Consider the following 250,778-nt stretch of genomic DNA (forward strand, 5'->3'; position numbering starts at 1 on the left):
TCCCACCTATACTATACTTCCTGCTTGACTACTGGCCAATCAGTGTTTTATTTATCAACCAATCAGAACAACACATTCACAGCATACAGAAAGACATTCCCAGCATTTCTGTAATTGAGATAGAGTCCCACTGTGAGGCTAAGGATAACGTGGAACTTTGCGCAAAGCCCAGGCTGTCTCCAAATTCCCTATCTTCTTTTTTTTCAACCTTCCCATGCTAGGGTTACAGTACTGTACCAACGTGCCTGGACGGCTGATTGCTGAGTGTTATGACAATGTCTGAATGTCTGCAAGCTACTTTAACAAATAATTGAACCCAAGAGAGAATTATGAAAACCTCTGATTCACAAGTAGTTTGGATAGAAATGGTGGGTAATCTCCAGACCTCCTAAGATCAGTATCTGAAATGGATACATCCTGTGATGCTGCTGTGGGATCTGTACTAACCAGGAAGTAGCAGAATCAAGCCAAATTTGGGACAACTAGCTGTAGTCTGCAGGAAGTTGGAGAATTACTTGTTTCTGTGTTGAATGTGAGTATAAAGAAAACACCCTTTTCATTCTAAATTCCCTTCTCTAACACTCTTCCAAAAATATTTTTGTTTTCAATTTATTTATGTGTTGATGTGTATGTACATGGCTCATGGGGGCCAGAAGAAAGTCTCCTGCAGCGGGAGTTAAAGGTAGTTGTTATACACCCTGTGGGTACTGGGAACTGAATAGCCAGTGCTCTTGACCTCTGAGACATCTTTTTAATCTATGACACTACTGTGGTGATACTTTGTTTGGAGATCAGAGTACAGAGCTATCCACTAGTTAACCATAGAGGCCAAGCAGTGGCACACACCTTTAATCCCAGCACTTGGAAGGAGGAAGCAGGAAGATCAGGAGTTTAAGGGCACCCTGGGCTACATGAGATTGATCCAGTCTAAAAGAGAAACAGAACCAGGTGGTGGAAGCTCATACCTTTAATCCCAGCACCAGGGAGGTGGAGACAGTAATGTAAGCCTGGAGGAGACAGGAGGTCACCCCTTCAGTCTGAGGATAGGTAGAGGTAAGAAATCTCTCTAGTGGCTGGCTTCTTTACTTCTCTGATCTTTCAGCATTCACCCTGATATCTGACTGTGGGTTTTTATTGTTAAGACCAATTAGAATCCTGGCTACACTCTACCAAATTTCTGATCTAATTTTCCTTATTCTGAATAGCTTAAAAATTTTCTCATGTTTTTCTGTGATGCTTTCCTTCAGTCTTTGTTTATGTGAAAGATATCCTTTACTGCTTTGCATTTGTAAGATGGTCTCATCAGATGGAAGAGTCGCTTCAGCTGGCTTAGCATCTTAACTCTTACCTCACACCCCCTAGATCATTTCATTCCTAGACAGAAGCCTATATTATTCTGATCTTTGTTCCTGTCCAGACAAGGTTTTCTCCTGTGTCCTCCTCTTTGAAGAGTTCATAACCTGGCCAGAAATCTCATCTACTCTGGAGCCTGAGACAGGGTAACTCTGAGCTGCAAGGGGAGAGTTTAAGGGCAGTTCAAGCCATTTAGCAAAATCTATCTCAAAATAAAAATAAAAAGAGGACTGGGGATGTAGCTTGGTGATGCAGAATACCTCAGATTCAGTCTCAGTAGTTTATCTTGGCTTTAATGTAGATTGACTTTTATAGACCTTTATCTGTATGTAATGTATCTATCCTTCTTGGTGTTCTCTCACTTTACTAGACCAATGGCTTGGTGCCAGTCCATATTTTTAAAATTTCTCAGGCATTATTATTTCACATGACCCCAAGATAAACTATTCTTCAGAAAAGGGCAGGAATGAAAAGAGTCAAGGGCAAACCAGACCCCATACTCACAAAGCAGAACTGTATCTGCCTTCTTGAACACATGACAGTGACTAGACTGTCACCCTCCCCCACAACATCCTGCACATTCACTCGATGAAGCCTGTGACAGTGAAGAGCTATTGCCAACTTGACAGGATCCAGACTCACCTAAGGGACAACCCTCTGGGCATGTCTATGATGTGACCACATCTTTCAAGTTCCTGTTATCTCAGTTTCCCCACCATGATGAACTGTGGCCTGGAGTTGTGAGCTAAAAGAAACCACATCTTCCTTAAGTTGCTCCTGTCAAGATATTTTGTTTCAGCAACAGGGAATGAAACCAGGGTTCTGGATTGAATAAAGAGGGGAAAGTAAGCGATATCTCTCTCTCTGATTCTTGATTGTGGAGGCTATGTGACAAGCTCCCTGTTGCCCTGCATTTCCTTCCACAATGGATGGACTGGATTCTTAAACTGTGAGCTAAAATAATTCCTTCCTTCCTTCAGCTGCGTTTTTCAGGTATTTTACCACAGCGACCAGAAGAGCAGTTGATTCAAAGCACTGACTAATGCAATTGCCTTTGGAGAAGGTGAGTGAGGTTGAGAGAGGTCCTGTCATTAGGGTAAGGTCTTAGGTGTGATAGCTGCATAAAAAGAAGAGAAATGAAGTTATACCTTTTTCTGTTATGTCAGGACAACAGGAGACAGCTGCTGTCTGTAAGCCAGGAGAGATCTCATCAGCAACTGAACATGCTAACTCTCTGACCCTGGATGCCCAGCTTCCAGAACAGAGAAATCATTACAGTCACTTCAGCCACCCAGTTGATAACATTTTGGTATGGCAGCCAGAAATGATTAGAACACACAGTGACCTTTACAATGTAAGTGACTGTCAGGTCAGGCTGATTTACCTCACCGTGTGACTGCATGACCACATGGCCTAGGATTGACAGCAGATGAGAAGACCCTGGGCACGGGCTGGACAAGCTCCAGGCCTGGCTGCTGCTCTCTCCAGCGAGAGCATCATTGGGTCCACAGTAAATGCCAGTTCTAACAACCCCAGGAGATGCTGAGTGTGTAGGCAACACACTTTCACCTTCATCTTCAAAACATACAAAATGCTCTTATGCACCTCTCTGTGCGTGTGTGTGTGTGAGTAGCACACGTGCATGTTCATGAGTATGCAGGTTCACATGTGTGTATGTACATGTGGAGGCCAAAGACTTGTGTTCCTCAGGTGCTGTTCACCTGTTTTTGAGACAGGGTCTCTCACTTGCCTGGAAATTGCTGAATAGGCTGGACTGGCTGGCTAATAAATGCCAGGGATGCAGCTATTTCTTCTAGGGTTACAAATGCTCACTGCCGTGTCTGGCTTTTCCTTAAAACAAACAAACAAACAAAAAAACTGTGGCTTCTGGGGATGGAACTGAGAACCTTGTACTTGCAGAAGGCTAATCAACTCAGCTATCATACAATATAAAGACAATACACATTGCGACAGAAAGGTAGAAATATAATTTATGTTTTTACATTGAACCCTTATGATGTGTATTTTGTAAATCGGCTTATTTAAATTTTGGTAAATTTTTAGACTTCTTTTTTCTTTAAACTTCCTTTTTAAAAATTAAAAAAAATTATTTTTCTCTCAGACATTGCATCCAGACCACAGTTTCCCACCCTCCACTCCTCCCAGTCCCTTCCCCCACCTCCCCTCTCCTCCAGATCCATTCCTCATCCTCCCCACCAAAAAAAACAAAAACAAGGCTGCTGGAGAGATGGCTCAGTGGTTAAGAGCACCGACTGCTCTTCCAAAGGTCCTGAGTTCAATTCCCAGCAACCACATGGTGGCTCCCAACCACTTGTAATGGGATCTGGTGTGCTCTTCTGGCCTGCAGGGACACATGCAGGCAGAATACTGTATACATAATAAATAAATAAATCTTTAAAACAAAAACAAAAACAAACAAACAAAAAAAGAGCAGGACTCCCAGGGATATTCAGCAAACATGGCTTAACAAGCTACAATAAGACTAGGCACAAACCCTTTTATCAGGGCTCATTGAGAAAACCTAGTAGGAGGAAAAGGGTCTCAAATGCAGGCAAAAGAATCAGAGATACCCCTCCCATACACTCCCACACACTCTCACTATTGGGAGTCCCACAAGAACACCAAGCTACATCATCATAAGGTATATGCAGAGGACCTAGCTCAGACCCATACAGAGTCCGTAATTGTTGCTTCAGTCTCTGTGAGTCCCTAGGAGCCCTGCTTAGTTGATTCTGTGGACTGTGTTCTCTAGGTGTCCTTGACCACTCTGACTCCTACAATCCTTCCTCCCTGTCTTCTGCAGGGTTCTCTTGGCTCCACCTAGTGTTTGACTGTGGGTCTCTGCATCTGTTCCCATTGGTTGCTGGATGAAGCCTCTCTGATGACAATTGGGCTAAGAACCAATCTATGAGTTATAACAATATCATTAGGAATCATTTCATTGACTTCCTTCCTTCCTTCCTCCCTTCCTTCCTTCCTTCCTTCCTTCCTTCCTTCCTTCCTTTCCTTTCTTTCTTTCTTTCTTTCTTTCTTTCTTTCTTTCTTTCTTTCTTTCTTTCTTTCTTTCTTTCTTTCTTTCTTTCTTTCTTTCTCTTCTTTCTCTCTCTCTCTCTCTCTCTCTCTCTCTCTCTCTCTCTCTCTCTCTCCCTCCCTCCCTCCCTCCCTCACCCCCCCTCTCTCTTTCTTTCTTTCTTTCCTTCTTTCAGCTAATCTTGTTTGTTCTATCCTGAGTCTCTGGGCCATCTTGCTCCTGGTTCCTGGCAATCCAGTAAGTGTCAGGCCTGGGCTTCTTCTGTGGCATGAGCCTCAAGCTGGACTAGTCTTTGGTTGGCCATGCCCACAAGTTCTGTGCCACCATTACTCTAGCACATCTTGTAGGCAGGAAAGATTGTAGGTCAAAGGTTTTGTGGCTGGGTCAATGTCCCAGGAGCCTTGCCTAGTTATAGAAGATGGTCAGTTCTGGCTCCATAAGCCCCATTACTTTGCTAGGGTCATTCTCATAGATTCCAGGCAGCTCCCACTGTACTAGGTTTATATGTTGTCCCCCCAATTCCAGTTATCTCTCCTAGTACTCTCTCCCTCTGTTCCTTCCACATCCCACCTGATCCTTCTTGTTCTTATCTCCACCCACCCCCAGCTCACTCACAAAAATCTATTCTATTTCCCCTTTCCAGGGAGATCCATGCATCCCCCTTTAAGCCCTCCTTGTTATTTAGCCTCTCTGGGTCTGTGGATTGTAGCATAATTATCCTTTACTTAACAGTTAATGGCCACTTATAAGTGAATACAAACCATGCTTATTTTTCTGGGTTTGGGTTACCTCACTCAGGATGGTCTTTTGTAGTTCCATCCATTTGCCTGCAGATTTCATGATGTCATTATTTTTAACAGCTGAGTAATACTCCATTGTGTAAATGTATCACATTTTCTTTATCCATTCTTCAGCTGAGGGACATCTAGGCTACTTCCAGTTTCTGGCTATTGTGAATAAAGCTGCAATGAACATGGTTCAGCAAGTGTCCTTATGGTAGGATGGAGTGTCTTTTGGGTATATGCCCAAGAGTGTCATAGCTGGGTTTTGAGGTAGATCAATTCCCAATTTTCTGAGGAACAGTGATATTGATTTCCATAGTGACTGTACAAGTTTGCTCTTCCACCAGCAGTGGAGGAGTGTTCCCCTTGCTTTACATCCTCTCCAGCATGAGCTGTCACTTGTATTTTTTATCTTAACCATTCTGACAGGTGTAAGATGGAATCTCAAAGTAGTTTTGATGCATTTCCCTAATGGCCAAGGATGTTGAATATTTCTTTAAACGTTTCTCAGTTATTTGAGATGACTCTGTCGAGAATTCTTTGTTTAGATCTGTACCCCATTTTTAAATGGGATTATTTGGTTTGTTGATATCTAGTTTCTTGAGTTCTTTATATATTTTGGATATTAGCCCTCTGTCAGATGTGGACTTGGTGAAAATATTTTCCCATGTAGGCTGCTGTTTTGTCCTATTGACAGTGTCCTTTGTTTTACAGAAACTTTTCAGTTTTATGAGGTCCCATTTATTGATTGTTAATCTTAGTGCCTGCATTATTGGTGTTGATTGTTAATCTTAGTGCCTGCACTATTGGTGTTCTGTTCAGGAAATTGTCTCCTGTGCTAATTCATTCAAGGTTGTCCTTTACTTTCTCTTCTATCAGGTTCAGTGTATCTGGTTTTATGTTGAGGTCTTTGATCCACTTGGACTTGAGTTTTGTGCAGGGTAATAGATATGGATCTATTTACATTTTTGTACAAGCTGACATAGAGTTAGTCCAGCACCATTTGTTGAAGAAGTTTTCTTTGTTTCCCCATTGTTTATTTCTGGCTTCTTTATAAAAATCTAGGTTAATTCCATTAATCAACAAGTCTGATTTTATGTCAATACCATGTGGTTTTTATTGCTATAGCTCTGTAGTAGAGCTTGAAATCAGAGATGGTGATGCATCCAGAAGTTATTTTATTGTACAGGATGGTTTTAGCTATCCTGAGTTTTGTTTTTCCATATGAAGTTGATTATTGTCCTTTCAAGGTCTGGTCTGTAAAGAATTGTGTTAGGATTTTGATGGGGATTGCACTGGATCTGTAGATTGCTTTTGGTAACATTGCCATTTTTACTATGTTAATCCTACTGATCCATAAGCATGGGAGATCTTTCAAACTTCTGATATCTTCTTCAATTTCTTTCTTCAAAGACTTGAAGGTTTTGTCATATAACTTTTTCATTTGCCTGGTTAGAGTCACCCAAAGATATTTTATATTATTTATGGCTATTGTGAAGGGTGTTGTTTCCTTGATTTCTTTCTCAGCCCATTTGTCATTTGTATACAGGAGGGCTACTGATTTTTTTTTTGAGGTAATCTTGTATCCAGCCAAGTTACTGAAGTTGTTTATCAGCTGTAGGAGTTCCCTGGTAGAATACTTGTTGCTTACATATACTATCATATCATCTGCAAATAACAATACTTTGACTTCTTCCTTTCCAATTTGTATCCCCTTGATCTCCATCAGTTGTCTTATTGCTCTAGCTAGAACTTCAGTTACTATATTGAATAGATATGGGAAGAATGGATGCCTTGTCTTGTTCCTGATTTTAATGGAATTGCTTTGAGTTTCTCTCCATTTAATTTGATGTTGGCTCTATGTTTGCTATAAATTACCTTTATTATGTTTTGGTATGTCCTTTACATCCCTAATCTCTCGAAGACTTTTATCATTAAAAGATGTTGGATATTGTCAAAGGCTTTTTCAGCATCTAATGAAATGAACATGTGGGTTTTTTCTTTCAGTTTGTTTATATGGTGGATTGCATTGATTGATTTTTGTATGTTGAGCCATCCCTACATCTCTGGGATGAAGCTTACTTGATCATGGTAGATAATCTTTTTGATCTGTTCTTGGATTCAGTTTGCAAGTATTTTATTGAGTATTTTTGAATCTATGTTTACAAGGCAAATTTATCTATAAATCTTTCTTTGTTGATTCTTTGTGTGGTTTGGATATAAGGCTGTGGCCTCATAAAAAGAGTTTGGCAATGTTCCTTCTGTTCCTATTGTGTGAAACAATTTGAGGAATATTGGTATTAGCTCTTCTTTGAAAGTCTGGTAGAATTTTGCTCTCAAACCATATGTCCCTGGTCTTTTTTTGGTTGTGAGACATTTAATGACTGCTTCTATTTCCAAAGGGGTTATTGGTCTATTTAAATTGTCTATCTGGTCTTGATTTAACTTTGGTAAGTGGTGTCTATTGAGAAAATTATCCTTTTCTTTTAGATTTTCCAATTTTTTTGGAGTAGGCTTTTAAAGTATGACCTAATTTTTCTTTGGATTTCCTCAGTGTCTGATGTTACGTAGCCCTTTTCATTTGTGATTTTGTTAATTTGCATATTCTCTCTGCTGTTTAGTTAGTTTTGATAAGGGTTTGTCTATCTTGTTGATTTTCTCAAAGAACCAAATCTTTGTTCATTGATTCCTTGTATTGTTCTCTTGGTTTCTATTTTATCGATTCCAGCCCTTAGTTTGATTATTTCCTGTCTTCTACCCATCTTGGGTGAGCTTTCTTCTTTTTGTTCTAGAGCCTTCTGGTGTGCTGTAGGCACTCAGTGCTATGAACTTTCCTCTCAGCACCGCTTTCATTGTTTCTCATAAGTTTGGGTATGCTGTACATTCATTTTCACTGAATTATAGGGAATCTTTAATTTCTTTATTTCTGCCTTGACACAACAGTCATTCAGTAGAGAGCTATTCAGTTTCCATGAGTTTGTAGACTTTCTGTTGCTGTTGAAATCCAGTTTTAATCTGTGGTGGTCTGATAGGTTGCAGGGGGTTAATTCAGTTTTCTTGTATCTGTTGGGACTTGCTTTGTGACTGAGTATGTGGTCAATTTTGTAGAATGTTCTGTGAGGTGCTGAGAAGAAGGTATATTCTTTTGTGTTTGGATGAAATGTTCTGTAGATGTCTGTTAGGTCCATTTGGTTCATAACATCTGTTAACTCCAGTATTTCTCTGTTTAGTTTTTGTCTGGATGACCTGTCCATTGGTGAGAGTGGGGTATTGGAGTCTCCCACTATCAATATGGGATGGTTCATGTATGATTTAAGCTTTAGTGGTGTTTCCTTTACAAATGTGGGTGCCCTTGTATTTGGGGTATAGATGTTAAGCATTGAAAGATTATCTTGTTGGATCTTTGCTTTGATGAGTATGACATGTTCTTCCTTATCTCTTTTGATTAATTTTGGTTGGAAGTCCATTTTGCTAGATATTAGAATAACTAAACTAGATTTTTTTTCTTGTGTCAGTTTAATTGGTAAATCTTTTCCTAACCTATTACTCTGATGTAATGTCTGTTTTTGATGTTGAGGTGTGTTTTTTGTATGCAGCACAAGGATGAATCCTGTTTTCACATTCATTATGCTAGTATGTGTCTATCATCTTCATACAGTTGGTTTTAAGGGTTTTCATGTGTATATGCTTCAACTGAGTTGGAATATTCAGGGCTTGCTGTAGTAGGATAACTGGGTGACATATTGTTTTGGCTGTTGTTGATTGTGTCCTTATACTGGTTCTAGGCATCAGGATTTGGGGCAATTATAAGTCTAGGTGCCAATTCTGAGTTTGCCTTTGTTGGATAGGTGTTTCTTTCCTTGGTTTCTGTTTCCTTTCTGGTCTTATGGCATGAGTGGCCTGTGGTTGGGTAGAGGGTTTCTACCTGAGTTAGGGGCTGGAGTTTTGGTGGCTAGTGTGGCCTCTGTTCTAGCAGGGTCCTCCACAGGAGTTGGGTACTGGGATATGGTGATAGGGAAGGGCAGGGCAATTGGGCTGGGAGGGTAGTGAATAGGGACAGTGCTGGGGCAGACAGCTATCCGTGGTTTTGGTGGCTGTTGTGTCCTCTCATCCAGTAGGATATGCTGACAAAGAGGAGAGGGCTGGTTGTGGGTGGGTTGTGCAAGCACTGAGAGAATGGGGGTGGTTTGTGGGCAACCAGCCTACTGGAATTCTGACCACAGGCATGACCTCTGGTGGAGCAGGGGGCTTCCACTTGGGTTATGGTCCAGGATATGATAAATTTTGGGACTTCTGTATTTGTGGTGGTTTGAAAGAAAATGGCACCCAAAGTGAGCGACAGTATTCAGAGGGATGGCCTTGTTGGAGTAGGTATAGCTTTGTTAGAGGAAGTATGTCCTGTGGAGGTGGACTTTGAGGTCTTCTATGCTCAAGCTACACCCAGTGTCACAGTTTACTTCCTGTTGCTGTGGATCAAGATGTAGGACTCTCAGCTCCTTCTCTAACACTATGTCTGCCTGCACACTGCCATGTCCTGCCATAATGATAATGGACTAAACCTCTGAACTGTAAGCCAGCCCAATTGAATGTTTTCCTTTTTAATAGTTGCAATAGAAATCCTAAGACATATGTGCACGGCCATTTTCTCTGTTAATAAACATTTTTAAAAATCATTTTCAATCAGTATGATTGCTTTTTGTTTTCTTCTTGTCATATTAAACAAGTGAAGACATCTAGTGCAATGGGAGTGGAAATGAAGGGCCTTGATATGTTTATTTGCTCCACCTCTACAGGGGCATCATTTGGTTCTTTGTCATCAACTTTAATGTTAGCTATATTTTTATACATTATTTGATCAAGGAAATTATTTTCTGTTGTACTTTGCTTATAGTTTGCTTATCATGAGGGCTTATTGAATTTCATCAAATGATTTTTCACTTGTGAAAACAGCTACATTTATGTAACTTACTTTGCTAATATAAGGTTTCACACTGATTAATTTTTGTATGCTAAGTAAATTTTATGATTATTGCACTCCTAGGATAATTTCACTTCAAACTTGTCACACTGTGCTCTTGGATCTCATTTGTTATTTTGTTCAGAGTTTTACATTCATGTGTGTGAACATGATTTTTTTTTTACAGTCTTTTCTGGGGCTTATGATGGAATAGATTTCAGACATGTGCTTTTGTCCTTTACTTCAGAAAGTGTCTGTGAAAAATCCTTTTCTTTTCTTTAAAAGTTTGATCCAGTTTATTGGTGAAATAATCTATCTAATCTATTGACCTACCTACTTACCTACCCATCTATCTACCTATCTATCTATCTACCTCCCTCCCTCCCTATCTACCTTCCTATCTACCTACCTACCTACCTACCTATCTATCTATCTATCTATCTATCTATCTATCTATCTATCTATCTATCCATCCAACTACCTACTACCTATCGTCACTCATCTATCACTACTCATATTTTATTAAACAGCTTAACATGTTAGAAATATTTAAGTGAATTATCTTAGGCAAGTTAAGTTCCCTTAAAGACTGTCAACATCATTTGATCAGATCTGCTCTTAAATGGTTCAGGATATGGGACAGCACCCACTTTCATTCTTGCAACTTGTAATTTGTGGTTTTCCTTTTTAAGAGGTTGATCAATTTTATAATTTTAATCAATCTTTTTCATATTAAGCCCATTTTTCTCCTGGTTTACTTTTTCATTTATTGACTTTTGTATTCTCTCTGGTATTTCCTTCCTTTGATTTAATTTGAATTTAACTTACTGGGAATTTTTTTTTTTTTAGTAATTTATATTAAAGTAACTTGTATTTTTGTTATTTTTATTTTAGAATAAAATTATTTAGAGATATTATTTTCTTTATATATACTGCTTAAATAGTACACTATAAGATATAATATGGGGCCTGGTGGTGGTGGTGCACACCTTTAATCCCAGCACTCTGGAGGCAGAGGCAGGCAGAGCTCTGTGAGTTTGAGGCCAGCCTGGCCTACAGAGTGAGTTCCAGGACAGGTACCAAAACAACACAGAGAAACCCTGTCTTGAAAACAAACAAACAAACAAAGATATGATATGTTGTAATGATTAATTTGAAGGTACACTTTGATCCTGTTTCTCTAAATTATTTGTTATTATTGCTTATTGCCTAATAATTTTATAGTTATGGTATTTCTATTTGTTATGCTTCTCCTTGTTAGAAAGCTCATTCTGTAAGACTCTGATCTTTTGAAACTCCGCATCTGACATAGTTTAATGAGGAGATGTTTCCTGTGCACTGAAAATGCTGCTGGTCTCTGCCATTGAGAGAGCACTGTGGCAAAGGCCAAGTGCTACAGCCTTCTCCATGCTCACCAGTGTGTCTGACCACACAGGAAGTTTATTGGGCAGTAATTGTGTGGGATCTGGGAACTGGTGACACAGCCAGGCAAATACAGTGTTTTCTTCTAATGTCTTCCAAACTCTGCTGTCTGAAACGGCAGGGTGGAACACATGTTTATGAGATTATTTAAAAATATAATTAATAAAGAAATATTTGAATGTAGGTGCCCCGAGTGGGTAGGTAATGTTCCTCCTAGAAGTCATGTGTTACTAAACAAAAGTCCCAGTGCCAGGTGCAGAATACTGCTCCCTATGAGTTGCTCGTTAAGGAGGCCTTAGAAGGCTACTGTCACTGCTCTTGGTTGTACATCATAACTTGATGGTAAGACCCTGTTGCTAATGATACCACATGCTTTCATCCAAGACACGGAAAAATGGAGCTGGAGCTGAGCTTACCCCTGCTGGCTTTCATGGGCCTGGTAGGTGTGATGCGGGCTGCTAATGGAGAGGAATCATCAATGTTCTTCTCCAGCTGTGAACACTGAGATAACAGTCACCTGCCAGGCAAGATGTACCCATTGCTACAATAGTGGCATGAATGTTATGGTGGTAGCCAACTCTTTCTAATTGGCTCTGAGCCGTGATCCACATGATGAAACTCTTGTCTGGTACTATAAACCTTATCCAGAGCCAAGAGTGGGACCTACTGCCATTGTTTTGATAAATGGAGGTGGAGTCGACATTGTGTGCATATGTTCATGTCTGTGTGTAGGTGCATGTGTACATGTGTGTGTGCATACCTGTGGAGGTTGATCAAGCTCTGGTACCTTTCTTAGTCATTCTCCATCTTGTTTTCTGAGATAGGGCCTCTCACTTTTACCAAGTAGGCAAGAATGGCTGACCAGCAAACTCCAAAAATCTGCCTGTTTCTTTCTGCCTTCCCAGTGATGCTATTGCAAGTATATCACTCTGTCTTACTAATTTCTGTAAATTACTAATTTTATAATTTCCATTTCATTCTTTCTTTTTCTAAAGATGATTTTACATACAATTAAAGCAGACTGTCCATTCACTATCTCTTGTTTTTATTGTCTAGGACTTCTAGTTTTGTGTGCAAAAATATCAATTTTGGTACACCAAATGTTTTCCATTGACAAACCATAGAACTAAGTCATCTGTGGTTAGATTTCCCCATTTTTCCAAATACTTGAAAGTTGAAAGTTTGTAATTATCTCACATAAAGCCAGTTGGAGTACCAGATGGCATTTTATTTCCAAACACGTCCTTCTTGGAAACCTTGTTTCCTATTTTCTTTCCCTTGAAAACCGCAAGCCTCCCTCTGCAGTTAGAGGGTATGTGCCGTTCAGGCTAATGTGCTGTTCTGGGGTTGACTTTAAACTTCACCTTGAGACTGTCATCTTCCACTGGATTATATTTCACATTTATAAAAACCTGAGGGTGCTTCAGACACTGGATGATCAAACCTGTATATATGTCTGCCTAGACAAGCTGATAAACTTCCTTCTGACCCAAGAAGGGGGTGTGTTTGTTGAGTCTTAATATAAGGCCACTGCACACTATGTGCAATGCCTCCTGACATCTCCACTCCATCGAGCTGGAGGGATCAAAGGCCTCTTATCTTTGGTGCTCATAAAATTCTTAAGCCAAAGGCTTCCAAGGTTGCTATAAACAGAGGCCATAGAAAAATGCAGAATGAAGTATTGGATACCAACCAAATCAAAATTCTCTAAAGGCAAAGAAAACCAAAACAGCAACCAAATGCCTTCAAAAGACTAAAAGCCAACAAATGCTGAAAACAAGCCAAACAGTCAGGAAATTCAGTGTCTCTAATAGAACTGAAAGCAGGCAAAGAGACAAAATACCAAACCAAAGGCCTAGACCAAAATGCTTCCAAAGCAAGCAAACAAAATAGATGCCTTAAACCAAATAGTTTGAAAGCAAACCTAAACCAAATCAGTTCCTTAATAACCAGATCAGGAATAAACAAATGGACCATTGACCAAATCCAGGGTGTCTGAGAAAGCATCAAGAACTCACCACATCCACTGAGCACACACCAAAAAGCTCAGACTCAGTCCATCCAGTCAATACGTTGCTTTCTCATGGTGACTCCTCCAGTGAAAAGCAGAACATTTTCGGAGCACTCTTGTTGTATGGCTAGCAATGTTGATGTAAAAACAGCTCTCAGATCAAAGGGGAGAAGAGATAGTTTCTTCTAGAACCAAATATGAGTGACATGGCTGGAGAACCTGGATTTGGGTTACTTCAAATTCCATGTTCCAATGTGGAGGCAGTTTCATGGAGTTTTTATAGTAACAGAACAAAGAAAGTCATATATCAAAACAACTGTATTGTTGGCAAACATCAGAGAAGAGGACTACAGTCAAGTGGAGAAATCTCAACTACAGGCTTCCCTTTGACTAGTGGAGAATACGGTTTTGTTGACTTACTACATTCCAAGAGTTTTTATCTGTTAGTTGCAGGATGTTAAGTCCTATACCAGGGTAGGCAAGGAATTGGAATCGAGATGGCTCAAGGCAGCCAGAGATTAACTGTAGTTAGACTGTTGTAGACCTGCAACATCCCAACCTCTCCACATTACTGACGTTCTAACCAGCCTGCCTGCAGACACACCTTAAGTCAGCCTTTACATACGCTTCTTTCCAGGGATTTTGTTCACAGTTGTTTCCTTCTGCCATGTGTCTTCTGGGGATGGAACAAGGTCCTCAGGCTTGGAAGCAAGTACTTTTACCCACGGATCCATCTTATTAGCTCTAAAGGATATGCTAAAACAAAAAAAAAGGGGAAGTGCTGTGGGATGGTCTGTATGTCAAATGTGTTGCTGATTGGTCAATAAATAAATCACTGATTGGCCATTGGCTAGGCAGGAAGTGTAGGCGGGACAAGGAGGAGAATAGAGCTGGGAAGTGGAAGGCTGAGTGGGAGAGACACTGCCAGCCGCCATCAGGATAAGAAAGATGTAAAGTACCGGTAAGCCACAAGCCACGTGGCAAGGTATAGATTAATAGAAATGGATTAATTTAAGCTATAAGAACAGTTAGCAAGAAGCCTGCCACGGCCATACAGTTTGTAACCAATATAAGTCTCTGTGATTATTTGATCGGGTTTAAGCGGCTTGGGACTGGCGGGTGAGAGAGATTTGTCCTGACTGTGGGCCAGGCAGAAAAACTCTAGCTACACTGATCTGTATTGTTTTCAGGTTTAATTGTTCTAGCACCGTTTGTAACAACAACAACAATGATGATAATAATAATAAGGCTGTCCATGGGCTGTGGTGTAGCTTAGTGGCAGAGTGCTTCCCTGACATGTGAGGGGTCCTGGATTCAATCTCCAGCACTATAAGTATGTAAATAAGCAAATCTTAAAAAAAAAAAAAAAAAACTAGCCGGGAAGCCATGGCGCACACCTTTAATCCCAGCACTCGGGAGGCAGAGCCAGGCAGATCTCTGTGAGTTTGAGGCCAGCCTGGTCTACAGAGAGAGACCCAGGACAGGAATCAAAACTACACAGAGAAACCCTGTCTCGAAAAACAACAACAATAACAAAACAAAAACAAAAAAGCCAAAACAAACAAACAAACAAAAAAAGAAGAGATATTGCCACCTCCATCACAGGAAACATTCACATCAAGAAAAGGACTGTAGCAAATTGAGTTTACCAGTGTTCTAGAACATACACACATGTATCCTGCTCTTGGGAGTCCGCCAGTGTTCTAGAACATACTCACATGTATCCTGCTCTTTGGAGTTGGCATCTTCTGCTTGCTACCTTCTACCTATGAGTGGTGTTGTACTTTATTCACTGTGTAAGACAAATGTGCAATGCTCATGTATGATTATACTTCTGTAACTGTATATACTTCCAATGCTGTATTGTCATACATTCTATTTCTACACAGTTTTTAAATAACACAGTGTGTGTGCTCATTTTGAGTTCAAGTGACGGGGTACTTTTCAAAGGTGTTTTAATAATAAATAAGGTTTCATTTTTTAATTTAATTTTCATTTACATTTTTATTTATTAATGTGGTGTGTGTGTGTGTGTGTGTGTGTGTGTGTGTGTGTGTGTGTGTGTGTGTGTATGTGTATGTGTATATGCATGTACATGCCACATCGTTGGGTGGAGGTCAGAGGATAACCTGTGGAATTTGATTCTCTCTTTCCACCATGTAGGTTGTCCTGGGGGCTAAATTCAGGTCAGGTCACCAGTCTTGGTAGCAGGTGCCTTTACCCCGAGCCATCCCAACATCCCAAGTTTCTTTAAAAAACAAGCAACAACAACAAAAACTCTTCACATTCATAATTTCTGAAGGTCTCATAGGGTCATGTTTTCTGTCATGATTTCCCTTCATCCCCCAAACAACTATACTGCTTATTTTTTGATAGTACAGGGAAGTTGATTATGACTTCCTTTTGCTTTTGTGTGTCTTTTAGAATTACTATTTCACCTTTTTGGAAATATATATTATATATATATATATATATATATATATATATATATATATGCTAAATTTTTTAAAGTAGAGTACATTAGCATTCTTTTTCTTTTTAGCACTTTGAGGACCTTGATCTACTGTCAGTGGGTGCCCATTTTTACTAACAAGGAGACATTTACCATTACTTTTTTCTTTTAAATTTTTTGTAGCATTTTACAATTCTGTCATCTTCCAGCTTCTACATTCTTTCTGCTCCATCTTCCATGATATTTCTTGAGTCTTGGAGTATGTGTATGTTCTGTTTAGAGATGAACACTCAACAGTCACTCTCAGTACTTTGACCAGTTGTGAGTCACTGCATTAACCATTGACCACTACACAAAGACGCTTCTCTGATCAAGGCTGAGAGCAGCTTTGCATATATATATACATATACACACACACACACACATATATATACATACACACACATATATACATATATACACACATATATATGTATATATGTATATATATAATTGCATATTTTATAAAATATATCTTTATGTACAAACATCAATATTTACCAGGTAGTTTGGCAACTGCTTAGCAAACGGTAGTAGTAGGCGTCTCCCTGTGACCTATGACCTTCTCAGCAGTGGTCTTTAGATCCGTTTACTGTACTAGGCATGAGCTCTTTCTAGTGAATATGCCTCGTATCTAATCAGAAGATCGTTGGTTACCTCATAGCAGTCATGCCATTATCACACCAGGAGACACCTGTAATTCTTTTCTTTGTTGTAGTGGGATTTCATTCCTTGGATGAAATGAGACTTTTCTCCTCTACTACTGGTTTTATGATTTTCAGTTATGATGTACATTGTTGTCCATTCTTCTTGGCTATTCTTTGAACTGCTAGAATTTGTGTATCTATTGTTCACATTCAATTTGCATATTTTAGGCATTTTTTTTCAAATATGTATTTTTTGTTTTCATCCTCTCCCTCCTTCTGGTGTTCTAACCACTTATAAATTAGTTTGCCTGAAGTTGTTCCATTTTAACCAGTTATTTCCATCATTCTCATTGGTTTCTGGTTTTGAAACATTTTGTATTGGGTAGTCTTCTTTTCATCCTGTCACATGATGATGCAATCCTAACATGGATGTATGCTAACTCTAACATTACATTTTATATCTGAGAGTTCAATTTGGACTTTTGTAGATGTTCAGCATCTCTGTTAAGCAGCCTCACTTTTCTTTCCTTCTCAAACATATGGAACCCAATGCAATAAATGACAATATCCTTAACAACTAATTACATTGTCTGTCACTTCTGGGTCTGTTGCTGTTGATGAAAAATTTTCTCCTCCAATTATTGGTTTTCTCTAATTGTGAGTCCCTACTTTAAGGGATTATTAATCCCACTAATTAAGGGATATTAATAAGGGATATTACTTAAGTATGTAATCCTATTAATTAAGGGATAATTAGACTGGAGTGGCATTAGTATGCTAACAGTGCAGTGGAAATAAAAGGAAAGTATAGATAATCCATCCTTAGGATCCAGGAAGATGATCTAGAGGAGCATAATACACATAATTTTTTCTCCTGCAGTAGTTGAGAAACCCTAGAATCAACTATGAGGACTGGACCAACAGAAATAGTGAAGGCTGCTTTATACATTGTTGAAGTTTAATATGTCTTTCTTGGATGGGGCCCATTACAGACTTACAAATACTTATCTTAGTTAGGATTTCTATTGCTGTGATAAAATATCATGACAAAAAGTAACCTGGAGGAAAGCATTTATTTCAGCTTACATGTCATGATCACAGTCCATCATGAAGGAAAGTCAGAGGACCTCAAGGCAGGAACTGAAGCAGAAACCACAGAGAAATGTTGCTTACTGTATTGCTCCTCATGGATGACCAGTCTGCTTTCATATACAACTCAGGACCACCTGCCTAAGTTTAGCACCACCCATAGTGGGATGTCCTTCCCATGTCAATCAATAATCAAGAAAGTGCCTTCACAGACTTGCCTACAGACCAATCTTATGGAGGCATTTTCTCAACTGATGTCCTCTTTCCAAAGAATTCTAGCTTATGTCAAGTTAACAGAAAACTAACCGGGACAACAGCACTAGTTAGGGTGTCTGCTAGTATGGATGAGATTTCAGGGAAATGTGTTCTGATTACTGCCTTGCTTAAGTCTAACCATTGTGAGAAGCACTGGCTAAGAAAAGACGGACACTCTAACTCACCCATGTACTATTACCAGTGTGGGGAAGCACAAGGCAGCTCCTTTCAGAGACAGTGTCCTCTGTTCCCTGTGTGCCTTTGTAATCTTTATGATCTCTGTGGATTAGACAGGTATATGGGTGGAATGTGGGCAGAAATAGATAGAGGGATAGAAGATAGATAGATAGATAGATAAATAGATAGATAGATAGATAGATAGATAGATAGAATAGATAGAGATATATAGGCTAGATAATAGACATATATATATATATATATACAGATAGACAGATAGATAGATACATAGATAGATAGATAGATACATAGATAGATACATAGACAGATAGATAGACAGAGACTGATATCGACATAGCCTCAGTCATCCGATAACGCAGGGAACTGCACTTGCCCACAGGAAAAGGACTTCAATGGCTCCCCTCTGCCTATATAATCCACCTGCTGGGCAGGCAGCAAGATCAGGCCTCCTTTGGTAGCCTCATCCCCTGAAATGCCCCAAGTCGTATCTTCTGGACATTTTCCTTCTCTAAAATCACTCCAGTCATTGCTGTGCTATTCACTTTTTACCTTTCCTAAAGCAGAAGCATCTCTCTGCTTTCCTCTGTCTTTGCCCTCTTTTCTTTCCACTGCGTGACTTCCTACATGGGGTCCCATTTTCTAGCCTGACAGACATAGTTTGGAATCTTGACTTTGTTAGTTCACAGATGAGCAACATGTGTGTAACATTTCCTATTCCGGTCTCAGCCTTCCCTCTGTACCACAGGGTAGCCTCATCAGCTTGCAGTCTGGTGACACTGCACAGAACAGGCAGCAGCAGAGAGTCTCTGATCCATGTGGGAGCTTGAAAAAGGGAGGAGTGAGATCATCTAATCTGCTGTGCATTAAATAACCACTGTGGTGGCAGTGCACACATCTGTCAGCACATAAATGGACACATCGTCATTCAGCGTGGCTGCTAGTCAGTCATGCCACTGTTAAGATGAACAAAGCAAATGTCTCTTTACAACCTATCTCTTTCCCTTGAATATCCTTGGCCTGGTGGAGAGAAAATGAACAGTTTTCAATTAAAAGTTGACCTTGGCTGATTACACTTCCTTGCTATTATGAAAGAAGCAGCAATCCACAGGGACGTCTGTTTGGTTGAGGGTTTTGGGCTCCAACTGTATTCCTTCAGACTACTAATAAATTCTACCCCCTTTCTCCCCTGAGGTGGGACTTAGGTGTGGAGTGAGCCTAGTGTGTCCTCATGGTGCGGTCCAGACTGGCCTCTAACTCATGGCATTCCCCCGATTCAGCTTCTCAAGGGCTAGGATTACAGATCTGAACCACCGTGCCTGGACTCCTTGGGGATCATGTACTATTACGTCTGTGCTAGCTGTCTCTTCGGTCATTGAGTTGGCTGTTGGCATTTGCTGTTACTCAGCTGGTTCATGGAACTTTGTGTCATGGGATGCTCAGGGTGGGTAGTCACCTATTCCTGGCTCACATTCAGCACGCACAGTGTGTGTCATCCTTGGGGATGTGTGGGACCCCTTAGTAGCTAATAAACCGGTAAGTTACTTTTCTCACTGTTGTGACGCAATCCTTGACAATCATAACTTAAGGAAGGAAGGGTTCACGTGGCCCCACAGTTTGAGAGTCCAGCTCATCACGGTGGGAAAGGCAAGGTGCCAGGAGCATGAGGCAGCTGACCACATCACAGCAGCATTTAGGAAGAAGAGAGCAATGACTGCTGGTGGCCCGTTCACTTTGTCCTTCTCGTTCGGTCCAGGACTCCAGCTCATAGAGTAGTGCTGTGGACATTTAAGGTGAGTCTTCCACCTCAGTTAACCTAACCTATAGACTCTCACAGACGTGCCCAGAGGCCTCTCTCCTTGGTGACTTTAGACCCTGTCCAGTTGCCAATCAATCATAACCATCACACTTCAGTTTCATAGACCATCACGCCATCACCACGCTCACTTACCAGCCTCTGAGGTAACTCTGGTGTGACTAGGGACAAAGAAGTAGAAAACAGGAAGACTCCTTGGGGATCTTTATTTCAAGGTGGGTAAGGGTTAAAGGATATTTGGAAGTTCATACCTGTTTCTGAAAAGTTTATTGAGAGAAGCCAGCAAAAACACTCCATTCAGTCAGAGAGGCTCATTTTACCCAATGGAGTCATGTAAAATTTTTATACCTTTTGGAATAAAAGAAACTTGTACATTCCTTTTAATCTGCACTTGAATATCATGTGCCAAAAGGATCTGGTGTTGAGAAATAACATACCTAATAGGTGAATGGATGACATATTTTCCCGGTCGTAAATATGGCAGAAATTACATATTGTTCATCTGGTTTTTAAAACACGGAGTTGTAATCTTTGTGGCTGTTAAGTATATCGTGAGTAACCTGTCATTTCTTAGTAAGGATCAGAGGAGATTCCTCTGCCTGATAAAAAGAAGCTGTTCTTCTGGGCCTCACAATTCTCTTGTTTGGGGATCAAGGGGATTTATCTGTGGTCCATTACTCATCGGTGCTTGACAGTGAACAGCAGTAACAATAATAATAATAAGTCTTGTCACTTCTGTGCTTAAGAGGTGTGGAGAGGTGTGTGGATAGAGCACACTGAAACCCCATGTCCACACAAGCCCGATGCCTATGTGGAGAAGGAACTTGGGTGTGTTTGCAGGGGCCCATGCAGACCATTTGCACTCACGCTGCATGGACATAAGAGGTTGGAAGCATTTCACAGGAATGTGCTGCGAAGGGAAGCAGGGAACGGTGCCTTGGTGCAGGGCATGCAGCGGGGCATGCAGCGGGGCATGCAGCGGGGCATGGGGAACTAAGGTGGTGGTTCAGGCGGCTAAGTGCTTGCCTTAAAGGCATGAGGACCTGAGTCAGTTTCCCAGAACCCACATTTTAAAAGCCGGGAGTGGATTCTTTGTGGACTGTGACAGCTCACTGTAACCTCAGGCTATAAAGAAGCTGAGGACCCCATGAAACCATGAATAAGGTGAAAAACAGCAGCGGATTCACAGACTCCAGACACATACATGCCTTTGAAACCCTGGTCTGAGTGAGAAGACAGACTCTTGCCTTTCACAGCGACCCTCAAGAAAGCAGTGTTCCATCTTCCTACATTTGCTGATGCTAATGAAGCCATATACTAGATTTTTTTCCTAGTGTGTGTGTGGCGGGGGCAGCGTTGCAGATCCATACCTGTCTGCATGAGGAAGCTAGAGGCCAGCCCTGGGTATCATCCTCAGAAGTGGCCACTTCCTTTGAAACAGGACTTTTCATTGGCCTGGAGCTCACCACTTAGCTAACCAGGGATCCCCAGCAATCTGTCCATCTCTGCCTCTCTAGCGCTGGGATTAGAAGCATGTGCTTTTTATGTGGTATCTGGGGATCATAGTCAGGTTCTTGTGCCTGCAAGGCCAGCCTTAATCAAATGTTGTCTCTTCAGTCCATATTATTAATATTAATGCTTTTTAATTCTATGTCTTATTCTGGAAAGATTTGAAGGCTTCTCCTGTTAGTGAATGATAAAACTTGGATTTTACCTCATTCTGACTAACGCCAACTGTAGAAGGCCTTGTCTTCAACCCTGTCCACCTGTCATGAATAATAATGCGCAAACGGTAAAAGAAACAGTCTTATCAGCTCTTTTTATTTAAAACTTTTGTTCAATTTTTAAAAAAAGTTTTTTTTATAAGTGTGTGTGTGTGTGTGTGTGTGTACACGCGCGCGCGGGCGAGCGCGCTCACCACTATGTGTGTATGTGTATCCTTGGAGGCCACAAAAGGGAATTGGAGCCTCTGAAGCTGCGGTTCCAGGCTGGTGTAAGCGGCTTGGTGTAGGTTCTCTGGAAGGGTAGTGCTGTGGGATGTTCTGTATGTCAAATTGCTCTGATTGGTCAATAAATAAAATACTGATTGGCCATTGGCTAGGCAGGAAGTATAGGCGGGACAAGGAGGAGAATAAAGCTGGGAAGTGGAAGGCTGAGTCAGAGAGACACTGCCAGCCGCCACGATGACAAACAGCATGTGAAGATGCCAGTAAACCATGAGCCACGTGGCAAGATTTATAGAAATGGATTAATTTAAGCTGTAAGAACAGTTAGCAAGAAGCCTGCCACGGCCATACAGTTTGTAACCAATATAAATCTCTGGCCAGGCGGTGGTGGCGCATGCCTTTAATCCCAGCACTTGGGAGGCAGAGCCAGGCGGATCTCTGTGAGTTCAAGGCCAGCCTGGGCTACCAAGTGAGTTCCAGGAAAAGGCGCAAAGCTACACAGAGAAACCCTGTCTCGAAAAACCAAAAAAAAATAAAAATAAAAAAAAATTTATATATATAAGTCTCTGAGTTTACTCGGTTGGGTCTGAGCAGCTGTGGGACTGGCAGGTGAGAGAGATTTGTCCTGACTGTGGGCCAGGCAGGAAAACTCTAGCTACAAGGTAGCAAGCATTCATAACTGCTGGACTGTTTTTCCAGCCCAGTTTTACAAACTTCCTTTTCTGTTGCTAGGATGAAATCCCAGGACGAAAAGTCACTTAAAGAAGAAAGGGTTATTTCTACTGACGGCCAGAAGACTGAGAGTCCACCATGGAGAGAAAGGCACAGCAGCAGGCAAAGCCAGACATGGAGCAGAGCAGGAAGCTGGCTAGTCACCTTTTCACTCACACACAGGAAGCAGAGAGAACAGGAAGTGAGGTGAGACCATAAATGCTTAAAACCCTCACCCAGTGACGTACTTCCGTCCTCCAGCAAGGTTCCACCTTCTAAAGGTTCAATAACCTCCCCCAACACCTCCAGCTGGGACCAAGTGTTCAGATACATGAGCTCGTGGGGAACCTTCTTATCCAAACCACAACATCCCTATTACAATTTTTTAAAAGAGCAATCCAGTCATTCTAACAACCATAGACATTAGGAATTAAATGCTTTGTTTGATTTGATTACGAACTTTACATCCATTTCCAATTCATTTTTTTTTGTAAAGGCTAAATTCGTGTGTGTGTGTGTGTGTAGGCCAAAGGACCAATAGTTATTCCTCACATGCCATCCATCTTACTCTATAAGGCAGAGTCTCCCACTAACCTGGAATTCTCCAAGTAGTCTACACTGGCCAGTGAGTGTCAGGGCTCAGCTTCCCATCAGCGGGATTATAAGGGCAAACCACCATTCCTGGGTTTTTACTTTTAGCACAGGTTTTGAGGGTTGAACTCAGGTTCTCATGCCTGCAAGGTAAGCATTTTACTGACTAAGAGTTCACCCAAGTTCCTAAATTCTTTCTAAAATAAATCCCTTTTTTATAGTATCAGCTTGTATAGGTTGGCCATGAAGAAATGTCAGTCTGTCCAGATAGGACACTGATGGCAAATCAGAGACGATTCCATTAAATCTAACTTGATGAACCATGAGTTTATTGCTGTTATTTAAAGGAGGAGGAAGTCATAAGACTAAGAAAGTAAACAAAACTCACAAGGTCAGAAAGCTCCTGAAACTTACAAGGTCCACAAGTCCTCTCCCCAAGGTAATAAAATTATAAACTATGGCTGGGAATAGGATATCCTGCTAGGCCAGCTGCCTGCAAGTTGTGCAGGGAACTCCGGGCATGCAGCTTCCATGCATCATCACCCTTGCTGGGGTAAAATGTTTAGTGACACAGCTGTCTTCCTGTCATCCATGCTTCTGTAAGTTATTCTTTACCTATCCTTTAAATAACAGCAGTAAAGTCTGAATAATAATGTTTAGTTTTTTTTTTAATTTTTAAGATTTTATTTACTTTTATTTTACGTTCATGAATATTTTGCCTGCATCTGTGTCTGTGCCTCAAATGCATGCAGTGCCCGTGGAGGTCAGAAGAGGGCATCAGATCCTCTGGAACTGGAATTTACAGATACCTGTTCACTCTTTGTGTGTTCTGGGTGCCAAACCTGGGTCTTCTGGAAGAGCAACCAGGGTTCTTATCCAGTGAGCCATCTCTCCTCCAGTGTCAACTTGACACAATCTACAATCACCTGGGAAGAGAGTCTCACTAACGGGAGTCTAGATAGGATTGGCTCATGGGCCTATCTGTGGGAGAGTCTCTTGACTGTGTTAGTTGAAATGGGAAAATCCACCCATTGTGAGTGGCACCATTGTCTGCGTTTGGGTCCTGGGCTGTGTAAATGTAGAGAAGGGGCCTTATCAGAATGACAGACATAAAGCTAGGGTAGTACACGCGTATAACCTAGACCAGTAGCACAAAAGCTCCCGTCCTGACTCCCTCAATGCTCTCCCTCTGTTCCTTCCTGCCCCTCTGCTCCTCCCTCTTGCCTGCATAGCACTCTGTCTACAAACAATTTTGTATTTTTATTGAATTTAAGATTAAAATATAAAACGTTAGAGTCAGGTCAGTGATAGATCTGTTTTTTAAGCTCTTCTATCTTTCATCCTTGGGGGACCACTCCCCCTAAACTTGCCTGCCACCCTCACCTGTTTGCCTGAATCTTTTGTTAAGTGCTCATGAGGGAGGAAAGTGTGATTCCCCCATCCACTAGTTCAGCATCCACTGCTTCCAACTCTCTGATGCCTCTTTCCTAGTGGGGTGGATTCTGACTTGGAAGGTGGTTTTCTTCAGACAGCTGACTAAATCATACTCTTATTGTGGATTCGACCAGTTGCACAGGGGAAATGCTGGTTTCTTTCTGTTGGATATTTTTTGCAGGGGTGGATTATGTCCACTGTTGTTCTGAGGCAGGATAAAAAGAAAGTGAAACTATGGGGGCGTGGGAAGAGAAAGGGGGTTCTCACTCTGACGTCTGATTGGAACATGCATTTTACCAGATGAAAGTCAAGATCTGTACCATAGTTAACCTTGGCCCAAGGCTCTTCTCCCTTCCCAGGTATAAACCTGTAATTTCTAGGAACCTCACCAGAAACCTCATGTACAGTAAAAGGACATTTTCTCATGGTCCTTGTGCACATACTGGTTTTCATTTTATCTAACTGTATTCTACACAACAGATCTCTGGAGCCACCGTATTGTCTCAGTTATCAAAGAGGTGGATAGAGATAGAGGAAGGGATAGTCCTTTACAAACCATGGAGCAATGAAATGCCAAAGCTCCCAAAACCTATTGACTATCATCGCTAGGACTGCCTGCAAGGTAACTCTTGGACCCAAGGGCTTAGGCGTGGTTCTCAAGGAAGAATTGTGCCTTGATTGCCATCCCGCCCGAGTGCCGGTTTTTGTATTAACACTGGCACTTAAGATCTGTTTTTAAATGTCTTTCTAATAAATTCCAGTTGTGCTTCATACTGGTGTGGGCAGAAATTCTTTTCTGTGATAAAGTAAAGGACCTGGCCTTACCTCATTAGATGTCTCTGTAGGGTAAGTGAACTCTTTAGGCTGCTGGTGGTAGTTCTGAGCTGTTTCTTCCGATGCATGGATGTGTCTGCATTTGTGCCAACTCCATGATATTCTTATTACTATAGCTCTGTAGTAAAGCTTGAGTTGGGAATGGTGATGCCTCCAGCAGTCTTTTTTAATCTTTCAGGATTATTTTACTTATCCTGGATGTGTGTGTGTGTGTGTGTGTGTGTGTGTGTGTGTGTGTGTGTGTGTGTGTGTGTATGTTTCCATATGAAGCTGAAAATTGCCCTTTCAAGTTCTGTGAAGATTTGTGTTGGAACTTTGATGAGGATTGCATTGAATCTGTAAATTGCCTTTGGCAGGATGGGCATTATATGAACCCTACCAATCTATGAACATGGGAAATCTTTCTATCTTCTGGTATCTTCTTCAATTTCTTTCTTCAGTGTCTTAAAGTTTTTATCATATAAACCTCTCACTTGCTTGGTTAGAGTTTCTGCAAGATTTTTTTCTTTGAGGCTGTTGTGACAGGTATTGTTTCCCAGATTTCTTTCTCAGTTCATTTGTCAGTTGTACTTAGGAAGGCTACTTTTTGTGTTAATTTTGTATCTTCTTACTTTGATGAAAGTGTTTATCAGCTGTAAGAGTTTCCTGGCGGAGTTTTTTGGGTCACTTATATATGCAATGATATCATCTGTAAATGAAGATATTTTGATGTCTTCTCTTCCCGTTGTATCCCCTTGAGCTCATTTGGTTGTCTTATTGCTTTAGCTAAGACTTCAAGTCCTATATTGAGTAGTCATGGAGAGAGTGGAAACTCATGTCTTGCTCTTGGGTTTAGTGGAAATACTTTGAGTTTCTCTCCACTTAGGTTGATGTTGGCTATAAGCTTGATGTACTTAACTTTTATTATGTTGAACTATGTCCTTTGTACCCACAGTCTCTGCAGGACTTTTATCATAAAGGGATGTTGGATTTTATCAAAGGCCTTTTCTGCATATAATTAGATAACCATGTGACTTTTGTCTTTCAGTCTGTTAATATGGTGGATTACATTTATCAGTTTATACAGGTTGAACTATCCCTGCATCTTTGGAATGAAACCAACTTGATTATGGTAGATAATCTTTTTGATGTGTTATTGGATTTGGTTTGCAAGTACTTTATTGAGAATTTTTACATCTATGTTCATAAAGGAAATTGATGTATAATTCTCTTTCTTTGTTGAGTCTTTGTGTATTTTAAGTATCATAAAATTGTGGCTTTATAAAAATGATTAGGCAATGTTCCTTCTGTTTCTATTTTGTGACATAATTTGAGGAATATTGGCATTAATTCTTCTTTGAAAGTCTGGTAGCATTCTGTGCTAAAATCATCTGATCCTGGGCTTTTGTCATGTTGGGAAATTTTTTAATTACTGCTCTGATTTCCCTAGGGCTTATAAGCTGTTTCAGTTGCTTCTCTGATCTTGATTTAACTTGGGTAGGTCACATATAACAAGAAATTTATTCATTTTATTTAGTTTTTTTCAGTTTGGCAAGATTTTTAAAGTATGTTTTTATAATTCTCATTTCCTCATTGTCTGTTGTGATGTTTCCCCTTTCATCTCTAATTTTGTTAATTTGGACCTTCTCTCTGTATAATTTGTCTTGGAGTTCATCAATCTTAATAATTTTCTCAAAGAATCAACTCTTCATTTTATTGATTCATTGTTTTCTATTTATTTCTATTTTATTGATTTCAGCCCTGTGTTTGATTATATCTTGCCATCTACTCCTTTGGGTGTGGTTTCTTCTTTTTGTTCTAAATCTTTCAGGTATGCTGGTCAGTTGTTAACATGAGATCTGTCCAATTTTTTTTTAATGTAGGCAGTGAGTGCTGGGAACTTGCCTCTTAGCACTGCCTTTACTGTGCCTCGTAGGTGTGAGGACGCTGTGTTTTCATTTTCATTCAACTTTAAACAGTTTTTCATTTCTTTCTTAATTTCTATCTTGACCGATTTTTTTATTCAGTACATTTCTCATGAGTTTGTAGGCTTTCCGTTGTTAATATCCAGCTTTAATCCATGGTAGTTAGATGGGATGCAGGGGAGTATTTCAGTTTTCCTGTTTGTTGAGACTTTGTATTGGTTTAATCCCATGTCTGAGCAGTCTTTTCTGGTGGATAACTCACATTTCTGGAGGTCCCACCAAGATCCCTAGAGATAAGACCTCAAGAACCGGGAGTCTCTTAAAGTAGGGAAGAGTGTGGTGGTCAAGGGAGTGCTGGGGGTACATAACCTGAGATGTTTCAGGTCCTCAGGACTCCCTATGATCAATCACTGCCTAATGCTTCAGAAGGGTCTGCCACATCCACCCCAACAGTAAACACATAGAAAATCACCTGGTCTGTCACCTCCAGAGGTAAGTCTGATTAAGGGGCCTTCTGTTTGGACACACAGGAGAGGTTGGGTGCTGCTGCTGCTCCAGTGTCTGGGATCCATGTCAGACATCACTGGATCCCTCTGTCTGTTTAAGTGTATGAATGTGTGGTGATCACTTCTGGTTGTCTTTACTATGTCCCTGCGTGTGTCTTTCTATGTGTTTCTGTCAGTTTTGTTTCCTGGTAATGACCAGTGGCTTTCTCTGGTGTGAGATCCCCCTGGCTTAAGACTTGTGTCCTCTTGTTTGAGATCTGAATCTGTTTGGCTCTACAAGGTCACCCAGAGAAACCAAAACTAAACAAAAACAAAACTAAAAAAACACCACCAAAAACCTCTGCCTGTTCCACTCCCGGAGTACTCACTCATTTTGTCCCTTGACTCCCCTTCACGGTCCTGGGTCATTCTGGTTTGGTCTTGGTCCCTGTGTAGCGGGGGGCAGGCCTCTCATTGAGGACCCCCTGCCATCTAAGCAGAATGCACAGTAAAGGAGAAATAGTTCCCTGAGGTGTATATTTCTGGTGCTCCTCCGCCTGCTCTAAGTAGCCCCAGGGAATGGGGAAAATGGGAAGTTCCACTTCCTTCTCTTCCATGATTTATGTCTCTTTTCAACCAATGATCTGTATAATTGGAAAACTCAAAACCTGCTATTTTCTGAAAAAAGTAGAGAAACCACCGCTGGGCTTGGATGAGGGATCGCTGCTGGACAATGCAGCCTGGATAGAATGGATTTTCCCTTCTGTCCAGTACTAACCAAGTGTCTTAGTTAACTTTCTGTTGCCTGTGTGAGATGTAGAACTCTCAGCTACCTCCCCTGCGCCATGTCTGCCTGCACACTGCCATGTCCCCCTGTGATGATAATGGACTGAACCTCTGAACTGTAAGTTACCTAATTCGATGTTTTCCTTTGTAAGAGTTGCTGTGGTCATGCTGTCTCTTCACAGCAATAGAAACCTAACTAAGATACATGGTCCCAAAGTTTAGGTTAAAACCTCTAGCCGACATAGGTAGCCTCTGTTGTACAAAGTTGGGCTTTCTTAAGTGACATTCTTTCACCCAAGACCTGTAACTCTTCACTTTAGCCTCAGGCAGACTCTTCAGACAAGGGCAAAAGGCAACTGATTTCTTCACCAAAATATCACAAGAATGATCTCTAGGCCACATATTAATATTCTTATCCTCTGAAACCTCTTGTGCCATGCCCCCACAGTTCAAATCACTCAGCACCACTGACTGTCTTTGTGCTTCTACTAGTATGGTCCATTAAGCAGTGCTTAAAGCATTCCACTGCTTTCCTAGCCCAAACTCTCAAAGTCCATATTATTCCAAACAATAACATGGTCCAGACTATCACAGCAATACCCCAGTCCCTAGTACCAACTTCTGTCTTAGTTACTAGGGTTTCTATTGCTGTGAAGAGACACCATGACTACTGTAACCCTTATAAAGGAAACCATTTAATTGGGTGATTTACAGTTTAGAGATTCATTATCATCATAGTGAGATATTGCCGTGGGAAGGTGGACATGGTGCTGGAGAGGTAGCTGACAGTTCTACATCTTACATAGGCAATAGGAAGTGAACTGAGACACTGGGTGTGCCTTGAACATATACAAGACCTCAAAACCTGCCTCCATAGTGACATACTTCCTCCAATAAGACCATACCTACTCCAACGAGGCCACACCTCCTAATAGTGCCACTCTCTCTGGGCGCCATTTTCTTTCAAACCACCACACCATGAAAATACCCTGTGATATACTTGTCCAAATGATAGGACCCTGTAGCCGCAGGATGGCCTACCTATCCAAAAGCTGTGGTGGCTTCTGATAATCTAATGAAAAAAAAGTTATTTCTGGGTCAAGATCTTATACTTACAGCACCCATGCCTTTGAGGCACTCCTCAGAGGAACACCAGAATGCTGGCTGTCTAATGCCTATGACCCAGTACCAGGCCTTACTTGTGACTCACCCTTGAGTCCAGTTTAAAAAACTCACCACCATCCATCCTGCTACCCTCTTGCCTAAATATGACTCATGGGTGCTCATTCATGGCTGTCATGAGAAGAAAGATGGAACCAGATAAGTGAGAAAGCTACAGTAGTTACTTGAAGGGAAACATTTTTGACCCAGAGAGCAGAATTGATCATTCTGACCCAGGCTCTCAGCCAGGGGAAAGGAAAGTGCACCACCATATACACAGACTGTAGTCATGCTTTTACTACGGTGTATGTCCACAGTGCGATCTGTAAAGAAAGAGGGCTTCTCACCACTGGAAAGAAAGGACATTTAAAGCAAAGAGAAAATCCTGGCCCTCATAGAGGTTATTTGCTATCTTCCCTGTAGTGGGTAGCCATTCCAGCTTTGATCTGGAAGTTCCAACCCCCATTGAGACTTCGGCAACTGTCACGCCTACAAGGCGGGGCCAAGGGAGGCACCTGGAGACCTGAGATCTGGATGGGCCAGCGCTCTCTGGTCCGGGACCCTGGACGGTGGAGGTGGGTCAAGCAGAGCTCCAGAGAACACCGCTGGACTGCCATACACCTTCCCCAGACCCCGCAACCTACCTATCCCTTCATTTGTAAGTTATGCCATTAAATAAATCTCCTTTTAACTACGTGGAGTGGCCTTAATAATTTCACCAATACTCCCTGCTGAGGACATCAAAAAGATAACTCTCCTGAGTCAAGAGGTAACCTGGCTGCTGACCTGGCTGCCTGACAAATGGCCCTAATATCATAGGACCAGTGGGGTCTATTGACACTCTGGTGACATATTCTGACCCAGTGCTGCCCAGGACTCCATGGTAAAGAAGAAATGCATGGTTGGTAGAGGACACCAGAGGGAAAGATCATTCTCCCAGGAACAATTGGCAGGATTCTGGTAACTGACCTCCACCAGACTGGTTATCTGGGATTCACAAAATCTTCTAAGTCGCTCAGACCAAGGTATTTTATATCTAGACTGGATAGACTAGCGTGGGATGTCTCAGCCAGATGCCAGATTTGTGCTCAGATAATCTAAAACAGAGATCCCTTACCCAGGAACGGGTCTGAATGAAGGGCCAACACCCCGGTGGACTCTGGGAAACCAACTTCACCAAGATCTGGTCTGCCTGGGGAGGATAAAAGTACTTGCTAGTTTTTATAGATACCTTTTCCAGACAGATAGAAGTGTTTCCTACCAAGACTGAAACTGCTCAAGTAGTGACTTAAAGGCTCCTCCAGGGACTGGTCCCCTGATTTGGCTTCCTCTAGTGGTCTGGCTTTCATAGCTCAAACCTCTCAATTACCCGCAAAAGCCTTAGGGAGAGATTGGAAACTTCATCGTGCATATAGACCTCAGAGTTCTGGACAGCTAGGTGTGAAGAATAAACAGGATGCTAAAGGAAACTCTAACAAAACTCTCACTAGAGTCCAGTGAAGGGTGGAAGGACTTCCTTCATTTGCTTTGCTTCAGGCCCGATGCCCCCCACATAGGGAGGGATTTACCCCCTATGAGATTATGTTTGAAATGCTCCCAGCTGCTTTCCAGGCTCAGAGACCAGCAGTTGGCAGAACTCTCTAACCATTCCTTCCTCAAGTCACTGCTTCACTCAAGTTCTCCATAAAGGCTAGTTGTTGGACTATTTGAAAGACCCAGCTACCCACTGAGTCCACCAACAGTTTCACCATGTTCAAGTCCAGGGATGCTATTTGGACCGAGCAGGTAGCCAAGAGGGCACTGGAGCCAACTTGGAAAGAACCCTACACAATGATTCTCTGCATTCCAGAGGCAGTGGAGGTGTCTGGCATTATAATTCACCATACCCAAGTCAAGAAAGCAGAAGCCATGGATGCTGCCAAATGGACTGTCTCCCGGACTGTGGACCCAATAAATAAGATTTCCTCAGGTCCCTGTGACCTTCCACTTTCTACACTTCTACCTCCTCCTGAGTCTATGCTTGGCATGAATATAGGGTTATGGTTCAACCCCCTTTACCATCAGGTCTGGACCTGGAAACCGAGGAAGACAGACACAGGGAAGGTATTACTAGTATGACTATAGACCAGCAACCCATATTCATCTTGACCTTTGTTCCTCAATGCCTACTTTAAATATCTGGTTGTATTAGACAAAAGAAAGATACAGGAGTTTCTCTTTTGAGATATAAATAACCATTCCCAGCCAGAAATCAGTCAGGATTTCTGGTTATGCTTGGTCCCCCATCCCCTGTACTATATAGAGATGGAAACTAACCAGATTGTCAGCCAATTGACTGACAAAACTCTTTGTGACTGGGGCCAGTCCAAATTAACATTAGAGGACTTACAAGGGACTGGAACTTATCTAATATCCCAAACCTTTAACCTAGGCATTTCCCCCTCATTCTGATGCCTGTTATTCTGCTTTCTGGGTTAATTCATCTGGGTGACAGCAATGTTACCAAGCCCCTGAGACTACTTGGTAGGCATGTACTAATGGTTTAAATAAATATGATTGTGATTCTTCTGATGTTTTATATAATATGTACCTTGGACTAAAAACTGTAACAAACTAAGCAGACAGGTTGATCAGGACCTAGAGGTTTTAAATGTTTCCATTTTTGAATTAAAACAACAGTTAGATTCCCTTACAGAAATGGTCATCAAAATCAGAGAGGCTTAGACTTCTCATGAGATAAGAGGGACTATGTATGGCTTTGGAAAAAAAACCTATTGTTTCTTTGCTAACTGATCAGGAATAATTAGAGAAAATCTCATCATGGTTAGGGAAAACCTCAAAAAGAGAATGAGACAAAGACATAAATAAGATGATTGGTACCAGTCTCTGTTCTCTTGGTCCCCCTGGCTAACTACTCTGCTGTCAGCATTGACTGGGCCTTTAATTCTCATTCTGATTGGCTTAACAGCAGGCCCCTGCATCTTAAACTATATGGTCAGTTATATGTCAATTCAGTAAAATTAATGGTCCTTAGGACCAACTATACCTCTACAGAGCAGGAGGAGTGCACGATTTGGCACATTCACTAAGACCAATGGGAAATGTAACAGGGCCTCAGACCTTAGCGGGCCCTGAGGCCCAGGCACAACTGACTCCATGATGGAAGTACTGTTCAGGCCATGAAACTCAGCACGTAGACAACACCACCTGCCAAAGACAAAAATAAAGACCTAATCCATTAAAGTCCATAGTTCCAGGAAAGTCTCTAATTATACTAATCTTACCTTTTGGCTTCTGTAGTTCTGCTTCTGGCTAACTTTTCTTGTTAGCTGAAGTATGTCAACCCAGGATATGTTTTTTTTGTGTGTGTGTGGTTAAAAGCTTACCCTGAGAAAGGCTTGGGGCAACACTGGAATCCCGAATATCCAGTGTCGTCACCAGCTAGCTAAGAGAGTTTCTATTGGCTTAAACCCATGTCTGAGCAATCTTCTCTGATGGATACCCCACCTCAGAAGGAACTGTCTACAGCTTCCAAGTTCTCATACTGTTTGAGTCTATGACTTCACATGGACAGCTGCCTCAGCTTGAAATATTTCCTGGTACCATTCCTTTGCTTTTTTAGACACTGGTGAGTCACTGACTCCATGCTGTCTCCACGCTTCTCTTGACCTACCTTTCAGACTCACTGGAGTTGGTCCTCTTGGTTTGTGCAGTTCCTGGCACCTGTCCCTGCTCCAACTGTTACTCTGATAAGGCTACTTTCATGTCCCAGGTTCTAACTCATTGAACTGTTCATTGTGGAATCATCTTACATGTTTTAAACAGATTCGGTCTTGATAAACAGCAGTACACCCAGGCTTTCTAAGAAGCACATGGTCCCATTCACCTCGCTTGAGAATCCTATCAAGCAAATCCCTACAAATTACCTCTGGGATTCACAGTCCTACAGTCACATTTGAATGTAATCCACCCAATACTTCTCATTCATCAAACATAATTATACACTTCTTTGGAATATCCTAATGTTAAGCACTGAGAAACAGAAGTCATTTCATCCAACCAAAAGGCTATAAACCTGTTTGCAGTGACAATTGGTTACAAGTATTTAAATGATAAGAAAAGTAGACTTTTTACTGCTGGTAAACTCAGAAATAATGGCTCCTTCTGGGGATGGATTTGGTAACATGGCTGAGAGAAGAAGAGTTTTCAGAGGGTGGAGGTGTGTGTGGGGTGTGTGTTTATGTATGTGTGTGCATAGATATGTGTTGTGTGTGTATTCATATGTGCGTGTGGGTGCATCCCCAATGCTAGGCATATACTCAGAGGAGATGAAATCAGTGTGCCAAAGAGTCAACTCCCCTCCCATGTTCATTGTATTACTGTTAACAATAGCCAGGAGAAAGGAATACCACTAATGTCATTAGTTTCTGACAACATATAAATGTGAAAAAATAATGTACACAATGGAATACTTATTCAGCAGTCAAAAAGAAGGAAATCCTGTCATTCCCAACACAGATAGAACTGGAGCTTATTATGTTGACTGAGAAAAGCCAGACACAGAAAGACATACACTAAACTGAGCAATGTAAGTCATAAACCTGTTGACCTCACCCCTTATTCCTTTCTAAACCTCTCAGGTCACTGGCTGTGGTAGCACACACACGTCAGTAATCTCAGCACTCTGGAGGTGGAGGCAGGAGGATTGTGAATTTGCTTGATGACAGCTTGAGTTGCACAAGACCCTGTCAGAAGACAAAACAGAACTCTGGTAGGGTTTTTGTTTTTGTTTTTCCACTTGGAATCCTCCTTCAACTCTCTGGGCAGATGTGCCCTGTTTTTCCGTTACCTACATCTATCAATAAATTATGTCACTTCATTACCAAATTGTAGTTATGATAGAACACATTATTTGCTGTGACAGTTCCTCTCTTACATGGGAAACTTCTTGAAGAGTAAGTATCACATTTAACTGGGGCATCTGGCACTTACTACAGACTCTGTTTCTAGAAACAGTATTTGGCATAAATGAGTTACTAAAAGAAATGCCTGCTTAACTGAATGTATACCATTTCCATAGCTCTCAGAAAGGCATATGAACAGAAGGAGTTTTAGAATAAAAAGTCATTAAACTACAAAGAACCAAGTGCCCAAGAACACACTGAGGACCCTACAATGTCCTGTGCTCCTTGAGTGAGAGACCATGGGTTCCTCCCTCATAGTCATTCAAGTTCTGTTGTCTTACCAACTATACTTAGAGAGATCCATTTTCTCACCATATGGAAAGTCTGGGTGGAGAGAAGTCACTATGAACCAGACTAGCATGTAGGACACACTCTCACCATCCCCGCCAGTAGTTTAAAACCATTTCACTCATCCTTTCCTCTCTCCAACCATCCTCTCCCTTCCCTTAGGAAGACTGCCATTATAATTTTCTGCCTCTGTCAGGAGGTTTTCATATTGTGTGTGTGACTAGGTGTGCATGTGTGTGTGCACACACACATGTGTGGAGGCCGGAGATCAATGCAATGTCCTCCTTAGTCATGCTCCACTTATTTTTGAGACAGAGTCTCTCACTGAATCCAGAGTTCACCAATTTGGCTAGACTAGCTGGCCAGCAAACTCCAGACATCCTCCTGTATCTGCTCCAGATCTGGCTTTTGTATTTTTTTTCTGTTTAAGGTAGTCAAACATTTATTACACATGAGTCAAAAATAGCTACAAAATTAAGAAAAACTCTAAAGAAGATTACTGAAGCTTGATATTTGCATTTTTTATAGTTCATGGGTGTTCCAAGATGCCAGGGGACAGAGGATGAGTGTATACCTCTTCACTGTCAGAAGAACTTATATGACAAGAAAAAACAAAAGAGGTTACTTGACTGAATTTCAGCCAGTAGATCCTATTGTCTTAATTTTTTTTCAAATTGTATCCCTGAGAACTATACTTACATTATTAATGCTTCATGTTCTACCTTTTCCAACTACTTCTGGGATTTTGCACTCCCTCTAAAATTCATGACCCTTCTCTAATTATTGCTGTTACATATATATGTACATATTTATATATAAATGCAATCTACTGAATCCTCTTAATGTTGCCTGTAGGTACATATGTTTAGGACCCGCCATTTGGGATTAGACAACCTATCAAGGTGCTTGTCTCTGGAGAAGTCTGATTTTCCCTCTCTTGTTAGTCATTAATTGCCTACAGCTCTTCACCTACAATCTACAGATGGGTCCTTGTGAGGTTTCCTAATTGTGTGTGTGTGTGTGTGTGTGTGTGTGTATAGGAATATGTGCATGTTAGTGTAGGTACCCATGGAGAGCAGATGGGGATGTTGGATCACTTGGAATTGGAGTTATAGGCTGTTTGAGCAGTCTTGTGGGGTGTTAAGAATTGAACTTTGGCCCTCTGCAAAATTTCTCACTCTTGCCGGGCGGTGGTGGCGCACGCCTTTAATCCCAGCACTCAGGAGGCAGAGCCAGGCGGATCTCTGTGAGTTCGAGGCCAGCCTGGTCTACAAAGTGAGTTCCAGGAAAGGCACAAAACTACAGAGAAACCCTGTCTCGAAAAACCAAAAAAAAAAAAAAAAATTTCTCACTCTTAACCACTGAACCATTTCTTTAGTATAACAGGCCCCCAGACTTTAGCACAACTGATGTCATCTTGGAAGCACTATTCTGACCTTAAAACCCAGCATGTGAGCCCCAACTTCTGCCAAAATAGGAAGAAGCATCTAATCCATCAAAGACCGTGTCCATAGTTCCAGAGTCCAAGGAAGTCCTTAAATGGACTAACGTTGCCTTTTGGCTTCTGTAGTTCTGCTTCCTGCTAACTATTCTTTTGAACTGAAGTGTGTCAACCAGGGTGTGGGTTTTTTTTTTGTGCACAGAAGACAAAGAACTATGAGGATTAGGGCTGCATGATTTAGGCAAGTTTTTTGTGCAGCTGCCAGCCAGCAATGCAGATTTGTTATTTGGCTTTGAAGAGTGTCTGTGTGTTTTCTCTGGAAGACTCACCTCACAACACCAGCCCTGGTCTTTCTTTTTTTCCTAATTTTTGAAATGTTTAATTAATATTTCAATGAGAATGTAGAAATGGAAATAGTAGTAGATAATGAGAAAAGTGGGACTAGAGTTTAAGATGTAAAGACTAAATATACATATATATATATTTACTTTATAATATGCTTTACATCATATTTCCACATGTATATGTGTAGCTGTAAACATGAACACAGAGATTAGCCAGGAAGACTAAAGATAATTTAATCATCCTTAAATTTATAATTGAAGAGCCGAAGAAGGGTCAATTAAAGTAATTAGAAGAGGCAGTCAAAGACACAGCAAACAATATAAGAGATTAGAGTTATATAAATTGAGAGAAGAAAATCTTTTTTTTGTCTTTATTATTTCCCCCCTTTCCTTGAAAATAGATTATTTTCTTACATAATATACCCTGGTTATGGTTCCCCTCTCCTCTACTCCTCCCAGTTACTTCTCTCACCTCCTCTCTCATCCAGATCCACTCCATTTCTATTTTTTCATTAGAAAAAAAACGGGCTTCTAAGGGATGATAATAAAATATAACAAAATAAAATATAGTAAGATAAAACCTAAACTATCACATCAGCGTTGGACAAGACAACAAACAGAAGGAAAAGAGCCCAAGAGAAGGCACAAGAATCAGAGACCCACTTGTTCACACACTCAGGGATGCCATAAAAGCCAGATACAGACCCGTGCAGGCCCTGTGCATGCCGCCTCAGTCTCTGAGAATTCTTTTGAGCTTTGATCACATTGATTTAGAGGGCGTTGTTTTCTTGGTGTCCTCCATCCTTTCTGGCTCTTACTTTCTGCCTCCTCTTCTATGGGGTTCCCTGAGCCCTGAGAGGAGTGTCTGATGGAGACATCCCATTTAGCCTGAGTGTTCCTGAGTGTTCTCTCATTCTCTGTATAGTTTCTGGCTGTGGGTCCTCTGTGTTTGTTCCCATCTGCTGCAGGAAGAAGCTTCTCTGATGATGGATGATTGAGGCACCAATCTATGAGTATAGCAGAATGTCATTAGGGTATTAGATGTCATTTTATTGCTATGTTTTCTTGGATTTTCTGGGGGCAGGTCTATCTAGTCTCTGGTTGTTGGTTTCTTATCTTTTAATCCTCATTATTGTAGAATCACTGCAGGTACCATAGTCTCTTTCTGTTGGCTCTGTTCCCAGCCTTGTTCTGTCTCTGATGTAGAAGCTGATCAGACACGGTGTCTAATGAATGGGCATGCTGAGCAGAGGTGGAGTGGAGTTTTTCAGTTCCTCCCCAGGGAAAATCAACTACTGTTTTCTTGGTGTTCAAATCTACCCTGAAAATGTTGCAACCACTGAACACACATTCAACTAAAGACTCCCTCAGGCAAGTGATCATATCATACCCATCTTTGACTCTCTGTTAGCAAAATACTTTATCTAATAAATATTTATGAGTGAATGACTACACATTCACGTAGTTGGTTATTTTTTCTACTCTTTTGCTCTTTAGTCTTTTGTGGGGCCTGCCACCCAGCTCCCAAATAAATCATACACAGAGGCTTGTTTTTTATTGTAAATGCCTGGCCTTAGCTTGGTTTGTTTCTTGCCAGCTTTTCTTAACTTTAAATTATCCCATCTTGCCGAGGACAATTTTAAGAGCCATGCCATGTTGCCTGCCTGAGTTAAGTTTCTGTTGTCCAGAATTGAGCCACTAACCAGAAACTTTTGACATGCCTGAACAAGTCCTGAGTTATTAAAAAATAACTTAACATTTCCTTATCTTTCTGCTACAGTGACCATTAGTAACAATGTTTTGTGGTTAGGTTGCTTGGTTGGGTTGCTTGGCAACTCAACAGTCCCCTGATCTTTTCCCAAAGAAAGTTTCCTGGTCTGCTTACTATAAAACCCACCTGAGAAAAATAAAATTTTGCAGCTTGATCAGAATACTATCTTGCTGTCATTTCTTTGTGTCTCTTGTCCCTTCATTCACAATTCCCTCTTCTAGGGTCTCTGCTGAAGATCCCGCTGGCCAGGACACCATCTACCTTTTGCCTCTGGGCTTTTTCATTTTCTTGCTTATGTATATCTTACTTTCACTCTTACTCCTTGGCTGGTTATGTAGCTGGGTGGCTGGCCCCTAGTGTCCTCCTTCTTCTCTCCATCCTTGATCTCCTGTCCCCTCCCAGTTTTCTCCTTCTATTTATTCTCTCTGCCTGCCAGCCCTGCCTATCCTTTCTCCTGCCTCGCTATTGGCCTTTCAGCTCTTTATTAGACCATCAAGTGTTTTAGACAGGCAAGTAACACAGCTTTGCAGAGTTAAACAAATGCAACATAAAGGAATGCAACACATCTTTGCATCATTAAAACAAAAGTTTCACAGCATAAACAAATGTAACACATCTTAAATTAATATTCCACAACACATTCATCCATTGGTATTCATAAAGGATTAATTCTGAGATTCCTAGGGCACCAAATATCTGTGTGCTCACCCTTGTCATGTAAAATGGATGTGACATTTGCATATAGCTTAAGCATACCCTCCCACATCCTTTAAGTTGCCTCTAGGTTATGTCATCCACTAGTATACAAATGTTGTATATGTTGGCTAGTTTTTAACTGTCAACTTGCTACCACCTAGAATCACCTGGGAACAGTTGTAATGAATTATTTAGATTAGGCTTCCTATGGTCATGTCTGTGGGGAATTATCTTGATTGTTAATTGAGGTAGAAAGACCCTCTCTAAATGTGGGAGGTACCATTACCTGGGCTGAGAGCAATCAAACATGGATTTGTTACACTCTGCTCCTGACAGTGGATGTCATGTAACTAGCTGTTTTCCTTAGTGATGGACTGTAATCTGTAATTATAAACTAAATAAACTCTTTCCTTCCCTAAGTTGATTTTGGTCAGGATGTCTTATCACAGCAACAGAAATGAGACTAGGAATCTGGGTATAAATCTGGTATTTACCCCAGAGAGGGCACCAAAGCCAAGGAAAGACTTGATCCAGGACCATTTGATGAACCAATGAGTTTATTGGAATTACTGAAAGAAACATAAGTGACTCTCTGGTAGCTACACACCAGGAAGTCCCACCCCCAGAATATCAGACTCGTGGTCATCTATAGACTGAAGAGTCCCACCCTACTCAACTATTTACCTTTTATGTAATCTGGAGGAGAAGAGAAGCCTCCAGAAGGTCATATGAAGGTCATGAGCCTTCTGAACCTCATCTTCTGAACAGTCATCATCTTGCAAATGCATATGCTATCATGGCTGCTCTGCTTCAGCACAGTCCCTAAACTTGGTTGACCCTCCATATGCAAAGTTAGTCAAAGGAATCTGGACTGAATGAACCTGGAAATTAATGCCACTGAACAGGAAGACAATATCATTCTACTTGGTAGCAACATTTGACAACCTGGCTCAGTTATAGTTCATGAGGTTGTAGCAAAAATGGGATAAACCTTCAACATATGGCTTGGGTAGCACTGTGGAGTCTCACCAATGAAATCTGGATCCAAAATGGTAAGAATTCCTTTCCCAATTTTATTACTCTTTAAAAAAAAATTATTGGTATACTTGAGTGAGCAATGCCTTCACCCTGTCCTTCATGATAAACTTCAGTGGCTGTGTGCTTTCTACAAGTGCAGATACATTAAGCTGCTCTCTTCATCACCCAGAAACACTGCTTCTGTTGTACTAACTAACTATGGGACTTCCTCTGTTCCTTGGACATTCTATGTTGGAATACATGCTAGACATCCCATGTGATGCTTCTCCTCCACTGTCAAAAGCCTTATTTTCAGACTGGCTTAACCATTCCTCTTAAGATTTATTTCATACTACTTTTTAATGTAGTAATTTTACCTTTTCTTTGAGAATTTCATATATGTATAAAGTATATTTTGATCATATTAAACCCCCAGTTCTCTCTCCAACTCCTCCCAGACCCCCCTCAACATCTTCTTCCCAACCTCATTTCTCTCTCTCTCTCTCTCTCTCTCTCTCTCTCTCTCTCTCACACACACACACACACACACACACACACACACACACACACACACACACACACGTCTAATTAGTGTTTCCCCTATTTACATAGATTTAGGGCCATCCACCAGAGCACAGACAATCTACCACAGACCACACCCCTAAAGAAAACTGGCTCTCCCACCCTCAGCAGTCAACAACCTCAAATAGCCTTTCAACTGGGATGGGGGCTCAGGAGTCCCTCCCCCATCCTTGCTAGAATGTTGGTTGGCTTGATTTTGTGCAGCTCTTGTGCAGGCAACCGCAACTGCTGTGAGGTCACAAATACAGTGGTCCTGTCATATCCAGATGACATTGTTTTGCCTTGGCCCTTGCCAACCTCTGCTCTTACAATTTTTGCAATCTTTCCACTCAGTCTTCTAAGATGGTCCCTGAACCTTGGAAGGAGGGATGTGATATAGATGTCCCATTTGCTGTTGGTTCCTGTTTCCAGACACTTATTCTCTGCGCTTGGACCAGTTGTGAGTCTCAGTGTTAACCACCATCTACTACACAAGGATGCTCTGTCTAATAAATAGCTGTCCTTAGTGTACTGCTATTTTGAGTGTAGGCACCTCATGCTTCCTACAATTTTTAAGTCACATGTCCAGTTACTGTTGGTATGAGCTGTTCCCTACTCGATGACAGGCTACAATGATCAACTTGCACACTGATCCCTGATGTACACTTATAAGAAATACCTTGTGGCTGGAACCTTGCACAGTTCTGCCTGTCTACTCATTGATTTTGTAGGTGCAGTCTGATGACTTTGTGACCATTTGCATTTGATATTCTGTGAGCTGAAGAGGAATGCCCTGTACAATGCTAGCCTTGACATCAAATGTGATTATTAGACAGCCTGTGAAGAAGATGCTTTGACACATTTCTTACAAATGGGACAACGAGGCTGAGAGAATTGAGGTGCTTTCTCCAGGTATGTTTGTTGCTTTGCATTTCTCCTGGTTTTCTGCCTCTTTCTGCTCCATGGTACACCTTGGGAGACTAAATGGCTGGACTCCTAAACTAACCAACCAGTTTTCAGTTATCTTAGTCAGTGGAGACACTGGAAGGAGGAGACTAGAAGCTAGGCAGGAATTTGAGGTACTTATTCAAACTCCCTTTTCACTCTTGGAGTGATTTCTGGTGTGGCAGCAACTCTCCATGACATTAGTGACTGTCCATCAGCCCTACAAACAATGGATCCTCGCTATGACAATCATTTCTGTGATCCTTGTGTTATAGGCAAGGTAATGATTTTCACATGTTGATCATCTCTGGATCCTTTCATGCTGCCAAGTCCCTTCACCCTAGTCCACTTTCTACATGCTATACTGTATTGACACGAGGCAGCAGAAATGGAATCTATTTGCTTCTGGGACCTTAACTGATGTATAATGGGGTGGTACAGGGAATTGGACATACTCTCTATTTCCTGACTATGTACTCTTTAAATCTCTCTTCTTATGGGAAGTAACTTCAGGAGTAGTGAGGCCAAGGCAAGGCTACTGGAGGCAGTCTGATGTACTGTCTCGTGTGTGTCTGTACTAGTGTGTGTGTGTGTGTGTGTGTGTGTGTGTGTGTGTGTGTGTGTGCATGTCAAGTCCAGAAGTAAACCTCAGGTGTTATTCTCAGGAACTATTCACCTTGCTCTGTGAGACAGTCTCTCATGGACCTGGAACTTTCCAAGAAGGCTAGGTTGGCTGGCCAGTGAGCCCCAGGGACACAGCTGCTTCCATCTTCCTAATGCTGTTATTACAAACTCACATTACATGCTGAGCTTTGGGAGTTGAATTCTGCGAGTTGAACTCAAGTTTTTAATTCTTGCAACATGAGTACTTTACCAACTGAGCTATTGCCCTAGCACTTGACATGGTCTCTCCTTCTCGTTTTAAATTGAAAATAATTTTTTTCATACAATAAATTCTGATTATGGTTTCCCCTCCTCCAGCCCCTCTCAGATCCTTCCCACCTTCCCACCGACCCAAACCCACACCTTTATTGCATTCTCTCATTAGAAAGCAAGCAGGACTCTTAAAAAATAATAGAATATGATAAACTAAAAACAAACAAACCTGACTAGGGACAAACAAATGAAGAGGGAAAAGAAGAGCCAAAGGAAAAGCACAGGAAAGTCACATAGACATGGAGACATGTTCTCTTAACCACTGTGGGCCTAACATCACGTCATCAGATCAGGCAAATCACTCCTTAATCAGGACTGTCTGAGAACCTGCCTGGCGGGGATGTGCAAGGATAGTACCAGTGCAAAAGGAGAAGGGAAAACCTGATTGTTAAACAGTGTTGGCACACATCCGATTTTATTAGACTTCAGTGCCAGTAGCCAGCCCTGAAATCATACATGCAAGTAACATTATGTGGACTGGGCAGGATTTATTTGTATATTTAGGAAGATATAATATTTATGTAGTAACAAGTAAAGAAAAAGAAGCCATGAATTAGAGAGAGAGAGAGAGAGAGAGAGAGAGAGAGAGAGAGAGAGAGAGAGAGAGAGAGGAGAGAGGAAGAGAGAGAGAGAGAGAGAGAGAGAGAGAGAGAGAGAGAGAGAGGATCGGGTACATGGCAGGGCTTGGAGAAAGGAAAGGGAAAAGATGCAATGCAGTTAAACTTAGAAAAGCAAGTAAAGTTATTCAAAAATAAATAAAATACCAATTCTGAAAAAGAAATTCTTTTTAGGCACCATGAGATGGCTCAACCCCCCAGGACCCACACAGTGGAAGTTGCCCTCTGACCTCCACAGGGGAGTCATGGCACTCACCCCTCCCTGCAAAAAAAAAGTGTAATATTTTAAAATTTCAGAGCATAGTTTTCCTTTGCCTCAGGGGTATTTCCCTCTTTTCTTTGGGCATTCTAACCGCGTATTTGGCTTGCAAAACAAACAAAACAAAATAAAAATCCAAAACAAAACAAAACAAACAACAACAAAAACCTCTCAGGTCACAGACCTCCTGGTTCCACTTTTTCTCTATCAACTAAATGCACCAGCATTTTGCTCCAATGCGGAGGGTTGGACCACAAAGGGAACAGGATTGTCAATGGCGTTTCCATGGCAGCTCTCTCTTCCTTAGGTTCTTCGGCATCCAATTCCTTTTCATCTCCATTTCTTTCCTACATCACATATGAAAGTATTGCTATACTCAAAGATCCCATGGGGCTACATTTCTTTTGGGTAAATGTCTTCCTTTTTCCAATTCTGAGGGGACATATAGTGCTTCTTGTCCTTGTTGCGTACCCTTGGCTATCACCTCATGTCACTTCTGGCTGAAATATAAAAGTCACATGATACAGCACACACTGGAAGTGCACAAATGAGTGTGTGTGTGTGTGTGTGTGTGTGTGTGTGTGTGTGTGTGTGTGTGGTGTACACAAATGTGGAGGTCAGAGGCTGACATCAGATGTTTTCCTCTATCACTTTCTAACTTATTTTGTGAGACAAGATCTCTGAACCCGCAACTCACTAATTCAGCTGGACTAGCTGGCCACCAGACCCAGGGATCCTCCAGTCTGTCTCCTTTGTATCAGGGTTATGGGTCCTTGCAGCTTTCATATGGGTTCATGGATGAAGGTCAGGTCTGCGTGCTTGTAGAGCGAGCACTTTTCTGGCTGAGCCATCTTCCCATCCCAGCCTGACGAGGTTCAGTATATGTAAATAAATAAGATGTAGATACCACTTCTTTCTTTCTTTTTTCTTTATTAAGAAAATTTTTATTCATTTTACATATCAACCACAGATTCCCCTCTCATCCCTCCTCCCACTCCCAGCCTTCCCCAACAACCCACATCCTATCCCCTCCTCCAAAAAGGTAAGGCCTCCAATGAAGAGTCAGCAAAGTCTGGTACATTCAGTTGAAGCAGGTCCAAGCCCCTCCCCCTGCATCAAGGCTGAGCAAGGCATCCCACCATAGGTAATGGACTCCAAAAAGCCAGCTCATGTACCAGGGATAGATCCTGATCCCACTGCCAGAGACCCTTTAATCAGACCAAGCTACACAACTGTCTTGCTTATGCAGAGGGCCTAGTCCAGTCCCATGCAGGCTCCACAGCTGCTAGTCTAAAGTTCGTGAGTTCCCATGAGCTCGGTTCAGTTGTCTCTGCAGGTTTCCCCATCATGATCTTGATGCCCCTTGCTCATGCAATCCCTCTTTCCTCTCTTCAATTGGACTCCTGGAGTTCGGCCTGGTGCTTGGCTGTGGATTTCTGCATCTGCTTCCATCAGTTACTGGATGGAGGCTCTGTGATGACAGTTAGGGTGTTCACCAATCTGATTACCAGTTCAGACACCCTCTCCACTGCTGCTAGTAGTCTAAGCTGGGGTCATCCTTGTGGATTCCTGGGAACTTCCCTAGCACCCAATTGGTCCCTATTCTTATGATGTCCCCCTCTATCAAGATAGTGGATACCATTTCTTGACTGCAATAGCATCACTGTGTTGATTTTTCTTTCTTTCCTTTCCTTTTCTTTTTTTCTTTTCTCTTTTGAACTGGGGCCTCACATTTGCCAGTCAAGTGCTCTTCCACTGAGCTACATTCTCCAACTTCCTTTTTACTTTTTGTTTTGAGACTGTGTTCATAAGTTAACCAGCCTGGCCTTGAACTTGCTCTCAGTTCAGGCAGAGCTTGAGTTCTCCATGCTCCTGCCTCAACCTTGCAGGTATCTGGTAATGCAGCCCATGCCACTAGGCTGTACAGCAACACAGTCACTCCCAGGATTGTTCTCCTCCACTATTGTGTTCTTCTGGGTCTTCTGCCTTGCCACACAAACGTTAAGATCCTCCATTTGTTAATATCCAGTTAACAAGTTTACAGGATTCTGATTTTGAATAAATTGATTTTATACATCAAATTGGGTAGAATTAGCATATTAATGTTAATACTTGTATCTATGAACATGAAATATTTGTAATTTTATCTTTTCCCTTTTTCTCCTTTTCATGTATTTGTGCATAAGCAGTATGTGCATGTATGTGTGTGTTCACATGCATGTAGATATATAAGTGTTGGGGGAGCACACATGTGTACACACATGTGGAGACCTGAGGCTGATATCAAGAATCTTCCTCCACTGCTCTTCCACATTAACCTATGAGAAAGGTCTCTTAATCAAACCCAGAGCTCACTGTTATGGACAACTTGCTACAGATCTCTGTCTGCACTTCTAGAGGCTAGAATGACACTTGGGCTGCCATGAACACTCGGGCTCTGGGGATCCAAATTCGGGTCTTCACATTTGCACAGTGAGTGTGGTGGTTTGAATGGGAATGGGCTCCAAAGACTCACATATTTGACTGCTTGGTCCATCGGGAATGGCACCATTAGGAGGTGTGGCCTTGTTTAATTAGGTGTGGCCTTGTTGGAGGAAGTGTGTCACTGTGGAGGTGGGCTTTGAGGTGTCATATGCTCAAGCTACACCCACTGTGCCACACAGTCTCCTTCTGCTGCTTGCAGATCAAGACGTAGAACTCTCAGCTACTTCTCTAGCACCATGTCTGCTGAATGCCTCCAGGTCCCACCATGATGATAATGGACTAAACCTCTGAAACTGTAAGCCACCACAATTAAATACCTTTCTTTATAAGAGTTGCCATGGTTGTGGTGTCTCCTTACAGCAATAGAAACCCTAACTAAGACAGTGAGTGATTTAACCACTGAGCAATCTCCCCAAACTCTGTATTTTTTTATTTCACCAGAATTTGTAGTTTTCTTAAGTATATGTTGTCAGATTTGTACCTAAGTGTTCGTTTCTGGATTCTTATATAAAAGGCATTTTAATATTTTAAATTTAATTGGTTACTGCTTTCCCATGTGTTATCATTTATTCCCACACAGGCAGCCCTCTGTACCAGTTGAAGATTGATTCAACCACCACGTAATGGAAGTATTTGAATAACTGTGTCCATGGAAAGCATCCAACCTTTTCCTTGTCCTTATTCACAAAACAATACAGTATAACAATGATTTGAACTACATTGCACCAGGTGTTACAAAAAATCTAAAGTTGAGTTATGTATAAAGGAGGATGTGTGTAGGCTACACAAAATCCCATGGTGTTTTGCATAAGGGATGTAACATGCATAAGTTTGGGATCTGTGTGGTTCTACTGTCAATTCTTGGTGGTTAGTGAGGGACACCTATATTACCTGTTTCCTCTAGTCTTGCCTTGTTGCTCATGAATTCCAGGTGTTTTTCTCTTTGTCAGTCCTTTGAGATTTTTCTGCATAGAAAATTATGCCACCTGGAAACAAAGATCATCTCATTCCTCCCTTCCTAGCACATATCTTTTACTCTGTCTCACTGCATTGGCCAGGATAGCCACACACTGTTGTGTGGGGATGGTAAGAGGGGACAGTCTTGCCTTTGTTTCAATCTTGTAATGTAGAAAGAATCTGATTTTTCCCTGTTAAGCCTAACCTTTGCTTTGGGGAGCTTTTAGTTTTATAGATGTTCTTTGTCAGTGTATTAATTAGTTTGTTCACAGCTGTGATAAAAATCACTGATGAAGGTAACTTAAGGGAGAAGGGACTTACATTTGCTCTCTGTTGTTGCTGTGTTTTGTTTTTTTTCTGAGACAGGGTTTCTTCATGTAGCCTTGGCTGTCCCAGAACTTTCTCTGTAGATCAGGCTGGCCTCAAAATCAGGGATCCATTTGCCTCTGCCTCCTGAGTGCTGGGATTAAAGACAGGCACCACCACTGCCTATTTATTTTTGTTACAATTTGACAGTGCATTCCATCATGATGGAGAAGGCATGGCAGAGAAGCATAAGATGACTGGTCATGTTGCACCCACAATTGGGAAGTAGGGAGAGAGGGAAATGCTGAGGCTCAGCTCACTTTCTCCATTTTGTCCAGTCCAGGTCCTCAGCCCATGGGATGGTGCTGCCCATATTCAGGGTGGGTCTTCCCTCCTTAGTGAGCTTAGTCTAGAAACTTCCTTACAGACATGCCTAGAGCTTTGTCCCCTAGATGATTCTAGATCCTGTCAAGTTGACAATGTTACCATCACAGTCAGGATGGGGATGTTCCCATGTTCCAACTTTCCTGAGAGTTTTAATGAGTATAGTTGAATTTCATAAAATATTTTCTTTTACATATACTTCTATATTTATTTGGACTTTTTTTTGCTAGCTTTTTGACATAGTGAATTATATTAATTGATTTTTGAGTGTTGAGTTATGTATTCCTGGGATAAACCCCACTTTGTCTTGGTATGTAATTATTCCCATATGTTATTGAAGTCAATTTTCTGATATTTTGTGAAAAAAATCTTTCTTCTTAGAATTTTAAAAATTATTTTTTTTAAGTAATGGTATTGACTGTGTGTCTATGTGAGTGGCTGTCATATATATATGGGTGCCTGCAGAGGCCTGAAACATCAGGTTCCCTAGAGCTGGAGTCATATGTGGTTTCAAGCTGACTGATGTAGGTGCCGGGAACTGAACTTGGACCTTTTAGAAGAGTGATATGTGCTCTTACCACTGGGCCATCTCTCTAGTCTCTTATGAAACATTCTTAAACTATCCAGATAAAATTTTATATAAATGGAACCATAGTGCCCAATTTTAATGGGAGATGGGTAATTATTATACTTAGCATGATATTTTAAATTAAAAATATTTATTGTTATTATTGTGTATATAGGTGCAGGGAGGCTGTGGTACACATGTGGAGGTCAGAGGACAGTTTCCTGGAGTCAGTTCTCTCCTTCTGCCTTTACATGGGTCTGGATGTGGAACACTGATCATCAGGCCAGCCTGACAAGTACTTTTGCCACTAAGCAATCTTGCTAGTGCTGGCATAATTATTTTTTTACTAAAGCATGTTATTGTTTGTGTCTATAGTTTATTCTCCTTTAAAAGAATACTTACTTTAAACATTTCTCTCTTTTTTCTGGTGTTTACTACATTTTATAGAATCTCAGAAACACAATTTAAAATACATTTATCTACACATTTAGCATTTCTATTGTTTGTCATCTCAAGAATTTATCTATGGTGCTTCTGGTGAAGTTGGTTCACAAGCTTAGGCTTGGTTGGCATTGGTTGACTTCCTTCAGTAGGTGCCTTTCTAGTTTAAAAATCAGTGTGGAAACGTCACACCCTTATTTCTTTCAATACTTTTCCAGGTTTTTTTTTTTTTGAGGTACAACAATATAGACAGAAAAGTTACAAAGTAAAGCATAATTCAGAGGCAGATTAAAGTGGGTTGACCAAAAGGGGATACGTGATGGCCTACTGAGTTCTGTGTTGTGGATTTTTAAGGTTTTTATGCACATTTATGATATAGGAGACATTCATGAGGATAAGCTGATCCTCTTCCTTCTTAAGTCTTGGTCAACCAGATCTCCTTTTATGGTATTTCTTTCCATGATCCTCTTGAAAAGCTCTTGGGAAAGGTAATCAAAACCACAATAGAAAGGATACAATCAAGCCAGGCCTAAGGGTCTCTCTGTCTCTCTGTGTCTCTAACTCTGCTCTACTTGGACTCACAGTAAAAAGCCTGTCTCTAAAGAGAAAGCAGAATAGTATAAAACAAGATAAAGAAATTGATATTAAAAGAAGAAATAAAACAGCAGTATAAGAGGAAAAGGAAATATGAAATTATATGTAAATATTTAAAGTGATCAGGTATGATCAAAATATCAATAGAAAAACCAACAAGGAAATAAACGGATAACAGTACTGAAGGTGGTGAGAAAGAGGGAGGTTTCCAGCCCTGTAAGGGGCCAATACCGTGGGAGACAGCTAACAAGCTGGACCTGTACTCACCAGTCTTTCTCCGTGGACACTTGTGCTATGCGGCACTATTTGATTTCACCATTCTTCTTTGGTGGTGCTCATCCAGCACGCAGAGGGCATGGCTGTGGGCAGAGATGGCTGTCACTACTTTGGGATGTCCCACTCATAGGGTTGATAGAGGGCTCACTGCAAGAGTACCACTGTCTGGTCCAAGTCTCCAGTGATATCCAATGTGCGGCAGTAGATGAGAAGCCCAGGGTTACAGAAAGCCTCACCAGGACAGAAAGGTTGGAGGGTGGAGCACTTCCTGCCAAGGTCTCTTTCTGCAATTCTGGTAATGATGCCAATTCTTCTTTAACTTTGACCAAGACTTTGGGGAGATGGATGAGTGGGCTAGAGCACCATGAAAGCATGGAGACCTGAGTTCAGACCCTCAGCATCCACGTAAAAACACAGCATGGTGGCATGTGTCTGTAACCCCAGTGTTAACAAGGCAGAAACAGGAGACTTTTGAGAGCCCACTGATCAGCCCAGTAGAAACAGCCAGCTTAGGTTCTGTGAAATACTGTCTCAAAAGACAAGGTGGAGAGAGACAAATGGAGACTCAATGTCCTCTGGCTCTTACTGTTCAGGCTCACATGCACATACACCACATACACACACACACACACACACACACACACACACACACACACACACACACACACACCACATGAGTGAGAGATTTTTGACTTAGTTTTTTAAGTTTTAAACATCATTATTAATAATTAACAAAGTGTTCATATTTATGTGATACATATGTTATTTTGTTATAGGTATACACTGTATTTTGATTTTAAAAGCTAATTAACATATCTGTCACTGCATATTTATTACTTTTTTGCATTGAGGATATGTGAAATTTACCTTCAGTTTTGAGATTCATTGTGGTTTCTCTGAACTATTATTAAATTCCTCTGTTTTTCTAATTACCCGTTGTACAGTCTTATGAAGCAGGAACCACATCTGCCGGTGTGTTTGATCATTTTGTACACTGTCTTTTAATTTCTTGTATAATCATCTTTTCAGTGTGAAATAGATCACGACAATGTCATGGTTATCTTGATGCTGGTGCATCTACACCTAGCAAAAAAACGCCCAGCAGGGCTCTGCAACCTTTTGACATCGTGATAGATGTTATCACCTGTAATTGTGCAGTTAGGGCTGGAACGACGGCTCAGCAGTAAAGAACACTTGCTCTGGCAGAGGACCAGTACCCATACTGGCAAACTCACAACCACCTGTAACTCCAGTTCCAGGAATCTTACGCCCTCTTCTGGCCTCCTCAGGCACTGCACTAACTTACTCAAGAAACTTGCTCCTTCCTCTAAGTCTTAAGAGTTTGCAGCCTTGGAGTCTGCGCAGGGTGACAGAACTACACGGGCTTGTCACTTCTCTGCACTTACTGTGCTCAGTGAACGTGGACATCCTGCACAGAAATGAGCTCCGCAATGATCGTGTCTACCTCCTCACATACTCTCCCCTTTTGTCGTGGAAGGCGCCTTGACCAGCAATCTGTGTGTGTACACGCACATGTGTGAAGGTGCACGTTCCATTTCCTGCATCGGATTCCTCAACTTCCCCCTTCCTGTTCTATCTCCATTCCTCTCTGCCTCCTCCTTCTGTCCCCTCACATTGGTCTTCGCTCTCTCTTTCCATCGTCATTTCGCCTTTAACAGGTAACTGAAACCGATCCTGGAAATTGCAATGTCTGGTCTCTTTGGCTGTGGCTGCAGTGCAGGCCAGGTTGACAGTCTGCGAACCACAGCCACGGAGCTAAACAACAGAATGGTTTTGCACTCAGGGCTGGAATCACTGGTGGTGGACTCTTTTTCAGTTTTCCTAGGCCAGCAAAGCAAATGAGAAGTCTCCTTAGCTTCTCACTCACTGCCTTTCCTCTTCCCGCCTGCCTTTTCTTTGCACAGTCCTGGAGAGAGCTTCCTGGGGAGAGGAGGGCAATCGGAGCTTTTGTTTTATCTTTGGAAGGGAGAAGCAGGTACAACTGTGCCTTACTCTGCCCTCTTCTTGCCCTCTCTGTGTCGGCTGCACACTTGCTTCTTATGAATGATCTCTCTCTCTACTGAGTGTGAGCCTGGGCTCTGTCTGCACCGGAAGACACATAGAGCAGGTGTAAAACTATGCATATGTGAACCTTGGAGACATGGATATGCTACTGCTTGTCACTGGGGGACACATCAGTTCTCTGACAGAAGTCCTGGTCTTGACTCTCAGAAAGAGGCAAAATCCTGCTTATAGCTGGGCTTCTGGCAGACAACAGGGATGGATTTGGATGCAGCTCCCAACACAGTGTTGTTATTGGAGTTCTTAGGTAAGGCAAGCACTTTCCCGACTCTCCCCAGGCCACAGCAGTGTGTCTTTATCCTATAATATTCCTCGGTAGAGAACTACCTTCGGAGGTCCTCTGATGCTTTCACCACACACCTTGAGGCCAGTCACTCAGTCATCTTGCAAGACCTCTGCAGAGCAAGAACTTAGCCCTGTATTGAGAGCAGCCCCAAGGAAGATGCACTCTCCATGGAATGCGGGCACTGCATGAAGTCCTAGGGATGGAGGCAAAACTTCCTTGTGTATAAAATACATCTTAGTTCAAGAGGTTGTGAGCCTTATGCAGCCCATAGCGGAAGTTTGTAATGTTTTCCATCTGCTCTACTGAATTTTGTATGAGATGTAAAAGGCCAGTGTTAGCATTTCACACACCAGGAAAGGGATGAGCCAGCCAGACGGGCCACATCTGAGACCTTCAGTCTTATTGTCCCTCTGGTATTTCCTACTGCATGTTTCATGAGAGAATCTGAATGTGAGGATTACCCCAAGCCAGGTGATTTTATTTACTTCTCAGCCATGGATCTCCACTCCCCTCCACATGGGCAACATTACTTTGGGATGATAGCAAGATAAAGAGAAAAGATCTGGAGATAAGTCTAAAAAGTTGAACTTAATTACCAACTGAATGGACCACAGGTACACTCAAATACTATTTGTGGATTATATGAAATCTAAATGTAAGCTAGATGGTCTAGGTCTTATCTGTTAGCTTGATTTGTAGGGAATCTGTGTTATATGAGACTTTTCCTGGGGTGACATTAAAAAAATGTCTACTAATCCCCAACAGGGAATGGATGACATACCAATGTTACAGTTTTACCAGACTGTGACTGCACAATTTCAAAGAAGCCTATCAGGTCAGAGTCTCCTCCAGCCAACTTAGGAGATTTGAGAACACATAATTGTTCTAGCAACTCTAGAGAATGACGCCAGCCTCCCTGGGAACCACTGCTGCCTTATTTGGATGGACCACACCATCATGATTGCTTACCTGGAACACTAAGGGTTGGGTATATCACTCATCCTGAATTGAAGAACACATTTTGCTTGCCTCCTGCCATCCTCTTCTGATAGAGTAGTCTTTCATGCTTCAGGTTATTTGATATTCTTGTCCAGTGAGTCACAGGCAGGAAGAAAGGCAACGACTGTTTACTCAGGAAAGAGTCCCCTTAAGGAAGCATTCCTTAGAAGGGCTGACACTTTAGACCCCTTGGGCTATGATGAAAATCCTGTTCTGTGTGACACTTACCCAGAATCTAGTAGGAAATGAGAGCAAACATGATGATAAAGACAGGGAACCTTAGGACTAGGAAATTCTGTTAGGAGACCTCAACTCTACAACCTAGATCTATTGACTTTGGATGCCATGACAGAGATGAGTATCCCATCCCATAAATATTTTACTGCTTTACAACATGAGGAGGGACCTAAGACTCTTGTGGTGTCAGCTTCTCTGCACTGGTGAAGTTAATTTACTTCCTGAATCTCATAAAAGCCTCCATCACCTTCCAGGAGGGAATGCTTCAATTTGGATGAAATTGCTACAAAACGAAAACCCTTCAGTTCTCATGAGTGAGTTCTGTCCCTGTGGGCCATAGTGTTTCCAAGCCTGTGAGATCCTGAGGTAGCCTGATGTCTGAATCTATTCCTAATAATATACTACCATAAGTTGAGTAAGTTACAAAGACAAGAGCCTTGTCTGAGCTCATAACTCTTGTGCAGGGTCAAGAGGCCATGTCTGGTGACTCTCATCTTTCTGACCAAGGCTCAAGGTGGCTTATAGAGCCCCATGGTAGAGAGTGATGCACATGAGAAGATAGCCCAGCTGGGTGTGACTGACACAGACCCATTAACCAGTAAACGGCAGATTCATCTGCTTGTGGTGGCAGAGCCCTAATCACATCTTCAAGGTTCTATCTGGTGCTACACCATGATATTTTATATATCCATGTTCAAGTGATAGCACATGAATATCTAGAGCAGTATGGATGAAAGTTCTCTTCGCAACTCTAGAGAATGATGCCAGCATCCCCAGTAACCACTGCTGCCTTATTTGGATGGACCACACCATCACGATTGCCTACCTGGAACACTAAAGGTTGGGTATATCACTCATCTTAAATTGAAGAACACATTTTGCTTGCCTCCTGCCATCCTCTTCTGATAGAGTAGTCTTTCATGCTTCAGGTTATTTGATATTCTTGTCCAGTGAGTCACAGGCAGGAAGAAAGGCAATAATTGTTTACTCAGGGAAGAGTCTCCTTAAAGAAGCATTCCATAGAAGGGCTGACACTTTAGACCCCTTGGGCTATGATGAAAATCCTGTTCTGTGTGACACTTACCCAGAATCTAGTAGGAAATGAGAGCAAACATGGTGATAAAGACAGAGAACCTTAGGACTAGGAAATTCTGTTAGGAGACCTCAACTCTACAACCTAGATCTATTGACTTTAGATGCCATGATGCTTGTGGGTACTAGGTCAGGCACCTTTTAGAAATCCTTAAATTATGTTTGTGGAGAAGTCAGTTGGCTTCTTATGCCATATAACAGATTAATCTTACTATGGACAAGAATTTTGCTTCTCTGCTCAGTGGCATACTTTTGCAGTGCTTACATCTTAGCAACACAGTCATATTTAGCTCAAAAACTGTGATGCATTTGTGTCTCTAAAACATAAATAATGCCTTGAAATCAGACATGATACTTCTGGTGCCAAATTTCCTCAATACCATAATCAACCAGTGCCAGGCAGTGCTTCTGCTTACAGTTCTGGATATCTGTGTCTCCACCTCTCCTCTTTGCTCACACTCAGCTTATTTTCCTCACTCACACTGACCACCATGCCCTGTTCTTCCTGTCTCAACGCCATTCCCATCATATCCACCTGAGTCCAGGTAGCTTTATTTATCCCCTTTGAGCTATAAATAATCTCCCTGTTCATTTGTTCAACACATTGACAATGAGCACCTGTTGTATAAGGGTGTCCCAGATGTATGTTATACTGTGGTTAAGATTTTGCACGGAATATGAATCACTTTTCTCACTGCTGTGACCAAATATTAAAAAAAAAACTTAAGGAAGGAAAGCCTTATTCTGACTTCTAGTTTGAGGTTCCAGTCCATCATGGTGAGAAGGCATGGTAGCAGGAGTATAAGGTGGGCGATCACATGATATCCATAGTCAGGAAGAAGAGAGAGATGGATGCTGGTGCTCAGCTCACGTTCTCCTTTATAGTCAGTCCAGGAACCCAGCCCAGAGAAGATACCACCTACATACACAATAGGTTGTCCCACCTTAATTAACCCAGTCTAGAAACTCCTTTGTAGACACACACAAAGAATTGTCTCCTATGTGAGTCTTTATTCTTTTTAGTGGAATATTAGCCATCACACATGGGTATTAAACATGTTGTCTCCTATGTGAGTCTTTATCCTCGTTAGTGGAATATTAACCATCACACATGGGTATTAAACATGTACAGTGATGGCCTCAAGAAAGGCACTGTATTCTCAGGAAGATTGACACTCTAGGCACACAGCACAACACAACACCTGATAAAATGGAAGGAAATGACAACGTAGCAAGGAGGACTGCCAGCCTCTGCAGAGGAGCAGCCCAATGAGGACTGAGTTTTGGAGCAAAGCAAGTTAAGGTATTTTAATATGGGATCAGTCTTTGAAATCCAAATAGAACTAATGCATACATGTGGACATAGATAAACAGGCTTGAGATGGAGTGTGTTCTCTTGATCAGGTGATTGACAGGCACAGTTGGATTAACTCTTAAGAAGGAGATATGTGGTATGTAATCATCTAATCTCTGAGGCAGATCAGGACATCTTGCTTCTGCCTAAGGCTAATGACAGAACTGCCAATCTATTCTTTTGACCAGGAGAAAGTAGATTTCCCATAATGTGACTCAACAATGCCCAGGCACCGCCATGTTTTCCTGTGCATTTTAAATCTTAAGAAAGCAGTTGTGGTATTCCCCGGGGAAATGGGACATAGTGTCCAAAGCTGGTTATGAGGGAGGCGTCTACCTTTAATAGCATCCAAGTCTACTAATATCTGTCTAGCCACTTACAAACAAACAAGCACATTTTCTTTTCCTTTGCCAGTGTGTGCAGTATTCGGGTCCAAACTGTCTTGAATTAGGAATAACCTCTTTTTTTTAAGAGGAAAATTGTCATCCCACAATTTTGTATTATTTTCATAGATTGCTACAGTTAGGAGATTTTTTGTTTAAAGCTAGTGGGAACCTTACTATGGAATGCAGAGTGGGTCAAGGGATAGGCTTTCAATTACTCAATTCATCTAAGTGTCATAGCCTGCATGTTTCTATTAGATGCTGGAGTTGGTGGTGGCATGATTTAATTGGCCCCTCATAGGGCTCACTGTTCCATGCAGTGCTTTGGAGAGTCAAGTCCATGGTTATATTGAAAGAGACTCACTCACCTTCCTGTCTAATGCTACTTTCCTACAAGATTGTTATGGAAGCTTCCAGAACACCTCTTGAAATGAAGGTACCTGTAAGAGCCATGCAGATTAAAAAAAAATAAGACGTCATAATTAGGGGAATTACACTAAGTGCCCCATGCCAAGCTCTGTCAGATTCAATGAACTTGTCTTTGACAATTAACTTTGTCTTGGCTGGAAGCCAGAAGTGTCACTGATTCTATTTGCAATTACGACATGGTTGGAGGCCAGCGTATCAAAGTTATTTACAGGCGGCTTCACACTCTGACTTCTTATCTTTCATCTTTCATATCATTTCACTTACAAGTTTATGGAGCCCAGCTGCCTGGAAGCTTTACATATCAGATACTTCACTGGCCTGAAAGATGCGCCCTAAACTCGAGCCCGGACACCAGGATGGGGCGGTCGAGTGAACATCTTGTGGGATATACGGTAGGACTTACGAACCTAGTAGTTCAACTCCCTACGTCTTTGTACACTAAGGCCTTCTCAATCTCTAGACAGAGACTCTCAGTGACAACCCATCCTTGACCTGGTTCTATTGCACAGGAACTCTGCTTTCTTAATTTCTCTTAAGTGCCAACCTATAATAAAACTGTTCTGGAACTCACCCTTCTATTGTCCAGGAAATTTACTCTTCAAGTTTGTGAGACAGAGGAGCCATAAGTTGCTACTCTGGGGCGGCTTTGGTGGTCATGGATTATCTAGCACCCTAGCCCCCTTCCCCATAAACGGTCCTCACCTAAGTCAAGAAAACCTCTGCTATATTCAAAGACACCCCACTCTACCCCTTTCACTGGGTTATTATTTTAGGCCAAGATAATAAAGAATACAACAAAGAGGCTTTGAAAGACAAATTCCACACATCCATCCATTGAGACCAGAGGCATTGAACTGGGAGGAAAGACAAAAGAATAAGGAAAGGGAAGGAGAAGAGGGATCTGGCGAGGCTGGGCTTGTTCTTAGTTTGCCCTTTGCAGTGTGCTAAGGCAGGCTTTGGGAACCATCCCGTCAAACCTGAAGGGCACAGAAGTGCTTTGCTGCTCTGAATTCAGGGCTTGAGAAATCCATGAGCCTTGTAACTATGCTCTGCATTTCATGAAGGCAAGTGTAAGGAAAGAAAGTATATAGATGGTGCAGGATTGTTAGGGTCAGAGCCTGGGCTGGAAACCCTAACAAACCAGGATTGGTCACTTGCCCTTAAGAGGCCAATTAAAGAGATTTATTTAATGTGATCACATTGGTAAGAGGAATAAAGACTGACACCCTTCCCCTAAGCCAATATATGTAGTTTAGGTTTAAATAGAGGTCCTGATCAAGGAATGTCTTTCCCATCATTGACCCAGCGCTGTCTGTGCCCCTGTATCTCCCACAAGGGAATAAGTCATTAGAGATGGAGACAAGCTCCTCTGTTTTCATCAGTGTTCTATTGCTGTGAGGAGACGCCATGACCATGGCAACTCCTATAAAGGGAAGCATTTGATTGGAGCTGACTTACATTTCAGAGATTTAGTCCATTATCAGTATAGGGGAAACACGGCGGCACACAGTCAGACATGGTGCTGGAGAAGGAGCTGAGAGTTCTACATCCGGATTCACAAGCAGCAGGAAGGGAGAGACACTGGCCCTGGTTTGAGCATTTGAAACTCTAAAGGTCACCTCCAGTGACACACCTCCACCAACAAGGTCATACTTCTTATTCCATGTCAAGTAGTTCCAGTCCCTGGTAACCCAACGTTCAAATATATGAGCCTATGGCGGTCATTCCTGCTCAAACCACCACATCCTCCTCTGACTGGTTCCAGGCTTCAGTTTCTTCTTCTTCTAGAAGATTCCTAGGAAAATTCCTATTTCTTGAGGTCTGTTATTTAGATATCCTGACAGCCACAGGGACAAGTGGGTACGTGTCTCCTTAGAATACGTTCTTTCTGCCAGGATAATTACAGTAACAATGAAGAGTGAGTCAATGCATCACAGTCAATATAAGTTATCACAAGAAGAGAAAGTGATTCAACCGGACACCCTGTAGGAAGGATGCTCCAGAAAGAAACAGGAAAGGAAAAACCAGGTGTGATTCCCAGCATTGTTCCTGGTGTACAGAGATGGAAGGTCCACTTGATTCCAAATCCCCTTCCCATCCCTACAAGTGCTCCTCATCCTCTGTGTATCCTCCTAGACCTGAAACACACATGATTAATAGATTAAAGCATTCTAAGAGTATTTGGACTTTACTTTATTCAATTCTGTGATCAAAACAGACCCCACAGGACAAATACCAAACTTGACCCCTGGGCCCTGAGGAGTTCTGTGGAAATTTTAAAATGCAATACAGTAAAATATTTCTTCTTCGGGCTGGAGAGATGGCTCAGAGGTTAGGAACACTGACTGCTCTTCCAGAGGTCCTGAGTTCAATTCCCAGCAACCACATGGTGGCTCACAACCATCTGTAATGAGATCTGGTGCCCTCTTCTGGCCTGCAGAAATACATGCAGACAGAACATTGTATGCATAATAAATAAATAAATCCTTTTTTTAAAAAAGCACGTTACTTTAAAAAAAATATTTCTTCTTCTACAGCAATATCCCTGTTGTATGACATTTTCTGGGGAGACATAGACCAATTTCTGCTTGCTCCAGATAGGTCACCAGCAAAAGACCATAGGAGTTCTTCACACCAGTCTAACATGGTGACTCAGTGAGTTTATTGGGTTACTTATGAAAGTATTAATGACTAAAAGACAACTACAACATTGAAGCCCACCCCAGATGGGAAGGGGGTAGCAATTCACAGAGTGAATCCTGGAGCTCCCTGCACAACTTGGAGGAGGCTCCACCAAACGGCCTTCTCTTCTCCAGCAGTAATTTCTGCTTGTAGAACCTTGGCGAGGAGCCTTTTGAGTATTATAATTGTCTGAGTTTCCCGAGGTTGATGAGTTGTATTAGCTTCCCCATTATTTTGAGCCTTCCTCTTCCCTCCAGGGGAGAACGTTTCCATAGCCACACAATAATCCTATGACTCTAGCCAACACAGTTTGTGATATTCTCAGAATAAAACAAAACTTATCTGTGACGGACAAAGAGATATTTAATGCTTATTCTTAAGACAAGAATTGGCAATGGGAACTCTCTTCACAGGTTCTAGAGACAGTTCTGTTTTTCTAGGCCTCTGTGTGTGCGCCTGGAAATGCCTCACTGAGCACTGTCGTGTGGAACTGCACCAGGATCTTTGGCCTGCCAGTGTGAGTCCCAAGTGAGCATGGAACTCTGCTTGTACAAGCATGACACAGATCCAACCAGCCCAGCTCCTTGGAGCAAGGCTGATTTTGCAGTCTTGAATATAGTGGTTATACAGTGGTGGAGACCAGAATATAGGACGTGTAGGATGTGGCTTCAAAAAGTAAAATGGGGCTCTGGCACTCTGTCTGGGTTCTGTCTAGGAGTTTGACTCCGATAAAATAACTTAGGCATATTCTAACTACTAGCAGAATTCCCAGTAAGTGACCTTCACTCTAAACAACCATCTGTACCCAATGGACACCCAAATATTTGAGACATAGGGGATGCTCTCATATGCCTTCCATTATAATATAACCTTTGATTTTGTTGTTGTTGTTTTGCTATCTAGATTTAATGATTTTATTTACTAAAACAATATAGTCTGTTCTGCATTTCTTGTGTTAACTTTCATTCAGATTTTTAGATTTTAAACCACTACGGAACCATGACCCTGAGTTCCATTCCCCAGCAGCTGATCACATTATAAAGAGCTGACCATCCAAAGGTGTCATTCAGAACACAAGGCATGAAAGTGAGGTGGCTTGCATCTGCCTGTGGTGTTATTCTCTTCTAGAAGTGTGACCTCATGCAAAGGAGAGAAACTGTCTGAATCTGCAGTCTAAGAGTGGCAATGTGATAGTATCTGCAGTAGGGTGTTACCATCCAGATGGGGCATGGGGCTGAGCAGGTAGATGCTCGGTAGGTAAAGAGCTTGCTGGACAAGCCTGAGGGTTAGAGTTCGGACCCATTGCACCCATGTAAAAGTCAAATGTGATGATGAGGACCTATAGGTTCTAACCCCAGCATGGGAGGAGAAATCTTGGGGCTTACGGGCTAGATCAGTGGTTCTCTACCTTCCTAATGCTGTGACCATTTAATACAGTTCCTCATGTTGTGGTGACCCCGGCCATAAGATTATTTTTGTTGCTGCTTTATAACTGTAATTATGCTACTGTTATAAATCATAATGTAAATATCTGTGTTTTCCCATGGTCTTAGGCAACTCCTGTGAAAGGATCACTGGAGCCCCAAATGGGTCATGGCTCACAGGTTGAGAACCACTCGGCTAGATAGTTGTGCTGGGTAGTTTTATGTCAACTTGACACAAGGTAGAGTCATTTGGGAACAAGGGCTCTCAACTGAAAAATTCCTTGGTGTGTAGGTTTGCCTGTGGGATATTTACTTAGTGATTGATGTGGGAGAGCTCAGACCATTGTGGTGTTTTCCACCCCTGTATAGGGAGGTCCTGAGAGCGTTTAAGAAAGCAAAGTGAGCAAGCCATTAGGAGAAAACCAGTGAGCAGCACTCCCCCATGGCCTCTGCATCAGACCCTGCCTCCAGGTTCCTATCTTGCTTGAGTTCCTGCCCTGACTTGTGTCTGTAATGGACTATTACCAGGATTATAAGACAAAATACTCCCCCTGCCCCCACTTCCCAGTTTCCTTTGGCCATGGTGTTCCATCACAGCAATATAAACTCTTAAGACACTGGTGTAGCTAAAATTCCAAGCTCTAGGTTTAGTGACAGGTCCTGTCTTTAAAAAACCAGCCAGAGCAGAAGATACTCAGAGTCAACCTTTGGTATCCACATAGACGCACACATTTTGAGTTCTCATTACTGTCGTATTTACAGTCTCCATTATGCTCTGGAAATAGCAGATCATTTTATAGTTGGAATCCACTGGATTTAACATCCTTATCCTGCAAATCACTTATTTTACTGGGTTCTCTTTTAGCTGTTAATCATGTCCAGTTAAATAATTTCCTTTCTCGATATGTTTAATTATGATATGTCCAATCATCTCTGTTAATGACGCAATGATTCTGAATTCTTTCCAGTTTTGTAGCAAAATGAACTTTTCCACTTTTAAGTTGATTTATCTCAAGATTTTCTCTCACTGAAACAGAGCTGACTAATACATTAATTCAGTGTTCTGAAATAGCAAATGAGTAACTGGGTCCTGCCAGTAATTTCACTACTTTTGTGTACATTGAGTCACCACACCACCCTTAGATCAGTCACACCTCTGTGTGTGTGTGTGTGTGTGTGTGTGTGTGTGTGTGTGTGTGTGTGTGTGTTGTAGATGTACACGTGTTTAGAGGTGCACAAGCCTGTGCATTGGTGGAGGCCAGAGGAGGACTTTAGTACTTTTCTCTATGACTCTCAGCCTATTCCTTTGAGACAGGGTCCATCACTTAACCCAGAGCTAGCAAGCCCCAGTGATTTTCCTGCCTTGTCCTCCCCATCCTCCAAAAAGCTGCGGTTATAGGGAGGCTTGACCACACACAAGCTGTTACGTGACTGCTTAGATCTAGCCTCAGCTCCTCGTACTTATGCAGTCAGCACTCTACCAGCCAAATGTCCACTTATTTTAAAAAGATCTCCTGTTTTAACTAAGTGATGAGTGCAGTACCTACAGAGGACAGAGTAGGACAGGGATCCCGGGAGCTGGAGTTATAGGTGTTTATAAGTCATCTATGTTGACTTTGGGAACAGAACTTGGATCCTCCGAAAAATGTAGTACATACTCTTAACCACTGAACCATTTCTCCACCAACTTCCTCTAATTATTTTTTAAAATAAAAATAATTCCCCATTGTCACCAGCTGAAATCAGGGCATGCTGTACTGTGTTCCCTATGATCATGGCTTGTCCTACATAGTAACCGTGCATGTTTACAACCTGCCAACACTGTATTTGCAGTCAGGCTGTTCAAAGCTCACTCCTTAGGTTCTCAGAGGAGAGTCATGAAAACAATACTCCCTGTATTCTTTCATAAGAATCAGATTGCACCAGTGACGTTCAACTTGTAGATCGCTTGGACTGAACAGAATCACTGGCTTACATTTCATTTTCTTTTCTTCTTTTTTTTTTTGGTTTTTCAAGACAGGGTTTCTCTGTGTAGCTTTGCGCCTTTCCTGGAACTCACTTGGTAGCCCAGGCTGGCCTCGAACTCACAGAGATCCGCCTGGCTCTGCCTCCTGAGTGCTGGGATTAAAGGCATGCGCCACCACCGCCCGGCTATTTCATTTTCTTAAACATTTTAAATACTCTGATGAAAAACTTTGCTTTCAAAAAGTCCAGTTGGTGCACTAATTTATTCGGCTTATATGTTACTTGAAATCCCTAAGTATCCTCCTCCTTCCCTCTTTTCATCCTCAGCTTCTTCTTTTTTCTTTCCATACCATACTTCCTTTCTTCCTTCATTTTTTTCCCTTTACCTGGTGTCTTAGTCACTTTTTTATTATCATCATAAAACACCATGACCCAGGCAACTTATAAAAGAAAGCATTTAATTTGGGGCTCACAGATCCAGGGGGTTAGAGTCCATGACCATCATACAGGTGGGCATAGTGCTGCAGCTGTAGCTGAGAGCTCACATCTGATCTAAAAGCAGGAGACAGAGGCGGCTGGACTAACTGGGAGTGGTGTGAGCTTTCGAAACCTCCAAGCCTGTTTCCAGTGACACCTCTCCAACAAGACCACACCTCTTAATCCTTCCCAAACAGTTCTACCCACTAAGGACTAACCATTCAAATATTTGAGCTTATGGGGGCTATTCTCATTCAAAACACCACACGCGAAACAGAAATTCTATATATATATATATATCTGCTAGTGTTCTTGGTTATGGTTTTGTAACCATTATGTCAGGAATAAAAATAATCTAAAAAGACACTTGCATTATTGCACATTGTATCAGTCTGACACAATGGCTTTTAAGAAACTCATCTTTCTCCAGGAATCTCATGCTTGGAGAAGAAGAAGACTGAAGGCTGGTGGGAGCCAAAGGAAGAGCTATTGTCTCAAGAAGAGATTTCACACAGTTCTGATAACTTGTCATGCCACTCTTCAGAGGAGACTGAAGCTGAGACAAAGATGGTGGTCCAGACCATACCTTGTCCAGGACTTCTTATCTATGCAGTCCTCTGGCTATCTGTTTAAACTCACACCTCATGTTAGGACAGAGATGGACTTAAGGGTGAAAGGTCACTGCACCTCTTTATTCGACTTCCCAAAGTGGTCACATTGACTAAATCTCTGCTGTCACATATCTGTTTAATTGTCCTGTTGGGGATAGGTAGTTAAACCTAGCTTTCTAGGGCTATTAGGGAGCACCCTGTGACTCTAACCACTCTGGTGACAGTTTATGGGCATGTGGCATGCTATGCAGATTCATGTGATGTTTTGACTCAGAATCTAAGATCTCTTGAATTATAGTTTTAATACTTTTTTTCATTTGTTGCTTATTTTTGAAACTCTAAATCAATGTGTATTGGATTTTGCTAATACTTTTTCTGTAGCTACTGTCTGCTCTTGTTCCAGTTCATTATTTTCTTTTAAATAATTTAACCACAAGTCATGATGTTTTATGTTTATTTTATCACCTTCTTTTCCTTACATTTTTGCTTCCAAAATGATTTTATTAGAGTGCTATGAATTTTATCATATTTTCTCAAATCTTCCTGACACAGGGAGATGAGGGTTCCCTCTTGAGGTTCTTAAGTTTATTAATTGGAGAACTTGAGAATGGACCCAAGGACAATTTTATTAGAAAAAAGAACAGAGCAGACAAACTGAAAATCTCAGCAGCTTCCTAGAGGATGATGGAGGCGAGAAGGAAGAGGCCATGCTATTTAATCTGGAGTCAGACACATGGCAGACAAGCAGCCACAGGACAGGGAAGGAGAAAGACTTAGGAATCCCCAAACACCGGGGAGCCCTAAAGTGTTAAGGAAAGTATGCTTGGAAAGAGAAAGAAGAAAAGGAGAAGTTACTTTTTTTTGGAAGAATTTAGAAAAGTGGACAGATTTACACACTTCTGTGGCCATGACCTGGTAAACTGGTAAACCAGGGGCAGGGATTCAGGGGCGGAAAGGCATGGCATCTCATTAGAGAACTAGTTATTCCACCTATCTCTTTATCGTGGCTTACAGTGAGTCCTTCTTCCTGAGGCGTGGTCCCTCCCAGCACCTTCCCAACTGGAATCGTAGGTCTCCTTTCGGGCCAGAAATTCTAATCTCTTCACTAGGAGTTTTTCTACTCCAACATGCCTGTGCTCAGCCACTTGTCTTTTTATTGTTTTTATTTTAATGGTAATTTATGCTATCTTTCTTCGTGTGTGCCACTCCTGACTAATATACCCTCTGGTACCAGAAGTCAATCTAAGGAAACAGAATTGAGGAGATGAATTTCTCAAGTATATGGAGCAGGCTTGTCCATTTGCCAATGCCTGAAGTTACTGAAGGCTCCCCTGGTAGTATGGAGAACACTGGTTTGAAATCTTTGAAAGTTGTGCTGTATGCAACAAAGAATTTAGTGACTCTGTATGTAAGACTTTTGATAACTTGGGGAGAAATAAGGAAAATAATGATGCTGGCCATTTGGTTCTAGCACCTCTGGATAAACTGATAATAGAAAAGAATGAGTTTAGGGATGAAATCAACCAAATTCTAGTAGCTTGTGGTACAGTGACCAAGGAAAATAGGGAACTCAGTGAAACAACTGCCCGGCTCCAATGAACATAAACAGTCTAAAGGTTTGTAGGTGTGCCCTGGAAGAGAGTCTTCTCTCCAGCAGCCACAGAGTGGGAGTTGCTGAAAATCAAACCGAAGCCCTCATTATGCGGTTGGTTGAATTACGTGAAAATTCAACTCCCAGCCTCGGAGGGTTTCAGCGGTTAAAGTAACAAAAGGGTGTCAAAAGTTTGAATAGTTGGCTGGAGCATTTGTCAAAAGACAGCCTACTGAAAAGGAGCTGGAGATGCCTGATATCCCTTGGCTTAGTGTTGATGAAGAGATTTTAAGGCTCAGGGAAATTGCCATGCTAGAGTGGATACACTGTGTAAATCCTAATCCTCCACAACAGGAGGGCCCAGAGACATGTCCTTCACTAGTCCTATAAGACACAAAGTTGTGAGATGGGCACCAGCATGTATGAAGAGGTTTGTCTTTGTACTTTTCCATGTGCCAGACCTTAGGGTTGTAGATGCTGTTGCTCAAATGGATAATTAAGTGCAATGGGTTTTGTTGGGCTAGTGTAACAGGGTGGTAGAACGGAATCACCAAAAGGCCAGGTGATTGTAGTTATCACAATGGGCGTCATAGACAAAGCAATGTTCATAATGGTCTGACCTCCAGTAGGCAGCACAGGCGAAGACATTTTTAAGGTGGTATGACTTGTAGGGCTCTTTGGGACTGGCTCAGCTGTTAGGAAATAGATAAGAAGTCTAGTGCATTTTTGTTTGATCTGTATACATAGAAAATTTCTTAGACAATGAAAGAAAGGCTGCATTGGATCGTGGTGAGAGGGACTCTTAGCCATTGAAACAATTTCCAGATGAGCCCGTTGGCAGACCCAGAACCTCTTGTATAAAGGGATAGCCAGGCTCTCCTGAGGAAGGACCTTGATAAAAAAATACTTAAGAGTTTTACCATTAGCTTTTCTCGAGGTCTTCCCCAGAGAAACCCATGGCCCTTTACAATGGAAACTGTACACTGTGGGAAAGGAAACAGTCAGAATTTCCAGGGTCTATTGGTTGTGGTTCTGAATGGATGCTGATAAACACAGTGGCCTTCCAGGTAAGGTAGAGATTATGGGGGTCAGGTAATTAATAGTTTTGGGTTTGTTGATGAAACATATGTTCATCAGAGGATGGGAAATACATCTAAGCAAAACACAAGGGCCTTTTACCTCAGTGAAATGTTTAGGTATCTAGTGGAGTGGGCCATTCTGAGATAGTCCTTTCTCAGGGGAGCCCACATGTTCATTTGTTCTAGAAGTTCTGGGTCTGCAGACTGGCTCAAGTCTGGAAATTGGTTTATTACCCTGAGGAAGGACCTTGATAAAATACGTATGAGTTTTGCTGTTTGCCATTCTCTCATCCCTTCCAAGAGGGACATAAGTGCCTCCCACTAACAAGAAAGAAGCACAGATATTAATGGGCCTATTTAAGCACAGTTCTCATTTAAGTGTGTTACTCAGGCTCATATATGAAGCAACTCAGAAAGTTGCTAGCTTTTAATGAGGCCTGGAACAGGAGGAGGCTCTTCAACAGGTCCAGGCTGCTGATGCAGGCTACAATACCAATTGGATCATAGGATGCAACAGACCTGATGGTACTTGAGGTGTCATTGGTAAATGGGGATGCTCTTTGGAGCCATTGGCAGGCCCCTAAAAGTAGGTGAATCATGGAGAAGGACCTTGGGAGTCTGATATAAAGCTCTACAGTTATCTTCAGACAACTCTTCTCCTGTTGCATGTATGGCTAAAGAAGCTCCATTTGATGCTAGGCATCCATCTTGGCCCCCACCAGCCATTTGTCTCTGACTCCAGTCCCTGGAAGATAAGTTTCCAGTACTCCTGACTCAGTGACCCCCACCCAAAGGTATACAACTATGATTTTCTACTTGTTATGATTGTTTTTTTCTTCTTCTGTTACCTTGCTTGTGCAGATGCCCAAAGATTGTTTTGGGCATCTGATTCACTTTCTGATTCACTTTCTATCCTAACTTATATTACTAACACAATTATCTTATCTTTCAAATTTATACACTTACTCTTTAGTGGGTTTCTTTTCTGAAATTCTTAACAAGGAAAACTATAACTATAACTATTTAATCTTCAACTATAATTAACTAATCTTCAACTCTCTCAGAGACCCAAGAAGGAAATAATATTATCTAACAAAAATAAAAACAGGAAGTGCACACAAGCAGCTTCCAAAAAAAAATGTGACTTGACAGAAACAGCCAGCTGCCTGGACAGTCACCCGAGGTTTCTCCACAGTGTTGGGGCATCATCTTCAGCCTATAGGCTTAGTGTATCTGACAGACTCATTTGTGAAGTAGGATGCACATAAGGTCAACAGTTTGACCTCACATTTGGTGAGAGCAGTTCATGTACCAGAAACACCCGAATTCCACTAGTGTCATGTCATGTTTCAGGATTTAAAATTCTGGAAATTGTTTATGTTTTTTATTTTTTGAATTCAGCTGTCCATTCTTCTTGGCTTGTGTGTATGGCTTCATCTCAGGATCCCATTCTTCTCTGCATCCCTTTCTTCTCAGCTTGTGGGTGGCTTCAACTCTTTTATTAAACGTCAGTCTACCATTGAGAGGTTAGACTCTGTTAGCTTAGTTACTCTTTCAAGAATAACTGTTTCAGCTGCAGTTCCACTGCACATCAGAAGCCATTGGTCCACTGCCTGTTCAGCTACCTTCGAAGAAAAGGGCACTGTACCTTTTCCAGATTGCAAAGGCCACTTCAGGGATAGTGCCATATTGTTCTGGCCTCAGAGGATGTCTGTTGCTAAAGCCACAACCACACTTGTCTTGGCAAGAATCGATAGTCCTTTGTTTCGTGTCCTGTCTGTCCATTTTGTCCTGTTTGTCAGCAGTCAATTCGAGAATACTTTGAAAGTAAACTCCATATTCAGTTTCTTCAATGCCCATATTTTCTCTGAAGTAGATTGGTACTGCCAGGAGCCAATATGTCTCATAGTCATAACAAAAAAAGAAAAATTTTCTAAGTTATTAAAACATATTAAATGTCATATTCTGGAGATCTCTGAAAGGTCTGAAGATGACCTGTCTATCTAAAATATATCTGCTTGATCTTGGAAACATACCTAATATGACTACAAGTACGATTGTAATGTCTAACTACTAACTTTCATTTCTTTATATCCTAATAGTTGGTAATAACAAAATTCAAGGATCAGCAAATTGCAATACATTGTTAAATGAAAGTATAATTATAATATCTTGAACAAGATTAGAAATATACGTATAGCATTTTCTAACAATATCAATCTCAATATATATAATTTGTATACAATATACAAAAATCCAATCCAATGTAAAGTATTTAAAACTAGTAATTGTCTTTTAAAAGTAGATTCAATAATCTATCTTTTTATCTATATCATATTTATATCTTCTCTTTATTTTTCTGAGTAGATTCAATAATCTACCCTCTATTCTATCATTTCTATGTATCTTTTTTTTAAACAAGAACCTTAAATCTAATCTCTTTTGCTTAGCCCTTTTCCTAACCCTTAACAACAACTTGTAACCAACCCTCCTAAACAATGAAAATTATCCCAGACACAAAACCCATTAAAGACCAAAAAAACCACCTGTCCCACACCACCTCTTTTGGAATATGGGCATTGTATTCTTAAAATTGCTTCCTGCTGGATATGGGCGAAGGTATCTTTATTCTGAAAAGAAAAATTTTGGGTTAATTGTCCAATTCTAGGAAAGGTAGCTATATCCTTTGTTGTACAGTTTGAGCATAATGCCAAAGTTCAGGGCTTATCTCAAGTCCTTATTCAAGTAGTCTTTGAAACTGGGTCATCTCAGGTAGCCATCTCAAAATTGCTCTGAGCAGTTTGTTGTCCAAAGCTGATCTGTAGATGATGTTTATCAGCTTAGTGGTAGTATTATTGCCCACATAGAATTATTGTTGTTGTGAGGCCCCCATCTTCTTCCTGGAGACTTCAGTTGATGCTAGGCCTGGATGTGATTTCCTGCAGAAAACTCATAAGAGACTCGAACACAAAGACATGTATAGGCAGCTAGTTGAAGCCTTTTTTTCTAGAATTAGTACTCTATATGACCATTAATATCTTAACAAAGTTTAAAATATATATATATATAAATCTTGTAAATTTTGATATAAAATTCATACTTTAAGAAAAGTTTAAAGAATCAGAATAGAATCAAAGAATTGAGATTAGTAGTAATAGCATAGTCTTTTAATTAATTTGGTTTTTCTCCTGTCCCATAGCAGAAGATGGCTCTTTCTTCTGGCATGATATAGGGAGTTTGCATTTTCTCTTTAATAACATGCTTGAGTTTAAAGAAGGAGACAGCCATTCTTCAACTCCAAAGTCAGCTTTAAATATTAATTGAACTGGGACTACAAGAAGACCAACAGTGTTAAATTTCTTTAGAGAAGAGCAGAAACAAACATTTAGGAAGACTTATGGAATTTTATAGATGATATACCAATAGGCCATTTTACTCTTTTACTTGGGACAGAAGATTTGTTCTTTTTCTTCAGTTGTCTCATTTGTTCAGTGTTCTTCAGATTCCTTAGCTTTCTTTCTCCTAAAAGACAAAAACAAAAACTTTTCCCCAAGACTAATTTTGGGGTGGTTCCCCTTTGGCAAGTTTTATCTGATTAAATAAAAAGGCACGTGTTAATGATATAAGTTAGTTTAAATTGGATGGTCATGCTGGTTGATGAACTATCACCTCTTCTAATTAAGAGGTCTCTCTTGTTCAAATTGAGCCTTTATCAATTTTGATGGTATCCACAGCTTATCTTCTCCTGTAGGAACAAAAACAAAACCTCGTCACCAACATAACACATATCCTGGTTTCTATTCTGACGTCAGCACATCCTTAAAGTATATAGGCTGATTTAATTCTGTAGTTTTTTTTTATTATCCAGTGTCTCTCTGCAACTGTTGATCCTTTCTCATTAGCAATGAGAAAATTCAAAGTTTATAGAGCACTATGCAGTCCATTTCTGGGGGGTTTTGTTACGCCTTTCTGATTATTTAGCATATCTTTTAGAGTTCTGTTTGATCTTTCTATAACTGCTTGGCCTATAGGATTATGTGGTATACCTGTAATATGATTTTTATTATAATAAGCAAAACACTGTTTCATTTTAAAAGAGACATATGCTGGAGCATTGTCAGTTTTAATTTGTGCAGGTATACCCATGATGGCCATAACTTCTAGCAAATGAGTGATTACAGAATCAGCTTTTTCAGAACTTGAATCAGTTGCCCATTGAAATCCTGAATAAGTATCAATAGTATGGTGTACATATTTCAATTTTCCAAATTCTGCAAAGTGACACATGTCCATCTGCCAGATTCATTCCTCTGAGTACCCTTTGGATTACATCCTGCTGGTAATGGCATCTTATTTTAAAAGGAACAAGTAGGACATTTCCTTACAATTTCCTTGGCTTGTTGCCAGGTTATGGAAAAATCCTTTTTTAAACCTTTATTATTGACATGATGTTTTTTTTTTTATCAAATTCTGAGGCCTCCAGCACATTTCCTATCAATAATTTATCAATCTCATCATTACCTTATGCTAGAGGACCTGGCAGACCCGTATGGGATCGAATGTGAGTTATATATGAAGGATGACTCTTTTTCCTGATTGTATCTTGTAACTGAATAAATAGTGAAGTTAATTCTGACGCATCAGGGATAAATTCTGCAGTCTCAATATGTAACACCACTCTTTCAGCATACTGAGAGTCAGTTACTATATTGAGAGGTTCTGAAAAATCCATTAATTCCAACAGAATAGCATACAATTCCAATTTTGAACTGAATTATAAAGACTTTGAACCACTTTACTTAAATTTTCTGATTTGTAACCTGCCTTTCCTTGTTTGTTTGCATCTGTATAAAATGTATGAACTCCAGATATGGGTTTTTCCCATACAATTTGAGGCAAAATCCAATCAGCTCTTTTTATAAGATCAATTCTATCGCTTTTGGGATATTTGATGTTAATTTCTCCCAAAAAATTACTGCAAGCTCTTTGCCAAGTTTCACTTTCTGTCCATAATTTTCCAATGTCCTCCTTAGTTAAAGGTATGACAATTTCTGCTGGGTCTATTCCTGCTAATTGACGAAGTCTCAATTTTCCTTTCAAAATCAAGTCAGAGATTTTTTTCCACGTAAGTCTTTAATTTTTATTCAGTTTATTTGGTAAAAAACATCCATTACAATATAATATCTTCCCTCTGCATTAATATTCCTGTAGGAGAATGCCTAGAGGGTAAAATAACCAAAATGCAATCCAGCTTTGGATCAATACGATCCACGTGTCCTTCATGTCCTTTCTTTCCTACCAAGGCCAATTCTTTCTCAGCTTCAGGTGATAATTCTCTTGGACTATTTAAGTCCTTGTCACCTTCTAAGGTTTTGAACAAATTATTCAGCTCACCATTTTTTACCCCAATAGTTCATAGATGAGAAATGTCTCCAAATAATCTTTGAAAGTCATTAAGAGTCTGTAGTCAATCTCTCCTAATTTGTACCTTTTGGGGTCTAATTTTTTGTAGCCCTATTTTATATCCTAAATAATTAATAAAATCTTCTCTTTTTATCTTTTCCAGAGCAATTTGTAATCCCCAGCAAGGCAAAATTTTCTTTACTTCTTCAAACATTCTTTTTAAAGTACCTGCATTTGAGTCAGCTAGTAAAATATCATCCATATAATGATAAATTAAAGGTTTAGAAAATTTTTTATGTATCACTTCCAATGACTGTTGTACAAAATATTGGCACAGCGTTGGGCTATGCAACATTCCCTGTGGGAGGACCCTCCATTGATATCCCTTAACTGGTTGAGAATTATTATAAGTAGGCACTGTGAAAGCAAATCTTTCTCTGTCTTTTTCTTGTAACGGTATTGAAAAGAAACAGTCTTTTAAATCGATAACTATGAGAGGCCATCCTTTTGGTAACAGAGTAGGCAAAGGAATTCCAGATTGTAGAGAGCCCATTGGCTGAATTACTTTGTTAATTGCTCTAAAGTCTGTTGCCATTCTCCATTTGCCAGATTTCTTTTTAATAACAAATACAGGAGAATTCCAAGGGCTGGTTGATTCTTCAATATGCTGAGCATTTAACTGTTCTTCTACCAGCTCTTTTAAAGCCTGGAGTTTCTCTGTTGTTAAAGGTCATTGATGAACCCATACAGGCTTGTCTGTTAACCATTTTAAAGGTAGAGCTGTTGGTGTCTTTGGAAGATCATCAGTTGTTGTGCCCTGTTCTTGTACAATCTGGATGGCTGGTGACCACTCATTAGAATAATACCTTCTAATATTTCTCTCAGAAACATGTGCTAGTTTATGATTTGTTTCTGAGGTTGGAGGGATGTTAATCTGAGTATTCCATTGTTGTAACAGGTCTCTACCCCACAGGTTCATAGCTATGTTAGCCACATATGGTTTTAATTTTCCTCTCTGTCCTTCTGGACTTATACATTCGAGCCATCTTGCACTCTGTTTCACTTGAGATAATGTTCCAATTCCTAACAGCTGAACATTTACCTCCTGAAGAGGCCAAGTTGGATGCCAAAATTCTGGTGTAATTATGGTCATGTCAGCACCTATGTCTACCAGACCAGACAACAAAACACCATTTATTTTTATTGTTAATTTTGGTCTTTGTTCATTTGCTGTGGGATGGTCTGTATGTCAAATGTGTTGCTGATTGGTCAATGAATAAATCACTGATTGGCAGTGGCCAGGCAGGAAGTATAGGCGGGACTAACAGAGAGGAAAATTGAGAGAACAGGAAGCTGGTGAGGGAGACACTGCCAGCCGCCATCAGGATAAGGAAGATGTAAAGTACCGGTAAGCCACAAGCCACGTGGCAAGGTATAGATTAATAGAAATGGATTAATTTAAGCTGTAAGAACAGTTAGCAAGAAGCCTGCCACGGCCATACAGTTTGTAACCAATATAAGTCTCTGTGTTTACTTGATCGGGTTTGAGCGGCTTGGGACTGGCGGGTGAGAGAGATTTGTCCAGACTGTGGGCCAGGCAGGAAAACTCTAGCAACAAATGGCGTCCAACGTGGTGATAAGAGTTTCCACCTAAAACCTGAGAAAAAAGATTCTAAAACGGAGCTAAAAACAGCTTCCTAATTGTCTCTCTCAAATGAGCGGCAGCTGCCGGTTTGAGCTACTGGCGGGTTGCTGGCGTGCGCGCTCGACCTGCAGTATGGCAGGAATGAGGCCTCTGCAAGTGGCACATTAAGCTACATTGTGGATTTAGCCTTTGCTAGTACAAAACAAAAAAAGAGGTTTCTGGGCTACACGCTGCTTGGATAAAAGCATAGACCCACGATAGCTCCCAGAGCTGGCGGTAAAGTACCACGCCAAGTTGGGAAGCTGAAGTGTGCGGAGCCAGCAGCCACAGCTGCTGCAGCTTAAAGCAATAGATTCACAATAAGACAGATTCAGATGTAATAGTTTACAATGTGTGTAAAATATACGTAGGCTTGAAAGAGACAAAAAAAGGTGATATATACGGTATAGAAACAAATACATGGTTTTAAAAAATAAAGTCTTTAAAGAGACAGTAAAATTAATATAAAAAATAAGCCACGTAGAGATGACTATTACACAGAGAGTCTGGATTGTGTTGTCTTTGGGATTCTTAACTACAGAGAGGTGTTTGATTGTAAAGGAAGCTGAGTTAAACCAGTACGTATATTTTAAAGATACTTTGACTTCAAAATTTGGATGTAAGGATATGTTGCTTTGGAAAAGAGTCTCTTTTGTTTCCACAGAAAGCAAGAGGCTATGGATTTGTTCCAGAGTAAGATACATCAGGTTTGACCAGCCAAGACCCCCTGAAACCAACATCCAGAACCGTTTCAAGACAACTGGCTCAGATGATACAGCCTCATGGACTACTCCATGATCCTAAAATTTTCTTTGTTTCCCCAGAAGATACAGCGCCCCCCTCCAGCAGGAAGTAGTAAGAGAAGCTACGCCCAAATTCCCAAATATACCAAGCTGACTTTGAAGATGTGTAAAGGTTAAAACCTTCCTTTTTAAGAAAAGAAAAGGGGAGGTGCTGTGGGATGGTCTGTATGTCAAATGTGTTGCTGATTGGTCAATGAATAAATCACTGATTGGCAGTGGCCAGGCAGGAAGTATAGGCGGGACTAACAGAGAGGAAAATTGAGAGAACAGGAAGCTGGTGAGGGAGACACTGCCAGCCGCCATCAGGATAAGGAAGATGTAAAGTACCGGTAAGCCACAAGCCACGTGGCAAGGTATAGATTAATAGAAATGGATTAATTTAAGCTGTAAGAACAGTTAGCAAGAAGCCTGCCACGGCCATACAGTTTGTAACCAATATAAGTCTCTGTGTTTACTTGATCGGGTTTGAGCGGCTTGGGACTGGCGGGTGAGAGAGATTTGTCCAGACTGTGGGCCAGGCAGGAAAACTCTAGCAACATTCATTTATAGAAGTTTGCCAAAAATTTTTCTTTATGGTTTCTCCTGAATTTTCTGTTCTCTTGTCTCAGCTGTTCCATCACCCCAAGCAGCCTCGTTTATTCCAATAGGCATTTGGTTATTTAATTGCTCTGAGCAGGCATTTCTTCTATGACTGCAGGAAAGTTCTGAACTGGATTTGCTGTGGGGGCCTGCCTGAGGCCCCTCTGGGAGTTTCCTGAAGACCGAGGCAAAGTATTACCTTGTCTGTCCCTTGTCCAATGTTTTCCCTTACCACACCTTCTGCATACTCCAGAAGGCAGGGGCATTTTGTTGCCATTGTTCCTTGAAGAAACATTGTTTATAGGAATGCCCTGTTTACAGTCCCTTTTCAAATGTCCTTGCTTTCCACATCCAAAACATCTGACTTCCTCAAACCTCTTGAAATTGCTTCTCCTATCCACATATCATCATGGTCATGAGCCTCAACATTAAACATGTCTCTAATCCAATCTTCCAAGGGTGCAGATCTTGCCTTTAACAGCCTGATTATTCTCTTACATGCTGCATTCTTGTTCTCAAATACCAAAGATTCAATTATTATCTTGCTAGCTTCTGGATTTGGGACCATTCTCTTTACTGCTGAAGTCAGTCTTTGTAAGAAATTCGTGAAGGATTCTTTTGGGCCCTGTATAACCTTTTTAAATGACTCAGTTTTCTTTCTTGCTTTCTCAACTCTGTCCCATGTATTCAAGGCTGCCATTCAACATAGAATTAGGGTTTGTTTATCATATAAACATTGTGTTTGTATTGCAGCATATTGGCCTCTCCAACAAGCTGATTCTGGGTGATTTGTATACCTCTAGCCCTCCATTGTTTTTCTATGCTTCCTCTTTGAACCACATATGCCACTGCAGCTGTGCTTCAGGTTCCAGAACAGCATTTACCAGCTCTCGCTAGTCCTGTGGTATAATCTTATTATAAGTTGACCAGGAGTTTAATATTTGCTTTACAAATGGGGAGTGCATGCCATAAGATACTATTGCCTCCTTAAACCTTTGTAAATCTAACATTTCAATGGGAGTCCAAATATTTTGTGCATTCACTTGACCAGGTAACTGTTGTATGGTTACCAGATAAATTAAGGGTGATTGTATGAAAACAGACATTCTTTCTGTAACCTTATCATCCAATCCAACAATTTTACCATTAATTTCTTCTATCTGAATCTGAATTTCTCTAAAATTCATTTTAACAAGTTTTTCTAAAGCTTTTGTCCTGGACTTTATTTATTAAATTGACTATCTTTTTGAATAGTAAAATAAGGACAAGGAAAGTAATAATGTGCATAATCCCATCAACATTAATCTTCTCATATAGTTGTTCTATTTTCAGACTGCCTAAAATTTTATCAAACAAAGTCCAATTTTCTTCTAATGTACACATAATACCCATTTTTTTTAAATGTGGAAAAAATTTTCTCTTTTAAATAGTTTTTTCCTTTAAAATATCTGGTATCTTAATTGACTTACCAAGTCTGCGTAGAACAGTAGAAATCCGAGGGAATTTGAAAACAGCTACCTAGCATCTGAGGTGGGAATCCAGAGAGAGAGAGAGAGAGAGAGAGAGAGAGAGAGAGAGAGAGAGAAAGAAAGAAAGAAAGCGCCACATGTTCTGGCTTGAGCTGAGTAGAGCATGGTCTCCAGCTTCCTTAAGCTCCAGCTCCCTGAAGCTCCAACCACGTGAGTTGGTGTTTCGGCCGCAAGTACTATCTGCAGTTTCTGCAGTTGTGTGTAGCTGCTGCAATTACAGTCGAGTGCAGGCAGACCAGTAGCTCCAGCAGGCCTGAGTTGTTTGTAGCACCGGCTTTGTTTTTTTTTTTAGCCGCTTGAGTTGTCAATCTGGCTGCAAGTAGCTCCAGCTGCAGGTAACCACTTGTAGCTACAGTTGGTCAGGCCTAGGGCCTAGGCCGAGCTGGCCTGAGCTGGGGAGCTGGGGAGCTGGGGAGCTGGGGAGCTGGGAAGCTGGGGAGCCGGTGGGCTGCCAAGCCCAGCTGAGCTGAGCTGAGTGGTTTTTAATGAATTCTTGCCACGTGGGCACCAAATGTAGATGTAATGGTCTTATTAAATAAGAAACACAGAGCCAAATGCAGAGTTAAAAGCCCAAGAGGTCAGAGCAGTAGCTAAGAGCTAAAAACCTTACCCTTCACTGCTGCTACCATTCTTCCTCTGAGAAAGAGGCCTACTTCTTGTGTGTCTGTCTTTTTATTGACTTTCTGTTCTGCCTTCTTATTGGTTGTATACCCAACTACATGACCTCCTTGTCACTGCCTGTCTATACAGACCTCTAGGTCTCTATGGTTGGTATTGAGATTAAAGGCGTGTATCTCCAAGCTGGCTGTATCCTTGAACATACAGAGATCTGCCTGTCATGTGATCAGGATTAAAGGTGTGTGCCACCACTGCCCGGCTTCTGCTATGGCTTGCTATTAGCTCTGACCCCCAGGCAACTTTATTTATTAACATACAAATAAAATCACATTTCAGCACAAATAAAATATCACCATAGTGGGGGATATGAGCATACATTATATACATGCATAGAAATATAATGAAATCTATGATAATGTATAATTAATGCACCATCTTAAAAAAGTAAAAACCTCATTTCTCTATCTTGCTCCTGCCAGATAACCTGTGTTTTCTTCCATGAAACATAACAACTTGAGTCAGTCTAGAATCCAACCCAGACCATGGGTCCCTGCCCAGCACTAGCTACTTCAAATGGCTCTTGACAAAATGATGGCCCATTCCTAAATGTAACTGGGCTCCTAGGCCACTACAGGCCACCAGCACAGAATTTTTCCAGAGTACCTGTTTAAGTTTTACTGTTGTTGTACTTGAAAAATGAAACTGTTGGCTACTGTAAGACCAGAGAACACTGAACAAGCAGGCCTCTGGCTTCAGCAAGACCAGAGAACACTGAACAAGCAGGCCTCTGGCTTCAGCAAGACCAGAGAGCACTGAATCATCAGGCATCCAGGTTCTGTGGGGTAAGAGAGCACTTTGTAACCAGGACTCCAACCCAGTGGCCTTATGGGTCAGTTTCAGGCTCAAGCTTTGGCTCCAGTTTGCCCAAGGTCTCCTGGGAGACTGGAGCTTTGGTTTGAGTGGTCTCTAAGGTCAGTATGGGCATTGAGTTCTGACTCCTGAGGTTTCAATGTTCACTGCAGGATCCAGATACTATACCACTGTAGTCCAAGAAGTTAGTTTGGGACTATAGTTCTAACCACTGCCTCTAGATAGCACAGAGACTGCAGTGGGTCTGACATTGGGTAATCTACCTGCAGCAGGGTTACAGAATCCAAGAGGTGACCAAGGTTTTGAGTTTATTTTATACTCTTGGTGCTTAGTGCCCAGCCCCACCTTTGGTCTTATTGGCATACAAGATAGGATCACCTCAGCAACTCCATTTGACAATCAACACCAAGTTTTAGCTGTCTCCATAGCTGCCCCTCAACAGTGTTATAGAGTTTACAACTGTGGTGGTATGAATAGATATGGCCCCTATAGACTCATGTGTTTGAATGTTTGACCTATACGGAGTAGCACTATGAGGATGTGTGGCCTTGTTGGAGGAAGTGTGTCACTGTGGAGGCAGGCTTTGAATCTCATGTGCTCAAGCCATGCCCAGAGGGACTACCTCCTTCTGCTGCCTGTGGATCAAGATGTAGAACTCTCAGCTACTTTTCCAGCACCATGTCTGCCTGCATGATACCATGCTTCTTGCTATGATGATAATGGACTAAACCTCTGAAACTGTAAGCCAGCCCTAATTAGATGTTTCCCTTTATAAGAACTGCTGTGTTTTGGTGTCTCTTCATAGCTATAGAAATCCTAACTAAGACAGAAGTTGGTATCAGGAGTGGGCTCTTGCTGTGGTAGGCTGAACTATGTTTTTTTTGGAGGAATGTGGACTGTAGGACATTGGATTAGGAAAACAATTGCATGCCTTAAGCATGGCTTAACTGGCCATACTAGTAGGAAGACAGAAGACAGTGGTGCTGAGGGTAACTAAAATGTTGGGGTCTCACCCAAGAAGTTTCATAAGAGAAGAATATTAGTATGTGGCCTAGAAATATGTGACCTGTCCTTGTGATATTATGGTGAAGAATGTGGCCACTTTTTGCCTTTGTCTGAAAAGTGTGCCTGAGGCTAAAGTGAAGAGATCTGAATTAATTCTCTTGGCAGAGGAAATCTTAAAACAGCCTCATATTGACTCTGTCATATGGTTTTTAGTGGTCACTCTTATGAAAATCTATAATGAAAAGGAGTAAGATGAGCAAGGAAAAATACAAAATGTACAATTTGAGGAGAAAGGGGACACCAGCAAGTGGGATGGAGCTAAGTCCTGTGTTCAAGGAGATACACAGATTAATGTAAACCCTGATATTAAATGGAATAAAGGGAGTGGTGACCTCAGGGTAGGACCCCAGCCAGCTAATCTTCCAACTTATAAAAAGGAATTAAAGAACAGTTTAGGTCCAGGTGTGGTGGTGCATGCCTTGAATCCCATTACTCAGAAGGCAGAGGCTGGCAGATCTTAGTTTGAGGCCATCTGCTGTGGGATGTTCTGTATGGCAAATGTGTTGCTAATTAGTCAATAAATAAAACACTGATTGGCCATTGGCTAGGCAGGAAGTGTAGGCGGGACAAGGAGGAGAATAAAGCTGGGAAATGGAAGGCTGAGGCAGAGAGACATTGCCAGCCGCCATGAGGACAAGCAGCATGTAAAGATGCTGGTAAGCCACGAGCCATGTGACAAGGTATAGATTAATGGAAATGGATTAATTTAAGCTATAAGAACAGTTAGCAAGAAGCCTGCCATGGCCATACAGTTTGTAACCAATATAAGTCTCTGTGTTTACTTGATCAGGTTTGAGCGGCTTGGGACTGACAGATGAGAGAGATTTGTCCTGACTGTGGGCCAGGCAGGAAAACTCTAGCTACAGCCATCTTTGTCCAGAAATTGAGTTTCAGGACAGGCAAGCTTAGGCAATGAAGGAAACCAGGGAAAAGAGGAAGTTGGTAAGATATAATTGAACAAGGGGGCTATGTTCCAGCCCCAGAAAGCAGCAGAACTTGGCAGCTTTGGTCACATGGTCTTGGCTTTAGAGTCAAGGATAGAAGAAAGGGGTTATGGGATCTCTCTCTGCGACTAAGGAAAGCCACTGAGATAAGACATGTGTCAGGGGTGTCCCTGCATGGAGACCCAGAGAGGCCATTGTGTGAAGCTGTGAAGGTAAAGCCTGGATTGCCTTGGAGACCCCAAGATGTTGGAGATGCCAGAGTCGTGGGATATTTGTCAAGGAAAACTGCTAACAGGGAGTGGAAACAGCCCAAGAAAGAGAAGGGTGTTACAGTCAACAAAGCTGAAAGGAGCTGGAGATCTGAAGAACATTTTAACATCAGACATGAAGATGCAGAGTTTGGAGTTTGCCCAACTGGTTTTCATCCTTGCTTTGGTCCAATATTTTCCCATTATGCTCCCTTTCCTCCATTTTGCCATGGTAATGTATATCTAGTGCCATTGTATTTTACACATTGGATGTATGTGATCTACTTTTTTATTTTGGTTTTTTTTTTTTTTTTTTGGTTTTTTGAGACAGGATTTCTCTGTGTAGTTTTGCGCCTTTCCTGGGACTCACTTGGTAGTCCAGGCTGGCCTTGAACTCACAGAGATCCGCCTGGCTCTGCCTCCCGAGTGCTGGGATTAAAGGCGTGCGCCACCACCGCCCGGCTTTATTTTGGTTTTGAAGGAAGTTACAGTTAAGAGATTGCAAGAATCTCAGAAGCGGCCTTGAACTTTGGACTTTTAAAAGAAGTTTGAGACTGTTATAGGCTATGGGGACTTTTGAAGTTGGACAGAGTGCATTTCTGCACTATATTATGGCTACAAGCTTAGGGGGGCCAGGGAGTGAAATGTGGTGGTTTGAATAAGTATGGCCCCCATAGACTCGTGTGTTTTAATGTTTGACACTGTTAGGAGGTGTGGCCTTGTTGGAGGAAGTGTGTCACTGTGGAGGTAGGCGTTGAGGTCTCATATGCTCAAGCCATGCCCAGAGGAACTGCTTCCTTCTGTTGCCTGAGAATCAAGTTGTAGGACTCTCAGCTCCTTCTCCAGCACCATGTTCTCCAGCACTGCCTGCACACCACCATGATTCTCGCTATAATGATAATGGACTAAACCTCCGAAACTATAAGCCAGCTCCAACTAAATGTTTTCCTTTATAAGCATTGCTGTGGTAATGGTGTCTCTTCACAGCAATTAAAACCCTAACTAAGAGAGAGACGCCCCTGGGAAAAGACCACAGACTCAATCCCATTATAATTAAAAGATTTATTGATTAGCTGCTAGCAGGAAGAACAATCTCTGAACCAAATTTGAGATTGCTGTGAGAAGGGGGTTGAGGGAAGGATTTTTAAAGGGGGAAAACCACAAGATCTTCATTATCTGTACAATCAAGCAAAACCTGTTCTGTTCTGTCATGTTAAGTAGTTAAGGCAACTCAAAACTCTCTTTGGGTATCTGCTCAAGTAAGGTACAGAAGCAAAAAGAAGGCTGTTAGTCATATTATAACAGGTAGATAATAGTACATCTCTGGGTGGGGGTCACTGAGTCAGGAGTACTGGAAAGTTATCTTCCAGGGACTGGGGCCAGAGACAAATAGTGGGAACCAAGATGGATGCCTAAGACAAAATGGAGCTGCCCTAGCCACAATTCCCAGCTACTATTCCTTCCTACTTTCATGTCTTTTATTTTTCTGCAACTCACTTTCTTTCAGTAGCTTGGACAAGGAGTTGTGTTGGGAGATAATTCAGTCACACTGTGAACCCCGAGTTTGCCTTTGCGTTAATTTGATAAAATTAACCTTGGGTCAGAAGGCTGCATTAGCAACCAGTTGACAGAAAGTAATCATAGTGATAAGACTTTGCACCCTGAAGGCCTCTCCGCTGACACAGCAATCCAAATTAAACCAAGTCAGACCGAATTGGAAAGCTCAGGTTTAATGGGCAAAGCATTCTGAGTGATTCCCCAGCCCCTCAAAGAGGAGACAGGGACGAGAGACCAGAAGAACCAAGTGTCTGTTTTCTGGCATGCAGCTTATGAACACTGTGTGGGAGTAGTCTTGAGCCTCTCTGGGGGAGGAGCTGTGTTTGGTGGGCTTTGAAGGGGCCAGTTTGGGGAAAGAGATGAGGAAGGGAGTTGAGGTAGATCTTCCATCAGAGCAAGCTGTGTTTGGCGGGCTTTGAAGGTGCGGGTTTAGGGAAAGAGATAGGGGAGGGGAGTTGAGGTGGATCTTCCACCAGAACATTCCAGACTCTTTGGGTATAGGGATGCCAGGGTGCCAGGGGTTGAGGTGGAGCTCCCACCCAAACACACAGAGCCTGAGAGGGCATCCAGGAGAGATATAGAGACACAGGAAGTAGTAGGGTGGGGTTTGGAGTGGCACAGGTTTTTCTGGCTTGGCGCGGCAGAAGCATGGATCTTAAATAGATGCCAGAAAGCAGAGAGGATTAGCAAATTGCTTCTCAGCCTCTCTGAGCTCGCAGGTTTTCACCCCAGACTTTGAATTTCGAGTCCTATTCGTAATTTAGTTAAAGCTACCTTTAGCAGCAACAACAGGGCCAGTGCCTGCGGGAGCAGAATTCTCACCAGGCTGCAGCCTAAGCGGCCAGGCCTCTCTGCTAGAGAAGCAGGCTGGTAACTGCAGAGTTGCAATTGCTGGCTGAGATAGCAGTAGATTGCGGCACCGCCACTGTGCTGAAGTTAAAACAGCAGAGATGTTTCCAGGACCGTGGCAATTTACCACTCTAGCTGGCAGCATGATCCTGGGAGACTGGGACCTACAAATGAGGTGGGCTAACATCTCATGAAATAGCCAACTTCATTCAGAGCATCAGACAGCTTATACTCTGCGGGTTAAGAAGAGTCGCCTGAGTAAGGTGTTCAATGACAAGGGCGAGACAGAGGCATATGAACAACAGTGGTAGGAAACTCACTCCTATCCACTACATCCGGGAGGAGCATGAAAGCACATTCCAAGAGCAACTCTGTGTTTTGAAGAAACTGAGGTCCTAAGACTCTTGTTTTGTTGTGGTTTTATGGCAAATACTCAGAATTCTCACACTACTCCATTCTTGGACAGTGTTCTGACAACTATCTTGTTCTTACTTTCCAGCTCCTCTTCTGCATTGAACCCTAACTTTCCATCCCCTCTTCTGCAATGTACCCAAACTTTCCACCTCCTCTTCTGCACTGTACCCTAAGCCTTGGAGTGGATGATGTAAGAGTAATGAGTTTTATAAGTGAGACATATGACTCTCAGATGCTAATAAAGCCACTAGGGTGTAGCCAAGACCCAACCCAAAGCTGAGGAAAATAATCACAGCTATAGTGGGAATCAATGGACACTTGCAGGTTGCCAAGCTTTCCAAGTTCTATCTCTTTGTAAGGCTCCTAGTAACATCAGCAAGAGCAATTTGTAGGCTCCAGCATTTGCTACTTTTAAGGTCAGAGAAAGGGGCTGGAGAAATGGTTAAGAGCCTGAACTACTATTGCAGAGGATTGAAGTTCAGTTCCCACAACTCATGCCAGTCACCTCACAAGCAGCTGTAACTCCAGCTCCAGGGCATCCAACACCCTCTTCTGACCTTTGTGGGCACCTACACTCACAGGTAGAGACACACATAAATACGTGCAATTAAAACAATGACAACATAAAAACAAATTTAGTAACAGCTTGAATGTCATGGAAAATAAGACACAGAGAGCCTGATTTACTCCATCAAGACCACAGAGCAGATGATGGAGCCTGTCTTAAATACAGGCATCCTGGCTTTTGAGCTTCTGTTCACCTCTCTGACTCCTATGGCTATTGCAGATTTACAGGAGTGCTTTCTTTTTCCATCCCCAAGCCTGATTGTAAGTGTAGTGTTTCTACTTAGACTTCAGTCTAATTCTCCAATTTTGACTTGGCTTTTGCTCACCTCGGCTGGATACCATGTGAGCGTGCTCTCCCCTGTGGATGCCTCTCTGCTGCGTGTTCATGTGTTCATAAGAAAGAATAAAACACATCACTTCTCCAGCCCACTAGAAACCATTCCTGATACTTTTGCTTCTCCGGGCCCTAACGTGGTAGCTTTGGCCACCTCTTTTGGGTTCTCAGTGCTATGTGTACAAGCACGTACCACACACCTGGCTCCTCTGCATCACAGGGATCTGCACTCAGGTCCTCGTGCCTGTGCTGTGTGGATTAAGTCATCTCCCCTGCCCTCCAGTCAGTTTTATGCATGAGTTTTCCTCATGCCAGCAGTTGGTAGTTGTAACCTGCCAAGTCCAATTTGTGCTGACCAAGGAGCTGATGGAAAAGCACCAGGCAGCAACGATATCATTAGGGATGGGCATATCAGTCCAATAGGACACCTGCTGAGCTGTCCAGTTTCTTGTGTCTTGGGACAAGAACTTGGACTGGGGCACATGTCGTTCAAAAGAAAGACATTTTTGAAAATGGAACCAGGCCAGAGAATGGCAGAAGCTTAGGGAGCCAGCTCTGAGTGTAGTGAGGCTCTGTGGGTTGTTTACATAAGGCCAGCTTGCTCCTGCTCCTGTGTGTGTTTGGACATCAGAGTTTACTGATGTTGTTTTTTTGCATATGTTCTGTCCCTTACATGTAGCCCCAGTGGGGTTTCTGGTTGGACATTATGTTCGGAATTTGCGTGTGCTGTTTAAGCTTGGTGAAAGCAGACTCTGGGAACGATGAGGTCTTTCTTTGTTTCCTCCAGAAACCTCTGTTCTGGGCCAGGCTCACCCTCTGCCTGTGTAACATGGACAGAGACACATAGCAAGCAGCTAAGAGTATTGAAAACATTGTGTCTTGGAGAGCAGCTGAAAGGTAAACTGTTGCCAGTAGAATAGCTATTATTTATCCTGGGTATAAAAAAGCGTGTAACAGAACCGGGAATCCAGAAGCTCAATGGAGAGAAAGCTCAGTGGGGAACTTGAGCTGACTGGATTTCTGCAGTCCATTTCTGCCAGATGTTTGTAAGCCTCCGATTTGATGATGCCACATCCCCTTGCTCTGTCAACCACACTACTCCCCTGGTCTCTACGGACGGAATGTGGTAAAGTCCTGATTTGATGATGCTTTGGGATTTATTTTTTGCTTCTATCTGAGATTTTGTTTTCACTTTTACTTGCTATACACTTACTAAATTCACTCATCCCAAACTGAACGTACAGCCATCACAGGCCATTCTTCAGCACACACAGAGCACCAATATTTCTGGCTCTGACCTTCTTTTACAGGTTCATCTTGGTGTCTCTCTTTGACCTGTGCTCTTACCACATTGTAAGTGGACTCCGGAGCTGATGGGAAAAGGTGATTGAGGCCAGGAAGAAGACTGCTTTTGGTGAGACTCTGATCTCGTGGAATGAGAGCACAGGAGTTGGGGGGCTCAGGATGGGGGTGGGGGTGCTTTTGACTCAAGTCAGGTGCTGAGGATGATGGAACTCAACCTGGAGTGGAAGGATCACAAAGGCTTTGTGTCTGTAAAAGGACCAGGTAGGGAGGGGGCAAAAGAGACACCACAAGAGCAGGTGCACAGGCTCCCTTGGGCTCAGAAGACAGGTGTATGTGAATGAGACGGCAGCTACTTTTCTTCAGCTGGTGCCCGGTGGACATTCTGAGGATGTAGCTCAGTGGTAGAGTGCTTGCCTAATATGTATGAGATTCTGGGTTCAAAGACCACTATCCCCCATCAGTGTAAGCCAATAACATCGATTAACATACTGATTGACCACTGACTGACCTTCTGACTGCTTTGAATAAGCTGTAATCAGCTTCGATCTCTTTTCTTTATTGGTACAATCCCTAGTTAATTGGGCTTTTTTTTTTTTTACAACAAACACAGATGATTTTTCTTTTTTAATATTTTGTGTGTGTGTGTGTGTGTGTATGTGTGTGTATGTGTGTGTGTGTGTGTGCACGTGCACACATGCCACATGTACATGGGTGCCTGCAGAGGCCAAAAGAGGACATCGGATCTCCTAGAGTTGGGATTACAGGCAGTTATGAGCCATCTGATGTGGGTGCCAGAACTGAACTCCAGTCTCTACGAGAGCAGTACAGTACACCTAACTGCCGAGCCATCTCTGAAGCCACCAGGATGATTTTTAATATATATCCTTTGAGAACCTCATACATAAATACAAAAAGTATTTTGATCATATTTACCCCCACCACTTTCCCCGGAACTTCTCCCAGATCCACCCTGTGCCCACCCCTCCCAAATTTGTGTCCTATTTATTTTCTTTTTGTAACCTACCAAGTCCACTTTGTGCTGACCATGTATTCATGGGTATGGGCCATCCTCTGGAAGATAGTTGACCTCCCAAGGGCTACACCCGTAAAGAAAACTGACTCCTTCTCTCTTCACAGCCACCAACTGCCAACAGCTCCTCCAGGATGCTGCTTCTAGTGCCCCTGGTTATGCAGCAATGTGTGGCAGTGTTGCATGCGAAGTACTTTAGATATCATGGGGTATTTAGCAGCTCCGAGCGTGGGATCGAGGGGAGAATCAGTGGCTTAGGATTTTGTATCCAGTCTGAGAATTTCCTCTACCTTCCTCATCACGATCACACCTTCTATGCCAACAAACAAACAAATAAATAACAATAATAAGGATGTTCAGGGTCGTTTGTCAAGTTAGACGCCTCTGTGGAGAGAGGACCTTTCATTCCCGGGAAGGGAAGGCAAATCCCAGCCTTTGCTGTCCTTGGCAGCAAGCAGGTGCTGTGGCCAGTGCTGACTAACTTCCAAGAGTGGTGAGATACTGCTGCTTTTCATTTGCACCCGGTTGCCTTGGAGCTATGGTGAATAACAGGAAAAGGCTACTTCCTTCCAAAACTCTTAGGAGCTGTCATCAGGAAACAGAAGCAGATGCTGGCGAACAATTGGATCATACTGATTCCCGGAGTGGTTTCTCTTTTTTTTTTCTAACTTGCTTATTATAGTGTGAGCGTTTGTGTTTGTGTGTGCGTGCGCGTGCGCATGTTCATAGAGAGGCCAGAATTTGATGTTGGGTGTCTTCCTCAACCCTTCTCCACCTTGTTTTTGAGACGGTTTATCACTGAACCTGAAGGTCGCCGATTGCCCAGGCTGGTTGGCCAACAAGCTCAGGACATCACCTCTTTCTGGTTCTCAGTGCTATGTGTACAAGCATGTACCACACACCTGGGATCTGTACTCAGGTCCTCGTGCCTGTGCTGTGTGGATCAAGTCATCTCCCCTGCCCTCCAGTCAGTTTTACTCATGAGTTTTCCTCATGCCAGCAGTTGTTATCATCAAATAATTCACAGTGATATGGAGGAAATTCACAAAAAGGAACCAGTGTGATCTAGTCCAAAGGGACAGGGACAGAGACCCAGCTTCACATTGTCACCTGCAGATACCTGAAGAGTTCCGTTAACCTTGTAAGACCATCTTCTCAGGTGAAAATAAATCCCTGGCCTTGATGCAGGGAAGAATTTCATGGTCAAGCAGTGTGAAGAAAAAATTGAGGTTATTTTATTTATTTATTTATTTATTTAGTTATTTAGTTAGTTAGTTAGTTAGTTAGTTAGTTTTTTGAGACAGGGTTTCTCTGTGTAGTTTCGCACCTTTCCTGGAACTCACTTTGTAGACCAGGTTGGCCTCGAACTCACAGAGATCCACCTGCCTCTGCCTACCGAGTGCTGGGATTAAAGGCGTGCACCACCACCGCCAGGCCAAAATTGAGGTTATTAAAACACATTTTAGGAGTATGCATTTTGTTTATTATTATTGCATATGTGCAGTGTTCCTGTGTGTGTGCGTGTGCGTGTGTCTGTGTGTGTGTGTATGTGTGTGTGTGTGTGTGTGTGTGTGTAAGTATGAGCATGCGCATGGGCCATTTGTGGAGGTTAGAGGACAATTTTAGGAGTTGTTTCTTTCTTCCATTGTGAATCCTGTTGCAGGGATGAAATTCATGTCATCAAGCCTTGTGACAAGTGCTTTTATCTGCTGAGCCATCTTGACAGTCCAAAAGATGTTTTGAACATAGATTTTTTTAAAGAACATGGGTTAAGGGAAAGAATGAGGTTCTTGGGAAGACAGTGAGAATGGGGGTGGACCTCTCTGAGGGAGTCACACTTCAGTATCATTACAATGTTCCTATGTAGGAATTGGTGACTTTGGAAACTGGTCTCTTCAAATGGTGACTTTGGAGCCTAAATGAGATCACAGGTTGTTCATGAGAGGCATTGATAGGGTTACAGTAGATAAGATGGACTCCAAGGAGACTGACAGGTTTACATTAGACAAGGCAAAATCTAAGGGGAACTGTAATGTTACAGTAGACAAGGTGATCTCTAGAGGATCTACATTGTTGCAGTAGACAAGGTGATCTCTAGAGGATCTACAGTGTTACAGTAGACAAGGTGATCTCTAGAGGATCTACAGTGTTACAGTAGACAAGGTGATCTCTAGAGGATCTACAGTGTTACAGTAGACAAGGTGATCTCTAGGGGGGTCTACAGTGTTACAGTAGACAAGGTGAACTCTAGAGTGATCTATAGTGTTACAGTAGACAAGATGATCTCTAGCGGACTTGCAGTGTTACAGTAGACAAGGTGAACTCTAGAGAGATCTACAGTGTTATAGTAGACAAGGTGAACTCTAAAGGACCTGCAGTGTTACAGTAGACAAGATGAACTCTAGGAGATCTACAGTGTTACAGTAGACAAGGTGAACTCTAGAGGATCTACAGTGTTACAGTAGACAAGGTGAACTCTAGGGAGACCTACAGTGTTACATTAGACAAGGTAATCTCTAAGGGATCTACAGTGTTACAGTACACAAGGTGAACTCTAGGAGAAACTACAGTGTTACAGTAGAGAAGGTGAACTCTAGAGGATCTACAGTGTTACAGTAGACAAGGTGAACTCTATAGGATCTACAGTGTTATAGTAGACAAGGTGCACTCTAAGTGATATACATTGTTACAGTAGACAAGGTGATCTCTATGAGGATCTACAGTGTTACAGTAGACAAGGTGAACTCTAGAGAGATCTACAGTGTTACAGTAGACAAGGTGAACTCTAGAGGACCTGCATTGTTACAGTAGACAATGTGAACTCTAGGGGGGCATGCATTGTTACAGTAGACAAGGTGATCTCTAGAGGATCTGCAATGGTATAGTAGACAAGGTGAACTCTAGAGGACCTGCAGTGTTACAGTAGACAAGGTGATCTCTAGAGGATCTACAATGTTATAGTAGACAAGGTGATCTCTAGGGGACCTGCAGTGTTACAGTAGACAAGGTGAACTCTAGGAGACCTACAGTGTTACAGTAGACAAGGTGAACTCTGAGGGATCTACAGTGTTACAGTAGACAAGGTGATCTCTAGGAGGATGTACAGTGTTACAGTAGACAAGGTGAAGTCTAGGGACCTCCAGTGTTACAGTAGACAAGGTGAACTCTAGGGGAACTACAGTGTTACAGTAGACAAGGTGATCTCTAGAGGATCTACGGTGTTACAGTAGACAAGGTGAACTCTAGGAGACCTGCAGTGTTACAGTAGACAAGGTGAACTCTGAGGGATCTACAGTGTTACAGTAGACAAGGTGAACTCTAAGGGATCTACAGTGTTACAGTAGACAAGGTGAAGTCTAGGGACCTGCAGTGTTACAGTAGACAAGGTGAACTCTAGGGGAACTACAGTGTTACAGTAGACAAGGTGATCTCTAGAGGATCTACAGTGTTACAGTAGACAAGGTGAACTCTAGAGGAACTACAGTGTTATAGTAGACAAGGTAAACTCTAGGGGACCTACAGTGTTACAGTAGACAAGATGAACTCTAGGAGATCTACAGTGTTACAGTAGACAAGGTGAACTCTAGAGGACCTACAATGTTATAGTAGACAAGGTGAACTCTGAGGGATCTACACTGTTACAGTAGACAAGGTGAACTCTAAGGGATCTACAGTGTTACAGTAGACAAGGTGAAGTCTAGGGACCTGCAGTGTTACAGTAGACAAGGTGAACTCTAGAGGACCTACAGTGTTATAGTAGACAAGGTGAACTCTAGAGGACCTACAATGTTATAGTAGACAAGGTGATCTCTAGAGGATCTACAGTGTTACAGTAGACAAGGTGAACCCTAAGGGATCTACAGTGGTACCTTAGACAAGGTGATTTCTAGAGGACCTACAGTGTTACAGTGGACAAGGTGAACTCTAGTGGCACTCAACAGAATTACAGTGGATAAAGTGAACTCTAGATTACAGGAATACAGTCAAACAAGCTATTTTTACTATAAACAAAGTTGATAGACTTGCTTAAGATTCATGGAAAATATCTGGAAAAATGAGCGAGGTCCTGCCTAACCAAGGTCATGTATATCAAACCCTAAGCTGATTCTTTTAGTGTTATCTCTCTCTCTCTGTCTCTCTGTCTGTCTCTCTCTTTCTGTCTCTCTTCGTCTCTCTCTCTCTCTCTCTCTCTCTCTGTGTGTGTGTGTGTGTGTCTGAAAACATCACTGCAAATATAAATTATCTGGAATTTCTGTTTCTTAGTTGGTGTGAGTCTTCCACAAGACTCCAGGGTGAGGGCTTGTAGGCCCTCTTGGACCACCAGCCCCCAAATCATGACACAGAGACTTATGAATTATGAATGCTCAGCTTTAGCTTGGGCTTTTTTCTAGCTAGTTTTATTTTTACTTAAATTAACCCATTTCTATCAATCTATGTGGTGTTGTGAGGCTCATTTACCTCATCTACATACTGTGTATCCTGCTTTCCTGCTTCCTCTGGGTCTTCTGTCTGTCTGGTCCCTGACTGGCTGACCCTCCTTTTCTCTCTGCCTGCCAGCCCTGCTTATCTCTCCTCTACCTAGATGTTGGCCATTCAGGTTTTTATTAGACCAATCAGGTGCCTTGGGCAGGCAAGGTGAAAGAGCAACACATTATTACATAGTTAAACAAATGCAGCATAAACAAATGTAACACATCTTTACATAGTTAAACAATTATTCTGCAACACAAACAAATGCAACACACCTTTACATAGTTAAACAAATACAACACACCTTTACATAGTTAAACAAGTATTCTATTCCACAAGGGCTCCTTCTCCTTCCTGTGTCCTATAACTTTCCATCTTCCTGTCCTGCCTCAATCTGACCTTACAGTACAGTGATGCATTAATACAAAGAGAAAGGGGCCAGTGTGACATGCACTGTCAGACTCTAATCTGTGGTCAGAAGGTCAACGACAGTGCTACACCCCAACACCTCACACTTTGGCTACTATCTCAGACCTGGGCCTGATGTCACTTCTCTATAGCAACTGGAGTCAATGTGCATATGTAGAGAAGGATGGAAGACTGTGAGTCACCCAAGATCAAGGGACAAAACTAATTGTCCTTTTATAGACTCCTCCTAATAATAAAATAAGTCACCCACATTGTTTGCTATGAACTGCTCTGTTCTTGGGCCACAGGGGCTCCTAAAGTTATTATTGGCTAACAGTAGCTTGTTATAATATTTGGGTGCAAAATAAAAAAGAATCAAATAGTACAGGAGCTAAAAGAATTGGGTCATATAAAAGAAGGAATCTGTTCCAAGCAAGCACTGTTTGTTCTGCTACCAACTGGGGGGCTTTAGGGAAACCTCCAGCCTATTGGAATCCTGATCCTCATCAGCTGTCCAGGAAAATAACAGTTTTGATGGGAGCTAATTTGGTGATTATAAAAAAGAATACCTCTGGCCAGGAGGACTTGCTCAGGTGGTAGCTCATCATAATAACCATGCTCCCAAGGGTGGGAAGGAGGCACCCTAAGGGTGAGTGATGTGCTTGTGTGCAGATGGCCCAGCTCGTTGTTCTTAGTTGCTCTCCTATTCTCTTTTCTTCCACCTCAAATTCAAGTGGTATTTGAACTCAGCTCAGAGAGTGCTTTCGATAAACTGGTAGGAGAATAGGACCCAGAGAGAGAGGCATCAAGATTAGCATAGGATCAGCTGGAGAAATGGTTTAGCAGTTACAAGTATTCATTGCTTTGGGGGAAGACTAGAGTTCAGTTCTCAGCACCCACATTGGGCAGCTTATAACTGTCTATAGGCACCAGCTCCAAGGGGTCTGATGCCCTGTTCTGGCCTCCACAGGCTTCTGTACTCACTCAGCAGACACATAAACATATTTTTAAAAAAGATTAACATAGGAGAGAAGCCACTTGGCAGAAAGACTAAAAGTCCTTCCCTGCCAGGGCTGCATGTAAGGGATAGAGCATGCTTGAGAAAGTCCAGAATATGGAAATGTAGATGGCAAGTGCTATGTTATTGACCCATAATGGTTCATAACTCTCCTACCAGGGCCTTTGAGCCTTAGACCTTTCCCAGCTCTCTGACTTCCTTCCTTCTCAGGGGTGCCTTTCTCCTTAATAAACAATCTCTCTTCTACCACTACCCCTGTATCCAGGATCCCATTCTTTGTTTCAGGATGCAAGAACTGGAAATCTCTGCAGGTGCCCTCTGGACTCTGTGATGTATGAGACTTTTCCTGGGCAGACATGACACCCCATATAGAGAACCCACTATTGACGGGACAGTGGTGTCAGTCTAACTGGATGAGCTAATGAGTTAGTTCATTGAAGTTTCTCCCAGGGATATGAGTGAGGAGCTACTGACAGGAGCATGGGTGACTCAAAGGAAGCTGTGCCACCAAAAAGCCTGCCCCAGCTTGAGTGATGACTCACGAAGGCCATATGCCAGGAGCACTGCATGACCTGCAGGCAGCTCCACAGCCTAGACTCCTTGAATGGTCAGCAATTGCTTACTCCTTTTGAAAGCTGGAGCAGGGCCCCAGCGAATCCCCAAGAACTAGCCTTTTTGCTGCTTGTTCACTTCTGGGGTCTCATGAGTCTTCTTTGCTGAAGAGAGTATTTCATTTGGGGGGAAACTGGCCTATAACACTCGTATCTGCAGCACAGTGCTAGGACATGAGGGTTTTCATCAACTCTGGTCTCACCCATTTCGTTCCTTCCCTCATAAGATAATTGGACCATCTTCCCTGGATGGACTATGGATTGAAAAGGGAAACACAAGGACAAGGCATACTTATTCATAGTTATTATTTTCTTTACTCTAAGCATGGAACCTGGCTCATTATAGATATTCATTAAATAACTGTTGAAGGGGTACAATTGTTCATTTCTACAACGCCCATCTTTCAGGTCCTTCTCCAGGAAGCCATTGTATTCCACAGGGATCTCTTCTACACTTGGTGCTTCCCATGTGGAGTTCAGAGCAGCTGCATTACTGTGTCTTACATCCCTGAACATGCACTTCTGTGCATTTCCCCTGGCTTCCCTGAAGAGTTCTCCCCCTACACCTCTTTGGCTTTTTCCTCAGTGGTTCCATGCTGGCTTTCACATACTTATTGGAACATTAGCACAGCACCTGTTAACTTCACTTGGCTTGAAAATACATATACTTGAAGGTGACATCATACACAATGTGTCATGATAATATTCAGCTCTAATTCCCCCCCCTTCTCCCCCTGGAACTCAACATGCTCTCCTTCACCTATGTCCTCATCTACTTTTTTTTTTTTTTCATAATCCATTGAGTCCAATTAGTGCTGCCTACGTGCCCATGGATGCGGGGCCAGCCACGGGAGCATGGGCAGCCTACCGGTGGCCACACTTCCCAAAGAAAAATGGCAACCTCTCCTTCCAGCCCCTATCAGTTGCCCATAGCTCCTCAGCTAGGGTTAGAGCCTCACGAGGCCCTCCCTGGTTTATTCTAGAATGTTGGCTGACTTGATCTTGTGGAGCTCCTACGCAGATGACCATAGTAGCCGTGAGTTCCTGAATGCGCCGGCCCTGTTCTGTCCAGAAGACAGCATCTCACGGCCCTGTCCCTTATCCTCTAGCTCTTAGATTCTTCTCCTCCTCTCTCCTGTGATGCCCCTGAGCCTTGTGCTTTGGGGTTGATGTAGGTGTCCCACGTAGGACTGAGTATTCAACAGTCACTTATTCTCAGCACTTCTGCCAGTTATTACTCTTTGCATTGATTGGTGCCCGCGGGGGAAAAAAAAAAAAAGAATCTCTGGCAAATGTCCAAAGCAGAGATAATCCATGGGTCTAGACAAATAATGAGAAGGCAGCTTGATAATCTGTCCTCTCAGCCAAATACAGTAGGCTTCTCCTAAGTGGGCCGTAAGAGGTGCCATCTGGTTAGGATGCAAAAGGGGACATCAGAAGTGACCAGAGATCCCGTGTCTAGGTTCCATGTAAGGCATCACCGGACTTCTCTGGTCCGTCAGGTATATGGATATGTGGTAGCCATATCTGTTTGACTTTACTGTGTGTCTCCTATATAACTGTATCCTTGTGGGTCTCTCCGTGTGTTTCTGTCAGTTCTGTTGGTAGGAGAAACAGATCTAAAATGGAAAGGGAAGTGAGCCATCCTAAGACCACAACTACAGTAGCCCCTGAGGCAGAGAACAATTTCCTGTAGACTCATGGGCCATGCCTGGATGCCCACTCTCTCTGTGGTGTCCTCCCTTCTAGCAGTGATTGTGGCGGTCTCCAAGCACCTGGCTGCTGCTGTTGTTGCTATGGCAATGCTGGCAGCTCCCAAGCTGAGGCAATAGCCCCCAGTTTCCCAGTAATAACCAATGGCTTTCTCTGTTGCAAGGACCCCCTCCCCTGACTTAAGTCCTGTGCCCATTTTTGGGGACCCAATTCCTTTTGGTCCAGGTTCACCCAGAGAAACCCAAAACGTCTGCCTATTCTTTCAGCCCCGCCACAGGGAGGAAATAATTCCCAGAAGCCCATGCTCTAAGCAGCTGGTTGTACCAGGGAAGGGGGAAGTAATTCCCCAGTCCCGCTCTCTCTCTCTCTCTCTCTCTCTCTCTCTCTCTCTCTCTCTCTCTCTCTCTCTCTCTCTCTCTGTGTGTGTGTGTGTGTGTGTGTGTGTGTGTGTGTGTATGTGTGTCCAAGGCGGGTGTGTGGGGGGAGTTCAACTTCTTCCCCAGTCATGGTTAATTTATGTCCCCTTCTCTCTACTAGTGACTTACATAATTGGAAAACCCCAAACCCTCCATTTTCAGAGAAGCCATTGGTCCCTATTGGCTTGTTGAAAACTATTTTAAGGTAAGAGGGTGCATTGGATGCCTTTTTCCACTAAATATTCTTGGGAGGGTTAAAAGTGGCAGCTGGAAAACCTACCAGCTAACTTACTGTAACTCATGTCACTCAAGGACCTGGTTGATTGCCCTCTGGGTTTTCTGGAGAGCTCTGTGAGACAAAGCAGGTATTTACTCCCCTAATAACCAGCGAGCCACTGTGATGGCCTTTGTCATATAGTCGGCCCCAGGCATAAGGAGAAAGCTTCAGGATTTAGGGGATTTGAAGGAACTAGAGTAGGTCTCAACTTTTGGAAATTGCTCAGAAAGTTTACAACAGCTGGGATTTAGCTCAAGACAAACAGGGAAAGAATCCCCTCCCACCCCGTTCAGAGATCACAGCCCTTGAGGAAACAGACAAGGAGGAAATGGGGGAAATAGACCAGAAGCAGGGATTCAGGGACTCACTAGCATTGTTTGATGGGGCCTTGCATGTAGATCTGTTTGAGTTTAGACAAAAATATCCACAAAGCACCCTGATCCTGTGTATAGAGACTACTTCATAGCTCTGTCCATTGAAGAGGAATGTGGACAGCTAACAGAAGGCCTTCTTCGTGGTCCTCCAAGCTCTGGGGTACAGAGTCTCAGTCAAGAAGGCTCAACTGTGTGTCCCTCAGTCCACATACCTAGATACAACTTAGAGGACATAAAATGAACACTTTGCCACAACCTTATTTCAGTCATCCGGCAAATCCCCACTCTCCCATCAACCTGGATGTTGAGGGAGTAAAGAGTGAGCAGAGAGGGCACTTTGGAGGAGGAGGGTACTGAGATGGAAGGGTTGATGGGTGGGGAAGGTTGGAAGGTTAGGTTTGGGTCCAAGAGATAGATGTAGAGGACCTGAACTCATGAATGGAGTAGGGTTAAGAGGGCCTGGTGGCTGGAAATGTGTAGGAAGAACAGTGAGAGGACTGTAAAGGGATACTTTGTTAGTCTCAGGGACGAGAAGGGAGACTGCAGCTAATGTCTGTAGGCAAGGGGTCTACACTACAATAATCAAGTCTAATTGTCTAGACAGTTATGTGGTTGGGGTCTGAGTATTCCCTGCTTGCAGGAGAAAAGAGCCATAAGGCCTTTGTTTTAAGCATCCAGACTTTTGTTTCAGGTCATGAATGTGAGGGAGAAGTCAGCCATCTTGAAAGTTCAACATCTTTATTACCTAGTCATGGCCTGCTCCTTATCTGTCTGCCTGCCAAGGAATTTGTCTAATTCTTAGTCTCTCATCCTCCTTCTCAGAAGTTACCCTAACTGCCTTTAGGGGTTTGGCTCAGACCACTTGAGTGAGGGGGCAGCAGTCAGAGTGCCTCAGAGAAGGGTCCATTTAAGGGGCTGCAATAAAACTTAATCAATGGCAATGATACAGAACTGAATGCAGCCATTATGTGACAGTAGTCTCAGAGTGTGTTATGGGGGATGTAGCATCTGTAACACACAAAAGGCGAGATTGTTAGCACTACTATAATCCTACTGAAAGTATAGTTAGAAAAATCATTGGGGCAGTTTTGCCCTTATTAGAGGACAAGGGCAGGCAAGAAAACCCACTAAAGAACCCTGGCCTTCCTTTCTCCTTTAATTTCTTGTCTATTTAGTTAGGAGGAGTGTGTTGCTGAATTTCCATGTTTGTGAATTTTCCAATGGTATTACTATTATTGATTTCTAACTTGATGCCATTGGGTCAGAAAATGTACTCTGTATGACTTCAGTCATCTTGTACTGGTTGGGACCTGATTTATGGCCCACACTAGCTACTTTTCTACTTGCAACAACAAAATACGTTATCCAGAAGCAACTTAAGGAAGAGTTTATTTCAACTCACAGTTTGAGGGTAGAGTCCATCATAGCTATAGGAACTGGGAGTGACAGGTCACATCGCAGCATAGCCAAGAATCAGAGAAAATGCAAACTTATGCTCAGCTTATGTTTACTTAGTTCAGGACCCCAGCACAGGGGATAGTGCACCAACAATTAAGATGAGTTTTCTTTCCTCAATTAAGTTAATTAAGATAACCCCAGACTGTCTCACCAACTGCTAACAAAGTCTAGATAATCTCTCACAGGTATGCCCATAGCGTCATCTCCTTGGCTATTCTATACATTAAGAAATGGAAATAAAAACAACTTCTTCTTGGAGAAGGTTGACCGAGACTGAGTCCAAATTTCACTTGTTCAGTTCTCCCCCTTTATTAAAGATCTCAGTAAAGAATCCTTTTTTTTTTGTATTGTGTTTTCTGTACCGTTCAATAAATACAGAGCAAAGCTCCATGCTAGAGAGAGGCACGACAGACACACAAGCGCAACATATCAGACAGACCGAGAGATGGATCAGACACACACAGCAGACAACCTCAGATAAACCAGTAACTACCAGACTGTAGTCAGATAGAAGGTAGTTCTACAAGGGAAGAGGTTACTTTACTGACCCAGAATGACACCCCAAACTGCAGATGTTATCAACATGTTGCTTCCAACATTTATGGGTATTAGTTTTGCTCAAGGTTGCTTTCAGCAAATGATTAATTACCACAATACACATATACATTACTCTGAGTCAGGACTTGGAAGACTGCATAACTCAAGATTAAAGCTATGATTTAGCTTGTGATGTCCATGCTGATTGTATGAGGAATTCAAGCTGGAGTAAGATTTATTATATTGTTATTTTAAAGGCAGGATAAACTTAAAGAGACTGGTACACAGTAGGGCAACAGGATAAGTACATAGCCTTCAATGATCTCAAGGCTTATTACTAACTTGGCTACCAAGTTGAGCAAAAGTTCATTGTCTTCAAAGGCAAGAGATACTTTCAGAAAAATGTATCATCACAATTCTAGATTCTATCAGTTGACAACATTGTTAACCATCACATGACCCAGCACAGTATCCTGTTGTGGAATATTAGCTGAAGATGTGTTACATTTGTTTATGCTATGGAACATTTGTTCAATGATGCAAAGATGTGTTGCATTATTTTATGTTGCATTTGTTTAACTCTGTAAAGCTGTGTTACTTTGCTGCCTAAAACACTGGATTGGTTTAATAAAGAGCTAAATGGCCAATAGCTAGTCAGGAGAAAAATAGGTGGGACTGGCAGGCAGAGAGAATAAATAGACGAGGGAAGAATGAGAAAAGGAGGAGAGAAGGATATCAGGGTCCAGCCACCCAGTCACACAGCCAGCCACAGAGTAGGAAGGAGAGAAAGAATATAGAATAAAGAAAGGTAAAAAGCCCAGAGGCAAAATGTAGAAGCAGAGAAATTTAACTTAGAAAAGCTGACTAGAAACAAGGCAAGCTAAGGCATTCATAAGTAAGAGTAAGTCTCTGTGTACTTATTTGGAAGCTTGGTGTTGGGCCCCCAAAGAGGAAAAAACAAAACAAAAAACAACTACAGTGTCCTTTCTATAGAATATTCCTTGTGAGTTGAGAAGAACAATGGTTCTGCTGCTGCTGAGTGGGATAGTCTCTGTCTGCAAGGTTTTCTGGTTGACAGCATTACTCAAGCCTGCTGTTTCTGTTCTTATTTTCTGTTTAGATGATCCGTTTGGTCTATTCATTGTTAAAGTGAATTCTTAAAGCCCTGGATTCCTCTATTATCATGTCGTGTGTGTCTCTTCAGTTCTATTCACTTGTTTTCTGTGCTTAGATGCTCTGGTGATGTATGCATATAAATTGATGGTTGTACTCTGTTGTTCAATTGAATTCTTTATTATTATAAAATCTTTGCTTTCTTTGAGTTGAGTATCTCTTCATGTTTTTTGACATCCTGCCTATATGTGTCCTCTTTTAATATTGCCTTATATTATATATGGAAAACTATGATATTTCCCCCCCCAAAAGTTAAAACTAATAAATTTAATAATGTTTCATAATACAAAAAGAATATACAGAAATTGTCTATATAGTCTAACAATAAGTAATCTAAAAATGAAACTAAGAGAATAATATGGTTTGTAATTTCACCCCAAAAGAATAAAACTTGGGAAATAAACGTAACCAGGAAAGTAGAATATTTTTAAACCAAAAACTACAAAACACTGATAAAAAATGAAAGATGGCATATATAGGATGATAACCATATTCATGAACTGGAAAAACTAATGCTGCTCAAATGCTGTGCTACCTAAAGTGATTTTTCTGGTTTAATGAAATTCCTGTAAGAATTTTAATGTTCTTTTCCAGATAGAAAAGTCAGTCCCAAATTTATAAGAAACCAAAAGACAGAATAACCAAAGAACAAAGTTGGAGATATCACAACTTACGGTTTCTCAACATGTCACAGAGGCAAAGTATTAGTTACTTCTCTATTGCTGTGATAAAATACCATGACTAAAAGCAACTTAAAGGAAGAAGAATTTATTTGGGGCACCATTCCAGAAGGGAGCCCCAATGGTAGGAGATAGTAGCAAGAGGCTGAGGCAGGAAGATGAGAGCTTGTATCTTCAATTGCAAATACAAAGTAGAGACAACTAGACATGGGGCAAAGCTGTGAACACTCTAACTAGACTTCAGTTTTCTCCAGGAATCTGTACCTATCATTGATGTGGGAGGATCCTTATGTTTGTTGTGAAGATGTGTTGCTCTCATTGGTTGATAATAAAGCTGTTTGGCCAATGGCAAAGCAAGATAAAGTTAGGTGGTACAATCAAACTGGGGACTGAGATGAAGAAAGATGGAGTCAGGGGAACACTAGCCAGTCACCGAGCAACAGGATGTGCAGAAAATGAGGTAACAAGCCATGAGCCACGTGGTTAAACATAGATAAGAATTATGAGTTAATTTAAGTGTAAGAGTTAGTAATGAGCCATCGACCAAACATTTAAATTAATATTAAGCCTCTGAGTGGTTGTTTGGGAATTGGTGGGTGGGAGAGAACTGTCCGATTACATACTAGAGGTTCCATAACATCTCCCAAAGGATTGGGATATAGGTGTCAATAAGGCACCTATGGAGACCTTTCTTATTCAAACCATCACAGACACTGTGCACAGAACATACAGTATGAACTGGCCCCAAACAGTCATATAGATCAACGGAGCAGAATGGAAAGCTGATGAATAAAGTCACACACCTGATCTTTGGCAAGTGTGCCCTAAGTCCACATTGGCAGTCATTGATAACATCAGTGTTGAGTTGGGTGGGTGATATCAATGCAGGGAAATTCCAGTAGTTCAGTCCTGCAGTGCTGAGGGCTCGGGGACTTGGTGCTTTCCACAGTCCCTGCTCAGTACATGGCTTCTGGTGCTGCCTCCTTGTATCCATCTATGCTGCTCTCCCTGATTGACCTATCACATCGCTGCTGCTGCTGCTGCTGCTGCTGCTGCTGCTGCTGCTGCAACTATCTCCCCATCTTCCCTGGTCATGAACCCTCTCCAGTAATTTTAAGTTATTCTAGCTATCCATGTAAGAAATAAATTATTCTGGTTTACTTGCAGTAAGAGGTACACTTAGAGTTAATTGCAGAATCAGAAAGGAAGGAGATGCTAGGCCCCTGTCTTCCTGAGCTGGCAGCTGGTGGTCTCAGGTCAGCCTACGGTTGAAAGGTCACAGGCAGTCTGCTTTGTGACTGAGTGCACAGATCAGAATGGGGCAATCCTGTGTCCTAGTTTATGCATTAGATGAGGTCTTGTGTCCTGAACCAAAAGGATGGGGAGCTTAGAAGGGGAACAATGCTGTATATAGGAAACTCTGTATCTCTCTCAGTAACTCAGCCAGTAAGAAGCTCAGGGGGCAGAAAGCCACAATTAGGGACTATAAAAACTATTGTTTCATGCTAAATTGCTGCTAGCCATTTTTACTTTTTCTCTAAGCTGATGTCCAACTTTACAAGGTCCAAAATAAACTGCCTGTTTTCCACTCTTCAGTATTATTATTATGAAGTAGAGTGTTCCATTTCTAATTCTGCTCATTATTATTTTATCCAAAAATATCTATTTGGTTTTCCGTCATGGGTGAGTTCATTGAACAAACTTTGAGCCTTCCAAAAACCTACTCTTTCACTCCCTACAATGCTCAGCTTTCTCTATGAAAATGTTCTTCACCCTCTGGTGCTGGAAATTTATGCTGTTATCTTCCTAGAGTCCATTAGAATATCATGCATCTTTAGAAGCTTCCCAAGGCAGAAATGATGGCTCTCTCCGCTCTGCATACTGCAAATCATTGCTTTGTTAGATGTCTTCACGTGTAGTTTCCTTAATGCAGTCAGAGCCCATTCTTACCCCTCTCCATGTTCTCAAACACTGGTATAATTACAGGTGAGGCAGGAAAGTAGGGCAAAGAGGAAGGCTTAAGTGGTGTGAAGATTGGTGTGTACAAAAAGTGAATAGCAGAGAGCTAGAAACCCCAATAATCTGTGGGCTATGAGTAACAAAATCGAGCAAGTATGTCCAGGGAAATGACTCATAAAAGGTCTCAGGCATGGGGCCATTGCTGAAACTATTTACTTTCTGTCTTCAGGAGTTTCCCTGCAGAATGGAATGCTTCAACCTTGGGGAAACTGTTACACAGCAGACAGATACTCGTCACAAGTGGTACAGAACACTTAGTCTATGGTTGGTTATAACACAGAGATGTGTGGTGAGTTACTAGATAGTGTCTTGCATCAGGCACAGAACTGGGAATTCAGAGTCTCTGAGGAGCTAAGTTTTTGGGCAGTTTAATTGAAGCAAGTTTGTGTTTTGAATGGTGGGACAAGCACCCAGGTAGACTTGGATGCAGCTTGAGGCAGAAGTGCAGGCATGGGGCCGTTGACTTTCTCTAGCACTGGCCCATTTCCAATCTCAGAAGTGTTTTATTCCCTTGATAATGTTTCTACCACTCTCCATGTGTACCTGTCCAATTCCTTGTTCTTAGACACAAGAACCTGGAAATATGCAGCAGTTGCTCTCCAGACCTAGATCCATACCTATAACACAGATATTAGCACACCACTGAGTCTCGAACTTTGTAATTAAAAACATTGTTTCCTGCATGCATCCACTCTCTAACTGAATCCTATTAATAGAGGTGGGGCTTAGGTACAATTGGTTTGCTTTATCTGGAATTCCCTGCTCTTTGACTCTGTTCTAGGTTCTAGCCATGTGCCACTATGATCTGTGGGCATGTACATGAGGCCCTGTCACAAAAGTCTAGCAATTCTTCTAGCCAAAGCTGTAGGATGGTCCCTGCCCTGCCTCCTGTTGTCTCCCAGCTTGTCTTCCAATGGTTCCACAGCAGCCTTTGTCCCTATTTGTAGCATTGAATCCAAGAGCTAAGAATCAATCCTGTATCATGTTTTGACATCTTGATCCTGCCTGAGATCATTGTCCAAGAACTCCTTGACCAGGGACTTTGTGTGTGTGTGTGTGTGTGTGTGTGTGTGTGTGTGTGTGTGTGTGTGTGAAAGTAAATGTATATTTGTATGTGTACACGTATATGTAGAAACCAGAGGCTGGAGGCTGGATGTCACTCCCAGCTACTTTCCTCAAGGGTTGCCTGTCTTGTCTTTGTGAGACAGGGTTTCTCACACTGACCTGGAGCTTGTCAGGTAGTCTAGGCTTACTTGTTAGCAACTCCCAAGGATGCTCTTGTCTTGCATATCATCATACCTAGGTACTTTTAAAATAATGGGTTCTAAATACTGCACAAAGGTCCTCATGCATTTTACCAACTGAGCCACTTCCCCAGCCTTGATGTCTGCACTTCTGCCCTCAAGCTGTATCCAAGTCTACCCGGGTGCTTATCCCACCATTCAAAACACAAACTTGCTTCAATTAAACTGCCCAAAAACTTAGCTCCTCAGAGACTCTGAATTCCCAGTTCTGTGCCTGATGCAAGACACTATCTAGTAACTCACCACACATCTCTGTGTTATAACCAACCATAGACTAAGTGTTCTGTACCACTTGTGACGAGTATCTGTCTGCTGTGTAACAGTTTCCCCAAGATTGAAGCGTTCCATTCTGCAGGGAAACTCCTGAAGACAGAAAGTAAATAGCTTCAGGAAGTCCTTGAAACTGGCCCAATTCATTAGGTCCCTTCCTCCCAGAGTAAATAGTAAAGACTGCTGACAGTTGCTTCCAGATGACCGAAGTGTAAAGATGACTCTTAGACCAACCGAGCAGTCTAAAAGAATCAGAAACCAGCAGAACTGCCTGGAAGAGGTTTAGACCTACTGAGTCACTTGGAAGGGATACTCTCCAACCTGTTAAGCTGCCTGCAGGCTGTGCAGTGTGCTCCAGGTTCCCAGATTTCGTGAGCTGTCACTTGTGCTGGGGTGGGCTTTGGAGATGCAGATGTCTTTGAGTCATTTCTGCTCCTGTAAGGATTGCCTCATATCCCCCTCCCCCATATTCCTGTAAGTAACTTCAATAAAACTCACAGGTTCAACTTGGCTAAGATTCATACTTTAGTCTGTCGACTCCCTTTCTAGGGCAAGTAGATGTGTGTTGTGTATCCTCTGGGAAACATCTTGTCACACAATACCACCGTATTAGTTCATACAGGTTGTATTGGGTGAGAAGAGAAACTTTTGTCATGAAATACAGAATCTTCTGTGACACAGATTTTTACAATGAACAATTAATGGAGATGTGGCTAGAGGCTCAGCTCCATGCTGTCTCTAACCAAAGTCTAAGGAATTTTCTTAATCTTTTAGGTACTTTGACTCAGGTAAAACCAGATCCTTGGCTTTGTTGCAGGAAGGAATTTCAGGATAAGCAAGTATGAAGCAGAGTTTGGATTTATTGAAAGGAATTTAAAATTGTGTGTGTGAGTGTGTGTCCATGCATGTCCTGTGTGTGTGTGTGACCATGCATGTCCTGTGTGTGTCCATGCATGTCCTGTGTGTATGTACATGCATGTTGTGTGTGTGTGCATGCACATCATGGAGCACCTGTGAAGCTCAGTGTATGTATATGCATGTCCTGTGTGTGTGTGTGTGTGTGTGTGTGTGTGTGTGTGTGTGTGTGTGTGTGTGTGTGTGCCTGTGTGCACATGCATGTCATGGAGCACCTGTGAAGCTCGGAGGACAACTTGTGGAAGTTAGTTCTCTTTTTCCACATGGACCCTGGAGCTCAAACTCAGATCAGGATGCTTGGTGGCAAACTCCTTTTTAAGCACCAAGCATTCAAAGGCATTTTAAATGCAGATTTTAGGCATGGTGGTTAAGAGAGGGAGAGGCTCTTGGGAAGAAAGACACATCTGAGAGAAAAGTTATGGCTTCTCACAGGAGAGCCACACATATGTGATAGTCATGGATCATAGGATTATGGTGGTTTGGAAGTTCTTATCTTCAAAGTTAAAGGATTTGAATGAGACCACAGGGTTACAACTAACAAAGCAGAACTCCAGGGAATCAGGACATCTTCACTATAAGCAGCTTTGATTGTGAGATCATTGAAAAAATGTCTGGGATTTTGAGACCCTGCCCAGATTCATATACATTTAGGTCTTAAGATGGGTTCCCCTGATGTTTTAGCATAAAATATGTGGATATAAAGTAAATATTGTTTCTTTGTCTGAAACCTTTACAGCCGATGTTAACTGTGTTGGAGTTCTTGCTTCTCAGCTGGGCAAAGGCTTCAATCAGACTCTGGGGCAGAGAGCTCCCCCAGAATTTCCTGCCTTTCTGCACTGCCTTAGGATAAGAAGGAGATCCACAGGAAACACACTTCGTTGCTTCAGCTGGTTTTACATGCAGACGACTTGGCTTAGGAAAGTCTCTGCCAGAGCTGTGAAGCAGATTCAGATTTAAAAACATCATGAGATAAACACATCAAATTACTTTTCTGTTGTACATGCCTAACTTCTTCCCCAAACAAAGCAAGTGCTTTTGGATCCAGGTCTTTGTTTAATAAAAGCCACACATTATCAAAGCTTCAGGGATACATCAGAAACCCATCCCCTTTGGGCTGTGATGTTATAAAAATAAGAACTACTTTATTTACTTACCTACCCTAGCAGAGCCTTGTAGACCTGAAAATTTAATTAACCAAAGGCCATATTTTACTCCTCACAGTATTGGGTGGAGGAAGAGCTCCACAAACTTCAGTAGGAGAGCAAGGGGCACCTTCTCCATGGCCAAGGCTGAGAGCTCATGCTCCAGCTTCTCCTTGGCTGGCCAGTCTTCCTAGGCTGTCTCCTGGGGTTGCCATGCAGAGCCAGAAGTGACCTCAACGCAGACTGGTAGGTATGGCTTTCTGCTTCAGTCCTCAAGATCCTCAGGGTCTCTCTGAGGCTCAGCCCGCTCATGTGCAGTGTGATTGGATGTATTAGGGATCCCTAAAGAAACACATTGATAGGGTTGAGGGAAAGAGAGCTTAGGGGAGCAGGAGACCCCAGCTGCATCAAGAACAGAGAGGGAGAACAAGGAAAAAGAGACCACGATAAATGAAGACCCCATGGGAATAGGAAGAAGCAAAGTGCTAGAGAGGTCCCCAGAAATCCATAAAGATACCTCCACAATAGACTGCTGGCAATGGTTAAGAGAAAGCCCGAACTGACCTACTCTGGTGATAGGATGGCCAAACACCCTAACTGTCGTGCTAGAAATTTCAACCAATGACTGACGGAAGCAGATGCAGAGATCCACAGCCAGGCCCCAGGTGGAACTCTGGGAGTCCAATCAGCAAGAAAGAGGAGGGATTGTATGAGCGAGAATTGTTGAGACCATGATTGGAAAAAGCACAGGGACGAATAGCCAAACTAGTGGAAACACAAGAACTATGAACCAATAGCTGAGGGGCCCCCAGCTGGAGCAGGCCCTCTGGATGAGTGAGACAGTTGATCAGCTTGAACTGTTTGGGAGGCACCCAGACAATGTAACTGTCCTGTCCTTAGTGCATGAGCTGGCTATTTGGAACCTGGGGCCTATGCAGGGACACTTTGTGCAGCCTGGGAGGAGGGGACTGGACCTGCCTGGACTGAATCTCCCAGGTTGAGCTGAATCCCCAGGGAAGTCCTTGCCCTGGAGGAGATGGGAATGGGGGGTGGACTGGGGGAAGGGGGGCCCGGGAGGAGGGAGGACAGGGGAATCTGTGGCTGATATGTAATATTAAATCAAATTATAAAATAAATAAATAAATAAAAGGGATTTGTTTCATTGGCTTACACAAATAGTCTAGGTCATCCAACAGGGACCCTCCACACGAAGGCTAAACACCCAGGAGCTGCTCAGTCCCTCAGGCTCAATGCCTCAGCAGGCCCAATCAGGCACTGAAGGCATGGAGGATTCCTGGAGAGCCACCAGGCTTCAGTCCACACTGGAAACCAGAGGGTGAGTTCTGATGTTAGTGAAAGAATGCAGGGTGCAGAGGAGGCAAAGGGTAGATGAACTCACTGAAGAGATAGGCCCGTGTACTGAAAATGTCTCCCTACGGACTGCTCATTAGCAGTGCAGAGAGAAACTATGAAAGGGTGCTTGAAACTGATATCACCTATAAGAGTCAGTTGGTCACACATGTTTAGTATTAGAGCAATACATTTCATTTTTACAAAATTCCCAGGACACAGGATTTTAACATTCCCACAAAGAAACACCAGCCACCTACAGAATGAAAACGCCCATAAACAAGAAGGGAAGACTCAAAAGTAACAGTGCCATAAAATTCAATGGAAGGATAAGAAGTTGTAATGGATAAAGGAAGGCAAAGAGAAAGGACCACTCTCTGCATACTGTCTTAGGGTTTCTATCGCTGTGAAGAGACACCATGACCATGGCAACTCTTATAAAGGAAACATTTAATTGTGGTGGCGTGCTTACAGTTAAGAGATTCAGTTCATTATCATCATGGTGGGACATGGCAGTGTGCAGGCAGACATGGTGCTGGAGAGGTAGCTGAGAGTTCTACATCTTGATAGGCAGGCAACAGGAAGTGGTCTGTCTCACTGGGCATAGCTTGAGCATGTATGAGACCTCAAAGCCTGCTTCCACAGTGACACACTTCCTCCAAGAAGACCACACCTACTCCAACAAGGCCACACCTCCTAATAGTGCTACTCTCTTTGGGGCCATTTTCTTTTAAACCAACACACTCTGCCTACAGAATGAATACAGATCTTTTCACTTTAACCTCTGGCATACTCTTCAGACAAGGGCAAAAAGCAACCACATTCTTCACCAAAATATCATAACAATGATCTCCAGGCAACATACTAAAATTCTTCCCCTCTAAAACTTTTTGAGCCAGGACCTCAAAGTTCAAATCTTCCATGCTCCTACTAGTATGGCCCATTAAGCAGTGCTTAAAGTAATCTACTGCTTTCACAACCCAAAGTACCAAAGTCCAAATTCCTCCAAACAAAATCATGGTCAAGCCTATCACAACAATCCCCCAGTCCCTGGTACCAACTTCTGTCTTAGTTAGAGTTTCTATTGCTGTGAAGAGACACCATGACCATAGCAACTCTTATAAAGGAAAACATTTAATTGGGGCAGCTTACAGTTTCAGAGGTTTAGTCTATTATCATCATGGCGGGCCACATGACGGTGTGCAGGCAGATATGGTGCTGAAGAAAGAGCTGAGAGTTCTACATCTTGATCCACAAGCGATAGGAAGTAAACTTTGTATCACACTGAGCATGGCAAAGGAGACCTGAAAGCCCACCCCCACAGTGACACACTTCCTCCAAGAAGACCACACCTACTTCAACAAAGCCACACCTCTTAATAGTGCCATTCCCTTTGGGGCCATTTCCTTTAAAACCACTATAAGTACCTATCACTGGCTTGTATCCTGAACTGGAGGGGGACATTGCTATAAAGGACATTATTGAGTCAACTGCTAAATGTAAACTAGAATGGAGGGTTTGGCCTTTTTTTGTTTATTTTCCTGTTGCTATGATATATATCAAGACCAAAACCAACTTGGGGAGGAGAAGGCTGAATTTATCTTGCAGGTTAAAGTCCATGATCAAGGGAAGCCATGGAAGGCACTCAAGACAGGAATTTGGAGGCAGGAACTAAAGTAGAGACCATGGATCAATGCTGCTTACTTAGCTTTCTTTCTTATATAGCCCAGGTCCACCTGTCTAAGGATGACACTGCCCATAGTGGGCTGTATCCTTCAACATCAACTTGCAATAAGGACAATGGCCCAATCTGATTAAAGCAATTCTTCAGTTGAGGTTCTCTCTCGCCAGGTGACTCTAGGTTTGTGTCAAGTTGACAAGTGAAGTTACCTATGACAGACAGCTGCACTGAACCAGTGTTAGGTGATGATAGTTGTCCTAAGGTTGCCTCAGAACACATCCTTATTGAGGAATGCATGCTCCAGACTTTAGGGAGAACAAGTTGGTTGGTGTATGTGTTACTTAACTTGTTAGGACAGAGTCTGGGCCCTGACCTCCCTAACAAGCCAGGCTTATTAGGTTAATTAAAAAGACAATAATAAAAATCAGAAATGGAGTATCCGTTCAATATGGCCACGTAGAGAAGAGGTACAAAAAAAGAGGTCCATTAAACTGCCCCCCTACAAGTCCATTTTCTGGGTCCTGACATGAAGTTTAGGTTTAAACAGAGGATTAGAGGTGTGCATAGCCAAGTATTTCTGGTCTCTGTGTGCTTAGGCTCATCACTGGACCATCACTATCTCAGCTCCAGTGTCTCCTAGAAGGTGGTCTGACAAATGGTCAGCACTGCGTGAAATCTCTTCGGGAGACAAAAATCCCCACTGGCTGACACCAGGCTTCAGCCTTTTCCTTCTTCCAGCGTAAGACTCCTGGGGGAATTCTGATTTCTTGGAGTCCATTGCTTCAACAGGCTGATAGGCAACGGGCGATACACAGTGACTCTTCAGGACACTCAAGTAGATGGCTGATAGTTGACTGGCAAAGCAGATGGCTAAATAGGGTGTAGGTACCAAGGTAGGTGCATCTGAGTGAGCGGCACATGGGTATTCTTTGCATTGTTTCTAATTTTGTGAATTTCCCCCTATAACTTTGAAGTCATTTTCAGGTGGAAGTTAAAATAATATCTTTGATTTGAGTGGAGAGAGACTTGTGGAAGTGAATAAGGATGCTGAGTGGTAAAGAAAGCCGGGTGGCTGGGGCTGAAGAGGACCCAGGGACTGCAGAGCAGAGAATAAATGTCAGTTTGTCCTCTTTGCTTCAGGTCACGATTCTTGCTTCCATAATCGGGCAAAGTAATAAGCACGCATTTTCTAGCTCTGGGCTCTCCTGGAGTCACACAATGAATGTCAGGAATAATTCTGTGCTCAATAAGTTAAATCAATTCTTGTATTTCACTATCTCCTTTTGTTCTTACCAATCACTTATACTTAGCAATACTCCAGAGACGTGCAACCATAAAAACAACTGGGTATCTGTTCTTGATTGAAAACTGGTCTCAGACTAAGGACTGTTGCTGGCTGAGGAGAGTGTGATGTTAGAGGAAGCCAGAGGCAAGGTGTCATGGTCAAGTGGGGTATGCTCTTTGCTGCCAAGGTTCCTCATACCAATCAGCGGAAAGTTCTCCAACTCCACTGTCTGTCAGATCTCCTGGAACTGGAGTTACAAATCTGTAGGAGCTGCCATGTGGATGCTGGAATCGAACTTGGGTTCTCTGTAAGAACAGCAAGTGCTTTTAACCACTGAGCCATCTCTCTAGCCCCGGTGTTTATCATTTTTGTTTACAATATTTTTCTGATGCTTTGATATGTTGAAACTTTGCTAATCTGGACAGACTACCCTTATCAGCTAAAGAAAGTCCAGTGAACAGGTAACTATTTGCTGTGGGCCTGCCTTTGACATGCATAATAGCCATTCACACTCCATCCTCCACCCTTCTTCAGACTCCTATATCCAGACTGTTATTATCAGTGCCCTATCCTGCAAGCCAACCTCCAGACAACTAACGGACTCATCTGTATCCCAACATAAGTATTTATACTCTCCAGTCCTGAACCTTTAGCCCTGTTTTTCCATTCTTTCCTATGAAACTCAGGAAAAGCTTCTGATGCTCTCTTGCCCTCTGCCCTCCATTCCTTCTCCCTCTTGCCATATCCTGGTGTTTCCCATGTGGTCCTGCCATATGTTGTTTGGAACTCTGAATAACAATAGCCTTTGCAATGAACTGTCCCTGATCTGTGTCCTCTCCACGTCTGAAGAAAAATTAACTACAAGTTACATTTTAACAGTTCCTGAAGGGAAAAGCAGTAGAACCAGACACAACTGCATCATCTGATTGCTTTTGCAAGGGACAGGACACTAAAAAGTGTTGACACAATAAACAGTTCTCATTTCAAAGGTAATTCTTTATACTAGTGACCATGGCCCAGGAACACAGATTCGGGTTACTGAGAATACCATGTTCCAATGTGGTAATGATTCCGTGACGTTTTTACGGCAACAGAACAAAGAGAGTCATAAAATCAAAGCACTTCCCCAATGTGTTGATGGAAACATCAGGTGGTCAGGTTACAATGAGGGAGGAAGTCTCTATAATATCAGATGCTGTCTCATGACAGTCTTGACTTTGGAGTTTGTGGAAGCTGGGTGTGATGTGCTTTTCACCACCTGAAAGTCATAGGAGGTTAGGTAAAACATGGGGTGGGTAGTGATTGGCTATTTAGAAGGCCAAAGAGCTCAAGATAAATTTGGTTCCCACTCTGTGACACTTGCAGTCTTTACAGTCAGTCGGTGTAGAATGTTTAATGCAGGTGAGACACTTTTTTCCTGGGAATTTCGGTTCACATGTTGCAGAAAATTCACTAGAGAGAAGAAAAACTCAGGCAGGATACACACGGGTGTCAGGTTTAACCGTCAGTTGGAGTGGAGTGGGGCTGATGGGGAAGGCAGGTGGCTTTACTAGTGCCATTGATATGATCTTTCAGTATAGTGTATCTTAATTTGGGGCCATACTGTCTGTCTCCTTTTCTCTTTCTTCCCCATGTTCTTGGAGGACAAATGGCTAAGAGGGTTGCTTCTTCTCCCAAGTTTCTTTCTCTAATTGAGCATGAGTTGGTATGGTAGTTTGAATAAGAATGGCCCCCATAGGCTCATATGTTTGAACACTTAGTCCACAACTGGTGGAACTGTTTGGGGAGGATTAGGAGTGAGGAGTTGTTGGAGGAAGTGTGTCAGTAGCACTGGACTTTGGGATCTCAAAAGCCCACACCACTCCCAGTAATCAATCAATCTCTCTCTCTCTCTCTCTCTCTCTCTCTCTCTCTCTCTCTCTCTCTCTCTCTCTCTCTCTCTTCCTTGTGCTTATGAATCAGGATGTAGCTCAGCTACTGCTCAAGCACCATGCCTGCCTGCCTGCTGCCACGCTCCCCGTCATAATAGTCATGGGCTCACCCTCTGAAACTGTAAGCTCCAATGAACTCTTTCCTTTATAAGTTTCCTTGGTCATGATGTCTCTTCACAGCACTAGAAAGGTAACTAAGATACTTAGGATGGTAGAACTCAAGTTTTAGGAGAGCACTGAAGAGTCAATGGGTTTTATAAATGAAAGAGTAAAGAATTATCATAAACAAGAATGGTGAGTTCAAGTGGATGGAAGCTTTTTGCTTCTTTCAGAGTTTATTTTTTTAACTAATCATTTGACAGTTTCAAGCATGTATAGAATGTGTTTAGATCAGGTACACCTCCTATTCTCTCCCCTCCAAGTCTTCCCATATCCTCCTCACCATTTCCCTCTCAACATCATGTATTCTTTTTAAATTAAAAATGTTAAATTAAAATATAATGACATTATTTCTCCCTTTCCCTTTCCTCCTCCTAACCCTTTCCTATACCACTCCCATTCATCACTCAATGGCTTCTGTTATCTTTTTATTCAGTTGTTCTCTTTTAAGCTTCTGTGTTCACTTACCACTGCCAGTATGTGTACAGATGTTGGGACATCCATTGGAGCATGGGCAGTTTATCAGGAGTCACATGTCTGAAGAAAATGAATACTCTTTATTTACCAGCAATCATCAATTGCCAAAATCATTTGAGATTCATGCTTGCCCAATTCTCTAACTGTGATTCCCAAACCAATATTTCTAGCACCAGGAAATGGCAACTGAGCAGAGCCCCAGTGTGCACCTCTACAAGTTTCTGGGGACTCTGATATGCACTAAGCATGAGACTCACTTAGGATGCTAACTCCATTATTTTAGCCAGTGATGAGATGAAGTTAGTAGTTTTGGTGGGAATGATTTTGCTGTCCTGCTTCCACTCCTGGGGGATATTTAACAAAATCTAGAAACATGGGAAATTAATTTATTAATAAAAACATAAATCTTGCAGAACTCCAACCTTCCCAGGACCCAAGGAATCAAGCAAGGACTAGCCTATCAGTGTTTGTTGTTGTTACTTACTTTTGTTTTTGTTTTTGAGAGGGTCTTGTTGTGGAATATTATTTTCAGCTGTTTTACTTTTGTTTATGTTGCATCTGTTTAACTCTGTGAAGCTGTGTTACTGTGTCTGTCTAAAACACCTGATGGTCTAATAAAGAGCTGAATGGCCAATTTCAAGGCAGGAGAAAGGACAGGCGGGGCTGACAGGCAAAAAGAATATAAACAGAAGGGGAAATCTGTGAGGAAAAAAAGAAAGAGAGAGGAAGGAGGAATACTTTAGAGGTCAGCCACACAGCCACACAGCCAGCCACCATGGAGTAAGAAAGGTATACAGAAATAGAAAAAGGCAAAAATCCAAAGGCAAAAGGTAGATGGGATAATTTAGGTTAAGAAAAGCTGGCAAGAAACAGGCCAAGCTAAGGTCAGGCATTTATAATTAAGAATAAGCCTCCATGTGTGATTTTTTTGGGGGAGCTTGGTGGTGGGCCCCCCAAAAAAGAAAAGGCAAGCTAACAACAGGGTCTTGTGTTTAGCAGGCTGGCCTTGACATCACCATGAACTTCTGACCCGCCTGACTCCACCTGACTACTCTTGGGACTGTGGGTGACCACCACCACTCCCAGTTTAATGGTGTACAACCAGGGCTTCTTTCCTGCTTAGGCAAGCACTCTACCAGCAGAGTCACATTCTAATTTTGGTGAGAACCAAAAGTGAAGCTCTGACTGTGGTGAGGGGTTACCTTCCAGAGTAGTCTGTGACCATTAGTTGAACGTGGCCCTTCTAGAATGTTTCTTGCTAGCACATGTTTTAAGCTATTGCCAGTCATGCTACTTCTATTGCTGACAATTTATATCAGAAATTCTCATTCTAGTGTTGTTTTTTCCCCACTGCCATCCAATGATTATTGGTTGTCTTCTTAAGGACCAGGCAAATTGTCCAGGCTACCGGACCTTGCCTTAGGGGGGCTCTCCAGGTCTGCTATTTTCTACAGCTGACTGCAGGCTCCTTAGCAGAGACCAGCTCACAGAGACCCTTGGACTAACTTTAGGGTGGAGGATCCTGGAAGAGGCAGAATAAGAATCTTTGATTTTATTCATTTTTTATTTTTTACTGTTTCGTGTGTGTGTGTGTGTGTGTGTGTGTGTGTGTGTGTGTGTGCTTTTTACATGTGTGTAGGTGCACATGCATAGGTATGTAAACATGCATTGGAGGCCATAGGTTAATGTCAAGAATCTTCTTCAATCTTTTCTAGCTTCCTCACTAAGACAGAGCCTCACAATCAAACTCAGAGCCCAGCTATATGGCTAGTCTTGCTAACCAGTTTGTTCTGGGTATGGCCTGCCTCTCCCTTCTGAGGTGGGCTACATGACTCCTGCACTTCTGGGAACCCAGACTTTGTTCCCCTCCCTTAACTTCAACTTGGAGCCACCTTCCCACTCTCAAAGGGGACACTGACTGATTTCCTGCTGAGTGTGAGCAGGATGGCCTGCCTCAGTTTCCCTTCTTTTCTATCTTGAAAATGCCACAGTCTCCAGGGCACTGTCCTGCTTCCCTCTCTCAATCCTTGTCCAGCATGCAGCTCATGTTCATTTTATAAAGTGTAGACTTTGCCTTTGGGCAAAGGGGCCTACCTCCTCTTGTGCAAGTATGTTTGTGACATTGGACTATTATTCTCTTTCTTATGTTCATATTGAGTATGATACTCCCAGAAACAGACCTCTGAATTATCAGTTCTGGAATATGATTCACGACGTAGAGTGGGGCCAAAGTTTCTGCATCTTCAACAAGCCACCAGATAACAGAGTTGTTGGTCCACAAGTTTAATTTTCTTGTGTGTGTGTGTGTGTGTGTGTGTGTGTGTGTGTGTGTGTGTGTGTGCATGCACACACATGCATCTGTGTTCCTGTCAGTGCACATGTGTGAAAGCTGTGTGCGTGTGTGTACCTGTGTGGAGGTCATAGTCAGCTTCAGGTGCATGTTCCTCAGAAGCCCTCCACACTGTTCACTGAGTCAGTCACCTCTCACTGGCCTGGAGCTTACTGCTTAGGCTAGACTCGGTCGTCAGGGTGCATGTCTCCACCAACACAATGATGGTCTAACAAGCGCCCACCTAACTATGCCCCAACTAGGATGGATTCTGGGCATCAAATTCAGGTCCTTGTGCTTGCAGAACAAACACTTAAGCAACTGAGTCGTCTCGCTGGCCCTAACTGGATTAACGACTCAGAGCACTGCACCAGACTCTGACCGAAAGTGTAAGTCCTGTGTAGGCTGGTGACACCGAGCTTAGCTCCCAGCGCTCTGCTTCCACATCAGATCTCTCCATTTTCCCAGCACACACGCTGTGAGCTTAGGTTCTGTGTTCCTGATATCCCATCAACCCTTTCTTCCCCAGTTCTGTTGTTCCTCACAAAATCCAATACGCCAAGAGAACAAAACTTCCTTGTTACCCCACTACTTTCTATGGTTACTGCTCTAAGAAGATATTGGCTAAGAGGTAGAAGAAACTCAGGTGCTATTTAAAGTTCATTTTGATTTCTGTGTAACATGTTTCCAGACTCTCCTCACCTTACAGACTTGCTACATAATATTGTCTCACTAGTGAAGGCCTGGTATAAACTATGCTGCTACCTATCAAACCATCCTCACAATCTACTTTACCTAAGCTTCCTTTTGATACCTTGGGATAATCCATTTAGCTTTTCCAGCCTCCAGGACTTTGTGATGTTGAGCCAGTCCCCAGACATCCAAACACCCTCATTCATGTCTTTCAACATCTTACTGTTGTTGACAATGTCAGTGCAGAGAGAAGTCTTCATGTTGAGACCAGTATAACCAATAGTGACTCCTGAGGCCTGCCAGTGTTGTGGCCCATCAAATGTTCTAATTCCCTCTGTCCCTAGAGGTCAGCACCAACATTCTGATTTGATGACACCAGCAGAGCCCAAGCAGCCCCCTTCTTTGCATTGGAGCTACTTTTGACAAGTTATCTCTTGAGAAAACTTTGCTTTATGATTACATATAGGAGAATTTTAAATTAAAAGCTCCAAGTCATAATACCAGTATTGTAAAAATAGCTCAAGGTAGAGAGTAAAGAAGGTATTTTAAAAAACTTTTTAGGTAGATGTGACAGACAGCAAGTCCCCTTGAGGAAAGACTCTATTTAATTGCCTTCATGTCATCCTCTGATTAAAATCAGCAGCAACTGGACTGTGTAGACACTCTGTGTCTATTGACACTATTGTGCCTACGCTGGTTTGGCAGAGCAATGTGGTTTCCCAAAGGCTAAACTTGAACTTGGCATCATCTATCACTCATCTGTGGTTTTATTCTTGGCTTCTGTTTTACATTCTGCCACAATTAATTTACTCCTCTGTAGCTCCAGATAACATGGATGATGGCAAAAGTCAGGGGGCAGTGAGGACTGGGAGGGGTGAGAGTCTGTAGTTAATAAACATTGCTCCAATGGTCTGGTGCATATCTGATCATCATCCTTCAAATAACCCATGTCAATCTAGACCAGTCAACAAATTCAGAAGAAAGGGTTGATAGGATATCAGGAACACAGAACCTAAGCTCACAGCGTGTGTGCTGGGAAAATGGAGAGATCTGATGTGGAAGAAAATTTATAATTATGATTTTAAAGAAAAGAAAATTTATGATATTAAAAATTCAGATGGCTAGGTCAGGGGTGACTATAGGATTAGATTAGCAGTTGCCAGCCCAGAGAAAAATAAATGTCTGAATGGGACTACACCAGGCAGCTTGGCGGTTTGTTTTCAGTGAATTCGTTGGATGAAACTGAATGACTAGTCTTGGGTGCTAGTGGGAGTGGGTAGCCTGTTTTTATAAGGAGCTTGGCTAATAATTTACCCCAAAGGCTACTTCCAAAACACAGGAGATAGTGTTCTGACTGTGCACATCAAGAGCACAAGAGTATATTCTCTCTAAATTGGAGCAGAGGTTCCCTGCTCCATGGTTCATTGTGTCCCGGATGTCTCATAAAGAAGACTGAAGACCCTGGTACCACTCAAGGAATTGTTGGAGCCCACCAGGTTTCCTAGTGGCTATACCCAGCAGGACCGCTAAGAGGTTGATTTGATTCAACCATGGGCCTGAGTATAAGGTGTTTGTAACAGTCTACACTTGGCTATAACTAGCTAGGGGGAGGTTCTTTGCCCCTCTACTTGGCATTGTTATAAATAGCCCTTTGGAATAAAGCTCTGGGCTGGTGGATAAGGATCCAGGCTGACCCAAGGCTATCTTGTGTTTTCTCTCTGTTTCTCCCCTCTCTTTATTTCTAACTAAGTCTCTTATCCCTCATTCCTCAAGAGTCCCTGGGGTAAATAAATGTGGAGGCTGGTCCCCCACAGAAGGCGCTATGGAACAGGGATAAAGAAAGGGACAAAAAATAAAAAAGTAACCCTAGGACTTGGTAAAAGGATTGAGGAGGCATTGAGAGTGTAGGCATGCCAATAAGGAATTGAAAAATGAAGGCAATGGTATTTTATTCTCAGGCATATAGGTTAGGTGGTGAAATGCTGCAAGGCTGCAGTGTTAGATTTCTCTCTCTCTCTCTCTCTCTCTCTCTCTCTCTCTCTCTCTCCTATCTAAAAAAATTAAGGAAGACAGGAAATAGAAAAATAGTATAGGAAAAACTTACAGAAGTAAGAAAAGTAGGATATAGGAATATTAGGAAGAAAATTTATGATTATGATTTTAAAGAAAAGAAAATTTATGATATTAAAAAATTAGACATAGGAGCTATATCCTTAATTTTCCAACTAAGAGGCTTGGAAGAAAAATATTTATCAAAGAAGAGCTTAATGGGGAGAAAAAAATTCCTGTGGGAAGCTTTTGGTCCTAAGCAGCAGTGAAATAATCTTCCTTGAATGCAGGTGAAATAATCTGCTGATGCTACCACAGTATGGAAAAAACATACCCTCAGAATTAGTTCCCTCTTGGCCACTGAAGCCAAAGTTTAGAGAACAGAAGTTTTGGGGAAACTTGGTGGTCTTTTTCTCTCTTGGGAAAAACTTCATCTCTCTCTAAAAAACTAAAAAGTCTTTTAAAACTTTCTGAGTTTCACTTTCTGTAAGGACAAAATTAGATTCATCCAGAAGAATGTGGGAATTCATCTGTGGTTCACTAAGAAAAAACAAAGACCTCTTGGAACTAAAATCCTCTCTGCTAAAGGGTCTGATAAGAGAGTGCAGGCAAATTCCTCCCTCATGGGAAGGGCTTCTGGGAAAGCAGTAAAGTCGAGCCTCTCAGCTGTGGCTGCAGCAGTGTCAGAAACTCTCTCTGGGGAGGATCTGAGCCAGGACAGGATGGAGAACTATCCAGGAGTAGAGCTCTCTTTTCTATCAGGGAAAAGACCTTCCTGAAAAGCTTTGTTTCAAGCACTTTTGGTTTCCCTCACTGACCCAGATGGAAGCCCTGAAGGGGCCATAAGCCACAGTCTGAGAGCACACAGACAAACAGACACAAACCACTGAGTCAGGTGAAAGATCTAAATGGAGAGGTACACCTGTTAAGTGGTGGCACAGGCATCCTAAAGCAAGCTTAGAGAAGAAAAATCTCCTGTTGCAAAAGCAAAACCCTGTAAAGGGAACCAGAAGGTTGCTAGCATACCTAAAAGACAACCCAGGAAATGTAGTATCAATGCAGGTTTGAAACAGTGCCTTATATTGCCTAATAGCTGTGCAAGAAGTTTTTGCTAAGAGCTTTATGGCAGTTCAATACAGGAATTTCATCCTTCCCCTGAGGTGAGGCTTCTGAGTGAAGTCAATGGCATTTGTCTGAATTGAAGCCCTTAGGGAAGCTGTAATGAATTTGGGTAATGGGACAGCCTCTAGTTAGAAACTGTTTACTGTTGAGTGCATCTCTGCCAGTTCTGGAATGGCAGGAAAGGTGACTTTGGGGAATGGCATTGTCCTGAGAGTGTTACAGTCCCCTAGCAACAAGTGTTATAACTCCTTAGCAACAGAACTCAGTAAAATCCCAGCATTGAATGAGCCATTGACAAATGAGAGTCTTGTTTCAAACTCTGAAGAACTTTCAGAACAATATCAAAGCTGACTATAAACTCTGAACTTTACTATAAACTCTGAACTTTAGAAATGATTTGCATACTTCTGGTCTTGTTAATAGTTTAGTTAAAAACTATTTTCTAGGTGATAAGAAATATCTTACAGATGTCTGCTTTAGTGTTAAGTTAGTTCTGTTATATGGGAAGTGATAATAGTTAAAAGATCTCGTCTAGATGTTAAAGTTTATAAAGTAGACCTATAGAATGTAAGTTTATTGTGTAGGCTTAAGTAAGACTTAGGTAAGGTTTATAAAGTAGTCCTTTGGAATATACATTTGTAAAACAGATCTATAGAGTTTCTTTATGAATATAAGAAGTATATTTGCTAAGGTATGTAGAGAGCCACGCACGGCCGCGCCTCAAAGATGGCGCCGGTGTCCGGCTTCCACCTTCCCGATGGCGGGTGTTCTCTGGGATAGACAACTCCTTATTTGGCTTGGGTGTAGAATCTGGCTTGCTTGTGTATGTCTGACCCTATCAGCATTGTCCACGTGGCACTACGGGGTTGGTTGCCCAGTGGCTATAAAGGGCGTGGGCTGGCTTTCCCTGGGGTCAGAAGATTGTTCAAGGTTCCTGAATAAACGGCAGAAAGAAGAGCTCAGTGTTGTGTCTTCCTTGCTGGTCAAGGCGGTCGCAACAAGTGGTGGCCCGTACGGGGAACCTCAGCCTCTTCGTGGAGCTCAGAACTTTTTGCTGTCAGGGTGGTATACCGTAAGTCCTCAGGTAATTTGGGGAACCGCGATAAAAGCGGATTTTGCTCTCATCTGTAGATAAAGAGAGAGCGGGAAAACGTAGAGCCGCGACAAAAGTGGATGGGAAAATTAAAGAAAGTGAAAGCAAGTGAAGGCAAAAGTGCTGCTAGTATCATGGGTGCAACTTCTTTGCACCCAATTTTTCTGGCTCTTAACGAGCTGCTCCTTTCAAAGAAATTAAAGATTAAGAAGAGTACTTTAGAAAGATTTCTAGAGGAATGTGATGTCGTGGCACCCTGGTTCGCAGTTTCTGGAAGCCTCACAGTAGCTTCCTGGGAAAAGTTGGGCTGTGATCTAGACTTCGCTGCAGAACAAGGGACGCTTAAACATGGGGTTAGACCAGTTTGGAAATTAGTGAGAGGGTGTCTCGAAGACCAGCGCTGCAGCGATACGGTAGAGAATGGGCAGGCAGCCTTAGAAATGTTGCAGGAGGAAAGATCAGAAAAGGCCATGTCTGCTAAAGCAGCGTCTACCAGAAGTAAAACAAAAAAGGGGGAAGAAAAAACAAGGTTATATCCTGACCTTTTGGACCTAGAGCGTTCCGAGTCCCCTATCTCTTCCCCTGATTCTGATGATGTAGAGTCATTATGTGAAACCTTGCAGAGCGTGAGAATAAGAAAGAAAAGGGGTAGAAATAAAGGAGAAAGAGAAAGAATTAAAGGATGTGAGTGTGGAGCCGCTCCCTCAGCTCCTCCACCATATCTGGAATCTGCCTCCATGTCTAGAGTTGTCTCTATGGGGAATTCTTTTAACCCGGAGGTTTGGAGACAGGTTAGAACTGAAATGCAGCTAGCTTGCCCAGTGTTTCTCAATGCCCAGACTCAACAGAGATACCATGAACCTTTGGATTTTAAGGTCATCAAGTCTCTAGCGGAATCTGTCCAGACTTATGGCATCACAGCCTCATATACTGTTGCTCAAGTGGAGGCTCTGCACAGATTTTGCATGACTCCATCCGAATGGATGAATCTTGCTCGAGCATGTCTCAGTGCAGGGCAGTATGTAGACTGGAAGGCATTTTTGATAGAATTTGCTGTGAGCAAGCTGCAATTAACAGGGCTGCAGGTGGAGGTCAAGCAGCTTGGGATGTAGACATGCTACTGGGACAAGGCCAATTTGCCAATCAACAAAATGGATATCCACAGCATGATTCTGTGGTGATATTGTGGATTCTGACCTTTTTACCTATGCCAGTACAAGTCAGGGAAGATACTTTGCCTATTTTATTAAGTAGACGAAAAAGGGATTTTGGCATTACCGCAGCCATTGTGACAGCCATTGCCCTATCTGCCACTGCTGCGGGTGTGGCTGCTGCCTCTCTTGCTACTGCTGTCCCCACCGCCAAGGCATTGAATGACCTGTCGGGGGCTACAGCTCAGGCTCTTAGCACTCAAGCAGCCATTAATGGCCACTTACATCGGGGCATAATTTTGGTCAACCAACGAGTTGACTTGCTGCAGGAGCAGATGGATATTCTACAACAAGTGGTTACCACAGCTTGCGTGGTACCCATGAGTGGCATTTGCCTGACAGCTGTTCAATATGAAAATTTTAGTAGGGCTGCTAACTATTCTAAAGCTTTGAGGACTAGTTGACAGGAACCTGGTCGGCGGAGTTTGATAACCTGACCCAGATCCTGTGCAATGAGATCATTGCAGTCAACTCCACCCATGTGCACCTGGCCTCCGCTGTGGAAATGATGTCTTAGCTGCGAAATTCTATCACCTTTTTAAAGGAGTGGGCGGGATTAGGTTCCCTGGCAGGCCTACTGGTACTTGTCTCCCTGATGTGCCTGTGGTGCATTGTTCGTTTAAGGGTTTCTCAGCAGTGCAATGCAGCCATGATTATCCAAACCTTTACAGCCATAGAGGCTGGACAGTCTCCCCAGACCTGGCTGGCCGCATTAAAAGCTTGATCGCGCAGGATGCGAGGCTAGTGCACTGCACTTGGGTCTAGCTGTATTGCAAAACCCAAGAAGAGCAAGTCTAATTGCATGTGGGTTGATACCCTAATTCCCACCTCTGCAAAAAAGGGTATCGGACGGGTCAAGTGTTCTCTGGGTGGATGACACCTGGACTAACACTAGTACAATGTCCAAGTTGTATTTTGGCAGAGATTAGACCTCTGCTCTTACCTGCTGCTTAAAACAAAAAAGGGGGAACTGTAGAGAGCCATGCACGGCCGCGCCTCAAAGATGGCACCGGCATCCAGCTTCCGCCTTCCCAATGGCGGGTGTTCTCTGGGATAAACAACTCCTTATTTGGCTTGGGTGTAGAATCTGGTTTGCTTGCGTATGTCTGACCCTATCGGCATTGTCCACGTGGCACTACGGGGTTGGTTGCCTAGTGGATATAAAGGGCGTGGGCTGGCTTTCCCTGGGGTCAGAAGATTGTTCAAGGTTCCTGAATAAATGGCAGAAAGAAGAGCTCGGTGTTGTGTCTTCCTTGCTGGTCGAGGTGGTCACAACAAAGGTAGTCCTATAGAATTTCTTTAAGAATATAAGCTGTATCTGGAGTTTTCCTGTGTCCATCCAGCTCCTGCAGCCACTCAGACCCAAGTAAACACACAGACTTATATTACTTATAAACTGTATGGCTGTGGCAGGCTTCTTGCTATCTAGTTCTTATATCTTAAATTAACCCATTTCTATAATCTATTCCTTGCCATGTGGTTCATGGCTTACTAGTATCTTTACATCTTACTTCTCATGGCAGTGGTGGCTGGCAGCATCTTCTGATTCAGTCTTCCACTCCCAGAATTCTCCTCTCTCTTTATCCCGCCTATACGATACTTCCTGCCTGGCTACTGGCCAATCAGCATTTTATTTATCAATCAATCAGAACAACACATTCACAGCATACAGAAAGACATCCCCAGCAATAAGCTTGTATGAATATAAGAAGTATATTTGCTAAGGTGGTCCTATAGAGTTTCTTTAAGAATAATGTAAATATGTGTAGTAAATGGCCATGCTAGTTGTAAATGTAAGTTTAAATAAGAAGTGTAAGTAAAGTAAGTCAGAGAAATGTAGGTTTAGAATATATAGGCTTTAGATCTAGGGACATGGTGAAGATCTAATAGAAGGATTATATGGTGAAGGTTTAATAAAACAGTAATTTAGAGTAGAGTAGGAACCTGGGATACAGAAAACAATGTCCATAGCAGACTGCAAACTTGGCATTTTCAAAAGCCACCAATAACAACAAGAAGCAGGTTCAGAGACTTCTAACTTCAGAAAATAACAGCAGAACATGTGCAGCTGAGACCCATGGAGTGTTATAACTTCTCAAGCAGCAGATGCCAAGAGCCAATGCAAGCAGCAGCAGCCAGAAGGTCTTGGAAGCTGAGACCCTCAAGGCATCAAAGCAGTGCAGGTGGCAGATGCATGAGTGTCTACAAGCTTTCTATCAAAAGGAAGCCACAGTGAGAGGTGGACATACTAAGCTACGAGAAAGGCTAACAGCAGGCAGCAGCTTGGAAAGCCCAGCTGAGATGCTATGCTTTGAGAAAGGCAAATGGCAGACATCAGTTTGGAGATCCCAGTGACTTGCCTCTGGAAAGGTGAATAGCGAGCAATGATGAGCAACAAAGACATCAGAGACCAGGTTGCTTCTGGAGGCCAAGAGCAGAGTGGTGTCAGTGCTGGACAAGCAGCTGAGACATGCAGGAGCCTGAGAATGTTTGGAGGTGAGAGTGTGATCCAGGCTTAATAGCCAGACCAGGGATCTGCAGAAACTGCTGAATGGATCTGGAACCTGGTTTGCTGAGCACTTGGACTATCAGCAAAGCTGTGGTTGCTGTGGGAGGGCCATGATTCAGCTCATGGCAGCTGAAGGAGCCTTGAGTCTGTGTGGCTATGAGGTGAAGCTCTTGCCTGGTCCAGAAGTGGCCTGGTTACAGAAGGCTACAGACTGCAAAGCACAGTGGTAGCTGAAAGCAAAAGTTTCAGAGACACTTGCTTGAACTAAAAAAAAAAAAAGAAGAAGTTTTAGTTATGGAACTCCTCATATTTGGAGCTTTTTGCTGTACACAGACTTAAGGGCAGCTGACAAGCCAGGCCCTGATTTTGAGTGCTCAGAGGAACTTTTAGGAATGGTACCAGAACTCTTTTTGAACTTCTGAACTTAAGAAATGAAATGGACAATAATGATTTCATTACAGTGGGACAGTTTGAATTTACTTGTGCTTATAGCCTCTATCAACATTGATGACTTATGAACTGCTTAAGGAACTGTTTATGTAAAAATGGAACTGTTTAAATAGAAAATTAGGGATTTTTTTCTAACTAGGCTCAAGATTTAATTTAAAAAATTATAAAGAAAAGGGGGAGTGTTAATATTCCTCAGTCCCTTTAATTTAAAATATATTTTGTGTTACTTGAGTGAATTAATGTTACGTTTTATATAGTTCTATTAAGAAATTGTTTTTGAATATAAGTTTGTAGGTTGAATGTAGGTTTGTAGTATTTATAATTGTGAATAATAATGTTTATATTAGAGTTATTATGCTAACCTATTGATATTGATGTACCATAGTTTGGTGAAGTTAATGAAGTATGTAAGTTTGATGTGAATACATAGAAGTTTATCCTATGTTTTGTTAGCAAGAAATTCAAATGGTTCTATTAAGAGTTTGCTTTAAGATGTAAGATTGAGAGAATTTTAACTATGTATAGCAATATTTATGTTAGAATTATGTTAAGCTGTTAATGATAATGATGAAGCTAAGGGAGTCTTTAAGTTTGATGCAGTTGCATCAAGAGTTTTTTCTTTTAAAATATAAAGAAGAGGGACCTGTTGGAGCCCACTAGGTTTCCTAATGGCTGTACCCAGCAGGACCGCATAAGAGGTTGATTCAACCATGGGCCTGAGTATCAGCTATTTGTAAGGGTCTACACTTGGCTATACCTAGCTAGGGGGAGGTTCTTTGCCCCTCCCTTTGGCATTGTTATAAATAGCCCTTTGGAATAAAGCTCTGGGCTGGTGGATAAGGATCCAGGCCCACCCAAGGCTGTCCTGTGTTTTCTGTTTGTCTCCCCTCTTTATTTCTGACGAAGTCTCTTATTCCTCATTCCTCAAGAGTCCCTGGGGTAAATAAATGTGAGGGCTGGTCCCCCACAAGGAATTATTTCACTTTTTTCACATTTGCATGTGGTGTGTGTATGGAGGGGTGTACATCTGCTTATGTTGGCTTATAGATAAAGGCACCTTGGTAGTTGTTCAACTGGTGCTGTATAACTTTCTTTTTAAAGATAAGGTCTCTCATTGGTCTGAGGTTTTCAGATTAAGAAGGCTGGTTGGCCAGTGATCCCAGAGATTCAGTTGTCTGCATCTCCTCAGTACTGGGATTGCAAGTGCATGCCACCATACCTGGCTTTTTAAAAACACAGGGACTTGATCTCAGGTAGATCCTCATGCTGGTGTGACAAATACATCCCTGGTTGAGCATCCCCTGACCCCACATCCACACTTTTCCTTGTTCTTTGCTGTTGTCTCTGGGCTTCTTTTTCCAACACCTAACTATGCAGAGCATATCAATAATCTTTCCATTCCAATTTCATCATCTTTTGTACCTTGAATAAAGATCCTCTATCTCGAGTTATAAAGAAAAACCTCCTTAACTGAGATAGTCTCAGGCCTGGCACAAAGAAGGAAATGGAGAAAGTTGTCCCCCCTGGGTTTATCTAATACTACATCCATATTCCTAGTAATTCCTGTTATAAGTCAATTAGAGTTTGTTTGAAGACATGTTACATGATTACAGACCCTCATTAACTGAAACAGGACTTACTGTGTGGAAGATGAGTGCCTAACTGCTCATCAGCTTACCATCACAATCTATAAAAGAAAAACACTAGAATGGAGATACCCTAAAGAGATCCTTATGCCCTCCCACCACCTGTCAGATTCTGACTCAGTGGACTCTCAGACATTGTAATTTCCCAGGAATATCACTGGGAGAAGGAAAAAGCTGAAGACTATGTCAGCCAGAGTGAGGAACTCATTTCCTAGAAGGAAATGTCACAATTCTGACAACTTGCCAGATCACTTCACTAGAGAGACTGGAGACAAGACTGACTGATGTGGGTCAGTGACAGGAAGGATCACATCTTGGGCAGGACTGCTTACCTATATACCCCTTTTACTTTGGACTGCTGTTTAAAAGCAAACCCCTTGTGAGGATGAAAGGAATGGAATTTGGGGTCTCAAGACAATGACCACACAATCTGATGTATTTCTGCAGGATCTAAACTTTGACTTCTGCAGGAGCCATGCTTAATGGAGTGAAAAAGCAAGTACACCAAACAGGAGTCTCACTGGGCTTTATTCCTAATGCAAAGAGTTCTCATGCCTCATTCTGAATGAATAGAGCTTGGTATCACACTCTCACAAAATTGGCCTCATTCTGAATGGTCAGAGCTTGACATCACACTCTTATACAATTGACCTCATTCTGAATGGATAGAGCTTGGCATCACACTCACACACAACTGACCTCATTCTGAATGGATGGAGCCTGGTGTCACACTCTTACACAGTTGGTCTCATTCTGAGTGGTCAGAGCTTGATATCACACTCTTATGCAATTGACTTCATTCTGAATGGATGGAACTTGGTGTCACACTCTCACACAGTTGACCTCATTCTGAATGGATGGAGCCTGGTGTCACACTCTCAAACAATTGGCTTCATTCTGAATGGTCAGAGCTTGACATCATGCTCTTACACAATTGACTTCATTCTGAATGGATGGAACTTGGTGTCATACTCTCACACAATTGGCTAATATGGAACAGTCACTTTCTACGGAGAAATGAAACAAGCACGTATTCTGAGTTCAAGAAGTACTGACCCTGCAGGAATTTGACTTTCTGTCAAGAGGCATCTCCATATTTTTTAATGGAGTTTTGTTTTATTTAACATTTTGGTAGAAAACACAGTACATTTTGTTTATATTTCTCACAGCTGCCCCTCTTTTACAATACATTTCATTCTTCAAGTTCAATTAACACTATCTGATTTTCCAGTTCTGTGTTATTCATCTACAATACTGTGATAAGATGGAGGAATTGTGCCCATTATTTCTGTTTCACCATGGGATCACACAACATCCAACTGTAATCCTCACTCTAGGACTGTAATGAGGGAGATCAGGACTGTAGTCATTACCCAATTCTAATTGCCAAACCATTATTCCATAAGATTAGAAAACCAAGCATTTATTCCCAAGTGTTCAGACTGCTCATTGGCTAGCATAGTCCCTGGGCACCCTTTTTTGATTGTCTCACCAGGAGCTGCCATAGTGCAGTATCTTCTACCAAGCACAATGCAAATATCCCCCTTTTCTGTTTGCAAGTGCAATCCTGTTCTCCCAAGCCATTTGGCTGATAGTGTCTTGCTGGGTGACACTTGTTTAAGGGCATTCCTGCCATAATTGATAAATGCTTGTTGATTATTCTGCATTCTTGTCTATTGTTGTCTACCAGGATATAGTGAATTTGAATTCTGTATCTATTTGCTTTATATCCTTAAATTTGTTTGGAACTCCCCTAGGGTCTTGTACATAGTCAGTGTAGATGGGTATTGACCATCTTGGGAATAGCTTCTGTAAGCGAAGGAGATTTGAGGGCCAGAGTATAGTCAACTGAAACAGCACACAGGCCCCACACCAGCCAAGTGGTAGGCTTGGTACTGTCCACTGTACCACCACATGTCAGCTCAGGAAATATTGAATACAGAGTAATTTTGACATTTCTCTGTTGCTTGAGACATTCAGTATGTAGATACAGGCTTCAAGATCTCCCATAGGACAAAAGAATACCTCCTCTATCAAATGAGAAAGAAGGAATAATTCATCCTCTCTATTGATGAGGAGGAGATTCTGAAAAGGGCTGGACTGTACAGATTAGAACAAGAGCCTACAGACTCTGTTAAGTTTTATTAGCCCAGGCATTCTTATCTAACAACAAGGCCAGCAAGTAATTTACTCTGGTGAGATCTCTATTTCACTTAAGGGCAAAGAGTACATACAATTTAAGCCTAGAAATGTCCTACCATGCAGGCATAATGATCTTACTGAGTGCATGTGCAGTAAATTTAACCCAGTCTATTCAAATATTCAGTTCTCCATATCTGGTTTCTATTTTTTTTTTTTTTTTGGTTTTTCGAGACAGGGTTTCTCTGTGTAGCTTTGCGCCTTTCCTGGAACTTACTTGGTAGCCCAGGCTGGCCTTGAACTCACAGAGATCTGCCGGCCTCTGCCTCCCGAGTGCTGGGATTAAAGGCGTGTGCCACCACCACCCGGCGTGGTTTCTATTTTTAAGATCTGTATCAAATCCTTGATCATACACACACAAACACACACACACACACACACACACACACACACACACACACTATATATATATATATACATATATACATATATTATGTATATGTATATATACATTATATATACACATTATGTGCATGTATGGTGTATATATGCCTTAGTTAATTTTAAAATGCTGTGATAAGATACCATGACACTAAGGCAACTTAGTGTTAAAAGAAAGCGTTTTATTTGGGGTTTACAGTTTCAGAGGATTAGAGTCCATGAAGGTGGCATGGCAAGACAAAGAACAAGAAACAAAGAACAAAGGCATGGCAGCAGGGACATGAGAGCTCACATCTTGGCCCACAGTTGGAACCAGAGATGGGGATATGGAGACAGTCTGTGTGTGTGTGTGTGTGGTGTGTGTGTGTGTGTGTGTGTGTGTGTGTTCCCAGGAAAGGTTTCACACATAACAACAATACACTGTTGTTAATATTATTTTCCAACTTTGCTATAGAACAGTGGTTCTCGACCTGTGGGTCATGACCCCTTTAGGGGTTGAATGACCCTTCCACAGGGACGGCCTAAGACTATCAGAAAACACAGATGTTTACATTATGATTCATAACAATAGTAAAGTTACAGTTACAAAGTAGCAATGAAAATGACTTTATGCTTGGGGGGATCACCACAGCATGGGGAACTATATTAAAGGGTCTCAGCATCTGGAAGGTTGAGAACCACTGCTCTAGAATGTGGTAACCTTATCCTCTACTTAACTGGATGTTTCTACTGTCTTTTGTTCCTCCCTCTCTTTACCCAGGCTCCGTGAACCTTTACTTTATATTCATTTTCTATGATATCACCTTTTTAATCTCCTACATATGAGTGCCTCTTTTTCTGTGTCTGGTTTTGTTTACTCACAAACCGTAACCCTCTCCAGTTCCATCCGCATTGCTGTGGTGATACCGTCGAGGGTACCGGAGCAGGTTCCTTTTCTCTGCCAATTAAGGAATTAAAAGATTGGTAAGGCTTGTTCTAGAATCTTGGGGGGTCCTAGCACAGCCATTATATGAGACTTGGGAAGTTGAGGTCCCCTCTTGGGCTTCTTAGTATCATTAATAAAATTAAGATGCTCAAAGACCAAGAATAAACTAAAGCTGAAGTTTGAGGACAATTTCTTAGAGTTTAAAAGAAAAACTGGAGGGCAGGCGAGGAGGACACCTTGCAGCTGCCCAGAAGAGAGGACGAGGATGGAAACGAGAAGGAACAGAAGCTGTAGAGATAGGACAGCTGGGAGGTCAGCTGCCCAGCAGCAGGCAGCCACGTGGGGAGGAAGCCCAGGGTGCAAATTGGGGACTTTTAAGGCATAATTCTGCTCTGGCTAGCATCTGAAAGGGGACAGGAGAAAAAGAAATAGTCATACTTTTCTGAGTCAGGCCTCTGAAAGGGCTGACCCAGTCTGACCTCATGGTAGCTCATAGGGGCTGCCCTAGAGAACAGGAATTCAGGGAAGGAAAAGCTCATCATCCGCAAGTGGATCTGCCTTCCTAGGGGTTTCTTAGCCAAGTCCCCTTCTAGCTCCACTGGATTAATCCTTAAGGGAGGAGATGTCTCCACCTAGAGGTTGATTCTATCCTTACAACAGAATTTCATTATTTCTTATATATCCACTATAGCCCAGCAATAAGATCTCCGTGCTAATCATAATCCGTTGCAAACGGAAGCTTCTCTGAAAGGTGATGCTCGGAGCTTGAGAGATGCATTAATCTGCGGGTATAACAATGAGTCATTAGGAGTCAGTTTAATACTATGTCCATTTAGCAAAATAATAGTAGTAGGCCCCTGAGGCCTTTGCTCCGTCTAGCCACAGGTTCCTGGCCCCATAGTGGTGCCAGGTATGGGCTTCCTCTTGTGGAGGAGGACTCAAACTCAAGCAGAAAGTGGTGGTTTAGTCCCATGTTGTTCTTGCCACTGTTGCCCCAGTGGGTATGTCTTGCCAGGCCGGTAATCACTGTGGCTCAAGGTTCATGGATGGGTGGGACTTCAGGTTACTTTTCTTCTCTAGTAGCTTCCACGGTGTCTTCCAGAACTATGACAGCAAACTAGTAGGGATGAAGCTTCCAGGTCAGTACCAGTTGGATTTTCCATGTTCTATGACTCAAGTGTGTGGTATCTTCAGCAATGGGGTCTTAATGTGAAGTTCTGGGTTGTAGCCTAAGAATATTGGTATTAGCCTGTAGTGTTTGGGGGATATTTAGTACCTCACTGATCGACACCTCCCCTAAGAAGTCACCCATTCCTGGCACTGGGTTTTTTATTTGTTAGCCTTTGGTGTGTAGTCAGGGCATTATTGTCCTATTATGGGGTGATTCCATTTTTTCATCATGTATATGAAAGCTTCTGCATTAGTAGATTTTCATAGGACGCTTTAGAAAGGTCTTTAGTGTTATTTATCCCCTGCAACCACACCCATAATTGGCCAAGGTGCAGAAAATAGAGAGTACTTAATGCTCAGCCCTAAATGGAACAGATATACCACACTCCCTCTTCACAAGGCTCAGGGATCCTTGTAAAAGATGGAGAAGAAGTGTAAGAGCCAGAGGTAGTGGATGCATGCAAGAAAACAGTATCTTCTGGACCCAGCAGGGCAGCTGTACACGTGAACTCATGGTGACCCTGACAGTGTGTGGAAGACCTGTGTAAGAGCAAGGTGGATAAAATCTCAGTATGGAGAGGAGAGTGGGGCCTGAGATCCCACCCACAGCAATGTAGTGGTTGGCTCTTGTTAGCATCTGGAGAAGAAGAATCAGTTTTCTCCAAGTGTGTAGCCCCTGTGAATTGACCACACATCCAAGAATATTTGGAAGCCCAAACTGATCTTGGTGGACTTTTTTTTAAGGACACAAAGTTAGGTAAAGGGGTGGGGGAAGATCTGGGAAGAGTTTGGGGAAGGGAGTGAATGTGATCAAAATATGTTTTATGAGATTCTCAAAGAATTAATAAAACTAAAAACAGCAGGAAAGAACTTTTACAAATACGAGCTGTAAAACACTGTGAAGTGTTTGGGAGTCAGAAGCCATATAGTCTTGCTGAAGAATCAAATGCAGAGGGTGGATAATTCAGCTATGATTAAGATTTAAAAGCTGAGCATCTTTCCTTCTTGAGCTGATGAAGGGCTTTGTAAGCCTTGGGCAAAAAATACTTTGCCTGCTAGGAAATCACGTAATGTGTAGGGCCAGACAAGGGACCCATGGGTGGCAGAGCTTGGAAGTACAGGTCCACATGGTTGGCATCCTGAGGCTGTAGGTTCCTAGCTCTGTGGTTTGGAGAAGTTTCTTGGGCTCTGAAAACCTCAGTTTTATACAGCGATGAGTAAGTCCATCTAATTCTTCAACTTGTACAATCAAAAGATACAGTGATAGAAACCGCAGTTAACATCATTATCATCACCATGACAACCATCACCACCACCACCAACAACAACAACACTGTCACAATTTTTCACTACCACTGTTGTTCTAGTGCAGAGAAAAGAGAGAGAGTTCTTGTGAAAGAAAAGAGAGAATGAGAAAAACAACTTGTTAAAAATCTACTGCATTCTTCCAAATGGAGAGTGATAAGGACTTAAACAGAGCCCAGGACAATGGTGAGGAGGAAGCTGGTATGAGAAAGATGTGGAAAGTCAGACCCACTTTGTCGACTGAGCACAGACAGGAAAGAAAGTGTCTTTCTCATGTATGATTGAGAAGACCAGGAAAACAGTGTTGCCATGTGCCCATGCAGACCAGACTGAAGACAAAGCTTGGTTTTAAAAGCTTTTCCTGAAGTAATCACAGCAATAAAGGTGGCTAACATTTTTATCAGAGCTTACTGTATGCCATGTACTTGCTTCACATGTGCATATGTGTGGTGGTATTATGTTCCCCAAAATATTGTGCACCCTAATAAACTTATCTGGGGTCAGAGAACAGAACAGCCACTAGATATAGAGGCCAGAAAATGGTGGCACACATGCCTTTAATCCTATCACTTGGGAGGCAGAGATCCTTCCGGATCTCTGTGAGTTTAAAGTCACACTGGAAACAGCCAGACATGGTGACTCACACCTTTAATCCCAAGAAGTGAGCCTTTAATCCCAGGAAGTGATGGCAGGAAGCAGAAAGGTATATAAGGCGTGAAAACCAGGAACGAGGGTGGTTAAGCTTTCAGGCTGTGAGTAGCAAGCAGTTCAGCTGAGATTCATTCTGGATGAGGATTCAGAGGCTTCCAGTCTGAGGAAACAAGATCAGCTGGGGAACTGGCAAGGTGAGGAAGTTGTGGCTTGTTCTGCTTCTCTGATCTTCCAGCATTCACCCCAATACCTGGCTCCAGATTTGTTTTTGTTAATAAGACCTGTTAAGATTCATGCTACACATATGTGTGCCTCTTTTCAGAAATGCCTCAAAGCTGTGTTTCAGATCTCAGCTTTGTTGAAGGGCTAGAAATGAAATATGTGCATGTACATAATGAGATATTTTGGAGACAGGACCCGAGTCTAAACTTGAAATTCATTTGTTTCAAAGATCCCCTTGATAGTGATTGTGTGTGTGTGTGTGTGTGTGTGTGTGTGTGTGTGTGTGTGTAGTGTGTGTCTAATCATGTGCATACTCATATGTGTATTTGTGCACTTATGCAGGTGGCAGTCAGAGGCCTATATGGAATGGCTTCCTCACTAGCGTTCTACTTTAGTTTTTGAGACAGTGTCTCTCACTGAACCTGGAGCTAATTGATTGGGCAAGGTTGATTGGCCCAATAAGCTTCAAGGATCTGTCTGTCTCCCCTTCCCCTAAGGCTGGGATTACACACAAGCACCACCATGGCCAGATTTTACATTGGGTGATAGGGCTCAAACTCAAGTCCTGATGCTTGTGAGGCAAGCATTTCTCTATCACTCCATCCTTCAGTCCTTATAGAATATTTCAATTGTGACCCATCACATGAGGCTGGGTGTTGGAATTGTCTACTTGGGATGTCTGATTAGCACTCACAAAGTTGAATTTTAAAGCATGTTAGATTTCAGAAGGATATTCACCTTTAAAGAGAAAGAAATCCTGTCTCTCATTTTATACAATGTGGGTGAGCATGGAAGATGTTATCCATGTGACACAAGCCAAATTTCATTATTTAAATTTATTACTGAAACAAGACACATATACACACAAACCAAAAAATCTACAAGCTCACTTATATGTCAAATCTAAAATAATTGAATTTGTAGAAGCAGGGGGTAAAACAATAATCACTAGATTGGATACAGAGAAATAATTGTTCAATGGGTGTGCTACAGTTTGAATGTAGTTTGTCCCACAAAAACTCCTGTTGAAGTTCCCTCTCCCTGTAACAGTAGCAAGATAGTATGTCAGGGGATTAGGATGGGGGAGAAAGAGGTGTCAAGATAGACACATGAAAGAAACTGAATGGCAGGGAAAGAATGAACCCACCCCTTACGTATACACTTCAGACTGCATACATACAAATAGAACACCTGCAAAAAATTCTACAATCTCCGAACACAGGAAGATGTGTATGCTAGATAAATGACCTACAGAGGTCACAGTACTTGGGGCCGGGAACTTTTGAGTCTCTATTCTGTCCCCCACTCTCTAGCCCACTTCCATCCTTAGGAGTACTTTTCTTTTTCTTAATTAACTGTCTTTGTTTCTATCATATCCATGTTTCTCTACTCCCTGGAACATGTTCTACAAATCTCAGTGCATGCCCTCTGGACTATGATTCATACCTTTAACAGTAATGGGGTCTTGAAGGGAGGTGATGAGATCAAGTGTTCATGCTTGAAAATAATTAATTTCCATCATGAGGCAGTCGATTAGGCCTAGGGGAACTGGTTCTTTACCTGGGGCTCAAGAAATGAAAATACACAAACTTGGACTTTCTATCTCCAAAACTGCTAGCTATACAAATCTCTTTTCTTTTCGCATTACTCAATGTCAGACATTCTGTTACAGCAACAGGAAACGGATCAAGATAGTAAAGGACCTCAGCCATGCAGGAGGAATCAGTTCTAGAACTCTGCTTTTCAGCACACCACCTATAGCACATTATAATAACTAATGTGATAGTTAATTTGAAAGTCTATTTTCACATATGTACATGTGTTTGTGCCTGGTTTTCTATGTGCACCATGTGTGTGCAGTGCCTGCAGCAGCCAGAAGAGGGCAGCAGATCATTTGGAACCAGAGTTACAGGCAGTTGTGAGCTGACCAGTAGGGGTGCTGAGAATCAAATCCTAGTCCCCTGAAAGAGCAGCAAGTACTCTTAACCACTGGGCCGTCACGCCAGTGACAGTACTGACTGTCAGCCTGATGGGGCTCAGAGTCATTGTGACCATGTTTCTAGGTTCAATTAGCTGATTGTGATGGCCCACCCTAAATGTAGATGTTACTGTTCCGTGACTCCCCCGCTGTGATGGACTGTGCACTTCACTGTGATCCCAGACGAGCCCTTTCTTCCCTCTGAAGCTCTTGACAGGTGTTTAATCACAGTGAGGGTAAACGTGACCAGCACAGAGGTTTGTGAAGTGAAAAGGGAACTGTTCCATTTGGGATTGTGGTTTTCTCCTCTTCTGGGAGCCTTCTGAAATAACAGCAAGATCTCGTGCACTGGCAGCAGAGGTATCTCACTTCTACTCTCATTGACTTGCTTGCTGTGTTGGACTGTGCCCTTAAACTGTGAGCCACATGGAGCCCTTTCTTCATTTAGGTTGCTCTGTGTCGAGTATTGGGTTATAACGACAAGGAATGCAATGAAGACATCTCCAAACAATGTTTTTTTTTGTGTGTGTGTGTTTTTGTTTTGTTGTCTTTGTTTTTGTTTTTGTTTTTCGAGACAGGGTTTCTCTGTGTAGCTTTGTGCAAACAATGTTTTTTTTTTTTTTTTTTTTTGGTTTTTCGAGACAGGGTTTCTCTGTGTAGCTTTGCGCCTTTCCTGGAACTCGCTTTGGAGACCAGGCTGGCCTCGAACTCACAGAGATCCGCCTGGCTCTGCCTCCCGAGTGCTGGGATTAAAGGCGTGCGCCACCACCGCCCGGCATGTTTTTTTACACTTAAAATCTGATTGAGAGTAGGCCTCATATTAAATGTTCTTACTACAAAACAAGCAAACTCAACATTCTCACTTACATGTTTTCATCGAAGTCCTGCAAAGTGTCATGTTGTGAGAATTATGATTACTTATTTTACACACAAGGATACTTAAGATGTTACCAAAAAGGAAGATTTTGTGTGAAGCTTATGTGTGAGGAGATCTCCAGCTTGAGGTACCCCTGTAATCACAGAGAGCTGCTGGGGCTACAGGGAGCCAGGCTGCATTATCACATGGACTGTGTCTATGTGTACATTTCTCCAGGAGCTCTCAGGGTTCCAGTAATGATACTTCATTTAGCATTTGAACTCTTCTCTGCAACCTCGAAATAGAATCAGCCTTTAGCCTACAAACCCCATCTCAAATATATGCTATTGAAATTGTCCCAAACAACAGCGGAAGGGGAATTGAAAGCAGACCCCTCTTCCAGGTTGTTGGGACCCTCTCTGTCAAGTCCTGACAGAGCAACAGCCTCACTGGGGAGGTCTAGGGGAGCAGAGTCCCCCTCTCTGAAACAGGAGACAGAGCCTCTCCCCTCTCCTTGCGGCACACACAACAAAACTTTCTGAGGCCTGTGATGTTTGTGGTTTTGCGGCAAGCCTGTGGCAAACTCCTTAGCTTTCATCTGCCTGTCCCTTCATCTGCCTCTCATTTCTCTGGTTCCCTTAGAAATCCCAACCCCAGTCAAGGAGTGTGCTCTGTCTACCCTCACCACTCTGAAAGGGCTGCCTTAGCAGCAACGTAGTAGATAGGTAGCAGCCAAGCCTCTGAAAGCATGGCTGCCTTTCCTGGACCACAGATGCTTGGCTCAGTCTCTTGTATGTGTGCGCATGTGTATACGCATGTCTGCGTGGAGGCCAGAGGCCTGGCAGGTGCTGTCTATTTAATTTTTGTTTTATAAGACAGAGTTTCTCCCTAGCCTGAATTCATCCAGTAGGCTAGGCTGGCTGGTCAATGAGCCCCAGAGGTCTACCTGTTTCTGCCTCCCCCGCATTGAGATCGTAGCACATGACACCAGGCCTAACGTTATTGTGTGGGTTCTGGGTATTGAACCCAGGGCTTCATACTTGCAAAGCAAACACTTTACTAACGGAATCATCTTATCCAGGGCCTTGGAGGTTCTGTTGCTATTTCGTCTTAGAGCCATATGGAAAAATGTATGTTTGTAGCATGAATCTTAAAAGGTCTTATTATTGAAATCAAACCTGAGGCCAGTTATTGGGGTGAATGCTGGAAGATCAGAGAAGCAAAACAAGCCACAGCTACCTCACCTCGACAGTTCCTCAGCTGATCCTGTTTCCTCAGACTGGAAGCCTCTGAGTTCTTATCCAGAATGAATCTCAGCTGAACTGTGCTGCTCCAAAGGCTGAATGCTTAACCAGCCAAAAGCTTCTAATTTCTGGTCCTCATGCCTTATATATCTTTCTGCTTTCTGCCATCACTCCCTGGGATTAAAGGCTCACTTTCTGGGATTAAAGGCATGAGTCACTATGCCTGGCTGTTTCCATTGTGGCCTTGAACTCACAGATCCAGAGGGATTTCTGCCTCTGGCTGGAATGCTAGGATTAAAGGTGTGTGCTACCACTGCCTATCCTCTATGTTTAATATTGTGGCTGTTCTGTCTCTGACCCCAGATAAGTTTATTAGAGTGCACAATATTTTGGGGAACACAATACCACCACATATGTTGGAAGACACAAAAGAGAATGAAAGCCCTCATCCTATTCCAAGATGAGAAAGGGCAGGGCTACCTGCTTATGACTTTGCTTCTGGAGCTCACCTCCAAGCAGAAGTAGTGTCTGCCTCTGAATTTTCATTCATTCATTCAACAAATATTTTTCAAGTGCTGCCTTGCATTCTGGAGACAAAACTGACAAATATTGCCATCCTGCCTTTAAGGAGCTCATCAGAGCCTGGATTTCCTATACTTCATGGTCTTTTTCTATGAGAATTTAAGTGCTCTGGATAATTTTATGCCAACTCATGAAATGATGTGTGTGTGTGTGTGTGTGTGTGTGTGTGTGTGTGTGTGTGTGTTTTGAGTTAGAGTTTCTCTGTGTAGCCTGACTATCTTGGAACTCACTCTGTAGACCAGGCTGGCCTCAAACTCAGAGATCCATTTGCCTCTGCCTCCCAAGTGCTGGGGTTAAAGGTGTGTGCCACCACTGCCTGGCTCACGAAATGATTCTTAACACAGACAAAGAGGCCAATTATTTTTTTACTTAGCTAATTACTCTTGCTTTATGAAATAAATTTGTTCCACAGGATTTTCCCAAAGAGTGAGTCTTACCTTTGTTTTCTGGTAACTTCTGATAGTAAGCATATTTTTGGTAGGAAAGTCCTTTGAGATGAACATTTGTGTGTGTGTGTGTGTGTGTGTGTGTGTGTGTGTGTGTGTGTGTGTGTACGCGTGTACAGTGTGAGTGGTGTAGGAAAGAAGGAAGGAGGTAGAGGCATTCTGGGTAGTGAGGCTGGGAGGTCCGAGCTGCAGGTACCTCCACAACATTGGCATGTCTAGACAAAATGTCCATTTTAGTGAGGGTGCTGTCCCCATTCCAGCTCCAGGTCTGGCTTTGTTTTCATCTCCTTCAGACTTTAGACAAGAATCTCTAACGCTTCTAACTAACTCTTTTCCTGTTTACGTGTGGATACAGGTCCAGAGCTGCAGAATCACGGCAGCCGTGGTAAGACTGCCTGGTGATAACTCCTGAAACAGTGTTGAGGGCATTGCGGACTTCTCATTCATTTCAAGTAAGTCTGAAATTTGGATGGTAGCATGACATCTACTGGGAACACAGCACTTGCCTAGCACATGCAAATCCCTCTCAGATCTTGCACTGGAAAGGAAGGTTTTTCTGAACGTGCCCTCACTGACACATGGGCATTGATAGCTTCCCTTTCTAGGTTGTCTTTATGGAGAGGGCAGATCTTAATTCTGAGTTTCCCTGCCCTCTGCTCCAGACAGCAATACCTCAGGAGGCAGGCTCCATGTCTTACATTTCCTCTTACATTTCCTCAGCATTTTGCAGAGAGCTTGTATCTATGCTGAATGTAGAATGGATGACAGAGCTGTATGGGTAGCTCATTGGCAGTTATAATGCTTGCACTATGCTCACACTTTCTGACAAAGAGCTGTATGGATAGCTCATTGGCAGTTATCATAATGCTTGCACTATGCTCACACTTTCTGACAAAGCTCTACATTTCAAGATCTTAAAGAGAGAACACTGAAGGTGCGTGTTGAGAGGTATATGATAGGTCCCCCCTGCAGCCCCTGTACGTGGAGCTGTCAGTGGTTTTTTAATCTTGTATGTGTATCTCCCTAGCCCTGTGTCAGTGTTCGGTATGAGTGAGTTGATCATGGTCTCCCCAAATTTTCATATACGGAAAATTAACCCCTGAATATGAGTTGCTGGTATTTAAACATGGGATCCTTGGGAGGTAATTTGGATTAGATGAGGTCATGAGATGGGGCCCCTAGGGTGGAATTGGTGTGTTTATGTGATGAGGATGCATTTGCTCCATCTCTCCACGTGGTGCCTGTTATTGCGTCATGATGTAACAAGATCTTCATCGGATGTCAGTGCCATGCTCTGGGCCTTTCCGAAAAATGAGCTCAATAACTTCCATTCATTATAAATTACTCAGTTTGTACCGTTCAGTTTCAGCAGCAGAAAATGCACTCTGACCGTTTATCTTGACTCCCATAGTCACTTGGTTTTGTAATTACAGTAGAAACTGCTTGTCTGTGCTCATGAACTTCGCTTGTAAGGAGAGTTGAAGCCATGTAAGATACACAACTTCCACCCCTGCTCTCTCTCATGTATCCCTCTGTCATGGATGCATTTCCCAGAGAGTGGTTTCCAATGTCCGACCTTCCTGACAGCTTCCCTGTCTCTAGAGTGGGTGGTGGTCCCCCGGTCAGCTGCCCAAGCCCTTGTGCTGCAGTTCACTGTTTCCCTTTACAGACACACCAGCTGCTCCAGCCTCCTCAGCATGTGGCAACACTCACTCACTGAGTTGTTTGCATCCACCAGCTGACAGCCCTTCTCCCAGTGCTGGTCCGTGGAGAAGGTCAGGTTTGGATCAGGGTCCCATTAGACTTTCTGTTCCCACGTTCCAGCCATTGTGACATTTCCCATTGAGTGCACAATCCCTTTGTGTAGGTGTGTGTATGTTTGTGTGTGTGTGAAGGTGCATGTTTGTGTCTCGGTACACATGCCTGTGCGCGTGCCGGAGGACAGCTTTGGGTGTTGTCCCTCAGGCACTGACCATTTTTTGTTTGTTGAGACAAAGTTTCTCACTGGCCTGCAACTAGCCAAGTACACCAACAAAAAAAATACACACATACACACACAAACATGAGTGTACACATGTACAAACACACACAAAAAGAAATGCACACATTAAATATACACATGTATGTGTGCAAACATAAATGTATACAACAGACATAAATACACACTTGTACTCATGTAAAGATACACACGTACTTACACATAAGCATACACATGTATACAAAAATATGTGGACATGTACACACACATAAATATGGGTTTCTGTACACACATAAACACACATATTTACACACATAAATATACACAGGTGTACACACAAACACACATAAATAAACACATGCACACGCAAACATACACATGTGCACAAATATAATCATGTACACACATTAACATATACATGTACAATACACTTATATATATGTACTCACACAAATATAAGCATACCCATGTACATACACATAAATACACACATACACACACCCACCAAAATATACAACTATTCAAACACATAGACATATATAGGTATACACTCAGAAATATACACAACTACATACACACATAAACATACACTTGTATACACACAAACGAAACATACACAGGAACACGCATAAAGAACACATGCACATACACATTATACACCACGTACACACACACATAAATATTCACATGTACACACACATGAATACTCCCATGTACACACACAAATGCACACATATATACACACCTGTACACACACAAACATAAAGATACAGATATACATACACAAACATAGATACTCATGTACACGTAAATATACACATCTACACACATAAATATGCATTTATATGCACACAAACATAGACATGTACTTACAAATGTACACACACATAAATATGAGTCGAAGATGTTGACTCATGAAGCCTAAGTCCTCACAGCCTTGACTCAGCTCCTGCCAAACAGCTTTCCCTGTTTCCCTCAGGCAAGTGCCACAAATGTGTAAATTCCTTTCACATGCCTGCTAGAGGTCTGAAAATCCGAATCTGATTTTATTGCTCCCATGATGAATATCCTAACGTGATCATGCGTCTCCTGAGATTGTGGCAGTTAGCCATTAGAAAGCTCCCCAAACTCTTCTGTACGACATAAGGACGACTCTAAGGGACCGTTCTAGACAAAGTTGTGCAGCTCACACCCTCACTCTCTGATGGCTCCCACCCCTTCCCCACATGGTGGCTGCGGTTCCCCTCTGAACTCCCGCGCGGGATACTTCCTGGAACACGAACACACCCTTGGAAAACCATCGAATTTGCTTCTGGAATCTTCCAGTGTTTTTCCGTTGGAGCTCACTTTTTCCTTCTCCTCCCTCCCACGTGGGTTCAAAGCAGTCATGGTGTGCTACATGTGTTTGTACTTGTAGCCTTCACAGGTTGGAGCTCTTTCAAAAAAAAAAAAAAAAAAAAAAAACCAATACCTTTCATTCTTGGTTTTGGTCCTAAAATCTAAAAATATGCCTGGCTTATTGACTGGCACTTGTTAGGAATTTGAAGTGTGAGCAAATGACTGTTACAGTAAATTGTGGATTTAGACAGTTATAACCAAAAGCAGGAGGCGGGAAGTATGGCTGGAAGAATTTCATTGTCTCCCTTGTGCTTGTTTCCTGAATCAGGAAATTAAGAACAGTATGGTCACAGGATAAAATATCCAGACATGAAAATAAAAGTTGTTAAAATGTGCCTGACATCAGGTCAAACTAGGTCACATCACTTTCTGTCATATTTTCTTTACTCATAAACTGCTTATAGTTATTATTTTTAAGCCTTTGGTACTTAATATTTTTCTCTCATTTTTATATTATTATATGATCACACCATTTCTCCCTTCCATTTCCTCCCTTTATGTCCCCCCTTATTACCCCTCCTTTTTCTTTTTCAAATTCTTGTCCTTTTTCATTAATTGTTTTTATTGCATACATGTATGTACTTACATATTTCTAAATATAATCTGCTCAGTCTGTATAATGCCTCTTACATATGAAAACATACATTTTCAGGGCTAACCATTTGGTATTGGATAACCAGTTGGGATGCTCTTTCCTGTAGAAGACTAATTCCTCGATTCTCTTCCTTCAGTTGCATATACTTCTTCGTGGAGGGTTGAGGCCTGACGGACTTTCTCTTGTCTACTTAGGCATGTCTGTTCTTGTTGCTCTAGTCAGCTCCTGCTTTGGTAGTCATACTGCTGAACCTTTCTGAGTACAGCCTCTGACAGTCCTAGGAGATACCATCTCAGCAAACTCCATGATCTTCTGACTCTTAGCCATCTTTCTACCTGCATTCCTCTTCCCTGAGCTTTAGTAGGAAAGCGTTTTGTGGCTGTGTCCTGTGGGACTGGGATCCACAACTCCGCATTTTGACCGGTTGTGTTTTCTGTAATGGCCGCTATCTGTTGCAAAGAGGAATTTCCTTGATGAAGGGTGAAGACCACACTTATCTATGAGTAGGAAGACAATGTTTCAACTGGAATTAGGGATTATGCTTGTTTAGTAAAGTGGTAGCCATGATTTCACTAGCTCTGAGTAGTTGCATTGTTTACCTCTTGTTAGTGGATCTTAAGTCCAGCCAGAGAGCTGTTGGTTATCATCAGGCTGGGTGTGCCACTCTGGCACCTTTAGGGTTATCATGACATGCTGGTCATGGTTGTGGTTCATAGGTGGGGAAGACTGTTGGTTGCTACCCTCATTTGGAAGTTTGCATGGTAAGCATGAAAGCTAATCATCATGGAGGAGGCATTTAATGCTTGTTTTTTTGCAGAGGAGTTTTTTGGTTTTTTTTTTTTTTTTTTGAGACAAGGTCTTAACATGCAGCCTTGGCTGTCCTGGAATTCACTATGTATATCAGGATGACTTAAAACTCATAGGCACCCACCAGATTCTGTCTCCTGAGTGCTGAGACTAAAGGTATATACCATCACATCCAGCTCATTTAATGTTTTTTTTTTTTTTTTTTGGTTTTTCGAGACAGGGTTTCTCTGTGTAGCTTTGCGCCTTTCCTGGATCTCGCGCTGTAGACCAGGCTGGCCTCGAACCCACAGAGATCTGCCTGGCTCTGCCTCCCGAGTGCTGGGATTAAAGGCGTGCGCCACCACCACCCGGCCATTTAATGTTTTTTTATCTAAGATTAAAGGAAGGAGAACACTTCACATAACTTCTTCGAATGTGTTACTCTAGGGAAGAATTTAGTAAGGGCTCAATTGTGTATCCTATTTGAGGTAGGCTGATTTAAGCAGAAAATCCGTTCATTTGCTTTGTCTCTCTACGATGTAGATACACCTAATAGATCGAAAGACTCACAGTCCTGCTTTACCTCAAGGTCCATGAACACTTATTTACTTGGAACTCAAATTACTCAACATCAAATGTTTAGATTATCTCTACTAAATTGGACTCCATTTATTTAATTTAAGGTTACAGCCTATGTAGGTCCTTTTAGATTTAAAGAGTCCCATGTATTACATAGGGTCTTTGTATCACCTGCATATTTCATTCCAAATGTCTCAAGTCTGTATCCTCTAAAATTATTTGAAAACTGAGTATCACAGACCAAAGAATAAAGTTTGTGAAACATATTTATTTAAACATGCCTCTCAATTATTAATAGGCTGTCTTTCACCTCTTCTGTCTACATAACCGGTAGTCATTGGGAAATAGAGAAATTGATCTTGACTGTGGATATATGTATGGCTTTCAGTAAGAAGATAGGGCAGGCAAGAATTTCAAAAACCTCAGGATAATTGCAATATATAACTTCTAACATGTACTCATCACCTACACACTCCATAGGGCCATCAAGTTCATACAGTCATTCAGGAAAGAGGAAAATTTTAACTACTTAAATTATGTAAATGAACAAATTTACTGGTTGAAATTCACTCATACAATTTTAGGATCACAAATATTACCTAAAATGTTTGTTCCCATGAATATGCCTCTACAAAAATCTGTGAATCAAGAAGTATTTACACAAATGCTAACTAGCTTTTTTTTTTTAACATTGCTAAATTCAAAAATACAGAGAAGTGCTGCCCATGGTGTTCCAGGTACTACAGTCCATGTAATCTTCAATTACTGAATGACAAACCGTCAGCACCATTGGCTTATGCTATATCTTATATTATTGCTTGCTTAATAGTTTAAATTTCATGGATGCTAATCTTGTCTCCAGACAAAACTGGATTGCCAAATCTGAATTGGCAACCATATATTATAATTACTTCACAGCCACAATAACTAAAATGGCATCTGTCAGAGCAATAGAATATGTAGTTAATTGATTGTTGCTTTGGAATGGCCCCTTCATTGTTAATATGGCCTAGTGGTTTTATTTAATCATTGACTTCGTATTTTTCAAGATACATGCATTCAATCTCCCCTTTGTGCATGAGTTGGATAAACATGAGGATAAAGAGATGGCATCTGCTGAAGTTCATGAGTCTTAAAGTTTTGACTAGAAAAAAATACAATGTCCTCTCCTTTCCTATTCCCACCTTATCCACATACACCATATGTAGACTAAATAGAATTGAAAGTTCCATGAAAGAAGATATGAATTGACTCCATGACCAGAGAGAAAGTACCCTCTGCCTCTAGAGTCCTAGAACTTAAGATATATAGATATAGGTATGACATATATATATGAAAATGTTTAATTTAAAAACTTCAATTTTCATTCAAGATCCACTATATCCTACTATAATGAAAAATCTCAGCTCTTATCTTCTTCTTGATCTACTCCCTGACCACATACCTCACTAGATGCTACTTAAAAATTACTAGCTGATGTGATTGTCAGTGCCGTTCGTCTTGAACACCAGGAATCAGAATAGAAGACGCAATGACCATGTGGACTCAAGAGTTGGCACTCCACCATGTCCTCCAACTAAGGACAACCCATGATTCAACGTTCTTAGAAATTTGTCATCCTATAAACACTAATAGGGATGTAGACATGCTGTGTGAGTATGGAATAAGGAAGAACAGTCACTTGCTTTCACTCTGCTTATCATTTCCTTGACTGTACAGAACCTTTTCAATTTATGTAATCCTGAGGTTTTCTCTTGTACTATTGGAGCCTAATTCAGTAAGTTCTTTCCTACACTGGTGTCTTGACCTTCCTTGTCAGGAGTAGAGAACAGAACAGGATCCGTTGAGACTGCTGTGTGACTGGGACCTTGACAGACTTGTGGTTCTTTTTATAGAGGAAAACTCTGTTCGGTCCAGAGAGAAGAGTCTGAGATTTCAACCACCAAGACCTTTGTAAGGAAGAGCTTTACTTTAGAGATGTACTGCCTGAAAAGCTACAACTTTCCAGAAGAAAAAGAATCAGGCAAAACCTGGATTCAAAACAGACAGCTGTAAGTAGTGGTTGGTTTCTGTTTCCTATGCTGCTGCCTTCCTGTTTGTCTTCGCCACCCACTCCTGGCTGGGAGTCAACTACGTTATCAGTTTTCCCTAGTTAATAGTCATCTATTACTTCCTTTCCTTCTTTCAGCCTATCTTTCTGGGGTTTCCCAAGAGCTCTCTTCATTTGTCTTGTTAAAAATGGTTAACACAAACATGATTTAGTGAAAACATTTCAACCCTGGCTTCATATTGACACCCCGAGAGCCGTGAAACCACAAGGAATGTCCCCATGTAATAAATACAAACTAGGACTTCTCGGTGACCTATGTGAGAGGTGCACAGAGTAAATAACAGATAAGGTAGGAAAGGTCAATTTGCTGACATGACTGGGGAAGCCTGAGTTTCATCATCTTTTTACATTTGTGGTGTGTTCCTTAGAGCTCAAAGTTTGACACTGGATTAACCGCCCCCCATGCTGTTCTAAAGGAGCTGTTTGAACCCCTTTGTTTACTGCTTTTTACCATCTGTTTTGCCCGACCACCTTTCCTTTGAATTTACATCGCCAAAGCCCATTAATCCAGATCAGCAACTTGGGACCACGTTTCTTCTCAGTTCCTGGATAGTTGATGTGATGGTCAGAGGAGTGGAAAGAATCATTGGCCTAGATGTAAAAAAAGAAAAACAGGAGGAGCTGGAGAGATGGCTCAGCAGTTAAAAGCACTGGCTGTTCTTCCAGAGGACCCAGGTTCAATTCCCAGCAACCACATGGCAGCTCACAACTATCTATAGCTCCAGTTCCAGAGGTCCAGCACTTTCACACAGATACACATGCAGGCAAAGCACCAATGTACATAAGATAAGAATAAATCATTAAAATAGAACAGGAAGGGTTGCAGCTTGTTGTGTTATTCTGTGATTATGAGGGACTGGGGAGAAAACACAGTGCTCTCTGAGGTGAGAGGTATCACTGCTCTGCCTTGATTGTTTGCTGAAAAGTTGTGTGCTCTGGATAAAATGAAACACTGAGACTTCAGAGAAGCACAGTTGAGCTACAATAACTATGAATCTCTCCTTTGCTAATTGACACTCACCAGACTAAGGTGATTTATTTGAAGATTAATCACTGTATCAAGAAAAAATGGATTTTTTTCAATACTTAAAGAGTTGGAGATGAGATATGGCATGAATCATTTGAAATATGGTCCCTGTGGAAACAGCCCACTGCCTGGAGTTAGACGAGTATGAGGCCAACTTCCCCAGGTGGCAAACTGGTAGGAGTGAATTGCTGCATGTTGTAACAGACACAAGGAAGTTAATTCTCTGATGTGTTTAAAGTTAATTAGAAGATTAACATTCAAATAGAATTTCCTAAAAGCCATGAGAAAATTCTAAATGCCCGTTGGAAAATTGAACCACCAATACCAATATTACAACCGTAATAGTCATAGTAGAGTGGGCAAATGAATCATCATATGTAAGGGGGAATCAGGGCATAAAGGAACACTGATCTTTGATAGGTAGAGGAAAAAACTGTGAGAAAACTTTACATAGTGGCCACAGAACTAAAAGAAAAAAACAATGGAAGCTCAAAGAAGCAAGGAGAAAGACAGAATCTAGATTGATTCAGCATTTAACACCTGCTGGTTCTTGTGGCCCTCACTTCATGACACTTTCCAGAGAAGATTCAAAAACCCCAGGAGAACTTCCCATGACCTTCACTTAGGAGAACATAGTTCAGAGGAGTCGACGGACTTGTTAAAGGTCTAACACGCTGCGGGTACTGCTCTGACTGATTCAAAAACCTGTGGCTTCTCGGTGTGGCTTCTCTTCCATGCCCTGTATTGACAGCCAGACTAGGCAGAATGGTTAGAAAACAAGAAAACCCTGTTTTCTTTGACTTGACAGCTTCTTTGATTTATGGTTGATATCCACAGACAAGCAATCACATGAGGATCCCATCTGAATGCCACAATTACTTTTTTCACTATTAATTCCTGCCCCTTCACCAGAGTATTCATCACTGTGTACTCAAAAGACCTCTAATCTTAAAACAAAACAAAACAAAAAAGCCTTTTCTGATCTTTGAACTTTATTTGATCTTACACCTTACAGTCCATCACTGAGGAAAGCCACGGCAGGAACTCGAGGCAGAAACCTGGGAGACAGGAACTGAAACAGAAACCACAGAGGAATGCCGCTTACAGGCTTGCTCTGGCTTGCTCAACTACCTTCTTTCTACAACCCAAGTATTGAGTTTCATTGCAGCATTCTTATGCACATCATTATAATGTGTTCTTACTTGATTTCTCACTGGTCTTCCAGACCCACCAGCCCCCATGCCTCTTACTGATCTCCTTCCTTCCCACAAATAGCACTACTTTCTTCTTTCACGCCACATGTACCCCTTCATCCTCTCACCTCCTCATCCACTTAGACCTTGTCATAGTTAGCTTCGATTGTTAACTTTACATGTCTGGGAAGACACTTAGCTGTGACATTACCTCCATTAGACTGGTCTGAAGACAAGTCTGTGGGGGAATTTTCCTCTTCAAAAAGTGATGATGGTGATGATGATGGTGATGATTATGGGTGTTTTACCTTCCTGTATGCCTGTGTACCACTATGTAATGCCTGCAGAGGCAAGGAGGGAGTATCAGATCTCCTGAGACTGGAGTTATATGCGTTGTGAGCCACCATGTGAGTTCACATGGAATGTTGAACCCAGGTTCTCTGGAAGAGCCATTAGTGCTCTTAACCAATGAAACATCTCTCCAAATTTTTGGTTTTTAAAAAATTTTTTTAAGTGATTTGCTTATTTTTATTTTAAGTCCATTGATGTTTTGTCTGCCTACATGCCTATGGAACTGGAACTACAGACATTTGTGAACTGCTATGTTGGTGCTGGGAATTGAACTTGGGTCCTCTGGAAAAGCAGCCAAGGCTGTTAACCACTGAACCATCTCTTCAGCCCCTGAATTTTCTTAATTGCTGATTGATGTAGGAGAGTTCAGCCCACTGTGAGCAGTGCCATCCTGGGACAGGTGGTCTTGGGTTGTAGAGCAAGCCAGTAAGCAGCATTCCTCTGTGGTCTCTGCTTCAGTTTCTGTCTCCATGTTTCTGCCTTGAGTTCCTGCCTTGCCTTCCTGCAATGATGGACTATAAAGTGTAAGATCAAGTAAATCTTTTCCCTCTCCAAGCTGCTTTTAGTCATAGTGTTTATCACAACAAAAGGCAAATTCCTCCCCACTCGTAGCCCCCCCCTGCTGTTTCACATCCTATTTAAATATATACACTTCATAAGAGGAAAAATGCAATATTTATCTTACTGGGTTTGGCTTATTTCATTTAACATAGTGATCTCTAGTTCCATCTAATTTTATTCTTCTTTGTGGCAGAATGAAAATACATTGTGTTGTATTTAAGCATCGCCATAACATTCATGCAGGTGACTTCCTCATTCTTTCCCTCTCTTGGCTTCTGCAATGATGCAATCTCCTATGTTTCCTTCTACCATTTTTACTCTCACATTTTTCTTTCCTCAATTCTAGTTATTAGAAAACCTCCTAGAACTTCTCTGTTTAGCATGAAATCTCTCCTTGAGTAATCACATCTAGTCTTGTGAGTTTTGTTTAGTTTTAGTTTTATTTGTTTATGTATTTTATGCATGAGTACTCTGTCTGCATGTATGCCTGAATGTCAGAAGAGGGCATCAGATCCCATTATTGATGGTTATGAGCCACCACATGGTAACTGAACTCAGGACCTCTGGAAGAGCAGCTAGTGCTCTTAGCCACTGAGCCATCTCTTCAGCCCTGTCTTGTGAGTTTTAAATACTTTATATACAATGAAAATTTAATGATCACATCCTCTGACACTTCCCTCTGAATATTCAAAAAGAATCTCAATCTTAAAACCGATAAGCCAGAACTCCCAATTTCTCCCTTGTTTAATAAATGGTTAACTCAGTAAATCTGAACAGCAGCTTCAGGAATTCCAAAGATCTTCAGGACTGTGCCTTTGCTTAATCTGAGAGCCTGAGATCTGAGCTGTGTCTTTGTAAAACCAGGAAGTGAGTATCAGGTTGAATTTTGAAGGTTGTACAGGCACAGGCTAGGCCCTGTATATCCAAGGTCAACCGTTCGGATACCCTATGCCCATATAACTGACTGCCAAGTAATAAGTGAGCTTCCTTGGTTAGGAATACACATATGATCACACAAGTTTGCTGAGAGAAATAAACACTGCTTGTGTGAATCCACCGGAAGAAAACAAATGGAAGGATGTACTTACCTCTTCTTAGACCCAGCCCTCTTTATTTTTCACTCCCCATAATCTCTAGCCTTTCATACTAATAAACAGTAACCATTGGTATAATGGGATTTATGATTTTTCTGAGTCCTTTAAATAAACCCAACCTAATAACTATCTTAGGGACCTACCCTCACCTGTAAAATTTAGTTTTCTCTTATTTTTCTGATATCAGTAACTGCAAACACATTCACACACTAGTTAAAGCCAAAACCTATTAATATACTTTGGGCCATCTTTTTCTTACTATAGCCACTTAATCATTCACCAAACCCTCCCTGTCCCAACTCTAAACTACATCTTAAATCTATGTGCTTCTCTCTACCTCAGGTAATACCATCTCAATACAAATAATAATCATCCCTGTCCTAGACCTCTATAGTGGCTCCTAAGGAATATTCCCCATATATTACATAGAATGATCACTTTAAATCTGCAATGATTTCTTCTTGATCCTAAAGACTAAAATCCCAGTATTTATTAGGTCAACAAGCACTGTATGATCTTCTTACCTAAATAATCTACTGGTGTTTGCATTCAGAATGATTAGACTTCTGCTTAAAAAAAAAATCATCCAAGTACCGTCTTCCATACTCCCCAAAATTGAGATCTCCTCTCTGAATTTTCCCACTTCTTTTGAGGGTGACATTAATATTCTTCAGTTCTATGATTTGGAACTTTATAATCTCAACTTGTCTTCATTATTCATGTCCCTGGGAGGAAATAGTTTGTCCTTACATGGTTCAAATTAAGGTTTTTGTTTTTAATGGAAGGACTATTATTAGAGGTATAGAGAGGCCAAAGGAACAAAGGATGGCCATAAATCCTGAGACAAACAGCAACAGGAAGCTGTTTATAACCCTAAGAATGAAGGATGAGAGAACAGAATCTAGATTAGATGCTGAACTATCACAGGGCCATGTCACAGCCACCACAGTTGTAGAGAAATGTGGTCATCACCAAAACACACACCCAACTTAAAAGGTAAAGAACACTCATCTTTATCTGCTGTCACCATCCAGTCTATTGTTCCTCCCACAGTATGAGAGACGACAAGGGAGCTCCGATGAGACAGTTTGCCAAGGTAGCCTCCCATGGCACCGGGCAGTGTGGGAAGAGGAGGACAGTGTAGAAGAAAGGAGCAGGCAAAACTTCCTGTGTCTCTGCCCCTCTTCCACATTCCCAGTACTAGTATTCCACCTCTCACAAAATAAGATTAAAATTTTAAATATTCTCTTTAAAAATATATCAATTCTCCGCTTAGCATTTTGATACCATATTCCTATATAAGCCAGATTGCTTCACTGTAAGTCACTAATGTAATTTCTCCCACAGAAAAACCTGAAGTATATATAACTCTTACATTAATTTCCTTTAGCTATGCTTTCATGCATGTCACTCTGTGTTTTTTCTACATGGTCTTTCCTGGAGTCTAAAATCTCACCTCAATGTGTTTTTCTAGCTTAAATGCTACTAGTAACACATGAACAAAAGTACATGCTGATTAATAATCTCTATGTTCCAGGCACTGTTTCAAGAATTAAAATTCAGCAACATACAAAATTCAAAAGCTCCCTAACTTCCTAGACTATCCTTCTAGTTGAAAGACACAATAAGCAAACATGTAAAATAAGTTACACATGAGAGTGCATTAGAAGGTGGTAAACGCTATAAAAGAATGAGGGGCGTCAAGGAAGTCTATAATTATAAAAGTGATCAGAGCAGGACTTATTAAGGCATAGATAACATCAGAACAAAGATTTCAAAGGAATAATCATGTGACACAAAGCATTTGTAATATACGGAACAGCAGGAACCAGGACTCCGAGACTAAATGTCTGGTAGGTTTGAGAACTGGCAAGAAAGACAAGGGTGACTAGTATATGACTGAGATGGCACCTGATAGGTGATGATGCCAGAAAGGTGATGCATCATAGCGTGCCACAGGCCCCTATCAAAAGCTTTTACTCTAACCAAATTGTCACCACCTATGTTTCCCGTATGTATATAGGTATTCCTGTTTCACAGATTTCTTACTGTTGTTCCCTTTCCTGAAAAGACTTTCCTCCTGGGTCACTTTATCAAAAGCCAACAAATATATTCTATCCTTTGTAACATCTTCCATAACTTCTCAAGTCTATAATGATTTTTCACTGTCTAATTACACAGGTTAACACAAAAGATGCCTATCATATAAATAATCCTTGTAACTTGTCTTTTTGAGCTATAGTCTATATTGATTATGAGGGTAGTGATCATGTTAACTAATGATAGTGAGTATCATTGCACTCAAAAGTGTTGTCTGGGGAAACTAGGAGACAGTTTCATTGGTAGATCACTTACTCGGCACGAATGAGGCCCTATCTTCCATCCCCAGAACCAATGTCAAGAGTAAAAAGCTGAGTGTGGTGGCATGTACTTGTAACCTCAACACTGGGGAGACAGGAGAGGGTGGATCCCAGGGGCTAACGGGACACGAGCCTTGAAATATTAACTATTATGCTACCTACCTGCACCGCCAATGTGAGATGAAAGTATTCATAGAATAATAGTGAGTGGGTAAAAGGTCCTTAGCATCCTCTAGGCAGTTGATAATCAACATTTCTCACTCGTGTCCTATAATTAGTTATTGCCACCAATCTGATATCTAACTTAGAAGTGATAAGGACAAGTATTTTTTCAACACCCAAATCATCTTCTAGATATGAGTGATGATTTGACAAATTTATGGTGATCTTTTCCTCCCTTGCATTAAATATCTGAACCACTCAAGCTGTCTCAGTACATAGCTGATATTCTTAATTTGCTCTTTTCTCATTTGGTTCCACACATTTATCTCATTTTTTTCAACTGTACAGAAAGCATGGGGCCAATTTTGATTTATTTTTAATGTGTATGCACCTCTGCTGGCATTTTACACCATAAGTATTGCAAATAGATATGCCAGGAAGGATAATATTCTTTGTCTAGCCTCTGTCTGCTACTTTTCTGCCATGGAAAGGTCATTCCAGGAACGCTGAAGAAATATAATTTAGGCACTTGACTATAGTTAACTCCGATTGCTTGGCTATAGCCAGTTCCTGTTGTTTGAGCCAGAACTAGTGCTTCGCTATGGAAATCCTTGCAAGAACTGGCAAGTCTCAGGCTCGACCTCAAGCAACGCTTGGTCCCGCCTTAAGCAAACTGGTAGAAGTGAGAATAGTCACGAGTTTCTTATCTTTATATTCAATCTTTTGGAAGGTGAGGGGGTGAAAATGCCAAGATATTTAGTAAGACACAAAACCAAGAATATGCATAAAGGAAAATTTTCCTCTTCTCAGACCATTGGCATGACCTTACTTTTAAAAATTACAGACTAGAAGGAGGTAGGTGTGGCGGCTCACATCTAGAATTCCAGTAGTCGGGAGGCAGAGGCAAGAGAATTCCTGTGAGCTTCAGTCACTGAAAGCCAGCCGAGGTTACAGCATAAGAGGCCATCTCAAAAGCCAAGAGTGGGTGGCTCATAATTGAGGAGTCTTGAAACTGAGAGCAGTGACAATCTTTGAAAATATCGACCAGTAAGAAAGAGCCATAACCAGGTGACACTGCTCACAAGCGCTCCTCCCGTGTCACTTTAGGGATGAGGAAAGGGATGAAGCAACTGCCTAGTGGGATTCCAAGAGGCAGCCGTGTTAAAAGATGCTCAATGAACATTGCTCACAGTGTTACTTGAAGCTGCAGATGCTTGCAGTTTAAATAGTAGTATCCAGATCACTCTACTTCTTAAGTGTCGCTTACTGAAAATGAACTCTGGTACATATTTATGAATTTGTTGTTTAAAGGGACTACAGGCTGTCAGTTATGCTGAGATGCTATGCGAACTGTTATCAAGTTCGGCTTCTTTTTAGTTTTGATTTGTTCATTTGTGTTTTGCTTTGAGATTCAAACTGACCTGTAAAGCTCTCCTTCATCAGTATAAAACTTAACTATGAAAGGAAATTACTATTAGAAACAACTTTTCCTTCAAACAAATTGGATTTTGCTAGTGTTGTAAGCTAATATATTAGCTAAGGTCTGGTCTACATTGTTCTTCAAATTCTCTCTGTTGGCCTCACTTTATTGCTCATTCTTCAAATGCCTCACAAAACAAAACACTTCATGGAGATTTAGAAGCCTAGTGAGTATGGACTGTGTCAACCATCCCCAAATTAGGATGTCACTCTTCCTGTTTTAGAATTCGATTCCTTTACCATTGCAGGAGAGTCGTTGTGCTCCTGAATCAAGCAATTGTATTGGCTAAGCTAATCAAAGTCTCCTAGAAATTGGAATGTGAAGGGCAGAGCAACAGGGCAGAATGAAACTCCCTAGTTAACTCTCATTAGAAACATCAATTTGAGCCTTTTCCCATATATAAAAATACTTTTATAAGAATTAAGAAGGTGTATTAGAGACTAGAGTATAGTCATGGTTGTAGCATGATAATAAGGAAAGAGACATTGAAGAGGGTGGGGACAGAGTTTCACATCACCCACTTCTCCCCTCCACAACTCAGGAAAAGGAATGTAAGCGTAGGGCACTACCTTGCCTCATAATCCTGAGCCTGATACCACAAAGGTGATCACAGGGTATAATCCATTGGCCCTGATTCCTTGGGTTGCACCAATGAACTCTGATCTCAGACCTGCCCTGGCGCCAAGTAGAAACTCAAATCTCAACAAAATGAAGTCAACCTGTCTGCATCACTACAGCCTTGGGCTGTATTAAACCTTGATAGCCAGAGACTTTCAACCACACCCCAAGACTATGTCAACATCAGCAACCACAGATTCTATCTCTGTATTTTATCAACTCCAGGAAGCCCAGGCTTAAGACAGCCCCACTACCACAGTGGCCATCACAGTCCCGATACAAGGGAATGTCAGATAGTTTACCTGGACTATCCAGATAAGCTTACTGTTGAAAAGCTCTCCCATGTAAAGTCAGTCTGTAAGGGAACAGGTAGCTTGCAAACCAATAATGGTAGGAGACTTCAATAACTTACTGTTAGCAATAGGCAGATAACTAACAAGAGAGAATTAGATATAGCTATAATCTCAGCCAACTAGACCTGACAGACATTCACAGAACAGCCCATCTAGTGGCTGAAAAGCATACATTCTTCTTGACTACATTAAACATTCTCTAGGATAGGTTACATCAGGCCTCAGAACAAGTTTTAACAAATATGGCAAGATTGAACTCATATCAGTTATATTTTCTAACCAAAATCATGTAAGATTAGAAGTGGGTCAATGAAGAAAGTAAAAGAAAGATTTTTGATTTCTTGAGACAGACAAAAAATGGAGACATGTTATGCCAAAAATATTTGGGATTCAGCAAAAGAAATTCTAAGAGTCATAAGGGAATGTGATGGTTGAGCTGGAACAGAGATAGAGTGGGAGAGCAATGAAAGAGATACCATGATAGAGGGAGACATCATGGGGATAGGGAGAAAACAGGTGCTAGGGAAGTTCCCAGGAATCCACAAGGATGACACTAGCTTAGACTACTAGCAATGGTGGAGAGGGTACCCGCACCTGAACTGGCTTACCCCAGTAATCAGATTGGTGGGTACCCTAAGTGTCATCATAGAGCCTTTCTCCAGTAACTGATGGAAGCAGGTGCAGAGATCCATAGCCAAGCACCAGGCCAAACTCCAGGAGTCCAGTTGAGGAAAGAGAAGAGGGATTCTGTGAGCAAGGGGTATCAAGATCATGATGGGAAAACCTACAAAGACAACCAAACCAAACTAGTGGGAACTCATGAAATTTAGACAGATGGCTGTGGAGCCTGCACCGGACTGGACTAGGCCCTCTGCATGGCAAGACAGTTGTGTTGCATGATCTGCTTGGGGGGGGGGGGTCCCCTGGTAATAGGATCAGAGTTCATCCCTGGTGCATGAGCAGGCCTTTTGGAGCCCTTCTGTGATGGGACACCTCACACAGCCTTGGGGCAGGGGGAGGGGCTTGGAGCTGCCTCTACTAAATGTACCTCCCCATAGGAGGCCTTATCTTCTTGTGGGAGGGAATGGGGGATGTGTTGGGAGGGGGAGGCTGGGGGGCAGGAGGAGGGAAGAGGGGGATCTTTGGTATGTAAAATGAATAAAAAATGTTTTCTTAATAAAAAAAAGAAATTCTAAGAGGCAAGCTTATGGAAATCGATGCCTCCATTAAACAAGAAACATCAAATATCACTACATCAGTTTAAGAAATTAGAAAAAGAATAAACTAAGTCCAAAGTTAGGAGAAAGAAGGAAATAAAAATCAGAGCAGAATAAATAAAGCAGAACAAAGAAAGGATGAATTGATATATTAAAAAAATAAAATCAATAAACCTTTAGCAGGGAAAAAAGAGAAAACTCAGGTAAAAACTCTTTAACATATAAAACTCACCAAAGTCATAATATGAAGACATGGAAAATCTGGACAGAATAATGAGCTGAGCAATGAATCAGTAGTTGAGAGTCTCTTCTTGAAACAAAACAAAACAAAACAATCCAGGGATCTGATTTCTTCACTGCCAACTTCTACCAAACCAAACCAAAAACCAAAACCCAAACAAACCAGATGTAGCAATTATTGTGAAATGTCTAAGAAAATTTAAAATAATGAAATACTTCAAAATCATTCATGAGGCAAACATTATCCTGACAGCAAAACTAGACAAGGGAACAATGGGGGGAGAGCAGAAAAGAAAAGAAAGAGAGAGAAATTGAAAACAAGCTGCTATCCCTGAACATAAAAATTTCTGAAAGAGTAGAAAATTCAACCCAACAACACTGGTCCCACAAGATGAGTCAGTAGGTAAAGGTGCTTATCACCAAGCTTGAGGAGGTCAAAACAGAACCCATATGGTGGAAGGAGAGAGACTACTCTCCCAAGTTATCCCATGACCTTCATATGTATGCTGTGGTAGACTTACCACCCTCCCTCCCCCCACACACACAATAAGTACATAAATATAAAAAAAATTCAGCCACACTTGAAAAGGCTTATTCACCATGACAACGGGGGATGTGTCCACCCCCCAACACACACACACACACACACACACACACACACACACACACACACACACACACACACAGTTACAAGAGTGGTTCAACACGCACAAACCAGTAGACCAGATCATCACATCAGCAGAACAAAAGAACCACACTGGCAGTTCAATAAAGTGCAGAAAGAAGTATCTGACAAAATTTAGCATCCCTTCATGATAAAATCTCTCATGGAGTTAGGTGTAGAGAAAAAGTGCTTCTGCGCAGCATAGGTGATATGCTCAAAGATGGTGTCACACTCAGCGAGTAGATGGAAACCCTTCCCTAAAAAGGACAAGAGGGTTCATCCACTCTTGCCACTTCTGGTAAAGTGCTAGAGGTCCTAGCCTGAGCAATTAGGGAAGAAAGAAGAATCCAAATTTAAAAATGAGTTCAATTGTCTCTGTTTATAAGCATGACCTTATGTATAAATAGAAAGCCACAACAATTCCACTGGGAGGGGAACTGTTAGAGATAATAAATTCTAGAAAGTCACAGAGCACAAAGTCAATGTGTAAAAATAGGTAGCATGTTTATATACTGTGATACATTTAAAAAAACTAAATTAAAAGAATCCCATTTACAATTGCCACAAAATAATCACAGATTTAGGAATGTAATTTTCAAGATCTCTATACTAAAAATCTACAAAACATTGATAAAAGAAATTGAGAAAAACACAAAAAGTGGAAAAAATATTCCATCCCAGCTCTAGACATAAGGCAGGATTGTTTCAGTTCTGGATAGGACATCACCTAAGATGACATCACCATGGTGGGGACACTTACAGGAGAAAGAGGCCCATTGCAAAGCAGCTAAGCAGACAAGCTTGCTCTTGTAACAGGTAGCCCCAAAGAAGCTCAGGATCCCAAGGAGCATTTATGGGCAGTTCCCACAGTCACCCAAAGACTTCACTCTGAGCCCTATAAGGTAGCCCCAAAGAAGCTCAGGATCCCAAGGAGCATTGATGGGCAGTTCCCACAGTCACCCAAGGACTTCACTCTGAGCCCTAACGGCCAAGGCCCATCACTTTTTAGCATTGCTACATCGAGTGCTAACCTTCCAACACAGGAATCCAAAAGGGCCAAATAGAAACCTCTGCAAACTGGAGCAGTAGCCAAAACAACACAGTTTTGGCATAGAGGCAGACAAACCTCACAACAGATTGTAACAGATGGCCCAGAAATAAAGCCACACATTTATTTACAGCAAACTAATTTTTAACAAAGGCACTCAGTGGGGTAGGGGTGGGGGAATGAAGTCTGTTCAATAAACATTAGGAAATAGTATTTAATATTTATTTAGTAAATAAAGTAAATAGTAGGAAATTTGAATAGCCACATGGAAAACAATGAATGAAACCTTGATGTCATAACATATGCAAAAGTCAAATAAATGAAAGTTTTGTTTGTATTTTAATTTTAATTTAATTTCTTAATCAAATTTTAATTATAAAACCAAAGCTATGATATTACTTAAAGACAACAGGGGAGGAGGGAAGCTTGGTGGCACCGATCGAAACTTTAACTATTTGGAGGTGACCCCAATTCACAGACAGCAAAAAATGAAAAACAAATTAAGAGTACCTAAAACCAAAACACTTCAACCCAGCACAGGAAATAACCAGTAGAGTGGAGATGAAGCCTGCAGAATAGAAAAAGACACTAAAACTCTATATGGATTAATAGCCAAAATGTATAGCAACTCAGGGTCACATCTTGGATGGCAAGAGAGCAAATATCCCTATTGTTTTATAAAATGTGTTATGGATCTAAATACACATTTCTCCAGAGAAGATGGATTGCCAATAGATATGTGGGGAGAAAAAGATGCTTCACCATCAATAAGAATGAGGTAAATGAAAACCAAAACCACAATAAGGCATGGTCCAGCAAGAGTGACTATTAACAATAAGTTAAAAGATAGCTGATGTCAACCAGGATTCAAAGAAAAGGGAGCACATGTGTGTTCTTGACAGGAATGTAAATCAGTATGATCATGATGGAAACTTCACAAAAGATTAAAATTAGAACTACTATTATATACATATACATATACATCAAATGAAATTAGTATGTTAGCAATATCTTGTCTCCAATATTCATTATAGTATTATTCACCACATGCAAGGTATAGGATCGATCTATGTGCCCATTAAAGAATGAATGGACAAAGGAAACATGGCATATCTATATAAAGAGATTGTCTTAGTTAGAGTAACTATTGCTGTGATGAAACACCATGAGCAAAGCAACTTGGAGAGGAAAGGGTTTACTTGACTTATACTTCCACATCACTGTTCATCATTAGAGAAAGTCAGGAAAGGAACTCAAGCAGAGCTGGAACCTGGAGACAGGAGCTGATGCAGAGGTTGTGGAGGGATGCTGTTTACTGGAGTGCTACTCACGACTTGTTCAGCCTGCTTTCTTATAGAACCCAGGGCCACCAGCCACAGTGAGCTGGCCTCTCCCTCATCAATCATTAATTAAGAAAATGCCCGTACAGGCCTGCCTACAGCCCACTCTCATGGAGGTATTTTCTTAATTGAGGGTCCCTCCTGACTGATAACTCCCACTCCTGTCAAGTTGACATAAAACTAGCCAGCACAGAAGAATAGAGCGGATGCTAAGCCTTTAAAAATAATAAATTATATCATTTTCAGCAACATCGATCAAGCCAGAGGACAGATTTTTGTGAAATACAGTAGGTAGAGAAAGCCAAATACTGTGTTATTTCATTCATGTGTGACTTTTTTTAAAAAAAAAAAATCCATTTCACAGAGAGAATAATGGTGGTTAGCAGAGGATGAGGTGACCTAGGATGTGGAATCTGAGAAGATGTTGGGCAGAATATAGAAATCACAGACAGAAAGGACAAGTCCAAGATATCTATTGTACATCATGGTTAATGTAGTTGATGATGACATAGCCTTGAAGAATGCTAAGACAGTGAGTTAAGGTTCTCACCAACAAAATAATGACTATATGGTGTAATGCTTATGGCAATTGGCTAAATTTAGCCATCTGCAGTAACAGAACAACATGAGCAGGGTAAATGCATGAAGCTCTGTCTGTCAAAAAAAAACAATTCAATTTATACTTAGAAAGTATGATGTGTTATTAGTCAAAATGTTTATAATATTATTGATTAATGTTCATGAGGTTGTAAATGTATTTCCATAGTACTAAAACTTTTTTTTTATCCTTTTGCCTTTTGAGACAGGGTTTCTCTATGTAGTCCTGGCTATCCTGGAACTTGCTCTGTAGACTGGGATGACCTTGAACTCACAGAGGTCCAACTGCCTCTACTTCCAAGTGCTGGGATGAAAGGCATGTACAGCTACCACCAGGCAGTACTATTGCTTTTATTTCATGTTTAATTAAAAAAAAACCCAGCTTCTTGTTGTATGATTGATTCATAATAAATATCATGTATTTAGAAAGCATCATGTGATTAGTTTCTACCTATATTTATGCCTGCAAAACCATCACCACAACCCATTATCTCCAAAATTTCACTTTCTGGGCTCTCAAGCTCTCCACCATCCTTGCCACACCCTTTCTAGGAAATTCCCTCATATAGACCACTTTCACTGTCTAAAAATTTCTCTAAGAAAAATTACTCAGAATGTCCTAATTTTCACTCCTTTTTTTTTATTCCACTCAACAAAATTGCTTATTCACTTTCTTGCTGCCTGCCATGTCACTGCAAGAGGTTTGTACATTTTTTTTTGCTCCATTTAACAACTGTGGTATTAATAGAAACTATTAAATCATTTTTGGGTTTTTTTGTTATTGCAAGCCCAACTGCTGTAACATTTGTATAAAAAAAAATTTCCAAAACTTGGAACTAAAGATGACTTTGTATCCTTTTTGGCAACAAAGTGGCTGTGGCTGATGGCCCTGGTTCCAAACACAAGGAAGAAACTTCTCAGGAGTTACTTTAGCCCAGAAAGGAAAACAGAATCAGAGAAGAGGCACATTCAGGCTCTAGAGCAACTGCTGCCTGCACTGTTTATACAACTAGTCAGCCCATTGCCCAATTACTCTCTTCTGTCTAAGCTGGTTCCTTCTGGCCTTACTCATCTGAGACCAAAACAGTCTGAATGATCATCACCGCCACGCTGGACACCTTAAGTCACAATTGAAACTTCTTTGAAGGAATGGTTTTGGAATCTGTTGTGTATGTCGTTATTATCCCCATGCAAAGTAGCACTAAGCATATGCTATTGTTTTGAAGAATCCTATTGTTCACTGAAGAAAAAAACAATAATCATGTGAGGCTATGGAGCAACCTCTACACACTTGGAGAACACAGCGTACTTTGATCAGGATTAAAATGATGTGCTCTTCAATTCACTCTGAAGAAGCGCACTTAGGCACAGTCTTGGCCGTAGTTGAGTACTGTACTTTAACACATACAACCTACAGTTTCAAACCATAGTTCTTAACATAGAAAGTACCCAAAATTTCATCATATTTATGATAAAATTTTCCTCTCTGGCTAAACTGGCTAGTGTCAGGACATCTATATAAATGAATAGAGTTACTTAGGTTTTATTGAAAGACATGGAAGATGTTGTAAATAATATAACCACTGCATGATTTCTTTACCTAAAAAATACACAGTCTGGTGAACTAATGGCTGAGTAATAGTCTCACAAGAGCAAATACTAAGTGGTCAGTGACTACTAGCCAAAAATCTCTGCAGAGCCCATTTATGAACAAGATTAACTCCAAGTCATCAGTCTTAGCATTTGACCTTTATTCTTTCCTATTAAATGTCTGTGTTCAGCACTTGGCTTCTTGTCTCATCATGAAAGCCATGATAACTTTTCTAAAAGGTAAATATTAATACCCCAGCCAAACACATGAGCTCTACAGAATTCAGAGACATCAGAGTTAGTCAGGACTCATTTATAAATACTCCAACCTCAGAACACTTATGATCAAACAAGAGGCAAGTGAGCTAACAGAAAATAAAAACACAGTAGTATTGACGGAAAAGAAAACATGAGATTAAAGTGGAAGATTATACTGCATAGTGATGACATCTATTGGTTTTTGAGTAACTATTACCTAGCAATGTTCTCAAAAGTTTTGCAACATGGATAGGTTTGTCATCGTTGAATAAAGAAAAAGAAACTTCAGACTTATGAAGTTAAGTGATTTACCAGAATTTTATGTAACTACTAAGTGTAAGACCAGGTTATAATTAAATGTAGCTATATATCCAACTTTGGGTCAGTTGTTTAGTTTTACTTCTTGACCTGGGAGCAAACTATACACATCCTTCTTACCTTCTACCCTGTGTCCCTTAATGCTAATGTCCAGCTTCAGATATACCTAATTCAAAGACAATACCACTTTGGAATTTCAGATGTTTCCAGATGGGTAATCATATCTTCTACTCTGACTACACAACTTCCTCGTCAACATAGAGAGAATTGGTTAGAGGAAAATAAGCTGAGGTTTAATCTTTATCTCACACCCGCCCTCACAAACATATAAAGTACATAGTCAGATTCTTTGCATTTCTTGTATCAGGACAAACTTTTGTTAAGGAAGACCCTAGGAGCTAAAATAGCTCATTCAGTGGCAGTGACAGGTCTGTGACACAGTGAGCAGCTCCTAGAATCAGTTAACTGGTCCTTCAAAGTCAGAAGTCTAGCTCCAACAGAAGACAGCACTAGAGTTATCACTAGAGTTGCCATCCTTTATACGTGTTCATCCTAGGTGTCCATCATGGTAGTGCCTAAGACAATCCAAGCAAAAAGTGTTAAAAATAGGTTGGAAATGAATGGCAGAAATAAAGATTTCTCCATACTTCTCCAGGTCTTGTGTTGAGTTCAAATTCCCCAAAGAAATAGGTGGCTTGCTTCAAGCATTTGACTGATTACTGGGAGCTCTTTTTATTGTAGGAAACTTTATGGTGATAAAATCCCATTGTCTTAGTGTTCTATTGCTGTGAAGAGATGCCACGAGCATGGCAACTCTTATGAAGGAAAACATTTAATTGGGACTGGCTTACAGCTTCAGAGGCTTAGTTCATTGTCATCATGGTGGAGAGCATGGTGGTATGCAGGCAGACATGGTGCTGGAGAAGTAGGGAGTTCTTCATTCAGATCTGCAGGCAGCAGGAAGACAGAAACTCTGGGCTTGAAATGGGCTTTTGAAACTTCAAAGCCCACCCCCAATGACACACTTATTCCAACAAGGCCATACCTCCTAATCCTTCCAAGTAGTGCCACTTCCTATGAGGCTATGGGAGCCATTTTCATTCAAATCCCAATACACATATACAATGTACCATTTTATACTTGCTATGAAATCAACACTTATGAATCCCTTGAAATTATACATTCACAATATTTTGCAATCATCAACTGCCTATTTCCAGAACTTATCGTCCCAAACTGAAACTGATTTCTGGGCTGTTTTAGGTATGGAATTGACTCCATGTCTGATATTTTATATCTTGTTTACAGGAAACACTTCTGTTTATCAATAGAAAATACTTGAACAGAGTGGTGAGATGAGTTACTGAAACCCGAGAGGACTCATTAGGAGATACATGGGCACACATTGCTCCCACTTCTAAACCTGAGGGAAAGATATTGCCAAAGCCTAAGAGTCAAAACATGCAAGGGACCCTGGAGATAGAATCTTTGGTGGTAGAGGAATAGAGAGAGATGTATCCCAGACAGCGGTAAGGCAGGGAGATAGCGGGAAAGCATAATAGGCTGGCATTTTGACTGAATATTCTGCCCTTTAAATCTGAAATGAAGATAATAAGTACAGCAGCTCATGTGCTGAGTGCACAGAGGCCAGGACTTCAAGAGTGTGGTAGGTTGAATGAGAATGATCATACAGGCTTATATTTTTGATGCTTGGTCACCAGGGAGTGGAACTGTTTAAAAGGATTACAAGGTCTAGGAGGTGTGGTATTACACTGGCTGGCTTTGTATCAACTTGACGGAAGCTAAAGTCATTAGAGAGGAAGGAGCTTCAGTTGAGGAAATGCCTCCATGAGTTCCAGCTTTAAGGCATTTTCTCAACTAGTGATCAATATGTCGGGGCCCAGCCCATTGTGGGTGGTGCCCTCCCTGGGCTAGTAGTCCTGGGTTCTATAATAAAGCAGGCTGAGCAAGCCAGGGAAAGCAAGCCAGTAAGCAGCACCCCTCCATGGCTTCTGCCTCTGCTTCTGCCTCCAGGATCCTGCCCTGTTTGAGTTACTGTCCTGACTTCCTTCAATGATGGACTACAATGTAGATGTATAAGCCAGATAAACTATTTTCTCCCCAACTTGCTGTTTGGTCATGATGTTTTGTCACAGCAATAGAAACTCTAACTAAGAAAGGCCTTGTTGGAGGAAGTCTGTCACTGGGGGTGGACTATGAGCTTTCAAAAGCCCATTCCAGGCCTGGCAGATCAGGATGTAACTCTCAACTACTTCTCCAGCATCATGCCTGCCATGCCTACAGCCATGCTTCCCACCATGATGAAATGCCCCAAACCTCTGAAACTGTAAACAAGCCCCCAAGTAAATGCTTTCTTTTATAAGAGTTGCCTTGATCACGGTGTCTCTTCACAGCAATAGAACAGTGACTAAGACAGAGGCATAGGAAGGAAAGACTCAGGGTGACTGGGCTGGAGAAGCAGAGTGAGTTCAACATGGGTATGTTTCCAGAGGAATTTGAGCCGTGTTTTATACCAAATATAAAAGAATAAAAGATACTTCCATGAAATTATAAAATTGCATATGCTATCCTCTCAGGTTGGATGCTCTTATTTTTTTTCCTGTTTTCTCCAAACAATCATCTTGAAGAAATTTTGTACATAAAAATAATAAACACAGGACATGGCTAACCTTTGGCCAACAATAGGTAACATCATTCTTGTTCACCTTCATAATTCTCCTCTCTCTACAAAGCATTGCTTTCCAAGAAGAGGTAGATAAGAGTGTAGAAAGGGATTTTCATGAAGATAGACATTTCCAGTTACAACAAATGGTTCAGGATTTGAAAACAGAATTGGTGGTTGGAAAAATGATATGAATCCAATGGTACTATACACCCTCATTATTGGCTTCTTAAAGATCTTCTGGGAAACTGTGGATTTCAGTCCTTATTCCTCTAATAATGTAGGATTTGTCCCTTTGTGTGACTCTATGTACCAGTCTGAGGAATGTCATTAATAGAGCTCCTTCCAATGGGAAGGAAATAAATTAATATGAGAAAAACAAAACAAAACAAACAAAAACCCCTGCTAGTCTTTCCATCTATTCCTGCTTTTAAGAATCTTTTATGCATCTAGGCCTTTTGAAGCAGGTTTTTTTTGGTTGGTTAGTTGGGGTTTTTTTGTTTTTGTTTTTGTTTTTTTGGGGGGGCTTTTTTGTTATTGTTGTTGTTTTTGTTTTTTTGAGACAGGGTTTTTCTGTGTAGTTTTGTTACCTGTCCTGGATCTTGCTCTGTAGACCAAGCTGACCTCGAACTCACAGATATCTGCCTGGCTTTGCCTCCTGAGAGCTAGGATTAAAGGCATGCGCCACCACTGCCCGGCTTAAAGCAGGATTTTAAACACAGATCCATAATATTAAAAATAAGGCATGAGTGTCTCTGAGAAACATCAGAAGCTACACCCATAAAGTCTCCCCAACATGGCAATCAAATGTGAGCTCAACAAGGAGGACACCAATGAATACCTAGGCTTCACAGGGGAAAGCCCAGGAGGCCTCAATCCTGCACAAAGAACTACAGGCAACTGAGGAAAGCTGGAAGCAGGAGAGGTGGTCCTCCCCAAGGAGGAGCACACCAACAGGCTGTCCAGTGCCAAATCATCAGTCCTGAAAACATACATAGAAGTAACATTATGTAGACTCAACTGATCATAATTGGGAATATGAATGTATATATAAATACATGCATGAATGCAGTAACAATTCATGAAAAAGGAGACCACAAATTAAAAGGAGAGAGGAAGGTCTGGGGAAAGGAAACAGAAGGGAGAAATGCAATTAAAATGAAAATTAAAATACAATTTCAAAAATAAACAAAAAATAAAAATTAGCAGTAAATGAGACATCAAATAACATTTATGAAGATATGATCAACTAATTTACTAATATTTTGGGTCCTAGCCCAAAACAAGCCATTTGTTTAAAAAATTAGAATTTTTGAACAGTCTATTTTGGAAATATAAAAGGCTCAGGTGAGTATCATTGAAAGATGTCTGGCACAGATATCGTGCCAAAGTTAATGTTTATGTATATGATGACCTTTATCGTCTTCTCTCTTACAGAGAAATCATTTCCCAAGTGAAATTAGAAAAGTCTCAAACTAATAATTGTATGTAAAACAAGGCTACCTTAAGCTTATCAGTCTAGAAATCTTAGCAACTTGTTTTTTCATGCCTCTATTACTGCCAGACACTCTTATCTCCATGGAGATATAAATGTTTATTAGTTCCCACAGGGGACTCTGCAAGTCACACTTTTAGGTCAGGCAGGCACGCAGAGATTGCTCCCTCTGTGTAAATCAGGACTTGGAATGAGGCAGTTTAGAACTGCCTTCAGAGCTACTCACAAGCAGAGTGTGGTCAAAGTAATCTGAACAGAGATGTATCCCAGCTTCTGTCCTCTCCTCCCTCCCTGGCTGATACGGAATGCCAACTCCGAGGTGAGGCCTCGTCCATGTTTCTGCCAGCAGCAGTGGTACTTCCTGTCTTGATTCGTCTCCACATATAAAAATTCCTGCTTGCCACATCTGGAAGACTTTTGTCTTTGGAGGGTGCCTGCATTCTGCACTACATGTAGTTGATATGCTATTAAGATGTTCCAATGGATGGGATTAGATGATGTGAAATCGCCTGTGAAAAAAACAAAGAAGTGGACAAAAAGCACAGAGAACAGGATTGGAACAAATAGCTCAGGGGTAGACCACAGCCACTACCCTGGATTACCAGACCTCTGTGATGCTTTTCCTGAGGGCTGTCATCCTACTATAGTGAAGACTGGGTCCTAAGTACTGTCACTCTGCCTCCTGTATATACAAGATATACAAGATCCCCATACCCATGCTTAACATGCTTCAGATGTTGTGACCAGCAGAAGGGAAGTATGGCTGCTTCCCCAGCTCAAGTAACTCTGCCTGTGTTCACACAAAGGAAGATTTTGATTTCTTTATGTCCACTACAAGCTCATATTACCTTTCCTCCTACTCAGCCACATCTTCAACAGTCAACAGAAATTGGGTTTGAACATCTTCTTTCTATTCCAGAATATGATAGACAATTTGGTAGATTAAATGATAAATAGACTATACTTGAGGGTTTCTATTGCTGTGAAAAAAAATACCATGACCAATGCAACTTATAAAAGGAAGTGTTTAATTGAGCCTACAGTTTCAGAGGGTTGGTGTCCATGATGCTGAAGCAAAGGTGTGGCATCAGGAACTGTGAAGGCTTGCATCTTGATCTGCAAGCAGGAACCTCAAAGCCCACCCCCAGTGACACACCTCTTCCCAATAAGGCTACATTTCCTAATAGTTACCAAACAGTTCCATCAACTAGGGACCAGGTGTTCAAATATTGCACCTATGAAGGTTAGTCTCATTCAAACCACTACAGATTGTTGTTGTTGTTGACGATGATACGGATGAAAATAAATAAAAGATAGATATATAGATAGATAGGTGATAGATAGACAATAGATAGATTAAATGGTAGATAACTTGTAGATAAATAAGTGACAGGTATGTGAATTATTGGTAGAGTAGGTGGAGAGAGAGAGAGAGAGAGAGAGAGAGAGAGAGAGAGAGAGAGAGAGAGAGAGATTGATTTTGGGCATGGTATCTGACTGTAACCCCAGCAAAAAAGGCTGAGGCAGGAGGATCATGAGTTTGAGGCTACACTGGAGTACACAGCAAGACCTTATATCAAAAGAATGGATAGAGTCAGAGACATTATAAGTATATATTGACACATAAATATTTATATCTTCATCCATTTATATAAATCAGCCATTGACTTCTAATGGTTTGAATTCTTTTTCAACATTTTAAAGATAAAAATGATAGGCATTCATGAGTGGCTATACTTTCAATTTAATTTTTTTTGTGTGTGAAGACAGAGTTTCTCTGTGTAGCCCTGGCTGTCCTGAAATTCACTTTGCAGACCAAGATGGCCTTGAACTCAGATCCACCTGCTTCTGCCTCCTGAGTGCTGAGATTAAAGGCATGCGCCACCACTGCCTGGCTCAATTTTAATTTTTTAATCTTTTTCCAGACTAGCAATATATAGTATCAATGTCCTATTGTGATTTTGAGTATGAGCAGTGTGCATCAGCAAGCAATCACCCCTTCCATTATGAAGGTGAACAACCAAAACTGTATCGTTTGACAGCTTGGTATATAAGCATTTAATAAATTATAGGAACAACGGATTCTTCATTTTAAAATTGGCTCACGGTGAATGATTTTGCCCAAGAGTAAGCATCCTTAAAGTTGATATGTTAGGAGTGTTTCATGCATTCCTGATACCTATTGATGTGAATTTACTGGGACATGTAGAACACACATACATGGTATTTTAGGAACATTGAAAGAAAGACAATGCAATAATATATTTGCAACATTATATGCTATGCTTTTCATGCTGGATCAAAAGCAAGTTTCAATCAGCTTGAGCCTTAAAGGCCTTTCTATGTGAACTGAGTAAAGCCTTACTGAAAATTGTTGAGAGAAAAAAATGTTGCAAGTCAAATATGTATCTGGTCAATAAAACCTAGTCATAAACCTGGTTTAACATAGATATAAAAACCAGAATTCAGAGAAGTGTCTCAGAGAAGAGACACTTTAGAGGAAATACAGTTCTCTCCAAGTATTCAAGCATTCTGTGGCTGAACAGCAGGGCCTTATTTTATACAGCTACAAAGGCAGAAGAATAAGGAAGAAATCAAATTTCCTGGTGTACAGAGAAGATACATTGTAAACTCCAAAAATTCTAAACAGTGCTACAAATATTGATTTCTTGTTACTCAGTGTGTGAAATGGAGCTTTGATGTGAAGATTAAAGATAATTATATTTCAGCCACCTTTGCCACTCAAATATAATCCCTGAGTGTTATGCTCAGATTTGTAGGTTTCAAGATGTGTATGTGTGTGTGCAGTCTATTTTAGCAGAAAATATTATTTTTGCACGCTGAAACACAAGTCATGATAAATTGGGCTGTCAGTATCAAACTCCCCAGGTAATTTCTATCTTCATTGCTAACAAGTTGAGAGGTCACTACAGACTTAGAGCCTTTAGGGACTCTGGCATTGAAAGCAATGGGCAAAAAGTCCCCACAGAGCTGTGAGCATCCAGATCTACCAGGCCACCCTTTAGGCCTCAAGTGCCCGAGAGTCAGGGCCTGCCAACAGTGGAAAAATCTATTTCTTGCCTACTTATGATTTCTATGACCACAGCCAGAAGATAGGTAATCAGTGTGTTTCACACCAGGCACAGCAGCAGCTAAAACACGCGGCGAGGCTTGCACACCTGGTGTATGTGATGTTTAGTAGGCAGTAACAGTGTCCTAAACAGTCTCCATGTACAAGGACTAGATTTACTGGAAGCACAAAGGACTCCCTCAAATGCTAAGGACACCATGAAAGACTCATACTAACATAGATAAGAGCAAGCTCAGAGGGCTGGAGAGATGGCTCAGAGGTTAAGAGCACTGGCTGCTCTTTCAGAGGTCCTGAGTTCAATTCCCAGCAACCACATGATGGCTCACAACCATCTGTAAGGAGATCTGGTGCCCTCTTCTGGCCTGCAAGGACACATGCAGGCAGAACACTGTATACATAATAAGTAAATAAATCTTAAAAAAAAACCGGGCGGTGGTGGCGCACGCCTTTAATCCCAGCACTCGGGAGGCAGAGCCAGGCGGATCTCTGTGAGTTCGAGGCCAGCCTGGTCTCCAAAGCGAGTTCCAGGGGCGCAAAGCTACACAGAGAAACCCTGTCTCGAAAAACCAAAAAAAAAAAAAAAAAAAAAAAAAAAAAAAAGAGCAAGCTCAGAGAACATGTTATTAGTTTTGATACCCGAATATTCTAAGATCTGTTGAGGCAGCCCTGAAGAAATTTACTTTGTGCAACAAGGACACGGTACAAAGTGCTCCGAGACTGTTATGGCTATTTTTCACATCTTTCATGATCACCACCACTAATCATTTCTCAATAGCCAGTCTCTCTTAGTTCTCAGTTGGACATTTAATACTAAAGTACCTCTCTCATTGTCCTTCAGAAATGCATTCGCTGACAACACCAACATCTTGCAGACAGCAACTGATGGTTCCAGCCATCTTTTTGGTTCAAGGACAAACTGCAGAGAAAGACCAGGACAGAAAGATTGAAGTAGCATGTTCCTAACGACCAGCGCTCAGCTCTATCAGTCCTGAACATCTTAATCCAGACTTTCGAAGGATAAATTATTGATTTTTTTTTTAAAAAAGAATTTTCTGCTACATGCAACTACATCTAACTTAAATAATATGGAACTTTGCACATTACCAAACATGGCCAGGTGTGTTTTTCATAAGCAAAAGGTGTTCTTTCACTCAGTCTCCTGGGTTTTCTATGGGAAACCAAAGCAAGGGCTGGAGAGATGGATGGATCAGTAGTTAAGAACACTTGCTGCTCTTTCAGAGGACCTGGATTCAATTCCCAGCATCCACGTGGTGACTCACAACCATCCCTGGCTCAAGTTCCAGGGGATTTGATGCCCTGTTATGGCCTTCATGAGCACCAAGCATGCAGATGGTACACAGACATACATGCAGAGCAAGCACCCATATACATAAAATAAATATAAAAAACTTAAAGGAGAGGAAGAGAGAGACAAACAGACAGAGAAACAGAGACAGAGAGAGACAGAGTGGGGTGGGAAGAGGCCAAAGTGAATCTGTAAGCAAAATTATTGACTCAGATAATTTACTCTTAAAGCATGAGGGGAAGCAGACTGAAACGGAGTTATCAACTAAAGGTCTACAGTGGCTCTTGGGTTTCCCCAAAAGTCTACTTTTCCCAGAAAGACTATGTTTGGGTGAACACCTCGATTTGTTTCTCATTTGATAATCTGTCCTATTTATGGCCTTAAAATAAATAAGGGAGGTCCAGGTCTACAGCTCCCATCTGAATCACCCCGACCCAAATGTCATCGGTGATGGTTGGATCCACTGGTGATAATGTAACTCAATATTTGAGTTAGGCTCAGGCACAGTTTAGATTATGTCGATCAGAATGCAGTCCAGTGAGAAGAGCATGTAAATCTCGCTAAAGTAACAAAAAGAAAACAAACTTTCAATGCTGTTGGATAAAAGCAAACTGCTGCTGGTAATTAAAATGTCTTGTTCTTGGAAAGAACGTTGTCATATATCAAACAAAGATGATTTAGAAATCTTCCCAAATTAAAAAGAAATCAAGCACAGTACATGCCATGTTTGATAATATTTCTGTCATTTTCTGTATTCCATGGATATCTCTGTACATATGAATTTTGAGGGCCAAGTTTTGTAATCCTTGAGGGATTCTGGGAAGTGGCACCAGTCCATCACTTGATCTGTTTCTCCACATTCATTTCCAGAACCCCACTTCCCCCGCCATCTGGATAGTCTCTATACTTTCATTTTGACTCACTACTGCAGACTGTCCCAGAGAGGTTTCTCTGGGTCATCACTGTGCAAACCTACCCCTTCAAACAGGTCCTTCTTTTTGCCACAGAGGTAAAAACTATTTGACCTTCTATCAAACTAGTCATGCTAGCACACCCTACGATCCAAGTGTTTTCCTCATCCCCTTCAGTGAGCGAATAATCCTCATCAGATTCAAGTTTCCAAGATCATAATTAGTCCTGAAATTCATGAATTTACTCTTTGTCTTCCAGCACACACACCTTGGAGGTCTCCCAGGTGATGTCATCTTTTAGGACATTTGAAGAGAAAGGATAATGTGGTTATTTTTAAAAAGCTGTTCAAGTCCTGAAATATACAATTAAAAAATTACAGTAAAGAGCTAGGAGGATGGCTCAGCAGTTAAGAGCACTGGCTGCTTTTCCACAGGACTTGAGATTTGATTCCCAGCACCTATATGACAGGTAATAACTTTTGTAACTGTAGTTCCAGAGGATCTGACATCCTCTTCTGGCCTCTGTGGGCACTGTATGCTCATGGTGCCCACATACATACAAGCAAAACACTCATATACATAAAGTAAAAATCAATATACCTTTTTTAAAATTTTTAAAATAAACCTGAAGCATTATGTTTTTATATGAAATAAAATTTAAATAGCACTGCTAATCACTTTTATATGTCAGAAATAATACCAACCTTAAGATTTTCTTTTTTTTTTCACTTTATTTTTTTATGGGTATGTGTGTGAGATAGACTTGTATATATGTGTGCAGAACCATGCATGCTCCAGCACACATGGAGGTCGGAAGACTATCCTAGGGAGTCAGTCCTCTCCTTCCCTCGTGGGTTCCCAGAGGTTAAACTCAGGTCACCAACTTTAGACAGCCATTCTGCCAACCCCTAACATTAATTTTTTTGACATATTTATTGTGATACTCTTTATTATCTTTCTAGATTTTGGACTGTTCAAGCGAACCGTCTGCAATAACTTTGCTTCTGGCTGCAGTACTCTACCAGTTGCTATGGTTTCAAGAACATAGTGACTCCATTGTTGTGTCAGTCAGCCTTGTAATCCCATTAATTCAAAACTGGGTTTAATCCAGTGTTATCGACGCTTTGGGTATCATTAGTGTTTATCACCTAGAATTTTGCATGTTGGCAGTTTGGTCCCGATGTAATGCTGTTGCCATAGAAGACCCCTTTGGAAGTAGGGCTTGGTGGTCATGTCAGTAAGGGCAAAATCTTTGGAAGAATTTAATGTAGTGCTCTTGGTACACATTAGTTCCTTTGAAATTTTGTCATTATTGAAAGAAAGAAAGAAAGAAAGAAAGAAAGAAAGAAAGAAAGAAAGAAAGAAAGAAAGAAAGAAAGAAAGAAAGAAAGAAAAAGAAACCTTATCACTGAATCCCTCTGGCTTTCTATCTTGCCATATGACTACTCTCTTACAAGTGTTTCCACCAGGATGTCATCCACCATGTTGGAATATAGCCAGGAGCCTCTCACTTACCAGAATGGGTCTCTATTCTTTATGTATTACCCAGCTGTGGGTGTTTTGTTACACAGGAAAACAGAATGACACTGAAGATTTAAGTTCTGGCATTACAGAGTCTGTTGACCAAATCCAGTCACATGGTTTCCATTCAGCGTAAAAGGCAGAGCAACATATTGACTACTTGAAGTGTTTCTCAATATCACTCTCTACTCTGGCCTGACCTTACTAAGCACAAGCTATATGGAGAAGATAATTACATTTTCTGGTAAGAATAAATCAGGTAGTTTTTTTGCATGTCAATAAGAATCAAATTATGTAGGTAGTTGAAGGAACCTGTTCTTGCTGATCAAGACAGAAGATATAAATGTAAAGATCTTTTTACTCACTGCCCTGACATCATGTTCTTGTTTTATAGATTCTCTTGGCTAGGATTTCCTACTTTCCCAGATATTAGTAATCACAATCATCTGCTTCCCTTCTTTGTGTATAAAGTACTAGTTTCCTCCAGCATGTCTCCCTCTTACAGAGCACACTGGGGAGGCTTTGTCACCAAGAGTACACAATGTGGTAGTAATAAATTTTATGGGTATTTAGCTGTCATGTAGATTGATTCCCCGATCCTGGCAGTTCAGAGAATTCTTGGTTCAGAAGTGAGAGACAAATTTGTACAGATCTGACCAAGTTGCTACTTCTGTTAACAGAAATTTGCCTATCTCCTTCATGCCCAGGCTGACTGATGATGATCGACTCTCATGATAGCGACTCTCACTTGGCACCAGGAAGTGCATTTGCATCATTCTCCGACAGATGCAACAGGACAACACAAATGTAAAAAGTGCATGACAAAGCATAAATGTATGCCAAAACTCACAAAATTATGATAGAAATAAAGGACCTCAGTTCCAGGTTTCTTAACTTCTCAATAGTTTACTAAACTCATATGCTCAGAATTTAAGGAAGAATTATAGAGTGACTAATTATTATAGATGACTAAGAAACCCCCCTTGATTTGTTGAGTTGACTTATGAGGTGTCTTGAGTTTCTGGGGACTCAATTCTAGGTTTCCCTTCACTATGAAATATGAACAATTAGACTAGTGTAAATTAGATTTTTGTTGCCACTTTCTTGCCCTGCAAAGTTGAATCGAATGATATAATTTGGATCTTTCATCAACATGGGGCCCAGTATCTGTTTTCTCTCAACTCTAGAGTTTAGCTCTAAAAATGGGAGGATATGAAATTATGAAGCATCTTGAGTACATTCAGACTTCAAAGATTCAAGAGAGACAAGGACAGTATCCTGTCACAACCATGGAATAGAAAGTGAAATTCACTAGGCTTAATCATAATGTTCAACACTAAGGGACTTCATGGCAATCAGTTTCTTGCCGAGACTGCATGGTCCTTTTGCTGGTGATAAAATAATGAAAGGAGTGGAGAAAGTGATCAGATGTATTTCATGGATAGATCTCTTAGGTAGTGAGTGGAAATTTCATCTTGTGTATGGAAAGGTGAGGGACACTACTATAAAATATGTCCCTAATGAAGTAAGAGCAGAGTGTTAGAAGCCAAGGTAAGAAAATGGAACATCAGTAACATGCATCCATTCATTCCCTCTACTGCTTTCCTTACTTTCTCTCCAGCAGGAGGACCATGCAGTCTTAGTTAGAGACTGGTTCCCATGAAGTGCCATTAACGCTACACATTGTATTACAGCCCGGTGGATTTCACTCTCCACACCTAAGCTGTGATGGAATATGGAGTTGTGTTTCATAAACATAAGGATGCTAGAGGCCAGTTGGGTTTCATCTGCAATGTGTGTGCTCACTTGAGCAAAGGTAAGTAAGGGTCTGGTGGCCAAGTCTGGGTAAAAAAATCAAAATGTTTTGTGATGGTCTGTGTTTATTTGCTTCTTCTTTTGACACACGAAGTGTGCTTTATTTTATGAGGTAGCTATTGTTTGCTTTTGAATATTTCTAAGCTAGGAGCATTTCTCCACTGCAGCCATCACCATCACAGTTACTTTCTGTACCGGGTCAAGTTTATTAATATGGGTTTCAAGTAAATTATTCTGTAAATCCTTTGCTCTTATAAATTATACTGCTTTGACAGAATTTTTATTTGTTCACAAAAAATTGCTATGTTCTCCTTATTGACTAAAGGGATCTGTCATTTGATATATCAGATAATATCTTACTGTTATTCACAAATTGCTCATAAGACAATTTGGGATTCATTTTACACAGTGACTATGTGTTAGCTTTACTTAATGCAATTCTACTCTAACTTATTCTCTAAGAAAAATGACATCCAGTATCCTAGTAGCTATTATCAAAGCTATGAAATAACACTCCCAAGTTACCTCCCTTCCTAGTCTTCAAAGAGAAAACTCATTCAATTGAGACTCAAGCATTACCCACTTTTGCCATAAAACACTGTTACTCACACAGGATGTGCTAGCCCAGCCCTCCTGTCAACAAGCATTTTGTGAATTATTGTTATGTGGTTAGTGATGTAACAGTAGACGATTATATTTCTGTTCACCATAAGCACTTACAAGTGTTGTTGAAAGTTTAAAATGGCATCTTTGATGAATCTGACAGGAGAAACACAATCACTGGCCCTCTGTTTCTTTCTCTTCTTGATTGGCCTAACTCTTCCCCCTGCCCACTCCTGAGCAGAGGAAGATCCTGTCAGACTCTTGCCTTTCTAGTTCAATGCCAAATTCTCCTAAAGGAGAATATTCGGCTCTTTTTAATCAGGACTGTTCACAGCCCCTGACTCATTGTTTTAAGAAGGAGGTTTGTGGTAGAAGCGGGGACTCTTTCCAGTGGAAACCTCCCTAGGGCTTGGGCTGTAGTCAGTGATAGAGAGCTTACCTAGCATGCAAACCCCTATACAATTTAGAATCCCCAAAGAGGAATCTATCTATGCTTGAGTTGAGACCATGTACACATAAATTATATATGCCAACATATACTTTTAGATCGATTAATTTTATTATCTTCGAAAATATAATTCTTACTAATCTATAGTTGATACGTAAGATCAATCAGACATAAGGACCCATTAGTGTCCAACAAGTTTATTTCAAAGTAGATTTACAATGTTTTAATGGAGGTGATGTTGAAATACATACATATACTTGAAATTTTCTTTCTGTAGTATTGCTTCTTCTAACCTCAGTTTTTAGTAAGTCCACAGGGAAAAATCTCACATGTACAACATTGAAGAGACAAAACAAAAACTTTTATAAGACAGCTTATGCTACACTTCCTGTAATAAATTTATATGATTATTTTTGCCCAATATAGTTCCTGTGAATACATAAATTTGGTACATTAAAGGAATGAATTTAAAAAGTTTATGAGATAGCTTATACTCCATTTCCTGTAATTAGTTTCTATGATTTTTTTTTTTTGCCCAATGTAGTTTCTATGAGTATATAAACTTAGCTCCAGGCAAAATGGGTTTCATCATCCAAGCTTTCGCCTAGATAGAACTGTTAAGTAGATGTTTCCAAACATCCTGTGGTGCAGAATAAAATGAAATAAATAATTAGAGACAGGAAATTTGTCAGAGTCACACCATTACTGGTTACTTTAAAGTGAAAAAATGGAAGCCTTTGACAAACTGGAATCCCCAGTCCATGGTGTACCAAGCCTGTGGATCTCAGGAAGCGCCAACAAGCATGAGTCTGTGTGTGCTGGCAGAAACCTTTTCTTCCCCTATAAGGGCAAATAAAGATAACCTAACATCTTCTAAATTGAGCGAAATCTGCCTTTGGTTTGCTGACACTTTGCTGTGTCCACAGTGCTGGTTTAAATAAAACTAAAAGGATGACTAGAATCAAATATCTCTTCTGATCTAATCACCCCATAAGGTGATCCTAGGATAAAGAACAACAGATTCTAAGAATCTGGGTCCAGTGTGGTTGAAAATCCCTATACCATGATTTTTTAAATGTTTATTAATTTTGATTTCCTGAGGCTCTAATATGCTTAGGAGCCTCCTAACTCCCATGTGCTCACATGTTGCTCTGGTGTCCATAATATGGCAGTTAACTTGATTGTTCATGAATGTATGCTCCAAATCCACTCACTTGCATATTTTGCTGAAAAAATGGGGCTAGCAGGACAGGACCGTGTCCCGCGCAGAAAATAAAAACCCTTCAAATCCACATGCAGTCCACTTCTCCTTGCTCCCTCTTCTCGGGGCTCTACCTGCAGCTTCAGCTGGCCTGTTGCTCCTGCCTTTGGTCCCAGCAGCATCCTCCCAGCTTTCTGCTTCAACTCCTGTTTCCTTCTTTTTTCCAAATCCACCCTTCCCTTTGGATGCAGAATGCTCTTACCACCCTCAAACTCTGATGGCATTTAAATCCCTCGAGTAGCTCAGCTTCCATACAAATTACTTTCAGAACATTTTTCCAAATAGTAAAATTTTTATGCTCAAAAGAATTTTGTTTCCGATAGTAAAGATAACAATATTTTTCAATTCTTTCTTCTTCCATACACATAAAAATGCATTACAATGTAATAAATATTCGTGGATTATGCAGAAATACATATGCTACTCCATTTTGGCAAAAAGATTAATAAATAGTTTCACTTTAGAATTATACAAATATATTGAGTTTGTTATACGTTTTGGTTTTATTTTTTGTTCAAGTCACTGCCCATGAACATAGATGTATTTACTTCAAATTAGATTCTTTATCGTGTTAATCCTAGTATTTATCTCTCCCACCAAAAATAATTTAAAAATAATATAAAATAATATACATGTACAGGTGTCATCAGGAAGGAAAAAGCAAAAGCAGCCATGGAATATGACAGATCTGTTTCAAAAAACTTAATTACAGATATTTTAAATGTCAAAAAAGAAACTTTACTATTTTTTCAACCTCTGCTTTTAGTGCTAACACTCATAGATATATTTATTAATGACTACAAGGACTCAATAAAATATCAGTGAAAATTATTGCTTTGATAATAATTTGCAAGAGAAGTAATTCAAACATAAAGAGCCTTCTACAAAACAATATTTTCAGAGTGCAACATTCAGAAAGAAAACAGACTATCCTGAGAAGGATTAAATTAGAGTTCTGTCATTAACGAAACATGACAGATGCCTGCCTGAGAGGGGTCAACTAAATTGCATACAGCTAACCAGTAAGCAAATACTTTATTTCAAAAACTATTTAAATTGTTTTCTTTAATAGGAAAAAGAAGCCGGATGTCATAGTCACAGTTGTACTACCAGCACATGGGACAGGTAGATCACAAGTTCAAAGTCAACCTGGGATCTGTTGCATGGCCTTTCCTCCAAAAGAGAGGTGAAGAGAGAAGGAGATGTGAGGGGAGAAAGATAGATAGATGTGAGAGGATATATTCCTTTGTACTTAAGAAAAATAAGTAAGCCAGCCACAGAACCGAGTGACTTAGCTTTGAGGATACACCTTCAACAAGTGTCACAATTGACTTGGGAGAAAAATTTAAAGGCCTATGCCGAGTCAGGTTAAGCAAAATGGGAAAAACTCATTCAATAGTACACAGCTGCTACTGAGTAGGAGTCTAAGGAACAACTCATACGTTAGTATACAACTTCCACCATGTAGGATTTTGACCCATGGTATAATCATAACTACGGGGTTACCTCAAAAGAATTAGCTGTTAAAAAACAATAAATAATTCTCAAACCACCCTGCACTACCAAAGACTAGCTATCATAGAGACTTTGGGGCAAAGTGGCATATATAGCAATTAAGTCACTGACTAAATATCCTACCTGCCGTCCCTTTCCTCTCCTGGGGTGTGTGCCATGCAACCCGAACACCCTAGCCACTGTTGATGGAACCAGAAGGGTGCCTGCCAGAAGCTGGATTATTCAGCATCTCTGTCTCAGGAACTTCAGACTGAATTTTAGACGCACTGAGTCCTTTAAGGGTTAACTCTTGAGCACAGGTCACATAAACTTGCAAGCTGTGGCATACTGGTTGATGTGAGGAAGTACCAACAGCCACTGTGTAGAGGGGGAAGGAAAATGGAAGTAGACGCCAGAGAGAAAGAGAAGCAGGGCCTAGGAGGCTGAGAGCATTTCATTTCTTGGGTGCAGTGGTGTACATCCTGCTTTGAGTTTCTTGCTCTACCTATGCCCTATGAACTTACCAAATACCTTAGCTTAAGCTAATCAGCCATTCCTGCCTCTTTGCTATCAAAAGGAACCTGACTCAGACACCGTTATTCTCCTGGTAGTGCAGTTAACTTTCAGGTTTGGTGCCCGGAAAGAAACACATGCCTATGCATTATAACTCTATATATCTAAACCATGCCAAGGGATTTTTACAATGAAAAAGATAGGCATATAGCCTATTCATTTCTATAATCTGAAGAACTTGACACAATTCTTGGGGCATAAATGGAACCTTCAGACGACTTTTGAATGAAGGACATACATTCTCATCAAATTTACAAATAACCTGTGGTAAGAATCTTGTTAAGCACTTTGGAAAGAGAACTGAAGCTGACCTCATGACTCAAAGTAAGTGAAAGTAAGCTTATCAAGCAGTTTCATCATGTCTTGCATGATACAAGATCTCTAATCAGATCTGGTTGGCAGGCTGTGAATGAATTCACCCTTTCGACCAGAGTAGAAATGAAATGGACTTCTTGCTGCAAAGGCACTAAACTGGTACCAACAACCCAACCACCTGCAGCCTAAGGCCATGGGGTTGTGAGTGTCTGCATTTTGCAGAGGTATTTGTTTCATAATGCTGAGTTACTCTGTGTGCAGTTGCCCACCATGGAATTCCCACCCTATGAATGAGGGCAGTTCAGATTGGCAGGTGAGCTCTTCCCTGGGGAAGACTGTTTTCACTGCTCTCAGCATTCCTTGGTTGTCTGTAGTTCTCTGCGTAAGGTTGAGGCTTAATGGGCTTTCCCTCGTGTCCAAATTGGCATGCCTGTTATTGTTGTCTTTGTTCAGCTCATGTTTAAGAAGTCATGTTGGTGAGACTCTATGACTGTAGTTTCTGACGTTCCTAGGAGTCACAGTCTCACAGCAAACTCCCTGATCCTCTCTGGCTCTTACAATCTTTCGGTACCCTTTTCTGAACCTTAGGTGCTGGAGTTCTTTTGTAAAGATGTATCAACTGGCACTGGGCTCCACAACGCTGCATTTTGATTGGTTGTGGTTTTCTGTAATGGTCTCCATCTGTTGCAAAGAGAAATTTCCTTAATGATGAGCAATGAAGACTATACTTATCTGTGGGTATAAAGACAGATATTTAGACTATAGATAGGGATTGTTCTGGTTTAGTAAAGTGGTGACTGTGTGCTCTTCTCCAAGATCCATAATTTCACTAGGCCTAAGTACTTGGCTAGGTTTCTAGTACCATGCATGATTTCCCTCTTGTTGAGTGGGTCTTAAGCTCAATTGGAGAGCTGTTGGTTACCACCAGGGTGTATGTACTACTACTACACCCTTAAAGTTATCATGCCATGTTGGTCAATGCTGTAGTTCATAGGTATCATACCTAAGTAGTACTGTTGGTTGCTTCCCTCATACCAGAAGCATAAGGTACCATGAAAGCTAGTCCTCAGGAAGGAGGCATTTCACTTCCAGCTCAGGGGCCTCTGGGATCTGCATCTAAAATACATGATTGTATTCAGCAATAGAGAATTACTTTCCATTTTTAGGGAGCAATTAAGGGCTTGTAATATTTGGGGAGTCTCTTAGACAATCCTGACCAACAACTCAAAAGAGGGCTTGATGGGTGATGTTGCTCTGTATGCTGTAAATGTGTTGCCCTATTGGATGATAAATAAAATGCTGACTGGCCAGTATCCAGGCAGGAAGTATAGGCAGGATAAGCAGAGAAGGAGAATTCTGGGACAGGAAGGCTGAGTCAGGAGGCACCAGCCTGCCGATCAGGGAGCAGCATGTAATGGCACACAGGTAAAGCCACGGAAAACGTGGCAACATATAGATTAACAGAAATGGGCTGAGTTTAAGTGTAAGAGCTAGTTAGTAGTTAGCCTTAGCTAATGGCCAAGCAGTTTTAATTAATATTAAGCCTCTGTGTGTTCATTTGGGTCTGAGTGGCTGTGGGACTGCGGGACCAAGGGAGCTGGGTGGGACCAAGAAAACTTCAGCTACAGTCCACAAAAGTATCATTGAGCTGGTTTTGTGTTGGCCAATTATTCCTGGGTATGGGGCCTGCCCAGAAGTATGGTTGGTATAGCTGGTGATACTCCATTGAAGAAAACTGATTTTCACCCTTGGATTTTCATTTTTGAGAGGGAGAGGATGGGGGAGGGAGTGAAGGTGAGAGAGAGAAACAAGAAAGAGAACATGAAGTTGTGTCGGTGGAGAGAATCTGGGAGGAGTTGAAAAAATTTTAATTAAAAATCTATTCAGCTGGGGACAGTCTCACATATCATTAATCTTAGCTCTCACACATAGATGAAGGCAGATCTCTGTGACTTTGAAGCTAACCTGTCTACATAGTGAGTTCCAGGTCATCCAGTGCTATAATGAGACCCTACCTCAAAAGGAAAAAAATACTTTCCAATGAAATGAGCCTATATTTATCAATAACTCAAGTTTTATGAGGCTAACCCCAGAAGAGAAACTCAACCCACTTTCCACCTTCAATGTTACTATTTCCCACTACATAGTAGTTAGACACATTCCTGGCACAGTAGGAAGATGATATGCATGTGCTGAAATAAAGAAATAATGCTATAAAGCATTTACAAAAACTTAATTATTATGACAAAATGCAATCATGTAAAACTGACTGAAATAGAATTATTTTAAGTTCAGAATTCTACAAAAAATGTATTGGAGTTATATGGTATCAGTCATAAAAGCCTCTTACTTTGCCAAATGTTACTGATTTTATTTATTTTACTATTAATTCCATTGAGGACACTAGATTCTTAGATAAAGACAATTCATCTTCTGATGAATGGCACTTTCCACTGGAATGTAGATACTAGAAAGGGCTCTTCGACTCATTTCCTTTGTGCTATGTTATAGTAAACACTTAGCTAGCTTTAAATATTACATCTATAATTTTATATGTTATTCCTACAGCCAAATGACAAAATTGATATTTCTAATCAATAATGAAAACAGAAGCTCAGAGAATTGGGAGATACAACCCAGGAAATCAAGACTGGAGAGATGGTTCAGCAGTTAAGAGGACTGGCCGCTCTTCTAGAGGACCCAAGTTTGATTTCTAGCACCCACATCGTGGTTCACAATCACTTGTAACTCCAGTTCCAAGAGATCTAATGCCCTCTTCTGATCTGTGTGGGCACTGCACCCATGTGGTACACAGAAGTATATGCAGGCAAAACATCCATATACATTAAATAAGAAAATAATTACAAAAAAATTTTTAAACAAAATATTGGAACATCACATCATTTCCTCCTACCTCCTGAAACTTCTGGATCTTTGTAACAGAACACATTTCCACCTTTCAAACTATTTCTTTTCTCTCCTCTATGCCCCACTGTCTAGAAGCAAATTCACTTCTAACAACTGTGAAGTTCAAAGAAAATAGTAAAAATGGAGACCTGCATGTTAAATGTCTGAATTTTTTGAGTTATATAATCATGGATGGTACTAACAGATGATGATGGTGAAACCAAGGAGTGGTAAAACAGAGAAGTCTAGATGCTATACTCTACACACATTCCAATCTAGTAACAGCACACTGAGCTGCTCTCTTCCTGAGAAGTCTGTAAACTAGGTGAGAGATGCAAAGCCATTCACACAAAAGCTAACACTAATATTTAAGATGTTCTCTTTCCATAATCACTACTGTTGGGAGAGCATCATGTGGTCAGGAGGAAACTTCCAGATTCTCACCATGGAGAGAGCAAAATAACTGGGCCATCTACCAAACATTCTGATTGATTTGGGGGACTGTGTGAGGTACTCTCTGGATTCCATCCTGTTGCCTCTGAGCATTGATGGGATTTGGCATTCTGTAGATCCCTTAGGAACTGTCAGTAATAAAGATACAGTTTGGGCTAAAATGTAATGTATTCCATAGCTTTAAGCACAGCACAGTGTAGAAAGTAAATGATGCACACAGACACACAGATACAGACACAGACAGACAAGCAGGCAGACACACACAGAGAGAGAGAGAGAGAGAGAGAGAGAGAGAGAGAGAGAGAGAGAGAGAGAGAGAGAGAGAGAGAGAGAGAGAGCGCACATTACCTCCATGTTTAGCTGTGGACTAAGAAGGAAAGGATTGGATTATATGAGTAATGGTCTATTGTTTTGTTTTTTCCAATGTTTTTTTCATACAACGTATTTGGATCATGTTTTTCCTCTCCCCTAACTCCTCCCAAATTGTCCCCCACCTCCTCACCCTTCTAGTCTCATGCCTTCTTTGTCTCTTGAGAAAAAAAAACAGGCAAATAAAAAATAGAATCTTAAAAAGAAAAAGCATAAGAAACACATAAAAACATAATATTGGAAACAATAATATACAAGTCAGATTAAAAATGCCCAAACAAAGTAATATGAGACAAAAAAAAATCTACAAAATACCAAGCTCAAGCCCACATGCTGCGAACCCACCATAGTGTCGCTCATGGCTTGCCTGAGAGACACATTTAAGAAGCTGTTTCTATTGGGAATCAATCTCCCCCAAGATCCAGCTATACCACTCTTGGGCATATACCCAAGAAATGCTCAACCACACCATAAGAGCACTTGTTCAGTTATGTTCATATCAGCATTGTTTGTAATAGCCAGAACATGGAAACAACCCAGATGCCCTTCAACTGAAGAATGGATAAACAAAATGTGGTACATATACACAATGGAATACTACTCAGCAGAGAAAAACAATGGCATCATGAGGTTTGCAGACAAATGGATGGATCTAGAAAAAATCATCCTGAGTGAGGTAACCCAGACTCAGAAAGACAAACATGGTATGTACTCACTCATAGCAGGATACTAGACATGAAACAAGGATGACTTGTCTGCTACTCACATCACCAGGGAGGCTACCTGGAAAACAGGACCCCAAGAAAGACACAGGGATCACCCAATGACAGAGAAATGGAATGAGATCTACATGAACAGCCTGGACATGAGTGGGGGTAATGAAAGGCGAGGGTTGAGGGAAAGAGAGCTTGGGGGAGCGGGAGATCCCAGCTGGATCAACAACAGAGAGGGAGAATAAGGAATAGGAGACCATGGTAAATGAAGACCACATGAGAATAGGAAGAAGCAAAGTGCTAGAGAGGCCCACAGAAATCCACAAAGATACCCACACAACAGACTGCTGGCAGTGGTCGAGAGACAGCCCGAACTGACCTACCCTCGTGATGGGATGGCCAAACACCCTAATTGTTGTGCTAGAAACCTCATCCAACTACTGAGGAATCTGGATGCAGAGATCCATGACTAGGCCCCGGGTGGATCTCTGGGAGTCCAATTAGCGAGAATGAGGAGGGTTTATATGAGCGAGAATTGTTGAGACCAAGGTTGGATAAAGCACAGGGACAAATAGCCAAATGAATGGAAACACATGAACTATGAACCAATGGCTGAGGGGTCCCCACTGGATCAGGCCCTCTGAACGGATGAGACAGTTGATTGGCTTGATCTGTTTGGGAGGCACCCAGGCAGTGGGACCAGATCTTGTGTTCATTGCATGAGTTGGCTGTTTGAAACCTGGGGCCTATGCAGGATTGTTTGGCTCGGCCTGGGAGGAGGGGACTAGACCTACCTGGACTGAGTCTACCAGGTTGACCTTAGTCTGTGGGGAAGGCTTTGCCCTGGAGGAGATGGGGATGGGGGGGGGGGTTGGGGGGAAGGTGAGGGGGACGGGAGGGGGGGAGAACAAGGGAATCCGTGGCTGATATGTAGAACTGAATTGTATTGCAAAATAAATTAATAAAAAAAAAAAAGAAGCTGTTTCTAACTCCATTTTAGAATTTTTTTTTTTTTTTTTTTTTTTTTTTTTTTTTTTACGCTTTCTGAGGTTTTGGGTGGAAATTCTTGCTACCACGTCTGGGCACCAAATGTAGTCGGAAGGTTTCTCTGTCCCGACTACATGGCCCCTTTTAGCCAACAACTCAATTAGATGTAATCCATTCCTGGTACTGGAAGTTTCGCTTGGTGGCAAAAAGATGTCTAGCTGGAGCATTGTCTCCCTGTTGTTTGGTAACTCCGTTTAGATCTCTTTCACATGAGTAAACATTCTAAGAAGCTTCTACAGTAGCTGGTTTCCATATGACCCTCAAATGGCCCTTAGTGTTGGTTGCGCCTCCCCATATTGCCTCCCTTGGCTCCCTCTTCCCCTCCCCTCCTCATATCATCCTGCAGCTTCAGTGTCCTTTACTACGGGTTTCCCCAGGCACTGATTTATGTCTCCCCATCTCAGAGGACTGACAGGACACAGCACGCTCTAGAAGCTTGGAGATCACTGACAGCAAACCTGGTCCTGAACCAGCAGGAATTCAAACTTTCTTCAGGCCCCAAGAATTTCTGACCAGACGTATTAGTATCTGGTCCAGAAATTTACAATTTACAATTTAAATTTTAGTTTAATTTGTTTTTATTCTTTGACAATTGTACACGTGTATATACTGAGTTTTTGTCACTTTAATTCTTCTCTCTCTCTCTCTCTCTCTCCTCTCCTTTAATTCCTTCTTCCCAACAAGCCCCCTCCTACTTTGATGATTTTTTTTATTGTTTAGACCCACTGGGTTTAATTATATTTGCTTACATGAACATGAGTGGGGAGTTACTTACTGGAACATGAGCAACTTAATCAGTGGATATACTGTCAAAAGAAAACACCACCCCTCCCCTTAGCAACCATGAATTGCCCATCATCCCTCAGTGAGGAGTATGGCTTCATGAGGCCTCCCCACCACCAGCATGATGAAGTATTGATGGGACCGATCTTGTGCAGGGCAGCTCAGCTGTAGCAAACTGATAAGTGCTATGGCTCAGTCATGCCCAACCCTTGACTCTTCTGTCCACCCTCTCTTCCACAATGTTTCCTGAGCCTTAGAGTTTATGATATAAAAGTCCTGTGTAGGGCCATTTTGCGATCATCTATTCTCTGCACTTTAACCAGTTGGGAGTTTCTGCGTTAACCACCACCTCTTGCAGAAGAGGCTTCTCTGGTGAAGGCTGAGATGAGCACTGGTTAATGAGTAAAAAAACGTAAGTTTGGATAGGTAGTTTGACTACATGGCCAAGGAGAAACAACAGTAGTAGGTCCTCCCCTAGGCCTTTGTGACTTTTGACCAGGTTTATAGTTCCAGGTGTGAGTTCTCTCCTGTGGAATGAACATCAAGGCCAGTCCATGGAGAATGGAGAAGTGGTTGCTTTATCAAATGTGGACCAACATTTAAGGGAAAAGGGAAAACAGGGAATATGTACCAGACAAAAGAAAAAATTGAATCTCTAAAAAACTAACAATGAAATGGAGCTATATTTGGTCCTCTTGTGGGACTCCTAACAGTGGGGGCAGGGGCTGTCTCTGACTCTTTTACTGGCTTTTGAGATCCTACTCCTTATACTGGGTCACCATTGCCCAGCCTTAATACATGGGAGATGCAAGTCTTACTACAACTTGATATGCCATGTTTTGTTGATACCTATGGAGATCTGTCCTTTCCTGTACAGAAATGGAAGAGGAGATGGATTGGGGGGTGGGAACAGAAGGAGCAGGGTTTGGGAGGAGAGGAGAGAGGAGAGAGGGGAGAGAGAGAGAGAGAGAGAGAGAGAGAGAGAGAGAGAGAGAGAGAGAGAGAGAGAAAGAAAGAAAGAAAGAAAGAAAGAAAGAAAGAAAGAAAGAAAGAAAGAAAGAAAGGAAAGAAAGAAAGAAATCAGGTAGGGCTAGAGAGATTAAAAAAAGAAATGGAGCTATATGATTTATTTGACAGATACTTCAAAATAATCATCATGCAAGTACATAGGAAGGTTATGAGAACAATGTAGTCTATAAATTTTACATATTAATGGGAATTGCAATAAAGAGATGGAAAATACTTTTTAAAGAACACTGGTTATTCTGTTTTGTTTTGTTTCCATTTTGACATTGGGGACAAAACCCAAGACCTTGCACTTGTTATGCAAGGCCTCTCTCCACTGACCTAAATTCCCAGCACCTTTCCCCAAAGGGGGAAAAGAACACAGTTGGTGGGAATATAAATTAATACAGCCATTGTTGAGGATGATGGTCCTTTCAAAAAAATAATCCACCGAGCTCATGATCATATGATCCAACATTCTCAGTCCTGGGTCTATATCCAAAGGAAGTAGAATGAGTCTGTCAATCAGTACTGCCAAGTATAAATAGTATAGCACTATTTACACTAGTTAAGGACCAGAAACAATCTAGCAGATGAGGAACTAGCTGTTCCTGGTGCTTGCTCTTTTGCCATAACTTGCTGGGAATTGCCCAAAGAAGCACAACCACTGGACATCTTCAGTAGTCAGATGATAGGAAGAAGGACCATGTTCACCAAAACAAGTCATAAGATCCTGGGCATGTCTGTAGGCTGCAGGCTGTCTGTAGTTCATGTTCCCTATGGAATATTCTTACAGAACATGCGTGTTCTCCAAATAAAAGTGGCACCATTATTTTGAAGTATAGTGTTAAAAATTTAGTTGGATTCAAAATCCACTCATATTACTGTATTATACTGTCAATCAATGTAAAAGTTTTAATTAAATTAATTTAATTCAAGTTTTTGCTTGAAATTCATTTACACAAACATTCTTTACATTATCATGCTATTATAAAAACTATGGTAATCCCATGTCCTTACAATACTGTGCTATTATTAAGATTATGGAAGTCTCATGTAGACAGACATCTCACTAAGTACAGAATGGTCAGGCAGGAAATGCTAGACTCTTCCTTCTGCTGAGTTCCGAAAGGTCCCTGACAGGAGGGCATGTGTGAACTCAGCGACAGTGCCAATACTATCAACTCCAGAGTTCCTAGAGCCAGAGTCCCTATGGCCAGAGTCAAAGTCCACTTCCATTGGGGGTCAGAGCAGAGGCTTGAGGCACTGTGTCTTGGGTACATGGCATTGTGCTCCTGGGACTATCTCCAAACTTCCAGTTCTTTGTATTATTCCAGTAGGTATAGTGGGTAGCCATTCCAGCTTTGATCTGGAAGTTCCAACCCCCATTGAGACTTAGGCAACTGTCACGCCTACAAGGCAGGGCCAAGGGAGGCGCCTGGAGACCCGAGATCTGGATGGGCCAGCGCTCAATCTCTGTTCTGGGACCCTGGACGGTGGAGGTGGGCTAAGCAGAGCTCCAGAGAACACCGCTGGACTGCGATACACCTTCCCCAGACCCCGCGACCTACCTACCCCTTAATTTGTAAGTTACACCATTAAATAAATCTCCTTTTAACTACGTGGAATGGCCTTAATAATTTCACCAATAAGTAGGTGTTATCTTTGCACTCTCTGGGATTCGCAGCTGAGGGTTGATTTTTTAACATATTGGAGCTACCTTGGGGTTGGTCCATCAACATATCAGAGCTTGCCTTGGGCTGGGCTCATATTGGAGCTGCTTGTGGCTGGCTCCTTCACATATTTGCAAGCATTCCATTTTTCCAAGTCACACAAAATGGGTTCACTAACATTCCTGCCACAATGACACTATAGCACTATCATTATTGACCCAGTATTACCAATTAGGAAACTAACACAGGGAAATAAAGTAATCTGTCCAGGATTATATATCGTGTAAGTGGGAAGTCCAACATTCCATTCCAGTTTGGTGTAGAGCCCATGATACAACTTTGCCTCTCAACTCACCTTAAAAGCAGGAAACCAAGCCAGACACGCCGGTGCATGCCTATAATTACAGCTACTGGGAAGCCGAAACAGGAATATTGCCATGACACCAGCCTCAGCAACATAGAGAGATCCTGTCGCACAAAGCTCAAACTGAAACAAAGCAATTGGCATAAATACCTGGGACCACCAATAAAGATATTGTCAGATCTAAAAAGGAATTTCCAAGAACTATTATGGTGAGCTGACTGAACTGTCCAGTGGTTACCTATGTGTGATATACCTGAAGAATGGTGGAAAAGGCCCTTGTATAAACCTCAGTAAAGGATATAACTGGGAAACAATATCTCATTGCACACTGGCTCTGCAAAACTACTGATTCTGCCCATTTTAGTTGACTTCAGTTTACTGGGTGAGGTTTGCGTTTTGGACAGATTACAAGAGACAAGTTATAAGAGAAACTCCGGGCTGCTGTCTGTGATCTCCCCACTCCCTTTTCCACAGTCTCAGCCGAGCGCCTGTGGTGACACTCTACCACACAGGTGCTCCTCTTCAGCTGCGTCTAATGATTCCCATCAGAGGACAACGTAGAACTAGGAAACAGGAACTGGAATGGAAGTTTCTGGTTTCTCTCCAGACTCTATCAATCTTTCGCCACTTATTAAGTTACAGGACTTTTCTTAAGACTCATATATAGAAACAGACTTATGCTTAAAGTTAAAACCATTTGGCAAAGTTATTCTTATTTCTCAAGAATTTAATTTTTAAAGTATCATTCCATTCTTGGTGTTAATTTATTTTTAAAATTATGTGTAAAAAATCCATGTTTTCTCTGTCTCTCTGTCTCTCTGTCTCTCTGTCTCTCTGTCTCTCTGTCTCTCTCTCTTCTCTCTCTCTCCTCTCTCTCTCTCTCTCTCTCTCTCTCTCTCTCTCTCTCTCTCTCTCTCTCTCTCTCTCTTAGTTGGAACACTTAAGAAAAGTATTAGTTTTCTAGTTTATTGGCTGTTTTTCTCCCTGAGACCTGCAAAATGAGAGTGTTATGTTAACAAATATCTTTTTTTCTTTTTACTATGGCCTCATTGCCATAATTGAATCTTTTTTTTTCTTTGTATGAAGAGAGAAGAATTTTCTCTTTGGCAAAGAGTTTTGGCATAGCTGAGTAGGTCGTGGCAAGGGGCCATGTTTCCTAGCAATGAAACTTGAATAACAGTGTAGTGCCATGAAGTGTGAAAAGATATTTTTGATTGAAACACAACGTGGACACTCCCAAAGAGCCGTGGGGCATAATCTTAATATATTACAGTTTTATTTTGTAGTAATGTCTGCTCAAAACGATTTTATTTTCTCCATACTTAAATGAAAACTTGCTACTCAAACCTTGTTGGAGAAATTTCTTCTTTTAACTATAGATACATGAAAAATATGAAACCTTTTTAATGAAACCAATTGAGAAATCATCCTTTATTTTCTGGGTTATTTTTAAAATGAATGATGACATTTTAAAATTCCCAAGCCAAAGGTCATATATTAAACAGAAAGGAAGGAATGAAGACAATGATATTAGGAATTTCCTCTGAGTCAGGAAACTTAAAACATTATAAACATCTAAAAGGCACAGTAAAACAGAGGAAAGAGAAGATGGTGTGTTGGGGAAGCTGGTTGCAGTCTTAGGTGTAAATAAGACTGTGACAATGTAATCTCACACATACACAGGAACTCCTAAAGCAATGTAAATTTCTTTGCATCCATGTTAATGCAAGCGCATTAGTAAAACTGGCCTGTCTCTTCTCCAAACACATGTTACGTTTATTTATTAATCTTTTCAATCAGCACTCTACATTAGACATTTAAACTCCACAGATTGCAAAGTTGGGAGATACAGCTCTCTCAGTATGTGACACTGACAACATAATATTTTATTATATATTAGTTAATTGACCTATTCTTATGTTTTATTAATACATTCATATCTGAAAAGTGGCTGATACAGAGTTAAGTTGACTAAATGTCAAAAGAAATGCACTCTCATTCTGAAGACCCTAGGGATAAAACGATTGCCAGTCATGACTGCAATTAATTTAGCAAGGTCAAGCCAGGATTTGCCTCCTCATTCATGGAAGTCTAGAACGTGGCTCAGTGTTCATCTGTCACCCCCGATTCTCTTCAGAAACCTTGTTCACTCTAGCAGACACAGGAGTGATCCAGGCAAATATCTTCATATCTTCTTTTCACTTATTCTTGTCACCTTTATTCCGTGTTAGTTAATTATTTCGATAGTCAGGTACTAAAATCATCACTACATTAAAACACATCTTCCAGTTTCCTACGACAACCCCCAGCCACTCCAACGCTGTCGCACACAAGCTCCCGGGGTATCTTGCTTTTTCCTCCCTCCTGGTTTTCTCACAGCTCCCCCTCTTCTCTCCACCTTTGTTTCCTTGTTTGCTGTGTACAGCTCTGATTCTCCGCCTCCCCCTCATTCATTTTGAGAGCAAACAGAAATATTTCCCAAGCCAACTTAAACAAAGTCCTTCTAGAGAAACATTTTAGCTGGAACCTGAGAGGACTGGTCAAGAAAGGAAGAAAAAAGGAAAAGAGAAAATGAAAAGAAAGCAAGCTGCAATTGCTGTAGAAATGTATAAACACGAATGCCCACGCTGTTCTCTGAGGCCAGAAGCCAAAGCTAAATATCTCTGAGGGTGAGCGAGGTCCTTGACCAGTCCATGTAAATATTCACAGTTCTCCCTGCACTCCCTACCCAGTGCAATCCATTCACTCTGAAGATGACCTTAACCTCTTAAAGAGAAACCGTGAGTCATGAAATAGGAACCCTACAAATTCTGGACACCACACCTGCAGAGCTTTCCACATCCACACCTCTGCCTTCCTCTCTCTTTGAACAGACTGAAGAGGAGCAGCCCCTCGGGGCCTCATTTCCTCAGTGCTCTGGGTGCAGTCCTCCTCAAGCATGACCTGATCTTCTGGTTATTTTTTTTTCTCTCTTGCCTCAGCCTTTCTCTCAGTACTCTTTCCTGTCACTATAAAAATCGCTCATAAATCACACAACATTTAACCAATAAAAAATAATGAAACTGAAGACAATGTTTCCTGTATCTTGAAGTGTTTTCCTCCACTAGGTTCAATGTTTAGGGTTTCAAATGAAAGTCTTGGATTCGCCTCGGTTTTGTGCTGCATCACATATATGGATATGATTTCATTCTTCCATGGGGGGGATATCCAGTTTTGCCAGAATGATTTGTTGAACAGGCTCTTTTCTGGTGTCTGTATTTGACACCCTTGTAAAAAAAAAAAAAATTGGTGGCAAGATATAAGTATAGGCAAGAACTCTCTGGAAAGAAGTCAAACAACACAGGAAATATCAACAAGAATTAACAAGTGAAATTACACAAAATCTAAAACTTTCTACATAGCTAAGGAACTATGGGTAAACAGCCTGACCTAGCTGCACCACTCTTGAACATACACCCAAAGGACCCTATGTCTTACCAGAAACATGCTTGCACACCCCAATTATTGTCGTGTTCTTCGCAATGCAGGAACCAGCCTAGATATCTATAAACAGATGAACAGATAGCTAAAATGTACCAAACATATATAATGGAATTTTATTCTTGGTAAAGAAAAATGAAGACATGAAATTTGCAGGAAAATGGATAAAATTGGAGAGTGTTATATGAAATCACCCAACCTCAGAAAGATAAAAATCACATGTTCTCTCTTTTATGTGGCTCATAGCTCATAATGTCTATATGCATATGTATAGATGGTGGTAAATGATATGAAACAAGACCATTACAAGGGGACGGGTGTGGAAGACATGGGGAAATACACGGCATATAAGTGAAATGGATGTCATGGGAGGATGAGTGTGTATTGGGGGAAATCTGCCAGGAAGATGGAGGAGGAGAATCAATAATAAAAATTCTTCTGAAATGTCACAAAGAGACCCAATACTGTGGATGCTAATTGATTGTTTTAATTTGAAAACTGTTTCCAGTATTTTGTCCTCCAAGTCACAGCCCCAGCTTTCTTTTCTACATCACAGTCAATGGTGTTTCCTTCTTTCTTTGACCCAGGCGCACAAAAATAGACAATTAATAACTATAGACCTGCTTCAATTTACTTATTTGTTGATTCCTCACTTTAAATTCTGTAACATGCCACAAAAGCTAGATCTTCAAATAACCATCCTGCACTGCCATTTCAAGTCCTTCCCATCAGGGTGCCATCCTCCTAAAGACCATGTCAATCAATCAATGACTTTCATATGTGTGTGTTAAATATACATTAAATTAGTAAATGTATATAATATATACTATACATAGTATTTGCATAGAGATTCTTTTCAACTTATTGGGTGACATTCCAATAAGCTCTTAGTGAGTTGAAAATATCATGACTTGGAGGACAAAATACTGGAAACATTTTTCAAATTAAAACCATCAATTATCAACCACAGTATTGGGTCTCTTTGTGACATTTCAGGTTGATTTTTGTAATTCTTCATAATTCTAAAGAAAAAAAGCAAGTGTTGGCAAGGATGTGAAGAAATTGGAAGCTTGTGCCCTTTAGTGGAAATGCAATATCGTGCATCAGCTGTGAAGCGATAAACACAGACCTTGACTGGGTCTGAGCTAGGTCCTCTGCATATATCTTACGGCTGTGTAGCTTGGTGTTCTTGTGGGACTCCTAACAGTGGGAGTGAGGGACAGATTTCTTTGACTCTTTTGGCTGCACTTGGGACCCTTTTCCTCCTATTGGGTTGCCTCATCCCAATATGAGAGTTTGTACGTAGTCTTATTTCATCTTGTTATGCCATGTTCAGTTGATATCCCTGGGAGGCCTGAAGGGAATCAGAGGTGGAGCAGATCTTGGGGAGGATAGAGGTGAGGGAGCTGGGAGGAGTGGAGGGAGGGGAGACTGCAGCTGGGATCTAATGTATGAGAGGAGACTTGCTTTTTCCTAAAGAAAGGAAGAAAGAAAAACAGTATGTACACTCTTCAGGAAATTAAAAATACAATTACCACATTATTTAGCTATTTCATTTCTTGGTGCATGTTCAAAAGAACTGAATGTAGATTCTCAAACAGATATGTTCATTCCAGCTTCATAGAATCATTTTTCACAATAGCCAAAAGGTGGAAGAAGCCCAAATGTTTATTGATAGATGAATAAGTAAAGAGAACATGGTATATCCATGCAGATAGAATAATGTTCACTTTTCAAAGGAAAGAGGAAAATTCTGGCACTACATTAATGAACTTTTAAAACATTATCCTACATGAAATAAAACAACCATAAAAATATAGACACAACGCAGTTCTATTTATGCAGTGCCTAGCATACTTAAATTCTTAGATTTGGAGAATATTCTATGATTTCTAGGGACTCAGTGGGGATCAGTTAATGGAGAGATACTGTTTAATGAGCACAAAGCTTCTGTTGTGTATGGAGAGTTCTAGAAATAGATAGTGGTGATGATTGCACAACACTATGAATATGCTTAATACCAGTCAACTGTACCCTTAATGATTAAATGGAAATGGTGATGTCTATTTTACCACAACTAAAATAATTTTAAAATGAAGAATACCAGTACTATTCTGTGTCATTGATGGGGCTTTCCTGTTTCACAGAGACGCTTGGAATTAATTCTACTGGTTTCCATTCTATTACCCTTAGGACTTGCTTGACTTTCAGTGTGAACCATATGTTATTTACACTCCCGCAACAAGCTCCTGTCTCTCTAGTACAATTTCTGGAAACCTCTTTGCTATGCTTTGCCCATCAACTTGTCTCCAAGCATTCTCTTTCAAGTTATTGGTTTTGTTATATATTGATGTCCTCTGCTTTCATATTTATCACTATACAGTTTATCACAATAGAATATAGCCCATTGTTGTAAGCAATGACTACATTATTGAAAACTTCTGGAAACAGTGGCCATGAGATTAAGCTATTCCTTCTCCCTGAGAATATGCACTCCTTTGCTTTAGCAACAGATAAGGGTAGGTTTCACCACCCATTAATTTACACATCTCATACCATTATACTGTTAAACTACCTTTTTTGATTGACTAAATAAAGTGAGGTAACCTACCTGACTAGATGACAAAATTGAACTTTTTAAATTAGCATTCAGGCGTTCATGGGTGTGTCCTCAGGCACATGCCATGCCTTATATGTGCATATTGGAAGACAAGCTGAGGAAGTCATTTCTCTTCTTCCACCATATGGGTTCTGAGGACCAAACCTAAGTCACCAGGCTTGGCAGAAATTGCCTTTCTACATAATTTACTTTCATGTAACTTCTATGCATCTCTGTCATCTGAGCTTTTGGTGAAATTCTGAATTAGAAATTCAAAAGTCATTTTTCTCTGGTAATCCTGCAGCAGTCTTGTGCATTTCCAAAGATTAGTATTCTTTCCTAAACATGTCTGCAGCAAAGGCTCAGTCAGAAGTTTGGTCAGAACTCCAAATTTTCCTAGAAAGATTGTTATGTTTTTCTTTTGTAAATGTTTGGAAGTCCTTGGCACACTAGGGACACAAATGGCTGTGCTCACAGGAATTTTATTCCTGAATTTTCTTTAGTTTTAATAGGTGACTTACTGGCCTGAAACTACTTATTGATTTTGTGTGCATGTTCTTTCTCTACCACCTACTGTGGAGAATAGACTCCTGACGTGGATTTAATATGACTAGGTGAATGACCTCAATTCAAATTCAATAATCCAATTTCCACAATAAAAATAGCCTTATAATCAGCTAAGGAAAATTCAATACTGCACTTTTGTTGGATATCTTTGAACAAATAATTGGCATTTGTGAGCCTAAAAAACAGTGTACTTAGAAATTAAATGTATACATTTTGAATCTTAATCAATTTGAAAAGGTCACAAAATATTGTAAAATTGAAATTTGCCAGTATTTTTTTCGGTTCCTGGTTATATAAAGTTCTAAGTTCTGTTTTGAAAATCTAACAAATGAGCCAGGAGGTGGTGGCACATGCCTTTAATCCCAGCACTCAGGAGGCAGAGGCAGGTGGATGGGTCTCTGAGTTTGAGATCAGCCTGGTCTACAGAGAAAGTTCCCGGACAGTCAGAGATACACAGAGGAACCCTGTCTATAAATAAATAAATAAATAAATAAATAAATAAATAAATAAATAACTAGAAAGGAAGGGAGGGAGGGAGGAAGGAAGAAAGGAAGGAAGGAAGGAAATCAGTCTAACAAAATAATTGTACTTATTTCGATGATAACAAATTTGGATCCATCAACAGCTACTCCACCATGTGCCAGGCCCAGAATCTAGCTTAAGCCTTGGCCAATCTCCATGAGATAGTAAGATAACTATCTATTCATATATAGGTCTTAAAATAAACCAAAATATATCCATAATTTTGACAAAAGCACCTCAACATTATATTTTTTATTGATAATGCAATATAAACCATGCTTAATGAGCACTATTTACTATCCGAAAAACAAGATTAATCCACTGATGGATGCTTTGCTTGATTTGATGACATAATTTTCTTGGGTGGTTGCCTACAATAATGTATTTAGACACCCAAAATTTATACTTTTGTCTCCCATCAAGCCATAATATCAGAGAAATATAATTATGATATATCACTTTGGCCACACTTTCTGTACAAGTTGATGCTGAGATCTCTAGCTATCTTGAGAAATATTACAGCATTTTATTTATTCTAAACTTTGTCAATACTTTTCTCATCACCTCACTTGGCATCTTTTGAGAGAGTCTCTCAGATTTAGCATTGTCTAAAAGTATAACTAAGGATCTAATAAAAACTGGACTCCAGTTCGTGATTTTTGTTTAATACATAAAAATTGCACCTTTTGCTGCTGGAATTATTTCTGTTTTGCTGAAGACAAACCAGAAGCATCTTTATATGTCCTTGTCAAGTGTGTGACACACTTAGTGTGAACCTTTTGTAGTAACTGTACCCTTAGCACATCTTAATCTCTTAGCTAGATCTGACTTTACTAATATTTTACCCTATCTTATGTTTATGTGAAAACAACTTTTGTTCTTTCCAAGAAAATGGGTAGTCTAAAATGAACAAAAACACATTACATAAGCAGAAAGCCAACATGCATCACGTGGTCCACCCACTGCTCTAAGCTTTTAGATTATGCTGTTTATGTAGACACATACAAACCCCAGTTTCTCTAATAAAAGTCTACTCAACACATTTCTTGCTTTTGACACACTTTAGACTATATTCCCCTCTTTCTGACTACTACTTCTATTTAAAAAAAAATGAAGCATATTCTGCTTGTCCCCAGCTTCTATTATTTATGAAAACACTCTCAGGGCCTTGTACTTACTCCTTAGCACTTCTTAAAGAACAATATATTCATTTCAAACAAATTCATTGCCCCTCCCAAGAAAAGCCTTCATGATTTGCATATGCATTTAACTCAGGTGTGTCAGACTTCAGAGTCTAGCAGCCATGATTTTATACTGGATCATCTAGATTACACCACTTAACACCACGCCAAGTCTGAGTATACAATAAGTACAGTACAACATGTAACTGACATTAAGACTTGGATATTGGACTGGAGAGATGGCTCAGAGGTTAAGAGTATCGGTTGTTCTTCCAGAGGTCCTGAGTTCAATTCCCAGCAACTACATGGTGCTCACAACCATCTATAATGAGATCTGGTGCCCTCTTCTGTCATGTAGACATACATGCAGGCAGAACATTGTACATAATAAATAAATCTTTTTAAAAAAAGACTTGGATGTTTAGGAAGAACTCAAAAACAACTACTTATTTGAGTAACTGTCCTACTGAATGATAGAGAGAAGACTAAATGTAATTAAAATAATCTTGGAAAGTCTTTGCCTTTGTACTTAAAGGGACAGATCATGAATATGTATATCTGAAATAACTTTAGAGATATTTTGAGAAGTGAGTCAACAAATAGAATTTAAGGAGAGTCTTAAGTGTCTTTCTTCCACCAATAAATGAATAATTTGGAGTAAGCCTCTAGCTTGCTTCCACTGATGTTGGTAAATGGCCTCTCCTTAATTTCTATGATTAGACATCTGTCACTGTGTGATAGTTCTTCATGGGCCAACTTAAAGCCACATCAAATATAGTCGGGGGTTTTCATTGGAAAGCTAGAATGTTCACTGGGGAAGTCTTAAATTTCACCTACTTGAATTCCTTCTTTTATCTATGAGGAATGAGATAATCAAAGTTCTATATATAGATGAAGAGTATCAATGTAAGGGTGGCTTAGAACTCTGCTCAATTAACCATGATGACCTTCAAGCCACATTGGTATAATTCCTCTTCTCCCTAAACCCCTAATGCAGGTAGAGGTGTCATCTCAATGTCCTGACTTGTCACTTAGCAACCATTCTAGTAAGAACTCAAAAACAACTATTTATTTGAGCAACTATAGAATCTAAACACCCACAAGAGGGTTTACTGACTTTGAAGATTCTCTCTGTCTTCCAGGATGGACTAAAGACCAGCAGTTCTGCACAATTAAGACAGGCCTTCAGTGCAAGGTTGAGATTGCTGATGCCCCCATCTAGCATCATTGATGGAGCAGCTACCCAGTTCCCAGCATGTACATAGACACTGTTAGACTACTGAACCGACATTTTGTAACCAAACTTAACAATATCCTTTGTAATATATTTATTCTGTCAGTTTTGCTCTTCTCAAGAACTCTGATTACCGAAGGTTATGATCAAAGTAGTGTAATGATTCGGGTTTTAGGTGCAGAAAGGGTTGTTGTTTGAAGTCTTTGGCAGGCTTCTAAGGCTGAATTACAGCAAGGGTGCAGCATGAATCTTAAAAGATCTTATTAATGAAAACAAACCGAGGAGCCAGATACTGGGTGAACGCTGAAAGATCAGAGAAACAGAACAAGCCACAGCCAACCTCACCTTGCCAATTCCTCAGCTGATCTTGTTGCCTTAAACTGGAAGCCTCTGTGTCCTCATCTGAATGGATCTTAGCTGAACTGCTGCTAAAAGCCTAAAAGCTTAACTGAGTCTCTAGTTCCTGGTCCTCACATCTCATATACCTTTCTGCTTCCTGCCATCACTTCCTGTGATTAAAGGTGTGTGTCACCATGCCTGGCTGTTGCCAGTGTGGCTTGGAACTCACAGAGATCCAGACAGATCTCTGCCTCCTGAATGTTAGGATTAAAGGTGTGTACTACCGCTGCTTAAACCTATGTTTAATATAGTGGCTATTCTGTTCTCTGACCCCCAAATAAGTTTGTTGGGGTGCACAATATATCAACCACACAAGGGTCTTGGGATTTTGGAGCAAATCACTGCCATTATCTGTGGACTGCTATTCTTTTAAGAGACATCTCTTGGCTTTCTATTAGGCTGTAGTGGAAAGTGAACACTTGAAAATGGGCCACCAGGTTACCACGTGACCCAGCTGCCCAACATGAAGTACATATGATCTAACCCAAAAGCCATGAAGTTAGGTATACACAATGTACAACAGCACCCCATCATCAAATGGAAAGGGCACATACATAATCAGAGCTTAGCAGTTCCTGAAGTTAAATAAGACACGTGAAGAAATTGCCCAATTGTCCAATTTCCACTTCTGCTACCGTGTCATCTATCCCCAAGTATAAACCTACAGCCTCATGAACTATGCACTATAATCCATGGACATGGGTAAATAATTTCAGGGCTAGTTTACAGATGGCTTAGCATGCTGTGTACCACACAGAAGTCGCATAGTGACAGCATTACAGCTTCTTTGTGGGACAACCATGAATGACAGTGGTGAAGAGAATTATTCACAGGGATTAGAATTTTAGGTAGAGTATATTATTATACATCGTGCTTGGAAAGAAGAGTGACTAATGGCTCGATCATATACTGATTCATAGGATGTAGACAAATGGTTTGCCTAGAAAAGCGGGGAGTTAGAAGAAGCATGATTAGAAAATCAATGGGAAACACATTTGGGGAAGCTATATATGGATAGATCTCTCCAAATGGGCCACTGACATGAAGATACTTGTGTCCCAGGTAAATGTTCACCAGAAGGTGACCTCAGTAGTGTAAAAATTCAATAATCAAATAGATAGGATGATCCTTTCTAAGACAGTAGTCTATCCTTCTCCTAGGCAGTACCTGTCATTGTCCAAGGAGCTTGTCCGTGAAGTAGTCATGGTGGCAGTGATGGAGGCTGTACATGCACTCAACAGCATGGAGTTCTGTTGACTTTGCTACAGTTGATCCTGAGTGCCAAACTGAACGCAAGCAAAGACCAACAGTGTTATCCTAATACAGCACCACACTTCAGGGTGATCAGCAGCCTACTTTGGAGCACTTTAGTCAGGGAAAGGGCAAAACTTTAGCCTTGTGGGAATAGATACATATTCTGAGTATGTATTTGCTTTTCACGCACATAGTGCTTCTGGAAAAACTACAACCCATGACTTACTGAATGCTTTATCCACTACTGTGGTATTCCACATAGCATTGCTTCTGATCAAGAGACTTGCTTCATAGCCTAAGAAATGCATCTTACCATGTTCATGGAAGTTACTGGTCTTTCCATATTCCCTCCTATCCCAAATCAGCTGGCTTGAGAGAATAGTAGTTGGTCCTTTAAAGAAACATAGCACCATGTTTCTTTATGACAACAACCTAGATGGCTGTGGAAGAGTTCTCCAGAAGACTATAAATGTTTTTGAGTAAGTGTCTAACACATGGCACTGTTTCTCATATAGCTAGGATTCCCAGGTTCAGGAATCGAGGGGTGGAAATGGGAATAATACCACTCAATCATCCCTAGTTGACTCACTATCAAAACTTCTGCTCTGATGGCCTAGAACTTTTAGTTCCAAAGAGAGGAGTGCTTCTGCCAGGAGACACGACAAATGTTCCATTGAACTAGAAGCTGAGACTTCCCCTTTGCTACTTTGGGCTCCTGATGCCTCTGAGTCAACAGGCTTAAAGAGGAATTACGGTGTTGGGATGTATGATTGATCTAGTTTGCCAGGGGGAAATTGGACTGCTTCTCCATAGTAAAAGTAGGAATGTTATGTGTGGAAAGGAAGGAATGTAAAGAGCAGGGGTTTCTTTAGGGTGTCTCCTGGCGTTATCATGTCCTGTGGTCAAGGACAGATAGGGAAGTACAACAACCCAATCCAGGAACAATTATAAAGAAATCAGCTCCTTTAAGAATGTCTGTGTGTGCCACCCCTCCAAGTAAAGGACCAAGACTGTCAAGGTGATTGCTGGGGTGGGGGGAATATGGAATGGAGAGTTGAAGAAAGTAGTGAGAAGTACCAGTGAGGACCAGTTACATGTGACATGGTTAACCATGTGACCAGTTACAGAAGTGAGGGATGTAATTGTCATCGGCAGTTCCTATTCTACAGTGTTAAGAATATGTTTGTTGGACCAGTAAGACGGCTCAGCGGGTAAAGGCCCTCACTTACAAGTCGGACAACCTGAGCTCCATCCCTGGACCCCACATGGCGAAAGGAGAACGGACTCCTGGAAGTTGTCATCTGACCTCACCCATGCTGTAGTGTGTGTCCCCCCACCACGCAGACAGAAGCCCTCAATAAATGTGAAATAAAAGGAAAGAACGTTTTTGTCTATCTGTATACATATATTAAATAGTTGTTTGTGTTTTCATTCCTCCATTTCTTGACCATGTAATATAAGACAAATCAAGGGAATAGTAGTAGTTAAGTGTCATAAATCTGTATTATTGCATTTAAGTCATGGGATACTAAAGGAATAAACATTCCTCAAGGGACTTTGCCCTCTGCTCTTGAGGGAAGAATAGTGCATTTTCACTTGTATGTAGGATAGTTATATCAGAATCAGGACCTTCTTGTCTTCATTTGGACACTAAGCTTGGCATACGGTCTGTGACTGATTACCAAGTTGGCAAGTGGTAAACTTGTGATGGTTAACATTGGTTGGACACGGAATCAACTATGACATGACTCTGGGTGAGTCTTGGATGGTATTTTCTGGAAGGATTAATTGCATAGGGAAGACCCTTTCTTAGAGTGGGCACACCTCTGCCAGAGCGGATATAAAGATGTTCAGGGAACTGCTTTGGCCTGCTGGCCTCTGCTCCTTGATGGTAAGTGCATGCACCTTGTTGTCACTGCTACTGTTGCCAACCTTTACTAATGTCTAAACTGATCTTCTTTGGTCTTCTAGAACAATTTAAAGACCAGCAGTTCTCTAAAACTTAGTATTGTATGTAAAACAAAAAGAATCATTTATACAGAGTTCATGAGCAATTAAGACCTTTAGTTCCAAGCCGAGTGGTAGTGGCTCATGCCTTTAATCCCAGCACTCAGGAGGCAGATCCAGGGGGATCTCTGTGAGTTTGAGACTAGCCTGGTCTACAGATCAAGATCCAGGAAAGGCTCCAAAACTCCACAGAAAAACAAAACAAAAAAGTCCTTTAGTTCCAAGGACAGTGTGATATCCAGTACTCAAGCCTCCCAGAAGGTCTATCCAAGAAAAGTTACTGAAATTACTTGCTAATTCATTTTTGACTATTACTAAAACAACTTGAGACAAAACTGTGGCTATGAAGGCTTAAAGAGAGTGAGTGGGGGAAACCATGAAGGCATGGGCTTTTATTCAGAAGTTTGGCAAATAAAAGTAACAGAAAATGTCTCCTAAAGGACAAGTAGATGCCACAGTGTCTTGAAGAAACAAGAAAAGGACCAGTAAGAGAGAAAGAAGAAGAGGAGGAGGAGGAGGAGGAGGAGGAGGAGGAGGAGGAGGAGGAGGAGGAGGAGGTAAAAACAGGGTGAGTGTCAGCCTAAGATTTCCACAGCAGTAAAAGACAGATCCAGGACACAGCATAGTTCATGCCAGGAAGCAAGACCTTCTGGGAACATGGAGAGGACAGTACGTGCTAGCAGGGGAAAGGATAGAGGAGGGTTGGGTGGTGCTTGTAGTGAAGCCTGTACCTGTGGGCGGGGCCTCATCAGGAGAGAAGGAAGACCAGATGAGGGGAAGATGATGAGTTCACGGAAAGACACGAAAGGGTAGGAAATTGCAGGTCTTTTACAGCGTAGTGAGAACCTCTACCACCTCAAGAAATTTCAGTAAAGAATTACTAGAAAAATTAGTCCTATAAATTGAAAGAGTGAAGTGAGGAAATCAAAATGCTTCTGAAGCTGAGCTCTTCAAACCAAAACACTGTTCTATGAAGAAATGTGAGCACACAACAAGAGCTATAAACAAGTTTCTCTCAGTTGATCCCAGAGTGCATCTTGGGAACATGTGGTTCTCATTTTTTAAGTCACATGCTAGCTCATGACACATGGCTCTTAAATTCCAACCAACTTCTTTATCTCGTGCTTACCTGGGCGGGGGGGGGGGGGGGGGGGGAAGTGATTTATTTTTGTACTGCTGGAATCCAATTCCCTTTTCACTTCTTGTTGGTGTCCTGAGCCCATTTGTTGGAATTTCCCATTAGTTTTCCTGAGAAAAGAATTCCTAACTCTTCCTCTCGTGGAGTGTCACACTGAAAATGAATGAAGTAGAAAACTGGGTACTTTATGTTTCTGTCTCCTAGCATACCTAACCAAAAGAATACTTCCTAGTCCCTGGTGAAAAAATGCTGGCCATGTTGGACCTACTGAGAGGTAAAACATCAGTGCCATAGGTGGAAATTTCTTCAGAGGATTTCATGTGTAATATATCCTGTAATGCTTTCTATGCGGTTCTCACCTCACACACCAACTCAGGCCATAATCTCCACATACAGAGTGGTTCTAGTACGGTACCACACATCTTCACCAAATACTGGGAGCTGCTTCTGTGCTCTGAAAACCGTACTACCTACAGGCCCTATGTGGAACTGTTATGGAACCACTAAAATTATCTCACAAGAAAATACAAAATAGCATTTGAAATATTCACTGATATATTATTAAAATCAAATAGTTTTGCTCGCATGACTCCAAGCTACCTACTCATTCTTATCCTTGGAAAAAATGGGTAAAAAGTATTATGAGCAGTGTAGGTTAAGTGGTTTATTCATGCTTTCTATTTTTAGTTTTTCATAATTAATATATAGTCTTTTAAATTAGATTTTTGACACCCTAGTAATATTGTTGTGAATACAGAAATACAACACCCCAAGGTCTATCATCTTTCATGTTTTCTTGATAAATTGTGTTTCTAGACCATCCTAAAAGAATAAAGTCTTGTAGCTTTTAACTCATGACTCAAACAATGGAGGGTTAAATTCATCAAATATCTCTAGCAGGTTATTTGATTAGTTGTTGTAAATATTTTACAACAAACTAGTGATTAGAGGTAAACTATATGTTTGCTTCTAGTTTTTTGGTTCAGACGCTCAGGCTTGAATAGAAATCCCCTTGTTTGATCACCCCTTCATTGGACAGCAACACCAACGACATAGACCTTAGTAGTCATGTGCCTGCATGGAGGAGGCAGACACAGAAATCAACGTAATATAAAAGTGACATCTAGACTTTACTGGAAACAATGTTCAATGGGTTGTATTTTCCATGGATCTCTGAGAATCTGATTTATTTTCATTATTACAGTTCATATTTCTTGTCTAGGCAGTCGATATATAAATGCTCATATGGAATTCTTCCACATTAAAATTTGTTACAATAAATGACATTGGAAATTAAATATAATATAATATAAATGGTGATCTAGTATAAATCAGAGTGTATTATCAGACATTTTAAGGTCAATGAAAACATGATGTGTTACTCAACATATATAATGTAGATTAGTATGTGTTTGATTATACATTCATTTTTATAAAAATAATATATTATTATCTCAAATCAAAATATATTTCAGGAAAATCAAACATATAAACATTTAAAAATGCTTAAGAGCCACAAAATCATTCAAAAAATATAGATCAGTATATTTATTTCCCAAGTACAATGCTAAAGAAAAAAGTCACAGATTTAGGGCTGGAGAGACTATTCAGTGGTGAAATGCTGACTTAACATTTATGAGGTAATTCTTTACAATACCCAGCACCTAAGAAAACGACATCATTTAAAATATGCATGATAAAAACAAAATTTACAATAGTTTTTAAAGGACAAACCAAATAAAACATTTGTACCAGACTGAGAATAAAAAACTTTGTAAAAAGATGTGCTATTATATTTTATAAGACATTCTATTAAATTATTAAGAAGCAGTTCCCAAGTAAGGTAATGGATCAGGACACTATACACACACACACACACACACACACACACACACACACACACACACATTCACACACACACACAAACAAACACACACACACACACACACACACACACACACACACACACACAAACACACACACACCACACACATCTTTTTTCCTTTTTTAAAAAATGTTTTCTTCAGGGGCTCAGAGGTTAAGAGCATCGACTGTTCTTCCAAAGGTCCTGAGTACATTTCCCATCACCCACATGGTGGCTCACAACCATCTGTAATGAGATCTGGCGCCCTCTTCTGTGTAAATAATAAATAAATAAATCTTAAAAAAAATTTTTCTTCTCTCATATATTATATCCTGACCTCAGTTTCCCCTCCCTCCTCTCCTCCCAGTCTCCCCCACCACTTGTCCTCTCTCCCAGATCCACTCCTCCTCCATTTCCCTTAAGAAAAGAGCAGGCATCCCAGAGATATCAACCAGACGTGGCATAACATGTTTCAATAAGATGAGACACATCTCTTCATACTAAGGCTGGATGAGTCAACCCAGTAGGAGTAAAGAGGTCCCAAAAGCAGACAAAAGGGTCAGAGACAGCCTCAGCTGTCACTGGTCATAGTCCCACAAGGACACCAAGCTACACAACCATAACAGATATGCAGAGGATCTAGCTCAGACCCATACAGACTACCTGATTGTCAGCTCTGTCTATGTGGGCCCCTATGAGCCCTGGTTAGTTGATTCTGTGAGACATTTTCTCGTGGTATCCTTGACCCTTGTGGCTTCTACAATCCTTCCTCCCCATCTCCCACAGAATTCCCTAAGCTCTGCCTAATGTTTGACTGTGAGTCTCTGCATCTGCCCCCATCAGTTGCTGAATGAAGCCTCTCTGGTGAAGATTGTGCTAAGCTCCAGTCTAAAAGTATAGCAGAGTATCGTTAGGAATCATTTCATCAACTTTTTTTTGCCAGTCATGTTTGGTTCTCTCCTAGGTCTCTGGGCTATCCAGCTTCCTGGTCCTCCAGGCAGCATCAGGGGTGGACTCCTTCTTGTGGCATAGTCTCAAGTTGGACCAGTCATTGGTTGGCCAATCCCATAATTTCTGTACCACCTTCACCCCAGCACATCTTGCAGGCAGGACTAATTATAGGCCAAAGGTTTTGTGGCTAGGTTGGTGTCCCAATCCCTCCACTTGCCTGGTTACACAAGATGACCAGTTTTGGGTCCATATCCTCCATTACCAGGAGTCTTTGGTAGGGTCACCCTTGTAGATTCCCTGGAGTTTCCATTGCACTAGGTTTCTACTTTGCCCCTGAAGCGCCCCGCAATTCCAGTTATCTCTCCTAGTACTCTCTCCTTCCATCCACTCACCTGTTCCCTCCTGTTCCAATCCCTGCCCACCCCCAGTGCAGCCGTAAAAATCTATTCTATTTCCCCTTCACAGGGAGATCCATGTGTTCCCCCAACCCAAGCCCTCCTTGTTACTTGGCCTCTCTGGGTCTGTGGACTGTAGCATGATTATCTTTTACTTAACAGCTAATATTCACTTATGAGTACATAGGATGTTTGTCTTTCTGGGTCTGGGTTACCTTACTCAGGATGACTTTTTTTTTTTTCTAGTTCCATCCATTTGTCTGAAAATTTCATGATGTTATTTTTTTAACAGCTGAGTAACAGTCTATTATGCAAATGCTTCACAGTTTCTTTATCCATGCTTCAATTGAGGGACATTTAGGTTGTTTCCAGTTTCTGGCTGTTATGAACAAAGCTGCTATGAACATAGTTGAGCAAATGTCCTTGTGGTAGAATGGAGAATCCTTTGGGTATATGCCCAGGAGTGGCATAGCTGAGGTAGATCAAACCCCAGTTTTCCAAGAAACCGCCATATTGATTTCCATAGTAGCTGTACAAGTTTGCACTCCCACCAGCAGCAGAGGAGTGTTCCCCTTACTCCACATCCTCTCCAGTATGAACTGTCACTTGTATTTTTTATTCTAGCCATTCTGACAGGTATAAGGTAGAATCTCAATGTAGTTTTGACTTGCATTTCCCTGATGGCTAAGGATATTGAACATTTCTTTAACATTCCTCAGCTATTTGAGTTTCCTCTATTGAGAATTCTCTGTTTAGATTTTTTACCTCATTTTCAGTTGGATTATTTGGTTTGTTGATATCTAGTTTCTCGAGTTCTTAATATATTTTGGATTATAGCCCTTTGTCAGATGTGGAGTTGATGAAAATCTTTTCCCATTCTGTAGACTGTTCCTTTGCCCTATTGGTGGTGTCCTTTGGCTTACAGAAGCTTTTCAGTTTCATGAGGTCCCATTTATTAATTGTTGATCTTAGTAACTGCACTATCAGTTTTCTGTTCAGGAAGCTGTCTCCTCTGCCAATGTGTATTTCTATTCCTCCATTTCTCTTCTATTAGGTTTAATGTATATGGTTTTATATTGAGGTCTTTGATCCACTTGGACTTGAGTTTTGTGCGGATTAATAAATACAGATCAATTTTCATTCTTCTACATGCAAACATCCAATTAAACCAGCACCATTTGTTGAAGAGGCTGTCTTTTTTCCATTGAGTAATTCTGGTTTCTTTATCAAAAATCAGGTTTCCATAAGTCACACACACACACACACACACACACACACACACACACACACACACACCCCTTTAAAAAATGTTGAGGTAGTCCCAGAACTAAGCTAAAACAAGCAATAACTATTTTTCTTCTTTTAAAAATATTATTAGAGTGTATTAGTTGTACAAAACAATGAGTTTCATTATAACATTTTCATACATGCAGAAAATATAAATGGACAATATCCACTCTCCATTTTTCTCCCTTTTCCCCTTCTCTCCCCTCTTGATGATCCTCTTCCTCTTTTCAAACAGATCCCTCATGTGAGCACAGGTGCCTGAGGAAGCCAGAGACACTGGAACCCCTGGTGCTGGGAATCATGCAGATCCTCTGCGTGAGGTGCACACTTGAGCTGCTGCGCTGTTTCTCCAGCCCACACTGTCACTACTTAGGAGGATGTTCTAATCTGAAAGAAATGTCCTTCCTCTAAAAGGGACAAACCGCTTCTCGAAGAGCCATTCACAGTATATTGACATATTTCCCTGTCATACTTCAGCTAATTAAGTAACAGAGTTTCTCTGTGTAGCCCTGGCTATCCTGGGACTCACTTTGTAAACCAAGCTGGCCTCGAATTCACAGAGATCCGCCTGTCTCTGCATCACAAGTGCTGGGATTAAAGGCAGTGCCACCACTGCCCAGCAATAATTCCTATTTTAATTTATATTTTGCTCTTTCCTTAAAATGTATTTAGTTATCAGTAAATACACAGAGAGTAACAGCTCTAGAAAAGCATAAATGTTTTTTTTAAGGTTTACTTGTTTAAGGGTTTTTTTTTTCATTTTACATGCCACCCACTGTTCCCTCTCCCTCCCCTTCTCCTCCTTCCCCCCACCTCCCCCCAGCCCACCTCCAACCAATCCTCATTGGGGATAAAGCCTCCCGTGGGTAGTCAACATAGGCTAGCATATCAAGTTGTGGCAGACCAACCCACCCCCCCACCCCCCACCCCCCCCACCCCCCGCCGCCCCAGCATCAGGAATGAGTAGGCATGGCACCATAGGGAGTGGGCTCTATAAAAGCCAGTTCATGTACTCTGGATGAGTCCTGGTCTAATTGCCAGGGGACTCACAAACAGATCAAACCACACATCTGTCACCCTCATTCAAGGGGCCTGGTGCAGTTCCCTGCAGTGGGCTCCCACTAGTTCGGGTCAGCTGTCTCTGTGGTTTTTCCTTCATAATCTTGGCCCCGCCCCCTGCTCTTATAGTCCCTCCTCCCTCTCTTCAGCAGAACTCCAGGAGCTTGGCTAAGTGCTTGGCTATGGGTCTCTGCATGTGCTTCCATCAGTTGCTAGATGTAGGTTCGATGATGACAATTAGGATAGTCACTGGTCTGAGTACAGGAGAAGGCTAGTTCAGGCACCCTCTCCACCATTGCTATGACTCTTAGCTGGGGACATCTGTGTAGGTTCCTGGGAATTTCCCTAGCACCAGATTTCTCCCTAACTTCATAACAGCTCATTCTGTCAAGATATCTCTCTCATTTTTCTCCTTTCTATCCCACCCCAAACTTGCCCATCTCAAGCCCTCATGCTCCTACCCCCTATCCCCTATCTCCTGCCCTCTACTCCCACCTCCCAGTTTACTCAGAAGATCTTAACCCTTTTTCCTCCTGGGGCAATACATGCATGTCCCTCTCAGGGTCCTCGTCTTTACCTAGCTTCTCTGGGGTGGTAGGTTATAACCTGTTTGTCCTTTGCTTTGTGTCTAACATTCACTTATGAGTGAGTACATGCCATGTTTGTCTTTCTGAGTCTGGATTATCTCACTCAGGATGAACTTTTCTAGCTCCATTCATTTGCCTACAAATCTCATGATGGCATTGTTTTTTTTAACTGCTATGTAACATTCCACTGTGCAAATGTACCACATTTTCTTTATTCATTCTTCATTTGAGGGGCATATAGATTGTTTCCAGGTCCTGTCTATTACAAATAGTGCTGCTATGAACATAGTCGAGCAAATGTCCTTGAGGTGTGGTTGAACATCTTTTGGGTATATGCCCAAGAGTGGTATTGCTGGATCTTGAGGTAGGTTGATTACCAATTTTCTGAGATACCACCATATTATTTCCAGCAGTGGAGGAATGTTCCCCTTACTCCACATTCTCTCCAACATAAGCTGTCATCAGTGTTTATGATCTTAGCCATTCTGACAGGTGTAAGATGGTATCTCAGAGTTGCTTTTGATTTGCATCTCCCTGATGGCTAAGGATGTTGAATACTTCCTTAAATGTCTTTCAGCCATTTGAGATTCTTCTGGTGAGAATTCTCTGTTCAGATCTGTACCCCATTTTTAATTGGATTATTTGATATTTTGATGTCTAGTTTCTCGAGTTCTTTATATATTTTGGAGATCAGCCCTCTGTCAGATGTGGGGTTGGTAAAAATCTTTTCCCATTCTGTAGGCTGCCAGTTTGTCTTATTGACCATGCCCTTTGCCTTATGGAAGCTTCTCATTTTCAGGAGGTCCCATTTATTAATTGTTGCTCTCAGTGTCTGTGCTACTAGTGTTATATTTAGGAAGTGGTCTCCTGTGCCAATGTGTTCAAGGCTACCTCCCACTTTCTTTTCTGTGAGGTTCAGTGTAACTGGATTTATGCTGAGGTCTTTGATCCGTTTGGACTTGAGTTTTGTGTATGGCGATAGATATAAATCTATTTGCATTCTTCAACATATAGACAGCCAGTTATTCTAGCACATTTTGTTGAAGATGCTTTCTTTTTTCCATTTCACAGTTTTGGCTTCTTTGTCAAAAATCAGGTGTTCATAGCTGTGTGGATTAATGTCAGGGTCTTTGATTCCATTCCATTGGTCCACATGTCGGTTTTTATGCCAATACCAAGCTGTTTTTATTACTATAGCTCTGTAGTAGAGCTTGAAGTCAGGGATTGTGATGCTTCTGGAAGTTCCTTTATTGTATAGGATTGTTTTAGCTACCCTGGGCTTTTTGTTTTTTCCATATGACGTTGAGCATTGCTCTTTCCAGGTCTGTAAAGAATTACATTGGGATTTTGATGGGGACTGCATTGCATATGTAGGTTGCTTTTGGTAAGATTGCCATTTTTACTGTGTTGATCCTACCTATCCAAGAGCATAGGAGATCTTTCCATTTGCTGATAACTTCTTCAATTTCTTTCTTCAAAGACTTAAAGTTCTTATCATACAGGTCTCTCACTTGTTTGGTTAGAGTTACCCCCAAGATATTATGTTATTTGTGGATATTGGAAAGGGTGGTGTTTCTCTGATTTCTTTCTTAGCCCAATTATCATTTGCATATAGGAGGGCTACTGGTTTGTTGTTTTTTTTTTTTTTTTTTTTTAGTTAATCTTGTATCCTGATTACTGAAGGTGTTTTTAAGCTGTCGGAGTTCCCTGGAAGAGTTTTTGGGGTCACTTATGTATACTATCATATCATCTGAGAATAGGGAAAGTTTGACTACTTCCTTTCCACTTTGTATTTCCTTGATCTCCTTTTATTGTGTTATTGCTTTAGCTAGAACTTTGAGTACTGTATTGAATAGGTATGGAGAGAGTGTCTTTGTCTTGTTCCTGATTTTAGTGGAATCACTTTGAATTTCTATCCATTTTGTTTGATGGTGGCTATTGGCTTTCTGTATATTGCTTTTATTATGTTTAGGTATGTTCCTTTATTCTTGATCTCTCCAGGACCTTTATCATAAAGGGGTGTTGGATTTTGTCAAAAGTTTTTTCAGCATCTAATGAGATGATTGTGTGTGTGTGTGTGTGTGTGTGTGTGTGTGTGTGTGTGTGTGTGTGTGTGTGTTTCTTTCTGTTTGTTTATATGGTGGATTACATTGACAGATTTTGTATGTTGATCCATCCATGCATCTCTGGAATGAAGTCTACTTGATCATGGTGGATGATTTTTTTGATGTGTTCTTGGATTTGATTTGCCAATATTTTATTGAGTATTTTTGCATCAATATTCATGAGGGAGATTGGCCTGTAGTTCTCTTTCCTAGTTGCATCTTTGTTTGGTTTGGGTATCGGGGTAACTGTAGCCTAGTAAAAAGAGTTTGGCAATGTTCCTTCTGTTTCTATTATTAGAAACAATTTCAGGAGTACTGATATTAGCTCTTCTTTAAAATTCTGGTAGAATTCTGTGCTGAAATCATCTGGCCCTGGGTTTTGTTTTGTTTTGTTTTTGGTTGGGAGACTACTAATAACTGCTTCTACTTCCTTAGGGGCTATATGTCTATTTAAATTGTTTATCTGATCTTGATTTAATTTTGGTATGTGGTACCTATCCAGAAAATTGTCCATTTCCTTTAAATTTTTGAATTTTGTGGAGTACAGTTTTTTGAAGTATGACCTAATGATTCTCTCAGTGTCTGTTGTTATGTCCCTCTTTTCATTTCTGATGTTGTTAATTTGGATATTCTCTCTCTGCTTTTTGGTTAGTTTGGGTAAAGGTTTGTCTATCTTGTTGATTGTCTCAAAGAACCAACTCTTCGTTTCATTGATTCTTTGTATTGTTCCCTTTGTTTCTAATTTATTGATTTCAGCCCTCAATTTGATTACTTCCTGTCATCTGCTCCTCTTGGGTCAGTTTGCTTCTTTCCCCTGTACTCAGATCAGTGACTACCATAATTGTCATCCTAGAACCTACATCCAGCAACTGACGGAAGCACATGCAGAGACTCACAGCCAAGCACTTGGCCAAGCTCCTGGAATTCAGTTGAAGAGAGGGAGGAGGGACTATAAGAGCAAGGCGTAGGGACAAGATCATGATGAGAAAAACCACAGGAACAGCTGACCCGAGCTAGTGGGAGCCCACGGACTCTGGACTGACAGCTGGGGTGCCTGCATGGGACTGCATTAGACCCCTTGAATGAGGGTGACAGATGTGTGGTTTGATCTGTTTGTGAGTCCCCTGGCAATCAGACCAGGACTCATCCCGAGTACATGAACTGGTTTTTATAGAGCCCACTCCCTATGGTGCTGTGCCTACTCAGTCTTGATGCTGGGGCGGGGGGCTTTGGCCTGCCACAACTTGATATGCCAGCCTATGTTGAGTACCCAAGGGTGGCCTTACCCCTATGAGGGGTAGATGGGGATGGCATGGAGGAAATGGGGAGAAGCAGGAGAAGGGGAGGGAGGCGGAACAGCAGACGTATGTAAAATGAAAAAAAAAACTTTAAATAAACAAATAAGCGTTTAAAAAAAAGAAAAAGACAAGCACAAGTGTAAGGTGACACGGGTTTACACTTTGCGATGCCCCAGGAAGAATATTTTCCCTCTTCAGCTGTCATGACAAAGAGTGAGGCAGAGACTGTAGAAAGAAGCTGCACTTTAGGGACATTTTTTGGGTCATTTACAGGAGAAAAGAGAAAGGGAAGGAAATGGGGGAAAACCGCTCCATCCGAGATGCCCAAGGAGGGGTGACTAACTGTGTAAGTCAGTCTGAGAGAATCATGCATTTCCTGGACCTGCCATCAGCCAGATCTTCCTACTTTTTTCCTCTTTGTGTATAAATATTACACTCTTAATTTCAGCATTTTAAATACACTATATTTAAATGTTTTCAGCCTTTAAAAAGACAAGTGGCCAGTGTAACAGATTGTGTTACTCCTTTCAGTGAATTTGCTGTCCTTCAGAAATGTGTTAGCCCCGATCATGAATGTGTGTTGTCTTTAAAGGTTCTTTTTCCTCTCTGAAGAAAAGAAAGAAAGAAAGAAAGGAAGGAAGGAAGGAAGGAAGGAAGGAAGGAAGGAAGGAAGGAAGGAAGAAAGAAAGAAAGAAAGAAAGAAAGAAAGAAAGAAAGAAAGAAAGAAAGAAAGAAAGAAAGAAAGAAAGAAAGAAAGAAAAGAGAACCCCCACAGACTCCTGGGTTACAGGGTGGGTGTTTGCTGCCATTGTTGTATCATTTTCCTCTTTGCTCATGACTCCCATAGTAACAATTTTTTCTCGTATTAAATTCAAAATCGGACAATGTTTGTGACTCACTTTTAAAGGGACGTTTCTAACGTCAGTTCAACTCCAAAGAGGGCACACCACCTAGGTTTTCAACTCTTCAGAAAAGCCATTGTTTTCCTTCCGCTCTGCCTTCCTTCTTCCCTTCACCCCAGTTCACGCTGTTAATACGTCAGTGTGCTTATGGAAGATCCCCACACAGTGCTCTAAAGACCAAATATCACTTTACTGTCTCTCCTGTTCCTACACAGTTCTGGTGTGAGCTTTAAATATCCATTCATACAAAAAACAAAACAAAATAACAAAAACAAAAAAACAAAAAAAAACTTCTTAGTTTTATTTAAATTAAAACTTGGAAAATTCAACAAAACATCTTCCACTCCAACAGGACTCCCTGAAATAAGCTCTATCCACCACAAAATGAGGGAAAGTTTTGTCTTACATATGTTGCTGTTGTTGTTTGTTTTGTTTTGTTTTTCTAAGGTCAGCCTGGCCTTGAACTCAAAGATCCACCTGCCTCTGCCTCCTGAGTGCTGGGACTAAAGGCATGTGCCACCACACCCAGCTTGAATTTTATTTTGTTGTATTTGATTAACATTTACTTATTTTGAAGGAAGAGATGAGGTGAGCCGCGGGGTGTATTCAGAGGTCAGAGGACAGCTTGCAACAGTTGGTTCTCTCCTGCCACGTGAGTTTCAGCAAATAAACTCTGATCATCAGCACCTTACCCTTACCCACTGGGCCATCTTGCCACCCAGGAAGAATTTTAAATATTGAATTCTAGAGCATATGGCTCATGTTGTTGTTTGCTATAAATATATGGAGTAAGTGTCCCTACAGAAGTTAAATTATCTCTGTAAGCCAGTTTCTCCAGCTACCCTATAAGAGATGTTAGCTACCATATAATTGATGGAGAGCTACAAATAGTAACAATGAACGTGACAACATGACCCTATGGGGGCTTATTATTTTCTCATTTATCTCTCACAACACTATATGATGTCAATATTGCCATTCACAAGGAAGTGAGATTGTGGAGTTAAAACAATATTCTCAACTTTACACAATAAGCAATGGGGTCAGAATTCAAATATATGAGTCTGTCCTTATCTTGGGGTGATGGCCTGTTATTTCATGCTGCAACCTCTAGCTATGAATCTCAGAGCTCTTACAGAACCAAAGATTTAATCACACATAACCCAGTGTAACCTTAGCATCATCAGATAAAGTATCTCCAATCTTCCTATGTCCTTTGTACCTTCGGTGATGAGCTAGTGTGTTCTCAGTAGACATCATTTGTGTCTTTGAAGCAGTGGCTCAGCCTTGTCAGTATACTAAAATTTTCGAGAGTTCTTTGAAGAAATATTTGTATCTAGAGCTCAGTGTCAGAGAAACCAGTTTAATTGATCTAGATATATTATTTTTTAAAGTAATGTCTTAACTCAGCACAGAAAGTAATGAGTTTTACTATGACATTTCATACATAATTTCTAAAGTTAGCATACTGTACTAGTTACTTTTCTATTGCTGGGATAAAACACGATAACCACAACAATTTATAGAAGGAAGAGTTTATTTTGGCTTATGGTTCAGGGGATTAGAATTCATAATGGAGGCAACAGCATGGCAGCTGGCAGCTGGCAGTGGGCAGTGGGCAGCAGGCAGGCAGCGGGTAGCGGGCAAGCAGGCAGGCAGCAGGCAGTAGCATAATGGCAGGAATAGGAAACTAGGAAGCTAAGAGCACCACACACACACACACACACACACACACACACACACACACACACACACTTTTTTCTTTTATGTCCAAACACAATTTATTTTGTAGAAACTGAACAAGCAGCAAGCTCCCCTGCCCCTCCCTCTACCAGGCCTCAGGTATAGACCAGGGAGCCCCACTGCTTTGGAGTGATAGTCAAGATCAGTGAGAACTATTTCTTCTCTTTTTCTTTCTTCCTTTTTTGTTATATTTTAACATAATTTAATTATAATACAATTACATCATCTCCCCTTTGCCTAACCCTCCCCATGAACCCTCTTGTTCTCTCTCAAATTCATGACTTCTTTTTCTTTAATTTTTGTTACATATATATTCCTAAATATACAAATACAGCCTCTCAGTCCATGTAATGTTACCTTATGTATATGATCTCATGGCTTACCACTTGTAAGTCAGGGGACACTTCCCTGGGAGAGACCATTTCTCCAGTTATCAACATTTTCCAGTTTCCCATAGTTCATTGTCTAGGGTTGATGCCCCATGAGCTTCCCTCTTTCAGTGTTGGCATGTCCATTGGTGGTGATGTTTTTCAGGTCTTGTTTAGGCAACCATGTTGATGAGATTTTATGAACGTAGCTCCTTTGACATAAGAATCACAATCTTACAGTAAACTTACTGTTCATCTGGCTTTTACAATCTTTCCACCGCTATTCCGTAATAATCCGTGAGTGTTAGGTGCAGGAATTCGGTTGTAGATGTATCAGTTGGGACTGAAGTACCACATGATCTCTTGTTCTCTGCAGTTTGATCAGCTGTGGTTTTCCATAATGATTTCTGTCTTTTGCAAAGAGAAGTTTCTTTGATGAAGGATAAGAACTACACTTATCTGTGAGTAAAAAGATAAATATTTAGAATATAGATAGGAATTATGCTGGTTATAATAAAGTGGCCATAGTAGGTTCTCCTCCAAGATCCATGTTGGCTAAGTTTCTAGTACCAGGCATGTTTCCCTCCTGTTAAGAGGGCCTTAAGCCCAGTTAGAGAACTTTTGGTTACTGCCAAGATATACACGTTGCTATTACATCCTTGGACTTATGGTGCCATACAGGTCATTGCTGTGGTTCATAGGTGTCATAGACAGGTTTTATAAGTTAATTTCTATTGCTGTGATAAAACACCATGGCCAAGGCAACTTATAAAACACAGGGTTTAATTGGAAATATGAAATTAGATACATAGATAGACGATAAATAGATTGGTAAAGATCCTTTTTGTTAGTTTGGGTGAGTTCCAAGGAATGCCTAATGAGTATTATTAGAGTAATTATTAAAATTTATTTATTCTGAAGAATGGCCTATTTGGGCATAATTACCAATGAATATACATGTAAATTACTCAGAGTAACACTGCGTGAGTCCATATCACTATCTAAAATGTTCAAATTCGTAGAAACAGAGATAAAAGAGTAGCTGTCAAGGGTCTGTGGAAATAAAAATTGTCAATGACTATAAATTTTCAGTTTATAGATGAATAAGTTCTAGAGATCTGTACAACATAAGCCTGATGATTAAAAATAAGATATTGTGCACTTCAAAATTTATTAAACAAATAGATGTATTGATAAATATTTTTACTACAAATAGAAGAGAGATACAAAAAATATAGAATGTGTTGGATAATGCTAATTATTCTGTGGAAAGTTTATTTGCATATATCAAATCCATCACTTTATATCTGATTGGGAGTAATATCAAAAATATGTAAAAATTTTTGAAAAATCAGCAATACATTAAAATTTTTAGTTCTTTGTTGTTGTGATTTGAATCAGAATGACCCCTCAGAGGCTCATATGTTTGAATACTTGGTCCTCAATTGGTGGAATTGTTTTGGAAGGATTAAGAGGTGTAGCCATATTGGAAGAAATGTGTCACTTGGGGAAAGCTTTGGAGTTTCAAAAGCTCAGCAATTTCCAGTTAGCACTCCCTCTGCCTCTTGCTGTGGATCAGGATGTAAGTTCTCAGCTACCATGCCTGCCTGCCTGCCTGTCTACCTGCCTGCCTGCTGCCATGCTCTCTGCCATGATGGTCTTGGATTTACTCTTTGAAACCGTCATGCCCCAATAAACTCTTTTGGCTATAAGTTGCCTTGATCATGGTATCTTAGCATAGTAATAGAAAAATAACTAATACATTGGTATAGCAATTACATCTCATTAAGAGTGTTTTAGGGATGGAGAAATGCTCAGTGGGTAAAGGTGCTCGCTGCCAAGCCTGGACACCTGAGGTTAATTCCTGGTGGAAGTTCTCCCTGAACCTCCACTCACACACTGCGGTACATGTGCCGCCCCCCCCCCCACACACACACACACAAAGAGGGGGAGGAGAGAGAGTAAATAAATGAAATAAATAAATGTGATTTCATACAGTGTTTTGAGCATATTATTTCTCCTCCCTCATATCCTCTTAGACCCTCCCTACTTCCCCACATACCCTTTACGTTCTTTCTCTTTCTCAAAACAGACCCCCCAAAAAACAAAAGCAAAACTCTAAACAAAATACTCAATAAGAAAAAAAAAAATCAAGACAAAACAAAAACTTTGCATTCACACACATACACACACACACACACACACACACACACACACACACACACAAAATGGAGTCTGTTTTGTGCTGGTCAATTACTCCTGGGCATGGGGGCCCGCCTTGAGATGTGGTTGATATGCTTATTCAGCAACACTCCACTGGAGAAAATTTATTTTCCCTTTCCCTAGCTTCTCCAGCAGTGGTGGGGCTTTGTGTCCACTTCCCCTCCTCAGTCCTAAGATTCTGTCTGGTTTGAACCTGTGCAGGTCCTGTGTGTGCTGTCACAGTATCTGTGAGTTTATATGGGCATCAGTCTTCTTGCATCTGGAAAATGTTCTTTCCTTGAAGTCACCCATCATATCTTTCTTTACAATCTTTCTGCCTCCTTTTCTGTGTAGAACACTGAGACTTGAGGGGAGGGGTTTGATAAAGACATCCCATCTAGGGCTGAGTGCTCCAAGTCTCTCACTCTCTGTCCATTGTCCAGTCATGGGTCTCTCTCTGTGTCAACTGCTACTTACTGCAAGAAGAAGCTTCTCTGATGAGGGTTGAGTAAATGCACAGATCTATGGGTATAGCAATATGTCAGTAGGAGTCATTTTATTTCTATATTCTTTTAGCAGAATAAAAGTCGTAGGTTTTCACTAGAGCTTAGGTCCATGACCTATCTAGTCTCAGGCTCTTGGTCACTTTAGCAATGTCAGGTATGGGTTCCATCTCATGGAGTGGGCCTTAAATCCAAACAAAAAGTGATCGGTTACTCCCATAATATTGATGCTGCTATTGCGCTAGCATATCTTGTAAGCAGACCACTGCTGTAGGTCACAGGGTTTGTAGCTCTATGATACTGACAATTACTTTTCTCCTCTAGAATTAGGAAGAATATCTTCTAGCACCATGAACATTAACCAGTGGGTTGAAATTCCTAGCTGAGCACTAGCTCAATTTCTCCATGTTGATGGCCATTATAATTAAATGTTGTCTTAGCAATAAGACCTTACTGTCAGATTGTAGGAGGTAGCCAGTAACCTTGGCAACAGCCTGTAATGTGTTGGCATTTTTTTTTTTTTTTTTTGGTGGAGGTCTATGGGACCCCATTGGCCGATGACTCAGCAAGAAATAACCCATTTCCGGAACTGGTGGTTTTAATTGGTGGCATAAGATGTCTAGGTGAGGGACTTGTCTCCCCCATTATGTGGTGACTCCACTGAAAGCCCATTCATATATGTATATGTTTTAAGACACTTCTGTGGAAGTGGGCTTCCATGTTGCTTTTCAGAAGGACTTTAGTACGAGCTGCCCCACCCTCTTTTACTCTACCATCCTATCCACATCCTCTTTCTCCTCTTGTTCTACTTTCCTTTTTCTCTTTATAATGCTATATTCTATTTCTCTTTCCTCCGTGGTTATTCTGATTGAAACAAACAGTTTTAAATAAAGAAATATAATTTAAAAAAATTTTTTTTTTTTTTTTTTTTTTGGTTTTTCGAGACAGGGTTTCTCTGTGTAGCTTTGCGCCTTTCCTGGGACTCACTTGGTAGTCCAGGCTGGCCTCGAACTCACAGAGATCCGCCTGGCTCTGCCTCCTGAGTGCTGGGATTAAAGGCGTGCGCCACCACCGCCCGGCTATAATTTAAAAATTTTAAAGACTTTTAAAACTTTCATATAGTTGGACTTAATAATCTTTATTCCATGGTTTAGAAAATCTAGAGGACTTACCTCGCAAAGACATACACAAAATCACCCATTTTTTTTTTCTAGTTCTCTCATAGTTTTTGCTTATTTTTCCTTAGTTTTCTGTCTAGCAGACCTTATCCTTGTTTATTAAATTACTCCACTTGCACCCGCTAATTTGAAATGACACCTTGGTTATAATGTGTCGCAAGTTATTTTCTAGATTTTTCTCAGAAATGGTTTTGTAAAGTAGAAACAACAGGTTCTTCTAGATTCTTTATCTGTTTTTGGAATGTGCAAAAGATGTTGGTAGGAATGCAAAATGGTTACAGTCACTATGAGAAACTGTCTGCTAGTACTGCAGAGAATTATAGCCAAGACTGTCACGTGACCCATCAATTCCTGGCCAGCATGTACCCAAGAAAACTGAAAGGAGGATCTCAGAGAAGTAGCTACACGCTTGCGTTTATAGAAGAATTACTTGTAACAGCCATGATATACAAGTAACTTAATTGTCTCTGGGCATATGGATGAATAAAGAAAATATGGTATGTTGATTCATTTCAATTGTCAGTTTGACACAATCTAGAGTCACCTGCAAAGAAAGTCTCAGTGAGGGATTTTCTAGATCAAGTTGGCCAGTAGACATGTCTGTGAGGGATTGCCTTGATTATGTTAATTAACGGGAGAACAGGATAGGTAGGCGGAATCTACATTTGCCACAGAGAGTGAAAGCAAAAGTGCTTGTCAAGGGACAAGACAGAAATGAGATGGAAAGTTGCTTTACTGATGTAGAGTTTCAATTTTGCAGGATGAAAAATTCTGAAGACAGATTAAGCACTTTAAACATACTTAAAACTATTAAATTATACACACTCTGTTGTTAAAATAGTTAGAATAGTAAATTTTATATTATATGTATTTTACTTTTACCACAAATAAAAAATTAAATGGTGCTATATCAAATATTGATCAGGTCAACTAACATGAAATTTTAATGGTGGTGTAGGCAAGTGCATTCTCATAAACAGTTCATATAATTATGAATTATTTCACTCATTTAAGTGGGATAAATTCTTGATATCTACCAAAACTGTTAAATTAGAGACCTTTTTCACATAGCAATTGTGCTTTTTCAGATTCTTCCCAGAGATAAATATTGATTTCAATTTCTGATAATGCATATGAAAAACATTTATTTCAGTGTTTGATGACATCAAATTTAATCAATGATTAGAAATAATTTATTATGTCTCCTAGCAGAAGACCAATTAAATGTGTTAATGATAAATGTACCCAGTAGAATACACATAACTATAAAAATAAGGGACCACTCAACATGTTATTTTGTGAGTAAATTACCTCTGGGCATTGTGTTCAACATTTATGTCAATAAATTATGGTTTTAGAGACTCACAGCCAGACATTAGGTGGAGCTCAGGGAAGGAGGGTAGGGAGGATTGTAGGGGCCAGAGGAGTTGAGAACACCACAAGAACACAACCCCAGAATTGACTAAGCAGGGCTCATAGGGGCTCATGGAGCCTGCATATGACTACGCTAAGTCCTCTACATGTACGCTATGGTCGTGTAGCTTGGTGTTCTTGTGGGATGATGGTGTCCAACAGTGGCAGTGGGGGTGTCTGACACTTTCGCCTGCTCTTAGGACCTTTGTTCTCCTACTGGATTGTCTCATCCAGCCTTGATATGAGGGTTTGTGCCTAGAGTCTTATTGCATCTTGTTATGCTGTGTTAGGTTAATATTCCTGGGAGGCCTGCTCTTTTCTGAAGGGAAACAGAAGAGGGGTGGATCTGGAAGAGAAGGGAGATGAGAGTGTGTGCTGGGAGGAGAGGAAGGAGAGAAAATTGAGGTCTGGATTTATTGTATTAGAAAAGAATGAATAAAAAGAAAAAAGGAGTGACATTCCTATCCAAGTTATTTTCGGGGCACATTTTTAACCATTATATTGTGATAACACAATTCTTGGAATGGAACAAATCAGAATATTCTATCAATTTATCTACCGTGTTTTAGTTACTCAAATGTAGAATGTGTCTGGAGAATAACAAGGCTGAACTAGTAAGTGACTTCTGCATGAAGAACAAGCAGAGTGCTGGGGAGGAACACTTGGCTGAATATTCTTTTATATTTTCACCTGGGTATTGCTTACAAATATAAGCCTTCTCAGAAATAAGTAAACAAACAAAAGTGGTACTTCAGAATCAAATATGTTTCTCTTCTGCCTCCCAACACCCGCCTCTTAGCAGGAACATTCTCCATTTCTTGCCATTACCTAGAAAATTTTGCCTCTGCTCCAAGTTCCCTCACTGAAAGTAGAGGAAATATCTGTTTCCTTAATGTGAAATCTGCAGGACCAGTGAAGAGCTTTATCCCGTGTCTCATTCTTTTTATTTTTAAAAAACTTGCTGTGTCTATTTAAACTGTATAGCATGGTACTATGGGCTACATAGACAGTGAAATCATTAAGATAGAGAAATGAAGGAACACATTCATCATCTTGTGTTGTTACCCATTTATTTGTGTCAAGAACAGATAAAATATACTCACTGGTAGAAATCCTTAACACATGATAAAACTGGGCCTTTCTAATTCGCAATGTTTGTAAAAATAAAAAAAAATAGTATTTCTCAATACAGTCCATGGAAGGAAAGGCAAAACTATACTTTGTACAAGTTGTAAACCACTCTGATAGACTACATGACAATATGTATTAAAATGGAGAATGCCCATATTCTTTTTCCAAACAAGTCCACTTCAAGAGCTTTATCTTAGAGGCACACCACCTCAAGTACAAGGAGCTCCACTCTTGTGTGTTGACTGCCATGTATTACTATGTACAGAGAGGTATTTGCTTCTGAACAAACTCATGATTTACAGGGCTGGGCTTTGAGACCAAGTAATTCATTCACCTCTGGACATGCTCCCTTAATGGTGTATGGTCCCTCATGCATACCGACACGTTGAATCAAAGGAATGAAAAAGAACTCAGTTTCTATTAATGGAGCATTGCCTAAGTATTAATGATACTATGTAAACATCTAACATGCCACTAAAAACCTACTAAAATAAGGAAGCAATTTTATAAGCATTGATAATAATCTCAAAATTGTAGTGTTTAGGAAAAAGATCAGAGTGCAAGGGACTGTGTATAGTATGCTGTCATTGTGTAAATAATTTTGAAATAAGTCTCTAGAAAAATGCACAAAGAAAATGTAATACTGGTTATGAGTTTTCTCCTTAAGAAAGGAACTAAGAGCCTGGAGAGACGGTTCAGTACGTAAGAGCACTAGCTGACCTTAAGGAGGACCTGAGTTCATTTCCCAGCACCCACATGGAGAATAAGAACCATCTGTAACTCTGTTTTCATGAGATCCAATGGCTTTTTCTGAAAGCTTCCTCAGACACTAGACATGCATATGGCACACAAACTTATATGCAAGAAAAACACTCATATTCATTAAATGAATCTTAAAAAGAGAAATGAAACAGTGAATTGACAAAAAAATAGAAAGGGAGAAACCAAGAATTTGATGAAAAAATTGTCTCTGAATACCATTTTGCAACACTTGAATTTTTAACTAGGTACTAATGATTCCCATTTGAAACCAAAGTAATTATTTTCTTGGTGTGAAAAATATAAACATGATTGGAATGATGTCAGTTATGTATGAATCGGTTTAATCTTTTCTATCTCATAAATTTCCCTTGCCTAATCTAGCTAGAGGCAGAGTAGATGATCAGTTTACTCATTGTCCTCTACTTCCTCTGAATTAGCAATTTGCAGATCTGTTAGTGTGTGTGTGTGTGTGTGTGTGTGTGTGTGTGTGTGTGTGTGTGTGTGTATGTGTGTGTGTGTGCGCGCATGCGCACATGTTGTTGTATCACGTGCTGTACAGTTCTGACCCATCACTTCAGCAGATTTCTTTTAACTCTGGCCTTTTTTATTAGCTTTGGTATTCGTTATGTCAGACTGAAATAATAATTGGGTCCTTTTAGAACTCTGGATTCTAGCTCCTGGGATTTTCCTAGGCCTGATTCATATTCTACCTAATTCAAAACCCTTCTTCCTGTGAGTACTTTATCAGCATGGGGAACAGACTTTTCTGTTCATAGGATGTGAATCAGAACTAAGTAAATTCCCCTGGATTAGAGTAAGCTTTTTATTTACACATTTTTGAGCATGTTATTCTTTAAACTCTACCATAAAAGTTTTGCTAACATTCTCAGGAGTAATGCACTTTGATTGGGACAGAGCAAATAGGTCGATGTGATATAGAAAAAGATTGAGAAGTCATAGGATTGGCCACTCAAACAAAACCTTATAATCTCATTTCTCTCAGTCAGCTAGAGTCCTAACACAGAATTTTCCAAACATGCTACAGAAATTTTCCTATCAGCCCCACATATCTGAATGTGTAATAATTGACCTATTTGGAAGAACAGATCTCTCCTCCCCCACTCTGTCTTCCCACACAGGGGCTGTTAACTGACTTTCCACACCAGGTAAAAGCCTCCAGGGTCTTGTGATTTAGACTGAATTATCAGGACTCCTCTGCTGCTTATGAACTGCCTGTTCTTTAATGGACAGTCCATTAAAATGCAGGCTCTGACTCTATAGTACCGAGGTTATGCAGTTCTAACAAGTACACAATGGTGCCAGTGCTCAAGGGGAATGTTAATCAGAAAGGCACTGGAGTGGTCTTAATGGAAGGGAGCCACAGCGAGCAGTGTCATTTACAAGCATGTGCAAGCACACTTGGACACAGGAAACAGGGGGCCAGAATATTCAGCCACATAAAGTAAGTTCCGGGGAACAGAAGCAGACTAGCATTTTGGTTCAAAGCATGCAGTCTGGAGTCAGATAAACTCTATTGCAAGCCACAGCACCGTCTTTTGTGGTCTCTGTGACCTTAGAAAGTAACCTAACCAGGCTGAACTTCCGTTCTTTTTTTTTTTAAAAGATTTATTTATTTATGTATACTGTGTTCTGCTTGCGTGTATCCCTTCAGGCCAGAAGAGGGAGCCAGATCTCATTACAGATGGTTGTGAGCCACCATGTGGTTGCCGGGAATTGAACTCAGGTCCTCTGGAAGAACAGCCAGTGCTCTTAACCTCTGAGCCATCTCTCCAGCCCAACTTCCGTTCTTTTAACACTGAAAAATAACATTAATAGATTCAACCTTGTGATTATTCTGACACGTTTGTAACCAAGAAATGGTCAGCTGTGGACAAACTTATAGTTTGACCTCATAGAGTGGCCCTGAATAATAAAATGTACAGTGTGTGGATGATAATTATAACAGAGTGCCTGACATCACATAACAAGATACATTCTTATATGTGTCATTTTATTCTAAGACCTGTTTCTGTGCACATATGTTGCATGTGTGTTTTGAAGAATGAGGCTGATGGGCTTGGTATGTGGCTCAGTAGTAGAGTACTTGCTTATTACAGTCAAGGCTTTGGGTTTAGCCCAAAAAGAATGAGAATGGGAAGCAATGGATATTCCTATCTGTTACCATCTAGGTAACTCTTTGCTCTTCCCCAGTTCGTCTGTCAGACTGCCCATGTGACTTTTGGAGAGCTACAGTCCTTCCTGTGACTCCATTTTTTGTGCCTATAATATAAGAGCATAGTAGTTTCTACTTCATATCATTATTGTAGTATTAAGTTAATATTCTAAGGTACTTACAGAGCCTAGCACATCGAAAATGTTATATAAAAAGATAGATGATCATGAGGATGAAAACATAGACAGATGGTAGATAACAGGCAGCTCTACACACACTCTATCTCTCTATCTAATCACTTTGGCCAAAGTAACCTGTGGATAATTGGTTAATTTCAATAAACCACTTAATATTCACATATGAAACAACTGTTTAATAAACAAAAAGACAACACTTTTTCTTTATCTTCCTTCCTTCCTTCTTTCTTTCTTTTCATTCTTGAGACAGGGTTTCTCTGTGTCACCCTGACTGTCTTGGAACTCACTCTGTAGACCAAACTAGCCTCCATCTCACAGAGATCTGCCTGCCTCTGCCTCTCAAATGCTGGGATTACAGATGTGTGCCACCACCTCCCAGCTAAGATGATACATTTTAATGTTGTTCCCTTTCTCTGGCCCAACTTCACAATGGTGAGAAAAAAAAAACTATAGAAACAAAAAAAAAACAGAATGTCAAATACATTTTTAAAATACTGGAATTATATTTTTATTTTCTTTTATGTATATGAGTGTTTTGCCTGCATGTATATCTGTGCTTGCTGCCTACAGAGACCAGAAGAAGACATCAGATCAGATCCGCTGGAACTGGAATTACAAATACCATGAGCTGTCAGGTGGGTGCTGGGAATCAAACTTCTGGAAGAGCGGTGTCTTAGTTACTTTTCTACTGCTGTGCTAAGATACCATGACCAAGGCAACTTATAGATAAAGAGTTTGTTGGGGCATTACAGTTTCAGAGGGGGAGTCCAAGACCATCATGGCAGAAACATGGCGGCAGGCAGGCAGGCATGGCACTGGAGCAGTAGCTGAGAGCTTACATCTTGATCCACAGGCAAGAGATAGAGAACTAACTGGAAATGGCCGGACTTTGCAAACCCCAAAGTTTTCCCCCAGTGACACACCTCCTCCAACAAGGCCATACCTCCTAATCCTTCACAAGCACTTCTACCAACTGGGGACCAAGTGTTCAAACCCATGTGATTTTGAGGCCATTCTCGTTCAGACCACAACAAGCAACCAGTGCTTGTTACCAATGAGCTATCTTTCCAGGCCTATATTTCTTTATTTTTGGGTTAAGAAATTTGATACAAATGAAAAAAAAGTTTCTTAAAATGTGCACATGGCTCTGGAATAAGAAAAGTCCAAGAAAGCCCCTGGAAGCCTCTCACGGCTCTCATCATCACCTGACCCTCCCAGAAAAACTAAGCAGGTACTAACAAGCGACAGAAGCTCTCGGTTTTATTGTTTCCTACTTTCTCTATCATTCTCAACGAGAACAATTTAAGCCAGTTGGAGTCTATGAGATATACTTCCTGTACTTGTATTTTAGTTTTCTATGTTCTGAAGTCATAGAACACCACTCTGGGATCTCAGGACCAATGTACATGGATTTAGATACAAATAGTTGGCCACCCAAGCACCATTTAAAATATTGCTCAGAGCCATTGCCTCTCATTAAATATTTTGTAATAAGCTGTATAATTCAGAAAAAAAGCAAAGAAAGCACTGTTGAGAGGGAGCGACAGTTAAAGCTAAGAGGGGCAGTTGTACAGCTGTCGGCTCCTTTAGATATCTTGAACTGACTGACTTCTAAATGGTAGTGTTCATAAGACTTGAAATGGGTAAAGCTAGAGCTAGTGGCTTTTTAAATGAGATGCACCCTACAAGACATCATGGACATATTTTCCAGTCTTACTTGGCTTTGGGCTGGAAGGTTTATCCTGTTTGCCCTGTATAGGTAAGATGTCACTGTTTGTGAAGGTAAGCACAGATGAAGAATGACCTTGTGGTCACAAATCTATTAGCTAAAGAAGAAATAAGTTTTGGAGGACAGCTAGTGATCTCCAACATACAGACGTGAAATCATAAAAAAAAAATACTTAAGTGAGTCATACCGAAAATTAGAAATCATGAAAAAGAATTATCTCTTAAAATCAGTGTTTTCTAACATTTTTGTAAGCTGGTTTGTGCCAGATCTCAGTATGACCATGAAACATATAATCTAAGTCCTCCAATTCTACCATTCCACCACCATAAAAATTGTTGTTAATGAATAAAGTCATGCTGTTGTTACCGTCTTCTGTGTCCTCCATGTGTATTAATACCAGTATCCCCAGCACTTCACTATATGTTGACATTCTGCACATACAGAAGACTGTTTACCCAAATTGTCAACTTCTCAGAAACTGGGATCACCTAGGAGACAGTCCTCCAGGCAAAATGGTGGGAAATTATTTAGCCTCTGGGCATGCTTGTAGGAAGTTAGCATGATTAGGTTAACTCACACTACACGTGGACAACACCTTTCCCTAGGCATGGGTCTTGGCCTTTATAAAAAGGAAAGAGTGAATTGAATAAAGATTCACTCCTCATATTACATGACAAGCTGCTCCAAGCTTCTGTCAACATGATACGATGAACTATATTTTAAACTATAAACCGGCATAAACTTCTCCCTTGACTCGCTTTTGGCAAAGTGTTTTCTCAGACAACAGACAAAGACATAAACAAGGTAAACTTAAAGATATTCTAGACAGTGCAAACTTAGACAGCTACTTTATAACAGCTTGCTGATTCAAGGAAGCCAAAGCATCTGAGTGAGAGTCTGTCTACCATAACCAAGACGTAGGTGTTACTAACATCCCAATAGCTACATTAATAATCTGCTGCTAATGTTGTGTGTTTGCCTGTTACAAAAGAAGAGTGAAAATAAAATGGAGGCCATGATCAGGATGGCAAAGTGAGAGCTGGTCTAAGAGAGTAGCAAAGTCCAAAGCACATATGGTTAAAAAAAAAAAGCAAAGCAAATAGGCAGAGGTAGAGTTGAAATAATCAAAAGTAAATGGAGAAGCAAAATGGTTTGATGTAGTGTGGACTTGGTACAAAAAGTTATATTGGGAAATTTGATTTTAAAATTAATAAATTGTATATAAACAAAGCATGGGTTTGGGGAGAACACCAATTTTCGTAATAACTTGCAATAAGGAAACAATGCTTAGAATCCCATGAGAGGAAATGGCACACTAGAGAAAGGATGACTAATCAGATAACCATAGGGAGAGTGATAAGGTACTTGAGACAAGTGGAGAAAAAGGAAAAACCACATCCGAGAGACAATGCATATCCAGTGAGCTGACTTTGTGGTGTGATCTCAGCACTTGAGGCTGGAGCTTGACGATGGTGCAGGGTGACATTCCATCCCGACTAATCCTCATCAAACACGAGCCCCTCCTGCTCTTATCCACATGACAGTCAAGTCATGCTTGCCTGTAGATGAAAGCAAATCACCAGCAAGTGTTTGAAATGAAGAAAATTAAATGGATCAAGTTAGAAAAGAGAATCAACACAGGAACTGAGCAACGCTTTCTTGAAAAGTGGACCTGAGAAAGGAAATTTTAAAAACCAAATTAAACAAGACAGGAAGACAACAAGGATATCAACTTTGACATGGTTTTACCAAGTTTTCTTTTTTGTTATTCATTTTGTTTTTGAGACAGGGTCTCTCTGTGTAGACCTAGCTGTCCTGGAGCTTGCTATGTGGACCAGGCTGGCCTCAAACAGAGATCCTTGCAAGCCACCACACCCGGCTTTATCAAATATTCATATATATGTATATATATTTGTGGGGGGGAAGCAGGTTGAAGACAACTTTCAGGAGCTGTTCTCTCCTTCCATTGTAGGTTCTCAGGATCAACTTCACATTGTCAGGATTGCACAGCCAGTACTTTTCCCCCCGCTGAGACATCTTGTTGACCCAAATTTTGCAATGTTTTCAAGGACAAATTTGATCAGGAAAATATCATAAATGTAAAGAAAATGCTTTTGAAATAATGTTATGGCTAGATTAATAAAGAAAAATATATCCTGATATCACTAAACATAGTATTTCTATTTCTTCCAGTCAGGCTGTCTAGAAATGTACAAAGACACCCTTAAGAGAAGAGGAAAAGCACTAGTGAATTTCACCAGAATTTTTAAAAAGTCTGTATTGATAAAATCTGCATAAGCAATATAAAAAAAACCACAAATCACCACAAACTTATTATAATATTTGTAAGTCACCTGACTGAAAGGGGTAATTTCCCTAGTTTGTAATGGCCTTCAAATAAATAAGAAAATTGTCAGCAATCTTTTAACTGCACATCAGCAAAGCATTTAAGCAGACACTCACAGAACAGGAAATACAAACAACACTTAGGCATACATAAACTCAAGACATGTACTATAAACACTAAAGTAACCAACTGAAACCAGACAGCTAATAATAAAGTAAAATGACATTAAACAACTCTGAAATAGTTTACTAATTTTGTCTACTAATTTAGCAAAAATAAAAATAATTTTGATAATGTCCTTCATTGATAGGGACTCATACAAGACTGATTTACTGGTATGACTATGAGTGGATGATAGATAGATAGATAGATAGATAGATAGATAGATAGATAGATAGATAGATGATAGATAGACAGATTAAACAGGTAATATCTATCTAAGTTACAAATGAATATATCATTAACCTAGACATTTTGCTCCTAGTAATTTATCTCACAGATAATTTCTATTTGGAAAAAATATGCTAGATGATAAATGAAGAAGGTTGTTTACAGAGCATTGTTATGAATAGCAAATATTAAAATAATTGTCAAGGCAGGAAACTTCAATACAGTTGACTGTACTTGTGGTGATATTGTGTCCTCCAATATATTGTGCACCCTAATAAACTTATCTGGGATCAGAGAACAAAACAGTCACTAGATAGACATAGAGGCCAGAAAATGGTGGCACACACACCTATAATCCTATCCTTCTGGAGGCAGAGATCCATCTGGATCTCTGTGAGTTCAAAGCCACACTGGAAACAATCAGGCATGGTGGCACACACCTTTAATCCTAGCACTTGAGATCTCATGTTTTGCTTGGGTAAGACACAAGCCTTTAATCCCAGGAAATGATGGCAGGAAGCAGAAAGGTATATTAAGGCATGAGGACCAGAAACTAGAAGCTTTTTAAGCTTTGAGGCTTTTAGCAGCAGTTCAGCTGAGATCCATTTGGATGAGGACTCAGAGGCTTCCAGTTTGAGGAAACAGGATCAGCTGAGAAGTTGGCAAGGTGAGGTTAACTGTGGTTTGTTCTGCTTCTCTGATCTTCCAGCATTTACCCCAATAACTGGCTCTGGATTTGTTTTTATTAATAAGACCTTTTAAGATTCATGTTACTGAGAGACCATTATTTGGGTGATGTGGGTTGGCTTAGGAGGGAGGGCTGGGGGGTGGGAGGAGGGAAGAGGTGGGATCTATCGGTGGTATGTAGAGTGAGTAGAAAATTTCTTAATAAAGAAAAATGAAAAAAAAGATTCATGTTACATGTACTTTTTCTATTAATGTGTTTTTATTAGATAGGATCTTACTAAGTTGCTGAGGCTGGATTCTCCATGATCCTTCAGATTCCCAAATGCTGAAATTACAGTGTATGACTTCCATTTTCCATCCTTCTCAAGATATATGCATGTATGTGTGGATGCACATATGACCAAATTTTGCCTGTACCTATTTATATACCATTTTCATGCATATGATGTGTTAGATTATTGTTTGCTTTGGTTTGGGTTTTGTTTGTTTGTTTTGATTTTTCAAGACAGGGTTTCTCTGTGTAGCTTTGCGCCTTTCCTGGAACTCGCTTTGGAGACCAGGCTGGCCTCAAACTCACAGAGATCCATCTGGCTCTGCCTCCGGAGTGCTGGGATCAAAGGCGTGCGCCACCACCGCCCGGCTTGTTTGTTTTGTTACATCCAATACCTGATAAGCAATTTGGGGAAGAAGTATGTACTTTAGCTCTCTGTTTCATGGCCAAGGAGATGTAACTTGGGGCTCTGTCCATGGTGGTGGCAACTTGTGGCATGATCTGGAAGCCGAAACTGGACCTGAAATGGGGGCTGATTATAAACCTCAAATCCTATTCCCAGGGACCCTTCCTCTAGGCAGGCCTACCTCCCCAAGGCTCCCCAACATGTTAGAGCACCACCACAGAACTAGAGAAATGACTCAGGGATTAAGAGGGTATATTCTGTCTTAGCATGAAGACATTCACCTTTAATCCCAACACTTGGGAAGCAAAGACAGGCAGGCAGAGTTCTATGCGTTCAGGCCAATCTTGTCTACATAGTGAGTTCCAAGCCAGCCGTGGGTACATAGTGAGACTCTTGTCAAAAAAAAAAAAAAAAAGTACATATTACTCTTACATAGAATCTGAGTTCATGTTTCAGTACCCACATGGGTAACTTTAGCTCCGAGGGATATAGTTCCTTCTTCGACATCATTGGGTACCTGCACTCATGTGAACATATGCACAGACAGAGACACAAATGCCTATGATTAAAAATAAAATAAATCTTAAAAAATAAGACAACATGTCAGGCAGTGGTGGCTCATGACTTTAATCTCAGCACTTGGGAGGCAGAGGCAGGTGGGTGTGAGTTCAAAGCCAGCCCAATGTACAGAGCTAGTTCCAGGACAGCCAGGGCTACACACACACACACACACACACACACACACACACACACACACACACAAACCTCCATCTTGAAAAAAATTAAATTAAAAACAAAACAAAACAAACAAACAACAAAAAAGAAGCAATATAGAGGGAGGATCCAGTGTTGAAATAGAAGAAACTATGGTGGGCATTTCACCCTCTAGCCATATCAGAGGGTGACACTCTTATATGCCATATGGGTTCCATTTCAAATAACATTATATCTTTGACAATGTTCCATATTAGACATCTTATTTCTTATAGCATTACATCTGAATGAAAAATCAAATTTTAGCCGGGCGGTGGTGGCGCACGCCTTTAATCCCAGCACTCGGGAGGCAGAGCCAGGCGGATCTCTGCGAGTTCGAGGCCAGCCTGGGCTACCAAGTGAGTCCCAGGAAAGGCGAAAAGCTACACAGAGAAACCCTGTCTCGAAAAAACCAAAAAAAAAAAAAAAGAAAAAGAAAAATCAAATTTTAGTCCAGCATTGAGTTTCCTGTTTATCATCCCCATTCATACATGTAAATTTTTTAGATATCCAAAGTATTATGAAGTATATGTATATGTGAAAATGACAAAATGAGACCCATCATTTTGTATAATTTCAAAAATTAATACAAATAAATAAATGTTCAACTATATAGCTTAAAATCCTTTTATGCTTCTTTCTAATGATATTATGTACACATACGTACTTATACATTTTCATGTCTATATATGCCAGCAAATTTTATACATCAAATTCAGAGAAATGTTTAACTTTCTCAGAAGCCTTATCTGGGATCTAGGAGACCAGAGTGGCCTTTAAGGATGGACACACACACACACACACACACACACACACACACACACACACACACACACGGAATTATCAAGAACATGTTCAATTTGAAAGAGGAAATTGTTAAAGCGATTGCTCAACCCGGGACAGAGCCTAGCACTGGCAATATTAGGATTTAGTGCAGGGGAGACTCTTGGAGAGACTGAATCACACTGCACGGCAAAGAAGCCACCTGACTCTTGTAACAGTCACTGCTCTTAAGATCTTTGTGCATAGGGGCTGGAGGGATGGCTCAGAGGTTAAGAGCACTGACTGCTCTTCCAGAGGTCCTGAGTTCAATTCCCAGCAACCACATGGTGACTCACAACCATCTGTAATGAGATCTGGTGCCCTCTTCTGGCTTGCAGGGACACATGCAGGCAGAACACTGTATACATAATAAATAAATAAATAAATATTAAAAAAAAGATCTTTGTGCATAAAATAGAACTAAACAGTGGAGAAACGCCACAATAGTCTAGTAGCTTCACGATTTTCTTGCGAGTCCTGACAAGTGTTGCCAACTACGAAAAAAGGTCACTTAGAAATGAAAAATTGCAGAATGTCTTACAACTCGTCTTTCGCAGTTCAGAATAAAGACACAGGTTCTTGATATTAGACCAGTAGATTAAGAGCCACTGTCTCCCTCGCAATGGCTATAGAACTATGGTATCACAAGGTAGATAGCGATGGTGGGAAAAGAGATTATTAGATATTGACTTCATATGATGACACATTGGTGACTAATGCAGTTAACAGAGTAAGTCAGGGGCCCACGGGAAAGAAAGAGTGCACTCCATCATTACAACTGTAATATAGTTTAATAAACTGACTATCTACAAAGGATACAAGGAAAGAAATTAATAATAACCATTTAGATTATCATTTAAATTGTTCCACCTTTGAAAATAAAGGGAAGTTCATTAATAAATTACTTCAGACCAATGTGTCTGGCACAGCCAAACTGTAACTGTTGGGATAATGTAGTACACGAATGAGAAATAATATGAAGCTGTTAGCCACCTTAAGATAAAAAAAATAAAAAAAGACAAAATGATGGAATAGTTACAGAGCCTGTCAGAGCAAGATGGAAAGGCTCAATGAATAATTTGTGCCTCAGTAGAAGAAAGTATCCAGTCTACATCTGGCCAACAGAAAAAGTGAGTGAATAAAGATTCTTCCTTTATTCTCATTCTTCTATTTGATCTCTTGCTAATATCTCACTTTGGCCACACTCAACCAGAAGTGGAGGGTCAGGAAACTCTATGAGTGAAAACCTGTGGGTCATCTTTCCAGGGTATAAAGCGCAACAGGGAAGAGCAGAGAGAATTTACACAGAGGCAAAATGCAAGCTATACAGCATAACTGTGTGTGTGCAAAGTATCTACGTTCATCTATAATTCTTAAACCACCTTTTCCCTGTTAGTGACCTCTTACAGTGTGTGAAAATAATAGTTAAGTAAAGCAAGGGCTTCTTATTCTCCCTGACAGCTGAAAGTGAAACTATATGGAGAAATGATTACAAGTATTAAGTTTCATGGATGTATCTCCATGGTCTAAGTCAAAACACCTTCTAACATTTCCCAGTCATGGGTTGATTATGCACTTTATCAGCAGTCTCAGTGTAAAATAAAAGGAAAGGACTTTTGTCACATTGGTCATAGAAAATCTTCTCATTTCACTTAGTCCCAAGGGGTCTAAGGGGACTTTGTGGATTCAATTGCTCAAGGCAAGAGCAAAGCTGTTTGAACGTAATGTATAATACAAAAATGGACAATTATCACAGTTATCACAATCCACACAGCCCATAGCATATTGCCTAGTTACTATGCCAAAATGTGACCAATCAAAGAAAAGTATGAACAAAGAAACAAGGGAGTTGGAGCAAATGACTTAGCAATTGAGAACACTCATGTACTGCTCTTGCAGAGGACTTGGGTTCAATTCCCAACATACACATCCCAACAGCTCACAGAGGTCAGTAACATCAGTTTCGGGGGATCCAACATCCTCTTCTGACTTCTGTGGAACAAGGAATGTGTATGGTACACATACATACATGCAGGCAAAACACTTTCACACATAAAAATAAAAATTAATAAATTTTAAAGAGTCAATGCTCACTTCAGAAAACATTCATTTGTGCAAGGGCCAGAGATTAGGCAGCCAGCAACTGAAAGGATCAAGAAATACACCTTACATCCAGGACACAAAGGGAACCATTCTTCTAGGAAAGGTCCACTGTCACACATCATAAAATGGAACCAAACTAAGGTTGGCATCTGTCATCAACTTTTCTTATTACAAAGAAGAGTATCTCCCTCCATCTCATCAATAAAAATCTGTCTACTATCACTCCCGTTTTTTAAGTTCACAATTTTTATAATTTAATATGGTTAAAAATAAAGCAGACTTTCCATAGAAATTTGGCTCCACTTCCCAAACCTAAACAGAGTTTTCTGTGAAAACTGGACTACTTAAAATATACTGGACAAACTACGTATGGTGACATTTAGGGCAAGGAGCTCAGCATCTTGAAGCCAGCCTGGGCAAGACCCACTTGAAAAAAAAAAGAAGGAAAAGAGAGATTTGTAAAAGAGAAAGATAAGAGAAAAGAAAAATGAACTTCAGGACAAATTGAAGAAGTGGAGTAAAGAAATGAATTTAGAAAGAGGGAGAAAAATCAGTTCACTTCTGTCATCCTTAAGAGGCTGTGGCAGGAGGATTGCCACAAGCTCGAGGCCAGTCTGGGCTAAAGAGTGAGACACCATGCCAAATACATCTTTTTGAAAAGGCGGAAGAGGAAGAATAAGCAAACAACGCAAAGAATGGGAACCTATTATTAGCATATGAAATAAAAAATACTAAGGAAACAAGTGAATAATTTTCTAGTGAGAATAGGAGAAAGGATGGTTATGCCATGGATCATCTTCTGGCCTGCCCCAAGGGTGAGAATATTGCTAAACTCCCTGAGTAGTCACAGAGCCCTACCAATGACCTCACTCCCATTTCCTACCAAATGAAAGATGCCCCAGTCTTAATCCAACCTAGGATTTCCCAAACTGCACATGAAGATACTGTTCAGACTGTCAGCATTTAAATACATGGAAAAGGATTTTTAAAAAAGAAAAAAAAAAAACCAGGAAGCCCTTCAGCCCGTAGGAATTTCCACCAAGATGCCCTGGCCTGATGTTGTCCCAGGTAGGCCTAAGGAGACTCCAAGAAGGTGGCAGCAAAGAGCTACCAACGCAAATCTGTGTCGAAGCGCCTTTAGTAGGGAACATTCCCGTGATGGTTATGGTGATATCTACAGGTCTAAGAAAACTCAGCTTCCTCCAATGCATGAGTAAGCTGTAGAACCTGCTGCAGTCTGTGCTGTGCCTCGGTGGTTTGAAACCTGAATTATTCCCTTTGTCTCATTGTCTTTTCCCCCCATTCTGAAGAGTGATTTCTCTGTGCCCTCTCCCTGTACCTGCTCTCATCCCTTGATTCCATTCTTACCTGAGTTTTTTTTGGGGGGGTGCTGTTTGTTTGTTTGTTTGTTTTGTGTTTTGTTTCACCTTCTTGATTTCATGTTTTGTTTTGAGTTTTAGCTTCGGCATTGTTATATTAACTTCGCATGCTTCAGAGCAGAGTAGATGAATACTGAGCAAATCAATGTTACAAAACATGCCCTGGTTTAAGGATCTCATAAGACAGAGAGACGAGAGAGAGTTGGAAAACAAAATATGATGTAATTAAACACCATAAAATAAAAGCCCAAATAAACACAGCTTCAAAGGTAGTGGGGTGATACACAGGTAGGAGAAATGTAAAATGGGGTGAGCATTGTACAATTCAAGCCAATACCTAAGAATCTGAGATTGTGGTAGGAGTCCTGAAAATCAAGGCGGGGGGGGGGGGGGGGGGGAAGAGTTGCACAGGCTGATCTGTGTCCTTGAGTGTATGTGACCTCTCTCTTGTTCCCCCCACCCCAAAATATACATGGCACATCACCACAACTCTCCTAAAACCTCTTCCTTCTCTTCCCTTCACATTGGAATTCCACACTATCAGTTTAGTATAACCAATGAAATGATAAGGTTCCGTGTATGAGAGACAAAGATGCAAAAATCCTAAAAGCGCTCCGTCTCACTGGATTCAGGACTTAGTTCTTTTGAACGCCGGTCTGTGTTAGCACGACCAAAAGTTGTTTTCCTGAGGAAGCCTGGCGTCGCATATCTGTGATCAGAATCCCATAAGAAGATTTGGAAGAGGCAAGTTCAGGAAATGTTCAGAGTCTATTACCTTAGAATACAGTTTGAGGGAAGCCTGGGGAAACGAAGGGAGGGAGGCTAGAAAGAGCTTGGAGCCGACACAGGGGTGATGGGTGAAAATCTCAAAGCAACTGTGAGTCTTCCAAAAAGTAACTGTGTGTCTACCAAAAAGGTTGGGGGGTGGGGGGAGTCAATATAGTTGAAATGACATAAGATGTCACATAATTATCAGAAAGGAAACTGGATACCAAGGGACAAATATGTAGGTGATGTGCTTAGCAAGGAGGTAACTTCTAAAATCACTGAAGGGGGCTCCATGCCTTCCTCAGATCTACCTAGACCTACATAGACCATAGACATGTGTTTTAAAGGAGAAACAAAGGATGGCAGGTAGGCTAGGTGCACCCTTGGGGGAATGCAAGCCAAACCTTATCGGGAAAAACCGGTTGCTGTCTGACATTCTTGCCCCCATCAGCAATTACTCCTGGGCCCTGCAGCAAGGGAATCTGCCTAAAAGTTTCCGAGCAGAAAAGCAGTATAAATGAAGTGACCTGAAAGACCACACCATTACCAGTCAAGACGTTGGTTCCCTACAGGGCAAGGGAAACGAGCCGGGACGGCAAAAATCAGCCACCATTTCCTTTCCCTCGTCCCTTGGAACTGTACCAATTCAGTGACCAAATTGGGATCTTCTGCCTATGCAATGCCTAGCTGCTGATCAGAATCACGTCTGATGTCACACCAGATGAATCAGGCTTTGGCATCTTCCCACATCACTTCGAGAAGTAGCGATGGGAAGGGGTGGGGGGATTGGATGCCGCGTTCCAGGCAAGTTATTATAATAGCTTAAGTTTAAAACTTGCAGGGGTCCAGTAAAGTAGGTCTTTAAAGTCATCAGCGAAGCGGATGCTTTCTCACACCCTCTGCTACCATCGCAATCTTGTATCCCTAACGCTAACGCTAACTCCAGAGAGCTGGGTCCAGCTGTTGAAGACGTTCTGGGAAAAGTTTACCCTGGCGCCAATCTATGCTTTCCCCGCATCATTTACCAATCCCTGTGCTCCTTCCCTGGCTCAGCGTGCTCTGTGACATTTGCAGGGACTCACGTGGAGCGCCCAACCCTCATCGTTCTGAGCGATGACTCCTAGGAACTTCCCAAGGACCAGATTGATGCAGGCTCTGACACGCAAGTGAGGGGGGGAGTGAACTGAGTGTTAGGAGGGCCTGGGGCAGCCGGCTGAGCTCCAGCCAAGTAGGGGTTCATCTCAACAGCTGGGTCGATTTCAGTCTTCACTCCCTGGTCCCGGTACTGGCGCTGCTCCAATCAGAAGGCTGCTAGACATCCTCTCAGGCGCTCTCCCTGATTCACTTGGCTGCTTTGTACTGCCTTGTACTCCCTTTCCTGGAGCTACAAGGGTTTGAAGTACAAATCCGAACCCGCCGTCTAGATCCTTTCTCCATCCCTGCTATTGGTGTTGGGACACATGCCTGAGGCGATCCAAAGTTTCCCAAGCTGGTTGCGGGAGAGGGGTGGGCAGGGAGTCTGAGCTGCGGCAGATCAGCAGGTCTGAAGCTATGCCTGCTCCAGGAGGTGAGCATGCTGGACAGGTCCCCAGAGAGCTTATAGCTGCAGACCAGCCCTCACTGTGCATCTTATGAGACCCCACTACTCCTCGTGGAGCATCTCCACTCCACAAAGGCCTAGATAATGGAGTTACGAAGGTAGCTGGGTGCTTGACTTTATGTTTTTAGAAAATCATTACACTTTTAGAATTGGATAGAGGAGTCCCCAGTCCATGAAGTACCTCCCCACCACCACCACTTTTCTTCATCAAGCATTCGTGCTCGTCCTGAAGTTTTTGAAGATGAGACTCATTGGACATGTCCTCATATATTTCAATCTTTCATCGTTCCTGTTCCCACTGTTTTGGCTACAGTTCCCCCCAATGCCAGTCTAATGCCTCTCGTAAAAGTTATCTTAGCCCAAGGCTGCACTCACTCTCCAAAACGTATCATGCATTGAACACCGAGTTCCTCGGTAGCCATGAAGAGGGGAAGCACCAGGTCGAACTCTACAAAGGAAGTGTTCAGGGTGTGCAGGATGGCAAAGCATCAGTAACAATCCCTTAGAACGGCTGTGGGTGGCAGAAGGTGTTTTTCCCTTCTGCAGAAAGGATCAGTCACAGAAACTGCCCAGTAGGAGAAAGATGTCAAAATGATGTTAGGGTATCCATCTCTAATAGCACATAACAAGCATGTAACAAGTGTTCAGGGCAAAGCTAAAAAAAAAAAAAAATGAGAAAGGTGAGGGAAATTCCTGATGATTTTGCTACTGTTAAAATTCCATAGATTTTGGCTAGCCCTATTTCTTTTCTTTTACATCATCAATTTAGAATTCTATAAAGAAAGAATGACATCAAAGAAAATCATTGGCCTAGAAGAAAAGAGCCCGTAGGCGTTTAGGTGTTATATATATGGAGCCAGAAAGCACTGGAGCATCAGGGAGACTCCAACTTCAGGCAACAGCATGGGTGAATATGGACCTTGTGTGGACTGGGAAGGGGAGGTGAGGGCTGGTGCCTGAGCACAGACAGTCCTCGAATGTCTAGAGGCTGTCTATGCTTGGAGGGGAAAGTTCCATGGGAGGCAGGTGGCACTGGGCTTCAGTGAACATTTTCTTACTATGTGTCTTTTCAGTTCTTCTCAGGGACCTCTTCATCTTGCAAGTTGTACGGTTGGTACTAACTTACAACTTTTCTAACTGTAACTTCAAGGAGATTTCAAAAATATATTCTGAAGCAATTTTTCCTGACCTGAATGAATATTTGAATGGGGTAAGTGAGGAGATTTTTTTTTGAAGTATATATATATATATTCTCATGGGAAAAAAAAGTCACACAAGCCACAATTCAACTTTCAAGGAAAGGAGAATAATTTGGAAAAACTATCCCAAGACTTTCTTAGAAGTGGCATTTGAAATACCTTCGCATGTAAAATGTGTATCCTTATGGCTTTTATGGAGCGAGCAGAAGCTGCTAATGGTTATGGATATTGGTCTATTCCTTGTTACAAAGGGGGAATCCTTGTGAGATAAGAACTCAGGGGTGAGGGCAGCTAAGAAGTGGAGCTGTGTTTTATAGCTTTCTAGTGTTCTAGATATTTCAGGATACGGTTATGATGTGTGGCACAGTTTAACTTTTTAAAATATGTAGTAGTAGCTGTTTCTCTGATAATCCGCATCCTTAGAGACAGTGTGAGTGAGTGCCAAGTATGAATGGCTATAAAGCAGTTTGTAGACATTCAAAGAATGGTCCTTGGCTGGAAGTGGCTTGTAAGCGCTAGGTGCAGGTATGCACGCTTGGGTGGGGCTAGGGCTCCCTCTGAAAGCTAGCAAAAGCAGAAAACTAAATGTTTCACCATCTTGTCCATCACATAGGGTCAAGTCACTGGGTCGAAACTACTTTTAGAGATCTCTGGAAGCCTGGAAGGAAGCAAAGGGCCAGGGAACGGTTTTTCTCTCCAACTTAGATCTTTATCCTAATTTGCTTTCTTCCAGAGCACATTCGACCAAATCGAGGTCTGTGACGACTTGGTGAGTAGAGTGGTCAGCAGTGCTGGCTTTCCCCGGGGGTGGCGGGCATCCGGGAAGAGTCAGGGAAGAGCGCCAGGCGGTAGCTGAGCTCCAGGACAGGCTGGCTGCTGAGCCGATAGGAGACATCTGGGCTGCCAGAGCGAGGCTGCTGTCCGTCTAGGACGCCACTTCTCCGTTTAAAAGGAGAAAGCAGTAGGAACCCGCTTCAGCCCCGGGGAGGAAAAGGGCCAATGGGAAACCCGGAGAAACGAAGTCGAAACACCTCCCGGGGTCCCGGGGTCCCGGGGCATCTACTGTCAGCGCTGACTCTTGACAACTACTTGGGAGGCTGGGCGGAGCCAGCAGGGGTGGAAGCCCTTCCAGTAGGCGCTCTCGGCCACCCTTGCCAGGCCCCTCCCTCCTGGGGGTTGATTCCATTTCCCTCTCTCAACCCAGGCTCTGGATTCTGATCCCTGACTCCTTCCTCTGTCTTCCGTTCCTCTCCCCATCCCCCACCCTGCCCCCCTTCCATTCAGTTTTTAATTTCTGGCGTTTTCTTTGCTCCCTGAACTCGGCCGCTTGTGAGCAGACAGATTGTCTCATGAAAATCGAGTACCATACTCTCAATCCTATCCCTGGCTGCCCATCACTCCCCCAAAAACATTCGCCTTGAAAACGAAAGGGGCCCCTCGTTAGCCAATGCCCAGGCTACTCTGAAACTCAGGTAAGCCCAAAGCATCAAATTCTAGCTTTGCAATGAGTGGGAAGAAGGGAGACATGAATTAACTTGGGACTTTAAGGTCAGTGATTTTTTTTTTTTTAATTCTGTTTTTATCTTTTCGGGAGCAAATGAGCCAGGTGATCCGTCGTTCGAGCTTACCTTGACCGAGACACCCAAATACAGCCTACTATTAGAGTTATAATACTATTATATTTAGAGTTCTATTATTTTGTTGTTCTTTGGTTTGAATTTTGGTTCTGAATCCAAGCCGGTGTTTCAAGGTGTGATCAGTGATCCTCTCTCCTATGTTAGCAGCTTGTCCTCCTGGCTCCTTAAGTATGACAGTTCAAAAACCCAATTCCAGGGCACACAATCCACACCTCCAAAATTCCTGGGTTTGGTACCCCTTAAAGGGTTGCTGTTCATTCTGTGCCTAGACAGTCGCTTTGTAGCGATGTGCTTTTCCTTAATATTTACATTCCTCCCCACCCTAGTCCACTTGGCTCACTTCGCTGCTTGTGTGGATGGAATTGCAATCTCTTTTCATAGATTATATGTGTATGCAGTTAGATATAGATGTGAATGAGAGGAAAATTAAGAGTAGGAGCAACAGAGACAGCCTGCCTGACTTTGAGCTGCAGAGATTTGGATAAAGTATTTAGCCTGGGGTGCTTTGGTAAAGTAAGTATGATACTATTGCATCCTATGCAAGGCTATTATGGGAACTAAATGAGTCAGCACATGTGAAAGAAAGCATTTAAAACAGTGCCTGGCACATAATAATAGTTCCTCAACATTTACTTCACTTGGCAAGTAGAATATTTGTTTTCACGATATATGTGTGTATGCATGCATATATGTATATGTACATACACATGTAAACTTGTTAACTTAGTGGACTTTGTCTGTAACTTGAATGTAAATGTAAATAAGACTGTCATGTTTTAATCAGGCTGGAAGTGGAAGCCACCTAGGTTGAGCTTGCATGAGAAAAACAGTACTAGACAGCCATATGAGAAACATGTTCAGCTCTCTGTCTTCTTTTCATTGAGACCCCAATAAATCTGCAGATAGACACAATATAATTTATTAATAGATCCAGATCCCAGGAGACAGACTTGATTAACTCTGTAGACTTTGTGTGAAAAGGGGAGAATCTGGAGGAATTTATCCCAGCATCTTCCCAGCCCAGAGGTGAAGCCGGAGAAGACTGTAAGATTACTGTTTAATAACCCAGGAAATTCTATCCCTGGGTGCTCAGTCCTGTCATGGCTCTAGGGCAATTCATTTGGAGAACTATCCCAGAATCCTCTTCAGAGTGGGCCTTTAGGTATAGTGAGGTGGATGTGTGAGTAAGAAAACTTTTGGTTTCGAAGAACAGACTGAGTTTGTTGAATTATGCCTACCAAGACACAAACGACAGCTTGTGCCCTCTGGGAGCTTATCTTGTCGAAGAGATCATGAAACTGCAATTTTATTCATTCATTTAATTATGCAATAAATGTCTAATGTGTCTTATGTATAAAACTCTGTACTCAGTGTTTTGGGGAATACCCATGATGCAATAGCAGTGAGAGCCAAGTGAAATGACACCTACTTTGAAGTCCAGAAGAGTTTCAGAAAGAACTGTCTGAGCCATGGGCAGAGGCTTTACGGAGGAGGTGTTGAGAGGCAGGACATTCTTTTGGAGAGGCACATGCAATCATACAGTGAACAAGTATTTGGGGAATTTCTTGGGAAAGGGATATAAATAGTAACATAAGCTGTCACTTGCCAGTGGTTAAAGACAGCAAAAACTAATGTTGAGCGTTTTCTCCTATTCCACAGAGAAACAATCCTCAGGAAATGAAGCAAGAAGTCGAAAACATCTGCCTGAATCAAACCTCCCAAATACTGTGGCTGTGGTTTACCCTCCGTCAAACTCTATGATATTAAACTTATCTTTTATTATATAGTATGAAAGTATATCATGTTTTAGTAGATATAATACTAAGGGTGTGACATTTAAAAGAACACTAATGTTTAGTCTTTAATTACAGAAAGGATTCTTAACTTATTTTTGGCAAATTGCTACTGTTTAGTGTAGGCGCTTTAATGGGAGATGAGCACAGCCCCTCTAACGTCAACGGAAATACCTGCACTGTTGATGGCCGCCTTCTGAACAGGGTGTCTCATCTGCACCTGCAGACACCTCACTCTAGGGCAAACCTATAAGTGTAGTAGGGAAGGGAATTGAAAGTGGAAAAAAAAGGTTGGAACCAATGATAGCATCTAAACTCTGTTTAACAGCAAGAATTTTTTTTTTGTCTGTAATGATTCTTCTAACATTCTTATATTTGACTAAGAAGTAAATGGCAGCAGAGGAAATTGTACAAGCAGTTAGTGCCACAATGAAGCAGTCTGAAAGAAGCTTGTGGAATGTACGGCTGTGAATGCACTGTAAATCCAGCTTTAAAAGTGATCTAACAGACAACAGACCCTGAAGTGCCTCTGTGCAGCTACCAGACATATATTTAAGGTTGTATGTAATGTATTTCTAATTTATTTTATGAGGACTTTTGAAAATACACATGCTGCTTTGTAACAGATGTATTTCTTAATAAAATAATTCTTGCGTTACTTTCTCATGAATGGTGTTTTTAGTTTGGTTAAAGATTTTTACACATACGTTTCTGGGTGACACTGCTGTTAACATCTTTACCTCTGCTTGTGCCAACATCCCATTGGTCACACTTCCTTTTGTATGCTACTGACCCTCCCTGCAGGAAAAAAGTCTTCATAGATAGTTGGCTGGAAATATTGAGACATATGATTGGAGTGCATCATTTTCTCATATCTTTTCACACTAGTCACTCCACACCATTATGGAACATTCCTTGCCTCGGTATAGATAAAACAGGCAAAGGTGAACAGTAGGTGTTAGTTCTTTATGGTGCACCTGTTGGAAAGCACCCTCTCCTTTACCCTCAGATCTTCTTTCTGAGCACAGGTCGGAAAGGCAACCCTGGATGCAGAGCTCAGGCCAAGTAACAGTATATGGAAGCAGCTTCTCCCCCCCTCTCGCCCCCCCCCCATGAGTAGAGATGTCCACCTGAAAACTGATTCGAGTGCTAAGCCATCAAAGAAAAGAAAAATCAAATGTCCCCAAACCTGTCTTATTCACCAAAAAGGAGCTAACAATAAGCATCCAGTAACTATTTCAAAAGTGCCTACTGTGAGTCAAGGTTTCTGGGTTGAGGTTTGGGCTGAATACTTAGATACAAAAGTAAGTAAGACGGTTGCCCTTATGTAGAAAGGCTCAGAGGGGAGCTGAATAAGCAGTTATCAATAGTCTGTAACAAATTGACAAGTGTTGACCGGTTAATTTTCTTTTGTATGGAGGTAAATCAGGACAGGCACACTTCCAAGAGTCTTCCTCGCAATTTCCTACCGAGAGCTTTAAGTGTCGTCTGAAGAAAAACTCCAATGGGTCTAGAAGAGGACAGCATTCAGTGATTTTCTGAATAAAAGTTGTGGAGGGAGGGCTGATATTTTAAATATGTTAGCTCTGCCTTAATACAAGTGCACTCTACCTTTTATTAAACTGTGAGGAAAAGGTAGCATTTTTTTCTTAGAACTTTAGACCCAGTTACCCAACATGTAGAGAAGAATATCCTCTCTAAATATTATGAAAAGCAGCTCTGAGCATTATGCCAAAAAATATCAAACTGTTCTGGGGTTTCCAGTGTACTCTCTTTTCCAATAATCAATTTTTTTGTGTTAGTTATAGTTTTAGGAATATAGTCTGAGGGGCCATGGTCCAGTAAGTGAAGGCTAGTCATGGCCATTTGAGTTTGATCCCCAGAGCACACATAAAGATGGAAGGAGAGAATGAACTCTACAATGTTGTCTTCTTACCTCCACATATATTCCATGGAGTACACATACATGCATGTACACATACACACACACACACACACACACACACACACACACACACACACACACACTATTCATACAGAGTCAATAATAATTGAAAACTATCATCTGCAGGCTGGAAGTGTAGCTCAAGTGAGAAAGCACAGGCCTGCCAAACTCAAGACCTTGAAGTCAATCTGTAGCAGCACCTCCCCTACCCAGCCCAGTAATAGAAATAGCAAACAAGAATATCATCTGGCTGACATAGCCATTTTTAAATACAGCTGCACTTTTTGAAACCCATTATCGGGCTGGAGAGATGGCTCAGAGGTTAAGAGCACCAGCTGCTCTTCCAGAGGTCCTGAGTTCAGTTCCCAGCACCCACATGGTGGCTCACAACCATCTGTAATGAGATCTGGTGCCCTCTTCTGCATACATAATAAATAATAAATAAATAAATCTTAAAACCCATTATCTGCAGAGGACCAACTACTGGTCAAGTTTCACTGATTATTGTTATGAAAATGTGTTTAGGTGTAAACATGAAAGTAATAGTTTGTACTTGAGGATAAAAATCTAATTATATGTCTTAAGTCTCAGGTTCTGCACCTCTGAAGATAATGCTTCCAGAAGTTTCGGTTTATAGGAGTTAAACTACATAATAAATACAGAGCCCTTGGAAAATGCTAAGAAAAAATACTTTAAATGTCATTATTCAAACGCTTCTTTGATAACAAAGGTGAGAAATAGAGAGTGGAACCGAGAGGGGGACGGGAACTGGCAAGCCTCTGCCTTTGGGCTTTTGGTCTATTACTGCTTTTGATGGAACGGAGGCTAGGAGTTTTAAGTGTCCAGCTGTTGATAGCTTGGCGGTTTTGATTTCTACCAAGTTGGTGGAGTTCATAGGACAGAGTACCAAAAGACGAGGGAAAACTGGAGAACTTTGGAAGCTAACTCTTGTTGTTGAGGACAGCACTTAAAGGCATATGCCTTGAGAAAATTACACATGAGAGGGGGAAGAAACAACCAAACAATTAGAGGAAACAGTGCCCATTGCTCACTCCAAGCAAGGAAAATGGCCTGTCCTCACCAGGCAGACTGGAAAATTTTGTAACCTATTAGGCTATGAGTAGGGTGTTGAACTGGTTAGTTTGAGGTCAACTTTACATAAACTAGAGTCATCTAAGAGGAGGGAGCCTCAGTTGAGGAAATGCCTCCATAAGATCCAGCTGTATCCCTAAGTTGTGAGCACGGGAAAATTGTCCTCATTACTCATATGTCATGTGGCAGCATGGGCGGCAGAGAGATGCCCTCTGTCCCCACACCCATCAACGCTAAGGCAGGTGGAAGAGCTGGACCTGAGGTCAAAAGGGCAGGAGAGCTGCCCCTGCCCGCCACCAGCTGTAGCAATTGGGAGAGCTGGCCCTGCACTTTGCCTGGGCAGCACAATAGAGGCAACCCCATTGGCAGAGGTGTGGGCAAGCCAGTCCCAAAATTGTGAGCATGGAAGAGCTGTCCCCATTACTCACCTGTCATGTGACAGCATGGGTGGGAGAGAGATGTCCTTCCTCCCCCTATCAACTCCTGAGGCAGGTGTGAGAGCTGCCCCTCACCCTCATCTGCTGCAGAACCCAGGAGAGTGGCCCCTACACCATGCCTAGGCAACACAGTAGAGCTGGCTCTGAGGGTGTAGGTGTGGGAGAGCCCACCCTGAGGACAGGAAAGCAGGAGAACTGGCCCCGCCCCTTGCTCATCACTGCAAAGGGTGAATTCACCAAGGTAATGCAGGAGAGCCTCACCCTGGTGGTGAGGACAAGGGAGAGCTGGTGGGCTGACCAACCCTGCAACTACCCAGGCCCAGAACCAGGGTTATGGGTTGGTGCATCCCAATATCCACCCCATCTATGATCTGCTGGAGCACATGAAGGGACCAATCCTGCAGTCCTAAAGTTACAGAATTTCCACAACACAGGGCAACAGCAAGATATCCAAGAGGAGTCCCAATGAGGGCCCAGCATCGATAGTGTAGCAGAAACCAGAGGCCTTGAACCAGACCAATGACTCTCTGCAGTGAAGACTTGCAAGTAAAGATATGTGGACAAAAGGGTTTACTGTGTGACTCACTGTGTCACACTACAGCTTCCATGATGAGATCCCCCCTTTTGTTTCTTTTCTTTTTTCTCTTAAATTTTATTGGGGGGTACTGCAAGGGCAGAGGGTAGATACTCAGTGATGGGAAATAAATGGGATCAAGATGCATAATGTGAAAGACACAAAGAATAAATAAAAAGAAAGTTTTAAAATAAAATCCAGCTGTAGGGCATTTTCTTAATTAGTGATCAATTTGGGAAGGTCCAATCCTGGTGGTCCTGGCTTCTATAAACAAAGCAGGCTGAGTAAGCCACAAGAGGCAAGTCAATGAGCAGCCTGGCCTCTCTATCAGCTCCTGCCTTCAGGTTTCTGCCCTTTGTGAGTTCCTGTCCTGACTTCCTTGAGTGATGAACAGTGACACAGAAGCCAAATAAACCATTTCTTCCCCAACTTGCTTTTGGGTCATGGTGTTTCATCACAGCAACAGAAACCCTAACTAAGACAGGTGCTTACAAACATCTTACCTTTGTATGGCAGTATAATTAGCCCAAGCTTCAATAATCTTACCTAATGAATATAAAAATAGAATTTAAAAAGAACCTGTTCCTAAGAAACTTAGCTGTATTCCACAACAAACACCAGGATGCTTATGAAGTAAATAATGGCTCACACACATGTGAATGTACCCACACAAAGATACACATACATAATTAAAAGCAAATCTTTAAAGACTAAAAGAAAAAGGAAACAAAGGGAAAGAAAGGAAGATGAAAAGGTATGAAAGGATCTTGAGAACAGAAAAGCAGTAAGAACTATTGTGTCCTGTGGTGGCACACTCTTTATCTGGAGGTTGAAGCAGACAAATTTTTATGTGTTCACACCTTGAGTTCCAGGCAGCCAGGGATATAGTTTAAGACCTTATCTCAAAAATAAGAAGCAAATATGGTTCTTGATAGGTACAAAAGGTACTACTGACTCAGAAATAGCGTAGAAGTTAGAATTAGTAGGCGTAACATTAAATTAATTACTGTAACTCTTTCAGAATGGTCAGGGAACAGAGACGCTCCAAGCTCGACTTCTAGATAAGAAAATCACAATGTGTAAAATAAATACCCAGTGAATAGTTTTAACCAGAGGCTGGTCATTGAAACATTAGAATTAAAGATATGCTAAGGAAAACTTTCCTAAATCAAACATATATGGAAAATAATTAAAAATGAAAAGACCATCAGTGAGCCATGGAACAATCAGAAGTGCCTAATGTGTAGTAGGAGCCTCTCAAAGAGTCAGAAAAAGTCAGAGAAGGAAACATCAGCTCTAGTTTCCAGCATGATAAGTCTCTAACCCTGAAATCCCAAGAAGCTCTCTAGAGTACAGGGAGTAAAACCACCGTGATGCTTAATGAATCAAATTACCCAAAACCAGAAAATACTAATATTGGTGACAAGAGTTATAAATGTCTTCAGCATATCCTTCTTAAAATGTTTGTTCAAAGCCTTTGATTCTACTTCTTTGGTCTTTACTGCTATGGTCTTTTTTCACAAGCCATCTCATGCTAGTGTGTTGTTGGTTGTTTTTGCTCTTTTGGAGGGCCTGCCACCCAGCTCCCAAATAAATCACACATGGAGGCTTATTCTTTTTTGTTTGTTTGTTTTTGTTTTTGTTTGTTTGTTTTTCGAGACAGGGTTTCTCTGTGTAGTTTTGGTGCCTTTCCTGGAACTCACTTGGTAGCCCAGGCTGGCCTCAAACTCACAGAGATCCGCCTGGCTCTGCCTCCCGAGTGCTGGGATTAAAGGCGTGCGCCACCACCACCCAGCTTGAGGCTTATTCTTAATTATAAATGCCTGGCCTTAGCTTGGCTTGATTCTTGCCAGCTTTTCTTAACTTTAAATTAACCGGTGTGTCTTTTGCCTCTGGGCTGTTTCCTTTTCTGACTTTTGTATATCTATCTTACTTTCACTCTTACTCCATGACTTGCTGTGTAGCTGGGTGGCTGGCCCCTGTTGTCCTTCTCCTCCTCTGGCTACTTCTTTCTTCCTCCCATATTTCTCCTTCTCTGTATATTCTCTCTGCCTGCCAGCCCCACCTATCTCTCTCTCTTGTTTTGCTATTGACTGTTTAGTTCTTTATTAGACCAGTCAAGTGTTTTAGACAGGCACAGTAACACAGCTTCACAGAGTTAAACAAATGCAACATAAACAAAAGTAACACACCTTAAAATAATATTCTACAACAGTAGTGTGTAGTAAACAGAAGTAAACATTGAGCAACCCTAATTACTGATTTCCACCTGTTAACATCTGTCATGTAGCACAGCTGGAATAATCCTTGTGCCTATTCTGACATTCCTTTTTAAAAAAATATTTTTGATCTTCAATTACATTGCCTTTATTTTTAACTTAATTTTTAATTAAAATATAATTACATTATTTTCTCCTTCCCTTTCATCCTTCCAGCTCCTCCTATACGCCCCATCTCTCTCAAATTCATGGAGTTGTTTCTTTTTTGTTAATATTAAATCTGTTTTATATATATATATATATATATATATATATATATATATTTGTAAATGCAACTTGCTTAATTATTTAGTGTTGCTTGTAAGTATATGATTTCAAGTCTGACTGCTTGGTATTGGATAGCCAAATGATGACTCATCCCTGGGGAAGACAAATTTTCTTATTCTCCGCATTTAGTAGTTGCCTATAGTTCTTTGTCTAGGGGTAGGACCCCATGAGACTTTCCCCTTCCATGTTAACTAGTCTATTGGTGCTGTCCTTGTTCAAGTCTTGTTCAGGCTGCCATATTGTTGAGGTATTTGCTGGGTGAAATTTCCCTTTCATTTCTAGGAGATACAATCTGAAGTAGAGGCTAAGATTATTGTATCATTAATATAACCAGTACTTGTGATATTATTCTGATTTTATAGATGTAAGAAAACATGTAGTGAGTAAAACACATATTGTAATACAACTAATACATCAATATCTGGCTTAGTTTCAAACTTTGCATTTTCCATTACTTAAGAGTGTAAATTTATAGTGTTCTCTATAAATTCAGTGATGAATAGATAAAGCAATTAATGCATATATTTTCTAACTAGTAGATGCTATAGTCATGTTTTCAGCAGTTTTATATCAATTCTTCATTATGAACCCTCTCTCTCTTTGATTACTCAAGGACTTTGATTAGTATATGCCAGTCTAGTGTTCCTAATAATCTTGTTTGCAGAAGTAACTGGGTTACAATCAATAGACATATGAAGTTCCCTTGACATGAGTCTTTTGCAGAGTGAGCATATGAACACATTTTCTTTTTAATATAAGATTTGTGGGAATCCTGAAAAAAAAAAGGATAGAGGATGGAAAATTTCCACCCTGTGTGCAAAGACATGTGGTTTAATAATTACAGCTGATAGGTATCTTAAGATTAGCATTGAGGGGAATTTGTAAATGAATAGCTTTAGGATGGAAAGAATATGAGCTTTTGAAGTATAATTGAACAAGTATGTTAATTATCCTTGAAGTATGAGTCCGTGTCTTGATTCCTCATTCTGTGAGCTAATTGGATGATTAATTTTGAATTACCTATGTGTGAGTTTACAACTACTGTTGACAGCTATGAATACCAAGCAAAGTTAAGTTAAGCTTGATGTAAGGAGTAATTTTACATGGAATTATGAAAGTGTCTTGGTTCTTGTCTTCTTGAAAGCTCTAAATCAAAAGACATAAACAATTTAAGCAGAAGTTTATATAGCAAAGCTAAGCAAAATAAACACTCCAATGAGACATTGGAGAGAACGACCCCAAGATGGGGAGCAAACCATTGTATTATGAATTTGAAAACAAACCAACCAAACAAACCCAAGATCTAAGATATAGCTAAGTGCTAGAGAGCCTTTGCCTGGCATGAATCTCATCCTAGACACACACACACACACACACACACACACACACACACACACACACCACAAATGAGAGTTGAAATAAATGGTTTCTAAGATTCAATAACGACGATTCTTCCCAAAATTAGCTAAAAAGAAGTATTTTCTATAGTTCCCAGACTTTGGAGTGAAATTGCCAGTATAGTTTTTTAAAAATACACATGCTTCTGATACAGGGTATTTGAGAGTGACAGGACCTTTCATGGTTCAGTGGTGTGTAACCCAACAACATAGGGTTCCCGACACTCCGAGTCACCCAAGATCTACTAGGCCAGTGGACTTGTGTTCCTTGTGTCGCATCAGTGAAGATTACAAACGTGGCTAGTAGTGGATTTTCATGCAAAGTGGAAGTAAGCTTTATTGAGGGTGGTTATAGAAAAATGAGAAATTGGAGAAAAGTGAGAGAAACTCCCAAGAGTAGGGAATAGGGAATACCATTGAATTTTGGAGTTTTTGGAACTGAACTCCAAAATAGGGAATACCATTGAACTTCCTTGCCCAGAGTTTTTTAAAAATGCATTTCAATTAAAGTATAATTACATTAATTTCCCCCTTCACTTTCTCCTTCCAGCTTCTGCCAAATCCTTTTCCCAACTCCTCCCATGTCTCCCGTACTCCCAAATGATAGTCTTTTTCTCTTAGATTATTAGAAGCATGCATAAATATATATAAATCCAATTTGCTGAGT

The 250,778-nt window shown here is 41.2% G+C and overlaps 1 protein-coding gene across 1 annotated transcript; it reads left to right on the forward strand.

Annotated features, from left to right (window-relative positions):
- The first annotated feature begins 122,810 nt into the window (after window positions 1-122,810).
- On the forward strand, window positions 122,811-242,786 carry Tslp (thymic stromal lymphopoietin). Its single transcript, XM_052742753.1, is given in 6 exon segments — window positions 122,811-122,922; window positions 238,565-238,701; window positions 239,424-239,459; window positions 239,643-239,737; window positions 239,787-240,162; window positions 241,987-242,786. Coding segments are annotated over 6 exon segments (858 nt in total). The 3' UTR covers window positions 242,089-242,786.
- Window positions 242,787-250,778: the final 7,992 nt, after the last annotated feature.

This window comes from Peromyscus californicus, unplaced genomic scaffold, assembly GCF_007827085.1.
Source record: "Peromyscus californicus insignis strain IS unplaced genomic scaffold, ASM782708v3 Scaffold_17__1_contigs__length_78620276, whole genome shotgun sequence".
Classification (NCBI taxonomy): Eukaryota; Metazoa; Chordata; class Mammalia; order Rodentia; family Cricetidae; genus Peromyscus; species Peromyscus californicus.